At 41.5% G+C, this 234827-nt stretch overlaps 3 protein-coding genes across 4 annotated transcripts in view; all 3 read left to right on the top strand.

Moving 5' to 3' along the window:
• The first annotated feature begins 28796 nt into the window (after positions 1–28796).
• LOC113406243 (ribosomal protein S6 kinase alpha-3) lies at positions 28797–154018 on the top strand. 2 transcript variants are annotated; one of them, XM_026649848.1, is made up of 22 exons: positions 28797–28876; positions 38587–38643; positions 78041–78157; positions 83361–83442; positions 88770–88850; positions 89951–90030; positions 98176–98282; positions 106338–106375; positions 106694–106836; positions 112303–112373; positions 123572–123660; positions 123754–123818; positions 123909–124011; positions 124387–124511; positions 127739–127861; positions 136067–136156; positions 143623–143781; positions 145764–145925; positions 146155–146231; positions 149251–149368; positions 151302–151442; positions 153048–154018. In XM_026649848.1, the coding sequence occupies exons 1-22, from the start codon at positions 28805–28807 to the stop codon at positions 153168–153170; spliced, it is 2223 nt and encodes a 740-aa protein (XP_026505633.1). In that variant the 5' UTR covers positions 28797–28804; the 3' UTR covers positions 153171–154018. The 2 variants fall into 2 exon arrangements, with proteins under 2 accessions (XP_026505633.1, XP_026505632.1); XM_026649847.1 differs by having other exon boundaries at positions 127736–127861.
• An 8650-nt stretch (positions 154019–162668) lies between these two features.
• On the top strand, positions 162669–179431 carry LOC113406242 (eukaryotic translation initiation factor 1A, Y-chromosomal). Its single transcript, XM_026649843.2, has 7 exons — positions 162669–162835; positions 164949–165032; positions 168287–168390; positions 175427–175477; positions 177226–177307; positions 177404–177495; positions 179041–179431. The coding sequence occupies exons 1-7, from the start codon at positions 162820–162822 to the stop codon at positions 179044–179046; spliced, it is 435 nt and encodes a 144-aa protein (XP_026505628.1). The 5' UTR covers positions 162669–162819; the 3' UTR covers positions 179047–179431.
• Positions 179432–197532: 18101 nt separating this feature from the next.
• LOC112105119 (MAP7 domain-containing protein 2) overlaps positions 197533–234827 on the top strand; it is a 127839-nt gene continuing 90544 nt past the window's right edge. Inside the window, exon 1 of the mRNA XM_026649838.1 lies at positions 197533–197745. Within this exon, the coding sequence (XP_026505623.1) occupies positions 197694–197745 (52 nt within the window). The 5' untranslated portion in view covers positions 197533–197693. The remainder of the gene's footprint in view (positions 197746–234827) is intronic.

Genomic DNA, 234827 nt, shown 5'->3' with positions numbered 1-234827 from the left:
ATTTCAAAAAGGCCAACTTTAATAAATTAAGGCAACTACTTAGGGAAGTGGATTGGGCTAACATACTTAGGGATCTAAAGGCAGATGACGCCTGGGATTATTTCAAGCTGAAGTTGCACGAGCTGTCCGAGGCCTGTATCCCGAGAAAGGGAAAACGGTTAGTGGGCAGGAGATTTAGACCTAGCTGGATGAGCGGGCGTCTCAAAGGGGCAATTAAGAAAAAACAGAAAGCGTACAGAGAATGGAAGAAGGGAGGGATCAGCAAGGAAACCTACCTTATTGAGGTTAGAGCATGTAGGGATGCGGTGAGAAAGGCCAAAAGCCGTGTAGAGTTGGACCTCGCGAGGGGAATTAAATCCAATACTAAGAGGTTTTATAGCCATATAAATAGGAAGAAAACAAAGAAAGAGGAAGTGGGACCGCTGAAGAATATAGATGGAGTGGAAATTAAGAATAATCTAGGCATGGCACAATATCTAAATGAATATTTTGCATCGGTCTTTAATAAGGCTAATGAAGGGTTTAGGAATAGAGGGAGTAGGACAGAGGGTAATAAAGGAGGGGGGATTGACATTGCAGTATCAGAGGTGGAAGCCAAACTTGACCAGCTAAACGGGACTAAATCGGGCGGACCAGATGATCTTCATCCTAGAATATTGAAGGAACTGGCGCGAGAAATTGCGAATCCCTTGGCGATAATTTTTAATGAATCTGTAAACTCGGGGGTGGTACCGTTGGACTGGAGAATAGCTAATGTGGTCCCTATTTTCAAGAAGGGGAAAAAAAGTGACCCGGGTAACTACAGGCCTGTTAGTTTAACTTCTGTAGTATGCAAGGTCTTGGAAAAAATTTTGAAGGAGAAAGTAGTTAAGGACCTTGAGGTGAATGGCAATTGGGACAAATTGCAACATGGGTTTACGAAAGGCAGGTCGTGCCAAACCAACCTGATCTCCTTCTTTGAGAAAGTAACAGACCTTCTAGATAAAGGAAATGCGGTGGATCTAATATACCTCGATTTTAGTAAAGCGTTTGATACGGTACCGCATGAGGAATTATTGGTTAAATTGGAAAAGATGGGGATCGATAGGAAAATCCAGAGGTGGATAAGGAACTGGTTAAAGGGGAGACTGCAGCGGGTAGTACTGAAGGGTGAACTGTCAGATTGGAGGGCGGTCACCAGTGGGGTTCCTCAAGGTTTGGTTCTGGGTCCGATTTTATTTAATCTATTCATTACTGACCTCGGAACCGAATGTAGAAGTGGGCTGATAAAGTTTGCGGATGACACCAAGTTGGGAGGTATTGCCAACTCGGAGAAGGATCGGGATATTCTGCAGGGAGACTTGGATGACCTTGTTATTTGGAGTAATAATAATAGGATGAGATTTAATAGTGAGAAGTGTAAGGTGATGCATTTAGGGATGACTAACAAGAATTTCAGTTATAAGCTAGGGACGCATAGGTTGGAAGTGACGGAGGAGGAGAAGGACCTCGGAGTCCTGGTTGATCGCAGGATGACTATGAGTCGGCAATGCGACGTGGCTGTGAAAAAGGCTAATGCGATCTTGGGATGCATAAGGCGAGGTATTTCTAGTAGGGACAGGGAGGTGCTGCTTCCGTTATACAAGGCGCTGGTGAGACCTCACTTGGAGTACTGTGTGCAGTTCTGGTCTCCTATGTTTAAAAAGGATGAACTCAAACTGGAACGGGTACAGAGAAGGGCCACTAGGATGCTCCGAGGAATGGAAAACCTTTCCTATGAAAGGAGACTCGAGGAGCTTGGTTTGTTTAGCCTAACCAAAAGAAGGCTGAGGGGGGATATGATTGCTCTCTTTAAATATATCAAAGGGATAAATACCAGGGAGGGAGAGGAATTATTTCAGCTCAGTGCTAATGTGGACACGAGAACGAATGGATATAAACTGGCCGTGGGGAAATTTAGGCTTGAAATTAGACGAAGGTTTCTAACCGTCAGAGGGGTGAAATTTTGGAACAGCCTTCCGAGGGAAACGGTGGGGACGAAAGACCTCTCTGGCTTCAAGATTAGGCTAGATAAATTTATGGAGGGAATGGTTTGATGGGATAACGTGATTTTAGTCAATTAGGCAATAACAGCCATCGCTGGCAAAATGAGGGTCTGGCTAGAGAATCTTGCCTGTATGCTCGGGGTTCTGCTGATCGCCATATTTGGGGTCGGGAAGGAATTTTCCTCCAGGGTAGATTGGCAGTGGCCCTGGAGGTTTTTCGCCTTCCTCCGCAGCATAGGGCAGGGGTCGCAAGCTGGAAGATTCTCTGCAACTTGAAGTCTTTAGATCACGATCTGGAGACTTCAACAGCAGAGTTAAGGGAAAGTGGCGGGGTCAGCTTTTGTGGCCTGCATCATGCGGGAGGTCAGACTAGATGACCATATTGGTCCCTTCTGACCTTAAAGTCTATGAGTCTATGAGTCTATGAGTCTATTAAGGGTAAAGAATCTTTCTGAGGTAAGCATGCTATAGAATTGTCAAGAGATTATCAGAAACAATGACCATGAAAACATAGAAATTACCATGCTGGATCAGACCTGGGGTCCATCTAGTCTGGTATCCTGTCTCTGACAGTGGCCAGCACAAGATGCTTTAGAGGGAAATGTTAGCAGATATGGGATAATCTGTCTCCTGTAAAGGTCTCATTCTGATCTCAAATAATAAGAGATTGATTTCACTTCTGAAGCATGACGCTTAATATCCTTCCAAAATGTTACCATTTAATTCTAGATTTATTTAATTTATATTTTGTTTGTTTGTTTGTTTTTTCCAAAAAATAAGGTGTGAACAAAAAAACCCAAAAAAACAAAAAAGTAAAGGGATGGGAAGTGAAGGAAAGAAAGGGAGCAGGGAGGGGAAAGGAGAGCAATATCTTGGTTGCATCTGAAGAAGTGTTTTTTTACCCATGAAAGCTTATGCCCAAATAAATCTGTTAGTCTTTAAGGTGCCACCGGACTCCTCATTGTTTTTGTGGATACAGACTAACACGACTACCCCTATGATATCTTGGTTTCCATCCACTAAGAATTAATCAAAGATTTCTAAAAAGTCAACCAAATCTTTTCAAATTTGTCCGAGGTCCCTCTTCTCCAAAACATTACCTGTTCTTTACCTACAGGTCAGCCACGTTGCTGTGCCAAGTGATAACTGGATATTTTTGGTATCCATAGCTATGTCCAGTTCCTTTTTGAATCATGATATAAACAAAACAAAGGCTGGGAGTTATGTGTTCCAGTGACAAGTTAAGAGCACATTTCCTGTGTCTGAAGAACTGCGGAGGGTTTTTGAAGTATAACATTATGGTGCACAATAGTTAAAGTTGCATTCCAGTGTTCAGTTTTAACTTGAGCTTTATTTTGTAAAAATCTCCTTGAAATGGCGAAAGCCAAAACATATAACATTAATGTTAAATGCTACTTGAATTTTGTGTGCTCTAATACAAACCCTTAACAGTCACCTCAACAGTTTAAGTCAAAATAAGTTCCCGAATGTGTGACATCAGATTTGCTGCTCTGTTGATATAAAAGCACCTGAGGTCACTGTTAAGGTTTTGTGTTAGAGTGCAAATTTGATGAAGTTGGGGTCTATAAAGTTTTTGGATATCTGTTGGAAATGGAAGTGAAAGCCTTATGGTGTGCTGGAGAATGCTATCAAGAGTGCTATAGACAACATGAAGTGGAAAGAAATGCACAAGTCCCCTTCATTTATTATTTTCCCACTTTTAAGATTTGGGGTGGATGGGGTTTGTCCTGATGCAACTTTTATACTCACTAAACATCATTTTTGTTTGCTAATAAATGCTAGGTACTACTTAGTATTTCTAGCCTTTCAGAACCCGTGGTTCCATCTAGCCAGGTTCTTGCATTGAAACCCATGCCTTGTTTCTGAGCACAGCCAGAAGGAACATGGTTCTGGTATCTACTGTGGCATATTATCTTCTAAATAGATTGACCCATTCATTCCAGCCTATAAAATTTCAAAGCCACACTTACACCAGTCAGTGAGACTCTAAATAGCCTTGCCCAGCAGCAAAGGCATAGGATTAATTGAGCAATCTAAATCAAGAATGGGGAGGGTGACAAAGGAGCCAAGTTCTTTAAAGAACTTCAGTGTTTTCCACTTCCTACCAGCATCACCTCAGTCTTGTCTAATGAGGTGAATGAGAGTTGCAGGTGCTCAGCATTTGTCCAGATTTGCCACTAAGTGAATGATGTAATATATTATAATAATGAAATTATTGTATGTGTACAATGATGAAGAAAAATTACATGATGCTGTGTATTTATCTGAAATTGTAGAAAAATTATATATTTGAAAGCTGGTATGTGATCACAGAGGTAGGCTGGTCATGATTAAGACCCTGGATTAGCACTAAGGAGATCTACATTCAATTCCCATATGCCACAGATTTCCTCTGTGACTAAGTCATTTGATCTCCATGTGCCTCCATTCCTTATCTATAAAATGGAGACAATAATCCATCCTTTCTCTGACCCTTTTCATCCATCTTGTAAGCGCCTTGTGGTAGGCACTATCACTTACTATGTATTGTTACAACACCTAGCACTTTGGGGCCCAATCTCAGTTGGGGATTTTGGAACTAATGTAATACAAATAAAAATACTAATATTTAAGCAGTACAGTAAGGCATACCCACAAGGACAAGCAAGATTGCATGGGCAATTTAACTGTTTCCTGATTTAAGTGCTTAACTATGTAGCTGCAGTGTTCTAGTAATCTAGGGTTTTTTTGTTTGTTTGTTTGTTTGTTTGTTTGTTTGTTTGTTTGTTTTTAATACAAAAGATAGGGATGGAGATGGGGTTTCCAGGATTTACCTCCACTGCTGGCAAAAAAAACAACAACCCATAACTGGAAATAGTATATTCCACAATTTGGAACTATTTGCTTAGCTGCCTCCAAACACTGCCATCCTCGACCAAGTCTTCTCAGCTAACTCTGCAGACCCGTCTCCTCTTCCCTCAAGTTTTCCTAAAGCTCTGTAACTCACCCTGCCCCAGTGTAACTCTACTGGAGCTTCTATGAAGAATGCAAAGGCATTTCTTTCTAATTATATTAGAGATCAGATAGAGTCGAGCTAGGATTGGGAGCTATGTCAGGTGTGCTATGCATATTTTGTTCTTGCAGAGCTGCTCTGCTTCTGTAAAATTCCCTAGTCATGGAAAGTAGCTCTGTTCCAGCACAAGGGACTCCACAGGAGATTACCTCAATGCATGGGAGGATCTTATTTTCCTTAAAATCTTGGATTCACAAGGCTAGATTGCAGCTATTCCATAGACTATGAAATTCACTCTACAGCTGAATTATTTTGGTACACATATGCAGTGTATTACTGTTTAGGGAAACATCTAGACCAGGGGTCGGCAACGTTTGACACGCGGCTCGCCGGGGTAAGCACCCTGGCAGGCCGGGCCAGTTTATTTACCTGCTGACGCGGCAGGTTCGGCCAATTGCAGCCCCCACTGGCCGCGGTTCGCTGTCCCGGTCCAATGGGGGCGGCGGGAAGCGGCGCGGGCGAGGGATGTGCTGGCCGCGGCTTCCCGCCGCCCCCATTGGCCCAGGACGGCGAACTGCGGCCAGTGGGGGCCACGATCGGCCGAACCTGCTGCGTCAGCAGGTAAATAAACTGGCCCGGCCCGCCAGGGTGCTTACCCTGGCGAGCCGCGTGCCAAACGTTGCCGACCCCTGATCTAGAGTAAGAGCTTAGCATAATATATGCTGCTCAGGCTCAGGAAATTATTTTAAATAGGGCTGTTAAACAATTAAAAAAATTAATCGTGATTAATCGTGAGATTAAAAAAGATAGTGATTAATTGCAGTTTTAATCGCACTGTTAAACAATAATAGAATACCATTTATTTAGTGTGTGTGTGTGTGTTGGGGGAGCACACAGGAGCCTTAATGCTTTTTCAGCCAGCAGTACCTGCTGTGGGCAGCACTCACTCCTGAGGCAGCAGCAGACAGGCTCCTGCTGTTCCTCAACCCCAGCTCTGCAATGGGTACACGGGCAGGGGGAAAGGAATACCCCGACATCAGTCCCCCGTGCCCCCGCTTTGTGTAGCTGACAGGGGGCAGGCTCCAAGTCCAGAGCAGCTTGGCTAGGGGAGGCTCCATGGAGCAGGAAAGGAGGAGACAGGAGCAACAGAGGAGCATGGCGGTGGCAGGAGGGGTACCCCTGTTCCGGAGGCATGCAGTAGCGCACCCCTGAGAACAGCACCATGGTGTGTGATTAACGCTCATTAAAAAATATAACGTGTTAATTTGTTTTGAGTTAATTGTGTGCGTTAACTGCAATTAATTGATAGCCCTAATTATTATTTTTGGTTACAATATTTGCACTGTAAAAGAGACAAATCGAAGCATGAAGGGGCATGCAAATGTTTTGCATATCTGGCACGTAAATACCTTGCAACACTGGCTACAAGAGTGCCATGTGAACGCCTGTTCTCATTTTCAGTTGACACTGTAAATAAGCATTATCTCCCGTAAATGTAAACAAAGCTTGTTTATCTTGGCGATTAGCTGAACAAGATGTAGAACTGAGTGGACTTGTAGGCTCTAAAGTTTTACATTATTTTATTTTTGAATGCAGTTATGCAAAAAAAAAATCTACATTTGGAAGTTGCACTTTCACAATAAAGAGATTGCACTGCAGTACTTCTATGAAGTGAACTGAAAATTACTATTTCTTTTGTTTATCTTTTTTACAGTGCAAATATTGGTAAGAAACCTGTTTTTAAAAAAGTCATAGGAAAAACTGAAGTGGCAAAATATACTATTTTCCACTCTCCTTGGTTTCAAATTCTGAACAACTTTTGCTCAAACTGTATAAAAAAAATTCACCAACATGTGCATATACCACTCTCTACTAGCTATTCTTGTCTGCATATTTAAAGGACTATAAAAAATACACTAGGAATCTCAGAACGGTAGCTTTGCCAATGGTGATGATTGCTGCATTTTTCTAACTTTACAGTTTGATGGTAATCTTTAGCTACTGCTGGAAATGCAGTAAAGACTTGCTGTCTTTCTTTCAACCTGGATTAAACCATCACTTTTCATTTTAAATAAAAAGTCTCTTTAAATATTATGTTCTCTCACTCCTTTTGAGAAGAGGATATTAGATATCTTTTTTGCAAACAGCATCAGTTCATAAAATCAAAACAGCTCTGTAATTTTTATTCTATCATGGCCCATGTATCCATCTGGAGAAATTATGAGGATTATGATACTTGCATCATATTTAATTTTGGCGAGTCCTTGATTACGTCCTTTGGCATGAATGCAGTCTCTGCTGAGAATTGGGGCTACGCATTGTGAAAGACACTAAAATTAACTGATTCTGAGTTAGAAACAATAGCTATAATGCAGTCTCACATTTTTAGAGGAATGCAATTAGCACCAGTATTGATACATTGCCTTGAGGATGAAGTTGAGTCCAGATCCCTTTTGCTGTCTCTCATTTCTTCTGTATTGTCAACAGGTAGAAAGCTCTTGATCTACAAGCTGCCCAGCAAAACTTCCAAACTGGTGGCTTCACAAATGGTCAGACACAGAGATGTGGAACACTGGAACTATGATCACAGTCATTGTGCATTGTGGGAGCTCAGCATTTCTGGACAAATCACATCACTCATTTAATGGCCTGACTTGAGGTATCCATATATGAAAACTTTGCCTAGTGTCTTTTATTACAGATACTATTTGGTTAGCAATGCAGGCACTACGTCTCCTATGAACACTTCTCACTTAATCATACATACACCTCTACCCCGATATAACGCGACCCGATATAACACAAATTCCGATATAATGCACTAAAGCAGTGCTCCAGGGGGGCAGGGCTGCGCACTCTGGCGGATCAAAGCAAGTTCAATATAATGCGGTTTCACCTATAACGCGGTAAGATTTTTTGGCTCCCGAGGACAGCGTTATACCGGGGTAGAGGTGTACTTGCAGGAAAATTATAATATTGTTGTAAAGTATTTTGACAGTATGCATGTTTGTCCAATACACAGTATTAAAAGTGGATAATATTATTTAGCTATTCCATCTGCTCCTCCAACCTTTATATATGGAGAGTCTAATCAGTGTGAATAATATACCTTTATAAAGATATGATATACTTACTCCAGTTGACAATCTAATTGTCTGAACATTGCTAAATACAGTATTTTATAATATAATTGTAGACAACTTATTAAATCAAAATCTGGTTTTGATGTATTTGAAACATAGCCATCTGTATAGGTGACTGAAAAGATATTTCTTGCATATTGTTTAGTTTATCTGTGTCATTCCGGTTTCTTTTGGATACACTCCCTTTTTAGGTGAAATCTTCTTCAGTATGCTTACTGACTTTGGTATCTGCCAGCAGTAGGAGTGAAGAGTGGTTTATTTATTCCTTTTTATTTTTTTTCCTTTGGGCCAAATCATGAAGTTATTAGTCAGTATTTGTTCAGTTCTCACTCAGGCGAAATTCCCATGGGCTTCAATAGGAGTTTTGCCTATGTAAAGCCCTCAGATTGGGCCCTTTGTTGGCATGCAGTACAAAATTGTCTATGAAAGTTACACCAAAGAGCATTGTGAAGTTACCAGGAAACTTCATAGTGAATCATTGAAATGATTGAGCTCTCTCCTAGCTTTATTCATCAGACCTGGCCTTTCAGCCTTTGGACTGTGGATGTTATGCTTGTCTTTTCTATCCATCAGATTTAGCAAGCTCTAAAGTGAAGTTTGTATTAATCCACACACAAAAGCAAGTATTTAATTCCCAATATTTACAAACTGGAAAAGAGTTGTTATAGCCATGTTGGTCCCAAGATATGAGAGAAACAAGATAGGTGAGGTAATATCTTTTATTGCACCAATTTCCGTTGGTGAAAGAGACAAGCTTTCGAGCTACACAGAGTTCTTCTACACAGGGCCAGACCTGAAAAAGAGCTCTGTATATCTCAAAAGTTCGTCTCTTTCACCAACAGAAGTTGGTCCAATAAAAGATATTACCTCACCCACCTTGTCAACCTGGAAAAGAAACATTTAAGTTTCATACATTATTTTTTCCCCTTTTGTTAGGCTCAGTTTGTCCTCAATTACTGGAAATACAAATAAATGGTAAGTCTATTCCAAACACTATTATCTCTACAAAATAGTGTATTTCTTGAAGAAAGGTCATTTACACAGAGCATTTTACAGACAGGATTCCTGTGGAAAAATAGGAAATTTCTGTAATTTTATGAAAATTGTGTGACTCAGTTTACACACTTACTCTTGTATTGCTACCTACTTTCCAGAGTCACATGCTGGGAATGGGCGAATAAGTGTTAAATGGACTGGCTGTAGGTCATATAGACATGTTGTTCATTCATACCAGCCCAGACAAGAATCATCAACATGTGGCTACAGCTACCTTGGAGATACAATGGATACTAATGATCAGGGAGCATTTTGGATGGACAATTACCTGTGTGACCCCAAGTTCTCTCCTATCTGAACCAAAGGATTGGGGGTGGGGGTGCAGTACATATGAAAACAGCATGGGTGGGGCTTGAAACAAAGTACACAGATGTTAAGGGACTTGTGCAAGAAATTTGCTCTCCCCATGAAAGAGCAAATCCCAATCTGGGACTATTGGGCAGGGCCAGGGAGGCTGATTATGGTTGTACAGTCTCTATACCAGGCCATTGCAAAGAGAGACCCTCCTAACCACTCAAGGGGAAGCTGAGAGATTAGATGAGTCACGTGTTTCTTTACCATTTTAACTCACTGTCCCGGACAGGGCCGGCTCCAGGCACCAGCTTACCAAGCAGGTGCTTGGGGCGGCCACTTTGGAGAGGGGCGGCACGTCCAGCTGTTCAGCGGCAATTCGATGGTCGGTCCCTCACTCCTGCTCGGAGCGAAGGACCTCCCGCCGAATTGCCGCCGCAGATCGCAATCGCGGCTTTTTTGGTTTGTTTGTTTGTTTGTTTGTTTGGCTGCTTGGGGCAGCCAAAACCCTGGAGCTGGCCCTGGTCCCGGACTGCTGTATTCCTGCATTTAACCTTCATCAATGCAACTTCAACCCTGATGAATCTTGGAAAGCCAAACTGAGTTCACAGGAAGTCACAAATAAACACCTTGTGAACGACCCAATACGGAAGATCCCTGGCTTCGACCTCCCACGAAGCTCATGGGCAACCTTGAGCCACATGTGCACAAACCATGGCAGATGAGGATACTTGCTGCACAAATGGAAAATTGAAGACTCTCCAGTGTGCAGCTGTGGTCATCCAGTACAGACCATGAAACATATAACAACTCAATGGCCGATTCACAAATACGAAGGAGGCATCACAGCAATACACGCTGCTACTCCAGATGCAATTATCTGGCTTTATCATCTGAATGTAAAATTATAATTGTTGCTCTACATTTACATCAGCCATATGAAGAAGAAGAAGAAGAGTTTAAGAATTGCAGGGGGCTGTGCACTGACCCTCCACATTTGGATGAACATCACCCTATGTGAACAGGAAATTAAAATTTTGGATTCAGTCCTGTTTCCATTGATAGTTACTGGAGTTTTGCCAGTGGCTTCAATGGAAATAATATTGGGCCCATTGTTTAAAATAATTCATGCAGAATCTTCCCATATACCGTTTTTTAAAATGAAATGTTCCCATTAATAGTAGCAGTTTGTTTATCGTAAGTTAGTCTACAATCAAAACTGATCTCACAAGGAGGAAGGGGCAATAAAAGAGCTAGTTAATATTGTTGTTACATCTATTTCCAGAATTTTTTGTTGTTTTTTCCTACATAAATATATAATCCTATAATTAGAAAAAGTGCCAAAGTCTGTCTAGAAAGGTTGAGAAAGAAAACAGTAATTCATTGTGGTCAATGAGAAGCTAGAAACATGTCAATAAGAATTTTTTCTGCGTTGTCCTGCATACAAACAAAAAAAGGTGAAAAAACAGCAAGGGATGGCTCCCAATATAAATACTGGGGGGGAAGAGCTTGTATTAAAAAAAACAAACAAGCTAAAAGCAGAAAATAAGATTAGATCTGTTACTTAATAACTTCTAAGGGTTGTGGAAAAATAAATTGAAACTAAAGCATTTGCTGATACTTAAACATCCTCAGGAAGACAACACAGCTGAAACAATTTCTACCATCTTTTATTTAACTTATTTATTTATTGTGTATATTTTTTCTTAGCTATAAATATTTAGAATTATTCACCTCCTTTATGTTTTCATCCCCTTTACGTTTGGACCTTATGTGCAAAGCCACTTTGCTCATGAGAACTGGTGGCAAATACATGGCCAGATCCTTACTGGATGTATATTGGCATAAAACAGTGGACCCATGCTGATTTACCACCAGCTGAGGATCCAGCCCCAAGTATTTAAATAAGGAATGATAATGAAAAAGATTAGGCGTAATGAGGCATGTTTAAGAACTGCTTTTTATTAATCCAGTGTAAACTGGGATATTTATTTTTAAGAATAGTATAAAATCTGTAATGTAAATACCAAAAAAGTTATGTTTCCAGGGGAAATCCTGCCCCACCTTCATGGGCACATAGCACCCAAAAGGTGGTAGAACCAATGTAGTTCTATGGCATAGGGTAGGGCAGGATGAAAAGGGCCTACATACTGGGGGTGACTCAGCACACCCTCACCAGTACAGCTGTGCTCTGCAAGGCACCATCCACTGCAGCATGGAGGGGCATAAGAGGACAGGCCAGAGAAGAGAAGAGGTGGAACCAGGACATGGACAGTGGATCCACAGTAATATGATCTACCTAACACGCTGGCTGGCATGGCATGCCAACTATAGCCCCTGCACAGGTGCTTATTATTTGTCTAGTGTAGGAGGGGGAAATGCCGTTACCACAGAGCAATCCTGCAAGAAGCCCATACGTTCAGTCTTTGTATTAGGGAGAGGATATGTCTCCAAGTATAGAGTTAATTCAAAGATCACTCGCTTGTTTTTTCCATAGTGAATATTGGCACCAATTAATAGTATGGATCAGTTAGATATTTAAAGCAACCCCAATATTCTAGTTAAATATATAAAATAAACATATTACTTTATTTCAAACCTAACAAGTGAGTCTGCAGTGAGATTCTGTTTCCTCTGCTGAAGAGAGAAAACGAATTAAGCAGACAATACCCCTCTAATGGTGATGACATCACTGAAAATTGAATTATTTTCAGTCTCCGCCCTGGTGAGATCCTATTAGTATACGACCAGCATGAAAGAGAGAACTCAACTGTTTCTGATCTTTATCCATTGATGCATTACTATGTCATACTACTGCATTATATCTTTATATTTCATTGTAATGTTATGCATAAATGTAACTCTTTAAAAGCTGGCTAGCTGAAGAAAGCACCTTCTGATTTTAAAAGGCAACAAAACACTGAGATGTAAAAATTGGACCAATTTCAGCTTTGGCATAAAGCAAATCCACTAAAGTCAATGGAGTTGCACCTGCTTGCAACAGGAAAGAATATCACCTGCTGGCCAAAATTTACAAAAGTAGCCTCTGATTAGGGGCCTTTCAGCCTTTGAATGCCCCATTTTAGAGATCCAGGGTGCAGTACTGAATCTCATTTTATGTCTTTATGTCTTTAAAGAACCTCCCACACTCTTGGGTGTGGTGGTGGGGGGGAGGAAATGGAACTTAACAAAACACATAATGCTAAAATACATGTCTTGAAGAGTTTACTGTCTGACTCCAGAAAAATACAATACCTGGGCAACCGTTAATGTGCAGAGACATTCTTAATGCAGATACAAGAAGTGTACATGAAATCCCTAGAGGGACTTGAAGGAGGAGCAGGTATGCTTGGAAACTGGAAGGCTATGTCAAGCATTGGGGTGGCATGAAAGAAGACATGAAACTAGGAGAGGTAGAAGGAGACCAAGGGAATAGTTCAGGAACAAGACGCACAAGGATATGGAGAACAAGAAAAGGTGAAGGATGAAATGGGAACAATAACGTAGGCATCGGCGCAGTTCTGCTGAGCCATGAAGATGAACTTCAATAAAAAGCAGAAAGGAATGAAGAAGACATAGTCAGCAGAGAGAGGGGGGAGAGCTTAGCAGCTTCATTTTGGAAATGCTAAAGGTGTGATGAGAGAGAAGATACTGCTGTAGTCACAGCAAAGAACGAGTACAGCACGGACTACAGTTTAGCACAGGTAATTGCTGGAATTCTAGAGATGAAACCTAGGATGTTATATGATTTAAGAGACTAGGGTGGTTTCTTCAGCAGGAATAGAGAAGGGGGGAAAGAAGAGAGTTTAGGTAGAAGGAGAAAGAGCTAAGTTTTGGACATGTGTTTGAAATGTGAGACAAACACGAGGCGATAATGGAAGACAGATGGAAATAAAGGAGATGGGACACTGTCATAGTTCAGGGCAACTGCACCTATATTCCCCCTCTGTGGTCCAGCAAGGGCATGCCCTGTAGGCTGCCAGCTCCCCAGTCATCACTTCTCTTGGGACGAAACACCTCTCTCTCTCTCTCCTGACCAGGGTATTTCCAGGCTGCACAGCTCCCCGCCTACACTGTGAATTCCCCAGCAAAGTCAGGCTGCCTAAACAAGCCCCTTTACTTTTCTTCTCAGATACGGCAAACAGTGTAATTGCCTCAGTTGAGTTAGCAAACAGCACTTTCTACACAAGCACATTTAGTCTTAAAGTGAAAGTATTAAAGAGAAAAATATTAAAGCAATAGAAGAACCTATACACATCCTAATAAACTTACCAGAGATCACCCCAGCTCCAACAAGAGCTCTGGCCAGTGAGCAGTCCTTCAAACGCAACCAAGGAGTTTTTCAGTGGTCACTAATTCATAATAGCTGTTAGCTCAGAACAAGCACATAAACTAGATCAAGTCCTTCCAAACCTTCCTAGGAAGGATTGTGGCCCTCTTGGACAGAAGGTCCTGTCCATGTGTTGGATCAGAAAGAAGGCACTGAGTCAGGTTTAACTCAGGCTATTTAACCAAAAGTCCTTTTTTTATCTTTTGGTTCCTGGACAATCCAGCTTGAATCTGTATATGTGAGCCTCTCTCCAAGGGGTGGTAGCTCTATGGAGTGAGTGAATTTGCCGAATCACCCCCTTCTTAGTTCCTGAAGGGCTGAGGTCCCCCTGCCCCATGGAATTAGATGCAATCCTTAGCCCACAATGTTACATAAACTGAATGTAATATGTTTTAACTTAATTCAATAAGGTTTGTCCAGGATATTGCAGGAAATTTCCCTATCTGACATAGGCATCATCTGCAAAGATGAGATAGGTGAACCCTTGGGGTCAAATGAGATCATGCAAGGAGAGCATGTTGAGGGAGAACATGGAAGAGAAGAGTGCTAAGGAGAGAACCCTGGGAGACTCTGACAAAGGACAGAGAAACCCTGGAAAAAATATTGGAGTGATCAATGAAGTAAAAGGAGAATCAGGCCTGTACAAAGCCATCAAAATGCCCACAGAGGAACAAATGTGGAGAAAGTAGTGATCATGTGTGTCAAAGACAGCAAATACATCACGCTTAATGAGGCTGCTAGCCTTGGCTTGAAAGAGATCATTAATGACTGGTTTCTCTCCTGCTCATGTCCAATGCGGAATAGCCCATTGCAGAAGTCAACCCTTTATTTAAACATCTGGAAGTACAAGATACCCTCTTGGTCTTTGGGATTTTTAAAATGGGGAGAAGTATCCTAAATTGGCCCGCCTTTACAATATAGACATAAATTAGTGTTAAGAGAGGGGCCATGGAGCACCTCTTTGTCCTGAAAAGCTATAAAAAAATTGAGCTGTAGTAATTAAAGAACCATTGCAAAAGATCTATTCAGCACCTGCAGGAGAGGGCCATGCTCGTGCAACATCTACACTCATTCGCCTGAGAGATGGCAGGTCCCTGTCTAAATTCCTTCTCTTCACCTGGCTGCAGGAACACTTGAACTGTGGTCTCCTGCATTCTGGGTAAGTAAGCGAATCACTGGACTAAAGGAGGGTGCACTTTGGAGGGCCGTGGAAATCCTGCCCCAAGAGCAGGAGTTTGCCCAGGACTAAGACTGTCAGGAGAACTGGAGAGAGGCTGCCCTTAGAGAGGCCCAGGGGATGAAGCAAGATTGGTAGAGATTATCTGTTTGAAGGGTGCTGAGGAAACCGAGAGAGAACTGGAGCCTGAACCCCTACATTGAGTAAAGATAGATTTGAGCCTGGAAGGGATGGAAGAGTTGTTGATTTTGTGAAGACTTAATAAATGAAACCATGGGGGTAGGGAAAGAATGTTTAAAACATCTGGGTGTGTATGAATGGACTGGAGAACCAAGAAGAGGAGCTCAGGGGAATGATTTTAGTGCCATGGTATGGAGTGGCACACTCTGGGACTGCACTTGCAATAGTAATTAATTAAACTGGCCAGTTCATTACCATACTAATTTGCTTGTATATTATATCCTCAACCTGTTGTCTGTCTTTGTCTTTTATACCACAAGCTGTCTAGTGCAAAGAATGTTTGAACGGTACCTAACATAATGGGGTCCCAATTCTGAATGGGACTTTTGAGTGCTATTATAATTCTTTTTAATAACAGGAAAAGAAACACTATGAAATTTTACAATACTGTGGTGCAGAATGTTAATACACTTCTCAATGTTTCTTCTTTCACCAAATTTGTGTGATAACTTGTGCTCAATGTCTTTCAGCAGGCTTCCCCATAACAAAATTGCCAAAAGGCTTCTTAAACTCTTTAGGGGAAAGAGAAAATATGATCAAGCTCCATCCCAAGGAAGCAAATTTCAACTATGCACATGTAGAAAAAGAATAAAATGGGGGTATCTGTTGGAAACAGGTATGCACTAATGGACCTACATTTTATTGAGCTCCATATTTCCGTTCAGGATAAAGAAACCACGGGCAGGATGTTTCTTGCTAGTTGTTTAACAGCAGATGAAATTTCAAATCAATAAATACCATATGGCTAGATCCATCATTGCATTACTCCAATTCTGGGTTTGTGTAATTCCATTTAAATGAATGGATTTACACTAATATAAAACAAAGTAATTCTCTGTTGAATCTGGCACCATATTTTTTATTATGGTATGATGCTTTAGGAGTATTCTTATGACTATTATTGCATTCTTCATACATTAATAGGGTCAGAACTGCACAGAAAAGCCTACCATAAGAAATTATAGCAAAAGAAATGTTTGTACAGCCTATTCTAGCTAGGTCTGTCCACATACCAGTGCAATTCTGTCACCCAGGTGTTTATAACTGTAGACAAACTCTTCAGCAAATGTCTATAGAGACTTTAATCTTATTTTGTAAATTACAGTTGTTTCACTTTTAGTGTAGTTATATAAATTATAACCCTACTTTTCAAAGCTGATACAAAACTTCCAGGAGCAAATCATCAGCAGGTATAAATTGTCATAGCTCTATTGATTTCAATGGAGCTATGATTGTTCACACCTGCTGAGGATCTGCCCCTCAACTCCAGTTTCTATTTATGTCCTTCATTTCCATAGTATCCAACAGCTTTCCAAACATTAGTTTATTGATCCTTCCATCATCACAATGAGGTCGGGAACTATTATTCCCATTTCATACATGCAAAACTGAGCCTCATTCTCATTAACACTAAGGTCTCTTTTCTCTGCTCTAGCAGCATAAATTTATGACCATTCTAAGGCCCCTCTATTTTACTCTCACTTTAAGGACTCTGTACACTGTTAGAGCAGTGTAAAGGGGCTTTAGTGTAAATAAAAATCAAGCCAAGAGAGAATAAGTGACTTGTCCAAGATCAGAGAAAAATTATTCAGTCAGGAATTGAACCCCGGTGTCCTGATTTCCACAGAGGGGTACAGTCTCTGCCCCCAAACAATCAATCGAATAGCTTCTATTGTCTGCTTTCACTTCAACTCTCTTGGCATTTTCTCACAGAACCAAATTTATGTCTGGCTTTCGTCCATACGATGTTGAAAAATAATTTCTGTACACTTAAATTCTATCAAGAGTTTCTTGACTGAGATAATGAAAATCATCAAGAGGTATCTAATTTGAATTCACCACAGAGCATTGCGGTTGCAATAGTTGAGTAACTGAAAAATCCATTTAGCATTGTTATAATTTATTTTACTTTCACGTTTTACACTTATTAAGCAATAAGACTTGATGGAGTGTGAATTATGGTGCAATAATTCACACTAAGTGCAGTATTGTATGCCTTCTATGCAACTAGTGTGAGTTCCCATTGTGACGGTGCCCCCCATAAGGCTTTCTGGAATATGCTTATGATTGTATATGTGACATAACTGGAATATGTTTTAGGCTACATATGCCAGGTAACATACCTATGTAAAGGTTATGATCTACTGAATGTATTCGTCCTATTTGTATGTATGTATCATTTTTGTATTAGAAGTTATGAATATTGGCTGTGTACTGACTTGATTTTAACTAGCCTAGCAGAGCATTTGGTCAGCTTCTTGAGAAAAGTGCAAATTAAGTGACCAATCAAAAACCACTTAAGCCAACAATGAACTTGAAGATGCCAATCCACATCTGAGCCTTACCAGGAATGTGGCTTGGCTGGTAAAAACTGAGTCATGCATGGACATGTGACTTGCCCATGTGACTCCAAAACTCCATCTTGGAACTGGACTTTGCATAGGAGAGAGGAGGGGGTCTCCACCCACAAGAGAAAGTCTATTTATGCCTGTGGGAGACCCCTCCATTTGGTCTTCAGCAGGCTAAAGAGAGAGCTTCTCCACCCCCAAGGATACTTGAAAGGAACTGGAACAAAGGACAGTCACTACAGGGGGTGAGAGTGATTGCTGGACCCAGACTAGAAGGAGACTAGTCTGCAAAAGGAAGCTTACTGGAACTGGTGAGGTTTTATTTATATTCAGTTTCTTAGACAGACTTGCGTGTTCTATTTTATTTTCTTGGTAATTCACTTTGTTCTGTCTGTTACTACTTGGAACCACTTAAATCCTACTTTCTGTATTTAATAAAATCACTTTTTACTTATTAATTAACCCAGAGTATGTTTTAATACTTGGGGGGGGCGGCAAACAGCTGTGCATATCTCTCTATCAGTGTTATAGAGGGCGAACAATTTATGAGTTTACCCTGTATAAGCTTTATACGGGGTAAAACTGATTTATTTATGGTTTGGACCCCATTGGGAGTTGGGCATCTGAGTGTTAAAGGCAGGAACACTTCTGTAAGTTGCTTTCAGGTAAGCCTACAGCTGCTAGGGGACGTGGTTCAGACTCTGGGGCTGGATTTGCAGCAGGCTAGCAGGTCTGGCTCAAACCAGGAAGGGCACTGAAGTCCTAAGCTGCCAGGGCAGAAAAGCAGGGGCAGAAGTAGTCTTGGTGCATCAGTTGGCAGCACCAAGGGGGTTTCTGTGATCCAACCCGTCACACCCATAATAAACATTGGAGAAGCTTATTGTATTTTTTCTTTGTTTGTATTTTAAAATGTAGTATTTTTTAATACCATCTCAATAACCCAAAAATGTACCTATCGTACTAGCTTTCAGAGAGAAGTTAGCAGGGGTTTACAAATGCAGTAGTATGATCAGTAAGGCCAGGATTTCATCCTTGGTGAAGTCAACAGGAGTTTTACCATTGACTTTAATGTGACTAGGATTTCACACCAGTCTCTGCTGCACCTCCAAAAAGGTGATGTTGGAACAAATCTATGCAAGTCTCAATCTTGCAGGCATCCTTTTTATGCCTATAGGTATGCTTTTAGATGTTAAACTGTGTTATCTATGGCTGATCTTCTAGCACTGGACACCACTAAAGTGTCAATGCTGACTTAGAGCGATCTTCTCTATTTGATACCACTGACCTCAAGATGTTTTGTTTTTTCTTATTCATCTGCAGGATTTTGTGGGAAAAGACAGGTGAGGCCTCTAGTAGGTTAATTCCTTCCTGTTCAGAATCCCAGTCTTTTTGATAGGATGGCATTGTACAGACAAAGTGGTAAGTCAGCTTTATTATGGCTATGGTGCAGAATGGGCAACCTGCATAGTATTGCAATTAATGTTTCTCTTGCATGTAGTTAACCCTTCCAGAGTATTGCTGAACCAGTGCCACATACTATTTTCTGTAGAACACTTGTGAATGCTTCTGCATCAAAATAAAGTGTATGGGAGAGGAAGAAACAAGGTTGATAGCCACTTCAACCTAAATGATTGGTGCTGATTGTTGTTGTTTCTGATAACTTGAGAAATCTTTTACAGTTGTAAGAAATAGATGGGGAGAGATGTGTGCAAATGAAACATACAATGCTATTGTGGATTATGGAACCAGAGGACCAGCTCGACCACATGATGTAAGGTGACAGAGTCTGAAGTACAAGTACTGCACTTGTTCTGAGAGTGGTGGTGAGTAGTTTTCCACTGTTTATTGCTCTTGTACATGTTTTGTACATTAAATTCTTACTCTTGCCTTTTCTCTCTGGATTTACAGGTAATAGACAGAGGTGAGCAAGGTAATCATCCAGTTTTCCAGGACACAACTAGCTGGAAATGCTACTATCTCTTCCTCTGCTTCACAAATTCTGAACAAAGTCCTTGTGGGCTAAGACCAGGTTAGGCTAGTCATTGTGGGCTAAGTCCTATGGAAGAGTGGGAATGCCCAGATATGTAGGGAAGGGAGGAGACAGTGAAGTTCCTATGTAGCAGGAGAAGGTCTCTGTTCATCTGATCAATCAGAAAGAGGGATTATTTGAGGTTCCAGTGGATATGAGTTAAGGTAAGGTTTTGCCAAGTTGAAAGGCGGCTGACAATCCTATTCCTGCCCAATTTCACCCTCACCCAATGGGAATTCTCAGCAGTGTGTATCTGACTTAGTTGTCATTTACACAAGTATAAATAAAGTAGTTCACATAAAGAAAAATGAATTACTGTACCCTGGGGTAAGTGAGAATAGACTTTAGCCCTAACCGGTATATATTTGAAGGGACTGGGGGAGGGAACATTTTTTTCCTTTGTGGGTTATCTGTGCTATATGCCTTGGAGATGGGGAGGGATTCTGCTGTGTGTTTCAGACATTTAAAGTCAGTGTGTATGTGAACTCTCTACTTATTCACAGCATCCCAGCAGCCAGCCTGCAAAATCTTGAGACTGTAAAGTGATTTGGTTCTGGTCAGTTTACTAGGAAACATTCCTGATTACAAACCTAAGCCTAATGGCTGTCAAGAGCTACTGAATTATTTCTCTTTTTCCATTACCTTAGCCTGAGCTTGACAGCAATAGCTGTCCAGAATAAATCTCTTCATAATGTAAATCTAGGGCTCTATTCAGTCTCTGGTAGGGATTTGGTTGTGGGGATTTGAGTCAAATTCTGATTCATTAACCAAAAAATAACCTGATTCTCCACTGCCTTACACCTTGTGTAGCCACTTGTATTTGTGCAAAATGTAATACAATATGGGTGAAAAATGCTATCAAATATGAATGAAAGCATTTTACACTCACTCTTCCTAGGTGTAAATGGCCCCATAATCTGTTAAAAAAACAAAGATTATCTATAGCACCCAAAGGGGGCTGCGGGTGGTAGGAATTGAGGCAGAGTGTGACATCCCCTCTCTTCTTCCTACAAAAAGCTGGGAACACTTTCGGGTAACCTTTACTTGCTAGAAACAGTCAAACCACTAGTAAAATTATAATATACATGCAAAAGGTTGTTTAAAACAAACTTTTTATTTAAAAATAAAACTTACTGCATCTCATTTCTTTGGCTACTCTCCTATTTTCCTTCTATATATTTTCTTCATTGTCCTTGCTTTCCTCTAACTTTTCTCTACACTCCTCCCCTATTTGCCTGTCTTAGGGTATGTCTACACTACAACATTAGGCCAATTTTATTTAAGTCAACACTGAGCCTCCATTTAAACAAGTCGATTTTGCATGTCCCCACTATGCTCATTATGTCGGCAGTGTGCAATCCTCGCTAGCAGAGCTTGCATTGACTCACAGAACACTGCACTGTCGGTAGGGTGACCAGATGTCCCGATTTTTGGGTCTTTTTTCTTATATAGGCTCCTATTACCCCCAACCCCCGTCCCGATTTTTCACATTTGCTGTCTGGTCACCCTAACTGTGGGTAGCTATATCACAGTGCATGAGCCGAGTGGAATGTTGGGTTGGGCTTGCAATGCCTCATGAGACCAAAACATTTGTGTGGGTGGTTATGGGAACATGGCATTAACCTCCTATGATGCACTTCCCTCTCTCCCTCCCTCCCTCCCTGAAATCAACGGCAAACAAACCAAGCCTTTTTCACACCTTTTTTCCTAAGCCTGGGTTACCCACATAGACTCCATAGCATGGCAAGCATGGACCCCGCTCAGCTGTACACTGTTGTTGTGAGCATTACAAACACTTTGCACCTTATCCTGCAATATTTGCTCAGCCGAAGCAGGAGCTGCCATGCGGAACAATGTGATGCCACACTAGCAGCCCTGCTGGACACCAGGGAGTGGAGCAATTCGCAGATGCTGGCGACAGTCATGCATCACCTTGACATGGTGGAGTGCCGATTCTGGGCCCAGGAAACAAGCACTGACTGGTGGGACTGCATAGTTATGCAGCTATAGCAGGGGCGGGCAAACTTTTTGGCCTGAGAGCCACATCTGGGTATGGAAATTGTATGGTGAGCCATGAATGCTCACAAAATTGGGGGTTAGGATGTGGGAGGGAGTGAGGGCTCTGGCTGGGGGTGTGGGTTCTGGGGTGGGGCCAGAAATGAGGAGTTCAGGGTGTGGGAGGGGGCTCCGGGCTGGGGCAGGGGGTTGGGATGCAGGAGGGAGTGAGGGCTCCAGCTGGATATGCGGGCTTTGGGGTGGGCCCAGGGATGAAGGGTTTGGGGTGCAGGAGGGGGCTGTGGGCTGGGGGTGGAGCAGAGGGGTTCAGAGTATGGGACGGGGCTCCAGGCTGAAGCAAGGGATTGAGGTGTGGGAGGGGGTACAGGCTCTGGGCTGGGGATGCAGGTTCCAGGGTGGGGCCAGAAATGAGGGGTTCAGGGTGTGGGATGGGGCTCCAGGCTGGGGCAGGGGTTGGGGTGGGTAAGGGCTCTGGATGGGGGTGCGGGCTCTGGGGTAGGGGTGGGGATGAGGGTTTTGGGGTGTAGGAGGGTGCTCTGGGCTGGGACCGAGGGGTTCAGAGGGCGTGAGGGGGATCAGGCCTGGGGCAGGGGGTTGGGGAGCAGGAGGGGGGCAGGGGTGCAGGCTCTAGGCAGTGCTTACGTCAAGCAGCTCCCGGAAGCAGCAGTATGTACCCCCTCCGGCTCCTATGCGGAGGCGCGGCGCCAGCCAGGTGACTCTGCACGCTGCCCTGTCCTCAGGCACCGCCCCTGCAGCTCGCATTGGCTGCGGTTCCTGGCCAATAGACGCTGCAGAGCTGGTGCTTGGGGTGGGGTCAGTGTGTGTAGGAGCCAGAGGGGGGACATGCCGCTGCTTCCGGGAGCCGCACGGCACCATGGTACACGTGAAGCGGGGCAAGCCCGCGACCTCGCTCCCCGGCAGGAGCTCGAGGGCCATATTAAAAGGTCTTATGGGCCAGATGCAGCCCGTGGGCCATAATTTTCCCACCCCTGAGCTATGGGATAACGGGCAGTGGCTGCAGAACTTTCAAATGCGCAAGGCCACTTTCATGGAACTATGTGAAGAGCTTTCCCCAGCCCTGAAATGCAGCAATACTAAAATGACAGCTGTGGTGACTGTTGAGAAGCGAGAGTTGATAGCTCTGTGGAAGCTTGCAGTGCCAGACTGCTACCAGTCAGTGGGGAATCAATTTGGAGTGGGTAAATCTACCGTGGGATCTGCTGTGATCCAAGTTGCCAGAGCAATCAATAGACTTCTGCTAAGAAAAGTTGTGACTCTGGGCAACATGCAGGATATAGTGGATGGTTTTGCTGCAATGGGGTTCCCTAACTGCGGTGGGGCGATAGACGGGATGCATATCCCTATCTTAGCACCAGACCAACTTGCCAAAGAGTACATAAACCAAAAGGCATACTTCTCAATGGTGTTGCAAGCGCTGGTGGATCACAGGGGCCGTTTCACTGACATCAACGTGGGATGGTTGGGAAAGGTGCATGACTGTTCAGAAAGCTGCAAGCAGGAACTGTCTTTCCAGACTGCAAAATAACTGTCGGTGATGTTGAAATGCCAATCGTGAGCCTGGGAGACCCAGCCTACCCCTTGTTCCCATGGCTCAGAAGCAGTACACAGGCAGCCTGGACAGCAGTAAGGAGCGGTTCAACCATAGGCTGAGCAAGTGCAGAATGGTGGTGGAATGTGCCTTTGGACATTTAAAAGCCCGCTGGCATAGTTTGCTTACTAGGTTAGACCTCAGTGAAAGCAATATCCCCATTGTTGTTGCTGCATGCTGTGTGCTCCATAATATCTGTGAAACAAAGGAAGAAAAGTATCAGGGGGTAGCCGTGTTAGTCTGGATCTGTAAAAAGCAAGAGAGAGTCCTGTGGCACCTTTAAGACTAACAGATGTATTGGAGCATAAGCTTTCATGGGTGAATACCCACTTCGTCAGACGCATGTGACAAAGAAAGGAAGAAAAGTTTCCGGCAGGGTGGGGGGTTGAGGCAAATCACCTGGCAGCAAATTTTGAGCAGCCAGACACCGGGGCAATAAGAAGAGCACATCGAGGTGCACTGCATCTCCGCGAGGCTTTGACAACTAGTTTTGACCCAAAGTAATATGACATTTATGTGTGTTGTTCCTTACCAAGCTGTCCCCTTCATTGCATGTATTCCCCTGTAAACTACATCCCTACTAACCACAGTGTGCTTAATGAATAAGGAGCCTTTTCTCCTCAATCCGTGTATTTTTATTATGCTTACAAACACTGAGAGACAGCAAAGAAAAGTAAGGTAACCTGGGGCAAAAGGGCTGATAAAATGGGGGGGAGGCAGGAGAGAAACAAGGACAGCTTGCTTACAGTTGCACCGCAATAACAATCAAAAGTGTGGGAATGGGCACTTTCTGGTCCTTGTACTCTCCCCTGGAGTTGAGTGCAAGGGATACCCGACTTCCCACAGCTTCTCTCCCCTCCCCTCCGCCCCCGCATCGTAGGATATGTGGGAGAGGAGGATGTGGAACTTGGCGACAATGGCAGCAGGTTCAGCATAGGCCGCGGGGGACTCTAGCATCCAGTTGCCTTTCTTGAACCTCAATCAGATGCCTCAACATGTCTGTTTGTTCCCTCATAATCCGCACCATCTCATCCTGCATGTCACGCTCGTGTTCCCTGCATGCTCTTTTGTCCTTGCGGTTATTGTGCAGGCTGTTGGACAGTGCAATCATCCATGTGTTGAGCTCCGTCTGGTCACTCTCAGAGACACGCATTAACTCACTGAACATGTCCTCCCGAGTCTTCTTTTTCCGCCTTCTAATCTGGGAAAGTCTCTGTCCCAGTGTGGAGGATGCGCCTACGGACAAGGTTTGTGCTGCAAAGAATACAAAGCATAAGGGTAGCATTGACAGTGTGGTGCAAGGTTAAATCTTTTCGTAAAAGAAACACCCCTCAATGCACTTCCCTATAAGCCACAACGTAAGCAGAACCACTGGCTACTGCAAGAGTGGGTTTGCTGCTACAGCCACAGTGAGTAAGGCTACAAGGCATAGGTGAGAGATCTTGTGTTGCAGCTTTCGTTAAGACATCTTTGGGATCAATGGTTCCAACCTCAGCAGAGCCCCCCTTCCCATAGCAACCTGGATGGTGCTTGAGGGCAGGCACCAGTGTAAAGCCCCGCAAATAGTTTGATTGTTACAAAAGCGGCACCGTGTTGGGGTGGAAGAGAGATGAACAGGAAGCATTGTCCCACTCCTTCTTTAAATGCGGGTTGCAATACGGGGTGATCCCTTCCAACCACAACCAGGGCACACTTGAGAAAGCATGGTTTTGTGACCCAGAATTCATCAAACAGGGGTGGATTACTTATCAAATTGCTTGCAGTTTAAGGGCTAGCATTTAAAACTTTCCCTGTTTCCCCTAGGTAACCATATGTGATATCACTTTCCTGAAGGTAACAGAGGCAGAAAGGGAGCAGATGCCGCAAGTGTCTGGGTACAGACCTGGTCCTTATGCTGCAATGCTGTGTGCCACAATGATGCCAGAAGAGTTAATACTGGAGTGGCATGGGAAAGTGTCCTACTGTGGTGGACGAAATAAGGCAGCCCTTCCCAGAAACCTTCTACAAAGGATTGCAGAGTACCTCCAGGAGAGCTTCCTAGAGAGCTCCATGGAGGATTCCCAGGCCATCCCCAGGCACATAAACAGTCTTTTTCGGAGAGCACCCTCTGTGTAGCTGGAGTGGCCGGGGGCTGTGGTCAGGAGCCCAAGGCCATGGTCAGGAGCAGAGGCGTAGCTGGGAGCAGGGCCACAGTCGGGGCTGGGGCCAGAGCTGCAGCTGGGGCTGCGGCCAGTAGTGGGCTTGTAGTCGGGCCCAGGGCCAGGAAAGGAGCTAGAGACAGAGTGAGGCTGAGTGGCACTCTCACCCCGCCCTCCATGGGGGCTGGCCTGGGCCATGCTGCACCCCCCCAAAACATTCCTCCATGCCCCCCTGGGGGGGGGGTGCCCCACAGTTTGGGGACCACTGGTGTAGAGCAAATGTAGCTGTCTTTACCACAAGGACATGTAATCCACCAGTGCTACACCTCCACAGGTGTTTTTGCCAGGCCATCCAACCTAGGGTTAATAAAAATAGCAGTGACTGCTGTATGCTAGCACTTTCATTTTGCTAGCACCAGTGCTGGACAAACTGTGCAGAGTCCAAGTGTAGCCAAGGGGCACTACAGATGGCAATGGACTTAACTTTGTTGTGAGAACCTTAACTCCACTTGTTGATCAAAAGATGACATCCAGGACAAATATTGACAGAAAAGCCTCAGTGCAGCTGAATTGGTAAAAGCCTGTTGGTAAAAGCCTGCCAAAAGCTTATAATGCCAGTGGTAAGAGTATACAGATGCTTGCAGATTGTCTGTTTTCTAAACTTTTGGCATACTACACATCCCCAGATGGATATACTTTCTGTTACATATAATATTTAGGGTTAAAAATACAACATTAAGCTGGACAAGAAGAAAATCAGGAGATGAAAATACTTGGTTATGCTTAATTTAGTTGAGTTAATGTTGCTGTGACAGCCTTAACTTTTTGCATGTCCTCATGTTGGGTATTTTAATTTTGGACATTTATGCTGTATTAGCCCTTCTCTCTGCATTTCCCCTCCTAGGCTAAAATAACAGTACTAATAAAAAGAACGAGGAGTACTTGTGGCACCTTAGAGACTAACAAATTTATTTGAGCATAAGCTTTCGTGGGCTAAAATCCACTTCATCGGATGCATGCAGTGGAAAATACAGTAGGAATATATATATATATACACTGAGGACATGAAAAAATGGGTGTTGCCATACTAACTATAACGAGAGTAATCAGTTAAGGCAGGCTATTCTCAGCAGGAGAAAAAAAACTTTTGTAGTGATAATCAGGAAGGCCTATTTCCAGCAGTTGACAAGAAGGTGTGAGTAACAGTAGGGGGGAAAAATTAGCATGGGGAAATAGATTTTACGTTGTGTAATGACCCATCCACTCACAGTCTTTATTCAAGACTAATTTAATGGTGTCCAGTTTGCAAATTAATTCCAATTCTGCAGTTTCTCGTTGGAGTCTGTTTTTGAAGTTTTTTTGTTGGAGAATTGTGACTTTTAGGTCTGTAATCGAGTGACCAGGGAGGTTGAAGTGTTCTCCGACTGTTATAATTCTTGATGTCTGATTTGTGTCCATTTATTCTTTTGCGTAGACACTGTCCGATTTGGCCAATGTACATGGCAGAGGGGCATTGCTGGCACATGATGGCATATATCACATTAGTAGATGTGCAGGTGAACGAGCCTCTGACAGTGTGGCTGATGTGATTAGGTCCTATGATGGTGTCCCCTAAATAGATACGTGGACAGAGTTGGCAACGGGCTTTGTTGCAAGGATAGGTTCCTGAGTTAGTGTTTTTGTTGTGTGGTGTGTGGTTGCTGGTGAGTATTTGCTTCTGGTTGGGGGGCTGTCTGTAAGCGAGGACTGGCCTGTCTCCCAAGATCTGTAAGAGTGAGGGATCATCCTTCAGGATAGGTTGTAGATCCTTGATGATGCGCTGGAGAGATTTTAGTTGGGGGCTGAAGGTGACGGAGTGGCGTTCTGTTACTTTCTTTGTTGGGTCTGTCCTGTAGTAGGTGACTTCTGGGTACTCTTGCTTTTTACAGATTCAGACTAACATGGCTACCCCTCTGATACTGGGTACTCTTCTGGCTCTGTCAATCTGTTTCTTCACTTCAGCAGTTGTAAGAATGCTTGATAGAGATCTTGTAGGTGTTTGTCTCTGTCTGAGGGGTTGGAGCAAATGTGGTTGTATTTTAGAGCTTGGTTGTACACAATGGATCGTGTGGTATGGTCTGGATGAAAGCTGGAGGCATGTAGGTAAGTATAGTGGTCAGTAGGATTCCAGTATAGGGTGGTATTTATGTGACCATTGCTTATTAGCACTGTAGTGTCCAGGAAGTGGATCTCTTGTGTGGACTGGTCCAGGCTGAGGTTGATGGTGGGATGGAAATTGTTGAAATCATGGTGGAATTCCTCAAGGGCTTCTTTTCCATGGGTCCAGATGATGAAGATGTCATCAATGTAGCACAAGTAGAGTAGGGGCGTTAGGGGACGGGAGCTGAGGAAGCGTTCTAAGTCAACCATAAAAATGTTGGCATACTGTGAGGCCATGTGGGTACCCATAGCAGTGACTTGAAGCTATACATTGTCCCCAAATGTGAAATAGTTGTGGGTGAGGACAAAGTCCAATCACCAGGTTTGCCGTGACATTATCGGGGATACTGTTCCTGATTGCTTGTAGTCCATCTTTGTGTGGAATGTTGGTGTAGAGGGCTTCTACGTCCATAGGGGCCAGGATGGTGTTTTATATTAATCCCCCTGTGAGGCAGTGTTGTCTAGTGATCAAGGCTCTGAACTGTAACCCAGAAGACCTTCCTTCTAATCCTGGTTCTGCTGTACGACTTTAGTAAAATAATTTCACCTTTCTGTGCCTCAGTTTCCCCTTCAATCTAAATGCCCAGCTGCTTTGTTCTCAAAGGTTTCCATGTTCTCAGGGGCTCCCCCAATCAGTGGTGGTGCTTAGCCCTCATGTGGTAGCCAGGACTGTCCGGGTTGTATAATGGGGAGCTGTGGCCCCCGATTCCCGTGGGTGAGGGCACCGAGTATTGCATGGAGCTAGGAATCCACCCTGAGGACGCACTGGCGGCAACTCCCCTGCTGGGCTAGCGCCCCCCCCAGCCCCCTGCACGCGCGGACCCGGCTCCCCCGCCCCCAGCTACCTGCGGCTGCCGGGGATTGGCTGGCTCGGCCCCGCCCCCAGTTGCTGACGTGCACCGCCTCGGTTTGACGGGCAGGTATGGCCCGGGCGCCATGTTGCGAGCGGAAGCGGGGAGTGAGCGGCGCTGAGGCAGGGTAGCTCCGCCGGGCAGGAGGCTGAGAGGAGGCGGCGGCGGCAGCCAGAGCCGGGCAGGGCCCTCCGCTGGCCGGGGCGCCGCACCGCTACGCTCCCGCACTAGGGCTCCTCGCCCTGCCCGCGCCGGGGGCTGCCCTCGCCCTGGTCCCTCGCCCCGCGGGGGCACTTGAAAGCGGAGCGCGGCGGCGGCGGAGCCGAGCCGAGCCGGGACGATGCCGCTAGCGCAGCTGGCTGACCCCTGGCAGAAGATGGCTGTGGAGAGCGCGGCCGACAGCAGCACAGAGGTACGGGGTCCCGCCGGGGGGCAGCGGGGCAGGGAGACCCTCCCCCGCCTCCTCCCACCGCGCTCCGGCAGCGTGGGGAGGGGGCCCCAACTCTGCGGCCCGAGCCCACGTTCCCCCTGGGGGCGCCCTGCGCTTGAGAGGGGCCCCTGGTGGACAGCGAGCGCCGGGCGAGCCGAGGGGAAGGGGGTGTTCGCGCGGCGCCCGGCCCCGTGGGGAAGGGGCTGTAAATAACCCCCCGGCCTGCAGGACTACGGGCCACCCCGGGCTGGGACGGGCTGTCCCGTGAGCCCCGCGTGGCTCCCTCCTCCCCCCACCAGGGTGGCGGTGTAATGATGGGGAGCGCGCTGGTCCCGGGGCTGGGCAGAGCGAGGTGTCACGCAACCCCCAAGTTTATGGGAAACTTTCCCTTGCTGTGTGCGCGGGTCGCTCGGCCGCGGGGGCTGCGGCGTGGGGAGCCGCGAAGCTGGCTGGTGACAATAGGTCAGGCGAAGGCCGGAGGGTGTGGGAGCCGCATGGGACTTTCCTCTCTCCCAGCAGCTGCTGCTCGGAGCTGTGCCCTGGTGTCTCGCTCCCTCCCTAGCCCGAGTGAGTCTCGGCTGCGTGCCGCTTCCTTGTCTGTAGTGACCGACCCCCACGCAGGGGGATCGGCCGGGACCCCATCACTTCCGGAGGGGGGGGGGGTTAGCCTGCACCCTCTGGGTGGAGAAAAACCTGCTTCTGCGCTGCTGAACGACTTGGCTGGTTTTGTTCCGTTCCGGTATCTGGTTACTGTCACCGCGAGTTCCCTCTTCCCGGAGTGGCCCAGCCTCCTCCAAACACACTTCCCAGCCAGCGGACACAGCGTTGAGGGAAACTAGCTCCTAATAGGGCAACTCTTTATAGCCACCTGACCCTGTGGCAGGCCAGGCAGGCGTATAAGAAGCCTGGCTTGACCTTACTTAATTTCTCTCCCCCACAACCCTTTTTTCCCCCCTCTCTCACTTCTTTACTGTTGGAAAAGTACCCTCATCCCTACCATCCCAAAACGTCTTTATCTAAGCAGAGCTGGGTTCTGCCTTCAGTTCTTGCTGTTTCGCAAGCATTTAGGATACCCTGGCTGCCTCATCTTGGTAACACTTGCTGTTTGGCCAGTTTTGGGGAACATCCATGCAATGCTGTGCAGTGTGGTTTCCTGCTGTTTGCAGTGAGGGGATCATAGGATGTTGGTGTGGTATGACATCAATGTCACAGTTCCGTATGCGTTTTTAGTTACTAGACTGAGTTGTTCCAAGTGCTGGTGAGGAGATTCAGATCCCTTTGTGGGGGTGGGGTGGGGAGGATGATTAATTAGAGCTGTAGCCACTTCTAGTCACTTCCAGTTTTCATTAAATAAAGAATTGTGTGCTAATGTGGTTTGGACACCAGGTAATAAAGGCTTGCAAAGTTGTAATACTGCTGAGAAACTTGCCCCATTGCTTCCTGACCGCCTGCCACTTAAAAGGAGACTGCAGATTAATTTGACCTCCAGTGAAGCAGTTCTGATATCACAATCATTTAAAAATACCTACCATTCTTACAGTAGTTTTCTCACTGATCTTCATAGTGGTAGTTCTAGGTGAAATAATTTTGGAAAGGAGAATAATTACTAAGAAGAGCAATTTAACACTTGTTCTAGGAGGACAAATATTTTTCCTTCTTGAGACTTATCCAGCATGACTGAATTTTTAACATAATGTGAACAGTGTCATTTTAATTTCCTCTTCATGCTATGTATATTCTTTGTAATTAGGAAACATAGCAGCTAAATGCTGTGAATACTGTATAAGGAAGCCACAATACTAAATTTAAAAGGTGTTGGGTTGATGCATGTGTGTTACTAAATATGTAAGTTTCCATTATTCACTTGATTTCTCATTCTTCAAAATACTGTGTTTGGAGACTTTTTAAAAAACAAACATTTCAAAATATATTCAGTCACTTCATAAAGAAAAGTTACGCATGTAAACAAGGCTGTTCTGTGCTTACGTTATCATATGAGATTTAAGTTATGTAGAAACACTACAAAAATATATAACTACACCTATCTGCAGGGTTTACAGTGTAAAGCCCAATCCTAACAATCCCATGCTGTGCTTCACATATGGGTATAATCCCAAATTATTTCAGGTTTACTTCTTAGATAGGGAACAGATAATCATTGCTGCTTTGTTAGTGAATGTTCATACTGTACAGGTACCTCTGTGTTTTTTGGTTTATTTTAGTAAACATTTGTTTTGAAACAGACTTAATATTCTAAGTTACTACAGTAGAACCTCAGGGTTACAAACGGTTTGGGAATGGAGGTTGTTCATAACTCTGAACAAAGCGTTATGGTTCTTTCAAAGGTTTACAAGTGAACATTGACTTAATACAGCTTTGGAACTTTACTATGCAGAAGAAAAATACTGCTTTTAACCATCTTAATTTAAATGTAACAAAGCACAGAAACAGTGTTCGTACCTTGTCAAATCTTTTTTAAACTTTCCCTTTTTTTTTAGTAGTTTACGTTTAACACAGTACAGTACAGTACTTTATTTATTTTATTTATTTATTTATTTGTCTCTGCTGCTGCCTGATTGCATACTTCCGGTTTCAAATGAAGTGTGTGGTTGACTGGTCAGTTCATAACTCTGGTAGCAGTAACTCTGAGGTTCTACTGTATGAAGAAAAAATATGAATATTTGATTATTGAATTTGTATTGAATTTATACATAGAATTGTTAAAAAGAACCTAAGTGATGTAGGTGCCCAAAGCCTGTCAAAATTCAGTGGAAGTTAGGTGTCCAACTTCCATTAACTCCTTTGGCTGGATCACAAAAGAAGAAAATAGATTTGAATATAAAGGTTGTTTGCCTGAAAGCTGTCTTTAAAAATAGTCAGTTTTTAGATAAAGTACCTAAACAAATGGCTTAAATACTTAACCATATATTTAATTTACACGAGTTAGCCTTATTAGCAGCACTGCAATCTCTTGACTACAGTCAGATCCCTGTGGGAGGTCTCTTGTCTTCATGGAGTCCTTTTATGACTTCTTCTCCATAGCTATACGTTGGCTGTCCTCTGCAGCTTTTGTAAATCATGTACATTTACTATGTTTGCCATAGATATTCACTAAGGACTTGTTCACACTGTGATGCTGCAGTGCAGACCGTGAAGGTATGAACTGCAGAGCGCACCAAAGTGTTACCATGTAACAGCCCCATGTGGATGCAGCTGGTGCGAATTGAAAGGTATATAGTTTGCATTAACATAGTCCTCTTTCAAACAGTTATATCGCAATATTTTGTGTTCTGTGGTTCGCACATCCATACTCCGCACTGTGAAGCAGTATAGACATAGCCTTACTACTTAATGCAGCCCTAAGGAAATCATAAGTTGTTATAGCAAACCTTGTTTTTACCTCAAGTTATACCAATGTTGGGGTTGATAGGTATTTTTTCTGTGAGGGAAATGAAGTGCCAAGCAAACTGATAAAAACATAAATCCATTCAATTATTAAAGTTGAACAAGAGGGCATTTGATTCACTGTATGTTTCTACAGTACCCAAAAAAACAGAGAACTCCTGGATGAGCTCTCAGAACATTATTGTAATGTAAAGCATTTTGGAGTAGTTTGTATTAATGATGGTACATAAAAGAAAGTTATTATATATAGTGCTTGAGGGAATATCCAAAGTGTAAATCAAGCTCTGTTAAAGCCAGTGGAACTATACTGATTTACATCAGCTTAGGTTCTTGCCCTACATCCTTAACCAGCATCTATGTCCCATGCTGAGTATATACTGTATGTTATGTAACCATGCACAAGACATGTTGGCCAAGAGTTTCAAATATTGGAGTCTTAATGTTAGGCTCCTAAATTTATATTTAAGCACCTGAACAAGCAGCCTGGTTTTTCAAAAGTGTTGCACTCCCATTAACATCAGTCAATGGGCAGTGTCTAAATATGGGTTTGGGAGCCTAACTTTCAGCACTTAGTTTTGAAAGTCTTGCCCATCACAAATAGAGATTGTTTAAAAGCAAGATATTTTATACTCATTTTTTCACTTACGTGCTGAATCCATGATTATCTTGTTCTTGTGGCAGTCAGTGGGACATTACTACTACTTAAATGACTGGGATGAAGAGGAATGTCAGTGAGTGATGTTGATGCATAAAAGCATATCTAATAAGGTGCAGCATTGATGCTTATGACCCCATTCTTGCTAATACTTACACACATGCATAACTTTTAAGTACATGAGTAGTCGACCCAAAGTCAAAGTTAAGTGAATGCATAAGTGTTAGCAGGATTGCATCCGTTCTTTGCCACCTGCAGTCATAATGTTCCAGTTGTGATTACTTCTGTACTTATTTTATACATCAGCCCTTGGAATATGACATACTTCTGGGGAATAAGCCACAAGAACAAATATCACATTTGCAACAATCCTTTACATAATAAAAACAGGGAAAGAAGTACTGAAAACATAAGCAGGATTGTCTAAACAGAATGTATCAATGGATATTGAAAGTTACTCAAGTCTTTACCACTACTCCATTGTACTGAAGAATTTCCTCACAAAATGTCCTCTAAATAGTTCTTTATCACTTCTTCTAAAGTATTTATCTATTCTAATGCAATATTTCTTGGAGTTTGCTTACTTGTAAGTTTATGACAAATGGAACTTTTTAGTGTAGTTTTATTATAATAAAGCATTCTTATCTGATGCTTATCCATAATATGTAATACACCTTGTATTTCAAAGACTACTGTACAGGAGAGGCTCATGGATTTTCATGATTACATCAGTAAAACGGATGTCATATCCATGTGAATGACACATACGAAACCTGCCATCCTTTTAGTACTTACTGCCAGTGATTTCATATTGGTAGCTCTAAACTTGTGAATGTTTTGCTGCCCTAGGGCGCAAGTAACATTTCTCACCACAACTACATACCTAGGAGATTAGAACTGGGAGTCCATGTGGGAGTGAAAGGCAGATTGAATGGGGAACTGGGACTGGCTGGAAAAGGAGACTGGAACTGACTAAATGAGAAAGGGAATGGGTTGAGGAGCTTTGGGTGGTGAAGAGACAGGAGGGGGACAGAAACTGGTGAGAAGGGCTTGGGGGGGAAAACAGGCAGAAGAATCTCTACCCACTATAGAACACTTCTCTCCAGAGCCCGGAATGGGACCCAAGACTCCTGAGTCTCACCATTCCCTCTACTGTCAGCAATTGTGTGAAGCCCACTGGCTTCCCTGCCACCACCCCCACCACACTGGATTGCATTTCTTAGTTCTTGTTTCAGTGTCCCTTTCAGAGATTAAAAATTATAGTCCTGAGATTTGCTGTATCCCTGTGCTAGTGACAAAATTACAATGTTCAACTGAGGAGTTAGTGACATACTTGCATACTATGTAAAACTACAAACAATATACACCTCTATGCCGATACAATGCGCCCCGATAGAACACGAATTCGGATATAACGCGGTAAAGCAGCGCTCCCGGGAGGCCACGCTGCGCACTCCGGCAGATCAAACCAAGTTCGATATAACGCGGTTTCACCTATAACACAGTGAGATTTTTTGGCTCCCGAGGACAGCGTTATATCGAGGTAGAGGTGTACCACTGAAGTCTGAGAGTCTCTGCTTTCCAATAGTGTGCAGCGTTATTTTTTGTTCTTAGTGGACTATAAAGCTAGGTTATTCCGATTGTTATCTCATATGGGCTAGAATGAATACATAGCTTTCCTAACAGTAGCTCTAGCAACAATATCAATTACTGATATAATAAAAAGGAAGTGGCCGATTCTCAACAGTTGACAAGAAGGGGTGAATACCAAGGGAGGGAAAAATCACTTTTGTAGTGCTAATGCGGCCAATGCAATCAAGTTGGCCTATTTCAAACAGTTGACAAAGAAGGTTTGAGTATCAGCAGAGGGAAATTACTTTTTGTAGTGACCCATCCACTCCCAGTCTTTATTCAGGCCTAATTTGATAGTGTCCAGTTTGCAAATTAATTCCAGTTCTGCAATTTCTCGTCGGAGTCTCAAGAACTGTAAATGATCAGCTTTTCAAAATCCATGCAATGGCCTGATCTTCTCAGGGGTGTCCTTTTATTCCTCACCCTTCTTCAGCTCTTCTGAGACACACTATTTTGATTTCCTGGAGAAGAGAGCATCACCAAAAAACTTTAAAAATCATGCTTTCCTCCTAGCACTTAATCCTTCACCTCTTTATACAAACAGTAAAAACCTCAACAAAGAATGTCATTGAGTTTTAATCAGCTATTTAAACATGTCGATTTTTGCAGTATATGGGAAGCAGACAGACAGTCTCAGCAGTTTGTCCACAGAGGTTAATCAGATAATTGTGAAGATGCTCATTTCCAATGTTGGATACCCACCGTTGTAAGCCCTGTGCTTTGTCAGTTTACTTTCTGCTGTTAATGTTTTTAAAAGCTTTACAATTGTGTGTGTGTGTTACTTTGCAATAATATGGTCCATAGAGACAACAACAAAAAACCCACAATTATTCAAACTACCTTTAAGTTTCTGTTTTCTAATAGATTATTGAATTGGGACAAAATACAACATGGTTTTACAAAAGGTAGATCGTGCCAGACCAACCTGATCTCCTTCTTTGAGAAGGTAACAGATTTTTTAGACAAAGGAAACGCAGTGGATCTAATTTACTTCGATTTCAGCAATGCATTTGATACGGTTCCACATGGGGAATTATTAGCTAAATTGGAAAAGATGGGGATCAATATAAAAATTGAAAGGTGGACAAGGAACTGGTTAAAGGGGAGACTACTACAGGTCGTACTGAAAGGTGAACTGTGAGGCTGCAGGGAGGTTACTAGTGGAGTTCCTCAGGGATCGGTTTTGGGACCAATCTTATTTAATTTTTTTATTACTGACCTTGGCACAAAAAGTGGGAATGTGCTAATAAAGTTTACAGATGTCACGAAGCTGGGAGGTATTGCCAATACAGAGAAGGACCGGGATATCATACAGGAAGATCTGGATGACCTTGTAAACTGGAGTAATAGTAATAGGATGAAATTTAATGGTGAAAAGTGCAAGGTTATGCATTTAGGGATTAATAACAAGAATTTTTGTTATAAGCTGGGGACGCACCAGTTGGAAGTAACAGAGGAGGAGAAGGACCTTGGAGTATTGGTTGATCACAGGATGACTGTGAGCCTCCAATGTGATATGGCTGTGAAAAAAGCTAATGCAGTCTTGGGGTGCATCAGGTGAGGTATTTCCTGTAGAGATGAGGTGTTAGTACTGTTATACAAGGCACTGGCGAGACCTCATCTGGAATACTGTGTGCAGTTCTGGTCTCCCATGTTTAAGAAGGATGAATTCAAACTGGAACAGGTACAGAGAAGGGCTACTAGGATGATCCGAGGAATGGAAAACCTGTCTTATGAAAGGAGACTCAAAAAGCTTGGCTTGTTTGGCCTAACCAAAAGAAGGCTGAGGGGAGATATGATTGCTCTCTCTAAATATATCAGAGGAATAAATACCAGGGAGGGAGAGGAATTATTTAAGCTCAGTACCAATGTGGACACAAGAACAAATGGATATAAACTGGCCATCAGGAAGTTTAGATTTGTAATTAGACAAAGGTTTCTAACCATCAGAGGAGTGAAGTTCCGGAACAGCCTTCCAAGGGGAGCAGTGGGGGCAAAAGACATATCTGGCTTCAAGACTAAGCTTGATAAGTTTATGGAGGGGATGGTACGATGGGATAGCCTAATTTTGGCAATTAATTGGTCTTTGACTGTTAGTAGTAAATATGCCCAATGGCCTGTGATGGGATGTTAGATGGTGTGGGATCTGAGTTACTACAGAGAATTCTTTCCTGGTGTCTGGCTGGTGAGTCTTGCCCACATGCTCAGGGTTTAGCTGATAGCCATATTTGGGGTCGGGAAGGAATTTTCCTCCAGGGCAGATTGGCAGAGGCCCTGGGGGGTTTTCGCCCTCCTCTGCAGTGTGGGGCACGGGTCACTTGCTGGAGGATTCTCTTCACCTTGAAGGAACATAAGATTGGCCAGACCAAGGGGGTCAGACCAAAGGTCCATCCAGCCCAATATCTTATCTTCCGACAGTGGCCATGAGGTTCAGAGGGGATGAACAAAACAGGTAATCATCAAGTGATCCATCTGCTGTCGCCCATTCCTAGCTTCTGACAAACAGAGGCTAGGGACACCATTCCTGCCCATCCTGGCTAATAGCCATTGATGGACCTATCCTGCATGAATTTATCTAGTTCTTTTTTGAACCCTGTTATAGTCTTGGCCTTCTGTTATAGCCTTGGCCTTCACAATATCCTTTGGCAAGGAGTTCCACAAATTGACACTGCATTGTGTGAAGAAATACTTCGTTTTGTTTGTTTTAAACCTGCTGCCTATTAATTTCGTTTGGTGACCCCTAGTTCTTGTGTTATGAATAAAGGACTATATCTAATAGCCAGAAAAAGTTCTAGACAAATAAGGCAAAGGATCCATCAGTAAGGTTCAGCATCATAATCCTAATGGTAAACTTAGCCCTGAAAAAGAGAACAGTGAGAACTGGAATTTCTAGTAGATGGCAGTCAGTGGATCCTGCTTGATAGCTTATATCTTCAGCCTTTGAGTGGCATAGATGTCTATCAAAGTTTGAAGCATTTCTCTAGCCCAGCTGTCATTTTCCCTTTTCAGAACCTCCTGGCAGCAGTGAAAGGAAAGGTCTCCTCAATTCCTTAACCCCCTCCAAAGCATCCTGGCAGCTGTGTGGCATTGGGGAAAGGAAGGAGATCTCTGCCACTTCATTCTTCACCTGTATTATTATTATTATTATTATTATTATTATTATTATTATTATTATTATTATTATTATTATTTTTGCAAGGGGTATGTTAGTTATCACACTTTAACTCCAATACCTGGTTCTGCTTTGGGCTTTCTCCAGCAGCATAAAATAACATGTTTTTGATGGTTTTGCGGCTGGTCAAAGAGTTCTGAACAACAGAATCATTTTTAGTTTCAATCTATTGCTGCTTCATAAGTAACAGAGACACTAGAGCTGTCTGTCTACAAGAGAACTGAAAATAATGAATCAACCCCTTTCTAACTATGTCCAGTGACCAAGATGAGCAGCAGTATAATGAGAACTATGTTGCACTTAATATAAAGAGAGATAAATTGGTTGCGTATGCTCTTGAAAGTGTGATGTGTTAATAAGCAGGGCCATGACCTTCAAGCCTGACCATCATTGTCCCATTAAAAAAAAAATGAATTTATCCATTCCTGCTTGTGGCTTTTTATTACTACAATCTAAACTGCAACAATAATTTGTTATTTTATGGAATCTTTGACAGTGATGATAATGGTTTGGTACATGTGGTTGGTCTTGGGAAAAGGAGTTTTATTTCTGCTGAATAACTCCCATTGTGGGACTCATTTGGACTAGTGGTATACTATATGGGGATTGAAGTTTGGGTGTTGCTCTGTGCTGTCCACAATATGCTTACCTTTTGGAAGGGGATCACCTTGTATCACACAGTTGAACTTTTCTGGGTTTTAGAGACAAACGTGCTCATAATGATATAGTGATGGGGGTCATGTAAGCACCCAAAGAAATGTTTTTCTACTTTTTAACTGAATTCAACCGGTTTAGTAACTTGCTGTCTATTTGCTATGTTTATTGTAGAATGGGCAGCAAATTATGGATGAACCTATGGGAGAAGAAGAGATTAATCAGCAAACTGTAAGTAAAAGATTTCAAACGTAAGCATGTATAGCTTTATTTTGTGGTACATTGTTGTAGGTCACTCAAAGACTAATAGCTGGCTATAACTCTCATAGTGTAAGCCCTGTGTTCATTAGACCTAAATTGTTTATCATGGATCTATATTTTTGAGGAAAAGCTCTCTTCCTTGCTGACCCACTGGTTCAGTACAGTATCCCTTGTGTTTATTTCAGTACTAAATTCAGCTTGTTGTACAGTGCTCACAATATTTTTAGTGTGATGCACGTTTCTCTATGGAAGGCACAAAGCTGTATCTTGTAAAAGTCAGGGGAAAACCAGTTGCTCTGACAACTGGGAAGGGCACAGATGTGGCATTTGGTACTAGGTGGCTTTTGGTAATAGGGAAGGGATGTATTTCTTTCCCCCGTTTTGGACAGAGGCAAAGGTGACGTTGACTTTAGAAAGGGAGATAGGTGAATTCCTGGATTCTGTCACCCCAGAAATTCTGAAAACTATCCACCATACAGCACTCATTATACCCAGCGTCCGTGAATAAAGCACAACAGCTGTTTTCTGCTAAAATGATTATCAGTGCAGTAGTTAAGAATGTTGATGGTGTCAGTAAATTGCAGAGATTGACATTGAGCTAGTAGGCGCTCTGCAGATTACAGCATCAGCTAATATCCAGATTGTGAACAAAAAATTCAAGTGATGGTCTGCACAAATTCCACTGTTGATGTACATGTGCATGTGAGATCAGATTATTTTTGGCTAGAAGTGACCATCAGGCCTTGTCTGCATTCTAAGTGCCTTTGCAGCCCCACCTGGGGGCATAAAAGATAGAGCAGGCCCAGCCACCCCTCAGTTCTTACTGCCTTGGCTGTGAGATCAAACCATTGGCCGTGTTCTCTTACCTTGTGCACCATGCAATTAGGTTATCTTGGTTATTAGTTGTATTGGTATTAGTTAACATAATTAAGTTTCTTTTTGCCCGTTGGCCTGTACAACTTTATTATTTCTTTATTTATTTAGCATATTTAGACAATAAGTTTCTGTTAGCCTAGCCACCCTCTTCCTCCGTCATTCAGGGGCACTGGGATCATGGCAGAAGCCAAGAAACCAGGATTTAAGACATCTCTCATGTGACATTTCCTTACCCATCAAAAATTGTCACTCTTAGTGCCTGATATGTTGTGGGGAAGGACACATTCTTGGATGTTGTTTTGTGTGGTGGTCTTTCTCCAAGCCCACCCAGAGAACAAGGGCAATGAGGCTGAAACTTTTCCTGCTGGAGAAGTCAATGCAAGCTGCAAAGTAATGGAGATCTTTGGAGAGCCTCAACATGCAAGTTAGTTGATCTGTCTATGACCTGGTGAGCTGTGACACCCCCGAGCTTCTGGACTGCTTCGTCTCAGAGGCCTCATTCATTTACCACTATGTCAGTATCAACATTTGTCAGAGGCAGAAAGGAGCACTGCTCCAAAGGCATGCTTATACTTAAATGCCATGGAAGACAACCTAGCAAGAGGCAGAAGAATCAACTTGACTTGTGCAAACTCAGTGAAAGGTCTTAAGATTGAGAAGCCCCATACATATACTCTGTTACTGACATTTAAAGTAGCTCACTCAGTACTCTCTTCATCTATGGTATCAGCCCCTCCGCGCCAACCCCAGCACCAATGACCTTGGTACCTGGTGCCTTTGCACCAACTGCATCCTCAGCATTAACTAACCTTGGTACTAACTAGCTTTACGGTACAGTAACTCCTCACTTAAAGTCACCCCGGTTAATGTTGTTTTGTTCCTGATCAATTAGAGAACATGCTTGTTTAAAGTTGCGCAATTCTCCCTTATAACGTTGTTTGGCAGTCCCCTACTTTGTCCACTGCTTGCAGAAAGAGCAGCCTGTTGGAGCTAGCTGGTGGGGGCTTGGAACCAGGGTGGACTAGTAGCCCCCCTATCAGCTCCCCGTTCCCCTAAGTTCCCTGTGCGGCAGCTGCCCAACAGGCTAACAATTGCCTGGAAGTTTAGCTGTCCCTCCCACCACTGCTGTGAGCTGCTCCGGGGAGCTTCCTGCTTGCTGTGCAAGTGGGGGCAGGGAAGAGAGGTGCTAATGTCAGTGTCCCCCTGTACCCCCGCCCCTGCACCCCACTCCTGCACCCCATCTCCACAGAGCAGGGGGGCAGGACAGAACAGGGCTCAGGACGGAGGGAGCTTGAGACAGCAGCTGCTGCCAGCTGTCTCAACTTGCTGATCTAATTAAAAAGGCAATGTACTTAGAGTAGGGTCAGCATACTTAAAGGGGCAATGCGTGTCTCTGTCTCTCTCTGCCATGCTGTCTCCCCTCCCTCCATTCGTGCTTCCTTGTAGAGTGTGAGGCTACATTAACAACGATGTGTTAACCCTTGAGGGTTCAGCTGAGTGCTAGTTCATCATTTAGCAGTAAAGCATTCCCTGGGAAATATTCCACCCTCTGACTTCATCATCTCAGCCAAGCTTCACAATCATCATTGCTGTGTACACTATTAAATTGTTTAAAACTTCTACTGTGTGTGTGTGTATACACACACACGTTATAAGGGAGAATTTCGCCAGAGAAAAGACTATAGTCTTTTGGCAAAAAAAAATTTCCTGGAACCTAACCCCCCCTCCCCCCCTTTACATTAATGCTTATGGGGAAATTGGATTTGCTTAACATCGTTTCGCTTAAAGTAACATTTTTTCAGGAACATAACTGCAATGTTAAGCAAGGAGTTACTGTACCCAATGCATTGGTACTGACCACCTTGACACCAAAACAATATGCAGTACTGGGTGACCTCTCAGTAGGCCTGGGCCTGACATCCCCTCTACTGGAGAGACTTAAATAAGTCAATACTAAGGGTATGTCTACACTACCCGCCGGATCGGCGGGTAGCGATCGATCTATCGGGGATCGATTTATCGCGTGTAGTGTAGACACGATAAATCGATCCTCGATCGCTTTCCTGTCTACTGCTGAACTCCAGCTCGGCGAGAGGCGGAAGCAAAGTTGATGGGGGAGCCGCGGCTGTCGGTCCCGCGCCGCGAGGACACAAAGTGAGTAATTCTAAGTTGATCTAAGATGCGTCGACTTCAGCTATGCTATTCTTGTAGCTGAAGTTGCGTATCTTAGATCGATCCCCCTCTTGTGTAGACCAGGCCTAAGCGTCCTGCTGATTCAATTACCTATGCCTGAATTTTTTCCTTCCAACCACGGAAATAAACAAACAAGCTAAGACAAACAAGTTTGTTTACATTTATGGGATAACACTACCCGCTTCTTATTACGATGTCACCTGAAAGTGAGACCAGGCATTCACATGGCTCTTGTAGCTGGCATTGCAAGGTATTTACGTGCCAGCTATGCTAAACATTTGTACGTCCCTTCATGCATCAGCCACCATTCCAGAGCTTCCATGCTGATGATGCTTGTTAAAAACAATGGGTTAATTAAATTTGTGACTGAACTCCTTGGGGAAGAATTGTATGTCTCCTGCTCTATGGTTTTACCCGCATTCTGCCATATATTTCATGATAAAGAAATTGTACTTGTATGAGGTGAATTGAAAAATACTATTTCTTTTGTTAATCTTTTACAGTGCAAATATTTGTAATAAAAATAATATAAAAGTGAGCACTGTACATTTTGTATTCTGTTTGTAATTGAAATCAATATATTTGAAAATGTAGAAAACATCCAAAAATATTTAAAAATGGTATTCTATTATTGTTTAACAGCGTGATTAAAACTGCGATTAATCACAATTATTTTTTTAGTCTCGTGATTAATCATGATTAATTTTTTTAATCATTTGACAACTTAAAATTAGGGCCATCTTTAGTTTCATCAGCGAAATGTGGCAGTGTGACACTGTGCCCCATATTCTTCATAGAGATATTATGATATGAATATGGCATAACTAAGATGTTTTATGCAAGATGAGTCATGTGAGATATCATTGGAAAGGTTATGATTTACTGAATGTGTCCCACTGAGCCTGCCCATTCCACCAGCCTGGGCTCCCTCACCATGTCCTGCTGTGCCAGGCCCTCAAGCCTCCTCTAGCGCACACCGGTAGGGCCACACCCAGCTGCAAAAAGACACACACTAAGATCAGCTTGTGTGGGAAGACTCAGCTCAGGGATTGCCCAGCACTCTGGAGTGCACACCCCTTCTGGAGTGTAAACTGAAAATTGTGTTGTCTTGTGCTACACAGAAAACTGTATAGCATAAGCTCATGAAATTTGCTCCCTCCCTCAATGTGGAGGAAAATATGCACAGCTTTCCCCCCTCCTCCCCACCCCCCGGGCGGCTTATGAATTGCACAAACTGGGTTTTAGAAAACCAAAAAGTTTATTAACTACAAAGGATAGATTTTTAAGAGATTATAAGAGATAGCAAACAGATCAAAGTAGGTTACTGCTTTATTTGCTCAAACACCCAAACTAAGCTTGATACACTAAAGAAACTGGCTACAAGTAGTAATTTCTCACCCTAAATGTTGTTTTAAGCAGATTGCAGAGATTCTTGAAGACAAACTTCTTTTGCTTGCAGCTTATAATTCCAAATATTCCTTTCACAGGCCAGACACCTTCTAGCTTGGGTCCAGTTCTTCCCTAGTTCAGTTTTAGGTGTTTTTAACAGTCATCTTGGGCGGGGATTCAGTGAAGAACCAATCCTGATTAAATCACTCCCGAGCCGTACATAGGATTTACATATGGGGGGAATCCTTTGTTTCCCAGTTTGATCCCCACCCACTACTAGTGGAAAAATACTAGCAGTCCAAGATGTTGTCAAGTACCAGGTGACATGATCGCATGACCCTGCAGTGTCAAAGCAGCATCCCAGGAAGCTTCTCAGGAAGGTGGGAGATTAGCATCTTCAAAGACCTATTTTTCTCCCTAATGGTTTATTGACTAACCAGCCAGAATGATTTCATTTTGTCTGGTGGGCGTTCCCCAGGTGCAAACATTTTTGCAATTGATACATAGTCAATATTCTTAACTTCAGATACAGAAATGATACATGCATACATATAGGATAATCACTTTCAGTAAATTGTAACCTTTCCAAAGATATCTCACATGACCCATCTTGCATAAAACATACCTTAGTTTTGCCATATTCATATCATAACAATATCTCTATGAAGAATATGGGGTGTAGTGTCACAGGCAGTTCACACCTGTTATTGTTTCAGGGTATCTGCAAACTCAAAGACATCACTACACCTTTTTACATTCTATTCCTATTTTTTTTTTTGCCATTACCATAGATCAGTGGTTCTCAACCAGGGGTATGCATACCCCTAGGGGTATGGAGAGGTCTTCCAGCGGGTACATCAACACATCTAGATATTTGTCTACTTTTACAACAGGCCACATAAAAAGCACTAGAGAAGTCCGTACAAACTAAAATTTCATATAGACAAAATGAGAAAGTAAGCAATTTTTCAGTAATAATGTGCTTGTGGCACTTGTATTTTTATGTCTGATATTGTAAGTAGGAGTATATAAGTGAAGCGAAACTTGCGGTATACAAGAGAAATCAGACTCCTGAAAAGAATACAATAATCTGGAAAGGTTGAGAACCACTGCCATAGGTAATGTAGCCAGCCCAAACTCATGACGCTAAAACCTTTATACCATACCACACCCATCATATCTAGTTATATATATTTTTTACCATATGCCAGCAAATAATTTGGCTATTTAATTGAAGCATGGCATAATATAAAATAAAAAGGTTGAAGTAAAAATTTTGAGGTATAAATACCAAACTAAGATCTTAGGTTTGCCCTAAAATGTTGTGTTTATAGTTTGTATATTGCTTAACAAAATAGATTAGAAAAATACAAGACTATTCAGCGAATATGGTAGTTCATACATGTTAAGAGCCCAGTACTATTTTGATGGCAAATTCTTTACAATTTAAATCTAGTAAAAATCAAGAATATTTTTTTTCCAAAGGGTAGTTTTTTAAGAGGTAGTACCTTAGAGGTAGTCCTCTATAATATGGTAAATTTGGAAGACAAATATAGTCCAAGGCAACACACCTTTAGCATAACCAGGATGAATTGTGTTGATTTTTTTTACACTAAGGTTTATTTATCTTGTTCTTACAAAAATACAGTTGGTGGTACACCATGACATTGATCTAATTTCCTACTCATTAGGCAGAATAGGAAAAGTTAGTTCTTCGACTTCTTGTCCCTATAAGTGCTCCACTGTAGGATGTGAATGCATCCATGCACTCCTGATTGGAGATTTTAGTCATCAGTGTCTGTAGGTCCTGCTTCCTGCACACCCTCATGCTCTGCCACCACTCCAATTCCTTCTCAACTGCCCTCTGCTCGAGAGTGGTGTCCGATGTTAGCTTCTTGGCTGCTACCTTTTTTTCTAGTATTTCATGTATTTTTGTCTTTATTGGTTTAGTTTCAAACCCTGCCAGACTTGTCACAGGTCTTTCTCCCTCAGCAAAGGGCATTCCAGTTGCCTCGAAGAGTCCCCCTTCCCATCTAAGTGCAAGATATGTGCCAGCTTTAAGAGCAGATCTCACAAGATGAGGGAAGATAAGTTGAAGGAGGTCCCCCACCAATACATCTGTGAGCAAAACCCATGGAGTAGCTTTGGAAGGGAAGCACTCTAAAAGGGAAAAAGCACATTTGCCAGAAAATTGAAAAGAAAGGGAAAATCATCTCTGAGGCCAGGAAACAAGGAGACCTTTGCATCCTGGTATGGGTACTGCTGAGGCTTCTGCAGGCCCTGGTACTGAGATGCTGGTATCCATCAGGAAGACTTCTAGTATACCCCACGATGAGAAGTCTTTTAGCAAATCAACCTGATCAGCCCCATCGTTGGTACTGGAAGTGAAGACCTCCAAACATAAGGACTCCTCTGGGAGCAGGGACTTCTCTAAGATGCCTTCTTCAGCCCATGCTCTGGAATTGCCTTCTTTGGGTCGCAGGCACAAAAATGCCCTTGACCATACTTCTGCACCATCTTGGTACCATCCTCAGCTTGAATACACATGGCGCGTACAGACCATACTTCCCCATCATCCTTGGTGCATTCCCAGATTCCCATGGACCTCTGTTTAGGTCCCCTGGTACAATCCACATTCCTCTCCCATGGGACACTCATGACTGATTTCCCTCATATGACTTTATACTGTGGGTGACCTGGTGCCCCCATTCTTGCTTCCTACCTAACGTCTCCTCAGAAATCCATATCAATCAGGACATTTGATTACCAGTATTTTACGCCAAGCCTCATCCTTTGAGGGAGGAGCCTAGGCTCCATTCCCTGGTCTTAAGAAGGACCCTTGCCTTCTATTTCAAGAGAACTGGGCCTCTCAGGGCTTCCCCCAGACTCTTCATCTCCTTCACTGAGAGAATGACAAGACAGCTGACTTGTACTCAGACTTTCTAAGTGCGTTTCAATGTGTATTCAAGCTTATTACAAAGATTTTGAGGTGCATCTCCTTCCTAGAGTGACTGCACATTACACCAGGGGCCAATCCATCTTGATAGTCCTACTTAAAGAGGTATACATTATGGACGTTTGCAGGGATGTGACTTGGTACTCTGTTCACATATTCTTCAGTCACTGCACTATCATACCTGCTTCCAGGAGGCATATGGCCTTTGGTGACACTGTTCTCAGTTCTCTGCTGGATCTGCCTCCTCAGTACCTGCATCCAAATGAAGTTACTGCTTGGGGTTTCCTATGGTGGGGCGCCCAGAGGAACCATAACTCAAAGAAGGAAGAGAGGTTACTTACCTGTATAGTAACTGAAGTTCTAGATGTTAGAGATGTTCTTAGAGATCTTTTGTCCGTGTGGGTGCTGCAGCACCTACTCTCTTTCCCTTCTGCTGCGGAGTCTCTTTGGACTTCATAGTTGAGAAGGAACTGGAGAAATGGCTGGTCCTCCTCTTCCAGTATACCCTACCACCAGAGCACAAGAGGGTGTAGGGTGCAGCCACAGACCTGTGGACACTACTGGCTAAAATCTCCAATCAAGAGTGCCTGGGCACAGATATTAGCACGTTCTATAGTGGAGCAGCCATAGGGTTAAAACATCTAAAAACTCCAGTTACTGTACAGGTAAGTAATCCTTCTTTTTGGGGAAGACTATATTTAGTATTTAATATAGTATTGTAGTTCTAGAATAGCTCTCTAGGTGTACATATGTGTGTCAGACATATTAATGACAGGTATGAAAGTAAAGTAGTATTGCAGCAAATTTCATCTCACTGATGCATCTTAATGCTCCTATGAAAGGTAGCATCACTGGTTCTTTTTGTGCTTTTATTATCTTTTTAAGATGTGCAAACAGCTCCTCAGATCCTAGTAATAAATTTAGACTTTGAGCGCAGCATGAAAAGTCAAATACTTGTATTAAAAAGCCTGTAAACCAGCAGATGGAAATCCTTACATCTCTGCTTAATTGTATCTTGCTGCTTTGGCTGTGTTAACCATACTTCATTGTAAGGACAAAGCTGCTGCACTGTCTCTTTCTGGCTAAACTAGGGCATTCATAAGGCCAGACTGTCTCCTCACAAAGAATCTCAAAATGGATCTGTGACGAAGTGGGAATGTTCTTAATGCTTTGTCTGAATACTATGTGTGTACCTCAGTTTCCCCTACGTTGATGGTGGGATACGAGTGTGTGATCATTGCAGAGACCCCTAGAGGGCAGGCATGACTGATGATTCCTGGGCACAGAGAATGGCCGACACTGTATCCTGGCAACTGATTGTGGGCCCCCCTCCTCTGCAAGAATTAGCCAGAAGTGTTGGAGAACAAAATGAGAGGTGCAGGCCAGGTGACTTGTTTGCCTGGAAAAGAGACAAAGGAAGGAGGTGGGGCAGCAGGTCCTGATTGAGGCTGGCTGCAGGAAGCTAGGCAGTCTCCTGGTTTGGGACTCAGGGAGAGCTCTAGGGTCTGGATTCCCCCCAAGGTGGACTTTGCTGAATGTTCCAGATTTCTATGCTAACAAGTTCTGTTCTACACTATGATCCCGTTGACTAATAAACTCTTCTGTTTTACAACGCTGGCTGAGAGTCACTGCTGACTGCAAAGTTGGAGTGGATGGCCTCTTTGGTGTGTGTAAGTCTTTCCCAGGTGTCCCTTCCAGGTGGACTCACTGTGGGAAGCTCATGGTGTGAACTGGGTGCTGCTGAATGATCTCAGGTCAGATATAGGAAGCGCTGAAGCCAAGGAGGCTTTTTGCCCTGGTGAGAGTGTGTCCTCAGGGCGGAGACACTACACTAGAGTCCTGCCTGACTTCATTCAGAGCGGTTTCAGAGCATCGAGACTGTGACAGGATCATGCAATGCATCTTTGTCTTATTAGTTGGCTGGTACTGAACATCAATGCTTGCTCCACCAGAACTCAAGTGTCTCCTTCTGTCTGATTCAGACGTGCCTATATCGGAGACCTGCAAGACAACAATGTGGAGAAACTTACTGGCTTTTATCAAGCGCTATGCCTTAGACATAGCTGCTAGGCCAGATGTCGGGAGAGTAGTTTTAAAAAAATATTTTAAACCAGTTAAATAGGTAAAAACTGCATGATATTCTCTTTAAAGGATAAAGTTTGTGCATAAGCCAGCCAATTGCATTGGGTCATTAGATTCAAATAAATGAGTACATGCAGCCCTACCCCTGGACTGACCTCAGTGTTGTCTTCTGGATAGTGGTGGTACAAAGACCTTTTCTGCAACATGTAGAGAGTGGACAGGGTCCAGTGCATGGCTGTGCAGCCCCTACGTAGCACTTACATGGTGCAGAGGGCCTTGCACATGGCCCTCCTCACCTGGATGAATTTCCTTCTCCAACCCTTTGCATGCATAAGTAAATGAATATAAATAAACTGTATAAGCACACTGCATTTCCTTGGAAAGGAAGCTTAAAAAATATTGATTTACTATACCTTTAAAATACTCCTTACTTGTCTGTTCAGACACAAACTCATATAAAATACAGATATCACACGAGAAATTTAAATTAGTATTCCTGTTTGGCTTAACAGTTAGTATGTTGTTTAGCAACTTTATTTTTTTGAGACAGATGCTCATCTTTTTTGTGAGGGGGGGGAACCAGGAATAAATAACATCTTTACTTCTGCAACATCATTTTGCTATCAGTCTGCTTAGTAGGCTTCCTGTGCTGATCTCCACACTATTAGCTACATGAATACTACTGCCTTCCATTTTTTTCTTACTTTACCACCAGGGGTGGGGAGAGAAGGGGAAATCAGGCCTCGTTTTTCTAACAGTTATCTGACTCGCCTGACAGGAAATTTTCTAATTGCCGGAACAGCTAGTAGCAGCAAGAACATTAGGGTTTGGTCTTCCCTGTTAAATTTACGATCACTCAGTCAGAAAATTTAAACATCATGGTTTCTTAGCCATGTTTAAGTTTCTGGCTCTACGTATTCGCTCTATTCGGGTAAGTTTGGTTTCTAATTTAAAAGAATTAAACAAAAGTTTTGCATTGTGCAAACTGTAGTTAAACTGATAATTTTTAAGGTGGATTGTGATATTTACTGCCCTGTGAACTATATGTATGAACTAACTCGTAAACTTCTGATGTATCTAAATTCATTATTTATGTATTCAGTTCATATATTTTTTTAAATGTAGTGGAAACCTTCATTTTCTGTTAAACTTATGTTCGGAGTAGCATTTCTTCAGGAATATTTTTGACTGTTAACTACATATTTTAAAATTTTCTGGGTCAAATTCCAGTTTTGTTTTAAACTTGATACTTAGTAGTTAGCTTTTGATATTTGCAAAGTACTGTACAAATGCAGTTTAACATATCTTGAAATAAAACTCAAAGAATTTTAGTTTATAAATTACATTAAATATCTGCCTTTTAAATATTAAGAAGCTAGTAGCCAACCACTTATTAGGAAAAGTGACACTTTTTTGCTTGCATTATAGCTAAGATTTTTAATAGATTATATGCCTAGCTCAGCTTAAATGGTACCAATAACAGCAATTTTTAACTTTAACAAATTGTACAATTTTGATATTCCTCTTTTTTACATAGTTTAAAGGAACCTTCTAGGCACACAATTGTTCTCTCCTACACAAAATTTTCTAGTCGTATAGAGATATGCAATATTCATATGTAAATACATACAGCAACATGGTGTTTATAATTTTATCATCTCTGAAGCTCAAAAATGAATTTTCATTTTGCCTAACTGTTCCTTCAATGAGTCTAAGCATTTTTCAGTTTGAAGAATTGCTCATGTGTCTTAGGATGCTGGTATCACTTTTTAAAATGTTTTTAAAAATTAAAATGCAAAATTGCATGGAATTGGTAAACAGAAAATTGGCCAAGATTGACTTGCTACTTTTTTTTAGCAGCATTGCTATATATTTGAAGTTCTGAGGGCTTTGAAATGTTCCACAGAGGAATTTGTAATATGATTCATTTGACCAAACCACTGTATATATACTGTTGCTCAGGCAGGATACATTTTAGTATACCTCTAAAATAGTTTTTTGTTAAATTAATAAAAATAGAAATTGTTTGTGTGGTGTCAGCAGCAGTAGACGCTAAATAAAATATTCTTATTCTGTCATTGGGTTGATATTCCCTCCCTTTTTCTCTAAATTGATAGTTTTTATAGGTGGAAAACTTGGGTACTGCACATGTTCAAGAATTTTTTCTAACCGCACTGGCAGCTGAATTTCTCTCTTTTTAATAGAAAAATTGTTTAACGGCTTTCACTGAAAGTGCTCACAAAGAATGGGATCAAAATTTATGAACTTTGTATTGAAATCACTAGGAAATGCAAGTTACACCCTGAGTGGGTTTTTTTCCCTATGCGGACATCCACAGTCTAGTTCATGAGATAAATTTCTACTGTTTGGTCAAAAGAAAAATATGTAGTTTTAAAATTTAATGTGGATTTTTTTTTATGAATAATACCTAGATCAATTCCTATGATCATCTAGTTATACAGTTTTACAACTGCTCCTGCAATTCTACTTCACCCTGAGCAGTGGGATTTCACCCTGCTGCTGTACCTAGGGAACCTAGTTACCTCCTCCTTCTCCCTGCCCCGATCCCTGCCTCTGCACTTCAGTCAGAAAGTCTGGAGACAAAAGGAACTTTGAGGGAAGAAACATCTTTAGAGTTCATCTCTCCCAGCACTGCTGGAGCCACATATGTTGACCAGCGGGCCTTATCTATATCCTCACCATTAAGCTGACATGGGGCAGGAGGAACTCTTGAGACTTGGCCACTTTCTCTGGCCTACAGCAATGTGAAAGGAGTGGGCAGAGTTCAGCCTAATGAGAAGGGTCCTCAATTTCTACTCTGCGTAGGCCAGTGAAACAGTAGCTAGGGCATGGAGCAAAGCGCCATGCTGGCTGGCATAATATAAACACATAGACATAGCAGCCTGAAAGCCCAGCTCCTTCACTGATCGCAAATCAAAGCCAGAATAATGATTGTGTGAGGCTGGGAGGGGAAAGGAAACAGGATACTCAGAGAGAGAAGAACTAGAATATAAATAGAATTTGTTTCTTTGGCTACCAACATACACTGGTAGGTTAAAAAAAAATATTTTTTTTAAAAGCTCTCTGTTTGAAAGTGTGGGAAACTTTTCTTCTCTAAGGCAGAAATAGAAAGCCCTACCTGTGGTAACACACAGATTATCTTAGTGTCATTTGGCATTGACTATACCTAATATTTTAAAAGCTTTACCTCCCTTTCTTTCCATATTTTTAAAGGGGAACAAACTTAGAATGTATTATTTAAACAAATATCTTCATTTATAATTGATTATTAAAGTTACACTCTTCTTTTTTGCTTCTCTCAGATACATGGGTGAAGGGGGGGGCCTATATAATACCTTTGACTGAACTGATATTCTGTCTGTTTTACTTCTGTTTATGGTAAATTTCACTTTCAGCTTTTAAGTACTACAGTGTTGGCATTTCAAACATGGTTTACTTCAGAAGCAGCTGTTTTTAATGAATTTATAGAAAAATTATATGATCAGTTTTAAATTCAGTTTTATAAACTTTTTTTGTTCGGAATTCAAATTTTGAGCCAAAGTTCAGTTGACGATATCATTTTAAACCATTTTATACCATACTGTACCTCACTAACATTTTTCTAAAGCCTCAAGAAGCTATGAAATGTTCTTAGGCTATTAAAATATTCTGAAAGGCAATATTTTTATTTAATGAAGTTTAGAGGGTTATATGGAGTCTGAGTGCTATTTTAAAAACACACATAAGTGTTACCACATTATACACGCTTTAATTTTGTTTTTAATGCGAAAAACATTTCTTAAACCCTGGCATATCAGATAAAAGATGACTGGTTTGCATTTTGTACAGCTTGTTTGCTTTTATAAAGTTTGGTTTATGGGGATATTTTAGTTTTCTAGATAGGACTGAAGTGATTTGTCCTGACATTCATAGCAAGTTACAGAAAGTAAATGCAGCTAGGAGACTTCCTGACTTAAGGGAGGGGAGGAAAAGGAAATTATGTATGAGTCAGGGAGCTGTGCCAACATTGAGTCATCCTTTTAAAATCGCTTGATATCATCCTGTAGGATTACTGTCCTTAACAGTGGGGTACCAGAACATTATTATTCTTATGTAACTTCAACAACAGACACTTTAAATGTACTAAATGATGTTTAAATTATTCCCTATATTATTACTTTTCTACTAGAAATTTCATATAGTATATTTTCAGTATAGGTCACAGAACTTTGCCAGATGTAATAATGTCCAACTGAACTGTAATTGGTAAATACATTCAGGGGTTAAAATAAATAGGCAGAGGAAACTTCCAGCAGTGCTTGTAACAGGCCCAGGTAACTTCCCACAGTGCTTTTCTTTTCATTCATATCTCTTCTGTTGATGAATACTCATAAGACTTGAAAAAATCCATTTGCCCAGAGTGAGTAAAACTTTTCTCTATTACCTTTCACAGAATCTAAGCTTTCCTTTCCAGTTTCTATCCTTTATGACTGCCCAGATAACACTTCCAAACACACTCTAACCCTTCATGCTTGACTAACTGTAGTAATGTTACTTTAATAAAAAACAGAACGCTGACTGGGCGTGTCCAATAAGTACAGTGTACATTACAATCAAACTGTTGCTCTCAGTGGGAGGAACTGTTAATAAGTGCTATGGGGGGAAAAGGTAAGTTTTCAACTCTGTGGAAATAGTTTAACTCCTGTTTAGTTATGAAAGAAATAGATTTTCATTTTAGAACTGGTCTTTTTATCTTTTGTTCTTATAGAAAGTTGACAGTTCTTATCAAATAATTTAACAGATGTTTGTAGATCTGACATCCTTTTTTGTTTTTGTTGGAAACCAAACCAGCAGAGGAGCTCAGTCTCAATGTCTGGGTTCTGGTTCCTGTTTACATAGAAATGGATATTGGATCTGCAAAAATAAGGCAAGGATTCCCTAATTGTGATCCTGACACTTTAATTTAAAAACTAGCGCTCTACGAAATAAATGTAGCCTATATCAACTGGATTTTAAAAACTGTCTTTACTAACAGATTTCAGAATTCAATATAATTTTAAATGGGGAATCATCCAATGGAAGAGATTCTAGTAAGAATTTAAGGCCAGAAGGGACCACCAGATCTTCTAGTCTGATCTCCTGCATTTCGCAGGCCACCAACATCACCCGTATAGTAAACCCATGGGGATCTATACTTGCCTCATTGATGTTCAATATATTTATCAATGATCTGGAAGAAAACAATATTGTTGGTAACATTGCAGATGACACAAATTAGTGGAGTGGTAGCTGTCTTCAGTTTTAGAGAGCTGTCTGATTCACACTGTAAGCTAGTCTTACTTAAACCTGAATTTTAATAGTTAAATACAAGGTTGTACATCTAGAAACAAAGAATGTAGGTCACACTGATAAGATGGGAGACTGTGTTTTGGAAAGCAGTGACTCAGAAAAGGACTTTTAGGTCATGGTGGATAAACCATCTAAACATGAGCACATGGTGCAGTGGTTAAGAGAGCAAATGTGATTCTTGTATGCATAAACAGGAAAATATTGGTTAGAAGTAGGTTGGTGGTATTACTATTGTATACAGTATTAGTGAACCATTACTGGAATACTGTGTCTAGTTCTACTGTCAACACTTCAAAAAAGGATGCTGAAAATTGGAAAGGATTCAGAAAAGAGACAAGAATAATTTACAGTCTGGAAAACCTGCCTTACAATGAGACTAATCAGCAAAATCTATTTAGCTTATCAAAGAAACATTCAAGAGGTTATTGGATCGAAGTTTATAAGTACCTGCACATGGAAAACATTTCAGATAGTACAGTGTTTCTCAAACTGGGGTCGCCGCTTGTGTAGGGAAAGCCCCTGGCGGGCCGGGCCGGTTTGTTTACCTGCCCTGTCCGCAGGTCCGGCTGATCGCGGCTCCCACTGGCCGCGGTTCACTGCTCCAGGCCAATGGGAGCTGCTGGAAGCGGCGCGGGCTGAGGGACTTACTGGCCGCCGCTTCCAGCAACCCCCATTGACCTGCAGCAGCGAACCGCGGCCAGTGGGAGCCGTGATCGGCAGGACCTGCGGACGGGCCAGGTAAACAAACCAGCCCGGCCCGCCAGGGGCTTTCCTACACAAGCGGCGACTCCAGTTTGAGAAACACTGAGATAGTAGATGGCACTTTAATGTAGCAGAAAGGGACATAACAAGATCAGTTGAGGGAAGCAGAAGCTGGACAAATTTAGACTAGAATTCAAGTGCCAGTTTTTAAGTGGGGATAAATAATGTTTGGAAAAACTTACCAAGGGGTGTGGTGGATTTGTCATCACTTTAAATGTTTATATCAAGATTGGGTGTCTTTCTAAAATACATGCTTTAGCTCAGCCAGAAGTAATGGGCTTGATTCAGGTATCATTTGGTGAAAATCTATGGTCTGTTGCCAAAGATCAGACTAATTGATCACAAATGCCCTTTCTGGCATTACAATATTAATCTAATAGCTTTTTAAATGTCTGTTACCAACACCAGCTCACATCTCCAGCTTGGTCTTTCAGCTTGTCCTTTGTGTTTGCCTATTGAGGTCTGATAGCAACATAACTCACTGGGATTGGCCACTTCTGTCTATTCACCTTGACCAAAAGTGGATTGGAGGGGAATATGTTCCAAAAACTCTTTAACATTCAACACCTTCTCCAGAGAGATCTGTGTGAAATTACAATAATAATCACCTGTAATCTCAACAAAAACAAGTTTTTAAAACAGAAAGCAAAATTTAAAACAAAAGATACAGTTTAACAGTTGATTTACACTTCTCTTAAGCTAAACTAAATAAAGGAATTTCTTCTGAGTTGCAGAGAGAAAAAGAATAGTGAATAACATCTCATTAAAACAGTTCTCTCCTCTGACCGTTCTTTGGCCAGCCTGTCAGCAATGCTTGCTGTTCACATACAAACTCTAGGGTGTAATCCTGTGTCCAGAACTGGGTCAGCATGCAGGTTCAGATGTGCCCGTTATGGCCATCCATATTTCTCTTCTCTTGCCATAAAATATAAATTATTGACAGAACATAGATCTTTTGTCATGGTCCCATATGATGTTTTTGAGGAAATAGGGTTAGCAAGCTAACAGTTGTTAGTAAGTATTCTGAGAGCAAAAATTGTCAGATCACTTTGTCTCCCAATTGAGACTTAACAGATTTTCCATTGATGTTCTACAATGTCTAAAGAATGCCCAGCCACCAGTGAGTGCTGGGGGGCGGTTCCCCCCTGCCACCCAAGGCTGGGAGCCAGGGGAACAGAGCGGAACAGGCTGGGGCCAGGAGGCGGTTTCCCCCCTGTCCTCCAAGGCTGGGAGCCAGGGGAGCAGAGAGGCTGGGCCCCTCCCTCCCTGCAGAGGCCTGGGGCACCATACGTCCCCGTGCCGGGGGGGGAGGGGGGCGGCTGCGTAGGGCACCAAAATGGCTAGGAACGGCCCTGCACTAAATTCCACTAGAACCACCTGTTCCTGGAATTCTTGAGAGTTCTTCACTTCCATATCTCTGCAGGTGACAGACCAAGGGGGTCTCTCTTCTGGATTTTGAGGATTCTTTTAAAACTTTTTAAAATGGTAATTTCTCTGATTAGAAATAAAATGTTCAAAATATATTCCTACATTGCTTAACCTTAGGAATTTTTTCAACTCTGCTGGGATCCACTCTCCTCAGTGGGAATTATGGTACTTGTGGTGCAGAGTACCTCATGTGCAGGTGCTTCTCAGGCACAGTGGAGGGTAGTCCTGAAAAGGGCTAGGTCCTTCCCTCATCTCTGAGGAAAAGGGTAGCAGCATTCCTAGATGCTGTGGGAAAAGGTCCATGCTGAGCCACTGGACTGGGCCCAAGCTCCTTTTCACACTGGAGGCAGCAAGAGCAGTGATGTTTGTCTGCAAAGATGGTGGTGGAACCACCAAGAGCAGTGACAGTGGCCAGACCCACAAGAGCAGCAGCAGTTGCAGTGGTCAAGCTGCCAGGAGCCATGGCAACTATGATTAGAGCTCCAAACCAGCAGCTCCCACAGCACCTACCTCAGAGCCTAGGCCAGCAGTGCCAGATCAGCTGAATCTAGGTTTGGGGGGAGTGACCAGTGAACTCCCTAACATTGCCAGTAGCCAGGGACACTCTCCCCTCTCTGTTACCAGGAGAACCCCCAGAGGTCCTGAAATAGCTGTACTTCAGCCTGGCCAATCAGGCTACTTATGTGCCCACGGACATTCCCATTTCTCCCTAGCTGTCAGGAATTAGACACCCAGAATGGGTAGCAGTAGGTTCCAGAGGTCTTTGTCCCTGAGAGGTTAGCTAAGAACATCTCCTGTTCGAGAGTTCTAATCATGATTCCCCTTAGCTTTCCATCAAAGCCAAGAAAAAATTGATTCTAAAGCGATAAGTTCAACTAAGAAGGCTCAAAGTGAAGGTGTAAAGTATCTGAACATAAACCTGCCCCAGGTTGTTTTGCAGTTTAGATTATAATCTGATGGAACCTCTGCTGAGTGAAAAGGGGAATTCTTCATCAAGGAAAAAAATCCCAGGAAGAAAGGGAAAAGCAAAGTAAGTCTCTTGACTTTCCTCCTCTTTCCTCACCTGACTCCTTTCATAAAATAGTTCAAAGGTGCAAATAAGAGCCTAAATATAACAATGAAAAAGACATTCCTCTCTGGAGAATGATCAGACTTGCATCATGCACACTTAGAAGAAACTCTGGCTCCTCTCCCCCTTGTCCCCCCACACCTTTTTGAACATATGTCAGACAAAGTTGTGTCTGCTATAGAATGGTTCAGCAAGCTCAGAAAGCAGTGGATCAAGAAAAGTCTAAATAAAGCCTCTTGGGAGTATTTCCCAGCTCAACACAAAATTCTGTTATCTTACCATCCTACCTTTTGAAGATGTGTTTAGGTCTGTATGAGAGTTTCCAAGTAAACTCACATTTCTCAACATACAGATCCAGAGATTCTACTCCATTCCTGGAAATCAAAAGAAACTTATCCTGCCAAAGGTGGCCATTCTTCTGCATCAAAGATGCAACAGTTCCTTCTGATAGAATTTTTACCAAAATAACAATAATTTGAATAATCTTTAGAAAGGATTTTTGGGCCTCTACCTTGGTCTTAAAGGTCCTCTGATGCTCTCTCCTGTTTGGACAATTTATGGGCAGATTAACTGAAGCAGTCTGAATTCCACTCTGAACAAGATTTCTCTGGCAGCCTCTTTTTCATAGCAGACATTTCTCTGGATACCCTCATTATGCAGCACAATCCATAGTCTTTAGTGGGGCTACAAAAATACATCTTTGGCTTGCTCTGTGGAAGGGGGACTTGCAGCCAAAGCATGTTATGATCTCTTCCAGATACTGAAGAGATAAATGCCTCAGACATGAATATAGTAGTAGCACAGTCAAAACAGAAGGGAAAGAAGTTTCTTCCTTCAGATCAGTTCAACAAGAGCTAAATCGTCATTTCAGAAACATGAACTATACATGGTATATCCCCACTGCAATGTAAGCCCAAGGTTTGTGGGACTTGAGGCAGCTGACACATGTTAGAAAACCCAGGGCTTGAGTGTCTACACTGATTGCTAACTCTGTTAAGAATTTTCTAATCCAGGCTCGAACCTGGGACTCTGGTGTCTACACGGAGACCGAGTCAAGCCAACCATATCCCACACTCCTTAGTGCCCTCCCAAAATGTGGCACCACTGTCAAAGGGCTTGACTTGGTCTGTGCGCCGCAGTGTGGAAGCCAGAGCCCCAGGTTCGAGCCTGGGCTAGAAAATTCTTAACATAGGGTTAGCAATCAGTGTAGACACTCAAGTCTTGGGTTCTCTAACATGCGTCAGCTGCCTCAAGTCCCACTAACCCTGGGCTTACATTGCTGTGTAGACATACCCACAGAGGACGGCAAAGAGACTTCAGGTAAGAAAAGTGAGGTAGATTGTCTAATTCCAACAAATCCACAAATTCCAGACTGGATTCTTCTGGAAGGCCTATTGGCCAGAGGCCCACTGCTTGATGTTGGACTGTACCATGTCCACGAAGACATATTTCCAGGGGAAGCTTAAGATATTTGCTCATTTGTGGGAGAGAGTCTCCTAAGGCAAGTGAAAAGTGGAGACAACAAGAGAGGGTTATGCTATCAAGTTACTCAGAAACCCCAGGGACAAGTTTGTAATTTCAGCCAGATCAACACTCTGTCAGGCACCAGAAAGTGAAGGATGTAATGAATCATCTACTTGATATTAGGGCTATAGGGTTGGTGCCAGCAATGAGAGGTTTTGCGGTGTTTATATTCTTTGTAGTATAAGAGAATGGGGACTCAAAGCTTTTTCTGAGCAATTAATGGATCAAGCCCCACTTCATCCAAGACAAATTTTGATCATGAAGCACCACAATTGCCATGCTCATGACAATGGTGATCACAAAGCCCAGGATGAAGCATTCTCTGTCAAGGGGCTCCAGCTATGTCACAGTCTTCCAGAGGACATCAGGCAAAACCAGTGTCTGACCTACTGCAAAATCTTCCTCTTTGAGAAAGTCTGTCCACCATAAGTGACACTACATACAAACAGGGGCTTGGGACCAGAAGGGCTATCAAACATCTCCTCCCTGCCTCAACACCCCCCCCCCCCCCAAAAAAAAAAAAGAAACAAAAAACTATCCTAGGCAAAGTTTTGACCCAGAAAAGGGAGAAGTACCAGAGTCTCTGGATTTTATTGTGGAAGACACTTACGCTATGGGATGGGCAGCAGTATTAAACCGTAAGATGAAGGCAATTAGGAAACAAACCCCAGTAATACTAGTTGCCCCTTGCTAGCCCCGAAGGCCATGATTCACAGGTTTGATTCTTGCCATGATTCTCTTTGGTCAGGTAATGGTCAAACTGCAGCAGTAATTCCTTCTCAGGCAGCCAGTTTAGAAAGAGATTTTTGAGCCAGGGCCTGATCCTTTGCCCAAACCCAGAACTATTAAAATCAGTTAGCATGGAGGAAGGGACTGAGATACCCGCATTGCTCAGAGATGGTGTTAGGCACTTCGGTAGCGTAATGGAAACTCAGCCTACATGGAGTAACTTGGGCAAAATTCTGATTTTGGTGTTATGAGAGGCGATGATGAAAGAAGCCAAAATGAAAGAAGCATTCTAGTTATTACAAGATTGTCTGTTAATGGGCCTCAAGCCTAGTTCAGTGAAGAGATAGGTGTCAGCCAGCACAAACATCTTGACCCTGTAAGAACCTTTGGCAAATCTCTGCCCATTACTTGATTCCTTATGACTCTGCATCAGTAGTACACATTTTTCCAACAAACAGTTTAAGCTGTGAGCATTGTTGATGGACCTACATCTATGGCTTTCATAAAAATAAAGTGACTTTGGACAGATCAGAATTTCATCCCAAAGTTAACACAGCCTTCCAGAGCCTACAAGAAGTACAGTAAAACCTGCCAAGAGCAACCACTCATGGAAGTTAGCAAATGTGGTCGCTTGTAAGAGGTGGTTTCTCTTCACAGGTACAGTATATGGTATTGCCACCCTTACTTCTCCACTACTGCTGGCGGTGCTGCCTTTGGAAATGGGTGCCCGGCCAGAAGCCACCTCTCTCTGGCCACGCAGTTCTGAAGGCAGAGTGGAGAACAGCGGCTGCTGTCTGGGCACCCAGCTCTGAAGAGAGTAAGAAAATGTGGTCACTGGTCGCAGATGACAGGTGTTCACTCTTCACAGTTAAATTATAGGGGGGAAAGTTCCCTGGCCTCTGCAAGTAGGTTGCTAAGGAAAGTTCCCTGACCTCTTCGGAGGTGGTTGCTAAGGCAAGTTTTACTGTAATTCTAGTCTTCTGTTCTAATCCAAAATACCCAAAGGAGGTGGAATGGCACAGCGTGGATGTTAGGCAAGCAATTAAGATTTCCCTTATGCAGACAATAGTCTAAAACATCCACTTTTTGTGGTGGTGGTGGTGGTTTTTTAGGTTGGTTTGTTCAGTGAAAGGACAGAAAGCATTGGCCTTCATAGCAAGGTGGATAAAAGCATGCAACACAGAGACCTATAAACAATCAGGTGTAGATCCACCACGCATTGTTACAGTCCACTCAGAGGATCAACAGCCTGTTGGGTGGAGAAATCTTAGGGATCTCTTCATAGGAGCTCAAAGTATTTATGTGAGCCTCAGTCCACGCTTCCAAAAAAGCACAGAGGATTGATATCAATATCCTTTTGTCCTCAGACATGGCTTTAGGGAGTAGGATATTGCAAAACACATTGCCTCCCCAATAATTAGGATTAGTTATATTTTTATTTAGTAGGTATCTTCCTCCCTCCCAAGGGATGCATACTGCTTTGTACGTTCCACAGTTCAGTACACAAAGAAGACATAAGAAGGGGAAACTGGGTCCTGCCTGTGTTTTAGTGTTACCCTCTATGTCTAGCAGTCAAAATCTGCATTCTGTATTCACAAATCGTGAATTTGTATGCAATAGTTTACGGACTACCAATAGCAGAAAATCCATTTCTTCAGTACATTTGTGCACTTCATCTATGAAGATGTGTGTAAACTCTGCAAGGCTTTTGGCACCAACTATTTTCTGAAGGAGCACTCCAGTCGTCATATAAATTAATCTTGTGTCCTTTGTTGCTACTTTCTCTAGCCCAACCTGATAGCCTACAAATCCACCTAATGCCCATGATCGCTCCTTGCTAATCCATCTTGCAATGCTGCTGGCATCAATTTTTCGAGGTTGGGTAACCACAATGTTGCAGTAGGTAGAGCGCTGACTGTAGTAATCCAAAATATACTGTGGAAGTTGCGTACTGTACTGTTACTGTATTCAGTAATCTTGACTCCCAAAGTTGAGTTGGCAAATTTCTTGAGTCCCTAAAGTTCTGTTTCAGTGACAAGCATTTCTTAAGTTAATAGTTTTATGCTCAGAATTCTAGTTAACAACTTTCAAAGCCAAAAAGTACTGATGGAGAATTCCAGGAAGGGATGAACAGTCCTAGTCCCATCATACCACCAAGTCTATTGGTCAGGGAGAAGAGGAATGCTCTAGATTTCAGACTGAGACATGGAGGATAACAGAACATTCACAGGGAAGATCTAACTTCCCCTTTTCATACAGGGACTAGGACATTTAAAAGACCTTTTTTGAAGCATCAGTTAAATGCTGCTCTTAAGCGAAGTGTGACGCATCCTCCAGAGCACTGTTCAGCAATTCATTCTTTTTGCTACAGAACCACAAAAATTATAATTGGAAAACTTCTATTAGGTCACTAGCCTAGCCATCTTTCCCCTCCTCCACCCTTCCCCCCTTCCCCCCCCCCCCCCCCCAAAATTTGGGCTTTTTTTAACAAAAAATTTTTCGATTAAAAAAAAAAGGCCGCAAAACTATTGTTTCTAGGGGGGTTAGGGAGAAACTAACTTCTCTACAGATTTTTCTGTAATTTTCTGGAAGTTAAATATCACAAATGTACTCACCACAACTGAATGTGATAGGTTCCTACTATGTTTGGGGTGGGGGGGGGGGATTTTACCTATGCAGAGCCAAGAGGCAACAGAAAGTGTCTTGCCCAAGTGGGGACTCTAGCCCATCATTTGCACTGGAGGAATGGGTGGGTATTTATACTCTGTGCATACTGGAAGGATCTCTGTCACCCATCAGCAGTGCCCACCCATGGGGTCAGAGTAGGAATGGGTTTTATGATCTGCTCTGTGCTTGTGCTGGTTGCCTTTTTTCTTTTGGGCCTGGGAAGGAATTGGCTGAGGCTGGGTGGGGTTTTTCACTTTCCTCACAGTAGGTCAGGGACATGGTAAGGAGGTTAGGTCAAGATGCTGCAATTTAGTAGATAGAAAGTTTGGCAGATGTCCAATACAGATACTTGTTACAGAGGGGATAAGGAGTTGGAAATGGATTTCAGGAGAGGCATCCCCTAAAAAAAAAAAAGCTGGAAAAAGCAGGGAGAGGGGCTCCTAATGTTTGGTGCAGCAAGGGGGCAACTCCCCCTGACTTTGCCAGTCCCCCTTAACCATCATATGAGGGGACAGTTGTGGGGTTCAAGCAGCAGGCTGGCTGGGACCAGGTTGGGAAGGGTGAGGACTGACAGCAGCCCTCCCAGGAGGTGGAAACACTTAAAGAAAGAATGATGACCTGCACTGTACAATTTATTGTCAGGTATCCCCAGATACATTAAGTGAATAAAGTTGTGGCTTTATTGAACCACGTTCTTTGCATCTTGTGTTCCTGTGTGGCCAGGACAAAAAGAAGTAATAACTTTTTTAGAAAATATTTTCCAACCAGGAAAACCTAGTACTGTATAATGTGTAAATCTCTGAACAGTCTTCAAGAAATTTGTTTTCCTAAACTCAGTAAGAATTAGAATAAACTTTCTTAATTGATTATTTTTCCAAGTTCTTTGAGTGAATGCATGTGTGCATTCCACTCTTGGTGTGCTCATGCCCCATGCACAGTCGCTGGAAATTTTTCCCTTGATGGTACCTGTCGAGACAACCCAAGCATCCTCGGCTGCCATGTGCCACTGGCGTTGGTATAAAGAACCCAGCTAAACCCAAGCCCCCTCAGTTCCTTCTTACTGCCAGTTACCGTCGCTGGAACTGCTCACCTTGCTTTTGCAAGTACTCGCAGTGGAGTGTTCTCTTGTTTTTTATTGTAAATAATTTAGTGTTTATAATGTTATTAGTGATGAGTTAGGTTTTACCCTGTCTGAGAGTTTCGTTCAATTTCAGTTCCAAGGAATGCCTTGATCACTGGGATTCGAGCCCTGTGTTTCCTGCAATAAGGTTATGTCATGAGCGACCTGCACTCGAGTAACTTAGTGTCTTGGGGAAGCTCATATCCGAGAGCATTGCAAAATTTGCAGGGACTTTAAGCCTTGCACAAGGCTAAAGTTTTTCTACTCCTGGAGGTGGCATTCAGACTTCCATTTGAGCCAGTTTGGTCAGACTCGGCACCAAGTGCCTGAGCATCAGTAAGGAGTGTGTTTCCTACCGTGCTGGAGTCCCAGTACCATTCACAATCCCCTGTGCCTAAGAAAAGGCATAAGAAGCAGACTGCCAAAAGGGCAAGATCACCGGCACTGAAGTCTGGTAGGCATAGGATTAAGAATGGAGTGTGGTCTAAGTCTAAGCACTCCTCTGCTTTGGTACTGCAGAAAATGGCATCATTGACTCAGCGCGTACGCAGGTTTTGCTGAGTCCAGAGCCAAAAGGAGCTCCTCCCACGTCCACCAACATTGTCTTGATACTCACCACACCAGAGGTACTTGCGGCTGCCAGGAAACTCTTGACCCTGTTGGTGCTGGTATCTCTGGCAGTACGAGAATTATGCTATTGGTGCTGGCAGGCACAGGACAACCAACAAAAACGCTACAGCACTCAGTACCATGCCAGCCTCGTGTACACCTGATGGCTGGCCCTTCAGTACTGTCAAAGGGAAAACGCATGGTGCGCGCTTTTCTGCGGGCCTCTGCAGCTCAGCACTGATCACTAGCACTGTCTGGAACTGCGCCTCCGTGGTGAGAGGAAGGAGAGTCTTCTTCCTAATTGGAGGTCAGGTCCAACATTTCCCATCCTCGGAGCTGTTCTCGCTTTTTCCTTTTTTCTCAGTGCTTGATCCTGTATTACCACAGACTGTTGGGTGTTGAGCACTGGAGAAGTGAGATACGCCCTTCAGATTATTTCTACCTCCCCTTCCCTCTTCAGGGACCCCTCTCACGAAGAACTTCTGGTGCAGGAGGTTCAATCTCTCCTTCACATGGGTGCCAAAGAGGAGGTTCCACAGAATTTAAGAGGGAAGGGTTTCTGTTCCTGTTATTTTCTAACCCCAGAAGCAAAGGGAGGTCTCAGACCTATTCTAGACCTGCATCAACTTAACTATCTCAAAGAGATAAAGTTCTGTATGGTCAACCTGGCATCCAGCATTCCCTGTGTGGAGACTGATAAACTGCCCTTGATTTAAGAGACACCTACTTTCATGTGTCAATATACCAAGGGCACAGAAAGTTCTTTAGGTTTGTAGTGAAGCACTCACATTACCAGTTAGTGGTGCTTCCTTTCAACTTCCCTGCAGCTCCTTGAGTGTTTGCAAAATGTATAGCTAAGCAGAGTTCCTGAGGAAACTAGGAGTACAGGTCTACCCTTATCTGGGTGACTGGCTAGTCGGGGTCAGTCCAAAGCCCAGGTTATATCCAGCATTCGACTCATTCAGTCAGCATTCAAGGCCCTAGGCCTATATATCAATGCAGGCTATCCTTTGCCCAGTATAGAGTTTATATGGATGGTGTTGGACTCTGCCCAGGCCAGAACATCCTTCCCAGTCAAGATTCCAATCTGTAGTGACACACCTGAAGATTCATCCAGTCAAAACAGCCCCAAACTGCATAAAGCTCCTAGGGCACATGGCTTCATGCACATATGTAGTACAACATGAGACTGCACCTCAGACGCCTCCAAACATGGCTGACCTCAGTGTACTTGCTAAGCCATCTTCAGCTGGATGCTGTGCACACGGTTCCTGCACAAATTCTAATTTCCCTGAATTGGTGGTTGGACTCTCAATGTTTGTGTAGTGTCCCCTTCATCTACCCTCAATGACTCTCGGCTATAGGGTGGGGCCCTCATGCCTGTGAACTCAGGGTCTTTGGTCCTTTGAAGGAGCTCTCTTCATATCTACATCAGAACTTGGGGTCATTCGTCTTGCCTGTCATGCTTTTCTTCCTCGTATGTTCTTGCAGACAACACTGCAGCTATGTTTTACTTCAGTAGACAGGGAGAAGCTCACTCATCCCTCCTTTGTTAGGAAGCAGTTCACCTGTGGGAATTTTGCATAGCCCATTCAATCAACCTTGAGGCCTCTCACCTTCCAGGGATGCAGAACAAGCTAGCAGACTGCCTGAGCAGGTCATTTTCAAGTTATCATGAGTAGTCTCTTTGCCCAGAGGTAGCCAGATGCATTTTCCAGCAGTGGAAGACTCCCCAAATAGACCCATTTGTAAATAAATCAAACAGAAAATGTCACCAGTTCTGCCCACCTCAAGACCAGTGTCTGGAATCAATCACTGATGCCTTACTGAAACCCTGGGCAGAAAAGCTTTGCTACTATTTTCCCTCAATCCCACTCCTACCCAGAGTGCTACTAAAAGTCAAGTGCCAACCATGCTCAGACTATATTAATAGCCCCAGGGTGGCCCTGCCAACACTGGTTCTCCACTGTACTAGACCTCTCAGTGGCATCTCCAATCTCCTTCCCGCTGCAGCTGAATCTAGTCTCCCAAAACCAGAGTCGGCTGCTCCACCCGAACCTGCAGTCCCTTCATCTAATGGCCTGGAAGCTCCATGGCTAAATCTCAGAAAACAGGCTTACTTGGAGGAAGTAGTAAAAAGCTCTCCATCAGGGCTGCCTCCCTGTCAAAATGGAAGTTGTTCTCTGTCAGACTCCAGTTTGACAAGCTCAATCTGCTGCACCTGAAACAACAGGGCTTAGCAATTTCCTCTATCAGGCTTCACTTGGCAGCATTACCAGCTTTCCACCCTCTCATGGATAACTAAGGAATCTGATTGTCATGTCATTAGAAAAAATAAAGGCTTGGAAAGGTGGTACCCTCAACTAAGGGAACCCATTCACCCTTGGGACCTGAACTTGGTCATGTCCAAACTTTAATGGGACCAACATTTGAGCCTTTAACAATGTGCTCCTTACTATGCCTTTCCTGGAAGGTGGTTTTCCTAATTGCTATCACTTCTGCCAGAAGTGTCTCCGAACTGCCTGCCCTCACATCCGAACCACCATATACAGCCTTTTTTAAAGATAAGATTTATTTAAAACCCAGATGAGGGTGTATCTCTAAAGTAGTTTTCAAATTTTCATAACAATTGGTCAATTTACTTACCTGTTTTTTACCCAAAACCACATGCTAATGTGGATGAGCAATGGCTACACACATTGGACGTTAGGCTTTCTCATTCTACTTAGAACCAAACCATTTTGTTGGTCTGTCAGACTGATTGTGGCTCTAGCAAACAGAAAGAAAGATCTTCCAGTCTCCTTACAAAGAATTTTGTCTTGGATAATTTCTTGATCTGCGCTTGTTAAGATCTGGCAGGCATTTCACCACAAGTCAAACTGACTGCTGACTCCACAAGATCGCAAGCATCCTCAACAGTATTACTAGTTCAGATCCCTATCCAGGACGTTTGTAAAGCAGCAACCCGGTCATCAGTGCACACTTTCTCCTCCAATTACACCATCACCCAGTACTCTAGAGAGGATGCCAAATTTGGTTGAGCTGTTCTACAGTCCGTGTGTACAGGAACTCTGATTCCTCCACCTATATTACTGCTTGGGAGTCGCCAAAAGTGGAATACACATGTGCTACCACTCAAAGAAGAAAAAATGGTTACTAACCTTTCATAACTGTTCTTCAAGATATGTTGCACTTGTCCATTCCACGATCCATCCGCCCTACCCCTCTACATCGGAGTTTCTGGAAAGAAGGAATTGAGGAGGCCTGGGGTCAGCTGGGCCCTTTATACTCATGCCAGCAGCGCGCAGCAGCAGAGGATGCTTGAGCTGCTCTGACAGGTACCACCGAGGGAAAAACTTCCAGCAACTGTGCAGGGGGCGTGTGCACACAGAGTGGAATGGACACGTGCAACCCATCCCAAAGAACAACAGTTACGAAAAGTTAGTAACCACTTTTTCACTAAATTAATTACAAGCTTGTTGATAGTTTTATTTGACATCTTGCTGCTTAGGGAAAAAAATAACTTGCTTAATAGTTGTGAATTGATCGTGAATGCACTGGAAAAAATGCATTCTGTGGTTTTACATCTTTTTTTCATAAAGGTATATTTCCTGTGTTTTGACTTGCCAGAAATTGTGTGGTGGTTAAATTACAGATTTATGTAGTTATTGTTAACTAATTTACTGATGTTCTATTAAATATTTTCTTGTGCCATCATCGTTCTAATTACATATGGAATATAAAAAAAATCAATGTGTACTTTTCTGCTTTGCTCTTACTAAGAATGTCACTAAATCAAGCAAGTTACTTGAACCAACAGTTACACTTACAAGACAGTTATATAAACATTAGAAATGCATGCAGCAGTTAATGTAGAAACTTAAAGCTTTACAGAACTCTTGAAAGGCAGCTTAGGATAAAATGGCAAGCTTTTACATAGGACATGTAGGATGGAAGAGTTCCAAAAAGCCCATCTAGGTCTATTTTCAGTTCACCCGTTTGCAGTGCTGTAATAAAACATGCAGTACAGTAAAAGTAATATGTCAGTCTCTGATTAATGATGCCTACACCCCACTTTGATGTTACTAAATGTCTTGTGTTATGAATATACATTGTTCATCCTGATTTATTCATTAAATGTCACTTCAAAACAGCAGCACAAAATGTCAGCAGAAGGGCTGTTGAAAGGCTCATCAGAAAATCTTCAGGAGCCTTTTTTTCTTTTCTTTTTTTTTAATTAGGGCAAATGAGCAGTTGATGAGTGCTTTATTAGATTAATCTCTGGAATATGAAAAAAGGTATTCAAAATGTTTTTACACATACACTCAAATATTAATACCAAATTATATTAATGTTTTCTCATCAACATAAACAAAATTATAATTTTATTGACTGATAAACTTATTGCATTTTCTGCAAACCTTTAATGCTTTGCCTAACAGAGAAGAGAAATTGTGAGTAACATTACTATTCTGTTGTACAGGTTGAACCTCTCTAGTCTGGCACACTCTGGTCCGGCAACATCCGTGGTCCGGCATGATTTTATTTCATGTTTTTTATGCTTTATCAACTTATTTCCTTGTGTCAATACAGTAAAATTGGGTAACAACACTAACACTTAATTTTGAAGAGAGCTGGTAAGCCTTGGCTAGGCAGCATTGCAAGCATTGTTCCGTTTATTCGTCTCGGCGAGATTAAAATAAAAAGAGACTCACTCGCTACAATATTGACCGCCCTTGGCAAAATCTGTGGTTCGGCAGCAGTCAAGTCCCAAGGGTGCTGGACTAGAGAGGTTCAACCTGTAATACGTATTGCTACAGTAGTTCATAGTTCAGGGGGAAAGTATACAAGCAAGCATCAAATAGTAACTAAGGTTAAGCCACCAGCTACTTTCCATATTCATTTAATATCTTAAATGAACAGAACTTCTAACTTCATTGCCATGCTATGTGACCCAAACCACGAATTTAAAGTATGTAAATAAATCAAAATATAAAAGAATATTCCTTAAAATCCAAAAATTAGGCTGGAGGCAGGACTAGGATGTGGTTAATGGTTATTCTTGTTAATGTGAAATGTTGAACATCGTTAACTTCTTTTGAGCTCTTTTTCCTTCCTTTCCTCCCCCACCTAGAATGTATGTAAAATTTTCATGATTGGTGTTTAATAAACTTGTCATCAAAATATCTTTTAAAAAATGCTTATTTTGGTAGAGCCTGAGGAATATTGTCACCACTTGTTTGTGTGCACAAGTGATTGTTAAAATGACATCAGATGGAATATCTAGCATTGTGGAAAGAGGAGGGATTACGGTATATTAAATTCGTTGCTGCTCAAGGGCAACCGTGTATCTTGCTTACTGTTGGTATTAGACTATTCTGTTAGTTAGACAACATCAGCTTTACTGGGCTGATATTTTGAATGTTATAATAAAGCAAGATGGATTCCAGTACATTTTCTATAGTTTTATTGTTCTCTCCAAGAAAACTAATATCTGAAATGTATGTACTGATCCTCTGACAAGATGATTACTGTCTAAATTATTAAAAATTTCTTAGGCAATGTGTGTCTCAAAGTTCCTCTAGGAAGACTAATTATGAATTCAGGCATATTAAAACATTTTCAGTAACAATGTTCACAAAACCAAATTATTTTTAAACAAAACTGCTTCCTTATTAATCTGTTACATTAAGAGCCAGTAATTATCTCAGTAAAATTGTTTTTCATAGATCCTGTTTATAAGGAATCCATAGGAAGAGACTATGTTGTGGATGTACATCTTTGTCGCAAAGATTCCTTAAAATCTCAACCTGGGGAAATAAGTTTTGTACACAGACTTGGCTTCTGTGTGCCAGAGCAAACTGTTTCTGATTTGAATTGGTGGCTTTAATTTGATTAGTTAGGTAATACCTAAGATTGCCTGCTTGTTTATCTTAAAATCTGGTTGGAACTACCCTTCTGATGATTGAAAATTAGTTAAATTTGATAAATGAATTTTCTAATTAATTTTTATCAGTGCAAATTAATATTATAGCTACAGAAATATTGTATATTAACTGGAAGGAGATCATTAATACATTGACATAAAGGTTGTACATTCTTACTAAGTCTTTACTGTAAACGACATCACAGGTGCCATGAATGAAAATTTTCTAGGGGGAGTTCATATGTGATGGTTTGTAAATTCAAAATGTCCAAATGATACAACTGCATAACTACTATAGTTACAGCTGGTTATAGGGTATTTTAGATAGATTGGTTGAAACAATGTACAAAAAGTTCTAGTGAACAAGGTTTTTGTAAATGATTTGAAACGTGGTCTAATTATGGACAACATTTTTATTAATGTACATGAAAACTGCTATTTTGAAGAACATTGAGAATTAAAAATGAGAATTAGGAAGGACCTGTGAGTCTGCACAAGCTACTCAAAACAAATACCTTCTCTGATCTTTCATTGTAAATTCAGATAATGTATATGAATAATGTATAATACAATACCAAACCTCAAGGCTCCTGCTTCTCTGGGATTTTTTCAGCAATATGAAAAGTGCTCAGACAGTTTGCTCTTCTCTTTCCATCTCCTAAAGGTCTGAGGTCAGTTCTCCCCCTTAATGGGTTACCCAAGAGGTATCCCCAAAATAACACTATACACATCTAAGTCCAGATACCTTAAGTTAAAGCAATGCTTATTTGGCTTCGAATGTAAAATAAGCCCAAAATATATGTAAGAATGCATATAGTTTAATACTAGAATAGAAATACTGCTAGATGCACACAAAATTTAGAATATTTCCAGCACTACAGCTGAATAAGGTATTTATTTTACAGCCTAAAAGCTGTGAGCTAGTATTTCCTTACCTCTTTCCAGTATGTTTTGGCCCAGTTTGTGACCAGTTGCTCAAAAGAAAAATTAATCAGTCTTCTATTGGTGAATTTTGCATGTTTAATCATGTTTTAAAAAACATTTCCCCAGTCAATTTCACCCTTGTGAACCAATAAACAGTAAAATAAAAATGTTCCTCTTCTTGAACAAATTAACTTCCAATATACCAGGTGTTTCATTCTTTGTTAGCTTTTTGTTTCTGTGCCACTGTTCTTGTTTAAGCACCAGTGTTGTATTTGATACTGTGAAATATGAACACAGATGTAGTTGCTGCCCTGAGGAGTTTACAATCTTAAATTCTGATCCTGCAAAGACTTAAGCATGTTCTTGCTTTTCTGTTGCCTGTCAGATGTGACTCATGTTACAATAAACTCATTAGTGTGTTTCCATCACACATTTGCTTTATTAGTATACAAACAACTCCAACATCTAGGATAATTGTGATAGCACACCATTTAAAAAAAAAAAAAGTATTGAATTCCCCTAGAGTTGTATAGCAAGGGAAATTTATATTTGGAAGCAGGTTAAGCTAAATTGGCGGGGGGCGGGGGGGGGAGAGGGAGGGGGCATTCTTAATCCAGGATAAGAATGTTCACAGAAGGAGTTATTCCAGAAAAGCTTTAGTGCTTTAACTTCATACCCTACCTTATTCTGGAATAATTTCCCAATGTAGATAAGCTCTAACCATCACACTGTGATACTGTTAAAGAAATGAATATTAATTCATTGTGTCATATTATATTTTGTTTCCTTGTAAACTTTATTTAGTAAATGTGAATCTCTCTGTAGGGAGAGCTGGTAGCAACTGCTATGTTTAAGTTGCTTAATGCCATTACAAAAAAAAAGACTTTGTTTATGAAATCTTTAACACATCCATTGTTTGCAGCAGGCCTTTGAGCTCAACATGGAGAAAGCACTGTGGCTAGGGCAGTGCCTGTTCTTTGTCTTGTGACATATTTCAGCAAAGCCTTAATGTAAACTGTTGAAAATCTGTTTCCTTCTGTCATTTGCAAGACTCCAGAAAAATTGTGCCAAAAGGACTGACTATGAATATTCTAAGGCTGGGCCAATGCCACTATTGCAGCAGAAGACACTAGGAACACTGGGAGCTGCCAGAGCAGCCATAGTGGGAGTGGAAAAAGTTGGGGGAGAGTTACAGGCTAGGCTTCCTCAAGACCTAGTACCTGGTCCATTTTCCCCCCTTTCTGTTCTCCAGGGGTATATGTGTGGCAGGAACTCCTCTAATCCCAGGGAAGGGAGGGAGAGAGAGAGCCTGGTCATACCCAGCACCTGGCCTCAGTTGCTCATTTCCCTTCCCACCTCCTGTCCCTTCCAGGATAACAGCTGTCAATTAATGTAGTTTGCTACTATTTGAATGACAGAACCATCTGTTCTGCAGTGTTGATCTAGAGTTCACTGATGATGATGGGGTGGGTAGAGTGTATTACAGTTGTACATAATACAATTTGTGGATTCCTCTAAAAAACACACAGACACATGCACACGCCTAAGTAAGGAGCTCTTACTTTAAAAAACTACATTTAAAAAATGTTATTTAGGTAGCAAAGTCAAGCATTCAAAAGATAGGAATTAGAAAATAAATTGCACATCTTTTGGCACTGCTGTGACTTCTTTTAATGATAGCTTGTCAATTTTAAAATGCTCTTGTGCAGCAAGGAGCCCTGATTCTCAGGTGCTTTCTACCTGATTGTGTGCAAAGTGGAGTTAAATGAAGATCAGAGAAGGCTGGTAGATTCACTGCTATGTGAAGCCTTCTGCTGACCACTATCTCTCCCATCAGAAGAAAAGTGCTAAAAAATCTGCAGCACCCTTCAAAGAATGGATCCAAGTATGGATTGGTTCAGTCATAAAAACAGCCATACTGGGTCAGACCAAAGGTCCATCCAGCCCAGTATCCTGTCTACTGACAGGGGCCAATGCCAGGTGTCCCAGAGGGAGTGAACCTAACTGGTAATGATCAAGTGATCTCTCTCCTGCCATCCATCTCCACCCTCTGACAAACAGAGGCTAGGGACACCATTCCTTACCCATCCTAGCTAATAGCCATTAATGGACTTAACCTCCATGATTTATCTAGTTCTCTTTTAAACCCTGTTATAGTCCTAGCCTTTACAACCTCCTCAGGCAAGGAGTTCCACAGGTTGACTGTGCGCTGTGTGAAGAACTACTTCCTTTTATTACTTTTAAACCTGCTGCCCATTAATTTCATTTGGTAGCCCCTAGTTCTTATATTATGGGAACAAGTAAATAACTTTTCCTTATTCACTTTCTCCACATCACTCATGATTTTATATACCTCTATCATATCCCCCTTTAGTCTCCTCTTTTTCAAGGTGAAAAGTCCTAGCCTCTTTAATCTCTCCTCATATGGGACTCATTCCAAACCCCTAATCATTTTAGTTGCCCTTCTCTGAACCTTTTCTAATGCCAGTATATCTTTTTCGAGATGAGGAGACCACATCTGTATTCAAGATGTGGGCATACCATGGATTTATATAAGGGCAATAAGATATTCTCCATCCCTTTTTTAATGATTCCTAACATCCTGTTTGCTTTTTTGACTGCCGCTGCACGATGCATGGACATCTTCAGAGAACTATCCACGATGACTCCAAGATCTCTTTCCTGATGAGTTGTAGCTAAATTAGCTCCCATCACATTGTATGTATAGTTGGGGTTATTTTTTCCAATGTGCATTACTTTACATTTATCCACATTACATTGCATTTGCCATTTTGTTGCCCAATCACTTAGTTTTGTGAGATCTTTTTGAAGTTCTTCACAGTCTGCTTTGGTCTTAACTATCTTGCGCAGTTTAGTCTCATCTGCAAACTTTGCCACCTCACTGTTTACCCCTTTCTCCAGATCATGTATGAATATGTTGAATAGGATTGGTCCTAGGACTGACCCTTGGGAAACACCACTAGTTACCCCTCTCCATTCTGAAAATTTACCATTTATTCCTACCCTTTGTTCCCTGTCTTTTAACCAGTTCTCAATCCATGAAAGGATCTTCCCTCTTATCCCATGACAACTTAATTTACATAAGAGCCTTTGGTGAGGGACCTTGTCAAAGGCTTTCTGGAAATCTAAGTACACTGTGTCCACTGGATCCCCCTTGTCCACATGTTTGTTGACCCCTTCAAAGAACTCTAATAGATTAGTAAGACATGATTTCCCTTTACAAAAACTATGTTGACTTTTGCCCAACAATTTCTATTCTTCTATGTGTCTGACAATTTTATTCTTTACAATTGTTTCAACTAATTTGCCCGGTACTGACGTTAGACTTACTGGTCTGTAATTGCCGGGATCACCTCTAGTGCCCTTTTTAAATATTTAAAAATTACATTAGCTATTTTCCAATCATTGGGTACAGAAGCTGATTTAAAGGACAGGTTACAAACCATAGTTAATAGTTCCGCAATTTCACATTTGAGTTCTTTCAGAACTCTTGGGTGAATGCCCATCTGGTCCCGGTGACTTGTTACTGTTAAGTTTATCAATTAATTCCAAATCCTCCTCTATTTACATTTCAATCTGTGACAATTTCTCAGATTTGTCACCTACAAAGGACGGCTCAGGTTTGGGAATCTCCCTAACATCCTCAGCCGTGAAGACTGAAGCAAGTAATTCATTTAGTTTCTCCGCAATGACTTTATCGTCTTTAAGTGCTCCTTTTGTATCTTGATGATTCAAGGGCCCCACTGGTTGTTTAGCAGGCTTCCTCCTTCTGATGTACTTAAAAACATTTTTGTTATTACCTTTTGAGTTTTTGGCTAGCTGTTCTTCAAACTCCGTTTTGCTTTTCTTATTACATTTTTACACTTAATTTGGCAGTGTTTATGCTCCTTTCTATTTACCTCGCTAGGATTTGACTTCCACTTTTTAAAAGATGCTTTTTTAATCTCTTACTGCTTCTTTTACATGGTTGTTAAGCTGGCTCTTCTTTAGTTCTTTTACTGTGTTTTTTTAATTTTTGGTATACATTTAAGTTGGACCTCTATTATGGTGTCTTTGAAAAGTGTCCATGCAGCTTGCAGGGATTTCACTCTAGTCACTGTACCTTTTAATTTCTGTTTAACTAACATCCTCATTTTTGCATAGTTCCCCTTTCTGAAATTAAATGCCACAGTGTTGGGCTGTTGAGGTGTTCTTCCCACCACAAGAATGTTAAATGTTGTTATATTATGGTCACTATTTCCAAGCGGTCCTGTTATAGTTACCTCTTGGACCAGATCCTGCGCTCCACTCAGGACTAAATCGAGAATTGCCTCTCCTCTTGTGGGTTCCTGTACCAGCTGCTCCAAGAAGCAGTCATTTAAAGTATCGAGAAAATTTGTCTCTGCATTTCCTCCTGAGGTGATGTACCCAGTCAATATGGGAATAATTGAAATCCCCCACTATTATTGAGTTCTTTATTTTGATAGTCTCTCTAATCTCCCTTAGCATTTCATCGTCACTATCACTGTCCTGGTCAGGTGGTGTTATATTCTTATTAAAGCATGGAATTACTATCCATAGAGATTCTGTGGAACATGTGGATTCATTTAAGATTTTTACTTCATTGGATTCTACATTTTCTTTCACATATAGTGCCACTCTTTTCTCCCCCCTTCCCGCACAACCTGTTCTGTCCTTCCGATATATTTTGTACCCCGGAATGATTGTCCCCAATTGATTGTCCCCACTCCACCAGGTTTCTGTGATGCCTGTTGTATCAATATCTTCCTTAACACGAGGCACTCTAGTTCACCCATCTTATTATTTAGACTTCTAGCATTTGTGTACAAGCACTTTAAAAACTTGTCACTGTTTATTTGTCTGCCCTTTTGTGATTTGTCAGATTCTTTTTTACGTGAATGTTTCTAGTCTGATCTGGCCCATACTTTATCCTCTTCCATCCTCTCTTCCTGACTAAAACCTAGAGAATCTCTATTAATAGACTCTCCTCTAAGAGAAGTCTCTGTCCGATCCACGTGCTCCGCTGCAGCGATCGGCTTTCCCCCATCTCTTAGGCCTGGTCTACACTAACCCCCCAAGTCGAACTAAGGTACGCAACTTCAGCTACGTGAATAACGTAGCTGAAGTCGACATACCTTAGTTCGAACTTACCGCGGTTCAGACGCGGTCCACACGCGGCAGGCAGGCTCCCCGTCGACTCCGCGGTACTCCTCTCGCCGAGCTGGAGTACCGCAGTCGACGGCGATCATTTCCTGGTTCGACTTATCGCGTCCAGACCAGACGCGATAAGTCGAACCCAGAACTTCGATTCCCAGCCGCCGAACTAGCGGCTGGGTGTAGACAAGCCCTTAGTTTAAAAACTGCTCTGCAACCTTTTTAATGTTAAGTGCTAGCAGTCTGGATCCACTTTGGTTTAGGTGGAGCCCATCCTTCCTGTATAGGCTCCCTCTATCCCAAAAGTTTCCCCAGTTCCTGTGGTCTTCCCTCAGAGTTCCCCAGTGCCCAAATTATTTACTTGAGGTAGATGCAGAAGAGAAGATTTGCCTATAAGAAGATCAAATTCTATTTTGGCAAATGTAAGATAGCATTATGAATCAACAGAGGTCTTATCAGAAACATGTGAAATATGTGATTTTCAAAAAAGGGGTTGATAGGGTTTTTATTTTAATTACCATCAGTTGCAAGTAATCAATAAGAAATTGTTATAACTGATGAGCTTCCTTATTTAGGTCATTGTAATGTACTTCTGAGAGAAGCTTTAAAAAGACTTCAGATTTCCATCTCTAATAGTGTAATTATGTATAAAATCCCTTTCAGGTTAATTATTTTAAAATAAACATGTATGCAAGAGTAGTGCTGTTCTGGAAAGAGTACTACACTACTAGTGTATTTCAGGTATATAGCGTACAACATTTTTGTAAGAGTATATCACACTGAAATTTTGACAGAATTTTTGGATGATATGCCTGATGTGCAGGGGCATACTTGTTTATTTGGAAAGATGAGTTCAGCTTGATCACATTTCTTAATCTCTAGAAACATTCCAACTGGGCGCACTTATAAACCTTATTTGCACAAGTTTATATGTGCATATTTATAGCAGTTAAGTCTTGAACTAAGCTCTTTGGATTCTCCTCTGGCTATTGGATTTATTGTATGGCTAGTAGGCAAGGTGGATAGACTTTGAAATCAAGATGATTTTTAAATCTCTGCACTTAATTGTGATTTAAATAAATAGCTAAAACTTTTAGTTAAATTTAAGATTTTAGTACTTTATTTCTTAGTGTCCTAATGAAAAGTGTATTTTTGTTTGGTAGTTGAGCCAAAACATGTTTATCTATTTGAAGCATTAAAAGTGTAATGCTAGATGTCTACCAAGGTAATACTGCTATTTTAGAACATGCTTGCTTGACTTTGTTACCATAACAGAAATGAAGCCTGTAAAAAACGTTTTAACATGGTTCCAGCAAAATTACTTTTTAACCCAGTGTTTAAAAGGCTATTGTCAGTGTGGTGATATGTTAAACCATATTTTACAGTATCTTAAACGTGAAAATGAGCAGCAGCTTCTGAGCGACAAGAAGATTGGGGGTTGTCTTTAAATCTTTGTGTTCTTGACAAGAGCATCCTTGGGTGTCTCCTGGTCCTGTGGGTGAATTTTTGGGCTGATCACACCGTAGGGACGTTTGGAGCAGAAAAGGCACTGGAAGCTATAAAATAATGAGAAGCAGAAGAAAAAATGAGAAATAAAAATGGGAGAGAATTTAAAAACACCAAAAAAAAATTCAAAAGAAGGACAGAATATATATATACACAAACAGGAAAGGAACAATAAGTATGGTGACATTTAGACAGGAAAGGGAGGACAATAAGAAATAAAAAGTAGCAATGACTTAAAATCTTAAGTGTAAGTACCTTGAAAGGAGGACCCTTTTCTCCTCTCTGTTCTCTCTAACTCCAAGCCCATTTTTGGCATTTTAATTTTTTTAATCATGTAGTACCGAAGCCTGCAGTGTCAGCCATTTTGACTGAAATGGGTCATAGGATTGGGCCCTGTTGAAAAACTTGGATTGGGAGAAAGCAGCAACACACAGTAGTTAAATCCCCAATGCATTTGTGCAAGATGAGGAAATACAGACATCCTGTGTGAGGAATATAAACTGTTATACAAACGTGTGGATTAAAAACTTACTCAAGGTTTCTTCCACTGCTTCTACTGCAGTGGTGATTGATGGAGGAGGTTACAAATCTATAGCTAAAATAGATATGTGCCAGCAAGGAGCAACCAAAGCTGCATATTTTGAGGGGAAAAATGCATTTATAAAGTATCTGTGCATTGAAAACTGACCTCCAGTAATAACCTAACTTTATATTCATGTAATAATTCCTCAGTGTACCATCCTGCAGTTCAAAAACTGGATGGCTGCTTACTTTTCATAAGTCTCTTAACTTCGGGAGAAAATTTGCACATCCTTTGCTTTTACAGGTGACACATTCTGTTCATTGTCCTGATTTCTATTATTTCTGCACTCTTCACATGCAAACTTAGAATTGCCCATAGAATTATGTAACATTACTGTTTCTTCCAAAATCCAACAGGATTGGATTTAATTCTAGACTATTAATGATTTTACCTGGTCAGTTTCAGTATCTCTGATATTTGTGAATAGATTTGTGATGTTTACAAAATATTTTGGAAGGCATGACATTAACCTACAGTTATTTCTTATGTTTTCCTTCCAGGAAGAAGGCAATATCAAAGAGATTGCAATAACACATCATGTAAAGGAAGGACATGAGAAAGCAGACCCATCACAGTTTGAACTTCTTAAGGTTCTAGGACAGGGTTCTTTTGGAAAGGTATGTTGTACAGTTTTTTGTGGATGGGTTATCAAAAGGGCAGTAAGAAGCCCCAGGATTGGACAGTAATAAGGGTGAAATATTTAGAGCAGTCAGATTTTTATATTCAAGCCGTAGTCCGAGTCAAGATTATGTTCTAAATTGGGCTTTACTGACAAAGCACTCAGGCTCTGGCAGATCCTTTTGAACAGTAAATCTGTTCCAAAGTAAGCTATTCTGTAAACCTCAAAGATTCCTGAATTCTCTCCTTGTGCAACTCTGGTATAAAAGTTTTCTGAAGTAAGATATTCAGTATTAAGATGGAAGAGTATATTAATCCTGAATAAATCCATTCCATGTATCTTTAACACACTGTCATACCTGAAAGAAAGAACAGGTGGTAGGGAGAATGGCCATCAGTAAGGGAAAAAGTATTTCACAATATAGAATGACTCTAGTTTTGTTCATGTGTTACAGAAAATGGGCTTTGGTCCTATACTAGTGAATTAATAACACTGATATTTAGAGCTGTCAAGCAATTAAAAAAATTAATCGCACGATTAATCACACTGTTAAACAATAATAGAATACCATTTATTTAAATATTTGGGGATGTTTTCTACATTTTCAAATATATTAATTTCAGTTACAACACAGAATACAAAGTGTACAGTGCTCACTTTACATTTATTTTTGATGACAAGTATTTGCACTGTAAAGAAGAAAAAAAAAAAGGAATAGTATTTTTCAGTTCACCTAATACAAGTACTGTAGTGCAATCTCTTTATCATGAAAGTTGAATTTACAAATACAGAATTATGTACAAAAAAACCTGCATTCAAAAATAACACTGTAAAATTGTAGCGCCTGCAAGTCCACTCAGTCCTACTTCTTGATCAGTCAATCGCTCAGCCAAACAAGTTTGTTTCCATATGCAGGAGATAATGCTGCCTGCTTGTTTACGATGTCACCTGAAAGTAGGGTTGCCAGGTGTCCGGTTTTTTTCACCAGAATGCCCGGTCGAAAAGGGACCCTGGCAACTCCGGTCGGCACTGCCAACCGGGCCATTAAAAGTACGGTCGGCGGTACTGTGGGTCTAAGGCAGGCTAGTCCCCACCTGTCTTGGCACCGTGCTGTGCCCTAGAAGTGGCCAGCAGGTCCGGCTCGTAGGCGGGGGGGCCATGGTCTCCGCAAGCTGCCCCCGCCCCGAGCACTGGCTTTGCACTCCCGTTGGCTGGGAACTGCAGCCAATGGGAGCTGGAGGGGGTGGTCCCTGCAGGCAAGAGCAGCGTGTGGAGCCTCCTGGCCCCCCCAGCCTAAGAGCCGGACCTGCTGCTGGCTGCTTCTGGGGTGCAGCATGGTACCAGGACAGGCAGGAAGCCTGCCTTAGCCCCACTGCACTGCTGACCGGGAACCGCCTGAGGTAAGCCCGCGGTCCAACCCCCTGCCCCAGCCCTGAACCCATACCCCTCCCACACCCAAACCACCTGCCTCAACCCACAGGCCCCTCCCCCACTCCAAATCCCTCGGCTCCACCCTCGAGCCCCCTCCTGCACCCCAAACTCTTCATCCCCCAGCCCCACCGAAGAGCCCGCACCCTCACCCCAGAGTCCATACCCCCTCCCACACCCCAGCCCCCTACCTCAACCTGCAGTCCCTTCCCGCACTCCAAATCCCTCATTTCTGGCCCCACCCCAGAGCCTGCACCCCCAGTTAGAGCGCGCACCCCAACCCCCTCCCCCAGCCCAGTGAAAGTGAGTGCGGGTGGGGGAGAGCAAGCCACCAAAGGAGGGGGAATGTAGCGAGTAGGGGTGGAGCGTCAGGGAAGGGGCGGGGCTAGGGATGTTCAGTTTTGTGCTATTAGAAAGTTGGCGACCCTATCTGAAAGTGAGAACAGGCATTCTCATGGCACTGTTGTAGCCGGCGTCACAATACATTTATGTGCCAGATGTGCTAAAGATTCATATGTCCCTTCATGCTTCAACCACCATTCCAGGGGACATGCGTCCATGCTGATGACAGGTTCTGCTCGATAACAGTCCAAAGCAGTGCAGATCAATGTATTTTCATTATCTGAGTCAGATGCCAATAGTAGAAGGTTGATTTTCTTTTTTGGTGGTTCGGGTTCTGTAGTTTCCTCATTGGAGTGTTGCTCTTTTAAGACTTCTGAAAGCATGCTCCACACCTCATCTCTCTCAGATTTTGGAAATTGACACTTCAGATTCTTAAACTTTGGGTCAAGTGCTGTAGCTATCTTTAGAAATCTCACATTGGTACCTTCTTTGCGTTTTGTCAAATCTGCAGTGAAAGTGTTCTTAAAATGAACATGTGCTGTCATCATTCGAGACTGCTATAACATGAAATATATGGCAGTATGCGGGTAAAACAGAGCAGGGGACGTACTATTCTCCCCCAAGGAGTTCAGTCTCAAATTTAATTAACAAATTTTTTTGAACGAGCGTCATCAGCATGGAAGCATGTCCTCTGGAACAGTGGCCAAAGCATGAAGGGGCATACAAACATTTAGCATATCTGGAACGCAAATACCTTGTAATGCTGGCTACAGAAGTGCCATGCAAATGCCTGTTCTCACTTTCTGGTAAATAAGAAGAGGGCAGCATTATCTCCTGTGAATGTAAACAAACCTGTTTGTCTTAGCAATTGGCTGAACAAGAAGTAGGTCTGAGTGGACTTGTAGGCACTGAAGATTTACATTGTTTTATTTTTGAGTGCAGTTATGTAACAACAACAAAATCTACATTTATAAGTTGCACTTTCACAACAAAGAGATTGCATTACAGTACTTGTATGAGGTGAATTGAAAAATAGTATTTCTTTTGTTTATCATTTTTACAGTGCAAATATTTGTAATCATAAATAATATACACTTTGATTTCAATTACAACACAGAATACAATATATATGAAAATGAAAAAATCCAAAATATTTAATACATTTCAATTGCATTCTGTTGCTTAACAGTGCAATTAAAACTGCAATTAATTGCAATTAATTTTTTTAATCACAATTAATTTTTTTTAGTTAATCGCCTGAGTTAACTGTGATTAATCGACAGCCCTAATGATATTCAGTAACCCCACAGGGTTGTTTCTACCAAACAACCTCCATCAAAATTTGGACAAGACAGAACTGTTCCTTATCTTCAATTCACCTTGAAATTTTGAAGGAACCATTTGCAATCTTATTCAATAATAATCTTAATGTTTGGGGCATTAAAACAGTTACCATCATAAGCAAGATCGCCCTGCTTGCAGATAACCTTTTCAGGTACTTATTTCAGTGAGTGCAAAAGTAAATATTTAAAACCTTAACTGCATTTGGGAGATATGCAAGGCTCACAATCAAGTGAAGGAAGATTGAAATATATCATATGGGCCAACAGTACTTTCCAGTTCCTCCTTAGTATTAGAATCCAGATTAGGTACTGATCATAAACATAAACCAAGATTTTTTAACACCCTATTACACTTTAATTCTATACCAGTCCTGGATAAAATTTCTCATTGGAGAGAGATGAGGACATCCTATCTATGCCTAACTATCAAGTAAGGTGCAATACCTGTTCTTTCAAAGTATTTTTTCCCATCTGTTCTCTAATTATTTACAAAACACCACCAAAAAAAAGTTAATTTATTTGAATAAATAGAAATGTTTTTTGGCAATTTTGGCAGTAGCATTGCCGTTCATCGAATATGTAATTCCTTGGCTTAACAAGAAACAAACCCCAAAGGTACTTTCTGTCTGTAGCCTGTTTCTTTGTCAAGGAATCCTTCCCAAGACGTCATATGACAATCGCTAAATTCGGGTACAGATGAGTAATCCAGGATAAAGAAAACAGTCTCAGAACCATTAATAGTTATCTTTGAGAACTCATGAAGGACATGATTATGATATCTATCATTTCTAAAAGGCCTTGATGCCTGGGCAATTCTTAAATAGTAATAACTCATAATTTTGGGGCAATAATAACTACAAGGACCTGATTCTCATTAACACTAAGCCCTGTTTGTATTTCTCTGGCATCAAAAGAGGTCTTGGTGTACATGAGAGCTGGGCCCAAAATTATTACATATAATTTACTGTACTAAACAATAAAACTTGATTCACATAACAAACTTGATTCACCTCTGTCTAGTGTCGTATCTCTATCAGGTCACTAGCACAAGCATGTGGGAGCACCCTCTGTTTTCAGATTTACCCTGAGTGGTACATAGCAAATACTAAATTATCACTCAGAAAATCCCCTTTACCCCATGACCTGTCTGCTATGTCTTTTCATAAGTGAACCAAAACACAAATATAAAACGGTTTGTGTATTTGGCTTTCCTTCTTACTAAACATAGAATTTGTCTACAGTGGAAATCAATACATCCCCTTCCATATCTGAATGGTTTAAGGATATTAAAAACATAATCCCTCTCAAGAAATCCTATTATACTGCAAAAGGAAATGAAACACACTTTAGCTGGTTCTGGAAGTACTTTACTAATACATGTGACATTCAATCACAGTAAACTATAACAAGGTAGATGGGCACATGTCTTCTCACAGTTTTCTGGTATATTTTTAAAAGCCCTTTACTATGGTTAATATATTTATTGCCTTTGATTACTTATGAACAGTTGTTTGACTTGCAATCATTATATATTTTTCCTCTCTGAATTAACTCTTCCACTCATCCCAACTATATGTAATGTCTGCAGCTTGTTTATAACCATTTTTGTTATGTCCCTGTTAATTCCTGTAAAATGTGAAACTGCTTGAAGAGAAATATTTTTTAAAAATTTAACTGAAGAGAATGGTCAGAATGTTTAATTTGTTGTTTCATTTAATTGTTTGTTAAATGCTTATTGGCGCAACTTTTCAGACACAACCAAATTCATCTCTGAAATCAATTAAGTTAAACCAGGATAAATTTGGCCCAAAATATTTTTTGTTTTTTAAATGCAAGTAAAATTGGGGGGAGGGGAAATGTGATAGGTAAACAGGGACATTTGTAATTAGGTACACAAGCTGTATAAACATGAACAAGCAAAGATAACTGTAAGTGGTCAGTACTAGAGTTGGGGAAGCCATTTGTTACAAATAAGAATTTTATTGAAAAAACAACTGTGAATCCCTATTAATAGAATTAGATACCAAAGTTTACTGATTTGATTTATATTTATCTCCTTTAAGAACGTTTTTAATATATTGAATACAGGTATTTCTTGTCAAAAAAATCTCAGGATCAGATGCTAGACAGCTTTATGCAATGAAGGTATTAAAAAAAGCCACACTGAAAGGTAAGTGATACTTTCCATAAATGGTTACTTTAATTGATGTACATATGTACCAAACCGTAATCTTTTGCAAACAAAAATATAAATATAGATACTGTTAAAAGAGTTAGTTCAACAAAGATCTTTTAAGTACATGCTTAACTTAAATTCATCAAATAGGACAAAAAGTAATGTCTTTGTATTATAAACACAAAAGGATTAATGAATGAAAGCATCACGTTTGTAGAATTTTTAATAAAAACAGTTTTCTTTCCGTGATAGCCTTTGATCAACTTGTTTGTTGTCATCCTGTCAGAAACCCATGTGCAGTAGATATGAAATTTCTAAACCTTTTACTACAAACTTCATTATAATGTAGTTCAGTAATCCTTCTTGAAATAATTAGTATTAAAATCCATGTCCCTTATTGAAGCACCGCATAGGCATAATAAATGTTTCATGAAGATAACTGTGCTACATCATTCTGGTTAGTTGACTTGATCCTGGACATGTTAGTAGATACACCTCTACCCCGATATAACGCGACCCGATATAACACGAATTTGGATATAACGCGGTAAAGCAGCGCTCTGGGGGTCGGGGCTGCGCGCTCTGGCAGATCAAAGCAAGTTCGATATAATACGGTTTCACCTATAACGCAGTAAGATTTTTTGGCTTCTGAGGACAGCGTTATATCGGGGTAGAGGTGTACTTATTAAATGGCATATTTCTGTTCTCCAAAATGCTGTGTAACTTTGTGGATAAAGTTTCTTGCCTTTTGTTGAGAAGGTTAAGAGATCAAATTATGTTTAGTTTGTGATGTTGAAAAATCCATTGTTAATACCTCTTTTATTATGATAGTCACAAAAACTGAGTATTTTTGTACAACAAAACCCACCAACTTTATAAAAAGAAAAATTCAGGAATATAAATACATAATGAGGTTGTGCTTATATGTTTTGTAGAAAAGAGGAAGCTAATTGTATTCCCTCTTCCCTAATCACTCTCCATACACACAGTGAACCCTGGAAAAGGATAGGAGTCTTAACATTCTATAGTCTTCCAGATACCATATTTTGTATTATTGAATCTCTACTTGTCACAGACCCACAGGATAGACTCTTATTCAGAGATCTTTTCCTTCTTCAGGAATCAGTACACCTCAACAAGTATTTGCAGTGACACCAGGCAGCCTTTTCAGAACAGAATAGGGTTCCATAGTGGACTGGAATATAACATCAGGAAATCCTTAAATTAACATAAAGAAGCAAACATCAAGATATAGTTCATACTGGCCAATGCCAGGGCTCCCTTGAACCAGGCCGCTGTAGGAACTATCTTGGTTTCCTGTCTTTGTCTTTTTGTCTTCATTCCAGGAGAGCGCTCTGTGTGTATCCCTGAGCCCAGTTTTTATCGACTCCTGTCACCTCCCTCCATTGCCTTCCTCCTGAGTTCATATGTGCTCCACCCACCCAAGCTGGGAGCCTCTGATTGATATGTCAGTTGTTCATTCCTTGGGATTTCCCTTGTCTGGTAGGGCCTTCCATTGATATGGGTTGGTCTCAGCCAGTAATAAATGACCTGTTCATATCACCCAAGAGAGTTACGTGACAAAACGCCTTATGTCTCCTGCTCTTTACACTCACAGCATAGCAATACTAAGCACAGAGTGAAACTGAGGCACATATTGGAATCATAAATATATTATCAAAATTCCCACACCTGGTTCCATAGTTAAAGTTTGAGCTTAAAGCAGGAATTTAACTACTTTTTTTTAATGTATGTCCTCTCCAAAAATATAGGACTTGCTCCAAAATAGAATGAATTTTCAGAGAATTTATAAGTACCGTATATACTCAATCATAAGCCAGTTCGTTTATAAGCCGAACCCCCCCAGGATGGATAAGTAAAAATGGAAAATTTTTATAACCTGTTCAGAAGCCGACCCTATAATTCAGGGGTCAGCAAACTTTGGCTCCCGGGCCATCAGGATAAGCCGCTGGTGGGCCGAGATGGTTTGTTTATCTCGAGCGTCCGCAGGCACAGAGGTAAACCTAAGTAAACAAAGTGTTCCGGCGCGCCAGCTGCTTACCCTGACGGGCCGGGACAGCAAATGGTGGGGAGATTTTTTTGGTGAGGAGAATCTGGGAGTCAGGGGAGTAACCCCTGTGATTTCCCCCCCACACACATAATCCCACCCCTAGCCCAGGACCCCCACACTCTCCCTTTCCCATCCCTTCCCACCTTATCTGCGGAGGGCCAGGGGAGGATGTCTTTGACCTGGCTGGAGGAGCTCCAGCAGGCTGGGGGGCGCGGCCGCAGCCTGCTCCGGTGGGTCAGACCGGGCGGCGCGGCTGCAGCATGTTCCAGCAGGCTGGGCGGGCTGGGCAGTGCGGCCACAGCCTGCTCTGGGGGGCGGGGCCGAGCGGCACGGCTGCAGCCTGCCAGCCCTTGAGCTGCAGCTGCTTCGGAGGCTGTGGGGAGAGCAGCGTGGCCAGCAACAGAGAGACTCTGGCCCCGCCTCTTCCCTTCTGTCTCTGCTGGCTGTGCTGCCTCTCCTTGCTCCCTCTGTTGGGGGGAGAGGCTGTGTCCCACCTCTCCTTCTCTATACCCGTTCATAAGCCGACCCCCTTCTCTGGTGCTTCCCTTTTTTACTAAAAAAATTCGGCTTATGAACGAGTATATATGGTAAATTCTCTAATTAGCTTGCATTTATAATTATTTTTAAAATGGTTCCTTTTAAAAAAATAACAACAAAACTTGGGAGCCTATATCACTACATTTTTTTGTCTTAAATATCAGTAATGAAACGACAGACTAAGGCACCTGAACAGTCTTAAGTCTATCCTGTGGACACCATGAGGAAGAAAAACAAAAAAATGTAATGTTCCTAAAAATCAGAGTATCTTTTCTAACTGCAAGTAGAATCTCTCCTCAGCTATCCTGGGGTAAACTGTCACTTTTTTCTGTGGGATCATGGACAAAAATTTGGTTAAAACAGTGGATTTTGGATTTTTATCAAGAAAACTTCATATTGAATAGTTATATCACCAATGGCCCAGATTTGGTGATATTATTTATCTGGTCCCAAAGAAGAGAAAATGCCAAGGAAAAATTTGTTCTCCTTTTTGTCTTTGTTTCTTTGTGTTACTTAGAAGAGGAGCAGGTTACCTTCATCCCAGACCCAAAGCATCTGAAACAGTTTGTTCCCAGAAAAAATTTAGAATGGCATATAACTACCTTTTAACGACAGTCCATGACTGAGATATAAATTAAAGATTTGCTCTCTTGGGTCTTAAGCTTCAAGTGCAAGACTTTCAGATGTCTTAGGCAAACCAAAGATGAAGCATTTTTGAGAATGTTAACACCCTGTCCAGTGTATTTCTTCCCTGCTTGTGCCTCAACTGATACTGCATTTTCAGCTATGGCTGTCAGAGGAGTTCTCAACTGACTGCTCCTCCTTCAAGAGTTTGGCCATTAAAATTGATGTATTTGAGTGTTTATAAATGATTATCTATATTTTGAATTTTTTTTTTTTTTTTTTTTGGAGGGGGATTGACAGTTCTTTTGTGGTGTACAAGATGCTTTGCCTCCAGCAGCTTTGTCTTATTCTTTACATCCTTTTTTAGACATTGGTTTCCTCCCATTAAAAAGCACTTCCGTGATTTTTGAAACTCCTGACTGGCTGTGGCCCTGAGTGGGGTAGTAAGTTGTGTTCAGATGCTACATCACTGGGTCTTTTGGGATGTGAGCAATGAGTAACAGCCTTATCTCCATCAGTAGAACAGATGTTATGTCAAAAGCAGGAATTTTGATTGCAGCAGCAGCACTGCAAAAATCATCAGGAAAAGGATCCAGTAGATTCTAGACACTAGAAAGCACTGCCTGTGAGTAATAGGCATAGGCTAAAGACACCACATTGTCCTCTGGGAAGTTGGGGGACTGCACATTGGGAGAGGTCTTGTAGATCTCTTTAGGAGTTAAGATTCAGACCTTCATACATCTTGTAATTGCAGTGCCTCACAGTCATGAAGTATTGACACAGATGGGTCCTTGGCCTTCAGACATTGCCCAGAACTGACAGGAAAACCAAGATACTACACAAATGGGTTGCATTGATTTAACTAAACTGCCTTCTTAGACTGATTTAGTTAATCCAGTGCAATTTTTGTATATAAACGAGACCTTTGATGCACCTTTAAGCTTATGCATTAAAGTACCAATACAACAGTGTCTTCTGACCAAAGATGTTGCCTTGTGTTTTTGCCTCTCCCAACATCTGAGGCTCTGGGGATTCCATGACCCAAAGGGCAAGGACTTGCTATAGAGGATGCCACAATACTCGAACATTGTGCTTGAACCTTAAGACTCAAGAATGTGATTCTGTTACAACTTATGTCTTAGAACAAGTAGAGTCACATGTAAATAAATTATTCCCTTCTGTGAAATTAATCCATTTTGAATACTAATTACAACAACTCAGTAATAACTTGTGTGTTTTGAGATTGAATGTCCCCTGCATTTAAATAAATGGTTGGTTTGCCTAAGACATTTTAGATTGTTTCCATCTTCGTTTCTTTCAGTAAACTATTTTCTTAATCCAGAGTCAGAGGCAATAGTACCTTTTAAAGACTGCTTTCTACTTGCAGGCAGTTTACGTGCTTTATCACCTCCTATCTGTAGGAGAGTACCTTCAGGGAAATGCAGCTACAGTAGCCAGAATGCATTGTTATACCACATTCCAACCTTTTAGTGTTTGGAGCATATTCAGGAGTAAACTGATAGCCTAGATTGATTGACATATGTGTTTTTAAAAGAGTCTCAATGGTGCCATAGCATTGGATGGATATCTTTTGATTGTAGTTTGTAAAAATCCAAATTAAAAGATTTTTGTTCAGCTTCTTTTGGTTTAAAGCTACTTCTTTCAATATAGTTTATTATTAAGTTTATTATAAGGTACGCTTTGTACAGTAAACCTGTATTCACACCAGTGGGTTCTACCACTTTAACTCTGTTTCTAAACTGATATACTTATAGTACAAAAATGTGTGTAGATCAGAGTATAGTGCTGTTGGAGTTCTTGGTTACAGATTTTTAATTTTTTTTCTAGGTTTCAAGTAGCAACAACTTGACTTGAGCAAGTCCCAGTTTTTAGTGAGATTTTCAGGAAACAATGTATTGTGAAGTAGGTTCTCCACACAGTCTCACAAATTTGCCTTTGCATGGATGTTATTGAATTGGCATAGAGTTGTAATAATTAAACCAAAAATATACAAGGAGAAGTAAATTAGGGAAATGTAAGAGGAATAGTCTGTTCTCAATATGAATTATACTTTGTGTTCATATTGTAGTTCGAGATCGGGTTCGGACAAAAATGGAACGTGACATCTTAGTGGAAGTTAATCATCCTTTTATTGTCAAGTTACATTATGGTGAGTTATAAAAGATGAAATATTATTTGTCTGTCACTGTGGTGACAAAAATTCAAATACCTTTGCAAAGAATCATAGAAATTAGAGTTGGTCATCTAAACCCCAATCCTGCAAAAATGTATTGCACATACTTAGCTTTACACACTTTGAATAGTCACCCTAAAATCAGTTTTACTATTCTCAGTACATAAAGTTAAGCACAGGGGTAAGTCTTTGCAGAAACGGGGACTTCAGTCCATCCTTTTATAAAAGGAACGTATGTCAATTTAAATCTAGCTAGTATTTTTTAAAAAAAGATTTCAGTTTCTACACCTGTCTATCATACTTTTCTGTTTTTAAAATATTTTCCATCCCTAATTGATCTATAAAGACTAACGTGTACAAAAGTCTCTAGTCCCATTCCCATCAAAGTCAGTAGAAATACTCTTATTGATTTCAGTGGCAACTCAGTTATTTAGAGGAAAGAGTGAAAATGACTCAGTTCAATATTCTGTTAACTGCACAGAGTAAACAAACTGCAAAAATAGAGAAATATATTTTCTGATCTTTCAGTTATAGCAATTTAAAGTTTTATTTATAACAATAGTTGCTATAAAATATTCAGACAGAAGTGATTTTTTTTTTTGTTCTTAAGTTGATAGTGCCCCTTTAATATCATTCCCTACAGTGTATTCTTCAGTGTTTTGTCCAGTCCTGTTTCCATGTGATTACTGTACAATGTAATATATCTCCGTATTAGGTTGAATATCTCATAACACTAACATACATGATGTACGTTAAATGTATTGGCATGCTCACCTAAATCTAACTGTTTTATTATCAAGATTTGGAAAAAGAATGCTGACTAGCCAAGCTATGTTTTCAGTGGCATAAAGTTTATTGGTGATCTGCCTTTATTTTTTTCTTCTGACATGACACTGATTTGTTTAAAGGTAGAATTTATTTAATTCTTTTAAGTGACTATGTTTCAATCTAGGAGAGAGAAAGTCATTGTTTTGGTAATGGGAACAATGGTAAATTCTGGTAAACTTATTCTTCTGGTCGTTGGTAAAAGTACGAATTAGCTGCTTATTGAAATTGTTTTTAATGGGTCTTTTCAGCTTTTCAAACAGAAGGAAAGCTATACCTTATTTTGGATTTTCTCAGGGGAGGAGACTTGTTTACACGCTTATCCAAAGAGGTAAACAATTTTTTCACATTAAACATATGGTTAAACGTGGTCTTTCACTGATCTGTGTTGGGGAGGTATATCAGGAGAGTTTACCTTCATGTTCTTAATTATTAAAAATGTGGTTTTCATTAAACAGATCTTAGAAATAAAAATATATTTCTATCCATGCTCTTCAGGAGGTTTTGGGATTTTTTTCATTTTTGTTTGTTTAGCTTTGAAAGAGTGCTGTCATAAGAATGTTGTTAATTTGTTACTCCCGAGGTACGCTCCAGCAATTAGATTTCTCATATTGCTCTTGTGCTTTCTCATATACCCGCCACCAACCTGTTTAAATAACTTGCCTCAAAAAGTATATAGAGCTATAGAAATATGCTTATACAGGGAGAATATCTGTTAGTTGCAGTAGTTTGAGTGTATTTATTGACATCTATATTTATGCTAAATGGATCTGTATTATTAATATTAGCCCCCCTCCCGAAAGTGCTGAGCATTTTATAAACTTGAGGTGAGCAAGATTTGTAATCCTTATCCTAAGCTTTAAAAAAAATTCACACATTTTTAGCCCTTATGGTCATGAAGATAACTTTCCAAACAAGAGCCAAACTGATGCAGTGGTGTCTGTCTGACTACACTGCAATCAAGAGGTGTGATTGCAGCTTGTATAGGTAACCTTCAACAATGCAACTTCAACCCTGATGAAGCTTGGAAAGCCAAACGGAGTTCACAGAAAGTCACAAATAAACACCTTGTGAAAGATCCAACACAGAAGATCCCTGGCTTTGATCTCTCATGGGCAACCCTAAATCGTATCTGCACAAACCATGGTAGACGCGGCTACTTGCTGCACAAATGGAAAATTAAAGACTCTCCAGTGTGCAGCTGTGGTCACCCAAAACACCATGGAACATATAACAACTTGATGCCCGATTCACAAATACGAAGGAGGCATCACAGCAGTACACTTTACTACTCCAGACTCAATTATCTGGCTTAGCCAGCTAAATGTAAAATTATAATTGTTGTTCTACATTTACATCAGTCATATGAAGAAGAAGAAGAATCTAGCTTTGATCTAGCTAGATCAATCTACGGGTTATCAACAACCATGTCCAGTACCCAAGATATATACTCAGGAGGCTAGCCCTTGCTGCTACCCATGCTGCCACAGTTACACAGCTGTTGCCAATCGTGTGCAGAAACGTTGTTATATTTATACCACAATCCCAAATCATGTTTCATGCCTTTCTGGTGGCCAAAAGTCCCAATTGTACCTACCATCTGCCAAACGTTTCATCTTCTACAAAAGTCTACGACAGTGGTTCTCAACCAGAGGTCCAGGCTCCCAGTGGGGCCGTGAGCAGGTTTCAGGGGGTCCGCCAAGCAGGACCAGTGTTAAACTTTCTGGGGCCCAGGGCAGAAAGCTGAAGTTCCACTGCATGGGGCTGAAGCCTGGGGCCCTGAGCCCCGCCACTTGGGGCTGAAGCAGAAGCCTGAGCAGCTTAGCTTCGCGGTGTCCCCTATGGCATGTGGCCCTGGGCAGTTGCCCAGCTTGCTACCTCCTAATGCTGGCCCTGGCTTTTATATGCAGAAAACCAGTTACTATGGCACAGGTGGGCCGTGGAGTTTTCAGAGCATGTTTGGGGGGGCCTCAGAAAGAAAAAGGTTGAGAATCCCTGGTCTACAATACAGTTCCTGCAAGCTACTCTAGGTTCAGCTTGCTCCACTTACTTGGGCCCTTGGCTATATTTGAAAACTTTGAGCCTCTTTGTCCACAATTTGCATGCTCCTTGCTGGCATCTCAGTATATCACCTTCCTGCTAGTGACTTTTCCATCTTCAGCCACTCCACAGATACTCATGATTTTATACAGTATTGTTCTTTTGATTTGCCATCTACCCAATATATTGGAGTAGTTCTGCAATTATGTTTTATTAGATCTCAGTCCTCATGACGATCCCCATGGCCATTGTGTGTGAAGCAGCATCTGCTCCAAAGGGGGTCTCAGCGCAATGCCCACTGATCAGACCAGATCAGTTACACCTTTCCCCAACTATCACTGCTGCTGCGTGTCCTCCACAAGATCCAGCATGAAAGTGCCATGGTTATTCTGATAGCCCCATTCTGGCCTGGCCTGTTCTGGTTTCCCCATTTCTCTGCATGTCAGCGAATCCCCCACTTCTGCTGCCAGCTTTCCCAGAAGTGTTCACGCAACATGTCACCAGGATCAGGCATCCCCATATGCAAACACTTCACCTCCCAAGTTTGGTTTTTGTATGGGCATTTTCACTAGATTGGGATTGTTTGTCGGTAGTTCGAGACATCCTCTCGAGTAGCAGAAAAGATTCCATGAGGTGTTTCTATTAGGCCAAGTGGAAGCGTTCCACCTCCTGGGCCAGGCAGAGGGGTCTCGCCCCAGAGGACATACATTCCCCTTCTGTTAGACTACTTTCTGTCCCTGAAGACATCAGGGCTTGCACTCAATTCCATGAAAGTTCACCCCTCTGTGGAAGGACGTTCTGTGTTTACTCTCCCATTGACTACCAGGTTTGGGAAAGGCCTCTTTAGAACTTATCCACCCATTCAACCTATCACTCACCAATGGGACCTCAACCTCATCCTCTTGACGTTAATGAAATCGCCCTTTGAATCTCTGGCTTCATGTTCCCCGTCTCTTCTTTCCAGGCAGGTCACTTCCTTGGTAGCTATTACTTCCACGAGAAGGGTAGGAGAATTGGAGGCCATAATGGCTGACCCCCTTTTACCATGTTCCCTAAGGACAAAGTTTCCCTACCTCTGCACCCCAAGTTTCTATTAAAGGTGGTATCCCATTTTCATTTCACTCAACCTATACACTTATCTGCTTTCTTTCCAAAACCTCACGCCTCGGTGGAGGAGTGGCACTTTCACTCCCTCAATGTCTGCAGACCCCTGGCCTTCCACCTGCAGAAGACAAGACCATTTAGGAAATCCCCTAAACTGTTTATCGCTATAACTGAATGGATTAAAGGGCAGGCGATTTCCACATGGAGGAACTCTAAGTGGGTTTCAGGTTGCATTACGTTCTATCAGTTAGCCATTGTGGTGAGGGCTCATTCCACAAGAGCACATGTATCAATTACGGCTGCCCTGCATATGATGTACCACTTCCAGATATATGTAGGACAGCCACATTGAGTTCGGTACATACCTTCGCCTCCTGTTACACCTAGTGCAAGACTCTGCAATGGATGCTTCGTTTGGCGCAGCTATCCTCCGTTCAACCATTCCATCATCTTCCTCGTATCCTCCGCCTACTTAGGTGGTACTTGTTAATCACCATCCGTGGAATACAATAGGAACCATCACTCGAAGAAGAGGAGGTTACTTGCCTGTAATTGGAGGTTCTTCAAGATGTGTGGTCCCTATCTGCATTCCAATCCCATCCACCTTCCCCTCTGCTAAGGATTTGTTCAGTTTGCGGTGGCGAAGGAACTGAGGGTGCAGTTGATCCGCCTCACCCTTTCTAGCCTTGAACGAAACCAGGAAGCAGAGCAAGTGCGCATGCTCAGACCAACGGACACTACTACTTTCAAATTCTTTGGCTGATGTTGGTATGGTGGGTCCTGTGCTTTTCTTGGCAGGGGGGCTAAATGCCACTCCTTGCCCCTGCTAGTGGCCCAGGAAGGTGGTAGAGGAGGGAAGCAGGGAAGGGGTCTGGGTTTGCTCCTCACTCTGAGCCCCAGCCCCTGTCAACCCCTGTGGGTTTCTTACCCTCTTCCCTCTTGGATAGAGTTATCGTTGATCCTTGACGCTGGGGAAGGGAGTCTCCCTGCCCTGCTGGGGCAGGGTCTCCCTTACTTCGGTTCTCTGGTCTTTTGGTTGTCAGCAACACACCTCCAAACTCCAGTCCTCTCTCCTTCCTCGCACCACCCTGTCTGCCTGAAGCAGGGTTTTTTTTATTAGGTTACTGGCAGGCCCTTAATTGACTACAGGTGCTCCAATTAACCTGTAGCAACCCTCCCTAGTCTACAGGGAACCACGCCTTAATTAGCCTAGGGCTTATATATCTCCCCTCTACCACTCTCCCACTGCTCCCTGGCTCTGCTGTATCACATATTCCCTTCCCTTCTCTCTCCCCTCCCTCCCCCCCAGCCCTCCCTTAACACCATGGGGTTGGGCTACTTGGGACGAGAGATAGTGTTGTAGTGACAGGACGTCCGCGTTGCTGTGTTGGCTTCTGGCTCTGTGCTATATCCGGAAGTGGAAAGATTGTAGAGATAGGAACCATCTAGTCACTCATGCATTCCTCTCCTTGTTTGTGTGCATCCATTGGAGTGGGGCGTGGTCCGTAACAAGGGTGAACCGCTGCCCAAGTAGGTAGTACCGTTAAAATCTCCATGGCCCATTTAACTGCTAGGCATTCCTTTTCTACTACGGCATACTGTTGCTCCCTGGGCAGGAGCTTCTGGCTGAGGAAGGAATCCCCCACCATCTGTGAAAGGACAGCCCCAAGTCCTACATCCAACGCATCTGTAGGATGAATTCCTTCTTGAAATATGGGGCTATGAGCACTGGATGACTGCAAAGGGCTGTCCTCAGGTCTGTGAAAGCTTCTTCCGCTGCCTCAGTCCGCTTAACTATCTCCAGGCCCCGAGCTCTTATCAGGTCCGTCAGAGGCGCTGCCCTCGTGGCGAAATGAGGGATGAACCGACGATAGTACCCCACTATCCCTAAGAATGCTGACTTGCTTCTTGCGGGTCAGGCGGAGCCATTCCTGTATTGCTTCCACTTTGTTCCATTGGGGTTTCACCAGGTCCCTTCCGACTACATACCTGAGGTATCTGGCCTCGGCTAGCCCTATTGCACATTTGGATGGGTTAGCGATGAGGCTGGCCTGTCAAAGAGCATCTAATACCGCATCCACTTTCCCCAGGTGTGTCTCCCAGTCAGGGCTATGGATTACCACATTGTCTAAATAGGTGGCAGCATACTTGGTATGAGGTCAAAGTAATCTGTCCATCAATCATTGGAAAGTCACGGGGGCCCCATGGAGCCTGAAAGGGAGGATGATATATTGGAAGAGGTTGTCAGGTGTCGAGAAAGTGGTTTTTTCCTTGGCATCCTCAGCCAGGAGGATCTGGCAGTAGCCTTTTGTTAAGTCCAAGGCGGTCAGGTATCGGGCCTTGCCTAACTGATCCACCAGCTCATCGATGCGTGGTATCGGGTAGGCATCGAATTGGGATACCTTGTTTAACTTCCAGAAATCATTGCAAAACCTCAGGGTGCCGTCAGGCTTGGGGACCAAGACAATAGGCCTGGACCACTGGCTGTGGGATTCCTCAATAACCCCGAGTTCCAGCATCTTCCTTACTTCCGCCCTAATTTCTTCTCTTTTTGCCTCTGGCATGTGATATGGTTTTATCGACACCCTTGCTCTGGGACAGGTGACGGTGTGGTGTTGGATCAGCGTCGTATGGCCTGGTTGTGTGGAGAACACGTCTTGGTTCTGCTGGATCATCTCAACGACCTCCATTCGTTGTTCTGGGGCTAGTTTGGGGGATATCCTTCCCTGCCCTTGTGGGCCATCTGCCTGGGATGGAACCAGCAGGACAGCCAGGCACGTCTCCCGATCGAGCCAGGGTTTCAGTAAGTTGACGTGGTAGATCTGCTCTGTCCTTAGGTGATCTGGCTGCTTCACCTTATAATTCACCTCCCCAACTGCTTCCACGATCTCAGAGAGTCCACGGCAGCTGGCCAGGAGCTTGCTTTCTGTTGTTGGTACCAGCATCAACACCCGTTCTCCTGGTTGAAATTTCTGTGTTTTTTCCCGACAGTTGTGCTTTCTCCAAATGCTTTTGTACTATGGGGGTCACTTGAGCTATTCGTTCTCTCATCTGGGTCACGTGTGCGATGACGTTCTTCCCCGGGTTGGGTTGTTCCTCCCATTCCTCCTTTGCGATGTCTAATATGCCACATGAGTGGCATCCGTACAGTAGCTTGAAGGGGGAGAATCCAGTAGATGCCTGGGGAACTTTTCGTATGGCAAACATCAGGTACGGTAGGAGGGTATCCCAGTCTTTTCCGTCTTGGGCCACCACCTTTCAGATCATGCTCTTGAGAGTGTGGTTAAATTGCTTGACCAGACCATCTGTTTGGGGATGATAGACTGAGGTCCGCAAGGTTTGGATGTGAAGCTGGGTACATAAGTCTTTCATCACTCTCGAAATGAAGGGAGTCCCTTGGTCTGTCAGGATCTCCTTAGGGATGCCTACCCTAGCAAAAACCTGGACCAGTTCTTCTGCCATCGCCTTGGACGTGGGGTTTCTTAGAGGAATGGCTTCTGGTTACCGTGTAGCGTAGTCCAGGATGACGAGTATGCTTCGGTGGCCCCGGGCCGATCTTTCTAGTGGGCCTGCTAGATCCATGGCTATCCTTTCAAAAGGGACTTCAGTTACAGGCAAGGGTACCAATGGGGCCCTTAACTGAGGTCGAGGGCTATGCAATTGGCACTCTGGGCAGGAGGTGCAATAGCGCTGGACTTCTGACCATACCCCCAGCCAGTAGAACCTCCTTAGGACTCTATCCAGGGTCTAATCTGCTCCTAAATGTCCCCCAAATAGATGACTGGGAGCTAACTCTAATACGGACAAGAGCTGTTCTACTACCTCCCTCCATTGGCACTATCCAGTACAACAGATCCTGTTTTATTATATAGTATGGCCGTAGGCCTTTGGTTTTCCCTTCTACTGGCACGCCATTAACTTCTACTACCTCCTCTCTCACGTTCGCATAGAGTGGGTCATAGGCTTGATTGCGTGTGGGCCAATCTGGTCTGATTCTATTGGATCGGTCTCCCCTCCTTCCCTTGGGGTACTTCCGCTCGTGCTGGTGGCCGTCTCTGGGTCTCCCTTCCTCTGGTTCTCTGGTCTTTCAATTGTCAGCAGCATACCTCCAAACTCCAGTACTCTCTCCTTCCTAGCACTAGACATGATTATCCTACACATTTTGAGAACGGTTTGCTGCTGAAAGCATTCTGTTTCAACACAGGAGAGAGGTCATCATTTTATATAATCCAGTTTCTCTTGTGCCCGCTACAGAAGATATTTATGAAGGCCCTGAATCAGCAAGTTACTTAAGCACATGCTTAACTTTGAGCAAGAGTAATTCCACAGCTGTCATTTGGATTAGTCACATGCTTAAAGCTAGCCATGTGTTTAAGTAGTGTGTTGAATTGTGGCCTTAGGATGTGGCTTAACTCTCATTAAAGTCAAAAGGAAGACTCCATTGACATCAGGGGGAGTTAGATTGGACCATTATTAGACTTTTTTTTAAAAAACCATGTCCTTTAATTCCTCAGAAATTTGGTCAAACACTGCTCTCAGTCATCCATGTAAACCCATGGCCTATTGCTTTTAGGGTAATGGCTGGGAGGCAGGGCTCAAAAGTGGACTTTGTAATTCCTCCTCCTACGGCCAGTAGAGACTGAGCGCACAGTTGATATGATGCCAATAGTGTAGGGAAGGAATACACGTTGCACCTGCCTTCTGCTCCATTACATAATGTATGGGCATGTAATTTGGAGAGCCCATATCAGAGTTAGTCATATACTATTTATTGCATTAACTATTCTAAAAAGTTGCCATTTTTCCATGAATAATTTATTTGACAGACCAGTTTCTCTGGTAACTGACCAGCTGTAGTCCACAGCACAAGCTTTTAGAAAAGTGGAAAAAATAAAGAGAGTACACAAATCCAAGAGTTCATACCCACTCCACATGCACATGCCAGCAATGTAAAAAAGACAGCCCTAGCCCTTAAGAGACGTGATTGATTATACAGGAGACTGAGAGACAAGGTGGGTGAGGTAATATCTTTAATTAGATCAACTTGTGTTGGTGAGAGAGACAAACTTTCGAGCTTAGCAGAGCTTTTCTTCAGGTCACAGAGATATGTGTAAGCTCAAAAGCTTCTCTCTCACCAACAGAATGAATGCTTCTCTCTCACCAACAGAATGGTCCAATGAAAGATATTATCTCACCCACTTTGTCTCTAATATCCTGGGACCAGCATGGCTACAACAACAATGCACATATACAAATGGCTCATTCAGTTAATGTTCTTGTGGTTTTTCACTAGCATGGAGGATTTTAAAAAAATCTTATTTTGCTTTTTCAGGTGATGTTCACAGAAGAAGATGTCAAATTCTACTTGGCTGAATTAGCACTTGCTTTAGACCACCTACATAGTCTTGGAATAATATACAGGGATCTAAAACCAGAGAAGTAAGAATCCACTGTAGTAAATGCAATGTATGAATTAGTTAATATTTTATATAGCAGTTCAACAGTCTAATAATAATGCTAAGCATTATTATTATCTTTATAACTATTAGCCATTTAAAATTTGTGACTATATAAGCTTACCAGTGAAAGTTGCTTTTAAAAAAAGTGTGATAGTGTTTCCAGTAGAAAAAAAGCAACTGCCACAAGGTTGGTATGCCAGATATTGGGCACTCCCTGACAGTTGCACTTCCGTGAGAAAAGAAATATTGAAATATACATAGCCCATGATTTCCAGGTACTTTAAAAAGCAGAATGGCGCATAGCATACTCTTGATCACACAGTCAATATGCAGAGTGGCCTTGATTTGTTGTAGTGTGTCCATCAGATGTTTGTTCAATATTGCAGCCTTTATTGTACGAAACAGATTTTTTCAAAGAAGGGCTGAAGTTTTAAAAAAATGTATAATACAAGATTTAAGGTTACATTTGAGCCTATATGTTTTTACAAAACCCATTTGAAAACTAACTGTGGTAAAAAAAAAAAAATTGTCCATGTCTAGTTTTCAATGTAAATTGCAGTGAGATGGAAAACGGAGTTCATGATTTAAAGCAATATTGTCAAGTCCAGTAATTTTAAAATAGAAATTTTGACCTATCTTAAACTGAGTGAGTGACTCAGTCTACAGCTTAATGGGTTTCTGTTTGTCATGCTGAACCTGCATGAGTGACCACTGAAATTGTAAGGTTTTGGAATGCCAATTCAGATGTCCATCTCAATAACCCAGTCATCCTTGCCTCACTCAGAGATGAACACAAGTGACTGAATTCCTTCTCTTGTTTTCATATCCTTCCTTAGTTCAGTTTTCCCAGTTATCTAGGTCTTCGGGGGAGAGAGTGTGTTTGTGTGGTGGGGGTTAATACTAAAGTAAAATGGAGGAGGCAAAGAGGAAAACAGTTGTTCCCCTTGGGAACTGCAGTCTGGATTCTCTGAGTCTTTCTGCTCTCAATGCTAGATTTTTGAGCTATCATCTGGAGAGGTGTCTAAATGGGAACAAAACTCTCATCAGTGCTTCATCTGACAGAAAGTTCATTCTGCCTCAAGGGCTTTAGGCCAGATAAGACGCAATTATTGTAAAAGTGTTACTACCTTGGGTGATCTTACCCTTATTCCTTGAGCTCTCTGTCTGATTTGCAAATGATTTTGTAGCAGCCAGATCCCAGAAGAATGTGCCTGCCCCTGTTTCTGTAAAGTGCAAGAAGCCAGTTGCAGTTAAAATGGGGAGGCGGGGGAGAGGCCATGGTTAAGACTCCTTCTCTTTATACATAAACCTACAGCTCCCACCTATAAGATGGCTTTAGTTGTTAAAAGCCATATCGTCGGACCAAATCTAGAAACACGGTGCTGTAAGTACCCAGTCCCTGTGCTCTAAATCTTATCCCTCTGATTCTAGTGGGCTTGGATACAAATAACACAGATTTCTCATGATGGGATGTGACTGCTTTATGAAGAGGTCCCAGATCAGACCCACTAATTTACTTTAGAAGACTAATCTGTTCTCTGTAGGAATAGTACAGAATAGCTGCACCTTATCCTCCTACCAAAGGAATGTCCTCCATATTAACTTTGAGGAAAGTGAGCTGGATAACATTATCCCACTTCATCCAATGGTGCAAACATTGATTTATACCTGTTCTGTCCCAGTATTCACTTTATCTTGCTAATTCTTGCCAGCAGTATAAGCTCTCAATAGACAAAGCTTAATTCTGGGCCATTGGGGGAGGGATAGCTCAGTGGTTTGAGCATTGGCCTGCTAAACCCAGGGTTGTCAGTTCAATCCTTGAGGGGGCCATTTAGGGAACTGGGGTAAAAATCTGTCTGGGGATTGGTCCTGCTTTGAGCAGGGGGTTGGACTAGATGATCTCCTGAGGTCCCTTCCAACCCTGATATTCTGTGATTCTATGATTGTTCCCAAAGTTGATCTAGCATTTGTTTATTGTTCAGGAAGTAATTTTTTTCCTATCCTGAAAGATTCCTTGCAAAACCAAAGAGATGTATTTTTTTATTTTTCCTATCCACATCTGACTCTATAGTCATTCCTTCTGCTTAGCTAGAGTCCTGGTTTCTATATCTTACTGAACGTAATACTCTTCCAGAGAACCCTCCCTTCAGAGTTCTTAGAATCATGTCCTGCAAGTCTTGATATCTTCTAATTAATTCTGATACCTAAGAGGATTCCATCCATTTTCCCACCATAGCTGTTGGTGTCCTCATACTGGCTTCCTGAGCCTTCTAGCTAAAGTCCTAGAGAAGGAGGGAACAACTCTGCTAAATATAGTTTTATGGCTCTTTCTTACTTCAGGGACAAACTTTCTGGGGAGTTTTTTAATCGGGTTCTTAAGGACTAAACAAGAATGAGAACTATGTGCTTTCCGCTTAATAAAATCCTCAAGTCTCCATCTCTGACATAACTTCAGATTATGCACTGTTTTCTATAAACTGATCAGAAAATAAAATTATTAATCCTGTAGCAGAAGAGGCATGACAGCAAGAGGTAGGGGACAGGAAGCCCAGTTCCCATTTCTCCAAGACCTATGACTGTGTGGAGAACCTGAAAAGTCTACAGATTAGGAGTCATCCTTTTTATTTAAAGCACATATGGACAAGTGTCACAAGTGGTTAAGATACCCATGTAATCCACAAAGAAGATGGCTATCCCTTCTCAGCGTCTGTTACTTTGTTATACTTTTTCACTGCTGCTGGCAAGAGAGACAGTAGTTCTAAAGACTGTTCAGGACCTTCTGGCAACAGGTGCCAAGACTTGTGCACTCACATAAGCAATGCTGGGTTAGTTATTCTATTTATTTCATTGTGAGCAATGACTCCAAAGAAGAGTGGCATATTCTGAACCTCATATATAGTTCAAGATGGAATCCCACCCAGTCAGTGATCCTTCCCATAGCCCTGAAAAACGCTCTGACTTCTATTGACATGCTGAATGTCTAGCTGTATATCCCCATTACTTCTTGGAACTAATGGTACTTTCATTTTTACTTCAGAAGAGTTGACCTCCGATATTTTGCTCTCCACATCAGTCTTTCCTCTGTGCCATAAGTCTTTAAGAAGCCATTGGCTGTAATGACAGCACACCTGTGGAAGCATAGACTAGCAGTTCATATCTACATAGATTTTGTCTAGACCAGGACATTTAAAGAATAAATATTTTCCTGCTTTTATTGAAAAGGTTAGCCTGCCTCCAGGTCCAATATCTAGACACATCTTGATAGAATCATCCTGTTAGAGGAAAGTCAAGCAAACTACCTGGGTTCAAATCTCCAATACTGTCTGCTTCTCCTGGGAGTAGATGCAGCTAGTTGGACCCTGTCTTGAAGTGATACATTAGCCTCACTTCCACTTCTGGACTCTCAAGATTAAATCAGGAACAGCTGCAGTTAATCATACTTGGACCCAGACTAATTAATAAGTAGTCATCTTAAGGTCAGAGTTTAATGCTCCCGTCTCCCTAAAGGAACTTGCCTAGCCAAATTCTGATGAGTGGTTTTGACCAGAGATATGAATCTTTCCAGTTAGGAACATGTGGCTGGGGGGAGGGCAGGATAGAGGATGGTAGTCTTATTTTGGAGCCTCTAGATCAGGGGTAGGCAACCTATGGTACGTGTGCCGAAGGCGGCATGCGAGCTGATTTTCAGTGGCACTCACACTGCCCGGGTCCTGGCCATTGGTCCGGGGGCTCTGCATTTTAATTTATTTTTAAATGAAGCTTCTTAAACATTTTAAAAACCTTATTTACTTTACATACAACAATAGTTTAGTTATATATTTTAGACTTATAGAAAGAGACCTTCTAAAAACATTAAAATGTATTACTGGCACGCGAAACCTTAAATTAGAGTGAATGAATAAATAAAGACTCGGCACACCACTTCTGAAAGGTTGCCGACCCCTGCTCTAGATGCTAGTAAAATAACAAAATAATAAGTTGGTCTAATGGAAGTGGTCTCACTTAGAATCCAGCTCCATTAAATGTTTAAAAGATTAGAGCTTATTGAAGTCTTTGTTTCCCCTGTGGGGAATTCTGCCAGGAAAGATCTCCTACTCTGGACAGACAACTTCATTGTTGTAGTTTATTTGAGTCAGCAAACCAAGTGTTCCTGGAGTCCCTCCTGCTATTTCACTGGACATAAAGAAATCTGGTGGCAATTGAAACCCATTGCTTTGCAGGAAATGTAAATCAGTTTGCAAGTGGCCTAAGCCAGGTATGATGTCCTTTTGAAGAGTATGGAATCTCTTCCTTTATATGTTCCAGGACATAGAGGCTACATGGTGACTCCCATCCTTGTTCACATTCTTCAGGTTGGTTTGGACTTTCAGGTTGGACTTTCCATACATTTCATGAGGCAGCAAATCTTGGCCCTCACAGAATACCCATTTATTATGGGTTTGCAGCTCCTTACAAAAACTTCTTTCGGGTACAGCTATGGATTAAACCTCTCGTTAGACCCTTTATTTGTACCTGTCAGTTTAATCCGGGCTGGCAAACTCTCTGTAGTTGGCCACTCCAGCATATCAAATTCTATAAACTATGTTTCCTAAAGACAAGGTGGCTCTTCACTCTCTGCCCTTTTTTGTTTATAGGTGTCCTACCACTTTTCATCAAAATCAAGTGGTGGTTCCCCCTCTTTTTCTGCCATTGTTATGGAGAATTGCCTTCATTCCCTGGATGTCAGGAGGGCCTTGAATTTCCATATCAGTAGGACCCAGGATTTGAGGGTCAGTGAATGCTTTTGTTTTTTGTGTAGGTTCTAAGAAGGGTCACAATACTTATAGAAATGATTAGTCAGATGGATCAGAACGTGTTTCTGGTGCATATGTTTTACAAGAGCCCACCTGCGGACACATTCATGTAGAGTGAATTCCTTATGGGATGCATTCCCTTAGACACATTCAGGCAATGAGAGGGCAAAATTTGCATATGACACACAATTATTGAGGCAAATCCAAAGAAGACACTGCAGAACTTCAGAAGCTATGTGAATGGTCAACATGATGAAAAATTGAATTCAGTGTCAATAAATGCAAAGTAATGCACATAGCATGGAAAGCTTAGCACTACTTATATACCTTACAGGGTTCTAAATTAACAGTATCGATTGAAGACAAAGTATCTGGTCATCTTTGTGGACAGCTCAGTGAAAACCTCTGCTCAATGAGCAACTGCAGTTAAAAAAGCAAATCACATTAAGATGCATAAGGAGTGGGATGGAGAGTAATACAGAAAATATTACAACGCTAATATATAAATTAATGATTATTCTCATCTGGATAACTGTGTTTAGTACTGGTCACTGCATCTCAAAAAGACTATTACAGAATTATGGGGTTCAGAGAAAGGCAACAAGAATGAGTTAGGGAAATGGAAAAAACTTTCATGAAAAGAAATTGAAAAGAGCGGGATTGTTTACCTGAGAAAAGAGACATGTAATAAGGATCAGGACAAAAGTATACAAAATAATTAGTGGTATTGTGAAGGTATGTGGGGAGTGTCTGTTCTCCCTTAATATGTAATACAAGACAATAAAATAGAAGGGTAACAAAACTGATAATTTTTCACACACGTAATTAGACTGTGGAACTTACTGCTTCAAGAAGATGTTGATGCAAGATTCAGAGGGAATGGATATTTGTATGGATAACAAGAATATCCAGGGTTACAATTAATGAAAAAGATTGAAGTAATTTAAAATTTCATGCTTCCTAGCACAAGCCAATCTGTAACGATTAGGGGTTCAGATGAGACTTTGATAAGCACCAGTTTATCTCATATGTGTCTGCTGCAGGGCTGCTTGCACCTTCATGTGAGGCATCTGGTGCTGGCTACCGTCAGAGACAGTATACTAGCTTAGATGGCCAAGGGGTGTGATCCAGTATGGTAATTCCTATGCCTCTTAATGAAGAGAGAAAGTGTTGCTTTGGAAGAGGACTTCAAACTGGCAGTTTGGTTTCACATGCATGCCCTTTCTGTGCATTATAGAATTAGATAGCTATCTACTCCGAGTGCTCCTTTTGGTAGCATTCTCTTTGACTTTGTTCTTGAAAAGTAATTCCTCCATGTTGTGGAAATGAGATTGCTATAGACTAAGCTGGTTTACTCAAAGAATAGATACTTTTTCTTACCCAGAAATGGTTGTATTCTTATGAAACCAGCTCAGTCCACAATGACCAAACTTTCAGTGGAGTTGTTTCTGTGTTCATTCTAAAACTAGTACCTGCCCCTTTTCTGAAAGGTATTGTGTTTAGGACAGTGTTATTTGCAGAATGCCACCTCATTTTGGCTTTTTTTTGGTTTTATATAAATGTTCCCTGTTGATTCTAATGGAGCTCTTCTTTAACCTGATAACTTATGCTTTCACCAAGGCACACATCTTCTGTCTTATTTGTAACTACTCTAATTAGTGCTATGGCAATGGCTAGTAGTGTGCTCAGGAGGAACTTGGGGACACATACATTATGTTCTAAATTCCTGCACTTTCCATTGGTTGCTTATGTCTATACAACCGTGATGTGAGTGAAAACTCGTTAAATTGTAAACTGAGCTGGTTTCATCAAACAAATACCATTTACTGGTAAGAACAATTTTCTAAGCTGGTGAGGAATGTCTTCCAGATACTTAAAAAATACCATACCCAGTCTGAGAAATAAATCACTTTTCAAAACCACCTTTTCTATGGGATCCATGATGGTTCCTACATAGTTGGAGCATGTGCAAACAGGAAAGTGAATGAATTTTAAATGTTGTTAGTTTATGATCCTTTTAAAACACAGAAGTGGGGAAAACTTGTTTGTCAAAAGTAAAAGGATAAAAATATCAAGGAAGGGGAACTTTAGAGCTTTTAGGATAATAAAACTGTTTTTAAAAATTACTCCGTTCAATCTTGTTACCGTTTCCTTTTTAATAAATGTTTTAATAATTATAGCTAAAATAGAAAAAATGAAATCAAACACACTATACTTTCTAGAAATTGTTCATTGAATAAATGATATATCCTTCATAGATTTCCTGTTCTTGGGCTTAAGCCTTGGGCGTGTCTGTCTCAGAGTTAACTAGCAAAGGTCAAAATTATTTAGGAGTTTTGGCTGAGGTCCTCATTCCCACTATGAATTATTCTTTAAAATATATACGGTCTCTTAATTCTCAGAGAGAGCCTGATCCTATAGCATGCTGAGCACTCTAAACTCCTATTCTTTCAGTGGGAGTTGACGATGCTTAGCCTGAAGGGAGGCACTCAATGTTACAAGATCAAGTCCAAAGAAAGCATAAAAGTAAATGGCAACTCAGCACAGCTTTAAGTATAGGATTAAAAGGAACTTGACAGCATCTATTTAAAGTTGTTAGCACTTCCATTGAAACTCCAAAGATAGATAATACACATGAAAAGCACTATATAAGAGCTATTTGTTGTTACACCTCTACCTCGATATAATGTGACCCAATATAACACGAATTCGGATATAACGCGGTAAAGCAGTGCTCCGGGGGAGGTGTGTGGGGGGCGTGTGGCTGCGCACTCTGGTGGATCAAAGCAAGTTCAATATAATGCGGTTTCACCTATAACGCGGAAAGATTTTTTGGCTCCCGAAGACAGCGTTATATCGAGGTAGAGGTGTATATTAAAAATGCTTCAAAGAAACAGTGTTGGTCCTTAGAATATTCTGTGTTGTGTATAAGTTTCCCTGCTCAGTGAGTATTGTGGATAGAAAATTCAGGATTAAAGAGCTATTGCTGCCATGTGGACTACTAGCAAATACCTTTCAATTATGTGGAATTCTTAAGAGACAGATTATGTGTTCATTCACATTCTTTACTAAGAAAGAATCAGAGGAGAAAAAAGTTGTCCCCAGAAATCTTTAGCTTTTTTATTATTGTGACTTTGTCTTTACAGATTTTTTTTATGTTAAAGTTCTTTTGATTGTCAGTACACTTTCTAAAACAAGGTTAAAAGATACTTTAAACTGCCCCCTTTTTTTTTTTTTTTTAGTATACTTCTTGACGAAGAAGGACATATCAAATTGACAGGTAAGTAAAAATAAATTCCAGTTTATGAAAAGTTTTTAATTCATAAGTTGTCTGAATGTTTTTTAAAGGAATATAGTAAAATCTGAATTTTTTTCTTTTGCATTGCAAGTAATTTTGGTGAACAAATGGTGATATTTAACATGGACTAAATGAAGTGGTATTATTTAAATAAGAAATATGGTTTAAAAAATAAAAGTAATGATATGACCATTAATGTGACTATTTTCATAGTTTTATAGGTTTTGTGTTAGTTATATTTGTATGCTTAGAAATTCTTAGCCAGTAGGAACATTTCATTTCAGATCGTATTTTTTCCAGATTTTGGCTTAAGCAAAGAGTCCATTGATCACGAAAAGAAAGCATATTCCTTCTGTGGGACAGTAGAATATATGGCACCAGAGGTAGTTAATCGACGAGGCCACACACAGAGTGCAGACTGGTGGTCTTTTGGTGTTTTAATGGTAGGTTTCTGGTGAATGGAAATCATAGCAAAAGGTGGGTTATGACTGACTTAACCCAGTCACATGAAGTTATTAGTAATTAGCACTACTGTTCAGTTTGGATCAACGGCATGGACCAGATTTCATCACATCACAGATATCATTCCACCTTTTTTCTTTTGCTTGAATGGAATATTGTGTTCCTATGACTGTTCTTAATTGAGACTGATAGAAAAATTTAAGTGTTCAGAAAAGCTTGCTTTTCAAAAGTGAAAAATATTTTCCATATGGATTCAAATTTTGAAACTTTGAATTCAATCACAGAAAAAGTAGTTTTTAGAAGTAAAATTTTCTGATCACCTTTGACAACTCAGTTTCAAACTAACAGGGAATAATGAAAGCTGCTTTATTTGCACAGAGAGAGAATTTACAATTGCACTGAGTTGATTAGACTTTCAGCTGTAAAAAATAAGTTCCATTAAATTGACAAAATTTTACCAGACTGGGATTTTTTAAAATATTTATAACAAATGCAGGTATTTTTGAAAAGGAAAAAAGGATTATGTTTGAAAGTTTAGGAATACCAAATACAATTCTATACTTTAAAAATCATTGTATGATTTTTTTTAACGTTAAGATCAAATGATGATGTTTCTAAAAATGAAAGATGTTTTATCTTTTGATGCTTCTGCAATACCTGTATAATTATGACAGCACAGTCTCTCTGTGTGCCTTATGATCTGATAAGGAGATTCTTTATTATTAGATCTGAAAACACACCTATCACCTTTTGAATGTTTAAAATGCTGTTGTGGTATGGAAAATGACTATGTAAAAAAGGCACCTGATCACTAAAGAGATCTTACATTTGTGTTTTGTCAGAGTCATATCTGCAGACTTGACTAACAAGAATACATTTTCACTACTTCTTCTAGCACTGCACAGCGCATACTCAGTGAGGGTGATCTGTATTCTTTTCTGGCTTTGGCATCGTCAGAAAAATACTAAGATTCTGCAATCAGATTGTAATTTAGTATTGATGGAAATGAGCTAGAAAGAACATAACTTGAGTTTTAGATCCCAGATTGAGTTTGCAGAGCTGGTAACTAAAATAATAATAATAAAAAAAGTCTTTTATGTTTGAACTGAATATGTTAAAATTGGAAACCATGAAGAGTCAATAAACATGGCTGAATGTCATTTTTAGAGTCCAATTGTACTTTTCTTAAAAATACTTTGGCTGTTGATTTGCAGGAGGGTGAATTTAGAAGTTTAACACTTAAAAAATTGACAAACTTCCATAGTACTTGAAATAAAGTGTATCTTTCCATAAAATATTTGTTTTTGTAGCCTGTATCTCTGATGCCTTAGGTTAATTTAGCTCAGAACATGAGCTATCCAAATGGATGTTATTTTGCTTATTTTGAGGAACCCAGTGCAAGAAGTCTCCCTGGTTACTTCAGCCTCTGCCCAGTATAGCTAAAATCTGTTTGTTCAGTAGCTTCTTTTGGTAAAAGAACTGTTTTGGTAAAACAGTTCTTACTAACCAATTAATAAAACAAATTGCTCCTTAGTTCCTGCAGTCCCTTATGTAGATGGTAGGCCAGGCGTGCAGTACTTGGAATTCTATTTAAAACTGTAGAGGAGATGGATGATCTCACCAATAACTGTAATTTTTCACATCATGTCATTTCTTTCACCAGTGCATGTTTATTTTCACTTTGCATCAGTTACAAGAAGCAGTCACATGGAGGAAAAGTGTGTGTGTGCATGCACTTGCGTGTACACACCTACCAAAGATAGTGTGTAAGTGTGCTAGACACGGTAATTATCAAAATTTAACATTTTTAGGGTCGGATTTTCAAAAGTGTTCAGCATTGGCTGAAGTCTGCTCCCATTGAAGTCAAGGTATTTGGGATTGACTTCAGTAATAGCTGAATAAGGCCAATCCTGAACATTTTTGAAAATCCTATTCGTAAAGTATTCTGGGTCCCATGTAGTCTTTGGGGGAGGAGGACTGAGAGATCTTAGATGAAGATCTATGGAAATGACATATATGAACTCCAATTACAAGAGGATAACTCTTAGTTTTGTGTAGTTTTTTGTTGATGGGAACTTATACATTTTATGAAATATCTCATAAATAGAATCTCACTAATTCATATAAAGTCAGACTTCTGTATTTGCAAACTGTGCAGATTAAAAGTAAGTAAATAAACCTCAGAAAATAATTATACTGTGCAATACAATTTACTTTGTTCTTTTAGTTTCATAAGTGTAGGTAGTTGAATTTTAATTATTATGTATTTCATAGTACACAATTGAATGTACAGAGTAATTTTTAAAAAATAGGTCTAATCTTATCAAGACTTTTTCTCCAGCACACCTTGCCAAGAAGTGTGGTAAGATTATCAGATTTGTAGTTCAGCAAAGTGAGAAGTGAAATTATACTATATTAGCATTATATTAAATAGAAAAAAACGGTTAGTTGAACAATTTGTTTCTAAAGTCAGGAAATGCAAAATTCCAGGCTCCAACTGCTATGTTAAGTTGGCAGCATCTCATATCTCTGTATGTTTTATGAAATAATTTTTATAAAAAGCTAGCTACAGTAACTCCTCACTTAAAGTCATCCCGGTTAACATTGTTTTGTTATGTTGCTGATCAATTAGGGAACATGCTCCTTTAAAGTTGTATAATGCTCCCTTCTAATATCGTTTGGCAGCCGCCTGCTTTGTCCACTGCTTGCAGGAAGAACAGCCCGCTGGAGCTAGCTTGTGGGGGCTTTTAATCAGGATGGACTGACAGTCCCCCTATCAGCTCCCTGCTCCCCTAAGTTCCCTGTGCTGCAGCTGCCCAGCAGGCTATCAGTTGCTGGCATTGAGCTGTCCCTCCCCCACTGCCATGTGCTGCTCCTACCCTCTGCCTTGGAGCTGCTCCCAGAGACTCCTGCTTGCTGTACAAGGGGAGGGGGAAGTGGGGGGCTAATGTCAGGGTGTCCCCCTCCCCCTTGCTCCTGCACCCCGCTTACCCCATTTCCATAGAGCAGGGGATACACACCACAGGGTTCAGGATGGAGGGAGCTTCCAGGCAGCAGCTGGTCTCAGCAAGCTGATCTAATTAACAAGGCAGTGTACTTTAGACTGGGGTCAGCTACTTAAAGGGGAAATGTGCATCTCTCGCTCTCAGACACAAGGTGTGTGTGTCTGTCTACTGTGCTGTCTCCCCTCCCTCCATGCCTGCTGCCTTGTAGAATGAGGCTACATTAACAACCAGTTAGCCCTTGAGGGCTCAGCCAAATGCTAGTTCATCATTTAGCAGTAAGGCATTCCCTGCAAAATATCCCACCCTCTGACTCCACCACCTCAAACCAGCTTCACAATCATCATAGCTGTGTACCAGTATTAAATTTTGTTTAAAACTTCTACTGTGTGTGTGTGTGTGTGTGTGTGTGTGTGTGTGTGTGTGTGTGTATATATATATATACACGTTATATATATCTTTTGTCTGGTGAAAAAATTTCCCTGGAACCTAACCCCCTCATTTACATTAAACCTTCCGGGGAAATTGGATTCGCTTAGCATCGTTTCTCTTAAAGTCGCATTTTTCAGGAACATAACTACAACGTTAAGTGAGGAGTTACTGTATTTAGGCATGGGTTTTAAGAACTGCATGAGTGCTATTGTACTTGCATATTTTGTATCTGAGACTACTGCAATTGCATATGTAGTCGGGTTATTGTTCACTCAGAATTCCTGATTACAATTTCAAACTTTTGGGCCATAATGAAAAATCAGGAATAGAAGATACTGTGTGTGCAATTACATTAACATAGGTGTTCAAACCTGAACTTTATCATTTCATGACTTGGTGATTTTAAGTGACCAACCATAAAACATCATTAACATATTTTTAAATTAAATTCTCTAGGTTTTATGAAGCAAAAAAACCTTGAAGGCATAAGCACTTAAACTGTCTTACAGTTACGTAAGCACCTACATCACCTCACAACATCTGAAAGATTTAACCTTTTAAACTACCTTGAATATATAGGATGACTTAAACTGCCATATAGTAGAATAAGTGCTAAAACTGATAATTACATAATTTGACAAGTGTGCATTTACGAAAGTACTTAAGCTACTTCAACTGCTTAAAATGTAGTTTTACTCTGAAAGGTGACAGTAAAAATGGCATTATGTGATACCATATTGTGTTGCAGGTCATATTTGTTCAGATTACAAATAAAAAGATATTTTTCTAGCTGTTAAAAAGAATATAGCTTGTGATGTTATCTCATGAATCATCCAAAGTAAAAAAATGTCTGCCCTCAGTTATACCATGCAACTTTATTGCGTCCAATGAGGCTGCACAGGAGATGAAATTGGCCTGGCAATTGGAGATTAATAAACAATTATTTAAACAATTTATGAACCTGAATAGCAGTACACAGTTAGCTCTACAGTGCTTGCAAGAGTAAAAGGTAGTTAACTTTTTTTTTCAAAGCAGGTATGAACCTGAATACAGAGAGACCAGGTTTGTAGACTAAGAATGTGCCTCATTTATACAGACAAGGTGGGTGAGGCATTTTCTGTTATTGGACCAACTTCTGATGGTGAAAGAGACAAGCTCCACAGAGCTCTTCCTATCTTGTCTCTCTAATATCCTGGGACCAACCAAACCTCTTTTATACAGTCACTTTCAGAATAGAACAGTATTTTAAAAGTGGCGGTTGCCCATTAAAAGGCATTGTAAAATATGTATGCATGTACAATGCAGGTCTTCTAAGTGCAAGTCCTCAGACATTCCCCCATACATATGCAATAACCACTTTTTAATTGTGAATAACTTCATTATCCAACTACTTTTTTAGTAAAGACTATTTACATTGTTTCACCATTATTTAGACATCTGGCAATATTTTTTACCTGGGAAAACTGTATTTTTTGTCCCCTTGAAAAACTCAGATAACTAAAAAAAACAACGAGGCGTCCTTATGGCTCCTTAGAGACTAACAAATTTATTTGGGCATAAGCTTTCGTGGGCAAGCTTATACCCAAATACATTTGTTAGTCTCTAAGGTGCCACAAGGACTCCTCGTTGTTTTTGCTGATCTAGACTAACACAGCTACCACTCTGAAACCTGTCAGATAACTAAAGTTATTTTGTTCAAGCTCCCAAAGAAAGTTGTATTTAGGGAAAAAACAAGCATAGAGAATTACAGCTGATGAAAAGGTGATTTTTTTTCAGAAAGTTAGAAGTGTGTGAACACAGAGTAATGATGGAAAATGTTTTGCAACCTTAAGTTCAGTAAGTACTTCCAGATGTTTGCAAAAATTAAAACTTGTAGCACAAGCAGTTGCTTTGCAAAGTCTTAATTGTTGATATGCATGACTTTTAAAAGATTATTCTGTTAAGTAGTTTTATCAAAAATTAGGTTTTGTCCAAGTCTTTTAATGTAATTGATGCAAATTTTACTCTGTACAGTTTGAAATGCTCACGGGTACTCTACCTTTCCAAGGGAAAGACAGAAAAGAAACCATGACTATGATTCTCAAGTGAGTACACTCTTACTTATATGTCTTCTACAGGGATGCCCTCTGGGCTGCAAATCTAATTTCTTCTCCTCCCTCATTTTCCAAGGTATTGGTAAATCCTCACTCCCTATTCCTATTCCACTTTATAAATTCCCTTTTCCACCCACCTAATTTGCCTTTTCCTCCAATCCTTTCCCTTACCAGTTGCAAAGAATTTCATATCATCCTTTTAATCTAATATTTCCCTAATTTATAACAATATCTTCTCAAGCCCCATCTTCTCCCCAATTTTGTGCCCATGATATTTCATTATCCTCTTCTGCCTTCCTCTTTATTGCACCCTACACATTTCTGACATAACTCCATCTTTTAAGAAAACAGTCTCCCTCATCTTTTCCTGTTTGTTCCCTTCTCCTCCCCCTGCACTTTACACTACCTCCATTGGCAACAATGCTCTCCCCTGGTACCTTCCCCCAGCTTTCCAAAATCTGCATCCACCTTTGACCCTCATGAACTTGCGCTATCTCTAACCTTTTGAGTCATCTTGCTGCCAGTATCCTTGATTGTTTTCAGTATGGGCTTTGGGTTCGCTTTAGCTATAGCATGGAAATTGCTTTCCATCATGTAGTTAATGATCTTATTTCTGCTAACAAAGACTTGCTGTCTCTCCTTGTTCTCCTTGATCTCAGTACAATCTTTGATATTGTGGAGCTCTTCCTCTTCCAGACTTCGTCTTTACTTGTGAAGGAATCTCTGGTTTCTTCATATCAGGGTTGCATTCCTACCTATCAAGCTACTATTTCTGTTTCTCTTTAACTGTTCCGTGCTAAGACCCTTTCGCTGGGGAGTCTCACAAGGCTCAGCTCTCGATCCCTCACTCTGTTTTCCCCCTTTTGCCATTTTATCTCTAACCTCAGTCTTAGCTACCACTTATATCGGGGTCAGCAACCTTCCGCATGCAGCCCATCAGGTTAATCCGCTGACCCGTGCTGCTTCCTGCAGCTCCCATTGCCGGGAACGGTGAACCGCGGCCACTGGGAGCTGCGGGAGGCCGTGCCTGCGGGCGGTCAATGTAAATAAAATGTCACGTGGCCCACCAGCGGATTACCCTGAAGGGCCACGTGCCGAAGGTTGCCGACCCCTGACATATATTGATTCCAAATTGTATCTTTAGACCACTTTACTGACTCTTCCCTGTCCATTGACAGCCTGTTTTGAAAAATTAAATTTATGGTTTCCTCTCAGATTCCTTCAACTAAATATCTTTCAGACAAAGAGGTGCATCAGTAAACATAATCCATCTCTTTTCTTTACCTGTCTGGGTCAGCTCTCCCATTTGCTTCTTTTCTACATGCCATCCTTGGCCTTGAAGTTTCCTTTTCCTTCTGCATCTTACATTTGTAAATCTATTTATCAATTCCAGTTTATGCCACATTGGCTGAAATCCCATTGCTGAAATCCTCATTCATGTCATCATCTTCTGTTAATCTTAATTACTGCTAAATTCTAATGCTCCAAACTCAAGCAGTGCTGCCCATCTCATGTTACTCGTGGGGGAATTCTGTGCCACTGTGCAATGCAGAATTTGCACAGAAATTAATGTTTTTTGTGCAGAATTTACTCCCCCTCCTGCCCCCACAGAAATGGGCTGCAGAGCTGCTGGATACCACTAGGGGGCACTGGACCCAGCGGAGCAGAGCCCAGCTTGCAAGTAGATGACGCTGCCGGGGGCGGGGAAGGGAGCTGGAGGCTACCGGGCAGCTGCAGTTCCCCGCACACCCTAAAGGAAGGAGGCGGTGTGCATGAAACTCCATATAAGCCCGGGACCCAACATCAGGCTGTTTCTCCCTCTGGATCCCTGGGCTCTGGCGGGGGAGGGAGTGTGAGTGTCTGGGCTGGGGAGGGGTACCGCAGCTGGGTTCTGGGAGGTAGGGGGTGCAGGTATCTGGCTGGGGGGCCTGTAGCTGGGCTCTGGTGGGGAGGAGGTGCGTGCAAGTCACCCTGCAGCTAGGCTCTGGGAGGAGGGGTGTGGATGTCTGGCCTGGCCCCCCTGCTGGGCTCTGGGGGGTGGGGAGAGAGAAACAGGAACTGAGTTGTCGTAGGGTTTTCCTTAACTCTACTCCTAGAGGAATTTTTTGTGTCTGTATTGTTACAGACATCAGGCTGGTCTACACTAACACTGTAGGTCGATCTAAGTCACATTAGTTGAGTTACGTAAGTTATGTAACTGAAGTTGACGTAACTTGGGTCGACTTATAGTGGTGTCTACACCATGCTATGTTGATAGGAGACACTCTCCCGTCGACATAGCTTCCGTCTCTTGGGGAGGTAGAGTGCAGACATCAATAGGAACACGCTCTCCCATCGACTTAGCGTGTCTTCGCCAGATCCACTTAATTGACACTGCTGCATCTATCGCAGTGGTGCCGACTTAGCTGGTAGTGTAGACTGGCCATATATAGTTGCTATTTATTTTGAAATAAATTGCCAAAATAATTGAAACTGGTGTGATTGTATAGTATTATTTTGACAAATAAAATATGCAGAATTTTGCAGAATTGTAAAATATTGTGCACAGAGTTTTTAATTTTTTAATGAGAATTCCCCCAGGAGTATCATGTGTACAAGAAGCACAAAACCATACATCATGGCCAGCCTGAGACCGTTGTTTCCCCCATAAATCTCAGGAGCCAATTCAAATTTCCCACCTCATTTTTTAAAACTGTGGCTTTGTTTCTGCCTATCTCTCAGACACCACATCTTTACATCCTTTACTCTGCTTATCCACATAGGACTTCTCTCTATCCTTCAGTGCAGTCTTTCTTCAGTTGGTGCAAGAGTCTTCTCTGTACTTTGCCATGTGAAACAGCCTCCCTATGTCTTTCTGACTAATTGACTCTCCAACTATTTTCATATCTCATCTGAGCACACATCTTTTCTCCCTTGCCTATACTGTTATTTTTTTCATCTTCTAGATTTTAATTTCAGCTTTGAAACTATATTGTTTAATTGGGACTATTGTACAAAAATGTGATATAAAATAAAGAAATGTAGTCTCCTCCCCAAATACTCTTAGAACCATTTACAATTTGTGGGAATGGTGTACTAAACACATGTTCCACTGTGCACTGTTTAAGGCACATTACTTCACTACTCCCTCCTCTTCCCCTTAAATTCACACACAATGCACTCTTCCTACAGCACACTTACATTTGCTTGGGTACTTTGCTTTTAAGACAGGACCAAGAAAGGGTTTTTTTGTTTTTGTTTAAAATTGAGACGTTTTGTCATTTGAAGGAATCATAGTTCGCAGTAATGAGATTAATTTTTTATGCAGTGCTTTTGCATAGGATTTGTCTCCACCCATTAGCAACAGGAGACAAGATTGCTGTCACTCATGCAGCGGTATAACCTAGAAACTCTCCATTGACAGTAGTCATTTTTGCTTTCTGCAGTGGCCAATTGAGGATTTACAGAAGGGTCCTCTGCCATAACAGAAAACAAGCAATGACAGTCCTAGTTGCTGCAATTTAAGGAAAGGGAGTTATGTCCTGCAACTACAGGGCCCTTAGTACAGTTGGATCCACTACTTCCTCTGGTAGATGCAAAAACTCTGGAGTTTCAACTGGATTCTCTCTCTTTATCCATTGAGCTACTTCTCCAGAAGGTCAGTGACGCCTCTGCTTTTAGGCATAGATTTGGTTCTCTCAAAGCAGTCAATCTCCCATCCTGACTTGCCATAGTTAGGGCTGGTCTACACTACAAAATTAGGTCGACTTAATTTAGGTCAACCTACAGCCTTCAATTGGCTATTGCTGTCCACACTACCCTCCTTCTGTCGGTGGTGTGCTTGCACTGACTGAAGGAGGGGCACTGACAGCCGCACAGGGTTCACAGCAGGAGCCCCACTCCCGCCCCAAGGTGACAGTTTGAGCTGTGAGCCTGGCATGGGCTCAAGAGCCTACCAGCAGTGAAATTGAAATTCTTGTCAATTTCACAGCTGCCTGCACCTCAAAGCAGCAGCCCAGGCTCACAACTGGAGCCCTGAAATTGACAAGAATATCAATTTCACTGCTGGTAGACTCTGTGCTGTAAAATTGAGCCCCATGCCAGGCTCATAACTTGGGCTGTCACCCCAGGGTAGGGGGTTGGGGCTCCAGCTGTGAGCCCAGCACCAGGATCAGTTTCACAGCAGGGAGTCTACCAGCAGTGAAATTGACATTTTTGTCAATTTCACATCTCCAGCTGCAAGCCCTGCTGCTGCTCTGAGCCAGAGACAGTTGTGAAATTGACAGGAATGACAACCAACAGCTGAAGTAAGTAATGCAGCGTCTATACAGTGTCTGTACAGACGCTGCATCGCCCTAACTACACCGACGTAAGTGCTATGCCTCTCGTGGAGATGGAGTCATGTTGTGTAGCAGGCCACTTACTTCTGTGGAAGCAGCATTCTAGTGTAGACACTGACATGATTATGTTGACGTAAGCTGCCTTACGTTGACCTAATTCTGTAGTGTAGACCAAGCCTCACGTTCTAGTCTTGGATGATTATCTATTTAAAAAGAAATTTTTAATCTTTCAATATAATCCCAACACATCCGGTCTCCTGGTCTGTGGCCTCCAAATAGCTCTCTTGTGCTACAGGGCCACATGGTTGTCCTTCAGCAGCCATCAGGCAGCAGCACCCTGCTCCTTACTGTCTATCGCTCAACTGATGTTCAGCCATGAATGGAAATGATATCTTGTAGAATGAGTGCAGTGAAAGGCACGGCATAGAAACTGCACATGTGAGAATGTAACTACTAGAGGTTCATGATCACCAGAGGAGTAGCTGATGATCAGGCGCCATCATCACCAGTCAACTGATCTTTTTCATAATGTGTACTACAATATTGAAGAGCCAATAGAGAAAGAAGAGATTTTTCTCCAACTTCTCCCGCGCAGGAGGAGATGGGAAATTTGGTAACTTACTAAGGACCTGATTAACGGTGTGTGATGAGGTAGTGGGGAGGTGGCACTCTCCTGCAAGTAGCTTGGCTGATGGCACCTCTTGCTCAGAATAGAGGGAAGTTGGATACCCTCTTGTAGTCTGTGTTGTGGATCCTTGTGGAAGTGTAGAGAAATGGAAGAAACTTTGGGATGTGATGGGGAGACAGGTTAAGGGAGGGGGGGAAAGGAAATTGTATCTTTCTTCTTCGAATAGATGTAGACGTGTATTTCAAGTAGGTGTTTGTGCACCCTGCTTGCCAGAGCCTTTTACCTAGCAGTATCCGTAGAGGGGCGGTTCTCGTTCCTTTAGCCCCTCCGTTGGCTATATGAGACAGCACTGCCTCAAACCCCCATTTCCCTCCCACCCCCCAGTTCCTTCTCACTGCCCGTCACCTGGAGTCAGAGCTCTGTGTGGCTATCATTTCATAACTTTGCACTTTGTCCTCTTAGCCTAGTTTTGTTGTATATAGTCAAGTTAGTTAGTGTTAGAGTAAAAGTTTTAGACTATAGTATAGTGGTAGTGCTCCCTGGTGATGCCCTCACCAGCATTCAAGCATTGCCCTTCATGTGGAGTGGCAATTCCTAACAGTGACCCCACAGGAGGTGCTTGCTCTGCCTTGGCAAAGTCCACCTGTGCTGTTCAATCTGTAGATCATTTAAAAAGATGACTCAGATGGTATGAGACCTTCCCCTCAAGCAGCACCTGCTTGAACAGGCCCTGAAGCCTGACTCAGTACCGAGGCTTTTCTCAGGCCACAGATCGCCTTCCAGTTTGGAAAGTGCTACTGCCTCCCATTGCAGGTCAGGGGCCTTCAAAGAGGTGCAGGAGTAGTTTTCTGTCATTGGTGCTAAAGAAGAGGTTTCAAAGACCAATTGTGAGCACTCCAAGTCCCGGGGTGACTCTTCTGCCTGCCCTAGGAAGAGTGCAGACCGGCAAGGGGTTGGCTCTGGTGTGTGGAATGGCACAGGTTCCTCTGACCCCCTCCCCCCCCCCTTGGTACAGGGTAGAGAGGGCAGACATCTCCTACCATCGACTCCAGTTCCAGCCTCCAGGTGTCTATTGAGTCCAGTACTGGCAGGAATAATATCCTGTGATGTCAGCAGACCTACTCTACCTTTCAGTCCTGTCTTTGCTGCTGTTCTAAGATTTTGCAAGGCTGGTGCCCACGGTGGACCCTCCCCACCCCAGTTGGAGCATGCCATTGAACTCTCATGCCCTTCGTCACTGCACCAGGAAGCCCCCCTCCTGGGGGTTGGTATGAACACTGTACTGGAACCAGTACAAGGTTTTTCAGTACAGGGTTCTTCCTCCACACCAACGCAATTGACGCTGCAGATGGTTCTGTCAAGGTTGTTGCTGTCCCCTAGGATCAAGGTGCTCTGGTACGAGTGTTTGCACCAGGGCCGACCTTGCCTGCAGCACTGATGTTTCAGCACTGATGGTGCTGACTACATTGGGAGAGCCAATTCTTTGTGTCACAGATGAGTTGGATAGCTTGTTGGCTACCTCCCTCAGAATCGGGGTCCTCTTGCTCTGCTTTGCCGGAGGAAGTCCAAAGGCCATCAGTAGACTAGTACGGCTACCGGGTTGGCATGTGCCCTGTGGCGGGGTTGGAGGCTCCGGGCCTGGCACCTACTGGCCACCAATGCCTTACCCATCCCAGTGGCCCCCTTGGGCTTAGTGGGAAGCTCCTTGCTCTCGGAGGTCTTGCTCATTGTCCAAGTCAAAAGTGAGATCGCCTGCTCATGCTGCATTGGTGGCTGCAGGTCAGGTGCCCACAGTTGCCTACGGCTTCCTGTGATGAATTTCAGGCATGTTGTTGTTCATCCTTCCTCTTCATTCTCCCATTCCTTTGGAAACAGGCTGGCCTGCTTTTACAATGGGTCTCAATTACTTCCGACAGTTGGGTCCTAGACACTGTCAGATTGGGCTATGCCATCCAGTTTCTCTCCATGCCCCCCTCCCCCGTCCTTCCCCATACCTTTTCAGGGTCTCGTTTCACAAGACACTGCTCTTTGCTCGCTGCTAGAGTTCGGAGCGGTGGAGGAAATTCCATGAGAACACCTGGGTCACAGGTTCTCCTCTCAGTATTTCCTGGTACCGAAATAAAAGGGTGGAATGAGGCCCATCCTCGACCTCTGATGACTCAACAAATTCATGAAATACATAAGGTTCCGCATGGTCATTCCTTTCAGTTATCCTCCCTGCTTTGTCTCAGAATGACTGATTAGCTGCTCTGGACATTCAAGATGCTTACTTCCATGTGGCCATTCTACTGAGCCACAGGAAGTTTCTTTGCTTCACGGTAGGGGACTGCCACTTTCAGAACAATATTCTACCATTTGGTGCCTCCTCTTCTCTGAGTCTTCACCAAATGCATGGCGGTGGTCATGGTGTACGTCAGGAGGATGGGAATCTATATCTTCCCCTATCTCGACAACCGGTTGCTGAAGAGCAGCTCCAGAGAGGAGGTTCTCACCCACATCAATACTACACTATGTTTACTCAACCGTTTGTGACTCATTCTAAACACCGTGAAGTCGACCTTGGCTCCCATTCAGCAAATAGAATTAATTGGGGCCCTATTAGATTCAATGAAGTGAATGGTGCTCTGGCTGACTGACCACTTCCAGGCCATTTGACAGCTGCGCCTCTGTTTGCAATCACAACCATCCACAACGGTTGCATTTGGGCCACGTGTTCCCTTGCACCTAGGTGGTACAACTCTCCAGGTTGCATCTTCGCTGTCTTCAGATGTGACTCAGGATGGCTTACCTCCCCTGCCCTGCATTCTTTGGACAGGTTGTTTCTCCTTCCTCCATCAGTCCTGGAGTCCTTGCACTGGTGGGAGTCCCTATGCAATGTGTGCCAAGGGGTCCCCTTCACTCGGCCTTCTTTAACCAAGTCAGTAGTTACCAACATGTCCCTTCTGGATTAGGGAGCGCATCTAAAGTCTTCAAGGGTGCAGGGCCTGTGGTTGGAACAGGAAACCTTGCTCCACATCAGCGTGCTGGAGCTTAGGGTCATCCACAATGGACATAACATGCCTTCCGGGACCGCAGCAAGCATTCAGTCATTCACATACTCACCAACAATACTGCCATGGTGTACTATGTGAATAAACAAGGGAGAGCCCACTCCAGATCATTCTGCCTATAGGCAATCAACCTGTGCAATTCTGCATCAAAGAGGACATCACCCTGATAGCTGTCCACTTACCAGGAGTCCAGAATCGCCTCACAGATCATGTCAGGTTTTTCTCCCCGAGCCATAAATGGTCCCTGAAGTTAGAGACCCCACATTGTGAAAACCATCCAAAGGACAGCTCCACAATCACCTCTTTGTGATGAGGGAAAATAGGAAGTGTCATCTATTCTGCTCTCGGAAGGAGCTCAGCTCAGGCTCCCTCTCTGACGCTTTCCTTTGCAACTGGCAGTTCATGGTGCTGTACGCATTCCCTCCTATCCTGATCATTCTCCAGGTCATCACCAAGCCCAAGGCAGATCGAACCAGGCTTATCCTGATTGCCCTGACATGGCCAAAGCAGTGCTGGTTCTCACCCTGTCAGTTCAGCCTCCCATGCTGCTGCTACTTCTCCTTCCTGACCTCACACATGACTGCGGCTGCACTCTGCATCCAGCGATCAGCTCCCTGCACCTTACGGAGTGGCTGCTGCATAACTGAACAAGGAGTAAGAGCACTGCTCGAGGCTGTCCAACAGGTCCTATTTAACAGTAAGAAGCCTTCCACTAGAACGGCCTACTTGGCAAAGTAGAAGAGGTTTTCTGTGTGGTCCTTGGTCTGTGGGACCCATCCAATGGAGAGTTCTATCCAGGACATCTTGGATTACCTGTTACACCTTCAGAAATTTGACTTAGCACTCAGTTCTCTCAGAGTATACTTGGCAGCAATATTGGCATTTCATCCACCTATCTAAGGGAAATCCACTTGCTCCAATGCAGTGGTGATGAGATTTCTGAAAGGAGTTCTCTCCCTGCATCCTCCAGTCCAAGAGCCAGTCCCCTTGTGGGACCTGAACATGGTCTTAGCAGCTCTAATGGAGACTCCATTCGAGCCCCTTGCTTCCTGACCACTGCCCCTCTTGTCTCATAAAACTGCATTCTTGATAGCCATTACCTGTGCCAGGAGGGGGTGTGAGTTACAAGCCTTGATGGCTGGGCCTCCTTACAGTTCTCCAAGGACAAGGTTACGCTCCGGCCACATCTGAAACTTGTATCCAAGATGGTCTCTGTTTCATTTGAACCAAGCTGTGTACTTGTCTGTATTTTTCCCTAAGCCGCATTCCTCCCTGGAGGAACAACGCTTCCATATGTTAGATGATAGACGCTGTCTAGCCCAGTGGTTCTCAACCTTTTTACCATTGTGGGACACATCCAATACTACCTGTATGGCCCTGAGAATGTCACATGGGCCGCAGCTCTGTTCTGATTGGGCCACAGGTTGAGAATCACTGGTCTAGCTTTTTTTGAACAGGACTGAACAGTTTCATGCTTCGTGTCGCCTGTTCCTATCATATGCGGACCCCGTGAAGGGTCAAGCAGTCTCTGTGCAGACCATCTCTAGATGGATAACATCTTGTATCAAGACTGCATATGAGATAGTGTCGACTACACCGCCACAGCAGATATGTGCACGTTCAATGAGAGCGCAGGCAATGGTGACATTCCTCAATGACATTTCCATATTGGACATTTGTAGGGTGGCCACATAGTCATCCGTACATACATTTATGGACCATTACGTGATCTCTGCTTCTTCCAGAGCAGACGCTAATGTCAGTAACCTCCAAAACCCGCCTACAGATGGAAGTACTGCTCGCTAGTCACCTACTTGGAATACACATCTGCATCTACTCAAAGAAAAGAAACAGTTACTTACTGTATCTATGGTTCTTTGAGATGTGATGCAGACATGTATTCCATGACCCACCCTCGATCCCCTCTGCATCAGTCTTCCCCTGGACATTTGGTACAAAGGAACTGAGGGGGGGGTCTTGCAGCACCGCCTCATATAGCCAGGGGAGGGGCTAAAGGCATGAGGTCCAAGCACCACCCCTCTACAGGTACTACTAGGCAAAAGTCTCCAATGAGCAGGGCGCATACTCACCTATTTGGAATACACATCTGCATCACATCTCGAAGAACCATAGGTACAGTAGGTAACTGATCCCAGTCTCTTTCACCATGCCCATCACCACAGTATCTGATGAAAAAGGAGGGTAGAGATTGAGATGTAATAGATGTGTGCGCACCATTAGATGGGAGAAGAAAGGTAGTGTGAGGAACTTGGGATAGTGTGAGAAAATAAAAATACAGGAAAGTGAAAACCAAAAACCCAGAAAGAGGACAAGAAGAGATGCAAGAAATAAGTTGACTTGAAATGGGGTAATAAATCCCCCCCCAAAATTCCCAGGTCTGTGTTGTGTCAGGAAAATTACCATAAGAGGTCATGGGGGCAGGAAGGATGACTCTAAAATAGAGGGCTAAATATTTGTCTTCACATCTTTCCCTTTACTGTCATGTATTCCAGTTTTTCATTTTGAAAATGAGGCAGGACTTGACAAACTAGTGAAATGAGGGGAAAAGAATTAGACACGTACATGACAAATGGTCTCTTTCCAAACTCTGATCATTGTGGGTATTAGACATCCACTATTATACCAGATACTGCTTTTTCTTACCACCTACTTGTCTGCCTCTTTGCCGTGAGGGGAGCATTCAGTGTTTTTCTAATGGTCTCAGGATATGTCCTACTTGTGTCTTCTAACTCAGCAGTTCCTGCCTGCAGTACTACATGGATATTGAAATTGCATCCCAAATTTTGGCCATTTTCTTAGATCAAACTTCCTCCCAAGACTGCTTTTCTCTTTGTCAAGGAGACTGGCTTACTTGCCATAGACTGGTAACAGTTGACTACAAAAAAACAACTAATTGTAAGCCTTTTCATCAACACCTACTTTCCTTCCTACTACCTCGGCCTCTTATGTTCCTGGTCCAGTACTTGAAATATTACACTCCTGGAATAGGGACGTTTGAGATTATATGTCTACATGATTGACAGCACTTTATTTTGTTTCTGATGTCTGAAGCCAAATTATCAATGGTGTTAACTTGCCTGATGTGGTTAGAGTGAAGGACTAGAAAAAAAGTAAATAGTTGATTCTTGCCTAAAAGCATGTGTATGCTATTAATGTGTTTTTGTTGTATAGAGCCAAACTTGGAATGCCCCAATTTTTAAGTCCTGAAGCACAGAGTCTTCTCCGAATGCTCTTCAAACGAAACCCTGCAAACAGATTAGGTAAAATACTCATACAAAAATAATTATTTCAGCTATTAGTTCTTCACAGTAAATAAACTATTATTCACAGCCTTTTTTCTTTTTTTATAATAGGGGCAGGTCCAGATGGAGTTGAAGAAATTAAGAGGCATTTCTTTTTCTCCACAATAGACTGGAATGTGAGTAGTTTAGTAAATGAGCTTCTTTATAAGGAAATTATAATTGTTATAATTATTTTTAATTCACTTTCACTGCTGCCTTCTCTTTAGAAATTATACAGAAGAGAAATTCATCCACCTTTTAAACCTGCAACTGGCAGGCCGGAGGATACATTTTATTTTGATCCTGAATTTACAGCAAAAACACCGAAAGGTGAGAGAATAATTAACTGTAATTTAAGTATTCAAAAGTAGAAGAAACTTTCAGTCATTTTAATTTTCATAAATTGTCTTCTATCTGGTTAGATTTGACTGACTACATTATATGAAAGATTTTATATAAGCCTGTAGGTGATATGAACGGCAGTTCATTACTTGTGCATTTGTATATTGAGGATGCAAAAATACTTTATGTAATTAACAATCTCCAAACTGGTTTATAGTGTAAAATTCTTTTCCAGTGTTAAAACTATGATTTTATGCTCATTTTTATTCAGTGCATATTAGGAATTCTGATTACTTACTGCTTTGGGATTTTTTGAATAAATTGGCAAGAAGTCTTCTTGAAGACATTTGTTCTGTTTTTCAGATTCACCTGGTATTCCACCTAGTGCTAATGCACATCAGCTTTTTCGGGGATTCAGTTTCGTTGCTATTGCATCAGATGATGAAAGCCAGGCAATGCAGACAGTTGGGGTTCATTCAATTGTTCAGGTGAGTGCAATTACTTAAGAATAAACATAATGAATGAAAACAAATTATTTAAAAATGAGTTGTCCTTTGTATAAAATAAGATGTAGCTTTGTCATGCCTTTCGTAAACAAGATACCTGAAAACACTTTAATAATAATTAGACTGATATTAATAGTACTGTAAGACTGGGGTTTATCCTCTGTTGTTCTTCGTGAAGTGTCATGAAAACTTCATCAACTAAAGACAAGAAAAATACACCTCAAATTATTTTATCCAAAGAACAGCACCTTGACAGTGCAGAACCTACTGCTTCTATACGTTGGGTGTGATCAGGCATGGGTTTTGATCCCTAAAAAGCAAGCATTTTAGTATCAAAGCCATAATGACTGCTCAAATATCTGAATAATCCAGGTTTAACATTTTGAAAACGTTTTACATTTTCTTTATTAAGTCAATCTTTATTAAAAAAAAAAAAAAAATTGCATGTAGATCATTTTCCTCTGTGTTATAGGATAAACATTGGGTTCATACTATGCAGGAAACCCCCTCTGAAATATGACTTGAAACTGGAATGTAGAGATGGTTTGGATTGCCATTTATTTTAAATCCTGTAAATTATGAGTATAGAGATGATCCCTGCCCTTCCTCCCTCTGCACACACGCACGCGCGCACACACGCAGTTAAAAAAATATATAAATAAATAAATATATATATATATATATATATATATAAGAATTATGCCAGTCTAAAATACTTCTTGAACACTTTACATGTTGTCTGACAACTAACCCAGTGTGTCAGTGTGCACAGGAACTTTTGGTTTCCTAGTAGAATTGGGAGAACTGATTAAACACAGACTCTCTCACATTAATGATTGTGACGTTATTACTTCTGAAAGTAGTTCACTTGGCCTTTTAGCTGAAAAATGCTTGCTGTTTCTATATGCTCTGTTGTTGCTACGGCATATTTTTGAACAATGAAACTCTGGTTAGAGACATCATTCCATGATCTGGGGAAGGACGATATGAAGCTGGAGTTAGGGGAGAAGTATGCATCATGCTTCTTTTTTTTTTAAATTTAGATTTTATACGGTTAGCATGGGACTGTATTTCATTGTTGGAGAGTGTGTGGAAAAAGGAGGGATATGAAGCAGTATGAGGTCCTGTGGCCAATAGCTATGGGGCCAACAGCATGGGAGAAATAGCAGATGTGTTTGTAGGAAAAGAAGACTAAGTGGGTATAAAGGAAAGTGACAGGCCCAAGTAGAATTTTTAAGTAAAAATTTTATTTCTGCCACCTGCTTCCCTTAATTTTTTCTTCACATACGTTCGGAAAATGTATTTAATTGCTGCAAACTTTTCACTTGTTTGTATAGAAAGTTAACATACTTCTGATACAAAATGATATCCTGTATGCTGGTGCATAGACAATTTGCAACCATCTGAGAGTTCTTTAAAGTGATTGATCAAAATGTGAACACTTCTTGTGTTCTCTAACTACATCCTTTTTACAACATCTAGAATGCTCATAATAAGTTTATTTGCACACACTATATACTTCTCGTGTTTAGTGGAGAGGATTTGTGGATATTCATGTACCCATCGAATCATATTCATAGATTGCGGGGCCAGATCATCTAGTCTTACCTGCAAGGTTATAGAATTTCCCCAAATAATTCCTAGTGCATACCTTTTTGAAAAACATCCAATCTTGGTTTAAAAGTTGTCAGTGATGGAGAATCCACCATGACTGTTGGTAAATTGTTCCAATTTAGACAATGGTTTGTTTATAACATGAATTTTAAACTGACCATGTCCCTTTAATTTCTGTCACAAGTGATTTGGATACAAGTATGAAAATCACCACATAAACTATAGCTACATTTGGTATTTGTGGTTGGCTCATACGTGGACAATGACTTGATTTTCATAAACCATCATTTCCTTCAGAAAAAACTTGTGAAATTTGCCCACATAAAGGGTGTACAGTGTCAAGAAACTTAAACTGAAGAGAGTGGAATATGGATTGGAAGAGATTTTCTTCAAAGGGAAACTAAAGAGGGTTGAGGGGAGGAAAGAGAAGAAAACACTGATTATTTTCAGTAGCTGCAAATGTAATTTGTAAAGTTTAAAATCACTTTTAATTGGGATAAATTCAGAGGGGGCTGAGCAAATAGGAGCAGGCACTACACAAATTGGCATTGGCTAGCTCCTGTGTATCCTCAACTGCTATTGACTTTAGATGTGTTGTAACCACTTGCCAAATCCATTTGAGTCTCTTGGCTTTCTGAAAGTTCTGCCCGGCTATGTTTTCTGGCAAAGCCAACTTCACAGAAAACTTTATTTTTAAAGTCAATCTTAAAACCAGTTTGCTATTTTGATGGAGTGGGGAGTATAATAGAGTTGGGGCCATGTAGTCTCTCGGAGTTTATGCTGCTTATTGCCCTTCAGTCCTGAATCTCCGCCAACAGTTTTTCTGCAACTTCTGCTGTGCTCTCTTTTCTTTGCACAAACTTGCAGGTGGAGTTCTCTGTACTGCTTCCTCATCTTGTAAACATTTCTCAAAACTTCTCTGCTCCCTTTCCTCTGTACCCCTTCAACCACTTCCTCATTCTTATTTCCCCTTTGCATGTCTGCAGGATACCCAGATGGCTTCCTGCTAAAGTTAGGCATCCTTTGCACAAACTCCCCTACTGCTTCCCTGTATCAAAATGCCATTTCCTTACCATGCAAAACAGGCTGACAGTCACTCATTCTGCCTTTTATCCCCAGACTCAGATGACACTTCTACTTCCATTGCTACTGATGCCTACAATTCCCAGTGAATTTGATTGTATTCGCTGTCTAAATTTCTCATACTGAGCACTGCACTTGCAAAAAAAAAAGTTACCTTATTTTACCATTCATTTTTTGGCAGATGAGACCAGAAAAAATGGTATTTATTAAGATTAATAGGAAGACTTCTGATCTGTTTTCTGTTTCATATTATTTGTTTAAATTAATAGAGCAGGAATCCCAAATGTAGACTTGTCATAGAATGATATGCTATAAATGGATGGGGTTTATATGATTTATAATATATCTTATTCAAACAGATGGTTATGGGATTTCGAAAAGATTTTGACCTAACAAGATTATCAATTTAAAAAACTATAGGGAACAAATGTTTCTAGTTCCAATTGATTTGTAATGTAGATGATGAATATTTTTAAAGTAATCATCAATTAATAATATTATTTTGGTAGCAGTTGCACAGGAACAGCATTCAGTTTACTGATGGATATGAAGTAAAAGAAGACATTGGGGTTGGTTCTTATTCTATCTGCAAGAGATGTATACATAAAGCTACGAATATGGAATATGCAGTTAAGGTAACCACTGTTAAAAAACTCTTAATTGCTAACAAAATCATATTTTCAGAATTTATACTCTCATAGGTTAATGTTCGCTTAAATTTATCTACCATAAACAAAATAGCAAATTGTTTTGTTCTTAAATTAATAGAAAAAATTGTGACTGCAAATGTCACATAGTCATTAAATTTCATGTTTTGTTGCTATTTTATTTTTTTAAAATGTTCCCCATGAAATACCTATCTAACTTTATTACATACATGCTTCTGGGAGAGAATATACACCAAGGAGACTGCGTTACTAAGCATTATTACGAAGTATATTATTACTAAGCATTATATACAAAAATTACAATGATTAGATTAACTTAAATGTAATTGTTTCTTTTAGTTCCAAAGTAGATATATAGATGATTACATAAATCCCTGTTCCTAGCTGTGCTGGTTGTGTAGGTTAGTACCACTGGCCTTTTTTTTTTTTTTTTTTTCCAAGAGGGAACCTCAACTCTGCATTTCCTTGGTTTAAATCATTAATATTTTAACAAGGTTTTTAATGTATGTTTAAAAGCACTAAGGGAAGCTAAGTGAATCAGATCTAAATTTCAAAAATGTTACTATAATGAATAAAGGGCAATAACATTTGTCTTATCAATGGGGAAATCTGTGTAAATGGCAAAGCAGGAACAGAGTTTGGCAAACTTTTTTAAAATCTTTGTTGTATTTTGAAGCAATTTACCTTTTAGAATTATAGAACCATTCAGACGTATGGACAGAATTGTTCAGTTTTGGTTTCACACTCATATAGTCTGGTATATAGGCTACTCACAAGGAACCCTTGAATTCCAACAGAGGTATTTGTTTACTTGCCAGCAGTCTGGTTTTAGTCATAAACTGGATACATTTTCTGTAAAATAAGATGTAAGATGCATTTGGGGGGAAAAGTAGGTAAACAAATTATTTTTCATAATTTGAATGCACTGAACCTGAAATAAATGATTACCAAGCTGAATTTTGAATATTTCACTTTCTAAATTAAGTTCAAAATTTAAGTAAAATTTGGGGGAAAATGTATTTTTTCTGTGGTTTTTATTCCAGTAAAAACAGCTACTATATTTCCTGCATATTGTTTAAAAATCATAATTTAACAGTTCCTATGTGTGCCGACAGACTCCTTGCATTTAAAGGCCCCAGTGCAGCATTTCTGCTGCAACAACATTGTGATATGCACCCTTTGACACATCCACTGGTAGCAATTTCTGCACAGCTGTCATGGATTTGCTCCAGTGACGTTAGCTTGGGTACCAGTTCTCCATTGTGTTTGGTCCAACCCATATTCTCTGGTGAGAGTAGTGTGGCATTGTTGCAGTTTGCCTGACTCCACTTGAAAGTGAGCTCTTTGGATGTTGCAGCGCAATGTATCGCTTGTTAGGGTCCATGCCTCTAGTGATTGACACTTGGAGAACAATATCACTGTGCCTTGTTGCAGCTCTCCTCATCAGGTAAATTGTACATGTTGCAGATCAATTTTTCTGCTGATTGATCATCCTTCTCTCAGTTTCTTTGAAGTCCATGTTTCTCCATGGATACTGTCCAAGCAGTTTTCTTGCTGTGGCCAGCAATATGGGAAAGAGTATCACAGCCTGTCAGAACATGGAAGGAGAATATTGTTTCTATATCTGCTTGAGGAAACACAGGCAAAAGCTTCTCTTAAATAGTATGCACAGGAATGTTTGAGTTTTTTTGATGTTCCAGCCTTCATCCACAACTTGCTGCAAGGCATTTTGTTATCGTGTACCACTAACAGAAGAAGAACATCAGTCTTGTGCTGACGTGCGACACGCTTGTGTTCAAAAATGGATTTAATGATATAACTATACTGTTGTCTCTGAACCCTCCAGATGTGACAGTTGTTTTGCAGAGCATGGGCTAGGAGTTCTTCAGAGAAGAAGCAAGGCAGATCAGCCTTATTTTGGGAATAGACCAAGAAGTCTGGCCAGCTGTTGGGAAGTAGAACAGATCTGTCCTCAGTGATTTTTCCAGTTAACTTAGAAGCTTTGGAGCACTTCTGTCATATCATTCCTTTAATAGAATCCTGTCTGTACCTGTCAGAAGTTACATCAATCCTGCTGAAATGCTGTCCAGAATAAAGAACTGACTTGACAAAAATGTTTGCAAGGTCACCAAAGGTTGAACATGGAAGAGGTTTTCTCTGTGCCATTACACATGCTTGGCCATCAATCACCAGAGAGGATGTACTATCAGGTGTTATCTCAGGAGGACAAGGGATGTCTCTGGTTAAAATGAGTAAAATAACAGACTTATTTCCAATTTTAAGATGCCCATTTACCTCAGCAAGAGGAAGAGGAATTGGCATTAGCTCATGACACAATATTTTATGCAGATCCACCATCCTTCCTCCATTATAGGCATTAATTACGGACTGTAGTATGAGACTGTCAACTTGTATTGTGACTACCTTGTCTTTGCTTTTCTTTGCTTTTCCAACTGCATGGAGGAAGGAAAACATCAGAGCCCTTGTTTTTTTCAGTGGGTCACGTATTTTGGTATGGGCACTTAGTTTCTCTGGTGTCATGAACCTTTCCTGAACAAAGTTATTCAGTTGCTCCTGGCCAGAGGATTCTGCTGAACGCAGAAACATCTGAATTGCTTCTGTAGCCAAATCTTTTGTTGCAATGTTTTGCAGTGTGTTGGTAGTGAATAATTTGAATCTTTGAAGTGTCATTAATACTTTATTTTCATCATCATGATCATGTTGCTTTTGTGCTGGTGTGGATTCATTGCAACTCATTTAGTCATCAAGCCCAAGACTGAACAGTTTTCTGGTTTGGGCTGCAATTCGGGCACATAGATTATACAAGAGAGCCCATCTGCTGAGTACTGAGGCCATTCCTGTGATACCTATAATTTCTCTTCCTTTCTTTCAAGTGGCATTGAGCCACGCTTGGGAATGGTTTGAGTCTACCTGATTGAATCTGTGGTTGGAACCTTCCACAACCCAGTTGCCTCTGTAGAACTCTTCAAGTACTTCCAGAGGGGGCTGGTTCATTTCTGCTAAGTACGCAGATCCCCATCAATCATAATTTGTGTGTTCATATTGGTGAAAGAACAGAAGCATTCTTTTGAAGGCATACAGCTGAAGCTCCCAAATTCCATCTCATTGAGCTCTGGGGAAGAGGAGGAGGATACATACATACTACCACCAGTACTGCAAATTGGGATGGTTGTCCATGTTGCTCAGCACAAATGATAGCATCTTGTCACAGAAACTTGCAGATGACAGAATAGACACTAGGTTATTGTAATCTTCCTTAGCGTCAGATTTTGCAACATCCAGGAGCTTCTCTTTGAGTTTTTTGTTGTGTTGCTATAGATGGCTCAGAAGTTGTGGTAATAGGAGTTGCCACACTGCCGTGTAGAGTGATCTTGTAAGCATGAGTGGCTTTTGCATAATTTTTACCAGAAATTACATGCTCTATCATTTGTCTACCTGAAATTCCATTTTCAGTCTACATGCTCAACAGTCCAGAATCCTGTGTATGCTGCCCCAACATTTTTAGGAAGTTCACTGATATATGTAGACCTCCTAAGCATGTAATCAGGATATCTTTACATTCTGGTACAGTCCATTTTAGGTCCATCAGAGCAGGGAAGAGTGCTTGATCAACATGTTTCTGTTGAAAATAATTAGGGCTGTCGATTAATCGCAATTAATTCACACGATTAACTAAAAAATTTAATCGCAATTAAAAAAATTAATTGTGATTAATCGCACTGTTAATAAAATACCAACTGAAATTTATTAAATATTTTGGATGTTTTTCTACATTTTCAAATATATCCATTTCAATTACCACACAGAATACAAAGTGTACAGTGCTCACTTTATATTATTTTTATTACAAATATTTGCACTGTAAAAATGATAAACAAAAGAAATCGTATTTTTTCAATTCACCTCATACAAGTACTGTAGTGCAATCTCTTTATCATGAAAGTGCAACTTACAAATGTAGGATTTTTTGTTACATAACTGCACTCAAAAACAAAACAATGTAAAACTTTAGAGCCTACAAGTCCACTCAGCCCTACTTCTTGTTCAGCCATTCGTTAAGAGAAATAAGTTTGTTTACCTTCATGGGAGATAACGCTGCCCACTTCTTGATTACATTGTCACCTGAAAGTGAGAACAGGCATTCGCATGACACTGTTGTAGCAGACGTCGCAAGAGATTTATGTGCCAGATGCGCTTAAGATTCATATGCCTCTTCATGCTTCGGCCATCGTTCCAGAGGACATGCTTCCATGCCAATGACGCTTGTTAAAAAAATAATTCATGAATTAAATTTGTGACTGAACTCCTTGGGGGAGAATTGTATGTCTCCTGCTCTGTTTTACCCGCACTCTGCCATATATTTCATGTGCTGGGTCATCATCCGAGACTGCTATAACATGTTGTTCGTTTTAAGAATACTTTCACTGCAAATTTGACAAAATGCAAAGAAGATACCAATGTGAAATTTCTAAAGATAGCTACAGCACTTGACCCAAGGTTTAAGAATCTGAAGTGCCAAGTTCCAAAATCTGAGAGGGACGAGGTGTGGAGCATGCTTTCAGAAGTCTTAAAAGAGCAACACTCCAATGCAGAAACTACAGAACCCGAACCACCAAAAAAGAAAATCAACCTTCTGCTTGTGGCATCTGACTCACGATGATGAAAATGAACATGCATTGGTCTACACTGCTTTGGATGGTTATCAAGTAGAACCCGTCATTAACATGGACGCATGTCTCCTGGAAGGTTGGTTGAAGCATGAAGGGACATATGAATCCTACATTTGTAAGTTCAGCTCTCATGATGATGTGAAATCTCTAATACTTGTATTAGGTGAATTGAAAAATACGATTTATTTTGTTTTTTACAGTGAAAATAATTGTAATCAAATGAAGTGAGCACTGTACACTTTGTATTCTGTATTGTAATTGAAATCAATATATTTGAAAATGTAGAAAACATCCAAAGTTATTTAAATAAATGGTATTCTATTGTGTAACAGTGCGATTAATCACGATTCATTTTTTTAATCGCTTGACAGCACTAAAAATATGTGACTTGTGCAAATTTTTTTACCACAGTATTCAGTGTATCAACTTCATGAGCGGGGGACCAAATGATAGGCATGTAGCTGTATTCAGTTAATAGTGAGTTGTTGTTGTTGTGCTTTTCATTAAAACTTGGCCAGTCAGATTTTGCATTTTCAAATTGACATTTAAGGGAAAGTGCCATATCCCGCGCTTGTGTTTTCAAATCTGACTGGCAGTCATTAAACCATCTGCCAGGACATCTTCATTGAATTTTGGTTCTGCTGTACCTTCTGTGATATTAGTAGGAAAGATATTTAATATCTCTCCTATATTTAATAAAATATATTATTAAATATAAATTAATATATTTAATATATTATAATAAATATAATACTTTCTGTTTATTTTGTTAAGTTAGCAACAGTAGCCATGTCCTTTTTTGTTTTTACTTATCTTAGAGTACAACATTCAGCTTGGTAAACATAATTTTCAGATTCAGCACATTCAAATTATGAAAGAAAACATTTACCAACTTTCCCCAGAAATGCTTTCTGTTTCATTAATATCAACTTATCTGGGAATTTGGTCTACTCTATCAGGAGTAGATCTGACTTTTTGTGCTTGGGTTACCAGGTAGTTTCCTCTGTCCTGAATAGCTGGGATAGAGCAATGTTTGCACTACCGTTCCTTCTCTAAGCCCTTAGGGACTGTTGTTCAGACTGCCTCATCTCCTTCTCTGTTGCTATTACTATCTGCTGCCTCTGCTGGAGCTCCTCTTCTCCAAGAAGCAGAGAGAAAGCATGAGGAAGGAAGGCAGTGGAGTGTGCAGGGGAAAAGAAGGATTCAGCTAGAAGCAATGACTTCAAAACCTCGTGCAGGAAAGATATAAGAGATAAAAAGGAGGAGGAGACATTGGGGAAAACGTCACAGCTCAGGTGGAAGGGAGGAAAGGAAGTAGTGCATCATGAGGAGGAGCAGGCTTATCTTCTTCAGTGGCAAATGGCAAAACTGAACCCACCAGACATTTTCAATAATACCAAATGTGAGTAGCAAGTCATTAGGCTTCCCCCCAAGAAGACAAAAGGTAGGGGAAAACAGTGCTTGTGAAAGGAGGGATGGTTGGTGTAGGGCAATGTCATAGGCTTTGATAGATTCAAATAAGCATCTGATGCTTAACTGAAAACCCCAGGGGTTTCCCTTTTCTGGTTTCACATGTCTTATATCTTCTTGTGCTGCACCTGGGGCTAGATCAACAAAAGGGTTTAGGTGCCTAAGTCCAACATGAAGGCATCACTGAGATCCTCAAAACTCTCTCAGCTGCTGCCTAACTCTGTAGACACTTAGAGTCCCTAGGTCCTAAATTTCCACTATTAAAGCCCCCTAGGTACTTAAATAGCAGTGTAGATGGTGAGGAGCTGCTTAGGTGAATAGAGTACAGAGACACCAGAACGCTAGTGTATATACCCTACACATCTCTCTACATCCCCCAGCAGTGCTTCCTATGTCTACTGGGTTTTTTTAGCAGTATAGTGTCCCTCTGCCCTCCCTTTGGCAGAGCTTTTCCCTGTTGCAGCAAAAGTCTCTGGCCGTGGGGAGGCAGTAGGAAAAGGCTCTGGCAGCTCTCTGCTGCTTTCCCCGCTGCAGCAAAAGGCTCTGGCAGAAGGGAGCTGCCAGAGTTTTCTCTGCTGCAGCAAAAGGCTCCAGCAGTAGTGAGCCTGCTGCTTCCCCCTGTCAGAACTTTTCACTGTTGCATGTAGTTATGCAATGCAATGTGGACACAGCCTGCTTTTCACTATCACATGTAGCTTCACATACCCTACATGGTGCCACCACTGTAAACAAGGCCTACGTTTCTGCCAGGGTGCATGCACCAAGCCCTAGTATGATCCTCAAACTAGGTGCTGCCCTTCTTTCTTACCTGTGGGGTTTAATCCAGTAGGCATGCTCATATCAGGTTTAAACGCACAAAAAACAGGAGGTGGTGGTTGTGGTGGTGCCATCCTTATAACTTATAGCCTAGTGGTTAGGATGATACTCTGGAATGTGGGAGACATGGATACAAATCCTGCCTCTGCCTGAGGTGGAGCAGGGATGTGAACATGGGTCTCTCCCCTCCCATGAGAGTGCTCTAACCACTGAGCTATAGAACAACCACTCACTCTCTGGCTCAGTTATATTCAGTTATTTGTATACAGTGGAAACTTAAAGCTTCACTAGAGAGACTGAGACCTCCTGCACCCCAAAATTTCCTAGAGCCCAGTGGATAGAGTACTCTCGTAGGAGGGGGAAAACCCAAGTTCAGATCCCTTCTCTACATCAGGCAGAGAAATTTAACCTGGGTCTCCCACATCCTAGGTGAATGCTCTAACCACAGATCTAAAACTTATCAGGGGATAGGTGGAGCAGTACTACCACCTCCTCTGGTGTTTGTTGCAAGGAAAACTTGGACACCTAACTAGGAGAAGGTGCATGGCTGAGAATCCCCCAAGTGGAGATAGGCACTCCCTGCAGCCTGAAATTAGGTGCCTAACTCACTTTGAGGCGTGAGCTTAGGACCTACCCTTCTCCTCAGCATTTTTATTAACTAACTTAGGTGGCTCCACACTCAACATCCTGGCTTATGTGGATCCCATTCTTAGGTGCCTGTCTCTCCTCATGAATTGTATAGGGAGTGTAGGTAGCTAACTCAAGTCTGTGGATCCCACTTGGTGACAGGGTGCCTAAAATTAAGTCCCTTTGTAGATCTAGTCCAAGGTGCCTAGTTGGAGACAACCATACTAAAATCAGTCCAGGAATGTCATCCATCCCGGATTCAGTGTAACATGCAAAGTCAGGGGCTTTATGTTTTATTAAGTGGATGGTTAAAGTATTATTTACTGCCATCTTCACATTAATGAGTGTGACCTGAAGAATCACCAGCATCCTATCCACCTGAAGACTTTTCCACATTCTTCCAAAAGATTTTTTCCTCTCCCTCTCAAGGAACCAAGTCTTGATTGTAGCCAACATCCCTGTAAACATTGGTGAGGAAGGTTCTGTATTTGTACAAATGAAAACATCTGTCTATCTATCTTCAGTGTTTAGAAAATATTTATTCTTACAAACTTGCTTGGTCTTCTAGATTATTGACAAGAGCAAAAGAGATCCAACAGAGGAAATTGAAATCCTACTGCGCTATGGACAGCATCCAAATATTATTACCCTTAAAGATGTAAGTAGACACCAAAAGATGCATTCTTTGATAGGGTATTATAAAAAATGTTTTCACTCTTCATTTTGTATCTATGTCAAAGAACAACATGTATGTTTTAGATGTATCTAAAAATATTCTTTTGTCTAATATAAAGAGTAAAATGGTACAATTTCAAATGTCTTAATATGCTTTTGCCAATATCCAATTTTAAACCAGAATAGGTAATTGTTAAAAATAGTCATTTTTATTTGAGGCACTCAACATAGTAGATAGTTTATTAATATACAATAAAATATTAATCACAATCTGATTGAAATTGCTAGTTAAAAGAAAAATGTCACTGTATAATGTAAAAGAGGCAAGATGAAGGGAAGGGATAGGCGGGAAAGTTAATAAATAAAGGTCCAGCAGTGGTCATTCAAAAACACTTCAGGGGTGTAGAAGTAATTAGGTGTTCTTCAAAGTGGGAAGAGATGAACTAATATGGATTTATGCGGGAGTATGTTCTTTTTCCATCTAGGTTCTTATACCATGCTCATTTCCATAGCTGCACACACATGGCCCAGTCCAACAGAGACATGACTGTCTGCCAACCTAAGGCATGATGGTGCGATCCCTAGATGATATTTGGTATTCAGTGTAAAGAATGTAGAGTGGGCGTAATATCTTCACAGTTGCTTAAACCAGTGAACAGATTTGCTGTTATGGTCTGAACAAGCTGCAGGTGTTAAAGAAACCTTGCTGTAAGCCCATTTAAGAAGGAACTACAATAAGTGAGCCACGTGGTGACAAGGAAAAGTATACAGGTGAACGGTAATTGGGATAAAATGCAACATGGTTTTACAAAAGGTAGATCATGCAGGACCAACCAGATCTCCTTCTTTAACAAGATAACTAATTTTTTAGATGAAGGAAATGTTGTAGATCTAATCTACCTGGATTTCAGTAAGGCCTTTGTTCCAGTTCAGCACAGAGGAAAGTGGTTTTATTCAAGTACTTTCTGGGTCCAGGAAAGAATGGGGGATGTAGACAACTATTAGATCTCAGATGTCTGAACAACTATGTGAAACAGCAGAAATTCAGCATGGTGATCCTCACAGCTATAATCCGCTCTCTCATTTCTGTGGATTGGTTTGTGACTGTCGACTGTCAAGATGCCAATTTTCATGTTGCAGTTCACTGAGGTTTCTTCATTTTTGTAGTCAGCCATGGCCACAAGGATATTCTCAGAGATCATGGTGGTCATAGCTGACCACCTTCATCATTTAGAGATAATTGTCTTCCCTTACCTCAACGTTCGGTTGCTCAGGGGCCAATCTTATCCAGAGCTATGGTCAGCAATAGAAAGAATAATCTTGTTATTCCACAGACTAGCCCTCCAACTAAATCTTGAGAAGTCTGCTTTGACACCAGTGCTGCAGATAGATTTCATAGCAGCTTCTCTGGATGTGATGACAGGCAGTGCTTACCTATCTACCAACAGATTTCTCACCCAAAAGACACTCATCTCAGGGATTCAGCTCAGCCCTGAAACCTCAGTAAGGAATTGTCTTCAGCTGTTGGGGCATTTGTCAGCATGTGGTGTTGTAATTCAAAATGCCAAGTTACATCTTCGATACCTTCAGTGATGACTCAGGATAGTCTATATATCAAACAAGCACAGTCTGAACAAACAAGTGTCTATCCAAGTGGGTTCTGCAGTCACTCAGCTGGTGAAAGGACCCTTCCAAAGACTGCAGGAGTCCAGTTTATTGAGAAGTCCCTTACCATCATGACAACATCAGATGCTTCCCCCTTCAGTTGGGGGACACATCTTGGGCTTCTCAGTTCAGGGCAAATGGTCATCCCAAGAACAGTTTCTCCACGTCAACCTTCTAGAAATGAGAGCAGCCAGCAATGCTTGCTTTCACTTCCTTTTTCTGAGCAGATCAGTTCAGTCAAGATCATGACAGACAATATAGCCTGCATGTTTTATATCAGTTGTCAGGAAGGGGCATGTATTTCCTTCACTCTGTGCCAAAACGATAAAACTCTGGTGCATAGCCAGACAGGTAGTCTCTCAGCTTCTTACCTTCTAGTTGTTCAAAACAGCATGGCCAACAACCTGCGCAGGCACTTCTCCCAAAATTACAAATGGAATCTAGACTCAGAACCTCTTGGCAACATATTCTTAACTTGGGGATTTCAGAGGTAGACCTTTTTGCAACTACCATCAACATAAAAGTGCAAGAAATTTTGCTCGAGCATGACCCTCAGTCACTAGGCATACCTTCCTCTTGTGGACAAGAGGCCTTCTTTATGCATATCCACCAACACCATTACTTTTGAAGTACTGAACAAAATCAAACAAGACAAGTCCCATGGTCATTTTAATTGCACCAAGATGAGTTTGGTATCCTTATCTCATTCGATTTGCTTCTCATCTACCAATGAGACTTCCAACCCATTGCTGTCTTGTCTCAGCATGCTGGTCAGACACTTCACCCCAATCTGGAAATTCTGAGACTTTAGGTGTGGTACACCACTTGTATACCCATCAGCAAGTCTCTCCCATTCACTCTTCTTTCTCCACCATCCTTGACTAACTGTTGGAATTAAAGACATCAACTCTCACTATGAGTTCTGTCAAGATTCACTTGGTGGCTATTACAGCCTTTCATTTGTCCATGGAAGATTTTCTGTGTTTGCTCATCCCACAGCCTCCAGTTTCTCAGAGGACAGATTAATCTTTTTCCACAGACTAGAGAATCTACTCCAATAAGAGACTTGTACTTGGTTCTTAATTGCCTTACGAAACACCCCTTTGAGCCATTAGCTACATGTCCGTTGCTTCGTTTATCCATGAAAACAGCTTTCTTGGTAGCCATCACTTTCACCCACAGGGTTGGAGAACTGGGTGCTTTGATGGGAGACCCTCCTTTTACAGTGTCTCTCAAGGAAAAGGCATTGTTCTGACCCACGTTTCTCCCTCAGGTGTCTTCTGAATTTCATATTAAGCAGACTATTCATCTTCCATTTTTCTCCCCAAAACAACATCCGAGTAGACAAGAAGCTGCCTTTTGTACCCTGTATGTCAGAAGGGCATTAGCTTTCAAACTGGACAAAACCAAACTATTCTGAAAGTCTTCTAGACTCTTTTCAGTTGAGGACAGGTACAAAGGATGTGCATTCTCCACCCAAAGAGACTCAAGATGGATCTCGAGAATTATTATTGCATGTTATAACTTTGTTGACATTCAGCCTCCTTCTAGAGTAATAGTTCATTCTGCAAGGTCACAGTTTACATCTGTGGCATTAATCAAAGACATTCCAGTTACTGAAATTTGCAGCACTACAACCTGGATCTCTGTATGTACTTCCTCCAACCATTATGTTCTAGTTCATGCCTATAGATCAGATGCTGCAATTGGCAATGCAATATGAGGATACTTCTCAGGAATCGCCTGAAGTGGAGCACCCACAGGGATATAGATGTGCATGTGCCCTGTGCCTTTGATGGGCGATTTTAGATATCATTCTGTTCGGCCCACAAATGCATGCTACACATCTTCGTTCCCTGTTCGGAGGACATACAGGGCTGCACAAGCAAACCACTTTCAGTTCCTTCTCTACCACAAATTCTGAAGCAGGGGAGAAGGACAGGTAGAGGAGCACCCACAGGAACACATCTTGAACAACTTCAGTTACTGCACAAGGTCAGTAACCTCTCCAAGTAGAGTCCCTGTGGGTGCTCCACTTCAGATCTCAAAGAACTCTGGTTACTGCACAATGTGAGTACTACCTCTCCCCATGAGGCATCATGGACCCTTAAGCACATTCAGCTTAACATTGAATTGACTCAAAATGAAATGTTTCAATGTATTGGAACAAAACATTTCAGTTTTGGAATGCCAAAACAAAACATTTCAACATTTTCAAATAATTTTTTTTCCACATTTCTACTTTCAGTCCAGATTTAGGATGAAAACAAATGTAGAAATATTAGAATTTCCCACAGGATGGAAATTCCAATTTTCACTCAGCCCTAGTTATGTTTCATCTTAAAGGTTGCTGCATTGGAATGATGGATAATCAAGACACTGTTTTCCTCGCAATGCAGCTCAATTATTATTGATAAAGCAAGTAAATGAAAAAAACAAAAACCCCTACCTAACTAATTTTAACTACTCTGCAGTGTATTTAAAGGTATAGAAATGTCACTTTTAAACATTTGAGTAACTAAACTTCCTTCACTTTGAAAACCAAAATTTGCTAAGTTTATTAGCCTATATTATAAAATATAATAAAGTGTAAAATATAATTGCTTTAGAGATTTTGAGAGGAGAAAAATAAAAATAACAAGAGATTTCCTCTTGATTCATTCATTAGTTAAATAAACAATTTTATTTTATTAGAACCAAAGATACTTCTTTTAATTTAAAAGTGAAACAAAAGTAATTTCATCATTTTTGGAGATACTATAGGGGCAGATAATTCTAACATTTTGGAAATTTTATATTGAATCATAGGACTGGAAGGGACCTCAAGAGGTCATCTAGTCCAGTCCCCTGCACTCATAGCAGGACTAAGTAATATCTAAACCAGTGGCGGGCAACCTGCGGCCCATCAGGATAATCCACTGGCGGGCCGCAAGACAGTTTGTTTACTGTCCACAGGCACGGCCGCCTGCAGCTCCCAGTGGCCGCGGGCCACAGGTTGCCCACCACTGATCGAAACCATCCCTGACAAGTGTTTGTCTAACTTGGTCTTAAAAACCTCCAATGATGGAGATTCCACATCCTCCCTAGGCAATTTATTCCAGTGCTAAACCACCCTTACCGTTAGGAAGTTTTTCCTAATGTTCAACTTAAACCTCCCTTGCTGCAATTTAAGGCCATTGCTTCTTATCCTATCCTCAGAGGTTAACAAGAACAGTTTTTCTCCCTCCTCCTTGTAACAACCTTTTATGTACTTGAAAACTATTGTCATGCTCCCTCCCCCCCCACAGTCTTCTCTTTTCCAGACTTAAAAAACCCAATTTTTTCAATCTTCCCTCATAAGTCATGTTTTCTAGATCTTTAATAATTTTTGTTGCTCTTCTCTGGACTTTCTCCCATTTGTCCACATCTTTCCTGAAGTGTGGCGCCCAGAACTGGGCACAATACTCCAGTTAAGGCCTAATCAGCATGGAGTAGAGCAGAAGCATTACATTGTGTGTCTTGAATACAACACTCCTGCTAATATATCCCGGAATGATGTTCGCTTTTTTTGCAACAGTGTTACACTGTTGACTTATATTTATCTTGTGGTCCACTATGCCCCAGATCCCTTTCTGCAGTACTCCTTCCTAGGCAATCATTTCCCATTTTGTATGTGTCCAACTGAATGTTCCTTCCTAAGTGGAGAACTTTGCATTTGTCCTTATTGAATTTCATCCTATTTACTTAAGACCATTTTTCCAGATCATTTTGAATTGTAATCCTATCTTCCAAAGCACTTGCAACCCCTCCCAGATTAGTATCGTCCGCAAACTTTATAAATGTACTCTCTATGCCATTATCTAAATCATTGATGAAGATATTGAACCAAACCAGAACTGATCTCTGTCGGACCCCACTCATTATGTCCTTCCAGTATGACTGTGAACCACTGATAACTACTCTCTAGGAACAGTTTTCCAACCAGTTATGCTGTCACCTTATAGTAGCTCCATCTAGGTTGTATTTCTCTATTTTGTTTGAGAAGGTCATGCAAGACAGTATCAAAAGCTTTACTAAAGTCAAGATATACCACGTCCCCCCATCCACAAGGCTTGTTACTCTGTCAAAGAAAGCTATCAGGTTGGTTTGACACAATTTGTTCTTGACAAATCCATGCTGACTATTACTTATCACCTTATCTTCTAGATGTTTGCAAATTGATTGTTTAATTATTTGCTCCATTATCTTTCCGGGTACAGAAGTTAAGCTGACTGGTCTGTAATTCCCTGGGTTGTTCTTATTTCCCTTTTTATATATGGGCACTGTATTTGCCCTTTTCCAGTCTTCCATGACTTTGCAAAGATAATTGCTAATGGTTCAGATATCTCCTCAGTAAGCTCCTTGAGTATTCTAGGATGCATTTCATCAGGCCCTGCTGACTTGGAGACCTCTAACTTGTCTAAGTAATGTTTAATTTGTTCTTTCCCTATTTTAGCCTCTGATCCTACCTCATTTTCACTGGCATTCACTATGTTAGACGTCCAATCACCACTAACCTTCTTAGTGAAAACTGAAATAAAGAAGTCATTAAGCACCTCTGCCATTTCCACATTTTCTGTTATTGTTTTCCCCCCCTCACTGAGGGAATAATGAGGGAATGATTTCTCTAAAAGTACATTTCTGTATAAGAGGGGGAGGATCACTTAATGAAGGTTTCTTTAAAACAAAAACCAAATTTGGAAGGAGATTGAAGTTAAAAGCCCAAGGAAGTGCAATAAAAATGAAATGTGGTATTCATATATTAATGCTTTCAAGGTGCTTCTATGCAGTTTATAAGCTGCAGTACCCCCAGCTGGTAAGATGGATAACTGGTCAGCTGTTTCAGCAGAACAGAACATAGCTGTAGCCAAGCCCTCCCAGGATATTAGAGAGACAAGGTGGGTGAGGTAATATCTTTTTATTGCACCAACTTCTGTTGGTAAAAGACATGAGCTAAAAGCCACACAGAGCTCAAGAGCTTGTCTCTCTCACCATCAGAAGATGATCCGATAAAAGATAATCACCCACCTTATCTCATAAGCAAAAGCACTTAAACAATTTTTCATAGTGAAAAATACAGGATGAAGTCTTCATGGACTTCAATAAGCTTTTTAGAATAGTACATGTGTGCACAGTATGAAATTTTCCAAGAAATGGGATAGGAATTTATAAATGGACTTTGACACAATTAGCATTGTAACATTTTGAAATCAATAAAATCTAAGATTGTTTCATGCACTAACTGCCGTGTCCCCAAATTACTATGTAAGATGAATTTTGAAAAGTTGTTCTATAATGCCCTAAAACTGATGCTGAAATGGCTAATTTCTAGCCATTGCTGAACTTTTTTGTGGAATAGTTACTTCATTATGAAATTAGCTCTAATTCAGCATTGACAATAGCAGTGTTAGCTTATTATCTCCACTTTAGTGCATCCAGATCTGATAGTCATTTAGATATCAAAGTAGTAATTTGAGCACTCCTAAATTTTACTCGCCTGTTCTTTGTTTTCAGACTTTTGCCTAGCAATTTATTGCATGTTATTCAGTTACTGTACTTATTGTTTAGTGGATAAAGTTTTGTGCTCATTTTGCAATTTAAAATATTGTTCGAATAGGTTGGTTGGGGAGTGGCAGTAAATCCACAGGTTTTGTAATAAAAAGAATTCTTTTGGGTTATCTGCACTATCTTGACATCCTTAGAGAAGGGTAATAGAAGAAAACTTTTTAAAATAAGTTTAGATGCTAATTTATTTCATTTTTGTAGGTGTATGATGATGGAAAGTACGTATATGTGGTAACAGAACTTATGAAAGGAGGAGAACTGCTGGACAAAATTCTTAGGCAAAAGTTTTTCTCAGAACGAGAAGCTAGTGCTGTCCTGCTCACAATAACAAGAACTGTTGAGTACCTCCATGCACAAGGGGTAAGTATTCTACTTGAAGAAAACATTTAGAAATGCATTATCTAATATATACAGAAACACAATTTGCAAGGACAAATCCACATCTGGCGCATTCTTCCATTGTGTAAAAATTAAACAAATGTTTCCTAGAAAATAACTATGCTGCACCAAACCTTTTCTCCAAAACTCTCAAACTCCCCATAGTTTCTGTAGCGGAAAGCTCATTTTGACAGACACAGTAATTTAGAGGTGGGTAAGATTGATGTGGTGATAGTTGGAGTAAAAAGTGAAAAATCTTTTGTATTGTAAAAGAAAGGAACCTGATGGTTAAGGACAAAGATGGAGAGTGACATTGGGAGCCAGGGAGGCCATAAGGCAGGAGGTAGTGATGTCACCAAAACACGTGGAGTGGTTGGAGGAGGAAAACAGGTGACACATCTGTATCTGTGATGGGAAGAAAGAGGAGGGGATAATAAGCTTTATAATTAACAACTCATTAATACATTCATTTGTTTGTCTGCCATAGCATCCCATTATGTATGGTAACAGTCTTTGTGACAAATGTTGAAGTCATACTCCTAAATTTGTATCTCAAGAAACAGTTGTCAATAATTCAACCTACGTGATCTTTGTTTCTCCAAACACTATCGTTCTAGGAAATTTGGAGATGAAATTACTTGATGTTTGTAAGGGGTTTGCACTCATCTCTCAAGAGTGCCCCCCGGCCGAGCGCATGTGCCTGCACACTCTCTCTACCTGTTTATGATGGCTCTTCGCTGACTGAGCCCTCCAGCCAAGTCATACACTGTCTGTCTGTGAGATCAAAGCAACACAAACCCCTTTCGGGGTACAAGTGCCACAGGGGCCTCTCTCAATGCCCTCTGTAATGTGTCTCTCAGTTTGTTCCTGCTCAGAACAGAGCCCTAGGACTCCTTCCCTGGAGGCAATGTCTTCACCCTCTCAGGGCCTTTCTGGCCCCAGCTCTTCAGCTGGGCCACTACGGTTCAGTCCCCCTTCTCGGGTACCTCAAACTCCAGGCCACTTTTCCAGTGGCTGGTGGGGGGGGTCCCAGCCCAGGAACCCTATAGATAGATTGCAGCTGTTCGCAATGTCCCTTTAAATAAACTGCATTGCTGCTATAATTCCCTGGGCCACTTCCCCGTGGCTCCCGCACATTCTTCACCCTTACCTCAAGGCCTTGTCCTTGTGCAGTCCCAGCAGCCAGCCTGGAGGACCATCCGCTTTCCTCCAGCTCTAGCAAAGACTGAACTCGCTTTGGCCCTGCAGCTCTTCTTATGCTGACCTGCTGGGCCCTAACTGGCTGTTTCCCACACAGTTGCTCTAGGCAACTTGGAGGACCTCTGTACTCAGGGGCGGCTCCAGACACCAGCGCACCAAGCGTGTGCCTGGGGCGGCAAGCCGCGGGAGGGTGGCCTGCCGGTCGCCATGAGGGCGGCAGTCAGGCTGCCTTCGGCGGCATGCCTGCGGGAGGTCCGCCAGTGCTGCAGTTTCTGCGGCAATTCGTCGACGGGTAGGCCGAAGGTGCAGGACCGGCGGACCACCCGCAGGCATGCCACCAAAGGCTGCCTGACTGCCGTGCTTGGGGCAGCAAAATACATAGAGCCGCCCCTGTCTCTACTGCCCTTTTCTGGGGCAAGGTGTGGCAGGGCCACAAGGCCTCCAGCAGGGGCCTCAGGGCCTAGTCCACTCCGTCACAGTGTTCATCATCATCAACTCGTGTCAAACATCACTTTCATGCTCAGAGTGCCCAAATTTGAAAACTGGACCTATTGTATTGTTCTCAAAATTAACTCATGTATTTCACCATTCTGACATTCTGGGTAGCCAAAAACAATGCATTATAGTGTACTGGAGTTGATATTAGAAACATCACCTTCTTTTAAAGGCCATTGCTAACTGCAAATGAAAAAGCAGTGAAGTAAGTGCTTATAATAGAGAACACTATCCTATATTTTGTTTTTTGTATTTGTGTTTTTATTTAGGTTGTTCATAGAGACCTGAAACCTAGCAACATTCTTTATGTTGATGAATCTGGTAACCCAGAATCAATTCGAATTTGTGATTTTGGCTTTGCAAAACAGCTAAGAGCAGAAAATGGTCTTTTGATGACTCCATGTTACACAGCAAATTTTGTTGCTCCAGAGGTAAATATCAAGTTGTGGTTTACATGCCTTCAGATTATTTTAATGGTTTTTTTTTTTTCATTATTTAAACATTGTTTCTCTATTATTGCATAATTGTTAAATTATCAATGAATTTAGCTTTTGAAACAATAAACAGTTGAGATCTTTGAAGCAATATGATAACGTTGGCACCAAAATCATAATAAAGTGTACTGTTTTCTGTAGAAATTAATATATTTGCTTTTCACAGGTTTTAAAAAGGCAAGGCTATGATGCTGCTTGTGATATTTGGAGTCTTGGTGTCCTGCTTTATACTATGCTTACTGGGTGAGTTTGCAGAAATTAAGTGGGTTTTTTTGTTTGCTTATATAAGTTTACTATTCTCAAGCAAAGTATTGATTATGTGCTCAATCCTGCAAGATGCTAATATTCCTGGGAGGTGCTGGGTGCTGGTTTCTGTGGGAGTTGAGGGTGCTCTGCACATAGTAGGATCAAGCTCTTAAGAGTCTGATATCTAAAATAAACTTCCTTATGAGTTTGCTTAACTGTTGTTAAATCTAGTCAAAGATTATATCAAATGTATGTTTTGTAGCCTTATGATTATTGAAGAATAGGAATAGACTCACATACATTGTTACTTTACATGAAGTGGAAACTTGTTCCTACCAAAAAAGCTAGAAAGTACTACGCATATTGAAGAGAATATATGTGGTTAAAATTTACCAGCTGTGACCCGGTGTGCCTATATCAGCCCTCACTGGAAATGCCAAAGTCAGGGAAGGCTGCAAAAGGGAGAGCAGATACCCACCAGTCTTTGGAGTAACACTCAAGTTAAATTCCCCAACCAGTCACAAATTGTGCTTCTGATCTCCCACACTGGTTTTCAAGAAGCAGCCCCCTTTATTGCATTCCAGTTCTCTGACTCCCAATCAGCACATAGGTCCAGTACAGTGATAAGTTAGTTAAAAAACTCTGCTCACATATACAAAGTGTTCTTCTGACCCCAAAGGGTCAGCCACGTTACCAGGTCAGTATAGGTTTGGATCTTACCCAAAATACCACACTACCAGCCAATCCTTTAGTGTCTAAAACTAAAGGTTTATTATAAAGAAAAAAGAAAGAACAAGAAGAGAGCTGTTAAATGGTAAAGCACTCAGATACATACAGAGACTTCAGAGTTCATGTATTAGGTTCTTAGCAGTATTGCTGAGTTTGCTGGCTTGAAAGTCCCTTTGGAATACATCCACAGCTTGGATGGGTAATTCAGGCCTTTGTTCAGAGCTTCAGTTTGTAGCAAAGTTCTTCCAGGGGAAGAAGCAGGACTGAAGATAAAATGCAGATGATGCAGCTGCCCTTTATAGTCCTTTTGCCACATGCTGGTACTTCCTTTGTTTCAAACACAAACTCATAGCAGATAGCACATGGCATTGAAAGGCCTTAGAGTTCTCTCCATAGGCATGCCCCTGCATGCCTTGCTGAGTCATAAGGTATAGTCCCTGGACCTTTCAATGGGTTCATTGTACAGTTGATGTCCCTTGATGGCCATCATGCAGGCCTAGCGCTGATGCCAATCTGTCTGGGTGTCACCCAGAAACACAGCACAAGTTTTGAAATACAGATATACCCTACATATTTATAATTCATAATACAAAGGTGATACAAACATGAACAAGATCATCAGACTTGGCAACATATAACATTTTCGCAGATACCTCACACAGCGTATCTTGCATGATTCATTGCAATTTTATAATATTGGTATCAACAATATCATAAAATGTCTCCCATATTTCCTACAGCGTTACACCAGTGATGCTTTGAAGTTTACTCCTGGGGGAATTCGGCACCACTGCGCATGTGCAGATTTTATGTCCCCCTCAGATTTCTTTTCTTCCCCGCAGAAAAATGACTTTCTGATGGGGAAGCAAAGGGAAGCTACAAGAGCAGTCATGCGACCTTCCACAGCAGTATGTTTTGGGTGCCCAGGGCAGCCAGCAAAGAGGTAGATCACTGTGGGGCAGGGGCCAGGACTAGGGAAGCCCTGGCTGGTGGCTCCTACCTGGCGCCGGGATCAGGGGCTAGTCCCAGCTCAGCTGGGGAGGATGGGACTTCCTCTTTCCCTACAGGGCATCCAGGGCTGGGTCAGACCAACCCCCAGATTTCTACCCCAGCTGCAGGAAGCGCCGCAAACTCTCCTTCCTGCACCCATTGCTCCTCAGCTGCAGCGGCAAGGATCCCTGTACAGGGAGCTGCTCCCCAATCCACCCAACCCCTGTGCATCCAGACTCCATCATAGCTCACCGCGCCTCACTCCCACACCCCCAGAAACCCCCCCCCCCCCCCCCGATGAGCCCTACTCCCCCTTCACCTGGACCACCCTGACGAGCCACCCGGATCCCCACCCCACCGAGCCCCAACCAGCTGCACCTGGTTCCCCACCCCCACTGAGCCCCTCTCCCCCAGCATCTGGACCCCCACTAACCCCCCACACCCAGACCCCATGCCAAGCTCTATTCCCCCCCCCCATACCCAGATCCCCCTTGCTGAGGCCCAACCACCTTCACCTGGACCCCCCTGCAGAGTCCCATTACTGTTGCACCCAAAAAATCCCAATAAGCCCCCCTGTGCATCCAGATTTCTTCCCCTCCTCCCCTTCTTCCCCCCCCCATCCCCCCGTATCTCCCACTGAGCTGCCTGCACCCAGTTGCCTCACATACAGCCCTCTCAGCTCACACCTGGACTCCCCATATTGAACCCCTCCACACTTGGATCCTGCCTTGCCGAGCCTGCCCGCCCACACCTGGTGCATCTGGCATGGAGGGGCAGGGCCCTGGAGTGTTTCTGGGGCAGGCCCGGTCCTTGCACTGTGTCAGGGTTGGGTGCAGCCTCACCGCTGAATCTGTGTCCCGAGGGGGTAGCTGCACAGTGATCTCCCACCTCTGTGCAGCCAGTGGCCTGTGCTCCCCAATGCCATGCTGAAGCCTCCACATTTATTTGACAAATAAAATTTGCAGAATTTTTCAGAATTTGAAAATATTGTGCGCAGAATTTTTAATTTTTGGCGCAGAATGTCCTCAGGAGTAGAAGTTTGATTACTCACAAGAATGAATCCGATCACTTCACACAGTACAGTCAGAATGATATTCCCATTCTACCATGTAGTTCATCTATAATTTATTATTTTGGGTGCTTTTGAAATCAGTTTTACTATAATTTTTGATGTTGGAGAGGGGGGTGTTAATTATGATTATTTTGAAACCACTGACAACTGTGGTCAGACTTGAAATAAGGATTGGAGTCCAGCACGGAAAAGCTATTAATACTCTGAACTTGTTTGATTAATTAGCTACACTCCTTTCGCAAATGGTCCCGATGATACCCCAGAGGAGATATTGGCACGAATAGGTAGTGGAAAGTTCTCTCTCACTGGTGGTTACTGGAATTCCGTTTCAGTTACAGCTAAGGCAAGTATATTTAATATTTTGTCTTTTTGTGCATGAGATGGATTTTAACAGATTCCCTAAAGGATTTTTTGTCACAATAAAAATTGTTTATAATATTAGAGAACATGATTTTAATGAAGGTTGCAGATTTTTAAAAATTTACTGAGCCAATCCTTTGTATGAGTAGATATTCATTTGATAATTATGAACCCTTCATGTTTAAACAGTCAGTCATGTGCAGAAAGAAAAATAACCACGTTTACCACCACCACTTTTAGTTTTGTGGGGCGTTGGAAAACCAAATCAGGATGCAGTAGTTATGGCCACATGCTCTTGGGCGCTTCTTTTATGGGTCCATGAAGTGTCTGTGAAGGGCAGCCATAACTTGGCACTATATATATATAATGTTCAAAAGCATTCAGTAGCCTTCATCACCCTCTATCTAGTTATAATAAAGCCCTAATATGCTCAAAGAACTCAGATTATTTAAGCATTTCCCCCCCTTCTTTGGCTAATGTCTTTAATTTGCTTTGTGCTTCCATATGTCTTGATTTCTAAATACTCACAAGTATTTTCCCACATTTTATGTTAAACAGCCTGACTGACACGTCTACCTTTTGTCCTGGGCAAGATATAAAATCACTTATCTCTTTATTCAGTGCCATCCCAACCAATTATACTGGGAGTCCCGAATGTGTCTAAAATCATTCAACTTTTAAGAAGTCTTTTTATTAGGGTCTTTATTCCAAACTCCACAACAGAGAGTTTGTTTTATAAGAAAATGTTTGCATGCTGTTAAGTACTTTAGAATGTTTTTAGTCAGTTTAAGATTACTAAATGCATTTTTTCTCATAAGCAGTTGTCCCAGAATTAGAAATTTTATACTCTCCTTACCCTTTATATGGGCCCTGGTCTACAATACAGAGTTAAGTCGACGTAAGGTAGCTTATGTCGACCTAATTATGTAAGTGCCCTACTACACTGATGTAATAACTCAAGCCTTACGCCTCTCATGGAGGTGATGCCTGTGTAGTTAGGGCAACACGGTGTCTGTGTTGACACTGCGGGTTACTTATGTCGGCTGTTGGTTGTCATTCTTGTCAATTTCATGGCTCCAAATTGACAAGAATGTTGCTCACAGCTTGTGCTGTCACCCAGGGGAAGGAGCGGGGCTCCAACTAGGGCTCGGCTGGCCCCCGTTCCCACTGGACTCACCACTCAGGGCTGGGCTGCCCCAGGCTCCCAGCTCCCAGCAGGGCTGCTGTCCAGACTCCCCACTCCCAGTTGGGCTGCAGACCAGGCTCCTCGCTCGGAACCAAGCTGCTCCCAGGGTCCCTGTTCCATCCTGGTGGCTGCCCAGGGTCCCTGCTCCCCACTCAGAGCTGGGGTCCCGGCTCCCTGCTCCCAGCTAGCAGGGAGCCAAGGGCATGGGAGGCAGCTGGGCTACCAGCAGGGAGCTGCATGGAGCTGAGAGCCTGGGCTTTCTACCCCCCACACTGCCCCTCCTATGTCGGTGGAAGTACTCCTGATGTGGACACAGAAGCAGTGTGACAGAAGCCAGGGCAGTGTGGAAATGAACCACCACAGTAATTACTGCGGTGGCTGTAAGTTGACCTAACATAGGTTGGCTTAAGTTTGTAGTGTAGACATGCCCTTAGAGTAAGATACCTCAGAATTGATCTATATAATTTCACTTGCATACTGCTCTTCACTTGACTAGTTACGTTGTAAACTCTCCAATAGATCTTGGCATTTGTGGGCACAGTATGGAGTAATACTTCAACCACTTCCAGAAGATGGCCTGGAGATTTGCTTAAACTACTGATCACAACAAAATATTTCTTCAAATCTTGAATTTTAATCATGTTTAACATTATTAATGCTCTAAAAATTAATCTGTACTGCCTTAAATTTTACTGTTAATCCGAATTAACTGTTTCTGTATTGTTGACAGGACCTGGTTTCAAAGATGCTTCATGTCGACCCACATCAAAGACTGACTGCTGCCCAGGTTCTTAGACACCCTTGGATAGTTGACAGTGACCAGTTGCCTCAGTACCAGCTAAACCGACAGGATGCTCCACATTTGGTGAAGGTAAATAAATTTGTGTGTTCAGCTAGGTGATTAGCTACCGGTAGTATGAATTGTAAACAAAAACAGTTACCATGCATTTGCTCTAAGTACTAATCACAAACTTTTATGATTGTGTGTGAGTTCAGTAAACACAGTGCATTAAGCCAAGTGAACTTGTGATTTACCTAATGTAAAGGACTTCAAGTGAATCCATCTGTGGAGAATAAATCTGCTCTGTTCACAAAGAGCAGTACACTGCAATCTCCATGCTGTTTTACTTTTTGTGCTGAGACAGATTACAAAATAAAATGAGTTTATAAATAGTGTCTTCCCTGGTGATTTAGACTGTTGACTCCTAGATTTTAAACTCTGATTTTAAAAAATAGTTCATCTGAGACTGTAAGTGATATAGATGTTTACAATGGAGGAATTGTAGTTATGGCTGCTAGTGTGATTTTAGTGGAGGGATTATAAGTATAAAAATTGATATTTTGGAGGTGAAATTGCTTCTTTTTTACAAAATTTTCATTAAAAATAAAAAATGAAATGGAAACCTTATAGCAAAGGTTATATTGAATGGTGTATTATGTAACGATCAACACTTGATAGTCTGAAACACAAACCACTTTTGATACCAACTGATTTTTTTATTTTAATTTTAACCTGAATGGGTGAGATTGAAGATCCCCACACTCATTTCCCGCACACACATACAAAGTCCCTCAGAGGCCTTATGTCATGGTGAACCTCCCAACTACAGAAGAGGGATCTTACATCTTAAGAGTTAATCAAATGACCCTAAGTCAACTGTAAGACACAGAGCTTCCAGCACTAAATGGCTTAGAAGCAAGGAACCAAGTTCAGATCCCAGCCATAGATTAGAATTTCCTAACAATTGGTAAACTTAATTTAGATGTATACGCTTCATATTTATATAGACTAGTAATGAAACATATTTTAAAGCAATTTTTAGTGAAAACAGAAATGGTTAGCCAGACCGTAAACAAGGACAATCCTCTAGTGCAGTGGTTCTTAACCTGGGGTGGATGCACCCCCTGGGAGTGCAAGATGCTCTTTCTGGTGATGCAAGACATGCCAGATTTTTTTTAGAAGGTAAATCATCGAAAACATAAATTAAGCACAGGCACGTAAGTACAACTACTTTGTTTCATCAAACCTATGTATTTATTAACATTATACATTTTTTAACAATTACTGTAATATACAAACAAAAAATATATCTAGGTTTAAAGAACTGACCTACTTCAACGATTTTTGATAAGGGGTGCGAGAACATATTTTGATTTTTGTTAAGGGGTGCTAGGACATATTTTGAGAACCAAAGGGGGGGTGCAGGCTGCAGTAAAAGTTAAGAACCACTGCTCTAGTGGGATTTTACTCTCTGCACTTTTGGGATCTAGTTAATGTAGTCATGCTTTAAATAGCTAGAATAATACACTGGTAATTCAAGCCCATTGTTTTTAACCTACAGAAAACAGTTTGATTATTAAAGATCTCTAAATCATGTAATATTGTTATGATTGCTAGAATGTAGTAAAGTCACAATGTGTGGGGGGTTTTTTGTTTTGTTTTGTTTTGTTTTACCTCTGCATTCTAACCCTTTAGGGTGCCATGGCAGCCACATACTCTGCTTTGAACCGCAATCAGTCACCAGTTTTGGAGCCAGTAGGCCGTTCTACTCTTGCTCAGAGGAGAGGTATAAAAAAAATTACCTCAACAGCCCTGTGAAGTGACCTCAACCAGATACTTGGTACCATGGTATAAGATGATAGCACAAATCATGGCGACAAGTAGCACATATCTGACAGATTCCTGCAAGCACACTCTGTCCCAGCTGGTACCCATAATGCTGCTGCTCCTATTGTTGCTACTGCTTTCATCTATTCTCCCTTTAAACTGTTGATGGCAAGTTTCTGACCTTTCTGGAGCTTTGGATGGAGTGAAAAGTGGAAACACAATGAAAATGAACATGTTCAGTAATTGAATAAACTAGAAGAATTATGAATGCCAACTCTATCATAAAAATACACTGAATAAAGCACTCTGCACCATATAGCATTATTTTTATAAGAAATATTTCTCGTCCCCTAAAATATTCTTTGTTACATGTTGGGATGGACAGTTTATGTTAAGCACTTAGCTTAAACAATCTGTTTATATTAGCACTGTATACTTTGTGCCATCCAACATTTTGTATGTTTTTGTAAACAATTCATAAGCAGTACTTTTCTGTGCTGTTTTCTTTAATGTATACATGCCTTGGTTTATTTAGATTTTATTAATCATTTTGACAATTAACTCTGGTTAAACAGTTCACCTGGATTAATCAGTATTGTTGGACAGCTCTAAAACAGCCTTGACTGTTAAACAGCTATTGAATGTAATATTATGAATGTGTATTTTTCCTTGTCTGTCTTTTCTACATTTCCATGTTTTTGAAGTTGCATGTCTGTTATGAAAACCAGAGAGATGTTGTAGTATTAAAAATTTAAACAGTGGGTTTCTCACACATGTAATAGGTAACGCATCCATAACAAAAAGTAACTTGTTCCACATCACCCCCATCTCTTTTCCCCCACCAATTAAGGACTCAGGAATCGTTGCTAAATAGTTTTCCTTTTCAGGACAGTTGTTTCTTGCTTTTTCTCATAATTCATTTAATATTTATACTTTCATTTTATTACTTTAGTTAAGAGCTGACATATTTTGTTTAGCTGGTGCTGGCATTAGAGAGTTAGAGAAGAAATGTAGTGCTGACTCTAAAGCAAAAGACAATGTTCATTGATAAACAGATGCTTACCAAAAATGGATGTAAACTTTGTCTCTTGTGGTTAGAATATACTGGACTGATGAATTTCAATTTTTTCATTCTTGTGATGCTTTCAGTTTACAGTCCAAAGCAGTCAGAATAGAACCATCCAGTACTTTTAACTGACATCTGAGGTTCTAGCACCATAATTGGTCTCCTTGGTCCTTTCATCACCAGTCCAGGCACCCTTAAAATTGTACTGTCCAAGTCAAGTAAAACAAAACCATCCTTTTCGTGTTCCTTGATGGCAGTGTTCTTCCCACTTTTTCTTTTAATGTGAGTGTAAAAGGCTCTTAGTTTACGTTCTGAGGACACAAATCATAAAACGTGCTTGCTTTTATGTAGTCTGTGAGATTCACTGCAGATAGCTGATCTTGAGTGTGCACTGGAGCACATTAAAGTTTGGCTGATATCCCATTCTGCCAAAGAAAATGGTACATCAACTGACTACCTGTATCAAATACCCTTTACAGAAATATCCAAAGCTACTAAATATGGAGCTTAGTGCACATTCTGTGAACAATACTTTTTAAAAATCAAGAGATCAGCACAAATGGCAGTGTGATTCTTGGTTAATTAGTCTGTTCAGTTATTTTTCCAATAACTAATTTGTTAGTTTTCCTACAGTGAGAAGTTTTCAAAGAAATTTGTGGAAAGAGAAAGTGAAGTCCTTCATTAATGTCACACCACAGATTTCCTCCATCTGATTCATTGATCCATATGAACATGGAACGAAGACTCTGTCAGAAGTTTTTAGGTATTCCTTGGCAAACAGGAAAGCTTAGGTTTTTACAAGCTGCCTGGAACAGTTAAGCAATTAGCTACTGTTTTAAGTGTGAGGTAGGGATAAACATCATAGCTTGTCCGTTTAATGCTCTAAATTGAAGGAGGGAAGACATTCTGGTCTCCGTATAATCTTGTGGGGATCTCTGAAAGGGGAGTAGAAATAGAGGATTGGAAAAGGGAAGGGATTTTAATTGGAGAACAAACTGTTTAGCTTCCAGAATCAACTTGATCACTGGTGTTAAAATGCCAAACAGAGAATCATGCTGTCACATAGTCTCCTAATCAAAAGGTAGGAGTGTGGGGGAATTATGTAGACTCCATGCTCCCTTTTTAAAAAAATAAAAAATAAAAATAAAAAGGCAATTAGAGCTGAAAAGCTAGAGGCTTTGTATGTAGTTTGGTGCTGTCTATGCTGATGTCCCTCAAGGGGTCTAGAGAACAAGAAAGGCCCTTTACAAATAAATAGTAATAATAAGGGTTCCTTTATTAAACATGCAAAGCAATCTGTTTTACTGCCCTCTGTGGAACCTGATGTGTCTTATTTCTTAATACCTTGCCATGGTGCTGATCTAAATTTGGCAAGGATGATGAAGCATTAGGGACTTTCCACGGCAAGATGCAGAACTCTAGCAGGGCCCTCAAGATTTACCCTTGGTCTCAGTGGGGCATGGTAATCCAAAGGAAATAGAGAATTTTTAATGTTGGTTTGTATTATTAAAGAATAACTTTTTAACTGGAGGGTTCTTATTGATCACAAAAAGTCGAACAGGTGTCTTGAACGTATTTGTTTCACTACTATCCTCAGCGTAATTTCCTCCTTACCTAATGTTCTACCATTTCCTTCTTACCTAATGTTCTACCATTGAGTGGTGGCTCTTTCATTCTGTTGAGGATTCTTCCTTTATACAAGAAATATCCTTAATGTTGAGGAGGGGAAAGGCCATTTGCAGTATAGTCTTTCCTTTGAGATTGGCTGCAGCACCAACGGTGTTAGCCTAACAACTGTTCGGTAATCTCACCCTTCAGCATCTCTCTCTTCAGGTCCATCACTAACTATAAGTCAGGCTTGACAAAAATTAAGAAACCATGTCTCCTGGAAACTGTTTTTAATTTCTTCTTTTGAAGATTAAGGTTAAACATTTAGTCAAATCTAGCTGATAGCTTTCATTTTAGAACAGTACTGCTGGAGTAATTACATGGTCTTTCAGTTCTTTTGCTTCAAGTCATAAAATGATCAGCAACTGAATTCAGGAAGGAATATCCCATATATATTTAATAAATAGGAGTGCTGGGGTTTTTAGATCTTCCTCTGAAACATCTGGTATTATAGTCAATATAACAGAGCAGAAAATCAGTAGCTACTCAAATATGGTAATTTCTGTGTTCCTGAAGTCTTTAATTTTACAGTTGCTTCATTTATTCTGCCTCTGTGTTCCCTCCCAAACTCAACCTAAAGATCAGAAACCTCATACCCAGCATGCATCATATACATTTCCATTATGGGCTACAAAGACACTACCTTCATCATCACCCCAGACAGTGTCATAAACTAACCTCAATCCATCAGTTTCACTGTACCCTCCTTGCCTTGCAAGGGGACGTATCTGTCTTGTGAGAGTATCTGTGTGCCTAATCCACCAAAGTTATGGCAATATCAAGACAAATGACTGTGGCAGAAATTTGTTAGTCTTTTGGCAGTGCATGTACGTTTTTAACAATTGTCTAATTTCAGAAGTTAGGTTTTGTATGGCAGTCTCTGTTTAAGCTAGAAATACTCCGCTATCTGGTTCTGTCTGAAAGTGGGACTCTGTGGAGGCATATTAACGAAAGCACAAACCGATGCTTCAGTATTTTTAAGCTACAAAGTCATCTTTGTTCCCTGTGCTTACTGGTCTTTGTAGTCAATATATCCAAGCAGAGACTATTAGGAAATGTGAATGTGATCAGTATGTTTCTTTTACACAGAGACTGCTCCCATATCTTACTGTGTATATGCACAAGCAAGCAAACCATACTGGGCTTTTAATTTCTTAAATAGCCCGTCTCTCAGGCTTGATCTAGAGTAAGTTTTTAAGGTGTGCTGTTAGATGGAGTTGTATAAAACAACCTAATTAACACCATAAAGACTAGTCAAGACAAAGTGATTGTATTTTAACACATCCTAAACTGGTCAAATCTAAAGTCTAGATCGAATATAGCTTTAAATCCTAGTTTAGACAAGTGTGTTTCTGTGGAGAAAATAAATTTTACAGGCAAATTAACCTAGTTTTATACGTCTCTTTCTGCGATCCACACATTTTTCTCCCCATTCATCTTTGGTATATTTTTTTAACTGCAGATACTTAGGAACTAAGGATGGGAAATTAACATACTGCTGCTTAGTTGCAGTCTCAACTCCTTACCACACAAGCTTGAAGGGTGTATGACCCACTGTGTAAATTTTCACTACTGCTTCTTTGTCTGCAAAGCATAGCAAGTGACTCTAGAATACAGATTCATGGAAGAGGAAAAATGGAGACGTGCAGATACAGGTGAATAGCCTATTTTTCAAAGCAAAATTGCCAGTGGTGTGTGAGTATGTGAGAGCAAAGGGAGGGAGTAGCTACACTACTCAGATTAGATCTATATCTAGCAACGGTGAAGATCTTTATTCATAATCACTATTAGTACTGAACAAAACTTATCCTGAATTTTTCAAATGAAGTATTTAAAACATTTTTTTAAGAGAAAAAGGCATAAGGAAATAAATTGTTTGTTTTTGTTTTTTGTTTGCTTTGTTTTTGTAAATGTAGTATACCAACTAAAGCTCTGCTTTTCTATTATTGGAAACAGGCTTCTAAGTATGTCATTCCTTGGTAAGCATCAATGGTTAATGGATGGGTTTTCACTCATGAAAATAATGTAAATGATTAGCTTTATCTTGATACTCTTGACCTAATCAAAGGGAAGGTGTACTCATAAGGGATGTAATTATTTTGCAATCTAATGGGGGTGGGGGGAATCTACTTAAAACAATTTTTAAAAATGATGAAATCACAGATAAAATATTTTTCTACAATTCTATACAATCATACTTTATACTAGTTTTCTCCGCATGGCATGTAAGTGAGTCTAAGGTACAGTAGCAGGAATTCAACTGTATTGTACCTTTTGGCAGACAATTAAAATAGCATCTTTCAGATGCTTGGCACTGCTGTCATAGAATTGAATTGCTAGTAAAAAGGTTAAATAGTACTGAATACTTAAATGATTGTTTTATTCAGAGTATGATCTAGGAAATTTTCTAATCATACTATTAATGTGTAATCTAAACTGTTCCAGATGTAACCATGAACAGTCCTGGAAAGATATCATTGCTTGCATCCCTGTCAAGTGGCAGGTTTTGTAGTCTCCAAAGGAAATTGAAATTTATACAATGAATAAATTTTCAAACATATGAAAACAAATGTCTGTTTTATTGGGTTTGATTGATTTTTCCAATCACACTTAAAAAAAAAAAAAAAAAAAAAAAAAAAAACAGACTGCCATGTGGTTCCTACCTCAACTGTAATTAACTTTGCTCCATATAAAATATGCATTCCCAGCCAGAAATGACTTATTAAATTAATTTCTAAACTAATGAGGAGTTTGTTTTTTTTCTGAGCTTAATATGCAGGTGTTGTTTTATCAGTAAGACATTAAAGCTTTATGCCATTACTTTGTTGCATATTTAATCATCTTGACCTTTATTAGTATAGTCAGAGACCTGATGAAAAAAATTAGGCCTAGTATAAGGTCTCAATCACATTTAACTCTATTGAAAACGCTATATATTTGTGAGGTGTCCAGACCAAAAGATGCTAATACTAAAATTTGGTGTCACTTAGTCTGTAATCCTGCAACTTCTTGCATGTGGACAAACTGCTGCAAATGTATAGAGCTCCATTGAATAACTGGGGCTCTGTGCAGATGAAGTTAACCATCTGTACACAAGCAGATGAAGGATAGGAGTCATAAATTGTAGACTCCAAAGGGCAGGGACCTTGTCTTTTCATCTGCTATAAAGTGTCATATGTATATGTGGTGCTAAATAAATAATTAGGATTGCTGCATAAGTTAAAAACTCTTATTTTGTCACACATTGACATTAGATACACATTTGATAAATATCGAGTCTTATTTGCAATGAGCCTTTTGAAATTCGGAAAGCAAGACAAGTTTTGAAAATTAAAATATACATATTAGTGAGAAATGTAATAGGAAACATTCCACTGATCCAGTCAAATTCACTCTTTACAAGTCAAAAGGCATTGCAAACTCAAGTTGTGATTCTGAAATTATTGTATCGTAATCCTCTTCAGGCTTGCAACACAGAAAAACAAGAATTGTCAGTCAACACAAAAGATATGAAATGTTTATATATAATTTTAGATAAAATAGCAGGAATAACAATTATGATGGGTAATACATCTCCGAACAAAAGTGTATTCCTCAATAGTCTTGTTAAATTCACCAAGAGGAGAAGCCGAATAGAGCGTCAAGATATTTCACCAAGCTACCAGAATCAACAGGAAGACAGTTTGCCTTTGCAACAGCTGGGAAAAATAGTGATTTCTGAGGGTAGGGGAATATTGTATGTAAAATTTAAAAGTGGCAATTTAAAAAAAAAAAGTTATCTTGTGTGCATATGAACCCAGTCTGCACCTAACCAACATGAAAAATATAAATTGAATTTTAATTCTCTTTAATTTTCTCCCATTTTTATAATATTTCTTTAAAACAACATAAAGGCTTAACATTCCTGACAAAAAAACAAAATTCTGTCACAACCTTAACTATGGTGTTGTTACTATTCAACCCTAATATAGCCTGTAATTTTCTAAAAAGATAAGGTTTGTGAAAGGACCTGTATAAATCAAAAAATGACTTACATTTAGGGCAAGATTGAGACTTTCCTCGGCATGAGAAAGGAGTGGTGTGTAGTTTCACTGTCCCAGGAGTAGCCCAGGAAAGGAACTGTAATTTTGAAAGGTACAATGATGTAAACTGCTTCAGCTTTTAATAACTTTCTCTGTATGTGCCTTTTAAAATACTCTATGCCAGTGTTCTCCTGCAGCCTCTTGCAACTCTGAGGACGGGGCCCTTTCTTCCCAGGTGTGAGGACCACCTATGACTCACCTGACTTGCTTAAATTGCCGAGAAGAGGAAGGGAAGAAAGATTGTAGAACAAATACAGAAGGAACTATAAAAAGAAATGAAAATACCTGGATTCCTGTGCTAAAGCTGGTCACAGATATTAAAGAATACTACAGGCTATTGTACATGTGCATTATATAATCAGTGTGGTTTACAATCAAATTGTAAAGCAAGTTTTAAACAATCTTAGATTCCCATGTGTAGCAGCCTTTAATTTATTTGTATCATTCTTATATATTCATTTATCATGCAGCTCTATTACAATATTAAATTTCTTTGAGACATAGAAAGTGATTGCTTAATTACAGAGTGTAATGTAATAGTAATACATGCAAAAATGGCAGAGTCAAAGGCAACCATTCAACCTGATCTTCCACATTTCCTCATTCTTGAATGTAACCATGCATCTTTAATATTCTTAATGTAATTCTTTAAATGGTTAAATTCTTTAGATTTTAGTCATGGTTTTTGCCAACAAAGAGAGACAGAAAAGATAATCCTAGAAGCAGTTTGTCAAAGATGATAAATCACATATTAAGAAATAGAGGAAGCAGAACAGGAAGGACAGGGGGAGAATGCAGATTAAATCCCGGTTGTTAGATTTCTCTGTGGGAGTGTCCTGGTGTTTATTAAAGGCTCTAACACCAAAGCTGTGTCAAAGGAAAAGCAAGGGAATCCAAAACAATTCTCAAAGGTTCCCATAGGACAGAAAGCATTTGATCTTGGGGAAGCAATTATCTTGGTCTTTGATTAGATATGTATCTTCTGGGCATTTATCACAATGATTTGTCCTGTTAGTATCCAGGAAGGAGCAAATAAGGTCTTGGTATCTCTAACATGCCATAAATGTTTCTCACCAGATGCTTTTAAACCAATATCCAAGAAAATGAAATGACCCATTTAGTAGACCAAATGACCTGAATTCTCACTTATATTAAGATCTCTTTATACCAGACTAGCAATGTAAAGGAGCCTTTTCCTGACAGTTTATCTAGTCTATCAATCAACTAGCTAAATGGAATGTAATAAATTAGGCCCCAATCCTTTAAAGACTTAAACTTGTATGTAACTTAACTCATAGAAATCAAGGGCATTATGCATTTGAAAAAAAGTTACCCGTACATAATTTGCTGTAGGATCATGGATTTATATTTTAAGCAGAAGTTCTGGTGATCCTAGCCTGAGAAAGATTTAATAGCAAGATTTTTAATATCTAATTTTACAGTTTCATTCCCTATAGAAATACCATCCCTGCTTTCCCTCAGAGAGCCCCCCCCCCACACACACACACACTCCATAAAGAGATCCCAATTATACAAGACAGTATGGGACCCATCCTCCCCGATTCAATGGCACATTGCAAGTGCTACATACGAAAGGGAAGGCCACAGTTTAGAGCTGAGTACTAGGAGGTAGGAGCATATCTGGTTCATTGGGTGGATGGGCTGGATCTGCTGTCCTTTTTTCCATTTGCCACCCAGGGCCCTTTCCATTTTAGTATTGGATACTGCAGATCACATAATTTTACTTGAAATATGAATTTTAGTTGGTTGGTGCTGGGCAGTCATGATTACTGATCACAATGTGGTTAGCCCCCTCAGGTATTTAAAAAGTATGTCAGGCTAGGGTTACTATACGTCCGGGTTTTCACGGACATGACCTCATTTTTGGTCCACCAATCTCCATCTGGGCACATTTTTAAAATATTAGCAACTGTCTGGGATTTTTCCTCCATGGGGGACTTACAGCTGGAGTCGCAGCCTCTCCATGCAGGGGGTGACAGCTGGAGTTGCAGCCTCCCTGCCACATACCCTATCAGCTTCCCCCTTCCCCAGCTCCCCATCCTGCTCCTCTAACAGTGTCCTCTTTTGGGGAACCTGAAATATGGTTGCTTTATGTCAGGACCCTCCCAAAAATAAGATTAGCTAAAAATCATGAGATGGTAACAAAATAATAAATGGTAGATGGCTTGCGTTTGCCTTCTGGGTTTTGAGTCTTTTAGGTACATTGCTGGCCTCACGTTTTCCAGCTTTCCACCCCAACCAGGAGGCTAGACGCTTTTCTTTAAGGACAGGGCAGAAGCTCACATTACAGTGGGACATTAAGAAAAACAGCAAATATCGGGGCTCGCACAGGAAAATCCTGAGCGCCGGTGACCCCGTCGCTGCTCCAGCGGACCCTGCGCAGCGGGCTAGGACCGGGGCTGTCACGTGCAAACACGCGCCGCTGGCCCCCTGCGCTCGTGTCCGGCTCTGCCGTCCGGACCTTCTCGCAAGCTTCCATTCCCACACAAGCCACCCCCACGCATGCGCATTTGGGACCGGGCGGGGCTTTGAGCCGTGAGTAATGAGCAATGAAAGCCGCCGGCGGCCAGGGGGCGCTGGAGCGCGAGTCGGGCCGCACGCAAGCCGCAGAGAGCTGTAGCCTCGGTTGCCTGTTGCGGTCGCTGTCGCAGCCGTGTAAGGCTCTGCCTGTCGCGTGACTCTCCAAGCCCAACGGCCGCCGCGAGAGACGAGTCGCTGCCCGCGCGCCGCACGCAGGAACCCTCCGCCCGACCGGGAGCAGCAGCGCGCAGACACCCCCCCGCAGTGAGGAGCGGCCGGCGCCATGCCCAAGAATAAAGGTGAGGCCTCCTCAGGCCGGCCCCTGCCGTACGGGCGGCGCCAGCCGGGCCTGGGGCTGGAGCGGCCTGTGCTCGGGGCGGCGCCGGGAGCCTCTCCTCGCAGGGCAGGCTGGGAGCGGGGCCGGAGCTCGCTGGGCGGGGGTGCGGCGGCTCCAGGAGCGCGAGGGTCCGCGGGCTCCCGGGGGGAGCGAGGCCGGAGCTCATCTCGCCGCCTCACGTGGGGGATCCGGGCAGGGCGGTCACAGCCCTTGCGGCCTGGCCTGGCCTCCTGCCGCGTAGCGCCGTGTAGCGAGCCCGGTCACGGGCACCTTCCCCACCCCTCACACAGTGGCTGGGACCCGGGTTCACGGCTCCGCGCAGCCACTGCCCCGCGGCGTCCTCGCTGGCTGACGCGGGGTCCCTCCCGCCGGGCTGCTCTCAGGCCCGTGGCCCGACGTGCGCGGAGTGTGTGAGTGGGGCTCAATGCGCGACGGGTCTGGCAGGAAGGGCGGGGGGTGCAGGGCCGTAGGCTACAGCTGAGTCGAGAAGCAGAAAAAGACTCGTGTAGAGAGAGAGAGCCTCGGACTCTGGGAGTAAGTGTGTTCCCCTGTCTGGCAAAACTCAGCCAGCATTTAAGTGTCAACTGTTGCTATGCGCCGCTCCCTAACAGTAGCATTTGTTCTTCTAGTACATACCGATCTTCTCAGGGGCACCAGCAGCCACCGCTGTTTCCATATGGTAGAAACCTTAACAAGTGTTGTTAACATGTGACCCCTCCCCGGTTTTTTTCCTGTGCTGGTGTGAAAGAGGAAAGGAGAGAAAGGAAGCAGTTTTTTGGAGGCAGGATTTACAAAACCTGCAAGCTGTTCTTGCTGATCTTTCAACAAGAAAACGAATCCTGTTGCCAGAAGCTTGTTGAAATGCTGCTGTTTAGAAGGAAAGCATGAATTTGAAAATCACATGTCCATCTGGATATTTGCACCTACTATTGCTAAAGGAAATCCCTAAAATTATTTTTCTTTAGTTTTTCAAATGTCTGTTTGTTGAACTTTATCTTTTGTGTACTGTAGTCACTTTCATGTTTTTGTTGAGTAGGTTACACTTTTCTGTCTTCATTATTTGCATAATGACATCAGTCACTGATTTGGGGTGGGGAGCTCACATGGATGCTTCCCCAGTCCTTGCAAGAATGTGTTCACCAGTAGCAGCAGCAGTACAACTGAAACTGAAGATTCATCGCAGAGCCCCTTTGTAGTTTCTCTCTTTCCTGAACAGTCATGAAGGTTGATTAACTGAGGTCCACCAGGATGCAATCAATTGCATGTTCAGGGGTGATGGTGTTAAATGCTCTTTTGAAGGCTTCTGTTACCTAATTTTCAAAGTGAGTTTAAATAGTCGATAGTTACTACTATGTGATCTTTTAATTGATCCCTTGTTTGACAATGGTAAAATAAGAACAAAGATGAGGTAATTTGATAGTAAATATTGCTGAAATTGATCCAAAGAAACACAAAACACCTCCAGACTTTAAATAAAATAACAAGATGGCTTTAGCATACTATCATTGAGGTGAGATTGAGGGATGGGTGGTGCTCTTGAGATGTGATTCAGTTTCTCCTACATGTTCTTTTGTGGTGTGTGGCTGAAGAATTTATATGCACATGAATTTCTTCTGTGTCTGTTTCATGTGGAATTTTTTTCTTGTATCCTAGCCCTGCCACTTCAGCTCAGAATTAGGAAGGGTTAGAACAGAGATGAGATAATCAAACTGTTGCTGAAGAGAATAGGTTTTTAAGTCTTTCTTGTAGCTTATGCTGGACTTCTAAGAGTTCAAAGGAATACTACTTTTCTCATCACATTTATTAGGAACATGAAAATTAAAAATTTGTCTCTTGCAGTTTTGACTTTAGGCAGCCTCTTCATCCTTTTTGAAAGAACCTTGAAATCATCATGGTATAGTGCTTTAAGAAGCAAGATCAGTTTTATCACAGTCCTAGATATAGTGCTTTAAAGCTGCAGTAGTGAAATTAGATTTCCATAGGTCTAACAAATTATTGCTATTTTATCTTTCCAATACATGATTTTATATAGATTTCTAAATTGCATGTAGTGATTTATTTTATTTTCAATTTAGGTAAGGGAGGTAAAAACAGACGACGAGGTAAGAATGAGAATGAATCGGAGAAGAGAGAATTAGTGTTCAAGGAGGATGGACAAGGTGAGATTTCAAATTGTAATTGTCACTATATGTTTTCAGTCAAATATGGTAGCTACAATACTTTGAAGGTTTCTACACAAGGGATAATTGGGCTGTGTATAGGTTTCATTTGGATGTTTGAAAACTACAAAAGTACTTTGATGTGATGGAATGGAGCATCTTCATCTTGGGAATATATTTAGCAAAAGACAAATTGAATGGGAGTGAAGATATATCCACTTCACTTCCCATTTATTAATATCACCTAAGAAATAAGTTCAGTTCTTTGCTCCTCAAGCAGTTTGCGCTGCTGTGTGATAAAAAAGGTTACATTAGTTCCTATGTGTAAATTGTTCCTAGTTTTTTTTTCTAGAGATCACCTCTGGCTCACGCAGTGACATCACTGTGCTATAGGGAGCAACGTTCAACCGTCCTCTGCCAGAGGCACCATGATGAATGAATGACTGTCTTATGGGGAAACCCATAAGATCGTGAATGGGTAGAGGAGGAGTGTAGTAAAATGGTGAGCATATCTGAGTGTTCACCTAGCAGTCAGATAGCTATTTGGCTTGGTAACCAAATGAAATTCAGGCAAAAGCTTTGCTTAAAATTTCCCCAATGGCTAAAACACAAATTGACTTAGAGTCTTGTAGCTCTTGTGATGCGCCTCCTTGACTTGCAACACTCATAGGCTTTTCAATTGCATCACATTGTGTGGTAGTCATACTAAGAAAATTGAGCTGATTTATTTTATGCACCTGTCAGTCTATCAACCACATACAAAAAGGAAAATAAGTCTCCCTAGGAAAATCTCCCCAACTCTAGAACAAATTCCATCTATCCAGTTGAACACAGCTCTCCAGTGGTGATATTCCAATGTGTTAAGCATCTGTACTCTAACCCATGTTAAGGAGATATTTTAGTGTACTAGAGCAGGGCTTGAAATACAACTTTTGGGAGTGGATTTTCCCTAGTGAGTGTGGGTGTCTAGGGCATTGATCTTTATGCTGTTTTTGACATAATATCCCTCAAAGATAATCTTCTACATGTGAAATGCAGTGTGTTTTCTGGAGCCTGTGGTCCGCTCCATTGTCCCTGCTAGTCTTCGTCACTTTAAGAAGCAGTGGAATGAAACTGGTTTGTTTACTGGTGGATGGGAAACTTGAAAAACAAATGCTAGTGGGCCACTGTGAATCATGTCATTTTCATGCAGCTGCTTATGTAAACTATGAGCAACAGCAGATGTAGGTCCTGAACCTACATGCAGGAGAAGAGGACCCAACTGCAGTCTGAGGGGGAGTAGTTGCAACCAGATTTTAGCATTGTCCAAGAGACTGGAAGTGTAGTCAAGTAGCAGAGGACCTTCCCATGGGGAAAGGAGCTAGCATAAGATCCTTCTCCCGTCTAACAAGCAGGTGCTAGGGGCTTTGCATTTCTCTGTTGAAGGCTAATATGTATGAAAGGAGAGCTTTTCAGTGTGATCTAGGGACAGCATCCTTTTAAGGACAGTAGGACCCCCTGAAGATGGAATTCAGAATACACCAAAAGAGGGGAGAAGAATATGCTGTGCTCTCCTGTCCCCAAATGATCTGCTTGTTTTTGTAATCTTTCTGTAGAGGTGGAGAGGGGTGGTGATGGATCCACAAATTGTTGTCATGTGTAAAATGAGCGCACTTGATCTGGAAGTCAGAGATAATAAATGTAGGGACTTGTATATCTTTTAAAAATATTCTGGGGAAAAAAATAAAGCATGCATAAATGTAAGAGGGGTTCAGTATAGAAAACATGTAGTCACTTTAGATACCAACAGTAACATAAAGACTTTTTAAAGTGTGGTTATGGCTTATTTAAGCGCATATCAATTCAAATTTGCATTTGTTCCAACAATAAAACTTTAACATTTATAATATCCATAAAGTTGCAGTGATGAAAACAAAAAATCTTTGTAACATTGTGATTTTTGGAATATATCCACACTGAAAATATTGGTCAACATGGCAAGCGGTGGTCTCTCCACATGAGCAAGCTAACTGTTGCCTACAAAAAATTTGACATCAAAGCAAAGGAATTTTGAGAAGGGATCTGAAAATGGAAAATGAGGCAGCTTTGTGGATGTTTATGTGGAACACCTCCCAAGCGTGTGTGGCTACACAGGATAAGGCATGAAGGTGCTTCTTTGAAAGGTGAACAAGTGGCGGTGAAGGCTAGCATAATGGACCAATCAGTGAGCATCAACAGCTTGATAATAAATCAGAGGTGTTAGGTAGAGTGGGGATTGACTACGAAGAGCCTTGAAAGTGAATACTAGGTGCTCTTGCATTTGTCAAAACCAGAGAAAGCTATTAAAGTAATCAAGACTTTGCCAGAGCTACATTGTTTATAGCCCCATTGGCTGGGTGGGCTGCTGAACCTGTCTGTCAGCATTACACCCCGCTGTTTCCTTCCATAGTCAGTGGAAGTGGGGCTGGGCTTGGTGCAAGAGACCTCTTTAGTGCCAGGAATTTCTTCAGCACCCTTGCTGTTGGTGCCACCTGTGTTACCAGGGTGGCAATCATTTCCCTCCACTTGGGTACCATCAGTCATCCTGGTACTGCTGCTGACTTTGGGGTCAGCACTTCTTCCAGCACCGGAAATGATAGAGGCATATTTGGCACTGCTAATATAGTTTCCACTGTCAGTGCCAGTTCCCAATTCGTTCTGGGCTATGAATGAGTCAGACCAGTTGCTCCCACCCTCAAGGCTGGCTCCATCTTCATCCCCTGAAGCCCAGGACTCCTTGGCATCCAGGTTAGGATCTTCCTCCTCTTGCTTTCCATCACCTGACCCATATTGAGGGAGTTGTTCATGGAGCACTGAGGGTATCAGGATTGGCACTGGTCTTGCAGTCAGGACGGGGCGCCCCTGGCTGGAGCCTACTCGCCCCAGTGTCCTACCCATACCAGTGGCCTCCATAGAATCCCTGAGATGCTTCTTGGTCACAGAGGTTCCACTCCTCATCCCATTCTAAGGCAAGATCACCTAGCAGGTCTGTGGCAGTGACCACCACAGGCCCAGGCACCATTGAAACTTCCCCTCACAGAGCCTCCAGAGTATGCTTCTTGGGGCAAGGACTGTCTTTTCTGTTTATACAGTGCCTCGCAAAGTGGGATCCTGGTCCATGACTAGGGCTCCTTGGTGCAACAGTAAAATAAATACATCATTTTTTTCCTTGTAAAAATTCCTGTTGGCTGTTTAAAATTATGTAATTCAGCAACATTTTGGACTATCTCTTCCAGAGTATGCTCAGGTGATCAAGATGTTGGGCAATGGAAGATTGGAGGCATTATGTTTTGATGGTGTGAAGAGGTTATGTCATATCAGAGGGAAGCTAAGAAAAAAGGTAAGTCTAAATCACTTACATGGAAAATAAATGAATACATACCAAGCAGAACAGGCAATCTTCTGAAAATTGATATGGCTACACATACTCTAAATAAAGGGACACTTTAAAAATTTCCTTAATTATGGTACTAGCAACTTTAGATTATTAAAATTGAAAGAATTTTAAAACTCATATTTAGTTTTGTTCAGATAATTAGCTACTTGTACTTCTCTTGGCAAGGGCAATGAAGGAAGTTTAAATCTTGCCCGTAGTCACACTAACTTTCAGGTTCTTGGGGATGCAGATGTTTCAGGAGAGGTTTTTGCTTGTTTAAAAACTGTCAGTTTTGTATTTTACAGAAACATTTCTGTTGGACTTGGGTTTTATAAAACTCTATACAAACTCTAAATTTTGGCTTGAGTTTAAGCCTACAGGGTCAGAGTAGATTGGTGGATAGCATGATGGTAATTAAAATTGAGACCAGCTTACTGTAAAAATCTTCATGCTTACTTGGATAGACTTGCAAATTGCTGTTCCTCAAGAGGATAGGTTTAGTGGTCCAAATTTGAGGTAATTGAACAAAGGTTCACAAGATACAGTCCCCCAGAAATCACATGTGCAACAGGACAAAGGCTCTGTTGCATACCTGATTGTTTTACAGGTAGCCTGGCATCAGAATAACAGGAGTGGCTCAAGGTGACATGCTGTGGCCATTTAAGCCAAGCAAACAGCATTGTCAGCTTTCTGACAACATATGTTGAGCACATTAGTTGCTCTTTGTTTACATTCTGCAGGTACTCCATCCGGCAAGTTTGCCCTGAAAGCAAAACTTCTTGTTTAAATTGATATTTCCAAATACTCTAAAATCACATGCATACTCTGATTTTACTTCAGAAATATTGTCAAGGAAAATAGCTTTAATTAAATAGAGGGACGACTATCAACTCTAGTAAGCAGAAACATTAAAGTGATAGAATCATGCTTCTCATTCTTTCCTGAGCAATGGAACTGAGTGTGATCAAAGAATAGCAAGTAGCTACCACGCTCATCAATGTCAGCATGGTCAAAGGTGTTGCTGAATTTCAGGAAATGCACCCATAATAGAGACACCCTGTTCTAAGCACTGGCATATGGTACACATTGACTACTGGGGAGCCAGGATGTTCTCATCAGTCAAAACACTATTTTAGGTTTATCATGAAAAATAAACACAGAAAACCTCTCCATTTTCTACCATAATTCTTCTAGTTTAGACAAACCAAAGGTTCAAACACATCATTTTTAGCCTTTTATTAACAATACAGAAAAGAAGGAAAAACAGTTAAAGTATTTGAAATGTGAACTATTGAGTAAGGCTTTCATTTTAACAGCGTCCCTTGCTTGTTTTCTCTTTAGCTGTAGAGTCTTTAGAAGGAAAACCCGCATTTGTCCATCTCTTAGGTGGTCTCAAAGATGGTAATAACTATCCTTTTGGGGGAAAAGAGGATAAGTCAGTTAAGATGGGCTAGAGATGCTGCTGCTGTTGTTGAAGTTTAATCTCAGAAAGAAAATCCCCCTAGTTGACCATCTTTGATGCTATCAAAGATGGTAATAACTGTCATCCCAGGCGTGCTTGGAATTCAGCTGGAGCCTGTAGGTATGACAATATCATCTGGGTCCCCCTCTCTCTCTCTCTGGCCAGTTCTAGTTAAGACACCTCTCAGGTTCAAGATGATGAAGGCCTGAGGTCCAATGAAACAGTTGGATTGGCATCTGATTGGTGAAGCTTGCTCTAGTAGCCTTTATCTGTTCTGTGTGTCTGTTCTTTTGTTCCTTCATACTTTCCCAACAAAATTTTTCATTTAAGGACCCAAGAAGGGAGTGATGGGTATAATAGTCTAACCCAGGGGTCAGCAACCTTTCAGAAGTGGTGTGCCGAGTCTTCATTTATTCACTCTAATTTAAGGTTTTGCATGCCAGTAATACATTTTAACGTTTTTAGAAGGTCTCTTTCTATAAGTCTATAATATATAACTAAACTATTGTTTTATGTAAAGTAAATAAGAATTTTAAAATGTTTAAGAAGTTTAATTTAAAATTAAATTAAAATGCAGAGCCCCCTGGACTGGTGGCCAGGACCCGGGCAGTGTGAGTGCCACTGAAAATCACCTCGCGTGCCACAGGTTACCTACACCTGGTCTAACCTGTCACTATTTTGTCCACCAACTAGGCCTAATATCTGACATACCAACTTTGGCTCATTATCCTCTGGTGTCATATCTCCTGTTTTTTAACAAGCATAATGTCAACACAGACCTTGAATCATATCAACTTGGCCTTTTCGTTTAGACTAATTCAGCTATTCGGTCTCCCTTTCGTACCTTTTCCCATCAACATTTGTTGTTATAAATTATTGTAACATCTTATAACCTTTTACATACTACTTACATTTGAGCTTACAATTCAAGTAAATTTGTAGGCCCAACAGTACACACTGCCCTGTAATCTGAACTCTGAATGATGGCCCAGCTTGACCCCACTAGCCATTATGGCACTGTGCTTCCAGATGATGTGGAGCAATGTGGGTGTCCCAGTTTTGGGGGTTAACTGTGCCTCTGCCCCATCCTTGGTCTGCTTAAGGGACGTCCCCTTAGGACTCAGGCCTCTGTCACCTCTCTATAGGCAGGCACCTGCATTCCCCTCCCTCCTTCCCAGGCTAGAATTCTTTCCCTTCACTGTGCGTATCCCAGCAGGTCTAAACTTAGCTTAGCACCTGCAGTTTCTCTCTCTCTCAAGTGCTACAACAGTGAAGACCCGTCAGCTTTTGCAAAGCAAAATACACTTATTTTTAGGACAAAAACATTAGAGAAAATATATCCTAAAACTTCTATACACATGTTAGGTTTACCAGAAGTCACCCGTCTTCCACATGGTAAACCTGATAGGTTTCAAAGTCCTTCAAACCCTTTCAGCAGGGTTTGCCCTCTTGGTTACAATCTATAAGTTGTCAGATCAAAAATGAGGGCTCCTCAGTCAGTTCAGGCTGGCCTTTGATACTTTTGGCTCATTCTTTGTCTCCTGGACTTCTTGAACCTGTTCTGAACCAGTATATGCTATTCACCTGAGGGATGGTACTTCTCTACAGTTTTCCTGTTCCAGGTCTACAGTAATTACCCCCACACCCACACACACACACCTCCCCTCTGATTTTAGTTCTTAGAGGGAGCTGGGTAACCTGCCAGTGTACAATTTCTGGCTCACAAAGATACAGTTAACGTTTATAATGTTGGAACAATAGTCTCAAAGATATTGTATATATCAGTAACACCTGTCACAGTATGGATACAGTGCGCATGGGTACACTAGGGTGAACTGTCAGACCATGTCCTCACCTTAGTGAACAGAAGCAGACTATGCCTGGCTTATACTCGACCCCTTCACCTTCTCTTCACAAACCACCAGATGCACCTCTTCTCATAATCTAATCTGTGCCAGCTGCAAGTAATCCCTGAATCAGTCACTACAGCTGTCACTAACATAGTGAAGAATAGTTGGAGTTCGTGCAGGCAGCTGAGAATATAGTTAATAAAATGGCACACTCACCAGTCTTTCCTCTTGCCTGTTTATTATAGGGTCGCACTGGCTGTGAAACATACTTGCAGTATATCCACAATGGTCCTAGTCATCTCTGGGTGGGGCATCTCTGTGTACCTTAACTCTGTATTTCCGGGTTTCTGAGGTTAAAGTTTAGGGGCATGAAACATTCTGGGCAGATCTAAGACACTTCTGGTCAATGCTATCTCTGCATTAACAAAGATTTTGGCCAGTGAATACAGCAGAGTTTTAGTGTTGATCAAATTGAGAATGTTTGTTTTGTAGTCTGAAATTGTTTAGTAAAATGCTGATTGCCAACCAACATGCTTATAAATAAAAGGCTTGAATCTTAGGTCAGCTTCATTTACACGCACTTTAAGGCCCCTTTTCACTACCAATGTGGTGTACAGTCTCCATAGCATAACTGGGACCCAAGCCCAAAATCTCTGAAATTTTTCTTCAAATATATTGTGATAATCGTATGAAGAAAGTAGTGCCATTTTCAGGCTGCTGATTTAAAGAAAACTTGCGTGGATTTTTTTAACAGGTGAATTAAGTAAAAATCCATACTGCATTTTAAATCAAGATATTTCTAGGCTCGGAAATGCAATCAGAACTTCAGGTTATGTTCTCAGTCAAGCTGGGGGGACTTGGAGTTGTGGTAACTTTCAGTTGTAGAAAAAGGCATCCCAGTACAATCCACTAAATTCATTGACACATTCTAAATATTAAAGTGTCTGTGTACTGACTGCTTTTGTAACTCCACTCTGTTCTCCAACTAATCTTAATCGTAGGACTGGAAGGGACCTTGAGAGGTCATCTAGTCCAGTCTCCTGCCCTAACAGCAGGACTAAGTATTACTTAGACCATCTCTGACAGGTGTTTATCTAACCTGCTCTTAAAAATCTCCAATAATGGAGATTCCACAGCCTCCCTAGGCAATTTATTCCAGTGTTTAACCATCCTGGCAGTTGTTTTTCCCAATATCCAACATAAACTGCCCTTGCTGCAATTTAAGCCCATTGCTTCTTGTCCTATCCTCAGAGGTTAACGAGAATAATTTTTCTTTCTCCTCCTTGTAACAACCTTTTATGTACTTGAAAACTGTTATCATGTCCCCTCTCAGTCTCCTCCTTTCCAGACTAAACAAACCCAATTTTTTCAATCTTCCCTCATAGGTCATGTTTTCTAGACCTTTAATTATTTTTATTGCTCTTTCTCAAATTTGTCCACATCTTTCCTGAAATGTGGCACCCAGAACAATACTCCAGTTGAGGCCTAATCAATGTGGCATAAGAATTACTTCTCATGTCTTGCTTACAACACTCCTGCTAATACATCCCCAAATGATGTTTGCCTTTTTTTGCAATGGTGTTACACTGTTGACTGACACTTAGCTTGTGATCCACTTTAACCCCCAGATCCCTTTCTGTGGTACTCCTTCGTAGGCAGTCATTTCCCATTTTGTATGTGTGCAACTGATTGTTCCGTCTTAAGTGGAATACTTTGCATTTGTCCTTGTTGAATTTCATCCTGTTTACTTCAGACCATTTCTCCAGTTTGTCCAGATCGTTTTGAATTTTATTCCTATCCTCCAAAGCACTTGCAACCCCTCCCAGCTTGGTATGGTCCACAAACTTTAGAAGTGGCATAACTCTGTGCCATTGTCTAAATAATTGATTAATATATTGAACAGAACTGGACCCAGAACTAATCCCTGCAGGACCTCACTCGATATGCCCTTCCAGCTTGATTGTGAACCACTGATAACTACTCTTTTTAAGAACAGTTTTCCAACCAGTTATGCACTTACGGTAATAGTAACTTACAGATCCCCTGGTTGCCAGCCAGGCTTGCAGAGGAAAGTTAAGTACAGTAAAAACCAAAAAAAAAAAAAAAAAAAAAAAAAAAAAAGAATGTACATTAACAGCAGAACATGTGATCAGTTGACTAAATTATCTTTCATTTCATTCACACATCTAGATAAAGACATAAAATCTAGTTCCCTGAGTCTTTTTTATGGTGTATGCTCTCTTTGGGAAAAAATCCATTTAAGCAAAAAGCCTAACAAGTCCTACCACACAGTCAAGTCTGTGTCTAATATCTGCCTCTGCAATAGATCTTATGAAGCTGTTTGGCTGATTTCTACATAGTCTGCATCCCTGTCTGTGTAAGTGATAGGAGATGCACCTTTCTCACTGAGGGTTCTCTCCCTGTTATGGTACAAAAAAGCCTCCCATTCACACCGTGGATTACAGCAGTGGCTCTCAACCGAGCAGGTTTCATGGGGGCTGCCGAGCAGGGCCAGCATTAGACTTGCTGGGGCCCAGGGCAGAAAGCCAATGCCCTGCCACAAGGGACTGAAGCCCAGGCCCTGAGCTCCACCTCCCGAGGCTAAAGCCAAAGTCTAAGCAATGTAGCTCTGCAGGGGCCGCTGTGGCATGAGGCCCTAGGCAATTGCCCTGCTTAGTACTCTGTAATGCCAACCCTGGCTTTTACATGCAGAAAACCAGTTATTATGATACAGGTGGGCTCTGGAGTTTTTATAGCATGTTGGGACAGGCCTCAGAAAGAAAAAGGTTGAGAACCCCTGCATTACAGGATGTCAGTAAGTATTTAGGATTCCAATAAACTTAATTCCTAAATATTTATTTAATGCAATATCATATTTATGCCAGTTACTACATTATTTATTTGAATTGCAGTAGTGCTTAGGGATCCCTGACTTGAAGCCCCTTACCATGCTAGGCACTGTACAAATGCTTAATGAATGGTCCCTGCCTCAAAGAGTTGAAATTTAAATCTAAGTATAAGGAAAGACTCTATTTTTCCCTATTGCAGAACAATGTAAACCATTGGAATAATGCACAGTGAATAGTTCAACATATTTTTAATCTTCATTTCTTTTAATGTGAATTCACGTCATCTTTGAAAAATGACCCGTTCATAGTATCTCTTTAATGAATAAAATAGTCCAACTTTTAGAAAATCACTTTAACCTAGTCACTCAACAGAAACAGTCCAGGTTAGATTTCTTGCATTTTCTCTTCTGCTTGGCTTCTTCCTCTCATTCACTTTACTGTGAAGTTTTACTTCTCTGCGCACAGACCCTTTGTGGAACTCGGTCAATAAAATGGTTAGACTTCCTTTGGCCTACCCAAATTTAATGGCTTAGTAGCCATCCATAGGGCTGGAGACGTCTAAATCACTTGATTTGCTGTGGTGATGGAGTTCTGTAACATGCTTGGTCAACTATTATCCCCACCAACAGTTAATTATGTAATGTAAAATTGAAACCAAGTGTTATGAAGTGGGGATGTCTTTGTTTTCTTGTTTAGGAAAAATAGTGTCTGCAGTTTGTTTTAATATTTTAGTAGATCCACAAGTATAGTGTTTGAACTTATTGCTGTTAAATTCCAGATGGACAAATGTGGATTTGTAGAGGTTTTTTTAATAAGTGTTCCTTGTTTCTGACTTTCAGGTTTGGATAAATACATCAGATATTATATTGGTTGGCTTAAGAGACTACCAGGTAAATATTCTTCTTGATTTAGCACTTATATGTATTATAGTAAATAGCATGGCTTATGACTTAACTGGCACTAAAAGTCTGCTAGAGAGCATTGTGCAAATAATTTCTGTTTAACTGGCACTTACTATGTGTTTAACTGTATCACGTTAAATATGTTTCATATTTGATTATTTTTATATTTGTAATACAAGGCAAATTCCATCATGGGTAAATGGACCAGTTTTCATCCAAATTGCCCCTTTAGACCATGTGTGTGCGGAAAATGCCCTATGGCATCAGAATGCCTCTGACTTTTTCAGAAATGGCTGCTTGGTGAGCTGCTCCTGTGCATTTCACTGGCAAATGGAGCAAAGTGCTGCTCCAGTAGTCTGGTAGGATGCCAGCCGTCACAGTTCAATGTAACTGCACCTGTATTTCTCCCTTTGTGGTCCAGCAAGGGCTGCCTCTGTTAGGCTTCTGGCTGCTTTCCCTCACTCTCTTGGGTGGAGACCTGGCCCTCACTCCCCTGACTACAGTGTGATATTTCCAGCAAGCCAGACTGCCTAAACAGGCCCCAGAGTTTTGTTTTAAGTTCATAATAGCTTTAGCTCAAAAGAAGCACACACGGATAGTCTTTCCTTTACACATCTTGAGCCTTTACTCTTCAGATTCTGGGAACAAGAACTCAGTAGACAATAACAACAAGGAGTCTGGTGGCACCTTAAAGACTAACAGATTTATTTGGGCATAAGCTTTCGTGGGTAAAAACCTCACTTCTTCAGATGCATAGCCAGTAGACAATGGTCCCCTCAGGGTGTAGCTTCAAAAGGCTGGGCTTTTTCATAACCAGAGATGAGAATTTGCTTTCACTTCCCCATGGAGATTCCCCAGGCAAACCACTTGACATTGTTTGGCCTAAAGTCCATTCTTGTGTGGCCCATTGTTCAGTATAGTTCTTTGAAGTTCATAACACTTCCAGGGCTCACAATAATACATAACCTTTACATTTAATACAATGGACTCCAAAGATGCTTAAATTTAATTCATTAAGGTTTGTCAAGGATATTGCAGAAAATTGCCATGTCTGTCACACCAGCCATTTCACTCAGATAAATGTATTCTTTGAGCCCTTTGCTGTTCGAAGAATCCTGCCTTAATCTGTCACTGAATCCAGAGACTACATTAGTTTTTTCTTTAAAATGTGTGGCTCTAATAGTTTCCTATAGTAACTATATGTTGAGTCCAGTGAATGGCAATTGTACTGGATTTTTAATGGGCTGTTTTCATAATAAATATACGTGCAGTGTGATACCTTCAATTATTGGAATGTGAATTTCGTTGCTAATGGAATTATGAAGAGAATTCTATTTCTTCAGAATAGACTTTCAACAAATTAACAACCCATTAAGAAATATTTTATTACACAGCTGCATAGATTAAAATTTAGACTGCTAATGCTAGCTAAAGCTTTAGTTTGTGATATATGACAGATGTAGATGTACCTTGAAAAAGAATAGTTTAGAATGCTTAACAAAAAAGGACTTCAGGGAGGGAAGACTTATAATATTCTGTGTAGGTTTACCTCTTTCACTTGTAGTGGCAAATTGAAGAATAGTTGAGAACTAAGGATTTTGGGGGTGATTTCAGGACATAAGAATTGAAAAAGATTCAACTGTCCAACTAACAGACACCTTGCTAGCCTGTCATTTTTAGGAAGTGGAAACCTTTCTACAATGCTGACTAATGCAGTCAAATGTTCTCTTACTTAGGATAACAAGGCGGATGTCATTCTAAAATACAATGCAGATGAAGCCAGAAGTCTGAAGGCATATGGGGAACTTCCAGAACACGGTAAGAATCTTTCAAGATCAGATTGGAAGTCAGTAGCCCACAGTGAATTGTCAGTTTTTAATGTGTGAATTAACTTTTTTAAAACTCTCTGTTTAGCTAAAATCAATGAAACAGACACATTTGGTCCTGGTGATGATGATGAAATCCAGTTTGATGATATTGGAGATGATGATGAGGACATTGATGATGTAAGTAATAAGAATACTACATGGGGGCGGGGGGGGGATAGCTCAGTGGTTTGAGCATTGGCCTACTAAACCCAGGGTTATGAGTTCAGTCCTTGAGGGGGCCACTTAAGGATCTGGGGCAAAATCAGTACTTAGTCCTGCTAGTGAAGGCAGGGGGCTGGACTCGATGACCTTTCAAGGTCCCTTCCAGTTCTAGGAGATAGGATATCTCCATTAATTTATTTATTATTTATTTATTTGAAGCATCAACTCTTGATAATACTGCTTTGTTTACTACTTAATTTAGGTAGCATAACGTATTAAAGCTTTGAAGCCTTTAACCGGGCTAGATGATATTTCTCGAAGGCTGTCCAGTGACTAAGTGAAATTGGTCAAAAATCCTGTCCTTTGGAGTTATGGCACTTCTTGCAGACCTCTGCATAGTCATAGATCAAAGATTTGTAGGATGTCATACAGTGAATATTGCTTCAGTTTTTAATAACAGAATTTCATACCTGTCAAAGTTTGATCTTTAACACTGTTTATGGGAGCTAGAAATAAATTATCACATTATGGTTGCAGGAATGTAGTCAACCTCAGCAGTCACTACAGAATAATCAAGTTAATGTGACAATTTCAGAGCTCTAGTGCAGTGGTTCTCAAACTTTTTTCATTTGCGAAACCCTAAAATATTTCAAATGGAGGTGGGGGACCCCTTTGGCAATCTTTGATGTAGTCAGCGGACCCCAGGATGAAAACCACTGCTCTAGTGGACAAGTCACCCTCAAAATGAACAATGACTCAGAATCCCATCCTCTGATTCCTCAGGCAAATTCTGAAAACAGTGTGCTATATCTTATGAACATGGAATTTTAAGTGGGGGAAAATATATTCTAAAGTGCAGCTGAGACTGTTTATTAATCATTTATATAGTATAAGATGACACAATACTGTAAATTAGGTGTATCAGGCAGATAGCAAGATTTCTGCCCAAAGGATAAGAGGGCAGAATAAAACAGCATGAAGAAACACTCTGAAGTGTTAGCATGCTTGCAGTTTCTTTTTAATCCAGTTAGACTCTTGAGTAAAATGATCTCAAATTCACAGTTAGTGTGAAAAAGTTGTAATTTGTATGCTGGAGCATTTTTGTAGTAGGAAGATTTAAACAGGAACCAGTTCATTTTGCCAGTGACTTCTTAAACTATGTTTGTGTTTTGATTTGGAACTTTACCTCACAGCTCGGATTATTTTTCTTTTTGCTTCTTCAGGAAAATCATAGCCCTGCCTATTTGTATTTTACTGTTTATTCATTGAGATGATTTTACATTGAACATTAACTTCCCTAGAGGAGATGAGTTGGGAGGGAAGGGGTAAATGATTACGTACTCATTTAAAAAAAATGGCAAAGGAAACTGGGGGCAAAAAAAAATCGATTGTGAAATAAGTTGTGAATCTTCCGTTCTCTAAGATACATTATTAAGATACATCTTAAAGGTAGAATTGTTTGTTTGCTCACATGGTCAAAATTATCTTTCTCACTATGCTGTCTTTTTTCCCCACTTACAGATCTAAATTGAGCTAAGAGGTTTACATTCCAACTTTTTTCCTCCAAGGATTATTCTTCATTGATATATTGGGTAAAATACCTTTCTTTTAAGAAGATTGAAACATCAGTAATGAGTGTAGCTTGTTACATCAAATGAGAATTTATTTTCAGTGTTTGTTTTAAAGTATTTATATTTCTTTAGAAACAGATAATGCCACAACTATTTTGTCTTTTCACAAATTAGAGCTCTTACATCTGGATGGAAGTGAGACAGTAATATCTGCTGTAAAAGTCTGCATTTTTGCCTCTTATGCATTCATCACTACATTTCGAGTTAAACCTGTATTTTGAAATAAAATTGTTTACCCTGTAATTATCATGGATTTTGATTAAATACCCAGTTCAGATTAGTGTCCAATCATACTATGCAGTATCTTTCTGTATACCCTTGCCTTGAAATTAACTTGAAAAGATTTTGATAATCTAAAAGGAAGGCAGAAATCTGCATTCGAACTCCTAATGCATGGGTCTGCTTTTCATGTTTTAGTAGAATGCTGCTATTTTTATAATAGTTTTGATAATTAAGCACTCATTCTTTCAAAGATGTAAAGTTGCCACAATGGGAGAAAAGATAAATGTAAAAAGTAAGCAGCATCTCAAATTTGCAGTTGTTTAAAACTGTTACGTATGTTTGAATCGCTATTCTGTATTTGTAAATGCAGTATTATACTGTAGTTGCGGAAATTAAACACTGGGTGGCACCCAATTTAACGGACACATTGATACTAAACATTTACAGTTGTTTTTTATACTGAAACATGCATTAAATAGTTTTCCCTCAACAAAATAAATGACTAGCATTCTTGATGTGTTAAACATACGTAGAATATTTTTACATTATAGAAAGGTTATGTTAAAAGTAGAGTTTTATTTTAATCTTAAATTCCATACATTGTAAGGAACAACTTTGAAAAGGTTATGTAAACTTTGAATAACCGAATATAAATGAAAAATTAAATTAATGTCAAATTCTGCAAAATCTTTTTATCCAGAATTAACCAGTAAGACAAACCAATGGAAAGATTCTCTCCAGCTTCTGAATGGAAGAGTCATAGCTAAAAAGTTGAATAAAGACTAACATATTCCTGGAAATATTTTCATGTGCTAGCATTAGTTTGTGTGTCTTTTTAATGATGTATTTTGAGTTTAACAGTTGAAAGCAGAATGGGGCTCTGGAGAATTTAATTTTCATTCTGTGCTGTGTAAAATTGGTTTTTGACATTTTGTATTCATTATATGGTCTGATAGGCATGATATGAAGTGACTATAGCTTTAAAAATACAGATGGGTCTCATTGCTTTAAACAAGATTTTTTGGACACTGTTGAATATTCAAACAGACTCCCTTAGAGCATGTAGCAAAAATGTAACTTCCTACCTTTTCTCCCCAGTGTACAGTGTACTGTAGGTTTCCATTTTCCTTGTGTGGAGTTGGGAGTCACTACAGGGACTGAAAAATTTTCTTTAATATTCAGTATATTTGCAAAACTTATTTTATATATTTAAATAATTTATAAAGAATTTTACAATCCTGCTGACTTTTGAGAAAAGAGAATATATTTGCATTACCCATGCACACTTCCTGCTCCGTTGGTTTGTATCGGGTGTATTGACTTTTGTAGTCCTTTTATGCCTGAATTTCCAGCAATTCAGGATCTGATTTTTAATTAACAGTTTCATAGAGCATGTAGTGAGCAGGAATTCATAAACCATTTCCCCCCTTCTCCTTTATCTTTTCCCCTGAGTGCCCAAACGGGATACTGAACACCTCCTAACATGGTTGAGCTCTTAAAATTTAGCTAGAGGCATGGCACAGAAGGCTTTTACTACATTGGTCCTGTCTTTGCTTGTACTGTTTTTTCCTAATACCAACTACCTGTGAATTGGCTTGGTGTCACAACAGATAAAATGTGGGCATTGACTTTAGAATGCTAGAACTATCCATTGGAGAAGATTCAGTGGTGATGACTAAATCATCTTGCCTGTCCACTTACTGAAGGGACTGCTGTTAGGGAACCTGTATGTTTTGTTCAAATGTAAATTTATCATAATATATTGTGACTGAGGAATGAGCCAAATTTTATACTGATTATCTTCATTTGTTGCAGGGAACTTTATTCATCATACAAAAGTCCACCAATCTATTACCATCTGTATTTCAGCTTGGGAGCAGAACTGGACCTGTCAGTCACTGGTAGCTGGCGAATGCCCTGCTCCCTGAAGTTCTGCCTGTTCTTATGTGCACCCACAGTGGCAGATGGCACAGCCAGACCTCCCTGCTGCAGAGCTTTTCTGAGGGAAAATTCCCAACTTCATTTCAAATTTCTGAGTACTGTTTTGGCTCAGCAAATTGGCTGTGTGATTCCGGTCTCTGTTCTAGGGCTTCATTTGCATTTTAGGGAGATTATCCCCTCAGCTTTGTTTCTCCATCTTAAGCATTTGCAGTGTTTTGGTGCATTTTCAGAGACTGAGCAAGGCTGAGAAAAGCCAGAGGCAAAAGGAAGGGTCTGTTCTTCACCCGTTTAGTGTCTGATTGTGGAGCTTGACTGGCTTTATGGGCAGGGTGCAGTCTCTTTCTCTCTCAGCCAGTCCAAGCAGGGTTGCTTTAGCCCCCCACTCCTGAGCAGGATTGGAAAAATGGGGGCAAGCAGTTCCTGCTCTCATCTTGATGCCAGAAGGACAGCTTGCTAGATGGAAGATGGAGTTCATACCACCTTTTAACTGTTGAGCTCAGTCACATCCTCACTCTCCCTTCAGTGTAGATGGTGGAGGATAGTGGACTCAGCACAGATACTGCTGATGGCAGTGTGTGCAGTAAGGAGTCATTGGACCCAGCTCTTTCCTACTGCCACAATCTCTACAACAAGCCTTTTAAAGGATCTCTATTGATATCCCAGGCTGAGGTCTACAGGGGAATTGCAGGCCCATCTGGATCTCATGCAGTAGAAAGGATAGAGATGAGCTGTCCATCCTCGAACCCTAGGCCACCAGTACCTGCCTTGAAAGCCTAAAGACTTAGAAGAGGCTCATATGGGGGAGGAAGGGACAATAAATCTGACCACTTTGAGGAGAGGGAGATCGTTAACCACTTGAAATACTATTGGAGCAATCTCTGGGACCAGTTTTGCTCCCTTTAAATAAAATCAGCAACTAGTTCCCCTGCTCACCTTCAACGTGTACAGTATGGTAGATCAGTGCAGAAGAGACCAAGCCATAGCCGTGTGGTAATTCCTGTGGCTCTGTATGCCTATTGGGTGTAGTGAACGATCTTTAATCAATCCCATGTGTGCTTTTAATGATCCAGCAGTCATATGAGACCTATCCAGTAATTCAGGTTATCCCCTCCACCTCTTTATCACATCCATTGACATCCTATGTCAACTGAATGCAGAAGCAGGGTTTTGTTTTAAGAGCTCCACCTATTATTGAATTAGGCAGAGTGATCCTAGCTCTGATGCCAGCTGGGTTTAATAGAGAGATTCATTCGTCTCTTAATTCAAACCAGGGAATAGATTCTAGATACAGGCACACCACCTGCAGGAACCAATGAATCAGTGAAGTCTATGGAGCATCTTTCCTTCTCTGGATCAAACTTGTTTTGGTTCTAGCCATCAGTGTGTTTGACAGCTGTTTTCCTAAAAATAAGAACATGATCACCTGAGCCAAGAGTGAAAATCAACTTCTCTAGTCCTGGGCAGAGCAGAGTTTCCCTCTGTATGTGTACTGCCCATCAAGGGGGAGATGGATACCAAGGCTTACATGTCAGAAGTTCCCCCCGCTCATCTTAGCATAGAATGTGCATCCAGAAATATTTTCATTCATTGTAAGTCACTGTGACGGTGGTTGGCCTTTTTTGTGTCTAGAAAGCAGTCTCCTCTCCATGTATTGGACCCAGAATGTGAGGTGGTGAACAACCTCTTTCAAAGCATGACAGTGTCTGCGCTGTATATCTTCCTACCTTTTCCATTTCCCTAGAACCATACAAAAGATAGGAAGGAGAAGCAGCCGTGATACTATTTATGCCTTTCTAACTAAAGAAGCTGTGGCTTTCTGGCCTAACGTAGCATTGAGCCATCTGATGTGTCTGTCTCAGAGGACGTCTGCTACTGCAAAAACCTAATCCTCCACTTGGAATCAGACAGGTTCAGAATGGATGCTTGGATAAAGTTCATGGACCTGAAAAGAAGTAAACAAATAGAACTTGGACTTTGCTCCAGCCAAGAGACTATCGTTTAACCAAGTGAAACACAGCCCTGAGTTCCTGCAAGAGGGTTTTAAGCAGGTGTATAAGTATGAGCAAAAGGTCTAGTTCTTGTAGTATAATATTCTCAGTAGGTTCAAGAAAAAAGTTTTGCACAAATCCCAACATTAAATGCCTTCTTAGGACAACACCCTTTTTTCCAGCCTCTCAAGATCAGAGAGCATAACTTTAGACCCTCATTCTGCTCCTTACAGTGCTACCTGGACTGAGCCCCTGCAGGAGCTGCTGTTATATTTCCTGTGCCTGAAAGGGCGTCCTGCTAGCTACTATGTCCAATCAGCTGACTTGAAGTTTGGAGCTTTCTCACATAAGAACCAATATTGTGCTCTTAATGCAAGGATGGAGCCCTCATAAGTGGCATTGCCCTCCTTCCAAAAATAAAGAAATATTCTTGCTTCTGTTAAGCATGAAAGTCCAGTCTGTAGGAGCATTGACAATCTCTGAGAAGTCATGACTCCTGTTTTGAGGTCTGTTAAGCCAAGTTGCAGTAATTGTCTTGTCTCATTAGAAGCTCATAAGAAGGCATTCAGGCAAAAAAAACAGAAAAATTCTGTAATTGTTATCTACACCAGGCAGTAAAATGTCTCTTCCACTCACCAAGTGTGAGGCCTGTCCCTGCTACTGCTTTTAGGCACTATTAACTAAGCGAAGCAAATAATCTTAACTATATTGACACGTCATTACAGGCCCCATCTATTAAAGAAATTAGTGTTTGTGCACAGTTGTTAAAAATCTGTTACAACCACATGGAGTTCTAATGCACTTGCACTGGCCAGTAGAACCAGGACAACCATATTAGTCATGCTTTCTGGTGCTTTTATCTCAGAGTGAGTTTTTTATTTGTTAGCCACATCCGCACCAACCAGCCAACTTGCATTAAAACCTCATTGTGTCTCAACAGAACTTCGTGCTGCAGTGAAGACCGAGTTGGGCAATCACAAGTTAGTCATCTCATTTTTGTCTAACTCATTAGTGTGTGACCCTGCTGCAGAACAGCAATTGAGTTCTTCACACTTATTGTCATGCCACATATCCAGCCATGAGAAACTCAGAAATTTCTGGGTGCACATTACATTGTTTGTAGTGTCATAACCCTGTGCTGAGGGACAATTTTTCTGTCCACTGGGGATTGTGGGCAGAAATTATCTAAGCCTGAGAAATTCATGTTGTGGCAGGACACGTGGGTGTGTTGTAAAGTATGAATCCTGCTTGCCCTCAGAACAGAACCAACAGCTGCTGGTGGTGGCTATGTTACTTTTAGTATGCTTCAGCTGTCACTAAGAGATGGTGGTTTCAGAGGTGGCTTTTTACCCCAAGAAGACAGTGGTGGTTTGCTGTTAGAAGGAAGAGAAAAGGTCAGTGCCATTCAGAGATGGAGACATGGACCAAGCTGATGCTGTCTTTCATGGCAGACTTTCCCCTATTCAGACTGCCACTTCTGGACCAGTACCACAAGTGTAGAGTGCTGGGACTGTATCTTAATGGAAATGTGGGGTGACCAGCAGTTGGCCCAGACCTTTTTTATGATTAAAGTAATGTTTGTGGAGTAGTGTGAGAAGCTCACTCCTTGAATGCCATCATAACTTGCAGTTGAAAAAGGCAGTAACTGTCCAGAAATATGTTGCTATCACCTTGTGGAAACTGGCAACCCTGGATTGTTACAGATCTGTGATGATCTCTTCAGGGTTGGCAAATCCAAAGTTATCACAGTGGCCATGGAGATTTGCAAGGCAATTATTGCTTTACTGCAGCCCAGAGAGATTGAATTAGGAAGTTTCTTTAAAATAATTGTGGCGTTTAATTGAAGTGAGTACAGTATCTGGAAAGGATATTGCTATGCCATTTTGCAACCCTTGTGGTTCACCATGGTAGATTTGTGGACACCTACATACAATGCCAGGGTATTTCAGAGGTATGAGCTATTTCAGCAGGCAAGTGTTATTCCATCCTCGTCACAGGCATCAAGGGATTGTCCATGCCCATTGTGATTGTAGGCAAACCAGCCTACCCTCTGTTGCAATAGGTGTGATGACTTCTGATTTCCACCAACGTGGCAGAAGACAATATAACTACACACTGAGCAAGTGCAGGATGGTAGTGAAATGTACTTTCAGCTGACTGAAGGCAAAACGGTGCTGCTTACAGACTTGTTTGAACTCTAGCATGTATAATGCCATGTGATTATTATGTGTGCTTTACCATATATGTGGGAATAAGGGGGGATAGTTTGGGACAGAATGTTTGGGATGCTTACAGACATCAACCTTGTGCTGATGGAGGGTCCATTACAGCAAAGGTGATACGGGGTGCTTTGTGTGTCTGTGGGGATAACGGGGGTTAATGCCACACCTTGGCCCAGAGGGTGAAATGAAATGTAGTCTTGTATTAAATAAATATAGTGGACTTGTCATTTCTGGTTGTGTACTGTTAGCCATTGTAATTCCAGACCTCACTCTGTGACCATAAAAAGCTTTATAGAAGGTAAACCTATTTGGGCAGCTCAACTGCCATTACAACATTGAAAAGGTGTGCAAAACAAAACCAGACAAATCGAAACCAGCAACAATTACCTACAAAGATACCACAGTACTGAACATCAAAGAGCAAAATAAACTGAAAATGTTGATGTGCAGTGTAATATACCATTAGGATATCTGTTTCTTTTCCCATATTGGAATAGGGGTGCTGTGCAGCAGATACTGCTGATGGAGCACGTTCCCATAGCTTATTGCTTGATTTCCTCCCTGCCTTCAGCTAAAGTTGGCCATAGGTTAGATGATGGTACCATAGAGATGAAATGACAGGACTGGGCATAGGTGGTCTGGGGGTTTAGGCAGGAGAACTTGAGGCCAACTGGCTCATGATCCCTAAACATCTCTGAGATATCCCTCTGAAATAGCATGTCTCATTCCCTCATTTCCCAGTCATAACAAAGATACTCCATCATATCCCTTTCATCTGGATTGCTTCTTCAAGGCCAGGTCCTCCCTTTGCTTTGCAGCTTGCTCTAGGTCCACCTGCCAGTTCCTGAGCTTCATTTGATAGTGCTGGTCTGACAGAGCAGTCATTCTGCATCTCCAGCAGCAGGTCATCCCTGGGCCTCTGTCACTTGGCTCTCAGATTCTGCAGACAGGCTCACAGCTTTTGGCATCCTCCCTGCCCTCCTACATTTGAGACTGACTCAGAGGTTTCTGACAAACAAAAGTCTGTGAGTGTCCTTGAGTCCTACTATGATTTTATACTCTTTCTATGTAGCTGGAAATAACCACACACAAAAAATGTAACTTTTTATCTCTGCCATTCCTTTTGCTGCCTCATGTGCCTGTTTAAAGCATGTTCTCAGGAAAAGAATAGTGTGCTTCCAAATATTTCCACTTTAATAGGGAGATGTTTTAAAGGGGGGCAGCCAATCTTAGTGAAACAACAGCATGGGTGATTATTTCAAACTTATTGCAGGCTGATGTGGTCATGTTGGAGATTCCTGACTGGAAGAGAGCAGTTATTTCAGGCCTCAGAGCAGAGACCTGGTTATTCAAGGGAAATATTTCTGCACTTTTATACCAGATGAACTGAAAAATAATGATTGAAGAGGTTTGTGAATTACAGAGAAGGCAGAGGGAAGCTTACCTTGTCCAGAAATCTAGTAGCCCACTTGGAATTTCTACTGTGTGAAAAATTCTACTTTACTATTTCTTACAAATGGACCAAAATAAGAACTGCAATTAACTGGCTGCTACACCATGGTGCCTTTAAGGACTGATCAAGCAAGCTATATTTTTTTCAGGGCTATGGCTGCAATGCTTTTAGTCTTTTGAACACTTGCAATGCATTTCTATTAATAAATTGGTAATATCAGCCACTGTAAACCGCTCCTTTACAATTTTTTATTTCTTTCTAGCTTATTGAACAGTGTGGTGTGTTAGGAGGAAAGAAGAGAGATAGTGGGAGATGGAGGGATGCAGGTAATGACACTGCATCCATCTGCAACTGATGCAAGATTGGGATTAAAGGCTAAAACCCACTCACATGTTTCATAATATCCTTTATAACAACACATCTGTGTCTCTGTCTTACCCAGCTGAAATGCTGTGTTCTCTTCTGGTTTGTTAGCTGATTTAATTGACATGGTAATAAAAATGCTCAAAGCCACCGGAGCTTTGTCTACGCTAGGTTCTCCCACTGCTGTTAACATTGGATGAGCTGATTTGATGGAAGCAGGAACAGATTATTATTAATTAAATTATTTGTAGAGTAGGTGGGGACACCCCAATCTCCCTCTTTTCCTTCTTACTTGCCATGGCCAGTCAGAGCTCCCTGTGTGGTTTTTCTTGCATTCTTTTCATAATACTTAGCTCTCTATCTTCCTTGTAGACAGCTGTTATTTAGTACTCAATAGATAGGGTTTATTTTCTTTTGTTTTCTTTCAGTTTTTAGTCAATTCAGTGGTAGGCACCAGTGACATGCAGTGCTTGCCAGACTTTAAGCACTGCCTATTGCCTGGGGTATCTATCCCAAAATAGTAACACCCCCCCCCCCCACACACACACACACACATATGCCCTGCCTTTTGTTCCTCAGCAAGGGGCACATCAAGGACAAATGCAGCATCTACCTTCCATCTCCCACTATCTCTCTTCTTTCCTCCTAACACACCACACTGTTCAATAAGCTAGAAAGAAAGAAAAATTGTAAAGGAGCAGTTTACAGTGGCTGATAACAGTACCAATTTATTAATAGAAATAGGGAAAAAAAGCAGATTACCAGAGACCTTCATCTCAAAATAGTACCTCATGAAGCAGGCAATGAGGCCCACCTCAGACCCAGGACCTCATGGCAAGTGGCTCCTGTTGTCTCTGACAGACCCCCAGATTCAGATTGTTCTCCACGGAGAAAGAGGGGTCGATCTTCCTCTCTGGGCCCTCCTAGAAAAAGGACCTGTAAAACAGACCACACCCATTCAAAGTTGAAGAAGGACTCTTCTTCAAGAAAGGATGTGGAACATCATCAGGACTCTTGAGGTACTCATGGTAGAGCTGGGTCATCAACCCATATTACCCCTGTACTGTGATGAAAAACTCCAGTACTGTCTGCAGGATGGCCATTGAGTCTGGTACCAGTGGACACTATCTCAGCACTAGCTTTATCAGTACTGATTATCCTGCAAGTTTTTGAGGCAGCAAAAGATTTCAGTCCTGGACTCTCCTGTGGTGCAGGAATCCATTTTGCTGATGGTGCCTCCCACTTGTCCAGGCCTATTGCAGTCCTGGGCTTCTGCTCAGGGACTGTTAGTGGTAACAATGCCCAGAACCAACTAAGAAATCTGGCAGAGATTTGGCCCCGGTACCACCATCAGCACCACTGCACACCATGCCAACTTCAGCTCAGTCCCCAGCCTCGGTACCAGTTGTATTACCTCTTTTGGCTACTGCAGTCTTTATATTATGATGTTCATTGGAAGGTGTCCTGTCTATGGGCTATTCTTCAGCACCAGCTGAGGGTTTTCCCAACACCGATGTATGACGACTGACCATCAATGTCTCGGGAGGCTTCTGTAGTACCAACAACTTTGTACTGACCTCAGTGTCTGTTCAATGGGCTATGGATAAGTTCGATCACCCAATGGCTCCATCAGCCTTGGCACCTCTGATGCCCACTATTTGGATGATTTCTTGCAATCCGGTTCAGAGTCCTCCAGTACTTCACTGTCCCCTCCTAAGCACAGACGGTCTAGCAACTCCTCTAGGCTACCTCCAGAGGGAGAGCATTGGTACCAAGACTGGAGCCGACCAGATGGTAGAGACAGGTCATTGTATCCTGGTATTTACCGGCTGCCCAGGCTTTATACTCTTCCCCAGTGGCCTTTTTGGAATCCCTGGGTTGTTTCTCGATTTCCCTCAGGCACCACTCACAGACCCAGTTAAGTGGAAAGTCATCAGACTGTTCGGCAAAACAGCTTTTAGAGCCTGTTAAATTGGAAACACATGGAGATACTGGTCCTCTTGAGCAGCCGGTGCTTCAAAAGCCCATTGTGGGAGGAGCCAGTTTCCCATCAGGACGATCCTATGGCTCCTGTACAGCTGTCCTCCTCCTCGTCTGATGACGACAGTGCAGGAATCCCTAATGTAGCCATGTCCTTTCTTCTTTATTTTTTTAATGAAAGCTTAGATTCTTGAGCACAAGATGGCAGTTTAACAAGTCAAAACAAAATAAAATAAAACACCTGGCTCACTGAGCTACCCTGAGTCAGCCCAGTTTGCCATTTTTATGCATTCAGGAATAACTCATGGTGTTCAAAATCACAGAGAAATTCAGATTTATTTCTGTTAATGCAACTCATACCCAGGCATCTATCATTCATGAACATAAGAATAGCTATACTGGGTCAGGTCCATCTAGCTCAGTAACCTGTCTTCCAACAGTGCCAGAAGGTGCAGAGGGAACAGGGCAATTATTGAGCAATTGATCCCCTAACATCCACTCCCAGCTTTTGGCAGTCAGAGATTTAAGGACATCCAGAGCATGGGGTTGCATCCCTAACCATCTTTGCTAATAGCCATTGCTGGAACTATCCTCCATGAACTTACCTAATTTTGTTCTGAACCCAGTTATACTTATGGCCTTCACAACATCCCCTGGCAACAAATTCCATAGATTGACTGTGTGTTGTATGAAGAAGTGCTTCCTTGTGTATGTGTAAGCAGGGGAATGGTCCTGCTATTGTGGGGAACTTTCCTGGCTCATAAATTACCCCAGTGAAATGGGTTAGCAAAAGGATCTGAGTACTCGCTCCCATTTCCTTTACCCAGAGGCCTGCCTGACCTCAAGGGCTCCCCTTCTGCTCCTCGTAACCCTAACAAGGCTGGGCCCAGGATTCCTGGGGGAGGCTCAACCCCCAACCTTGTCATGGTCATTTAGGACAGGGAGTAGTTTATCCCCACTCCGGGGTACTCTCTTCACACCAGACACTTCCCTGGCCCACCGAACATTACATATAGTTCAAGCAAATACAATTTATTAAACAGCAATCAATTTAAAAAAATAAGGAAAAAATGGGAAAGGTTAAAGGAAAACACATAACCCTGCTCTGTGGCATGGGGACATCACAAACAGCAGTCTCTGGAATGTAGGGAAGTTCAGTCTGTTCCTCACATGTCCCAGGCCTTGGCTGTGCTGCAGGGATGCTGCCGGTCAGACACTTGCTCTGGCGGTGCCCACATGACTTCAGGCTCTAGGTGGCAGGACCCTTCCCAGCATCAGCCCCCCCCCCCCCGTTGGGGTTACGATAAGTCTGGCCTGCAAGGCCTCTTGGCTGGGGACGTCTCCCTGTGCTGGGCCAGCTGCCCAGTGTCCCCCCTTGCTCTCCGCAGCTGCTCACACACCTGGCTCTGGACTGCCTCAACATTGATGCTACTCTGCCTCCAGCCCCCTGGGCTGCTTCTCTGGCCTCTCTGGCTCTGGTTGCTACAGCTCTGCTCCCAGGGCAGGTCTGCTCTCTGGGCTGCTTCTGTGGCTCTTCTCCCAGGACTGACCTGCTTCCTGGGCTTTCTCTCGTTCTCTCTGGCCAGCACAACTCTGCTCCCCAGCTCAGCTCGGGCTCCTGCTCTCTCCTTATCTCTGCCCCACTCTGTTCCAGGCAATTCCAGCTCCCAGGAAGGATGGTACCCTCCCGGCCTCCTGATCCCTCATTAGCCTGCCCGCCCTGTCAATCAGGCTGATGTGGAGCATTGACCTCTCCCCCTTGCTCCAGGAACTGTCAGTCTCAGGGTCTTGATTTCCCATCGACCCTTCCCCTTTCTTTCAGTACTGGGAGCTAGCCAACCAAAACACCCCCACTGAGTTTTAGTAAAGGGCCAATAGACCCCTTACATATGTTTTAAACCTGCTGCCTATTAATTTAATTGAGTGACCCCCCACACACACTTGTGTTATATGATGGGGTAAATAACACTTCCTTCATCACTTTCTTCATACCATTCATAATTTTATAGACCTCTATCTTAACCCTCTTTAGTAGTCTCTTGTCTAACCTCAAACTCAGTCTTTTTAATCTCTCCTCCATACGGAGGAGAGAGATTTTTTTACTCTCTCCTTTCAGTCCATAACCCTAATAATTTTTGTTGCCCATCTCTGTATCTTTTCCAATGGTAATATCTTTTTTGAGATGGTACAACCAAGACTGCATGCAGTTTTCAAGGTGAGGGTTGTTCCATGGATTTCTATGCATTATGATATTTTCTGTCTTATTATCTATCCCTTTCCTAATGGTTGTTAGATTTTTGTCTGCTACTGCACATTAAGATGTTTTCAGAGAACTATCCACGATGACTCCAAGATCTTTCCTCAGTGGTAACAGCTAATTTAGAACAGCTAATTTTGTATGTATGGTTGGGATTATGTTTTCCAATGTGCATTACCTTGCATTTATCAACATTACATTCATCTGCCAATTTGTTGCCCAATCATCCAATTTAGTGAGATCCTTTTAACTCTTCACAATCAGCTTTGGACTTGACTATTGAATAATTCTGTATCATCTGTAAACTTTGCCACCTCACTGTTGACCTCCTTTTCCAGATTATCGATGAAGGTTGAACACCACAGATCCTTGGGGGACCCACTATTTACCTCTCCCCGTTGTGAAAATTGGCCATTTATTCCTACCTTTTAACCAGTTACTGATCCTAGAGGACCTTCCTCCTTATCTGGGACTGCTTAAATCCCTACCAATGCAGAAATCCCATGGATATTACATAATCAAAAAGGTGCTTCTGTGAATTTCTGATGTAGAGAAACATTTTCTGATCTGGCCAATAAGAATGGATTTTTTAAAAACATTAGGGAAAAACCTAGGTCAGGTGTAAGTCCATTGCTAGATGCAAATGGTAAAATGGTAAATAGTGATGTAGAAAAGGCAGAAATGTTCAAAAGATATTTTGAGTCTGTATTTGGAACACAGGAGGCTGTAGCCATCCTATGTGAAGTTGTGGATGGAGCAGAAAGCTTAACATCTGTAACAAAGGAGGATGCAAGCCAGCATCTGTTAAAATTAAATATTTAAAAAAAAAAAATAGGGCTGGGTAACTTATACCCAAGAGTGTAGAGCTGAAGAACTCTTACCCACCAATGTTAATTTTTAAACAAATCTTAGAAAACTGTGGAAATTCCCTGGTTTCCAGCAGCAACTGACCTACTCTGCCCTGCACATGGGTGGCACAGGAATGCCCCCTTCGGGGAAGCTCACCCCCCTGCCCTTACCCCACATCCTCTCACCTGCCAGAGCCTCAAGTTCCCCCACCCCTTCACCGTGGCCAGAGGAGCCCCAGCCAAACTGTACCAACCCCTGGGCTGCCAGACAGCCCTAAGCACCAGCCCAAGCACCCACCAGCCCAGCCCCCAAGCCACCAGCCAGCCACCCCCTGGCCTGAGCCACCCCAGGCCACCAGCTGGCCAAAGCAGCCAGCCAGCTGAGCCACAGTTCCAGGCTGCCAGCCTGAGCTGAGCCCCCCCAGCTTCAGGGAAGAGTGGGAGCCAGGGCAGGGCCACAGCTTGGGTTAGGGAAGATGTAGTCTCCCCTAACCTATGATATCCCCTGACCCTGACCCTGCAGCTCCTTTTTATTTGAGCCAGCCGGGCCCAGATTGGTTAGTCCCTGCACCTCCTCCCTGATTGGCTGTGCTTCATGCAGCCTCTCTGGGACATTCAGAGGACTCACCTCCATTGCTCCTTCTAGGGCAGGGCAGGATTAAACCCTTCTGTGCCTGTGTGGGGCAGCCACGCCATAACACGGCTGAAAGTCATTGGGCTAAATATAGGGATATCTAGATGAAATGTAATGGCCTGTGTTACACAGGAGGTCAGACTAGATGATCTAATGGTCCCTTCTGGCCTTGAACTCTATGAAATCTATTAAACATACTGTTTGGTGAAAGGGTGCTCTTTTGTCTCTCTGGCATTCCCAATGCACTAGTGCAGTTACCCAGAAACACTACAAACAACTCAATTTCCTTAAGGCAAGTATCAATGATTTCAGCAGTTGGTGATGAGAAACCTAAACAAATGTTTCTGTGACTTAAGGGCAAACATTCCATGCTTCCTAGGAGGACTTTTCTTTTTTTACCTCTCCCAGCAAATGCTGAGGCTGTGTCACAGCCTGTCAAAACATGAAAAACTAGGAGCGCTTTTGCCATTTCTTTGCCTAACTTTGTAGCAAAGAATCTTGAGTTTAATCCCAGAATCAAAAGTAATCCAAAACTCATTAAAAATCAATTTATGCACAACAATCACTGAAGCAAGGCCTTGATCCTGCAATGTGAGTCACAAAGGTATATCCTGTTATGCCTAAGATTGTTTATAATTGGAGTTATTTAATATGAGGGTTTGGGAGGGGTACATATATAGTAGAAAATAAGAAGGGGGAACAGGAGATGGAAGAGAAAGAAAGGTGATGTGTGTGTGAGAATTAGATGAATACATAAAAAAAAGCTATGCACCACTTATTAAAATATTAGTATGTAATAATGTAATTAAAGACTATCATAATACATACAAACGAGGCAAATTAAGGTTGCACAGGCAAACAATTCTGGCATTTCCTTACTTTTGAGTGCTTCTCTTTGCAGCCTCACTATTCTTGTAATTTAGGGAGTTTTGTTTGTTTTTAAAAACCTAGGGAATTACATTAAAAAAACAAATATTGGAAAAACAAAAATTTCATCCCATGAAACCATGTTGTTGCTTAACTTGGTTATCACCAGGATTGGGGTCTTTAGATCCAGAGCACAGTCCTCTACTGCCTTGAGCTAATAGCATAACTGGCAGCATTAGAGATCTGTTATCTTCTATGTGACCTGCCACTAGAGGGGGAGCGGGAGGATGAGGTGCATACTTTGCCAGTGGGTTTCATAGCTATTTGCTAGACTGAAAGGGAATATTGAGACTTGGGAATGATGGGCTCAAGTCCAGGTTCTGTAGGAGAGCATTTTCTAGTGGTTACAGACCTTTCTGCTCCTGACCCCTTCAGTTCTCCCCTCTTCTCAGCTCCTGTCCTTGTCATTCCACTGCTGATATTCTTCCCCAGTTCCTGCCTGTCTCCTCCCTCCCCCACTCCTATCTTCCCTCCGGCTCCTGTCTGTTTTTCCCCACTCCTATCCTCCCTCTTCTCTGGCTCCTGCCCCTCCCTCTTTTCCTGTCCCTGTTTCCCACCTCTGAGCTCCTGTTTCTAACTTCCTACACCACCAGGCTCCTATCCCCTGAGCTCCTGGCCCTGTTCCTTCTGCATCCTATCTCCCCCTTCCCCACATTCCTTACACCTCAGCATTTGAGTCATCTATTTCTTCCTTCTGCACATTCCCTGGGCATCAGCAAGGAGAGCACTGAGAGCATATGAGTGGTCTTGGTCTCAGTTCCAGTTGTACAGTGGCCCTTGGCAGCAGCAAGGGGAGCATTGCAGGGGAAGTTCTGCTCAGCCCCTGCAGTGCTGGTCTAGGGCATGTTCAGTGAGTCTGTGGCTCATCCAGTGGGCAGGAAGGAGCCATGTGAGAGAATGGAGTATACCCAGTACAGATAGAATCTTTGGTGTATTTAGCTGCCAAACTCTAACAAGTCTCTACTGAGTATGTGTGAACCATGATTTTTTTTTCTTCAGAAAGTTATAACTTGGCAATAGAGCTCCTCAGTGAAATGGTTGTAAGAATTTTTTTAAACTGGGCAAAAATGCATTTCCCCCTAAGCTCATTCTTAGAACAAGATGAACCATTTTAGATTAAACTTTCCAGAATAATTCAGGCTGAGGGAGATGCCCAGCATGGAAATTTTCAGCCCAAATGGTTTAACTTTGGTGCAGTTATCAGCAACTGAAAACAACGTCCTTATAAGGGAAAGTGTTGGGCAACTTTAACTTATAGGTATTACTTCATGCACCATCTATAATTACTTGATAGGAAATCATCGTTCTGTCTAGTAAAATTATTTTAATGGTACATGTAAATCAAAACCCATTTGAATGTACTGACTTGAAAGAAAAATAGTTCACAAGCAAGTTCCAACAAAACAATTCACATGTAGCAAGAAACTGTAATTTATTTGAAGTAGCATTAATACTGACAAAATTATGTTCCATATTGCCTTGTATTTTCATGGGGACAACTATATACTGGGAGGATAACTGTCCAGTACAAGTATAGTAGGACAGAGCAGCTGTAGGACTAAATTGTCTGTTAAAACTTCATTGCTTCTATGCAAAGAAAGATTTGCTCAATCCATCTGAAGAGTGCATGCCTTCCCATCACACAGATGGAGATATCTTACACTCCCTTAGTACTAACGCCATCAGAGTTTTCGCAGGAATTAGCTGAAATAGAGATATCAGAAGCAAAGCAGATGTACCAGCTGAACTGTATAGATTTCAGTCCTGTCCCTTGATCACAAACATACAGATACTAACGAGAAAATAGAAGATTTCAGAAATCCAGAAAGCAATTTCCATCATTCTTTTTTGGAGCCTGTCATTAGATGTATGAAGAAAACAATCAGACTGTCCCAGCAGAGTAACCTTCTTCTCAGCCCAAACAATGGAAAGAACCGTGTATTTAGAATACTGAGAAACATAACTATAGATGACATATTGTATCTTTTTCAAGCTGTATTCCACACCGAAAAGCAGGCAGAATGTCTAGCAGCTTCGGAAGGAGCTAATAATGAGAATTTGCCATTGGTTTATTCAAGGCACTGTGTGACCTCCAACAAGTCACTTAACCTTCTTTTGTTTCAATCTGCTCAGCTGGAAAAATGAGTTAAACCAGGACCTCCCTGAAAGCCAGATGCTACAGATCGTTTAGCTTCCCTCCCTGGATAAACTAATTACAATAGCCTAATTATCAATGTATGAAGTAATGTTACTCCACAAAACATACCTTTGCATGCAAAGCTATGACACAATGTGTCTCTTTATAATATATAAAAAAAAATCAACAGGTTTAAGGCTTGACATCTCACATGTAGTGTTGTTGTCTTTCCTTTTTAAATGCCAATTACATTTTTTTCATCCTGCGTGTTTTAAAAGCTCACTGCCTGGTATCAGAATTCCTTTATTGTGGAACTGCAATGGGTCTAAACTTTGAAACAAAGATTATATACATACAGTAACAAAGAATCAGTGAAAAAGGGAAGACGATATAAACGTTTTAATGCTACTTAAAATACTTTCGGGAATCCCACTTGTTTTCTGGTCCTTTAAAACGTGCTTTTATCCGATATTTGTTTTATGTATTGATTTTGTATATAATTAAGGAACAAATTTGCACTCTAGCAGATCCACGCACATGGATCCAAATTCCAGGTGCCATCTTTTCCTAGGAGCGTGTGCGAAGCAGTCAGAATGCACCTGAAACTTGACTATCATGATCTACCTCTCACTGATTGTCCTCGGCACTAATGATTTCTTAAATAATCGCGCACCTGGATCCAGGTGTTTTCTCCTCACTTGTCCCTAAATGTAGCAGGATCCAGCTGTTCGGTAAGGGGGGAAGGGGGGAATCGTCCTCCGCACGCACACCCCGGAAGGATTATGCCTGAGGCGCTGAATCTGTACTGGTGAAGAAAGTTTTCCTGCTGCTCGGTTCAAGAATATTCGTGGAGTTAAACTTTGTACTAGAATCTGTCAAGCCAGGGCAAGATCCTTTCAAACCAATTTCCCTCCACCCTGGGAATCAGAAATATTTGAGAACAATGGAGAGGCCAAGTGTGCGAAGGCTGAGGTGATGGCGGGGGGTGTAGCAAAAGAGACTTGACTCCAGAAGCCCATCTCTTGGCTGCCCCATCGTCTAGTGGCCAGGCTGTATGTCAGGCGGCATTAGCCTGTAGCCCGAAGCCATCAGAGCTCTGAGGCCAGGGAAACGCACCAGCCGCTTTGCAATTGCCCTTCACCTCCCCCCACCGGCGCGCCTAGAGGTGGCTGCTGGAGCTCGGCTGCCTGCGCAGGAGGCAGCGGCCGGGCCCCGCTTAGCGCCCACCCGCCAGTTCAGTTGCAGGGCCAAGGGCCGCTCCCCGGCGCTGGTGCCCGGGGCAGGGGGCGGGCGCGGGACGGGCCGCCACACGCCGGCAGCGCGCAGCAAGCGCCGGGGAGGGAAACACCTGCAGGCGCCGGAGCCTCCACCCCACCCGCTCTGGGCGCAGCGAGCACCGGAGCAGCCGCCGCCTCCCGCCCCGCTGGCAGCCCGCGCCGCCGCCTCCCCCTCCCCGCAGCGCGGCGTCAGGTGCCGCGGAGCGCCCAGCGCGCCTGTGCGGCGGCCACCCGGAGCGCAGCGGGGCCGCAGCCGGGAGCAGGAGCCGCGCTCGCCGCTGGCCGAGTGAGAAGATGGCGGAGCCGGGGGCTGCGCGTACCTCCCCCCCGCAGCCGCGGGCGCCAGGTGAGGGACGGGCCGGGGCGGGCCCGCTAGGTGCAGGGGCAGCGGGCGTGGGGGGACCCCCCTTCCCGCGGGGTAGCGGGACCCGCAGGGAAGCCCCGCGGAGGTAGGAGCGGCCCCTCCAGCGGTGCCCGGAGCCGCTCTCTAGCCGGAGCAGCCCCAGGGACTGGGGGGCCGGCGGAGCCTCCTTCACTAGCATGAAAGTGACAAAGACAGAAGGGGGCAGGTGCCCCCAATAACTCATGGGGGGAGGGTTGCAAATAACCAGCGGGGTGTGTGTGTGAGCGGGTGCGGAGGAGGGGAGCGCCAGGCCTTAGCAAAGGACTCCTGCTCCTGGGCGGGGGCCCCGGTGTTCGGGAGAGGCTCACGTTGGTGGGCAGTAGGCACTTGTGGAGGGGAAGGGCGCGTAGTGCTCATCCTGGGGGTGATGGCTAGATGTGGGGAGCCTTCCGCATCCAGGCACCAGTAAGAGAATGTGGAGAGGTCCCTCTATCCTAGGAGCACGAGGCCGGCTGTAAATAATGCCAGGGAAGGATTATCCCTGCGTCTGTGGGAGAGAGTATCAGTAATAGCTACAGAGGAAAGCTGTTAATGTTGAATGGTTTGCTGTTCTCTGGGGATGTCAAACATGATTTGGTTCAACACTATCCGAAAGGGAGTATGTGTTGTATGAGAGTAAATCTGCACAGAGCTCTGCTACTATTAGACTGGTATAGTTCTGATTCACATCCCTTTGCATACTTATTTTCATTTTAAAACTATGTTTTCTTTGTGGTATAGTAAATATTTGCCATGAGGCAGTTTTTAGGTGTCTTTAAACCTGTTCGGTTGGTCTTGCATGACAGCTGCATGTTAATTTCTTAACCACTAAATGTGTTGCCAGGGATGGAATGAGCTTTATTTTAGCCTAAAGTAGGGATCGAGGACAGAACATCTAAACACAATTCCTGCAGTGTCTGGGCCTGTCTATACTGGTAGGCCAAACCATGGAATAAACTGGTTAAGCTGGTATTGGGCTTGAACAATCAGTTTTATTCTCAGTCCTATGTAGGCGCAACTTCTAAAGGGCTCTCCTTTCCTGCTTCATTCTAAATAACCATATTGTAAGCTTCTTGGGGCGAGGACTTTTTTTTGCTCTATGTTTGTACAGCACCCAACACAATGGAGCTCTGATTCTAATTGGGATCGCTGGGTGCTACCAAAATATAAATAATAATTACGTTAGAACATATTAAAATGAAGTTCTTTAGTTGGTAGAGTCAAGCAGTTGAACATTAGGAAATACTAGAACTAAGGTTGCCTGTGAAACCTTATTCTTTCCGCTGCTTGTATGTGTGTGTGCATTATGATAGACACCTTAATAACCTGATTGCATACTATTTTTTTCCATATGACCTCTGCTTCAGTCAGTGCACAGAAGAGATAGTGCTCAGGGAATGAAGGAGCTATTCAATATATTTTTATCTCCATTATCTAATATGTGACCCTTGCACACCATATAAAACCATGTACTGAATACAGAATTAGTAATTTACTCATGGTGCTCATCCACTGTAGTACCTGAGTGCCTCACAAACACTAATAAGTTTATTTTCACAACTTCTTGGAGAGATAAAGTATTGTTATCCCTGTTTTACAGATGGGGAAACTGAGACAAAGACAGTGACTTGCTTGAGGCCACACAGTGGCAGAATTAGAACCTGCAACATCAATTCCTGACTACTCTAGGCCACACTGCCTTACTGTGCTGAGCAACAGGGCTGCCCAGAGGATTCAGGGGGCCTGGGGCAAAGCAATTTTGGGGGGCCCCTTCCGTAAAAAAAAGTTGCAATACCATAGAATACTATACTCTCGTGGGGGCCCCTGTGAGGTCCAGGGCCTGGGGCAAATTGCCCCACTTGCCCCCCCTCCCCCCCCACCCCCCCGGGCGGCCCTGCTGAGCAACCACAGCTCAGTTGCTCTTCAGAGTGTTTAGCATTGCTGATCATCCAGCCCTTGGTATCTCAAGTTGGGCCCCTAGAAAATGAGAGAGAAACTACTATTGACCATGTACCAAAATTCCACTTCAAGTAACTTGCCCAGCGTCATGTAGGAAGTTTCTGGTAGAGGGAGGGATGGAAGTGAGGTCTGTGTAAGTCACCTGTCTTAACCACAAGACCATCCATCTTTTATCTTTTTGCATTCCCTACTTTATTCTCTATGCACCTTCCAACTGCTAGAAAAGTGAGGCAGGGTCCTACAGATAAATCTCATTGACTATACAACTTCTCAGCACCATCCATTCTCTGTCCTGTCCTGTCCTGTGGAAAAGATAGTATGTTATTGTGTGATCTGACTGTGTCACAATGAATCTGCACAAGAATGAAGGTTGCATGGGCAATTGTAATAACTGCTGATCATGCATCATCAGGGTTTGAAACCTGAATTTTAAGCACTACAACAGAGTGTGCTATTCCTTCAACTACAGGACTAAATATATTAATTGGTAGCAGAAGACCGTTACCCTATTTGAACCTTCCACTAAAAGAAGTTGCATAATACTCTGAAAAATAGTGGGTTACATATGCATGAGTAGCCCCATTCTACAGACAGAATAGAAAATAAAGTTATGCAATGTGGCTGATTGGATGAGATTTGGGTCTGCTGTAGTAGAGAGCTGGGATATATTACTAGTCCCAGTTTAATAATAACTGTGAAGAGTACACAATTACTAAAGCACTCAGCAACAGAGTTTAGAACTCATGTTCTTCTGGTACACATTATTATTATTGTAATTTATCTTCTCCTGGGGTTCTCATCCCACCGTGGGCGGTCTGGGTGGGGAGAATAATATCTGCCCATCTGTGATACCCCTAGAAGTGGGCAATGGCCACTGGGACCATGTGTTGGGTGCAGGTGATCGTTGCAGCCCAGCCTGGATCTTCCCATCCCTTCCTCCGGTACTATAGCTGCTCTGGCAGCAACTCGGCAGAGTTTCTGTTCACAGGGATTTCCAGTGCAGTGTATGCTGCTATGGCAGTTGCTGTGGGGTCCAAGCCTTAGAATGTTCATGGGGTTCTTGCATGCTGCCAAAATCACGCAGTAACAACACAAGCCATGGTAGGGAAATAGCTATTTTCAACAGTTTTTATATTCATCAACATCTGAGCAGAATTTCATGGTACTAGTAAACTGCACTTTCCTCCTGCCAAAACCCTGCTGCAAATAATAAAGGTGATAGAGCTCAAGAAAGATGGCAATAATCTTTTAAAATGGAAGGTGTTAGGTAAACTAAATATTGGGGTCACTGTCAGTTCTCCATGAAATAATAATTAATAATGATGAATAAATACCAAATGTCAAGCTTTTGAGTTCCAGATCTTCATCTTCTGTTTCAGTGCTCTGTGACGTGTACTTAGATCTGTCCTGGAAACCTAAGCAGAGCTCAGTATTTCTGGTTATTTTTCCGGGACGTGTTTTTTCTTTCCTCGCAGAAAAGCTTGATCAAAACTAAGAGGATTTAAGAGAAAGGTACATATAGTGTCTAGTTAGGTAGAAAAGATAAACAGAGTGAAAATATAAGTAGCAAATTCTTACATATTCCTTCAGAATGTTGTTTTGTTTTTTTGCTACTGTGATGACAGCATTCATTCAGCTGACTTCTATAATATTTTTCAGTGTATAGCAAAGTATACTAATGTTGTTTTGTAATATTTATTTTCTTTTATGTGAGAAATTAATATTGTTTTCCCAAGGTGTTAATTTGTGTACCTGCTTTTATATGGTGTAACTATTTCATAACCGTCAATTTTATTTCAGAATAACGTAATGCATTCTGTAGTTACATAAGAAATGGCTCAGAGGCATTACCAGTTAAAATTATTTTTGTACTTTGATTAAAATGAAGTGAGGAACAGTATCTTGCCTCTTTGAACTGCAAAAATGGAGGGGAAAAAAGAAGAGTTGTTTCTTGAATGTAATAAGCTATAAAAGTGTAGCAGTGAAAAATCTGAACTTTAGGGTGTTAGAAAGCAGTCTTGATACCATACATAATATACAGATTTCAGTCTGCATTATTGGACTCTCATATACATATGTGGGAAATACATGAGGGTTAACTTAGATATTTGCTATTCTCTTTTTTTATGTTGACTGAAGGAGTTTAGGTGTATGTCATGTAAATAAAACTATGTATACTGCCCGTTGAAATCTTAAGATTTTTATAGTAAACACTTTTTATTATGTATTAAAACAATTATAATTTTCTTAGTAATTTTTTTAACTTTAGGTTTATTTATAGCTTAACCTAGTAAAAGAGAAGTTTTGAATATCCTGTTCATACTCTTCAGTCAGGTACTAACACCACATATCCAGTGCACTGAAAATTGAGAATTTGTGTTTGGTGGCCAGATTATTCTTATTGACTGTTCATGTAATAAGGTATGTCTTTTTTTCCTTATTCCTATCTGTGAATTCCTCCATTGTCAATATATTCCATGGTTGGCAGTACTAGTTGGTTCTTTTGCTTTCCTCCACTATGGTTATATTGGCAGTCTCAATGGCTATTAGCCAGTATTTTAATAGATTAGCAATTTTTAAATTAGTGCCTTTTTATTTTGATGAATACAGTAGTATTGTAATTAAGCCTGGCTCCCCTCAAATCATTGGATCTCCCCATGTACAAGCTGGCTTCCATTAACTTCATTGCAGCACTGTCTATGGAAGAAAAATCACAATCTCCTTCTGCTAAGACCAGACACACAAGCTGTTACTAAACTTTCTGGCTCAAGCTGCTCTAAATTTAGGGGCATTCTCTGTAAGATTCTCAATAGCAGTTAGTCTCAATTGGAATATCCATACTCAATTTCTGTGCTTAAATAAAATACAAAATTATTGTCATGTATAAAAGTTGTAACTAAATGCATCTATTCAGGCACTATAAAAAAAGACTAAGCAGACAAACACTATGTTATGAAGTGTGAAAATATTACCTATGTCCTGGTACAACCATCTCTTGCTCCACTCTGCCTTTTCCACCTTCCATCTCTAACTGGCTGTCACAATTTTTTCCAGCCTATCAGATTAGAATTTCAGCAAATCTTTGGAATTCTCTGTTTGATCCAGGTTCTCCTTGATACAATTACCTTTCACTTCATGTGAACAACACATTTTACCTAGGTCAGTACACCACGTTACTGTGATTTGAGTAGTACACATTAATACAATGTGTTCCTTTGTTATACACCCAAGTTTAACTTTCATACAGCATGTTTCTCTCATACTGTACATTAACAAAAGTTTCACTAATAAAACACCAACGTTCCTCTAGTACTGTTGTGAACTCGTTCTAGTTATTATTTAACCCTTCTTATTTATTACCATTTACTTTCTTTTGTATGAATTTACCATAAGTCACCTGCATTTGGCATTTAAATCACAGATGACTTGATATTATGTAAGTGAGGATTTTACCATTCTATGTATGTGTATATATGCATATATTTATATATATTGCCCACAGTCAGTTTCTCTGTTTTTTCTATGCTCTAATTTCATAAAACTACATGATTTTAAATTTGGAGCTGTTATAGTATACTAGGTAGTCTGCCACATTGCTTGTGTCCAATACCTGTTTTAGGGTCATTTAATGGGTTACTCGCTAATTCAGTGACCTGTAATCTTAGCTGGAAAAACATTTACTTTTCAGCAGAATAATATACCATACTGAGTTTTTAGAGATACCTGTCATTGTAATTGATCTCCCTGACTGTGACTAATGCTTGGGTGTGTGTGTGCCTGCACACCTGCCTCAGTGGGAGCTGATGTCAGATTGGTCTTCCTGCTGGGAAGTGACTTAAGACAGAGGAAATGCATTTCACTGTTAGAATGAAATAGGCAGAGACTTTCCAGGTTCTTATTGTTCTGTTACTTAAAATCTTATGTCTGACAGTCTCTGCCTCTCTCATTCAGATAATAAATTTAATTTTCTTTGTCTTGATTTCTGCCAATGGGCTGTCAAGATAGCAGTGTTTCCTGCTTGACAGTCTTTTCAAATGAATATTGTAAAGATCTTTAGTGATGTATTTTGTGTGTAATTAGATAGTGATTAAAATCTTTCATATTAAATGGCAGTTTTGCTTTAAAATTGTTCTATTTGGTGTTCATGGAGTATTTTTTGTTAAAGTAATAAAATAAGATGTTCAGATCTTCGACTGTTCCATCTTAGTTTTTTTTCTCTTCATTCCCTCCCTTTATTCATTAAATTATTATTTAAAAGATTCATGTAATTATACTTTCATTCAACTCTTAACATTTTTCTCCCTTGGCTCGTCTGAATTCTTGTCAAATGTGAGAGCAAATAGACCACATCAAATTGCTATATCTCAACTCTTGCTTACTGTGTGCCTAATTAGCATATGTTTCTGTGAATCTTAGCACAACAATTCTTTTTCCAATTTAATGTCTAAAAAGTATTAGTTATCATCATATATATATATTGTTCTTTGTTCAACCTGCTATTGATCATGCTTGTAATAGTCACTTCAGAATAGTAACAACCAAACCTCTGCTTTCTCTAGATTTTCTATAGACCCGTGGTGCGCAAAATGGGGGGCACTCCCCTAAGGGGTGTGTGCAAGAGGCACTCTGTGGTGCTGTGAATAAACTTCTGCCTTTTGCCCTTTTAAAAAAACAAACATACAAATATCAATGCTGCCAACCTTACTTCTGTGCTGCTGCTGGCAGCGGTGCTGCCTTCAGAGCTGGGCAGCTGGAGAGCAGTGGCTGCTGGCTGGGGGATTCATGTTGTTTGTGGCACAAGACGATTATTTTTTTAATCCTGCACCAGTCCCACCCTGCAATTCCCATTCCCACCTGCTCCCGCATTGTCTGCTGAATTTTTATTCCACTCCCGCTGTTATGGCAGCAGGCCCTCTTTGTTTCTATTGTGCTTTGTAACTCTAGTTTCTGACAAGGGATCCCAAATTGATAGTGACTGGAAAATGTGTTTATTTTTAAAGGCTCTCATTTTCCAATGAGCAGTGTTTGGGGGAATTGAGTAATATTTTAGGTAGCCTCTCTGCATATGAAGGTAAATGAACCTTTAAGTATTTTAAGTCACTCCATGGCTTCTCAGTATGCAAAGTTCTTTCTTTCACTTCGGTTGCAAGTTATTTTCCTTGGTCTATCTTTTTCTCTGATTGCTGTTTCTTTTGGATTGGTTTTGGTAATACTCTTAAACTTTCTGTTATAATATCAATCTAAACAGGGAAAACTCACATATGTCTGATGAATGAAAATACCTGTTACAAACTTCGTTTCTTAATGTTCCTTTAATATTAAATTATTTTCCTCACTTCATAGATGAGTCAGCTTTATTGCCTTCCATTGTCAAAATTTAGGCATTCCAGTCTTTTGTAGGATTTAATTTCCCCGAAGATTTCTTTATCCCATAATGAGCTGAAATAGATTTTATCATGTATTCAGTTCCAGATTTTTGTTATACCAGAAAATCCAGGAGATGTTTTTCTCTTCCTGTTCCAGAAATATTTTAATTTCTCCATTCATTTGCTCTCTCTGTTGTCAAACCCAACCCATTTAATGAAAGTTCATTTTTATAGTTTATATCTAATGTCAAATCACTCCTGACTGTGTTGTGGAGTGGACCAGTCCCCTTCTAACTTCATTGCATATGTTTCAGTTCGCTGTTGTAAAGTTGACTTGTCCGCCTGCAGTGTCTTTCTAAGTGGATTCTTCACTTCAGTGATGTTGGCCTTTTACATTCACTATAGTGCTTCTGCTGCATTTCTCATATCCAGTGACAGAAAGGTGACAGGGCACATAAAACATTCTTTAATCTTGCAGAGCTATTGGCTTAAGTAGCCATCTGAGAATCATGATGCTACTTGTCCCCCTTCTTGCTGTTTTAATAAATTTCTTCTCTTAATTGTTTTGTTTTTCCCAATTGTTAACATTAACTCCCTCCATTAGAGAAATAGGCAGTGTTAAATAATGAACAGTTGTAGAGATTTGGATATATGAAGGGAAAGGGCAGGAAGGGTAATGTTGGTGAAACCATGTGTCAGCTCCTGGATGCCATTGTAAAGGCTCCTTAGAAATATGTAAGAAGATAACAATGACATGATGTATACCTGTTGTTGTTTTTCTGTTCCAGTCAGATGCTGGAGGGCATATTGATCCCTGTAGTTTAATCCAGTTAGGTAAGCTCTAGCAGTGTCAGTACCGGGCAAATTAGTTGAAACAATAGTAAAGAATAAAATTGTCGGACACATAGAAGAACATAAATTGTTGGGCAAAAGTCAACATGGTTTCTGTAAAGGGAAATCATGTTTTACTAATCTATTAGAGTTCTTTGAAGGGGTCAACAAACATGTGGACAAGGAGGATCCAATGGACATAGTGTACTTAGATTTCCAAAAAGCCTTTGACAAGGTCCCTCACCAAAGGCTCTTACGTAAGTTAAGTTGTCATGGGATAAGAGGGAAGATCCTTTCATGGATTGAGAACTGGTTAAAAGACAGGGAACAAAGGGTAGGAATAAATGGTAAATTTTCAGAATGGAGAGGGGTAACTAGTGGTGTTCCCCAAGGGTCAGTCCTAAGACCAATCCTATTCAACTTATTCATAAATTATCTGGAGAAAGGGGTAAAAAGTGAAGTGGCAAAGTTTGCAGATGATATTAAACTGCTCAAGATAGTTAAGACCAAAGCAGACTGTGAAGAACTTCAAAAAGATCTCCCAAAACTAAGTGATTGGGCAACAAAATGGCAAATGTAATGTAATGTGGATAAATGTAAAGTAATGCACATTGGAAAAAATAACCCCAACTATACATACAATATGATGGGAGCTAATTTAACTACAGCTAAATCTAAGAGATCTTGGAGTCCTCGTGGATAGTTCTCTGAAGACGTCCACGCAGTGTGCAGCAGCAGTCAAAAAAGCAAACTGGATGTTAGGAATCATTAAAAAGGGGATAGAGAATAAGATGGAGAATATCTTATTGCTCATATATAAATCCATGGTACGTCCACATCTTGAATACTGCGTACAGATGTGGTCTCCTCATCTCAAAAAAGATATACTGGCATTAGAAAAGGTTCAGAGAAGGGCAACTAAAATGATTAGGGGTTTGGAATGGGTCCCATATGAGGAGAGATTAAAGAGGCTAGGACTTTTCAGCTTGGAAAAGAGGAGACTAAGGGGGGATATGATAGAGGTATATAAAATCATGAGTGATGTAGAGAAAGTAAATAAGGAAAAGTTATTTACTTGTTCTCATAATACAAGAACTAGGGGTCACCAAATGAAATTAATGGGCAGCAGGTTTAAAACAAATAAAAGGAAGTTCTTCTTCACACAGCGCACAGTCAACTTGTGGAACTCCTTGCCTGAGGAGGTTGTGAAGGCTAGGACTGTAACAGCGTTTAAAAGAGAACTGGACAAATTCATGGTGGTTAAGTCCATTAATGGCTATTAGCCAGGATGGGTAAGAAATGGTGTCCCTAGCCTCTGTTTGTCAGAGGGTGGTGATGGATGGCAGGAGAGAGATCACTTGATCATTACCTGTTCGGTTCACTCCCTCTGGGGCACCTGGCATTGGCCACTGTCAGTAGACAAGATACTGGGCTGGATGGACCTTTGCTCTGACCCAGTACGGCCATTCTTATGTTCTTATGCTATGTTCCTGCTTGGTTCAGCATGTGCAAGTGGTCAATTACCTGTCACACGTTAAACAGAAACAAGAATGACTGTTCTTTATTTTAATAAAATGCTCTTTCTAGTGTCCATGGTTTGTAATTAATTCAGTTTATGTATGTCATAGAATGCTAGAATTTTTAATGGGTCTTTGATCCACAAAGAAAGATACAGACTTATCATAAGGCTAAGCCAGCATGCTCCAGGGTATTGACTACAGAAAGAACTTTGAAGTGGTCTTTCTTTCAGTCAGTGAATGTGCTGCTCTTTTTTTTTTTTTTTTTTTTAAGAGTAAATTGGGTTATAGTTTGAGGAAAGCTATAATCTAAGTAAACAGTCCTTGCTTATCTATCTAGAATTAAATGTATTTTTATTAAATTTTAAATGTAAGTTTATTTTCTTGTAAGTAAAATAAACCCTTAATTTGAAAAATCTTAATCACAGAAACAAAGATGTGTTCTTTATGTAGTTAAGCAGACCATAGGGCACATCAGAAAATGGATCTTGCTCTCTGTCCCAAAAGGAAATAAATATAATCATCCATTAAATATCTTATTGGGGCATAAATAAATATTGCATTAATAGCATTTTTAATACTTGATGTAATGGTGCCTTTATTTTTGCAATACTTTCTGCATGGTACCATGACTGGATTTTAATAACAATAGTAATGCTTTCCATATGTATATTTCTTTCAATTAAAGCAATACACAAACAAAAAAAAATTAAGCCTCTGTGAGGGAGGCAAGTATTCTGATTTCCCTGACGGAAGAAGCTGAATATTGCAATTGAGACTTAGTCAAGGTCACAAAGGAAATCTGAGGCAGAGCCTGAGTTTTATTCTGTCTCCTGATTCCCAGTCCTATGTTTCAGCCACAAGACATCCTTCCCTGTATTCAAAACATTTTATCTCCTGTTATTATGTGCAAGTGTTCGTTGTTCAACTTCAAACTTTTTTTAGTAAGAAACACAGCTAACTGCTGTGTCTATGATTAGGAATGGCAGTTATGGAACTGTCTAAAGGCCTGGTCCGAAGCCTACTAAAATTGATGGGTGCCTTTCCATTGACATCAATGGGTTTTTGATCAGGCCCTGAAAGAAGACATCTAAGGGCTTCCAAGATCATGTTCCAGGATGTGGTTGTGTAAATTTTTTTGAGGCTAAATTCTAGAACAAAGTCTGAGTAGGAATGAGGCAATGGGAGATGGGCACAGTGCATAATATAGGTTGTTTAGAGAGAGTGTTCTATGGAGAGAGCAGAGTTGGAGAAATCACTGACTCCTACAGTCAGTGAAGTGACTGAGAAGTTGAAGACCTAGAAGAAAAGTCTGAGGCCTGGTCTACACTGGGGGAGGAGATCGATCTAAGTTACACAACTTCAGCTACGTGAATAACGTCGCTGAAGTCAACGTACTTAGACCTACTCTCTGCGGTGTCTTCACTGCAGTGAGTCAACTGCTGCCGCTCCCCTGTCGACTCCGCCTGCGCCTCTCGCGGCAGTGGAGTACAGGAGTCGACAGGAGAGCGCTCAGGGATCGATTATCGTGTCTAGACTAGATGCGATAAATTGACCCCTCCCCCCCGCGGATCGATCACTGCCCGCCGATATGACGGGTAGTGTAGACATACCCTGAGAGAGACACCTGCATCGAGACTCAAATAAACTGAGGTGCACTCATTTTTATAAGTTAGTGGGAACAGATCTTATTGTGTGCAGTTATTTTGACAGAATGAGGGAAAGTGCTTTTTGGTATATCTGTTTATTTTTCCAGTATATTGTTCTTGATCTGTTTTATGTAGTGTTCCTGAGTTTTAGATATTATTCCTTATTTGGATACCACTAGTACTGAATGTACCTTGATTTTTTTGTAAGTTACATATTGATAAAAGGGTGTATAGAAGAAAATAAGTAGGCTGCCCCTGGAGCATAGTGCATTTAAGCAAGCATAAGAGGGATCAGGGAGCAAGTGAAAAGGTGACTGACTTAAAATTACAAAAACCATTTGAAGAACGTATTTTTATTGAAGTATTCAGCACTTCTGGAACAAATCCATGATGGGTAAATATTTTTCTTACACAGGAAATTGGTGTTCCCCTTTCTGTGCAGAGACTATTACCTTCCATAATTTTACTTATTATTTTCCTTGTTTGGAGCTTATGGACAAAGTTGTTTAATCCTGACTCGAAATTTTTCTTGCTGCAGATACTATGTTTGTCATTCATGCGCTGATCAGGTGTTCAGAGCTTGAAAGCTTTACCTGACTTCTTTTTGCAAGGGTAATAATCCTACTGGCTTAAGTAAAGAACACCTATGCTGTCATGACCCCACAACCATGTATGTGCAACTTTTTTGGATCTACTGGGGAGCGTGAAGATTCAGGAGCGCCGCCAGCTTTTTTGCTGCCCTAGGCGGCGGAAGGTCCCACCCCTGAAATACCGCCCCTGACAGAGGCGGCGAAGGTCCCGCCCCCGAAAGACCACCGATGACCGGGGCGGCCGAAGATCCGCCGTGGTCGCCGCCCCCCAAATGTTAGAGACCTAGGCAACCGCCTAGGTCGCCTAATAGGTTGCGCCGGCCCTGTGAAGATTTGCTGATTATGTAACCAACCTAAATAAATCAGTTCTGGGTCTGGTTGCTGCTGCTCCTCCTGCCTTCTTGAGCATGCAGGAGGCTCTAGCTTCTCATCTCCACATAGGTTTGCTGTTCCTTACTGCTACCTTCCCTCTGAAAGGAGCAACTCCTGGGAGACCACTTTGCTCCCTGGCTGCTCCTTCCTTCTGAGAAATGTATTGGCTTCAGTTACTCAGGCCAACTCAACCCAACCACATATCTGATTGCCTTAGTTTGCCTCAAGACACATCTCACTTCATATCTAAGCACAAAACAAAATTGTGCAAAAGCAGGGGAGTCTAGGGCAACTGCTGTCTTTTCTTTCTGTTGCCTCAGAAGATTGCCTTTTAAAAGTAGTAAACTAACATGTAGGTTAATAGTATTGTTATAGTATTTGGGACAGCAAACAGAAGCCGTAAACAGTAAAGCTATGTAAAGTGTTCATGTGTATTAGGTATTTGTAATGGAAGGTAAATTGTGTTAATTTTAATGGACATGGTAAGTTAGTGAGCAGTCGGAAGACACTGGAAGTTTCCCCTAGTGCTTTCAAATAGAGCCAGGTTTGTTATCTTCAGAAATTTCCTAGAAGGGATTAAGTTAAGCAGTTTTGTTTAGCGAACAGTAATAGAAGAAAATTTGCCTACAAAAATACATTTAAACCACTTGCTCCCCTTGTTGGAAGTAAGGGGCGACTGAGGGGGAGGGATGTTGCGGAAGCAATGAATATCGCTCTCAGGGAGCAGGTAATGGATGTTAAGATGTGTGTTTGGTTGGCATGAGTTATTACCAGTTTGAGAATTTCACTGACAAGCTCTGAAAAGACACTCCAGCCGGAGGAGAGTTGTGCTGCCGCAAGGCCTGTCAACAGCGGAGGAGGATTATACAAGAATAAATCGGGCCTTTAATAAAAGCACAACTTGGGCTTGATGAGAAGGGGGAGAGGAGGAGGAGTGCCTGCAGCTAAGAGCCTAGATGGTGAGTTCCTGAGTTAATTACTCAAATGGAAGGACTTGGCTTTTGGAGATGGGGGGGGGGGGGGAGAAAGAGGGAGTGTGAGTGAAAGCATGGCAGTTATGTGGAGTTGCAAGGCAAGGGAGTGTTATCCCCAAACCTTTAAAATCATGAGAACAGAGACTTTTCAAAAGCTTAAATATATTTAAAGCAATTTCTGCAAAATGTTAGGTAACTGCTGTCCTTATGATCACTATATATTAGTCCTCAGGGAAACTTAAATCAAGATTGACACAAACCATGAATCAAATAAACCAGAGAATGTAGTGAACTTCATAAAAAAAAAAAAAAATCAAATAACTGGAGCCTTCTTTCTTTTGATTTAGGAATTTTTAGATTAGTCTGTAAGAATTTGCTTCAGGTATACACAGACAAGAAGTTGCAATTTTCTCCAAGTATTTCTCTCTGCAACTGCCCATCCTCTTTGTGAGGAACTGCAAAGAGAATCGTGAGAATTCTATGTTGCGGGCTACATAAGTTGAAATATTCATCTGTACATGATGTTTCTGGTGCATCAGACATGCAATCTGAAATGACACAGAGATACCCTGGATATCGGTGACTGTTTGTATTTCCTCCCTAAACCTCAGATGATACGTTTATTTTTAATTTTTGTTTTTTGTATGACTAAGAGTAGAAGCTATCTGTCATTTACATATACTGTATTATGATTCTCCTGAGTAACTTTCAGCTTGAGTGCCATCAGATCTTAAGGGAAAGCAGGAGAGGCAAGATGGGATCTCTAACACGGAATGGTTCCTTTTTCTGCTAGACTCATCATATGAGTCAGTCAAGAGTAACAGATTGGAGAATCCAAGATGCAGCTATTTTAACTTCTGGGCAAGTGGGATACATTTGAAATGATATAGAGCAGACTCTCATAATCTGCTGTGATTTTTTTTTATATATGCAGCTACTGTGTCCTGCACTAAAAAGGTACCGCTCATCAAGGTGCAACAGCAGTGTGTCATCAAGGTGTGGGAACGAACTGGCTGAGCTGCATTACCCAGTGTGTGTTAAAAAGAACTCTTCCTTCTTGGTCTCGCAAGCATCCCAGTAGCAGTCATTTGTTGGTTGCCCCGGGGAGTCAGTAACTTCTAGGGTGACCAGATGTCCCGATTTTGTAAGGACAGTCCCAATTTTGGGGTCTTTTTCTTATATAGGCTTCTATTACCCCCCCCACCCCCTGTCCCGATTTTTCACACTTGCTGTCTGGTCATCCTAGTAACTTCAGCAACCTGTGAAAGATCTCAGAACAAAGAAGCACTCACTTCCTATGGAATTTTGAACTCTTCCTCAACCATGTTTATCTGTGGCAGCTGAAGTTGGAGCTGAACTTTAAGTTCCCAGAGAATTGTAGATGTAGGAGAGACTGTGTAGCTGTCTCCATGCCACAGGCTTGCATTGGTCAGCACAGAGGGGAGCAGAGAGCCAAGACATGTAAACCCCCTGGAGGGAGGTGAGCAAGTTTCAGGGGGTCCACCAAGCAGGGCTGCCAATAGACTCGCTGGGGCCCTCGGCAGAAAGCTGAAGCTCCATCACATGGGGCTGAAGCCTGAGGCCCTGATCCCCACCACCCAGTGCAGAAGCCAAAGCCTGAACAACTTAGCTTCACGGGGGTCCTTGGCATGTGGCTCTGGGCAATTGCCCGGCTTGCTACCCCCAATGCTGGCCCTGGCTTTTATATGCAGAAAACAGTTGTTGTGGCACAGGTGGGCTGTGGAGTTTTTATAGTATGTTGTGGGGACCTAAGAAAGAAAAAGGTTGAGAACCCCTGATGTGAACTATGTCAAGTTCAAGTTTTAGAGTATGAATTTCACCTCTAACAGTGGCTTATTTTCAGTACTTGCATGTCCAGTTTCATATTGGAACAAATGACACACTCTTTAACACAAATTATGAAACTAAAATGTCCTTATTTGCTTTGAACTTTTATATGAAATGTCAAAACACATTGTTTCCCAGGTAGCAGTGGTGCTCCATAGTGCTGCTTCCAATCTCTGGTTGATCAAGATTGTTTCCCTCCAATGCTCGCCATGTCATGGTTATCCTTGTCTTAGTTATCTGGAATCTGACAGTTAAAATCAGTGGAGATGCTTCAGCAATGTGTTAGGCTAGAACTGTGTAGTAAATGGCATTGTGAGTAGAAGTCATCAGCTTATGGAACTTGCTTCCAAATAGGTGGCTTTCTGAGAAGGATGCTGTGCTTTAGGCTAACGCGGCTTACACTGAGATTTGGGTTTCACAAGGAAGATACATCTGCCAGTCAGTAATTATGGGCAGTAATAGGAGTGATGATTTGACCATGCTTTGTGAGTTGTAGAGCTTTTCAAATAACTTAAAACTACACTGATGGGCACATATTTGGAGGGGAGATAGGAAGGCAGGTCTGAGGTGTTTTTTACAAGTACCTGTATGAATAAAGTAAAGGGAAATTAGTCAGGTCAAATTTGATCCAAAACGTAGGTTTTTTTTAAATATACTCTTTTTACCAAACCAAACAAAATGTTTTCATGAAATTAAAAAAAAAATCTTTTAATTGAAAGAGCATCTGAAAGTGAGACTGATTAGAAAGCCAATGTGAAAATGATTAGGCTGCTTTCATTATCAAAGTTCAGTGGAATGTGAAGGAGTAAACACAGCATGAATACTAAAAATAGTGAATTTAAAAAAAAATATTTGCAGTATTAATTTAGAGTGCTTCTTGTAATAGGGTTAAGGATTGCTTACTTTACATTTTGTTTTAAATAAACCAATATGGTGTAGTGCAGTGGTTCTCAAACTTTTTTTTTTTGGCGGACCACTTGAAAATTACTGAGGGTCTCGGCGGACCACTTAATGATCTTTCCAAATATTGTTTGTACCGTTAGCTACCTATTGTAAAGCACTTTGGACAAAAGCACTATATATAAAAACCTTAATAATAGTTTTTCTTTCTACAAATAAAATCACACAACTCATATTTTAATATCAGTAGTCTTACCTTTCTAATTTGATGGATATGCCCTCTCTCTCCCGCTGCGGCAGCCCCCAATCTGGGGCTGGGAAGGAGGGGGGTCTCTCCAGGCATCACCCAGGTGTGCACCTTAGAGGGAACTATCCGCGGACCACCTGAATGGAGCTCGTGGACCACTGGTTGTCCACGGACCACTGTGAGAACCTCTGGTGTAGTGGACTGAGCATGATCCTGGAACTTCTGGGTTTTAGTCACAGCTGTGCTGTTGACTCACCATATATCCCTGAGTACTCTCATGTTCTCCTCCATGTCTTCCCTATCCCAGTAGGGATGATATCTAACAAGGGTGTTTTGAAAAGTAGTATTTGTACAGTGTTTTGAAAATGTAAAGTGCAAAGTATTAACTAAATCAGGCTTTTAAAAATAGCTCATCTGGTGAAATTAACACGCAGCTTGCCCACCTCAAAAGTTACCTTCCTTGTGGCCAGGAGGAACATGGGTGTCTGAATGGTGCTGGTGGAGTAGAGTGGGGAAAAATCTTGAGGGAAATAGTTTAATTCAATACATCTCGTTACTGTTCTTTGTAGGTGCAGGAGGAGCACTAATAGAGGTCTGTTACAAATTGGCAAAGAAGAAAACAAGGATATCTTGACATTGAATTTGTCAGTGAAAAATTATCTAGGGTCAAATTGTGGCCCAACTTGATGACCAAACTTCCACTGACTTCACTCGGGACAGGATCCTCACCCCTAGTATTTAGTTTATACCAAAATGGAGAAGTCTTCTGAGACATAGGCATTTCTTTAAGGTGTCTAGTTGTCATGTTTATGGTAACATTGAAACTATCATACTAGAAGCATCCATGCATAGCCAATCTAAACTGTGCTGGGTTAACCATGCAGGATGTAGGAAAACGGTGTTTTGGGTGAAGCTGGTGTGTGAATGTGGCACAAACAGCTGTGATAGGCTTGTCACTAGAATGTATCAACTGCAGAATTGGCATTCAAACCCCTAAATCTTCTGTTGTACAAAATAAGGCTCCACATGTTGGGAACTGAAGCAAAATTAAGCACATCCTTTAAACAAAACTTAAGAGACTTGATTGTACATAATAGATGAAATTGAAAAAAGAGATCAGAATTGTTTACTTCCATCATTCTGTGAAGGCGAACATCACTGGGTTTAGAGAGTGATAGACAAATAGTGTATCAATTACAGATTGATATGTAAATATGGAACCAAAAATCCAAGTTGTTCGTTTTTCTTTAATCACCTGGATGAATATTCTTGTGAATGTGGTTTTAAAAAAAGAGGTGGTGGCTTGCTCCTGGTTAATGATCTTGGAAATAAATACTTTCTCTCTAAGTAGTCCTATACTGTGTGGGAATGCATGCCTGAACTTCTACCATGGGTGTTGGTTAGAAATGATTTCATCCTACATGTAAATGGTGGCGGGGGTGTGGAGGAGGTGGGGGGCGGGGGAGGAATGCAGTTCAGTAAGGTTATTTTTGTACGGTCTCTGATCATTGTATATCCTTTGGTATATGAAGTCCCCACTTTTAATCTTTGTGTATCAGTGTAACTAACAGGGTGCTTGGAGGGTAGTGGTGGGCTGATCAAGATGCCTCAGTCTTTCAGCCACTCTGGGTAGGGGAACACGGGCCTTCCCACTATATCCCAGCCCAAGGCCCTGTGTGAGTCAACCCCTGAACAGGGGCACTCCGAGCAGGAAGTCCAAAGCCACTATCCTGGGCTACTTCCTACCAGATTCCCTTCAGCTTGGGGCATGGCCCCTGTAGTCCGATTTGCTGAGGTGGCTTGCCTCTCGTGGTGCCCTATTGTGGATCTTGGGTGGTGTCCTGCTGCAGTCCCAATCTCCTTCGCCAGGGCAGCTGTAAGTTTGGTGAAGCCAAACCCCACAATGTCTCTGGGCTGCAGTCAGCCAGTTATCTCAATTGCCAGAGGCTCTGAGGTCTCCTTCACAGTCTCCCTTGGCTGGGAGACAGAACATGCTCCCTGGTGGCTGCCTTGTTTGGTAGACTAGCAATCCTTCTGGTCAGGTAGGGCAGTAGCTAACTCCTGCCTCTGCCAGTCAGCCCTGATCTGGGCCTGGCTCTCTCCCTCCTCCAGGCCTGGCATTGGCTGCAGGTATAACTGAGTGGCGCTAGCTGGGCCCAAAGGCTCTCCTTAACCCCTGCAGTGCTGGTGGGTTGTTTCTCTGCTTCATTACAATCAGATACATATTTTTTAAAGGCATAATAGATAACAAAAGGTCAGTAAACATTGGTACAGAGTGCATTTGTTGTTATAAGAGGTGTTCTGTATTTGCTTACTCTAAAATGATTCTCAGTAAAGTGTAAGTTAAGGGTAATTGAAGCAAAAAGCATAGTTAGTGGGAGGCATCTACATTTTGTTGGAAGAGATTATAGGTGTGGTGGGAAGGCTGGAAAATGGGATTAAGATTAAACAAAGGTCAGGTGTGTTGCACTAGCTTTATTTCACTTGTTCTGTTTTCTTAACCATAGTCATTCTTCCTCTCTTTTCATTAAACTATGAAAACTTTGAGGCCTTCTTAGGTTTACTGCTTATCTTTTAAGGCTAACATACTACAAATGGTGTCGGTTCAGCACTGCTTTGAACATTCAGCATGATCTTGAAAGTATGACACTTGGAAAACAAAGTTGGTGTGGTCTTGCTAGTGCAGCATCATTCAGGTTGAGTGAACAGTTAAATGCTTTAATTAGAATGTCTTGTTGGCTGATAGAGGATCTTTTTTAAAATCAACCTTTACATAATTTTATGTACTGAGACTGCACTTGCGGAAAATTTTGGTTTTGCAAAAAAAACCATTTTTTTTGTTGGAAATCATATTTTTAATCAGCTCTAGTTTGTGTAAGGTCTGGCTTTGCTTGGCCGATTATCCTTGCCTCTCCTCTCTTATGGTCCATATCCCCATTTATGTCTTGTCACTATCAACATTGTGAACCATTTGAGGCTGGTGCTGTCTTTTATTTTGTTGTGCATCACTCAGCACAATGTTGCCCTAAGCCTGATAGGAGTCTCTGGGTGTTTCTGCAATAAAAATAATGTTGTGACACTGCATCCCATATTCTTCACAGTGATATTATTATGATATGATTATGACATCATAATGTATTTTATGGAAGATAATTCATGTGAGGTGTCATTGGATAGGTTATGGTTTGCTGAATATGATTATCCTATTTGTATGCATGTATCACTTTTGTATTCAAAGTTACGAGTATTGACTATGTATCTGTATTTCAAAATGTAGTTACACCTGGGGAATGCCCACTAGACAAGATGCTTTCAGCCTAGATCGTGAGTGGTGAAGAGCCATTAGAGAGAACAATAAGCCTTAGGAGAAGCTTATCTCCCACCTGGGGAGCCTTCCTGAGGATGCTGCAGACAGCCTCTAAGTAATGGCTGCTGTGACACTACAGGGACATTGTGACCAGGTCACCTGGTGCTTGACTTCATCTTGGGATATCAGTATTTTTCCACTGACTGGCGTGGGAACCAAGCTTTGAAACAAAGGGTTCCTGCCATATGCAAAAAGCTATATAAGTCAGGGGAGTGACATCATCTGGGGTCTTCACTGACTCCCCACCCAAGAAGACTCGTGGAAACACCTAAGGAACAAAGACTGAACTGGGGAAAGTGATGGTCCCAGGCTAAAGGGATTTTTAGCCTGTGAATGGAACACCTGGGGATTCCAAGCTGTAAGCAAGTGCAGCTTGCACCTTATGAATCTGCAGCCTGCTTATATCATCACTTAGGGTGAGAATTTGCTATTCATATCCAATCTATTTAGTGTATTAAAGTTAATTTGTGTTTTTGTTTACTTGCTAGGTAATTTGCTTTGATCTGTTTGCTATCCCTTATTATCACTTAAAATCTATCTTTTGTAGTTAATAAACTTGTTTTTGCTTTATCTGAAACCAGTGTGTGGGAATCATAACTCAGAGGGAGAAAGCTGTGGCATATTACTCTCCACATTGAGGGAGGGGGAAATTTTATGACCTTACGCTGTACAGTTCCCTGTGCAGCACAAAATAATATAATTTTGCGTTTATACTCCAGAGGTGGTGTGTGCCTTAGGAACTGGGAGGTGCCCTAGCTGAAGCCTTCTCATGCAGAGAAGAGCCTGCCTGCGTGTACTGCAGCTGGGTGTGTCTCTACCTGTATGTATGCTGGTGAACATGCAGGCTGAAGCCTGGAGGGCTTGGCATCTTGTCACAGCAGTACAATGTAAGAGAGAGCCCAGGCTGATGGTCAGGGGCCTCAGTGGTACCCCAGGTCTAGGTGGTACCCGGGGGGGAGCCCATCATAAATGTACATTACTATTTTTGTCTTCTCTGTGTCCTTTGGAAAAAATGACGATGTAAAAAATAACATTTTTATCCTCCATGAGATTCCTATAAAATATTAATTAAAATTCCTAGCAACCATTCAGAGAATTACTCAGCTCTCTGTGCTGAGTCTGAACCAAGTATACCTAGACAGTCCCTGACAGATGTTTGTCCAACCTGTTCCTAAACACCTCCAGTGACCGAGATTCCACAATCTCCCTTGGATGCCTAATCCAATGCTTAACTATCCTTATAGTTAAAGTTTTTCCTAATATCTAACCTAAATCTCCCTTGCTGCAGATGAAGCCCATTACTTCTTGTCCTACCTTCAGTGGACATGGATAACAGTTGATCACAGTGCTCTTTATAACAACCCTTAACATATCTGAAGACTATCAAGTGTGTCTTCCCCCTCCCCCCCAGTCGTCTTTTCTCAAGACTAAACATGTTCCTTTTTTTTATCCTTTCCTCATAGTCAGGTTTTCTAAATCAATTCATTTTTGTTGCTTTCTTCTGAAACTCTCCAATTTGTCCACATCTTTCTTAAAGTGTGGTGCCCGAAAATGGACACAGTGCTCCAGGTGAGGCCTCACCAGTGCCAAGTAGAGTGGGACAATTACCTCCTGTGTCTTACGTACAACATTCCTGTTAATACACCCCAGAATTATATTAGACTTTTTTTGGCAACTGCATCACATTGTTGCTCATATTCAATTTGTGATCCACTATAACCCCCAGATCCTTTTCTGCAGTACTACTGCCTAGCCAGTTATTCCCCATCTTGTATTTGTGCATTTGATTTTTAACTTCTGAAGTGAAGTACTTTGCACTTGTCATTATTGAATTTCATCTTGTTGAATTCACACCAGTTCTCCAATTTGTCAAGATCATTTTGAATTCTAATCCAGCCCTCTAAAGTGGTATCAGCCCTTCCCAGCCTGGTGTCACCTGCATATTTTATAAGCATACACTCCACAACATTGTTCAGGTCATTAATGAAAATATTAAATAGTACTGGACCCAGGACGCACTCTTGTGGGAACAAGTTAGACATACCCTCTTTCAACCAGCTATGCACCCACCTTGTAGTGATTTAATCTAGATCACATTTCCCTAGTTTGCTTATGAGAATGTCGTGTGACTATGTCAAGAGCTTTACTGAAATCAAGATCTATCCTGTCTATAGCTGGCCCCACCCCCCAATTCACTAGGCCAGAACCTATGAAAGAAGGAAGTTTGATTGGTTTGGCATGATTATTCTTGACCAATCCATGCTGGCTATTTATCTTTTAGGTGCTTATAAACTGATTGTTTAATAATTTGGTCCAGTATCTTTCCAGGTATTGAAGTTAAGCAGACTGGTCTATAAATCCCCGGATCCTCTTTATTTCCCTTTTTAAAGATAGGTATTATATTTGCCTTTCTGCAATCCTTTTTGGATCTCACCTGTCCTCCAGGAGTTCTCAAAGATAATTGCTAAGATTTCTGAGATTTCTTCAGCTCATTCCTTAAGTGCCCTACGATGAATTTAATCAGGCCCTACTGACTTGAATACATCCAACTTCTCTAAATATTCTTTAAGCTGTTCTTTCCCTATTTTAGCTTGCAATCCTTCCTCCTTATTAATATTGGTTGTGTTAAGTATCTGGTCACAATCAACCTTTTTAGTGAAGACTTAATCAATCTCTGGGCACATAAACTTTCCTTTTTAGCAGAAGCTAAAGTTTCATTGTTTGCATTTGGATGGTTTTGTACTCACTAATAAATTAACTCAAATAGTGACTTTGTTCCTATTTTTAAAATGTTTTTGTGGATTCATACTGACTAGCAGAGAAGCTTTCAGTTTGTCCTCTAGCCTGTGAGCTTGTTACATTGTGTGAGGTTATATAACAATGCTAAGCACACAACAAAAAGTTTGCTCCAAAGAGAAATACATAAAGTTCTAAATATCTCTTGTTAATTTAGAAAACCACCTATTCTCAATATGGAGGCACAGTAAATCAAATAAGGCAAACACTGGTTGAAATGAGCTTATTATCTTAGTGTTTATGTAGAATTGCAAACAGGTCACTTTTCTGAGACAGTTAAATCAACTACATGGTCTTCATTAAAGTATGAAATCTTTTAATAATAAATAAAAATTCAACTCAGTAGTTTCTTTTTCTAGCTCAGACTTTCCTCTTTGGATCCACTGTATATAACTTTGTCATCCTTGACCCTAAATATTTTCTCTCTACATGTCTGCAAATTTGTAAGTTACCACTTCACAATGTTGAACCATCTTCTCTCACATTAACTTGCGGTACCCTTCCCTGTAGACTCACTGTGTCCCAGCTCTCTGAACATAGACAAATGCAACCAAATCACTCCTATCCTCAATTCCATTGGTTCCCTGTTCACTTCAAGAATCTGTAGATGTTTTCAGTGCTTCATCTGCTCTGTGGTAAGCCTGACTTCAGTTTTGTTCATGAAATTTGTTCATGAAGTCTCGTGCTTAACCATCCGCTAGGTGGGCCTGTTGGTTCACTTGCTTCAGTTTTCTCTGTGATATTCAGGTGAATTTAGCTTTAATGTTTTTGGGGGGCCGGAGGTCTGTTGGATGGGAGCATGTGATCCTCGTCAGTAACAGTTCTGTGAATGTTCATTTCTTACTTTGTGAGCACTTACCAAGAACAATACAGGAAAAGGGGTTTCTCTCCTGTTTTGTCGCATGTTAGGAAGCAATCCTCTGCCCCTTCAGTAGAGAGGCACATTTTTACCTATTCTCCTAATGCACCCCTCCACCTTTTATGGACTACACCGGAATAGGTAAACTTTTTGGCCTGAGGGCCACATCTGGGTATAGAAATTGTATGGTGGGCCATGAATGCTCATGAAATTGGGGGTGAGGGCTCTGGCTGGGGATGCGGGCTCTGGGGTGGGGCCAGAAATGAGTTCAGGGTGTGGGAGGGGGCTCCGGGCTGGGGATGAGGGATTCAGAGGGCGGGAAGGGGATCAGGGCAGGGGGTTGGGGCGCAGGGAGGTTGAGGGATCCAGCTGGGGGTGCAGGCTCTGGGGCGGTGCTTGGTGTTTGGGCAGCATGTGGAGCCCCCTGGCTGCCTCTACGCGTAGGAGCCGAAGGTGGGACATGCTGCTGCTTCCGGGAGCCACACGGAAAGCCCCCGACCCCACTCCCCAGCGGGAGCTCGAGGGCCGGATTAAAAGGTCTGATGGGCCAGATGTGGCCCGTGGGTCATAGTTTGCCCACCCCTGGATTACACCGTATTCTACGTCAGTGGTTCTCAAACTTATTTGATCATGTCCCCACTCTTCTTTGTGTCTGTAGTAGTTTATCCCACCCCCCCCCACCACCACACAAGTACATAAAAAAATCAACATGCAACTCACTAAATATTAAAAACAGTAAGGCACTGATTCAAACACAGTCAATGATCCATTGTAATAAGAGCAAAAACAAAGCTGCAGTTGTGTCGATACTTATGATTAAATGTGCATATGGCGTCTTACAAACGGATTAACATACAGATGGCAATGACTTTGTATAATGCTATGCAAACTTACCGGAAATCCGTCAAAATGCACAGTGCCCTCTGATGACTCAGTATGTCTGGAGGAATCAGTTTTGCTAGTTATTCATGGCGGTGCATAAAATGTGCACAGTAAGTATTTTTTTCCTAAAGCGTCTCATGTCCCCTTCCTCCCGAATACATTGTTTCCCCCTCTACCCCCAGTTTGAGAACCTCTGTTATAAGTCATCACTGGGTGATGAGAACTCCTCTTCCAATCCCTACTTTTGTGGGCTTTGTCTATACTGGGAAAATGCATCACATTAGGAAACATTAATACTGTGTTAAATGTGTGGATAAGGTCATTAGCGTGTAAAAACACGTTAACTTGTCGTGATTATCCTTAGTCCAGAGGTGTATCCCTTAGAAGTCGGGCTTAATTTGTTCAAGTGTTGTAGTCGACTATTCCATAAGCCTAAGCATGCCCCTTTTTTAGGTCTTTCAAATAATTTCTGCTAACTACAAATGAAGAACGTGACAGCATCAAAGAGGTTGAATTTTCACCCTTAAGCAGTAGTACAGTGCTCAGAATACTTGTTCATCTTAAGGGACTAAATGCTGCCTAATGCATTACATTTTTAAAATGTTGTTGGCATTCTCTCCTAACTTTTGTTCTAAAAAATACAGAATTCAGAATTGCGTGCAAAATGACAAACTACCTTTAAGATTTGCCACACAAATGGATGTAGGCTGTAATTTGAAAATGTCTTCTCCTTGTAAGCACATGCTGTTGGGTGAGGGGAGCCCAGTATTTCAGGAGTACAAAAACAGAATACAAGGTGCTTATTCTATTTTAGTAATTCTTTTACTGCAGCCAAATTTTATTTATATATACATATATATTTCACACTATTTTGCTGCAGTGTGTGGGATGAAAATCATCTGGATCCAGTCTTTTTTGTTTTAAACAGTTGTATTTTAAAGTATACATATGACACAGTGAAGAACCTGTTGAGTGAATAGCTAATCTGTATAAGGTGTATATCTAGAGAGTACCCATTAGCTTGGCACCTGAGCATCAAATTCAGTCTCTTTAGATTCACATACCTTTGTCCATAGCGCATACAATGGTAGATACTGCTTTTCATCTCTCCCGTGGTTCTGGGAAGGGGCATGTGTGTGAGTGGTGTCAGTGATATAGAACAGGTTTTGCAGCATTAACACAGACTTCATTATAGTGGTGGGCACTGTACTGGTAAACTGCAGTGTTACTTGGGGCAGGGCCTGTCTGCTCTACATCCTGACCCTGCAAGAGGTTCCGCATGGCTGCACCTCTGCATCTGTGCAGAGCATCATTGACTACAATGTATATCCAGATGGGTCCACCTGTATAGCTCCATTTGCAGGATTAGGGCATATAATTATACAGTGCCTACCACAAAGAAACACCAATCCTGAGTGGGGTCTCTGGATGCTCATGTGATATTAATAAAAGGCTCTTTTACTACAGCACTCTGGTATTTTGAATCCCAACTACGTTTAAAGGCAGTTGGATTTATTATAATAATGTTTTACATAATTATTTTAAAATAAGTTTGACTCCCCAAGGGATGCTGTTATGTTAGGTGGGGGCTGTTTTCTTTTCATAACAGCTTGAGATGATGAAATAACATTGGATTCACTCTTTCTTGTCTGGATCTACATATTCCTAATGGAATAATTGGACAAGTCTCCACAATACAATTCTCCTTCTTTTTGTTCTTGTGTACTTCAAGCAGCATTGCCGTAGTTAATAGTATTAATGGTTAAACCACCATCATTAGGTTTCTGAGTTAACACCAGATTAAATAAATAGGTGTAGTTCACATCCTCTCAAACCTATTGTTTTGCACTGTCTGCAGACTCAGGGACTGAACATTTGAAGGTCCCCATCAAACATAAGGGTTAAAGAATTTTTAAAAGTGAGCTTATATTGTGAATAGCAAGAAAGCAACTATCAAAAGAAGTACCAGTTTGCTGAGTTGTAGTGAGCTGGCCCAGGTCAACCCCTGCTTGGATCCTCAGGAAGTGATAGCAGTACTATTACCTGCCCCACCATAAAACTAATTGGATCTTTAGCTAGATTGATTACTTGAATTTCAGTTGCATAGGCATGAATTTTTCCTGTTACTATAATAAGGGGCCCTAAATACTTGTTGTTAGGCAACCATTGTGTCACTGACTTCACAAGTTGCTTTCATGCCGAAGCACATGCAACCAAATGATATGATTTTTCTACTGTAATTACTTATGAGGGATAAGACCATAATAATGCTTGCAGCAAAACTGACACGGTGCAAAAATTGGCACCGTCTCTATTAGCTCTGTAAAAACAAAATACCTATTATGCCTATCCTGCATGTAATGAATTGTCTACATGCCTACTCCACGCTGAACGCATTAAAAGACCAGCAGCTTCACTGAAGAAAAGAGATGCTGTATTCAGTATAAGAACATAAGAATAAGAACAAAAGAATGGCCATACTGGGTCAGATCAATGGTCCGTATCCTGGCTTTCGATAGTGGCCAATGCCAGATGCTTCAAAGGGAATGAACAGAACAGGGCAATTATTAAGTGACCCATCTCCTGTCGTCCTGTCCCAGCAACTGGCAGTCAGAGGCTTAGGGACACCCAGAGCATACACATTGAGCAGATGTTTTCAGAGAACTATCCACAGTGACTCCAAGATCTTTTTCTTGAGAGGTAAGAGCTAATTTAGACCCCATCATTTTGTATGTATAGTTAGGATTATGTTTTCTAATGTGCATTACTTTGCATTTATCAACATTGAATTTCATCTGCCATTTTGTTGCTCAGTCACCCGTTTTGACACATCCCTTTGTAACGCTTTGCAGTCGCTTTGGACTTAATTATCTTGATTAATTTAGTATCATCTTCAAATGGTACCACTGCACCTCTTTTTCAGAACTTTTTATGAATATGTTGAACAGCACTGCTCTCAGTACAGATTCCTGGGGGACACCACTATTTACCTCTCTCCAGACTGACCATTTATTCCTACTCTGTTTCCTATCTTGTAACCAGTTACTGATCTATGAGAGAACCTTCCCTCTTATCCCATGACTGTTTAGTTTGCTTAAGAGCCTTTGCTGAGGGACCATTTCAAAAGCTTTCTGAAAGTCCGAGTATGCTAGATCCACTGGATCACCCTTGTCCAGCTGTTGGTTGACCCTCTCAAAGAATTCTAACAGATTGGTGAGACATGATTTCCCTTTACAAAAGCCTTGTTCACTCTTCCCCAACAAATTGGGTTTATCTGTGTGTCTGATAATTCTGTTCTTTACTATAGTTTCAACCAGTTTGCCCAGTACTGCAGTTAGACTTACTGACCTGTAATTGCCAGGGTTACCTCTGGAACCTTTTTTAAAAATTGGCGTCACATTAGCTATCCTCCAGTCATCTAGTACAGAAGGTGATTTAAGTGATAGTTTACATACCTCTGTTAGTAGTTCTGCAGTTTCATGAGAGTTCCTTCAGAACTCTTGGGTGGTGAATACCATCTGGTCTTGGTGACTTATTGTGTAATTTATCAGTTTGTTCCAAAACCATCCCTATCGACACCTCAATCTGAGTCAGTTTCTCAGCTTTGTCATGTAAAAAGAATGGCTCAATGGTGGGAATCTCCCTCCACATCCTCTGCAGTGAAGATGGATGCAAAGAATTTACTTAGCTTCTCCGCAATGGCCTTATCTTCTTTGAGTGTTCCTTTTTACCTTGAGTATAACTATTCAGGGGGGTGCACTTTTACTTGCATAGGAATATTGCAGAAAGAAGGAAACAGTAGTGAATGCATGTAGTCTTGTCCCTGAGTTGGACCCCTGGTTTTTGTTTTGTTTTTTGGTTTGGGTGTTGACTTTGTTGTGGAGAAACATCAAGTGTATAAAGCTGACCATGCTCCTTCTTATCACTTTCAAAGAGGCAGTCTAATAATATAAGGATTTTACTAGGAGCAACAGTGGCCACAGTCTCAGGTCTCTGAACTACTGATGTAATCTTCTTTCAGTCACTGAACCAGTAATAACACTTGTTCTGCTCACTGAATTCTCATTACTGACTGGGTAGGTTGTCGTGCCTAAGGCCTGGCTGTAGGGACTCTAGCTGCTTGGCCCCTTCCTTTCCTGTTTCAACAGAAAGTTTTCTGAATCTGTATTGTATCTTCTTGCCTAAGCAAACCCCCATCCACAAATCCCCAGTGCGGTTCTGAGGAGGATGTTGGGCACAAGTCTTATCATTTTAAAAAGTGAGGTATTGAAAAAATTAAGTACGTACTTCTGTTTTGTCTATATAGCAGGGTGGCTACTTAATAGGTGGCAAACAGGTCTTTAAATTTTCCGAAACTGGGAGAGACTTAGGGCTCAGAAACAACAACTCTGGGAAAGTAAAAATGACTTGTATGACAACTTGGAGGAAATAAGCTGTGTTTGAATCATCTAGATGTCCTGATGCTGCTAGGTTTTCCCAAAGCAGCTTTAACCCAGAAAGAAAAAATTCAAATTAACCTCTCTCAGTTCTGTACATCTCACATTGGCAATAACTAGTCATGTGTTCATTATATGTTTTCTCAGTTTAATGAATTGTTTGAGATTCTTTGCTCAAGGATTTGTGAATCTTGCTATAAAAGATACTGTACTTTTTTATAGGTCACAGTAGTGACTAATGTTCAAGGTATCCATGGTGTTTGTGCATTTTCGTTAAGAGCAGCATGCTTAATCCAGGATAAATATGTGCTATTAATATTGGATTGTATAAGTGCAACAATTTAAGAGATTTTTCTCTTCAGTGGATCTCTCTGGCAAAGCTTGGATGGACTACCATCAGTTCGGTTAGTTTAGCTGAAAAACAGGCTCTAGTTCACATAGCTTAAAAATGTCACTATGGCAAATAAATGAATAATCAGTTTTTATCTTTCTGGCTATTCACAAGATATGAATAGATTTAGTCATAATAAAAACAACACACAACACATCTCCTATGTATATAAACATTCTGGAACTGTGCAGAAAGACTAGATACTCATGTACTTCAATCTAGTACAGATAAAAATTCACACATTAGTATAACTAGGGACTTGCCAACTTTCAAGGTCTCTTCTGTATAGACAAAGATTTCTTCACAGAAATCTCTTCCACTGGTATCTATTTCATGTTAGCTATTGTCTATATTAAGTTTAAGGACCATCCAACGCATGTCTGACTATTTTTGGAATGTGCAATGTTTAAAGTTTGCTTCAATAAGGTTTTCATACACTGGCATTGCTTTTTGAGTTTCCTGAGTTAGACTTTTTTTGTTTAACTTTCACTTTGTTTTGGCGTGTCTCTTAAACTTTAACCAGCATTATACTAATATTGACATAACTTTGTAAAGTAATCATTTAATCAACATTTTCTTACTAAAAATCTTTCAGGTATCTCCCTCTGCATATCCTACTTAAGACAATATAACTTTTTTTGTTTTTAAATTTTAGTGTAATTTAGACAAACAAACCGAGATGGTGGTTTCCAGCAGTGTAATATCAAGATACCATTGTATGTTCTTAGGTACAAGAAACTGCCCTGAAATTTTAATCAATCTTGCATGAAGACCTAAAATACTCCTTAAAACTTTTGTATGCTAAAGTTCCTCATAAAATAAATCAGTTAAGTTCCATAGAATTTAGGAACAGTGTCCGTCTCTATTTCCGTAACTGAATAATAAACAAATACTGAAACTATTAATGTTTGAGGGAGAACAGGGTAGAGCAAATAGAGAGAGTCATGCTATGCCGGGGGCGGGGAGGGATAGCTCAGTGGTTTGAGCATTGGCCTGCTAAACCCAGGGTTGTCAGTTCAATCCTTGAGGGGACTATTTAGGGATCTGGGGCAAATATCTGTCTGGGGATTGGTCCTGCTTTGAGCAGGGGGTTGGACTAGATGACCTCCTGAGGTCCCTTCCAACCCTGATAGACTATGATTCTATGCCTCTCTTCTTCACTACTTCTGTTCAAAAAAAGGAGAAAAAAGGAGAGGAGTTAAGGAGAAAGTTAGGGCACTTGTCTATTTTTTTTTAAACCAGCGAAGGTGGGGAGAACAAGATATGCCCTAATGGCCTATATTCCATTCCCAATTTAAACACTGAAATTTGCATCAGTTTTTCATTTTGAATACAGAAAATATCACAATGCATGTATTTACATTTTTGGTACTGATTAAAAAGTCAAAACTGTCCTTGCATCTTTCAAATGGTTCAAATAATTATTTTGTGTTAGGCTGACTAACTTTGGGGCAAGAGATAATACGCATGTTTTCCACAATGAAAGGAACAAAAATGTATTTTAGAAGGTAGTTCTAGTCGGCTTAAATTGAGATTTGTAAAGTAGATTACCATAATTTTTAAATACAACAAAGTTTAATATAACACAATATACAAATTAATTTATTTGCACTGACTTGTTTCTGTTTCTGCAAGGAAAACTGCTTGTAGAGTAACAGTTAAAGACTGAGATCTTAGTTAATGTGCAGTCATCCTAGATGTGCTTGTTCTGAGTTCAAACAGAAGAAATATTTTTTAATAACCTTTCAGATAAAAGGTTTCCAAATAACCAAAATGCCTGATGAATGTTCTGGGTAACATGTCAGAAGATGCTGTCTTAAAAAGTAAGAAGTAATACTTTAATGAAAGGAATACTGTCCTCTACTGCCCTATCCTATTGATAAAAATAATTGCCAGTGTATTTCAAGATTATGTTTCTGGTAGTTTCCACACTGTGGTAGGTGCAGTACAAACACACAAGAAGGCACAGATCTTGTCCCAAAGAGCTTACTCTAAAAATTGGGATCATTAAATCCATTAGGACCCAGGAAGAGTTTTCTCCTTATGTGGGATAGGATAAGAAGGAGGTTTAGGTTGGACATTAGGAAAAAGTTCCTAAGTGTCAGGGTGGTTAAACACTGGAATAAATTGCCTAGGGAGGTTGTGGAATCTCCATCTCTGGAGATATTTAAGAGTAGGTTAGATAAATGTCTATCAGGGATGGTCTAGACAGTATTTGGTCCTGCCATGCGGGCAGGGGACTGGACTCGATGACCTCTCGAGGTCCCTTCCAGTCCTAGAATCTATGAATCTATGAAAAGAACATAAATGGAGACAGTACACACACTATAGTTAAAAAGATTGTGATTTATTTTTAATTAATGTGTTAATTACAGCTTTTTAAAATAGTGTCTCTGTTTATACTGTGTGATGTCCAGGACAGTTAAAATGCTATGGGTTTTAATTTTATAAATCACAACTTTACCCCTCAGTACTACATTCACTTCCTTAGGCTAGGTGTACACTACAGATTTCTTTGAGCATAGCTCTGTCAGTTAGGGATATGGAGAAGGTGTGATCCCCAACAGAAATAGCTGTGAGGGCAAAAGTCTCTAGCGTGGACAGAGTTAGACTGCAAAAGGGAGTAGGGGTGGGGTTTACTATGCCAGTACAAAGTGCAGCTCTGCTGGTATAGCTTCAGCACGCTAGCAGCATTTTGCCCGATTGGTATACTGGTATTCTTATACTGACGAGGTGCTCCTAGTGTAGACGTAGCCTAAAATTTCCAGCTAGTAATCAGGATGTTTGGACTTGCCTTATTACAGCACCAAATTGTGATATCTACATCTGTGTTATAAATAGGCTTGGCAGAATTAGATTTTAAGTTTTTAAATAATTTTAATGGATAATATCCAGGTTTATTTTTAAGCATTTTTTATTTTATTTAAATGTTCCTAGCTGTATAAATCTGTGGATTTTAAGCTTCCCCCCATTTTTATCAATTTAAATGGTCACTGTTGTGGGAAATTATGGGGGAGGAGTCTGACAATAATTGTTTAATGAGAGCACACATTGAGATTCAAAAATTTTAAGCTTTATAACTGTTAAAACATAAATTGTCAACATCACATGTCCAAATATACAAATTAAATAGCCTTAGATCAAATTCTGAGTTTTCAATCAGCATTTTTCTTTCTTTGCAGATCTGTAAATTTCTGTTATCAATGGAAATATTTTTTTGCTAGTTTGTGCGTGTGCGGTGCAATCAACACTTATCGATCATATAATCCTTCCAAGCCTAGTTATACATAGTGGATAAGCACAGCTTTGTTTTACATTGTCTGAATCCATGCTGCAGCACTGTCTTAACCTGAATGGTGGTTGCATCTCCCAAGCAGGGAAAAGGAATTGGTACTCCGTCTCTGAAGGGAAGAGGAGTGGAATGAGAATTCTCCACTTGACCATCACTCTTCTCTTCTCTACTTTCCCAATGTAGAGCATCATTCTCTGTGGGTGAGGAACAGTGGCCTTTATTTTCCTTTCGTGTCTTTGGGGGACCAGCTGTCTAGCCCACAGCCCTCACCTGATCTCTTCAGAGGGCCAGCTTTCCCAAGCCACAGAAAAAGCATCTTTCCACAATAGCAAAACTTCAAATTTGGGATAAACTCTGTTGCCACTGCAGACTTATGTGGGCTCCAAAGTAAAATCAACCTACCATCTCCCCATGGTGTATGGAGCTACCCTACAGCCAACAGCAAACTCTACACAAGGGAGTGGAATTGACACGTGGAATTTCCCTAAGGAGAACCTGTGTAAAATACTACATTGTGCATGTGTGTGTTCTTTAGACCATTCATTTTTTAAATAAAGAGGAAAAATTATATAACCCTGGGAGAAAAGATTGAACAGAGGTATGCAGAAGTAGACTGCCAAATACACTGAAGCCCTATCCCAGGCAGATATAGCTACTTCTGGTAAATACCAGTGGGTTCTCGCTCTCCCTTTACTGGTGTGAAACACTTTGGCAATGCTTAACTTAAAGTTATGATTGTATTAAAATTTAACTTTTACACTGGTCTTTATATGGCTGTTATATAGTTCTGTACCATGGTTATAACCCTGCTTGGTGTCTCCGCAGGCAAGAACAAATCCTGTGATGACATTGTTGTGGCATTATTGTTTTGTAATGTGAGGCCCTGATATGGTTACTTCAGCTGCTTAGTCTCTAGATGTTATGATGATGGACCCTGTAGAGAAACCTCAGATAACCTGATGACTGATGGTTTGGAATAGTGTTAGGTGTGGACACAATATTCAAAGTACTGTGCTGGAACTGTTCAGAATAAGTTCCAAACCAGTCCCAGTGTATACAGTGGATTTACCCTGTTAACAGGGAACAAATTTGTGTAGTGCGGGAATAGATGATCATGGTATGTTCCATTTATCACTCCTGCTGGTTTGAGGAAACTGCAGCACATCATTACACTTCACTATGGCTCTTTGCCTTTCAGATTTGGTCACGACACTCTCACCATCTCGACTTGAACTGCATGTTTATTTAACAGTTGAATTAAAGCATCCACGATCCACAGAAAGTAGCCATGCTACATGTGCTAAATTGGACCATCTTTCTCGCCACTTGTATTCTTGGCTGGAAGTCTACATTATTTTGTATATATCACACTCCTCAGGATTTATGTCGGCTTTGACAAAGATTGCTTTTGGCAACTAACTGGATATGAAAATGCTGTTGATACAGAAAACCTGAAATCTGTTAAATGTCCCTGTGCTATCTTAGTAACTGATATACTGGTTGCTAACAGTATAAATGCACTCCTTTGCAATACATTTCCAAAGCAAAGTTGGATGTGTGCTTTTTCTTTTTTTGGGAGAGGGGGAGGGATTGTTCAGTGCTACTTTGTAGGCAAGACTCACTGCTCTTGTCAGTGGTCCAATGTTAAGTCCTTACTTTAAGTACCTGGAGAGGTTGTGTGCCCATGTATGTATGCCAAAACACACCCTCTAAAACCAGTCATTCAATGTTGGGAATAAGAGGTGGGGAGATGTAGGGTGAAATAATTTTCAAGGGTCTGAAATGGTATATAGCCTTGTTTTACACTAGCATCCCAAAAAGGGAAGGAAGGCAGAATATATAAGAACACAATGGTACAATATCAATTATACTAACTGATAGTGCTGTAAAATTTTAAAGTTCAATACTTGCATTTTTACTACCTGTCTTTCTCTTAGATAGGTTTATATACTGTAAACACTTTTTTCAATCTTAATACACAAATCAATAAATCTTATTGTAAAAGAGCAGTGTCTAATTTATCATGCATCGTTGTGGATCTGAGGCATTAATGGACCACTAAACTGCAAACCTTCATGTCTTAATGTTACATTGATCTACCAAATTAAAATGAAGAGAGCTGAGCCAATCAATAAAATGTAATGTCTAATCGAATTTCTTACTTTTGCTGTTCTGATGGCAGTTGGCATCTTCTCAATTGAATTCTCATTGCTCAGCAAGAAAAATAGGTTGTTACTATTTCAAGACTAACTTTCAATGGCTAATATCTTTCCCTAAAAAGACACATTTAGAGAAGTATCAGCTTAGTGTCCATTTTTTACCAATTATTTTAGTATAACTCACTGTAGTGATAGTTCTATAAATGGCTGAGAGACCTCTGCTCTTTCTTCTTTAGGCTTCTGAGTTGAACAGTTAATGGGAAAAGTGGATCTTTTACCAGTCAGTGACAGTTGGATGGCTTGATGAGGGTAGGATGGCCAGTTGTAGAACAGTAGTGTAAACAACAAAAGTATGTGCTAACTGTCCCACTGCTCACACTGTGGCAGCTATATTTTATTTTTACCGCTCTAGCACAGTTAGAAGTAGCATGGGAATGTGTCCTCAAGCTGGGAATTGCACTCCCAGCTTGAAATATGAATATACTCTCTCAAAGGGTAAGGTAGTGTCTCCTCATATGATTGTCTAACACAATTCTGGGAGCAACATACTAGAAAAATGGTTAGGGTGACCATATTTCCCTATGCTGAATACAGGGCACCTGGTAAAATTACTTGTGTTCAAGCGAATTTAACTACAGTCAATCAGAACTATGCAGTACAAACATTCAAATTAAAATCAAGTTGACTGTTAAGAAGAAATACTGCGTAGTTGGATTCATTTATTTACTTTCTTATGGCTTTAGGGTTCACATGGGGAGAGGACACACACACCCCCGACCGACCGACCCTCCCCTCCCCTCCCTTCGTGGTACTCTCCGCCCTCCTTGCCTGGCTGGGCCCCTGGGAAGGACCCCACCACTCCTAGTCCTGGCGCCACACATGGGGTGGGGGCATGCAGGGTCACATCTCCCCCCCCCCCCAGATTTCTGCCAGGGTTCACACCAGAATGTGGCCAGCAGCAGCTTTCGGCACTGTGTGAGAGGGAAGGGGTGGGAGCCCCTCCCAGTCACAAGGGAGGAAGGCGCGGGGGGGTGGGGAGAAGGGTGACCTGGCCCATTTCTTTGCAGAGCTCATCTCTCCCCCTCTCCCCCTTGTGGCTGGAAGCAGCTTGAAAGGCAACTAACACCTCCAGGCTGCTGCTGGCCACTGACATAACCCAGCCGCCTCCTGTGTCTCTCCCCTCCCCCCCCCACTCGCTGCAGTGCGCAGCCAGTATCAGCCAGAAATGGGATGGGGGGCAGGGCCCTGCTGGTCGAGAGCCCCCGCGCAGGGGGGGATCAGCAGGAGGAGCAGCCCAGCCCCTCATGCTGCATCTTTGCCCCGCTACGAGCCTTACACACCCACCCCCATTATTGGCCACTGGATCCCCTCCACTCACCGCTAGTGAGCAGGGATCTGGCCTGCAGCAGGACCTGCCAGTACTGATTGGGGGGAGACAGAAATTATGGGACAATTTGCCCATTTTAAAGAAAAAGTCGGGACACCTGCAGGAGGGCTTAAATACAGGACTGTCCCTTTAAAAACGGGACGTCTGGTCACCCTAAAAATGGTTATTTCACTTATAGTATGTGTTCAATGTCCATTGTGAACAAGTGTTCCTAGGTTACAGCACAGGTATCTAATCTTCTGCACCTGGAAAGTCTGCAGCAGAGTTCCCAAAAGTGACTGTAACGCTAACAATGTTAGATGTGGTTGCAACATTTGTTACGAAGTGTTTTTTGTTTTAGTTAAAACCATTCCAAATGTTTTTACAAGCCCTACTGAGGTCAGGGCCAATATTCTATTCACCAACTGACACAGTAAGATTGACTCTATACTACACATTTTGCGTGGAAGCTCTGTTATTACCTCAACCGCACTATAGCATAATTTTGTCTTCTGTGTGGGTAGGTCTGAATAGTATTGTAACTAGAGCTGGTAGAAAAGCAGAATTTTTTTTTTCATTTAAAAAAAAATTGCCCATTTTCAGCTAAACATTTTGAAATCTGAAACTTTCCCTGCCAGTTCTAGTTACAACTGTGTTTCAGAACTCTGCTACGGTTGCTGTTTTTGAAACAGACTCCATCCTTGGTGTTGTCACAATGCTAGAGTTGTGCGAATTCGTTTTTGACTATACATTTGTAGGGAAGGTTTCTCAGGTCTACAGTGGAATGTTTGGTCGGGGGGGCGGGGAGAGGTGTTGGGAAGGAGCAGAATAGCCGATAGCCCAGTGGCTAGGGTAGGGTTACCATATTTCAACAATCAAAAAAGAGGACGGGAGGAGCCCCGCCCCCGTCCTGCCCTAGCCCCGCCCCTGCCCCTTCCACTCCCTCCCACTTCCCGCCTTCCTCAGAACCCCCAACCCTCCCCCCCCACTCCTTCTCCCCTGACTGCCCCCTCCTGGGACCCCTGCCCCTAACTGCCCCCCAGGACTCCACCCCCTACCTAAGCCTCCCTGCTCCTTGTCCCCTGACTGCCCCCTCCTGAGACCTTCCCCCCATCCTAACTGGCCCCCTAGGACCCTACCCCCTATCTGTCCCCTGACTGCCCCAACCCTTATCCACACCCCCACCCCCAGACAGACACCAGGGACTCCCACGCCCCATCCAACCACTCCCCACCCCCTGACAGC

The sequence above is a fragment of the Terrapene carolina genome, unplaced genomic scaffold (genome assembly GCF_002925995.2).
Source record: "Terrapene carolina triunguis isolate 2854851 unplaced genomic scaffold, T_m_triunguis-2.0 Scaffold23, whole genome shotgun sequence".
Lineage (NCBI taxonomy): Eukaryota > Metazoa > Chordata > Testudines > Emydidae > Terrapene > Terrapene triunguis.
The sequence above is the reverse complement of the archived record's forward strand: the minus strand, read 5'-3'. Positions and strand labels throughout refer to the sequence as shown.

Excerpts from the sequence above, each read along its gene's own strand:
- LOC113406242 (XM_026649843.2), top strand. Across the intron at positions 168,391-175,426 it reads GAGGGAAGCTAAGAAAAAAG|GTTTGGATAAATACATCAGA; the intron begins GTAAGTCTAAAT and ends TCTGACTTTCAG. Across the intron at positions 177,308-177,403 it reads TGGGGAACTTCCAGAACACG|CTAAAATCAATGAAACAGAC; the intron begins GTAAGAATCTTT and ends CTCTCTGTTTAG.
- LOC113406243 (XM_026649847.1), top strand. The coding sequence starts at position 28,805 with ATGCCGCTAGCGCAGCTGGCTGACCCCTGGCAGAAGATGGCTGTGGAG. Across the intron at positions 90,031-98,175 it reads TTACACGCTTATCCAAAGAG|GTGATGTTCACAGAAGAAGA; the intron begins GTAAACAATTTT and ends TTGCTTTTTCAG. Across the intron at positions 112,374-123,571 it reads ACCATGACTATGATTCTCAA|AGCCAAACTTGGAATGCCCC; the intron begins GTGAGTACACTC and ends TTTGTTGTATAG.